Source organism: Vicugna pacos, chromosome 12, assembly GCF_048564905.1.
Source record: "Vicugna pacos chromosome 12, VicPac4, whole genome shotgun sequence".
In the NCBI taxonomy this organism is placed as follows: Eukaryota; Metazoa; Chordata; class Mammalia; order Artiodactyla; family Camelidae; genus Vicugna; species Vicugna pacos.
In genome coordinates, this window is record NC_132998.1 from 39081583 (window position 1) to 39333799 (window position 252217).

General features: G+C 38.2%; 1 long non-coding RNA gene across 1 annotated transcript; it reads left to right on the forward strand.

Moving 5' to 3' along the window:
* Positions 1–85022: 85022 nt before the first annotated feature.
* Positions 85023–239613, forward strand: LOC116282678 (uncharacterized). Its single transcript, XR_012078543.1, has 5 exons — positions 85023–85327; positions 97824–97922; positions 209725–209812; positions 234426–234624; positions 239367–239613. It is a non-coding gene; the product is annotated as an uncharacterized lncRNA (long non-coding RNA).
* Positions 239614–252217: the final 12604 nt, after the last annotated feature.

The window sequence follows — 252217 nt, forward strand, 5'->3', positions numbered from 1 at the left end:
GTTTCTTTATTTTCTTGTAGAATTCTGATTAAAATACTGAGTTTTTGTTGAAACTTAGCAAAGTATTTTGGTTTATGGACACCTGTGTTGGAGTAAATTCATTCAAATCCTTTGTGTGAATTCACAGCCCACTTTGACCTTCACCTCCCTTCTTTCTGCCTTCACTACTTCCTACAGTAGTCACTAACTCACACAATTTTCAGGCTGAAATAAGCCTTAGAAATTGGTCATGTAGTCCAGTTCTTTACTTTATAGAAAAGGAAAGCTGAAACGCACAACGTTTGGGATGTTCCCAACATGACCCAATTAGCTAATGGTAGACCTGGGACAGAACCCAAGATTTGGAACATCTATTCTTTTTACTTACTTCTCCATCCTTTTCCCCATTACTCTCTTTTACTTTGCTCACTCTCTTGCCAAAATTCCCAGCTCTCTTGTCCATTGCCTTGTCCTGTCATGGAACCCACTTGGCAAACCACCAAAGTTGTGGTTAGTCCAGTGACTAATCTGCTGAGTATTGTTGGAAAAAATCACCCAGTTGGGAACATTACTACCACTTTCATTTCAGTACCTCTCCCTCCTCTAGCATATTGATGCTTCCTAGACGTTGTTCCAGAATTTCAAAGTTCCTTATTTCCATGAGTGTTGACCTTTCATAGTCAGGACTTATGCTCAACACAACACAATTCCAAACTTTACCCACTCTTCCCAATAGAGCAACCCAGCATCTTAGACCCCATAGAAAATACAAGTAATCCAATTTCTTGCCATCAGACCTTCAGACTTAACTCATATGCTGTCTTTTGCACTTCCTATTAAAATGGATGTGGTACTTCCCATTTAAGCTTAAGCTTGTTTCCGTGCTTGGGAATCACATCTTCTCCAGGACTCCCAAGGCGTTTGTTCTATTGTATTCCCCTCTTTCTCAAATTTTCACTGCTAATGCTCCCACTGTCTTCTTCCCATAAGCATTTAAATGTATTCAAACAATCTTCATTGTCTAACAGCAACTCATTAGTACCTTTCCTGGCTCCATTGTCTTTGCCAAGCCCTTAAATTTCAACATTTCTGGGAATCTGTCCTGATAATCCATTTTACCCTTTTCCCTGGACTATTACATTGAATCCAATTTTTTTTTCATTCATATTTTCATGCTGATGACTCCCAAGTCTATATTCTCAACTCTGCTCATTCTACCTCTCTCTCTCTCTCTCTCTCTCTCTTTCTCTTCCTCCAGGCATTTCCGTATGAAGGCCCTGGAGACATATCAAAATCAACATGTTAAAACCAAATGCATGATTTTTCCCTCACAGACCTGTTTCTTCTTCTTTGTTCCTTATCTTATCAAATAGTACCACCAATCCAGCAAGGCAATATCTTTAACTCCCAGACACCAAGTATATACTGTAAAATAGTTAGCACAGAAGTTCAGAGGACAGTATTGGTCCTGGCTCTGCAGTTTATCTCTGTGTAATCCTGGGCATATTGCTTAAGGTTTCTGAGCTTCAGTGTCACCATTCTGTAAAATAAAGATGGTAAAAGTGACCACTGAGAATTAAATGAAATAATGCAAAATGACATCCAACCCATAGTAAGCTTTTAGCAGTTTTTAATCTATTACTATAACTATGATGATGATGATAAGTAATCTGTACCTATCTGAAATCAAAGTCCACTTCTCTATGTGCCTAATGCCTCAAGTCTAGCCCTGATCACTTTCCTCTCTCCTCTGAATTACTCAGAAGTTTTTCAGCCAGTTTCTCTGGCTCCAGTCTCACCCTTTCTCCTCCAATCAATTCTCCACATTGCATCCTTAAGTGATATGCCCAAAGTTTTAAATTCTTTCTTTTTCCAAGGGCATTTATTGCCTTCCCATTGCTCCTAGGTTGAAGTCCAGATTTCTTAGACTGGTTTAAAAGTTCCTTTATCATCAGGCTCCAACTTACCATCTCTAGCCTCATCTCTTGGTTTCCCCCATTCACTCTTTATAGGAGCCAAAATGACCTTGTTAAAAATCCTCGAAACTTTTCAGGTCTCTCTCACACCAAGACCTACACATGTACAAGCAATTTTTCTACCTGAAGTACTCCGTGTACTCACTAGGCTTTATTAATTCTTTTGGGGGGAGGGCAGAGAGGGGATTGAGGGGGAGGGGAGGAAATTAGTTTTATTTATTTACTTATTTAATGAAGGTACAGGAGATTGAACCCAGGACCTTGTGCATGTTAAGTACTCACTCTACTACTGAGCTATACCCTTCCCACCGGCCTTATTAACTCTCAATTATATTTCAGATCTCAGTTTATCTGTCTTTTTTTCAAGAAAGCTTTTGTTGACCTTTACCTCACCTACTGTAGGTTAGCAACTTTCTTATCCATTCTTATAGAGTGACTTAATCTTCTTCTATCATAGCATTTATCACACTGCATTCTATACATTTATTTATTTGAGACTATTAGTTTCTAGGACTGCTGCAACAAAGTACCACAAACCTGGTGGCTTTAAAACACTGAAATTTACTCTGTAACAGTTCTGTGTGCCAGAAGACCAAAACAAAGCTTTGGCAGTCCCACACTCCTTCCAAAGTCTCCAGGAGAGAATCTTTCCTTGCCTCTCAGCTTCTGGTGGTTCCTGGTGTTCCTTGGCTTGCAGGAGCATAGCTCTCATCTCTGTCTCAGTCTTCACAGGGCTTTTTACTCTGTGTCTTCTCCTCCTCTTATAAGGACATTCTAAATCCAGAAGGATTTAATCCCAAAATCTTTAAATAATTGTATCTGCAAAGACTCTGTTCCCAAATAAGGTCACATTCTGAGGTTCCTGGTGGACATGGATTCTATCAACCCATTACTCTTTCAATCTTATTCACCAGGTTATAAGCACTACGAGGGCAGGAATTGCACCCACACTGGTCATCACTGTAGAGTCAGCTTGGCACATGGTATATATACACTTAATAACTTTGGAATGAATACTTTCCTTCCTCTCAATTTTCACCAAGCTTTTCAACCACGCTGTCCTCTCATCCAACAACCTCAGTGCTCACTTCCACTTAGTCCTTTAAAATTGATTCATGCTTTAACCTAAAAACTCAAAAAGAAATATTGAATCACTCACCTGGAAGGAATCCCTTCCTACATTAGTATTCACATAGCTCTTAACCTGATTTTTGTAAGAAATTTATAGCTTTCTAGCTTATATTATACTTAAGTATTTCTTTTATAATTTGTTAAGAGCAAGGATTATATCTTTTTACCTTTATATCCTTCTAGAAGATAGCCACAAAACTCAACATGGAAGATTTTCATGAAATATTCATTTACTATGTAAATCTGGATTATTTACTGATATATAAATTCAGCTGTATTAGAAAGAGTTAGGTTTATTCAAAGGCAATTAGAAAGTTAGGTTTATTCAAATTCAAAAGAGTTAGTTTTAATCTTTTTTACTTCAGAAAAGAAAAAAGAAAATTATCTCAGAGTTCTAACAAGTATTTCTATTATTTGATTTAAAATTGTCTAAAACCTATAAATGCCAAAGTCTTCAAGTTTAAATGCCCTGTAAATACTTTCTGTAGGTTCACTTACTTATTTTGTTCCATTGAGTTTGTCTTCACCTTCAGGTAAGTTCGGCGATGTCATCCCTGAGACAGGAGGTAAGGCGGCATGGCACAACCAATGAAGGAATGGCACACCAGTTGAGGACAGGGCAAACTGGAGAGAGCCAAGATGGCAGAAGAGTCTATTTCCAGGAGACTCTGAGCCTCATGGCACACCCACAGGCGCCATGACAGTTCCCAGGCTGACTGTAAAAGGCCGAAAAGTGGGCGGGACCTGATTCCTGGAAATCCCCACCCCTTCCTCAATTCAGATGGAATTCTCCTCCTGCTCGTTAGCATATGAAGTTACTGAGCCCATAAAAACTAATAGCCCTGCACTCGTGGTCACTCTCTCTCTTGCCTTCTGAGACAGCCCAGACTGTGTCTATTTCATCTTATCCTAAACATCCTCATATCTCATGGCCTCTCTCCCTCTTGCCTTTTGAGATTGCCCGCATTCTGCCTGTAGAACATGTATCTCCAAAGCCACTCTCCTTGCTGAGTGAGACGGACTGCACTCTATACAGTGTGTATCTCACTAAGTGAACTTGCTTTCACTTTACTCCGGCTCACTCTTGAATTCTTTCCTGCTCCAGAACCTATTCTCTGGCAACAATCCTCATAGATATACTCAATGTTTGTTATCACTATTTTTTTCAAAATCTTTATTAATTTTTTCATGTAAACATGAGTCCTGCCAAGTTAACTATACTTATATACAGATATTTACATCATATCATATTACCAGGAAAACAGAGTATTCTAGGTATTTTAGGCAGGAAAACACTTAACCAGAATTTGGTGCTTACAAAGCTGTTGGAGGGGCAAAGGCCAGAGGCGACTCCACCAGCACAGCTTTACCACTGGACTCAATGGGAAAATTGCTTCTGTGACCCAAGTTGGGATTTCCGCTTAACTGCTCCCAATGGTCACAGGTGTCTGCAACATAGAGACAGGTGATAAAAAGCAGAGGAACATCCAGAGATGGCTGCAAAACCTCACTTTTATCCATGCCCAGTTATTCGCCTGCCTATACTAGTAAAATAATAGTATGGTTTCTACCCAGTGGTGAGCTAAAACTCTCTAACAACTGACTCACTGAACAGGAGTAAAGTGCTGATTTGTAGTATTTGCCGACTTCCGTGATATAAACGCTCCCACTATGGCTGATTTAAAGCTACTGAATGAAGAGTTGGGTAGGGGTGCACAGGATTGGTTTCTTTGAGCTTTATGAGCGGGGGTCAGCATACCTCTGCCTCTTTTCCGCATTACAAATATTACCAAATGTATCTCCCTGATGGAACTTAATACAAATTCAGACCCCTTGTTGGTATATAAAGGAGAAGGGGAGATGTATGGCTCTCAAAATGCCTCTGCAGTACAGGGCAAAGCAAAGGAGGAATCAAGTGTGGCAAGGGCCATCTAGCTCACATAACGGACACACTCGTGTCAGATGCCGTTTTTCCTTCTCGTGTGAGTAACAAAAACAAACCCTTGGTGATTTCATCTGCATCATGGCTTAGTTCTCAAACAATGTTCAAGCTTTGCATGGCTCATTTGAAAATCAGTGTTTAAGCAGGCACAACAACACTCATTTTAGCTAACATTTATCAAGCTATTATCATGTGCTAGGCATTGTTATAAGCTTTACATGCATTACTCCATTTAGTCGTCCCAACAATTTCATGTGATAGGTTTGCTATTATCCTAATTTTACAGATGAGAAAATTGAAAGTTTTTATGGTTACATAAAGGGCCCCAGATCACAGCTATTGAAGAGCAGCATGTTTCAAACTCAAGTTATATGACTCCAAAGCTGTTGCACTTACCTCGCTAAAATAGTCTACCTTAAAAACATACAATACTTTATGAATTGTTGCTGCTTCTAAGCACCATGCTTGGTATCAGATGCTTGATAGCATCAAGTATCTTAGAATGAACATACTGAAGTATTTTTAGGACTCTGTTGCCTCTTAGCAATCGTCTGATGCTGTTTGGATAGCTTAGCACTGTAATAAGTCCAAAAGAAGAAAAAAAGTGTAGTGTACAGTTAACAATAATTTGACCATGAAGTGTCTTCTTTTCCTCTGTTTCCATCATTACTACCTAAAGGTTTGAGCTTTCCATCCTTCTGTTTAGATGAATATCTCTTATTAATAGTATCACTGAGCTTACAGTACATGAAAGAATAAAAAAAAAATCTGCATAAGTTTCAAAAGGGAGAAAATATGGTGGAGAAACAGGATTCAATCTTCTTTTCAGTAAACACGAATTTTCTGGTTTAGAGATGTTTTGTTTCCAGGTACAGGGTCTGGTTTCAGTGTATAAGCTGTGTAAATGTACACATTGCTTGGAATCACCTCTCTAATTTTTCAAGTGCTTTGTCTTGCTGAACCCAGCAGAACATCCCTCTGTGTTTTCATGTCATGCTTGCATACCTTGCATTCCCCTTTCTCAATTTTGTTTTGAAAGCAAGCAAGCATCTCTCTTTATTATAAAGCATTAAGCGATAATTTAGTCAGTGTGCTTTTTACCTGTGTAATTTCAAGTTAATTGCATGGCTGCCTATTTGTTCAAGCCAAAGTAATTGTGCTTTCTGTCTTTAGTCAGTCTTTAATTTAAAGTGAATAAATAAAAGGGCATATTTGTGGGAGAGAAGCTGTCCTTTGAAGAGTGGTGGGCCTGATTTAAGGGGCAGGTGCTGTCCGTGTGGGACACCACATCAAGTCTGGCCATGCTTTTGCCAATGCATGCTATGTTTGTGCCAACTCACTGCCTCAGATGCTCTCAGTTCTTGTCAAATACAAGAATGTAAGATGTTTCTCAGCTATGCAATATCTGGTTGATGTACCAAAACATAACAAGACATTGAGAACTCTGTGGTTCACATTTCTTCTACCAACTTCAGTTTGATGGTCAACCCAATTATCCAATGATAGGCAAAGAAAGAAAATTTGAGTTATCATTAGATTTTTTTGAAAAAAAAGGAAAAATAGTGCTATGCTGCTTAATTGACCTATTTGCCAAGAGACATTCAGAATTTCAAGGGTCAGAGACACTTTTTTCCTGAGCACTAGAACAAACAAGTTATTCTAGAGGTGTTTTCTTTATGATTTGCTAGGATTTTCTGCTATTTGCTATATCAGCCAAAAATTTCTCAGCTGTGTAGTATCTGGCCATTTTTTTGTTAGGCCAGATTAGTTAAACTTAACTTGACATTCATATTATAAATCATCGCTGAAGGTGGAAGAAAGCAACTGTGGACCATTGAGCAGGAAAGCCAGTAAGAATGACAAGCCTGTTTCCAAAGCTAGCCAAAGTTAACCATCCCTAGTGCAGATGACACCAACATTAACCCCAGCTGATACTAATAAACACACACACAAAAAATACAATAGACTTAATGACTGTAAATGCTGTCTCCCATCTCAGCACAAAGTGCTGTGTCTGGGAATAAACGAGTATTTACCATTTCCTGAATTCTGCTCTGGCCAGTGGCCAACGGAGAATGTACATCAAAATTAGAAGAGATAGGAGGTGGAACTTGTTTCTAAATTGATCTGAGTAATGATAGCAAGCTTAAAAGCTGCCTCCCTGCTTTTAAGGTTCATTGTTGTCTGTTTTCAAGGGTAAAAGAAAACATTCAAGAAAATAACAGGAAGCCAGTCTACAGCTCAGAGAGAATCTTGCTCGATTTTGATTCCTTTGCAGCATTGCATTATCATCTGTGTGGACGCAGAGCTCAACCCTGTCTCCTCTCCCTCCCCACCCCACCCCCATCACCCCACCCCACTCATGGACCCAGAGCTCACCCCTGCCAGACCTTGAAATGCATAAAGTGAAAATGAGAAGGGAAATGCCTTTGCCACACCTCTGTTTCTGTCTTAGGAGAGCTCTCCGGTACATCTGCTTGCTGTCTTACCCAGAGGCTTTATATGACCACATTAAATAGGGCAGATGCCATGAAGGGACAAATTGGATGTGTGCTGGCTTGAGCCATCTTTTAGAAAACCCCAGATACATTTCATCTTAATGAAACACCCACACAAAGAGAATCTCTGGTCTTTCAAGCCCAGAAGTCACTTGCTCCTTAGTCATGTTGTCTTCTTGGGAATTTTGAGACAGCTTCCTGAAAAATGCCATCAAGTTTATTGTTGGCAGAGTCAGGAGAATGCACAGATTAAGAAAATCTATTTGGGATCATTGTTCTAGAAACAATGTAACTAATTACATTTTTATCCAAAGAAGATATATTCTAATAACTACCTTGAACAGGAGATATGAGAGGAATATTTATTTATTAACAATTTTACTTTTAAAAATTAAAGTAGACGGCAGGAATTTGAAGTAAATGATAACCTCTCCCACACGTATAACCACACACATGTGTGCATTTTACACACAGGCACACACTCAAATATGTGGACACTGTATTCATTTATAGGGCTATAGTAACAATGTACCACAGACCAGGGAGCTTAAAAAACAAACATTTATTCTCTTACAAATATGAGAAGCTAGAAGTTCAAAATCAAAGTGTCTTAGAGTCATGGTTCCTCTGGAGACTCTAAGAAGTCATCCCTCCTTGGCCCTTCCTACCTTCTGGTGGTTGACTGCAATCTTTGGAGTTGTTTGGAATATAGATGCATCGCTACAATCTCTGCCTCCATCTTCACATGGTAGTCTTACCTCTGTGTGCACATGAATTTTTGAGGGACTATTCAAACCAGTACAGTCTTCCTCTGGCCCCCAAAATTCATGTCTTTCCCATGTGCAAAATAGATTCAGTCCATCCCAACATCCCTAGAAGTCTTAGTCCATTCTCATATTAACTTCTAACTCCAAAAATCTCATCTAAATGCCACCAAACCAAAAAAAAGTCCCAAATCTCACTATCTAAATCAGATGTGGGTGAGACTCTGGGTATGGTCCAACTGAGGCAAAAATTTCTCTCTGTCCACAGACCCATAAAACTAGAAAACAAGTTATCTGCTCCCAAAATACAAAAGGACAGATATTGGATAGATAGTCCCATCCTAAGGAGGAAAAAAAATGGAAGGAATAAAGGGATTTCTGGTCTAAAACAAATTCAAAACACAACAGGGCAAATTCCATGAGGTTTTCAAGGCTTGGGAATGACCCTGTGTGGCTCAGTGCTTTGTCCTTTGGAATCTCCAAAATGACTGTGCCACCCTCCATGGGTTCCCTGACTTGTAAACATATCACTCCAGTCTCTGCTTCCGTAGTCACATAGAGTTCTCTCTGCATTTGTCTCTGTGTCCAGATCTCCCTCTTCTTATAAGGACTAGACATTGGATTAGGGCCCACCCAAATCCAACATGACTTCATCTTACCTAGACTATATCTGCAAAGATCCTACTTCCAGACAAGATGCCATTCATAGGTATCAGGGATTGGGACTTTAACGTATCTTTTAGGGAGGCACAATTCAACCCACGACAGACATACACAAAAGGAGAGTGAGAGCAGTGATATAATATGCAGCCAAAGAAAAATTATTGTAAAAATGTATGTCAAAATTTTCTTCTACTCTTATATGTAGGCAATAAACTTAATGATCAACATAAAAAAGGAAATCTGATCATTTACATAGTCCGTGGTGTCCATGAGATTTAAAAAACAAATAAATAAACTTAGTGCTGTGGAAAAACCCAACTACTGCTAATACTAAGACCAGAAAGAAGTAAATATCTAATTTAAGACTGTGTGTAAGATTATAGGCATTCCTCAAGTTATTGCTCTTCGAAGACACTGCATTTTTTGCAAACTGAATGTGGCAACCCCGCATCGAGCAAGTCTGTCAGCACTATTTTTCAGACAGCATTTGCTCACTTAGTGTCTCTTTGTCACATTTTTGCAGTTCTCACAATATTTCAAACCTTTTCATCATTACATTTGTTATGTGATCTGTGATCAGTGACCTTTGATGTTACTATTACAACTTGCTGAAGGTGCAGATAATGGTTAACATTTTTTTTAGCAATTGAGTATTTTTTTAATTAGGGTATGTACATTGTTTCTGTCCCCCCAACCCCAAATCTAGGTAACTCACTGTATTACAGTGGTCTGGAACCAAACCCACGATATCTCCAACATATGCTTATATCTCTTTACAGACAAAAATCTGACTACACATAAAATGAAGCATTATTTGCTAGTTGCATATATATATCCTTCACTTTAAAAGAGCTTTAAAATAGAATTACAAAGCAGAATAATGAATGGGAGGTGGAAATATATATTCTGAAATCACTTAAGTTGAAAGATCGTATTTAAATATTAGTTGTAGATGATTCTTAAAGAAGGTACAAATACACAGTTTAGTGATTTCCCCAGTCAAGAAGGTACTCTTAGAATTCGGGAAAGAGTTTAGAGGCAGAGAGTAAGGAAGCACTGCAACATTAGAATGTGCCAGCATATAAACAGACGCAAGGCTAGCGGAATGAGCATGGCTGTAAATTTCTTTGAAATAAGTTTCAGTTCAGATGACAGAGATTTTTCCACAGATGCGCAGTTCCAATTATGTAGTAGAAATCAGTAGCAAAATAGGATTTGATTTCTAGGGATTTACTTAGGAGCTAAATGTGTTGGAATAACTTGGAAAGTAAATGATAACCGCATTTTGTAAAGATACTATCTTTATTCAGAATCTTCTCACTTTTCCAAACGGTGGTGTTTTATTTCAGGTACTCAGTCATCTTTGGGGTTTTCTAACCTAATTCCAGCATTAGGTCCCCTGTTCCCAAGCATACTCTTTCTTCAGCCCACTTATATCAAAGTCATAATTGTTTCTGAAGCCTTACTTGTTAAGCTTTAGTTTTTATAAAAATTTCTTACAAGACATGTTAGTCCATACATGCTGCTATAGCAAAATACCCACAGGCTGGGTGGCTCATCAACAGCAGACATTTATTTCTCACAATTCTGGAGGCTGGACGTTCCCAGTCAGATCAGGGTGCCAGGAGGGTAAGATCGATGTCCTCTTCCAGGTCACAGGCTTCTCGTTTTATCTGCACTTGGCAGAGCAAGAGAGGGAGCTCTTCAAGGTCTCTTCTGTAAGAACACGAATGCTGTCCATGAGCACTCCACCCTCATGTCCAAAGACCTCCCTCAGGCCCAGTCCTGATACCAGTGCCTTAGGCATTAGACTGTCAATGTATGGATTTTTAGGAGACATAAACATTCAGATGATAGCACAAGATTTAGACAGGTGTGGTTGGCAGGAAAAAAAATTGCTCCCCAAATATGTATTTACTTCCTAATCCTGAGAACCTGTTAATACTACCTTGTTTGGAAATAGATGTGATTAAACTAAGTATCTTGAGAGGAGGCATTGGTCTTTGATTAGCTGTGAGCCCTAAATGCAACCACATGGACCCTTATAAGAGAGAAGCAGAGGCAGATTGGACACAGACACACTCAGGGGAAGGTGATGTGAAGATGAGCAGAGAGAGATGCAGCCACAAGCTAAGAAATGCCAACAGCCACCAGAAACTGGAAAAGATGAGGAATGGATTCTCCCCCTTAGAGCTTCTACAGGAAGTTTACATCTTGATTTTAGAATTGTGAGGGAATCAATTGGATTTTTTAAGCCACCAAGTTTGTGGTGATTTGATACAGCAGACACAGATACCTATACAGTAAGTGAAAACATAGGAAACAAAAAAAGAGATGATTTAAAAAAAAATCCCTACCAAAATGAATATACAGTCATCCCTTGGTAACCATGGGGGATTGGTTCCAGGACTACCTCACAGATAACAAAATCCATAGATGCTCAAGACTCTGTATAAGTTGTATAGCATTTGCATAGAACCTACACACATTCTCCCATGTGCTTTAAACCATCTCTAGATTACTTATAATGCCTAATACAACGTAAACACTATGTAAATAGTTGTAAATACAATATCAATGCTATTAAAACAATTGCCAGTGCGTAGCAAATTCAAGTTTTGCTTTTTGGAATTTTTTCCCTAATATTTTCAACCTGCAGTTGGTTGAATCCATGGAGGCAGAACCCATGGATGTGGAGAGCTGACTATATATCTCTTCCTGTTGATAACTACCATTTTCCAAGCATCCCACCAGAGAGGTGCCAGCGAAGGTTTTGCTTTATGCCCAGCATCCTAACGCTTTCAAAAACCTACGCAATGTGTGATTAAATTCTGGGCAGTGTCAGGGGTAGCCAAATATTCACGGTATTAAAATGTGTATCACGTTCTTATACTTAGTGATCTGCAAAATAGTAGATGCTGTTACTGCATAGCACAATCATTAATTTATGGGCCTCTGGGATTGTTTTTTTCAATGAAATCATTCCCAGAAATGGAGCTTTATAAACAAAACAAAACAAAAAAGAAATGAAAAGTCAATTGCAAAATCAGAAGATCATATTTGTTTTGCTCACCCTTTCTGTTATGTTTCTGGTTTTGCCTGCCTTGTGAAGCCTTTTCTGACGTTTCTAACTCAGAAGTGATCTCTCTTTCTCTCTTTCTTCATCTTTTCTATATCTCTCTTCTGTAATTCCACCTGCTTCATACACTTTATCATAACTTCAAAGCTCATAGCTTTTCTCTTTTTGATTAGTGACAGGTAAGTTATGTACTAGTATCTTCTACTAGATTTTAAATTCTTTTTTGAGGTTAGGGTTTTCTCATCTGCATATGGCTCAGAATATTAGCAGTAAGCATTATGTTCCTTGCTGACTTGAATCAATAATAATCTAATTAATTAGCTCAACATTATGTTATTTCCTATGACAGTAGTTACATGAGTGAGTAGTGATACCAAGCTACCCCAATAGGTCTAAGTGATACAATTACACAGGAGCCTGAAATAAAAACCATGTTTTTTATTAATTCTTGTGGTACATCTGGACGACATAAGCTGTAGTTATGAAGTCATGGGAGCCATGAAAACACTTGTACCTATGCACAAAGATGATCTCGTGACAGGTCTCTCCAAGAGTTTATACGCTGAGTGCCTCTCAGAGTGTCCCCTTGCAAAAATCACGAGCCTTTTTATTACTTATTTATTATACTTCAACCAGGTTACAAAAGAGGAGCATCCCCCTGCATCTGCTGCTCTCACAAACAATTGTGGCCACCCTCAACTGTGGGATCTACCTTTTTTAGGCTTCATTACTCTCTTAACACCTGGATAAGCAGGGACCTTGGAGGCAACTTTTCATACAAAGATAAGCCTGAAAAAGGCCTTTAAGACCACAGATAGCTTAAAGATAAAATTAAGGTCATTGTTCTCTAATTACAACACCTCTTCAGGGAATTTGTTATTCTTACACAAGTCAGCACCAATCAGTCACAAAGCATTTTGAGTCACTAACATTAAACCTAGCCTTTAGCTATAATGCAAGGCAAGATTGGATTAAGACATTTTACATAGATAACTCATTGAAGTCATTGACTTAAAATGCCCAATTTTTGTTTTGCAGATAGAAGTATATAATCAGCCAAGAGGAACAAAACAGAATGTTCACAGACCTTTGTCTTTACATGAATTAAAATATAACCTGCAGAACATTTTAAGCAAATCCATCTATGGCTTTGTAAGGTCTCTTTTAAACCACTTTGGTTATGTATTGTTTTATGTTTAAGTTTTGCATTCAACAGATCAAATGAAAGCAAAACTCTGACAAATGTACCTGCCAAACTTTGCCCCAAATAGATTTCAGTGACAAAATTTTAGATTATCCAAAACCTGTTTGGCCTACTGTGCAGGACTTTCTGAGTAGAGAAAATGTTAGGAAGGTTAGAGCCATATGGTTCACATACCCGTAGAATTGAAGTAGAGATAAAACAAAAGACCTTTACTTTGTATTTATTGTCTAGGAGCTAGGTGAATATACATTCTGTTGCTCAGCTAGATCAGTTTGGGGAGTTTCTTATTACTTTTAAATTCCTCTCTCTCAAGCTTAATGCAATTATCTGAATAGGTTAGATAATGCTGGTTAAATGAAAGAATGTGAGAAAGCTCAGATAATAGAAAGAGAATCTGATTAAGACTAAGTCAGGAAATACCCCTGAATCATGGGCACCATCTCTGACACCTAACTTTATCTACATTATATAAATCTTCCTCACCATCAAAATTTAGCTCAAACTTACACCCTCTACATATTTCTCATAATCGCCTCTCTTCAAATTCCTACAGCATTATGCACCCTCCACCCCGCCCCAGCTATACAACTTAAGAAAAATTAGATGGATATGACATCATTTCTTCTTGCTTCATCTATTTTGTCTTGCTCCACACTTGGGGGGATTGTAAGTCTCTTGAAGAGACTCAATGCCCCTTGGCTTTGTATATCCTTCAAAGTGACTAGCACAGAGCGGCTACGCTGTTGAATGTACACATTCAAGCTTCCCAAAAAAGAAATCTTGTTTTGGTAAGATGCACTCCAAATTATTACCTTTTTTAATATAAAAAACCCATATACCCATGGGAGATCTATGTAGTTGCAGTAAATCCCAGGAGAATACTTTTAATGACTACCTAAGGTCTGCGCTACCTGAGATGCATCATGACACAAATACAGCGGGTGGGGAGAGAAACATAATTACAAACTCCAGGTGTTTGGTACGCCTTTTCTTGCATGCAGCTGCCATTATCTCTGCTTATTGTTGACGTGTCATTTTACATTCTGGCAGCAATGATTTTTCCTAATTATATACAGGAAAATAAATTGTAGTATGTGTTTAATACAAACAATCTGTTATTTGGGCAGTCATGTCAAACAGTTAATCATGTTTAAAACTAACAGGAACAGATTAGGGGACAGAAATATACTGTGAAAAGACAACTTCCTCTTTTCTTAACCTTGATTTAAAATGTAATCTGGAGGTCAGAAAAGTGACTTCAAGAAACATGTTAGCATTTTTACCACTGAATACTTTCTCCTTTAACATGCAGAATTCTTTTGGATTAGATGACACATCCTGCTTCTAGCTTAGGTATCCCCACAGAGACCTGTCTCTTCCCTCTGCTTCTTATTTCCCGTGTTTGGCCACTTACCTCTGCCCCATGGTGGGACAGGGCAGAAGAATCCAACATTTGTGCCGCAGCTCAACCAGTTTCTAGCTGACAAGAAATTAGGGAGTGTCATTTCTAAGAGGAAGCTCAGTGTGAGATTTTGTTCCCCATCTCTCCAATAAGAGTGATTATTCTGGTTCTGCCTTGCAAACAAGAATTATTCCTTCAAGTAAGTCCAGTGAATTTAAGTAAATTTAAAAAAATCTTTATTCTTCAATCCACCTATTAGGAAGAATTATTTACTCTCAGTGGGTGGGCGTGTAGCTGTTTAAAAAACAGGCTTGGATAATATTGCTTCTTAGCCAAGTGTCATCACTGTTAACAACTTGGGGGGAAAAAATCAAAGAGGGTACCAACTGTCACATTTATGGTCCCTCGAAATATTCCCAGACTTGTGTAAATCTACGTATGATTGCATGGCTACTATTGATTTACAAAAGCTTATCTATTTTTCAAGCAAATATTAGGGTTCCCACCCATGACTACAACATTGTCAGCTAGGGAAATTCCAGGCAGTTCTGCTGTTTTTCTGAATCTTTCACGACATCTCTGTCAACTGCAGAGCTTATCCATACCTGGCCAATACTTCGACCATCATGAAAATCAAGCATTTAAAACTATAATACACCACAGTTAAAAAAAAAAAGGGAATCTCATCTCAGCTGGAACTTACTGTGTGTAGTAACCTATATCTGCAATGACTTGTTCTCTCTCCACCTCAGACTTGGAGAATGCCAAAGAAATATACATGACAGAGTAAATTGTCTATTATTTCAGGAGAATGGGTGTGCAGACAGAGACTGATCATGCAAGAACAGATGAAGGAAAATCCCATGGATGTTAGGAGAAGACAGGGGAAGAACTAACCACAAACTGGGCTGAGCAGAGGAGAATGATGGAAGCTGTCGGCAGGGTCTGACATAAGGCAGCAAATTTCCAAGGAATAGAAGACATTGTACCTCCCAAGAACAACAGAAAAATAAAAAACAGAAGATGATATTCTAGTGACATGAAGTCAAGCTCCTGATGCTTTAGGGTCCTGTTGTTCCCCATGACCACTCACCTATTAATACAACACCAAAAATAGAGAAATACAGACCACATTCTTCATCTCCTGTAAGTTGACAAAGCTATTCATCTTCAGTGAGTGGAGGTCATAGAAAAACCTGATTTTATGAGCAAGAGGAGTCTAGAAATAAACACTCTCAGTTTGCCATTAGCCATTATGAATAGGGTAGCAAAATTAATTTATTTTAATGTTATACCCAAGAGGCATATGTTTTCCTTTCCGTGTGATTGCAAAAATACTGAACATCCCCTGAGGAAAGAAGTCCTTTTTTAGACTTCAGGAACAGACAACCCAATTTTCTCTGAGTTTGTTTTTTCTCCTTTAAGAGCGTACTTAATTTGTTAATGCAGGAGTGCATTTGTCACCAATAAAATTCATCTTCACTCTATAAACAGGCTGCCTGAAATTAGTCCTGATAGAGGGAAAGCTAGGGGGAGTGTATTCGGTTGCATGTTATGAAAACATAATTCAATGGTTTAATTTGTAATAGGATTTTTTTACATCCAACTATTGCATAAGCAACAGCGAAATGGATACTGGAAGACCATGCTTCTCGTCACCTTTGCCAAACAATGGCTTTTATGATTATGGATCCAAAAAGGAACGCGAACTCTTCTTTAGTGGGGGCTTCACTGCTGTCCAAGGGGGCCAGAGGCTGTCAGGGTATATTCCTTCCAACATTGTTATATATCAACAAGTAGTGAAATTGTGACTATTTGTTAAGAGTTTTGGAAGAAAAAAATGGATGGGACATGGCAGCTGCCGTCGAGGTATGCATAACCTGATAGGGACATCCACACCGAGTAAATAACTGCCTCACGAGGCAGAGTGGAGGAAGAGTCAGGAGGGCATTTGGTTAAAATGGGTTTCGTCTACAAAGGCCAGAAACCTAAATTAAACTAGCTTAACAGTAAGGAAGTCTGGTGTGATGCAAAAGAGGAAGTACAGAGTTAGGGCAGGCTGCAGGGGTTCACCCGTGTCCTCCCAGATGCACTTCCTCCTATCACGCCCAAGCTGCCCGTCACAGCATCGCTTCATCCCAAGGCAGGCAGCCTTGCTGGGAGATGGCTGCCAGCAGCAATCAGAGCAAGTGCTTCTTTGTTCACATCCAGCAGGGGAGAAAGACTGGATTCTTGCTCCAAAACCCTTTCCTAGGATTGCACTGGCCTGTATCGGAGCTCACGGCTGATAAGAGGGCCGAGGTTGCCCTGATTGACTTAGACTAATCCCTAGGGTATGAGAGAGGGTGGGGAGCCAAAGAGCAGCCAACCAGGTGTGGTGAAGGGCTTAGACCTGATGCAGATCCTGGCTTTCCCAAATCTAGGAGCTTCCTTGGGCCTTGGTGGGTTATCTTGAAGTTCAGAACTGCCAGAAGTGCAGGCAAGAGGCAACACTTAGTGTGGGGAAAATGTTTTTAAAGCCTCTGAGAAGATGATTCATTATGCCTCTGTGACATTTCTAAATATGGGTAAGAGGAATACCTCAGTATTCTCCCTTTTTTCCCCAAAGTCAGATAATCATTCTAAAGCAGTTGCCAAGCATTTTTTAAACTGATATTTCTAGCTCCTTCCAAAACAGTCTGTCACTAAACTCACCCACTCTGCATAGGAGGGGAGGAGGAGGAGAAGCTGCAGTGGTATTACTTTTTATAGAGACATTAATTCTTCAGTTTTGTCAGCTTGTGAAGGGTAGTAAGATGCTTTCAACCTTATCATGCCTCTTGTCTGTGGGCATCCTGCCCTATTCTGCGTCCATACCTGGTCCTTGGCACTTAATTGTAAGATTGCTTCTTTCATTTTTTAATTTTTAATGTTTACAGTAATCCATGCACTGGTATAAGCTCATTATAGGTGTTATAATCTCATTACAGGCATAAACTCGTTTAATTTTCATAACAATCCCCGACAGGAATTATATTATTCTAACTTTACAGGTGTGAAAACTGAGCCACAGAGACACTGAGTAACTAACCCAAGATCACACAGCAGTCAGTGGGATTTGAACATAGGCACTCCAGGTGCAGAGTCTGTATTCTTACCTATGAAACCACAGAAACTATCAATGTTCTTTACCAAACAAGAAGTAAAACTTCAATGATTGATTCAGACATACTTTACGTACTATCAAACATTCTCCAGTTGTAAACTATTTTCAAGTCAAGGGATCCCTCGTTTACATTTAGCCTTTGATTTCTTTGTTCATTAAACACCTATTCATTGATCACTCCCATGTGCTCGTCACTATGGTGGGTGCCTGAAGCTAGTCTAGTGAGAGATACAGAAAAATACAACACTATGTAGTAAGAGCTGTAATAGAGGAGGTGACTGGTACCACTGGAGGACAGAAGTCCAACTCCTTCCAACCCAGGGATCAGGAAAGGCACGTGGATAAGTGGCAGCTAAGTTACATTTTGAAGAATGAGGTAGTCAGGTACAAAGAAGAAGATAGGACCAAAAGAGAGTAACCATGGCCAGGGAGTGAGGGATACAGCAGGACACAAGGGACCTAAGAAGGGCCGTGCTAACCAGTTACAACTATTCTAAGAGTAGTGGGTATAACTTGAAGAGTAATCAAAAAACTTAGATAACAGTATTCAAATAAGTCAATAATTAGGAGAGGAGTATTGTTTCTGAAGAAAAGGTGGAGGGGAAAGGGAAATTAGCATTTGTTGAACACCTAATGTCTGAAGGGATAGTGCCAGATGATCGAGCATGCTTTGTCATTCAGGAAGAACATTTCAAATTTTCCCCACTGTGGAGCTCAGAGAAGTAACCTGCCTATGATCTCAGGGAAGACCTAGAATTTGAAGTTGTATCTAATTTCAAAACCAATACTTTCGTCCCCCACCATCCACCACGAAGACTCCAGAGCTCCTCCAAGCCAAAGACCAAAAAGGAGAAAGGACTCCTTCCTACAAACCTTCATTCATTTCATGATATGATACTCTCTTTGAAAAAGAATAATACCTGTACGTGAAAGAGCTTAATATCACTCTGAGAAATTTCTCTGTGATCTTTTAACTATAAGCATCAGAGAATAAAGGAGTAAATATATGAGCAAAATATATTAAGAAGAAACAACAACAACAACAAAAAACACTTGATGACCAGCCAGTTTAGAAACTTGATCACCTCCGAAAGTATCTTCTCTGCTTCCCCTGAAAAAGGAAGAATAAACACCCCCACCATGCCCCCATGCGTAAAGCTCCCTGGAGCTTCCTCGAGTTGCTCAGGGCATCATTCTGTATATTGGCAAAGTACACTGACCCTAAAGGATGTGAGGTCCATTTCTGTTTCTGACAGGGTGACCCTGCACGCCTCGGCTCCTAGCAGGAGAGAAAGCTTCAGGAGAAGAATGCTCATTATTTGCTGAGGCTAAGTCTTTGTTCGTTATGTTCCCATGAATAACTTAAAGCTGTGTGGCCTCACGAACAGTGGCCCTGACAGGGCTGACATGGCAGCATCATACACCGACTCCTGATCCACCCTCCCAGGAGAAAATGGAATATTTGCTCGTTTCACGTTTCACTAAGGCAGGCTCTTAAACTGTTTATAAGTTGAGCAGAAATTTCCACTACTTCAGCTGACACAACTGGCTCTCCCTAGCAACTGATAAGAGAGAGCCTTTAGGAAGCCGACTTTGGCGAAAGCCAGTAGCGATGGGGAGGGGGACAAGGTTGCTGCCAAGGGAAGTTCTCCTCCAGCAGGCACTGCTGTCCTCCTCATTCATTCTTCCTCTGCACCACTGCAGCGAAGACCCCACATCTACAGCTTATCTAGAATGGATTTGCCAATAACTCTTTGCACACATGACTGTGGGGAGGTGCCCATGCCTTATCAATGCTTATTAAGGACTCAACTGAAATTGACACTGATCAATATCACAGTGCCCTTCTTTTTCTGGAATAAGGGCTGTCACCTTTAATTCAGTCCTATCCAATTCAAAACACATTCATTGAGGACCTTCAATGTACTGGTTCTGGGAATTCAATGATTAATAAAATTCCATCTTTGCCCTCCAAAGGCTTAAAACCTATTAGGGGAGTAGACAAACAGAAAATATTGCCTGAGTTAACTGTCCTGCCAAAGAAAACCCAAGGAATTGAGGAGGTCACTTAACCCAAGCTGGAGGATGACTTTATTGATAACACATGCAGACCCAGAGCTGTGTACATTTCTTATCTTATTTAATCCTCACAGTAGCCCTCCCCACGAGGCTAGTCCTATTAGTAACTGAAGTTTTCAGGCCAGGAAACCCAGGTTCAGATAGGTTAAGTAGATTGTTCAATCTGACAAGCAAGTGGCAGATAAAAAATTCAAACAGCCCAGTCTAACCACAAAGACCATGCACTTACTTATAAAATTGTATTGCATCTAAACAGCAATTTTCAGAGTTTAATGTTCATGATTATGCTCATTTATTTTTCAAGAAATGCTTGCTAAATTTCTACTATGTTCTGGGCAGTAAAAGGGACATGTTTGGGGTGGGACAGTATAGGGTAGTTCTGGACCTCTGGAACTTGCCTTTGAAGATCATCACAGGCAAAGAGTTTTGAATGAGAGCATTCAGTCAATTAATTATTCCAGAAATATCTGAAGAATACTGTTTTGTATCAGGCACCATGCCTGATTCTAAGAATATAGAGTGGTCTTAGAAAAAGAAAATATCTCTGTCCTCCTGGAATTTATATTCAGGAAGAAATGCAAATAAGCACACATTATGTTGAAGGTGGTAAGTGCTATGAAGAAAAGTCAAGTTGAGCAAGGAGCAGAGAGCAAGGGTGAGTAACTAAGAGGAGAACTTGGCATCTTGAATCACCTGATCAGCAAAGCTTCTCTGAGAATTGGTGAGAATTGGAGGCAAAACCTGAATAGGGAGAAGAAATGAGTGATGTGGTCACCTGTGTGGAGTCTGTATGGCTGGGCGGAAGCAACAGACAGCGCAAAGGCTCTAAAGCAGGAGCCTATTTAGAGGGTACCAGGAATGGCAATAGGGCAGATGACAAAGAGAGAGACTGAGAGCAATAGGAGAGGGGTGGGGAGTCAAAGGACAGATCATCCAGGGCCTTGTTAGCAGTACACGGAGTTCCCTTTTTCTTAGCGAGGGAAAGGAAATCCACTGGAGAAATTTGAATGGTGGTGGGGAGAGGTGCGTGAGACATACTGATTAACTTTTTAACCTTATTCTGGACTCTCTGTGGAGAACTGATTATGGGGACAAATGAGTAGAAACAGGAAGCCCAATTAGAAGGTTACACAAGCCTAAATTTGAGATGATAGTGGGTTAAAGTGGAAGCAGTGGAGGTTGTAAGGTTGGGGATGTATTTTTCATGATAGTGCTGACAGATGAGATTAGATGTGGGCTGTGAGGGAAAAAGGAAGAGTGAATGCACTTAAATTCCTGGAACAGTGCCTGGGACAGAGTTTGTACTCAAGATGTAGAAAATCTGCCTTCCTCTCTCACAACCCAACACAACTTACTTGAGGAAACAAATCATATACATAATTAATTAACACAGAGTTAGTAAGTAGCCTCTATTTGTGTTCAAATAAACCACGGAGAATAATTAAAGAATTCTGGTTTTATCCAGTGTGAGGGAACTCCTATTCTTGGTAAAAGTGTCTGATACTACTATAGGTAGAACACAGTTCTATTTATTGTAAAACTGAAATATTGCTTTGCAAGAGGTCTCCCATGGAACTCCCCCAAACTAGGTCAGCTCTCCTTGTTACAGCCTCTCCACACTCCTGTATCTTTCTATCACAGCTCTTGTCAGTTTCAAATTTGGTATATTTGATTAACATTTGCCTCCCCTCAGCTGTCATCCCTTAACTTTGAAACATTTCCCTAGAAAAAATATAGTAGGCATTCAAAAATATTTGTTGGAAAAATGAATCAGCACCCCTATGTTCATTGCAACAGTATTCACAATAGCTGAGATGCAGAAACAACAAACTAAATATTTAGTAGCAGATGAATGGATAAACAAAATGTGGTATATACATGCAATGGAATACTATTCAGCCTTAAAAAGGGGAGGGAAAGTCTGTAAAATGCAACAACATGGATGAAACTTGAGGGCCTTATGCTAAGTGCAACAAGCCAGTCATAGAAAGACAAATACTGCTTGATTCCACTCATATAAGCCATCTAAAATAGTCAAATTAGAATCAAAGAGTAGAATGGTAGTTGCCAAGGGCTGGGAAGAAAAGGAAATGGAGAGTTACTAACCAACAGGCATGATGTTTCAGTTAAGCAAGATGAGTAAGCTCCAGAGATGTGCAGTACAACATTGTACCTACAGTCAATAATAATGTATTTTACACTTAAAATTTTGTTGAGTATAAATCTCATGTTAAATGTTTTACCACAATAACATAAAAACTTTTAAAAAGAACAATAAAAATGTTTTTTAAAATTCGTTTTTATTCTTGAAACAGAGAGCAAAAGACCTATGAGGAAAAATAGGGTGGTGCTTAATAAGTGATGAGTACTTAATTTGATTTTTAAAATTCTGTTTATAATCACGAATTATCCTACTAGTAGTATACAGGACTTGTTTCAGCAGAACCAGAACTACCACAGAGAAATTGCTTCTTACAAGCCATCTAGGACTGTAGGCAGTGGTAAAAGTTTATGGTTTCATATCAGAGCTTGTGAGATGCATTTGAGATTGACTGGGCATTGACTCAGAATAACTGATGTCTACAGCCAGGTACAAATGAAGCGTGTCTCACCAGAATTACAGACGTAGCCGCCTCTCACTATTCTCCTTGCTTCACCCTTGCCCTCTAAAGAGTATTTTCAGCACAGCAGCCAGAGTGATTCTTTTAGAATATGTCACTCTTTTGCATATCTCCTCATCTCTCTTAGAATAAATGCCAATATCCTTATATTGGTCTCCAACACCTTTATCAGTCAGAGGCCTAGAGGGAAACTAGGTAGCAAAATTAAACTGGTAATTGAGGGGAATTTAATAAAGAGACTACTTACAAAGGTGAGGGTGAGGGTTAAGAAGATCAGTCATAGGTGATGCGCTACCCCCGAGGCTAGCAGCAGCGGAGGGCGGTCACTGTCTCTCCTCCTCATGGGGCAAGAGGAGACAGCAGTTACCAATTACATGATCCCAGGCAAGTAGCTTCATGGAGAGGGCGGCCTGATAGGAACTGTGGCCTGTGGGAAAAGAGTCAAGTCACCAGACAGCACCCCTTAGGCAGGAAGCCAGGGAATGAAGTTCCCGGCTTCAGCATTCTCTGGCCCTCAGGTCTTCTGGCTGTAACCCACACCGGCTAATCCTCCTGGAAGCTTGTAGGCCAAGGAGTTTGCTGATGTGGTCCATACCTGTCTGCCTTCTGGGGCTCAGAACAGGGTGGAGAAGAGAAAAGAATGGATCTGGAGGAGCAAATGGGAAATGCTCAGCTAATGTTCAGTGTGATTTGCCCCTTGCCTCATCTTGGTGCCTCCTGCTGCACTCATTCTCACCTCCTTGACATATCTTGACACTCCAGGCACTGTGCAACTTCAGAGTTTTTGTATTTGCTATTCCCTCTGCTTGGAACACTTTTTCCTGCTATCTACACAGCTCACTTCTCACTCACTTCAAGCTGAAATGCCACCTTCTCCATGTTATGTCCCGGAAAAGCCTGTTTAAAATTACAAACCACCTCCCTCAACATCCTAATCCCCTTAACTCTCTTCTACTTTTCCTTTCTCGTCGTTCTTATCATATACTATATCATATGATGTAGGGTTGGGTACTACATTATTGAATTTTTTCATTACATCTATTGTTAATTGTCAGCTTCCTCTACTTCCTTGCTAGAATATAGCCTCCAAGTAAATGATATTTGGTGTTTGGGGGGGATGAGGGGTGGGTTAGAACTTTAGCTGATATATTCTGGTGCCTAGAAATAGTGTAAAATAAAACATAATCAAATTAGAGGGAACTAATCAGCTTAAGTGCAGTATTCAAATGCTCTCACAAATAGCATGTTGAATTTTGTTTATAAAGACAAGTAGAAGTAAATATCTATGTTAAAACTAAACAGCGCTGCTCTCTTGTCCACCCTCAAGAGATAGATTAAGGTTGACATTAAGTCTGACCAACTGTTAAATGAATTTCTATCCCTCTGTAAGGTAGCTTTACATAAAACTACCCGTGTGGATGCTCCTTCTCTTACATTTCATTAAATTAATTCAGTAAATGGTAGTGAGCCAAAGACTACGTTCTCTTGAATCTGATCTCCTTCAGCGAAGGTGGATGGAACCACATCAAACTCTGGTTACACCTTTTGAAAATACTAACAACCATCCCCCCCCCCCCAAAAAAACATAGAGTGAAGTCACTGTCTGGGAGATGCTTAATTGTGCTGCAAGATAAATGAAATCACACATACAGTATGTAACTGTATATTTTAGTAACTTCTCAAAGAAAGCTAGAGACTTGCAGAGCTTAGAGAGTGTAGAGATCAATGCAGCACTATCGCTTTGCAGACAAGGAGACAAAGGTTCTGAGAAGTCCAGCAGCTTGGTCCTAATCGCAACGCACAGCAGGCAAGTGGCCTGAGTGAGACGTAGAACCAAGGCCACCACGTTCCTGGGCCAGGGCTCTTCTCACCATGCGAGTAAAAACTATAAAAATCCAGAGACAAAAGACCTTTGCAGTGATTCTATTTGTGCATGTCTTCAATTTATACTTAACCAGCATGGAAATATTTAGAACCAAAAGTGTTTATCACCATAAGTGTATGAAGATAGGTTCATTGCACCAAATATACATGACTACACAAGGGTAATTTTAAAAATTCCTTTATAAGGACAATTATGTGTCTAATAACCATATAAGGGCAATGAAATGGAAGACAGCAGACCTACAGTGAGGAAAAGTACTTTTTATTCAGGCTTCTCACAAATTTAAAACAGGATAGAAGTGGGTAATGATCTCATCTTCCCCATCAGTTCTTCCCCCACAAAGCAGGGAACTCTAGAGCTGTGCAGATGTACAAATCCTCTAGAGTTCTTTAAATGAAGGCATATTTTTATAGTGTCATCAGTAGCCATAAAAGCTTTGCCAGTCGTATTTATGTGCATAGTGGTAGCATTTTTAAATGTTAGTTCAGACTCTAATAAGAAATTGTAAGTAGGTAGTGTTTAAAAGCAGAGAATTAGTCTTCTTGAAATATCTAATTTATTTGCAAGCCGAAGGAAAAGCTTCTCAAAGACAATATCACAATATTCCATCTGAAGTCATCCGAAATGACAAAGGAAAAATCTAACCAGGGAGTCATCGACCTCATAATAGGAAGGAACTTCCTTTAAATTCCCTATTAAAGGAATATTTTTAAAGTAGGTTAGGTATATCCTTAAAACAAGAAAGTCTCTTTGGATGTCTGGTTTTTGTTCCCTTCAGGCTATTGTGTCATTCAGCTCAGTTTATCCAATGCACAGGGGTCATGGCTTCGGCGAGGTGATGTGGGTAGATAAAAGGCCGCTTCTGTAGGTCTTTGCCTTCATACATTTCCACCTCACGCACTTCTTTTACAAGCTCACTCCTTGGATAAAAATCTACAGAATCAACCCAGAAAATATATGATGCCTTGAAATGCAATGTTTTCTTCTTTCCTTTTCTTCTAATATCATAAACCAGGCGATGATTTTATATGTGTGTAAACATCAAGAACTTTGTGGCTTATCAAGGTCAGACAATTTAATCTTAGTGGGTTGCTAGTTAGGCAAGAAAGCCATGGGAAGAGGAACAGGTGTCTCTGACATGCATGCAGAGGATCCAGGCAAATCAAAATTTCACTTGATTTGGTATCAATAGAAAGAGAAAGCATAAGATCAAATATTGATCTATAGAAGCTCTTACAATTTTTTCTGCTTTTAGAGAATTAGCCCAATGGACTCCTTCCAACACAAGGGGAAAAAAAAATATATATATATATATATTTAACTGTGCCTTAACTACCTATGAAGTAAATGTGTTTATTTGAGGGTTTGTTTTCTTGTCACTTTGATTTGTGTTATGATGCCTAGGGCTTTAAAGTGTGGGCCATGGGAGGCTTGAATTTGAAATGCCTTTAAGCTTCTATGGAAAGCTTGAACCATTCTTCCAAAAATGTGTGCAATATTTTGATAAACATTTACGGAAAAAAGCATTACAGAAAGTAAAGAACAGCATTCCTGAGCTAAACTAAAAAGAAGTGTTTTTAATCAATGGGAAAAGTAAATGCAATTTACTAGCTAAGCTATGACAATTAAAATATAAGTTTCATGCAGACAGAGATAATGTCGATACTGTTCATTATTGTATTTCTAATGCCTAGCACAATGTTTAGCCCATTGTAGAGGCTCAATAAATAATGTTTCTAAAATAAATGAACACAGTAAATGAAAAAACAGTCTTCCATAGCCAAATAAAAGATCCCCAGAAAATAGAAAACCAGTTCATCAGAAGACATTTCTACAGGATGAAACTCTCCTATAAGAACTATTTCCCTTTGTTCTTAATGTGGTTTCACCAAGGAACCACATAGACTGTAATTAGTTCTCCTGAATTGCCATGCTCATAGGGATAGTAATTTATAACTGATTACAAATTAATAAATTGGCTTTTTGACACAGGTTAGTTCCATATCCCATGAGTTGTAGACTGTGTGAACAAGCTTTCCTAGGGTTTCTTCAGAAACCTGACCATGTAGGTTCTTACACTTAAGGAAATTTCACAATTTCAGATAGCAACCTGTAAGCTCTGAGGTAAGTAGCCAGCCTGCTGTACAATACCATGTAAAAATGTAATTTGTACCTTGTGGATACTACTTTCAAGAGGAAAAGAATGTCATAATTTCAGTGTTCTAATACATTTAGGGAATCCTGGTCCTCTCGTTTCTCTAAATTTCCACCGTATAAGGACTCGATAAATATATATTTGATTATCAGTAAGACTTGTTAAAACACGAATTTCATGTCATCACTATAATCTTTCCTTGAAGTTGAACTTATCTTAGGGAAAAAAATAAGAAAGAACTTTTTTTCATCATAAATCCCTGTTGAAATCTACCCTAACTGCATACATGCATGCATGCAAGAATTTATTCTTTCATTCAACCAATATATTTGATGTGTCTGTGGGCACTTAGTTAGCTTCTGTTATGTTAGTAAGCATACTGTGGTGAGGGGGATGTTGGTTAGTGACAGTTTCTTTGATCAATTCTGGCTAAATGTAGTAGCTTGCTAGAGATACTGTAACAAAATACCACACACATGGTAGCTTAAACAACAGAAATTTATTGTCTCACAGAGCTGGAGGCTGGAAGTCCAAGCTTAAGGGGCCAGCAGTGTTGGTTTCCTCCGGGGCCTCTTTTTGGCTTGCAGGTGGTTGCCCTCTTGCTGCCTCTTCATGCGTTCATCCCTCTGTGGACGTGCATCCCTCATGTCTCTTTGATGTGTCCAAATTCCCTCTTATTAGTTTACCAGTCAAATTGCATTAGGGCCCATCCAAATGGCCTCATTTTAATCACTTCTTTTAAAGACATATCTCCAAATACAGTCACACTCTGAGGTACTGTGGGTTAGGGTTTCAACATATGAATTGTAGGGTGGACACAATTCAGTTCATAACACTAACATAATGCTTTATGAACATGGGGTAGTATAAAGTATTTACTGGAGATGTAAGCTTGGAGAAGCAGTGATAGAGGAAGTACAGAGCAGAGTCGTATCTGTATGAATTAGGTAGGAGAGAGTAGAAATTAATGAAGGCAGTCATGATTGAATGAAATATCATGTTGGAAGAAAGTGACCAATACCGGCAAAGTTAGCTGTGCCTTAAATACCATGGTAATCCCTGAAGGAACACTGGATCATCAAATGTGGATATGTTTCTACCTTCGTTTTGTATAAACTAGCCCATTTCCCAAGTACAGATGGATTTACTGAAAAACTAATGAGGCTCAACTTCAGTGCCCCTCAAGGGTCTTCCTAGGGCCATTGATCTAATTTCATATTCATAATTTTTTATTATTTTTTTAAGAGGATCTTGGACTCCATGTAATCTGAATCTGTTTCTGATTGCAAGTATTTTCAGAGAAAGAGGTTTTAGGTGTTTCTTGGGTTAAAGTCTTAGAAATGGGTATTTACTTGGCACAAATAATAACTCAGGTATTCTATAAAATATGACTCTTAAGTAATAGTCTTTCACTGCAATAGCAGTTACTACAGTCTGCATTCTTGGGAATTTGAATCTTTAACTGACTTTCAGATTACAGATACTCAGAAGTGTCCTGGTCATGTAGTAGTCTGTCTCTCTCTGTCTGTTTTTGTCTTTCTCATGCACACACGCACACCATACTCACATTTATTTTTGTGCCAGCAATCCAAACTGGGCAACTAACCTGCACAATTAATTTTTCAAGTAAATTGTGTGTGTCTAATAACTGTAGTTAAAAATATGTTTGAAGTCTTTCCAGTTTCCTTTCACAGGGAACCATCTTCCCCTCATTTCTTCTCATACGTTTGGATTAATAGTTCCCTCTAAGTTCCCCAAGTGTGCGCATATCAAAGCCCAGCCGTTGTAACATTTCCTTATTTTGATACTAGCCACAAAATAATTTCTTTACTTTCTCTCGGAAAAAAAAAAGGTGTAAACATCTTACATGATGCAAAATGCTATTGCCCAGTAGACCTTTCCAGAGGCATTACATGTGGTGAAATTGTTTTCATACTGTTCCCTTTAGAAGATTTTCTACATTTCATTTTTGAGTTTTGTATGTAGCTCTTCCTGGCAACAGCTTTGGAGTTGAGGACAGAAAGGTAGCTCTTGGCTGGAAAGCAAAAGAAGTTGTGAGATGAGATCCATGAAGCAAGACAGTTCAATTTGCCTAACAAAGCAAAATTCCCCAAATGAGTTACTCTTAAAGCACTGTAATCAGCCATGCTTCTCAAAACGCCTGGGTTATATCTAGCCCCACTCACACGATGGTAATTATCAGCTGCCACCACACAGAAGTGTTGCATTCCCTGCTACTCTTTTTTTTTCCCCCAAAATGTCAGCTTGTAATCTGAAGGAAAATTACAAACCCTACTTTTTTAGGAATGTTTAAAATAAACCCACAAAAGCACCAAGCCTGTTACAATTACTGTCCTGCTTTAAGAGAGAAATATCCCAGGTGGTGTTTTATCTCTGCAGCATCTATTTCTAAAGTTTAGCCACCATGAAAGGAGCAATAATGCCTTATATAATAGCAGACCAAGGCCAGTTTTGGGGAGAAGCCAAAACTTCCTTAAGAAGCTTTGAGTCTTTATTGAAGATAAACTTAAACTACCCTAAGGATTATCACGCTAGTGCTACTTTAATAAAATGTCACTGCATAAACAATTGCAATATCGATCATCATTTGTATGATGCTGATAATAATGTGTAACAGTTCTCTCTTGTTTAATAGAAACATAAAACCCGTATCAAGTGGAATGTTTTATGCTAATGGCAGCATTTCCAATGAAATTGCCAATATAAATCGCTTTAACATGTCATCATTCCTTATTTTAACAACTACTTTTACACTGCACACCTTAGAGCCCTTATACCATTCGGCTTGTAAAAGAAAAAATGAAATATCAATCAAAACATAATAAGCAGAACTCTACTGAGGAAACTTTTTAGCATAACAAATCCACATGAGTTCAAGGCACAGAGGTTTACAAGGAGAGTCTGCCCAGAATACTAAGAAACCTTTTAATGATGGAAACAGGTCACTGAGAAATCCATAAATTCACCTTTCTTCATGTATTTTAAGCTAGACCTAGATAAGTAGACTGAGAACTTGGAGGCAAAAGATCTGGTTGTGGTCCAGGCTCAGGCATGAACAGTCTGGACGATGTTTAGCAAACCTCTAGCCTTAGTTTCCAGAAATGAGGCTCCCTAGGGTCTCTTTCAACTCCAACACCAACTTTCTACAACAATAAGTTCTCTAAAAGATGGAGAAAAACTAGGTCACTTCATGAATTCAATGCAATTCAGGACACGATTTCTAATAATAACTTCCTCCTATCCCTTATAAAATATACCTCATTCCTATGTTTGTCCCCTATGTTTATACATCCAAAAAGGAGAAAGGATCTGAAAGGAAGAGCTGGGTTCATACATCCCAACTGCAACTCTCTGCTAGTTGTATGACCTTGGACAATGTACTTCTAAAATTCCAGTTTATTCATTTATGAAAGCAGGATACTATTCTTTATCTTGTATAGTAGGGGTGATGATTATAGTTAATATTTCTAATCCATCATTCATCATTCCTTCAATTTAGTAGCATTCAATAACTAGTGGTTATTATGTGTGTGTGTCTGTATACATATTCACTCATACATAATACGTACTCTACCAGCCTTGGAGAAAATTGCCTCCAGCTCTAACCAGAAATGGGAGTCAGTAATTCTTATGTTATTAAATCTAAATTGGAAATACACATAGCTGTGTTTCCATTCATAGTGGTATGATCAGATTGATACTCTGTCGTGCCAATGTAACATTAAAATTCTTTATTATACTGTCTGTTACCACTACCAAGAGCCCAATATGATGTTATCTGTCTGGACAAGGTGTACAATCTATAGCAGGTAGAATGGACCACCCATAGAGGTCTAGTCTGCCATTTCACAGTTCCAATAATTTAGAAATGGAATTATATGTCATTTTTCTACAACAAATCAGAATAGCCCAAGGTTCAGTGCAGATTAGAATGCATCCACTCCAATGTAATCTCTTTAGCTCATCCAGATTATTTAATCTAGCCAAATAATAGACCAAAGCATGCAAAATACCTTCATACTTCAAATATGGATCCTTGCTCAGATATGCTATGAAAATTCTAAGAAAATTTTCTTCACCCCTTGCTACTCAGCCTAAATGATTTCATTACCTTGGTCTTTAACTTTGCCACACAACTTCTCTTCAGAGCAGTCCATGCTCACTGCCTTCAGTTCCTGAGTATTCCTCAGATAATCTGGCCACCCCCATACAACTTTTCTAAAATTGTCCTTGTGATGGTGATCTCCCATGGCAAACCCGACAGGCTTTCTCAGCTGCCTTTAACGTCAAGCTTTCACTGGCATTTGAAACTGCTGTCACCTAGAATCCCTGTCCTCTGTGCCTGTATTAACCCTGCACGTTCATGGTTCTATGCCTTTCTGGCCTCCCTTCTCTTTCTCAGACCTTTTTTCCTCTCACCCCCAAATTTAGAAGATTCCTAAATTTTCCTTGTTTTTTTATGATCCTTCCAAAGTAATTTTATATATCCCAGCAGTTTTAACTATAACTCTTTGTGAATGACTCCCAGATCTAAGTCTCCGGCCTTGCCCACTCCCTGAAAGTCTCTACCTGGGAATTTCAGCATGAGTCTGATTGTAACTCATTATCTGCCTAATGAGTCTGCTCCTAATACTGTGTCCCCCAGGTTCTTTCAGGATCACTACCACCTTTGTGGTCACCCAAATCGCTGCATCCACCTGCCCTCTTTCAAATTGGTTACTCTACATCACGCCTATCATCCCACTACAGATGCCCTAATTCATGGCATGTGTAATACAAATTTGAAAGGGGACAGATTCCCCAATTCTAGTTAATACTTCCCACTTCAAGTTCTCTGACAAATTGAGCCTAGATTAAACACAGAAAACATACCTCTGATCATGCTCATTTCCTTGCTCAAACACCTTTTGTAACACCATTTCTTTCAGATTAAAAACTAATCATTAGAATAGCTAACATTTATTAAACATCTGCTTAGTAGGCCCTAGGTAGTAAATCAATTATACAGCAATTACCTCATTAACTACTAAAACAAATGTGATTTTACAGTTATTTTGAGACTATATTGATAATATATATATATCTCCCCAACCAGGCCATAAACTCCATGAGGTCAAGGACTTAAATCAGACATGAACCTTGGCTTCAGAGGACTCATGGATTAAAGATGATAAAGCATCTGCTTGGATAACTGTAATTCAAAGAGAGAGAGAGATACATATAAAGATAAAGACACCTAAACTCTCATGGGAATTCAAGGAAGGAATACATTCATTTCAGTTGAGAGGATCCCAAAAGACCTTACAGAGAATTTGTTTATGATATGGTTTATGAAAGATAAGTAAGATTTAGGTGTCCAGGGATGAGAAAAAGGATGTATTCCAAGAGGAAGAACATTAACAAAGATGTGGAAGTCTGAAAAAATCTTAGGTTGTATATAAAGAATTTTAGGTGGCAGAATTTAATTGTAATAATTATATTATTATTGTTACATTTCTTTTAAAATAAGAAGGTAGAATGATGGTTCTATTCTCACTGTTAATAAGAAGAAAATATTTATATAGAGAAGACTGGGTTGCTGAGTTATTATATTGGATAAGTGATATTTTTACTTTGATAATACCATTTTCTAAATATTAATCACTGACCATTGTTTTTTGTGTTCAGCAAGTCCACCCTCTTTGTCACACAATAAGGCCTAGGGATTTGAAAATGTCAAATTATATTGAGCAACAAGAGGATGGATTCTGCATAAATATTTAAATCTTAGACACAAAATTCATGACTCTGGGCACTGTAGACAACTGAGGTAATTGGAATCTCTGTAGGTCAATTTTTAGTCCAAATTTTGTTTTTAAAATAGTCTGAGAAAACTTGACTTTGAGGCTAAACATCTCTGAGTTGATACTTTGTTTTGTTTTCCCTATTGGGTGAGTTGTTATTTTAGTTGATTTTGGTTTAAGATTTCCCCCTTTGGATATGTGCTATAAATCAGGCTTATGGCATTTTGCATTCCAGTGATGCCTTGTCTTGGTTGTACAAGCGTTATCTCATCTAAATCCCACAGCTGTGTCACTTCCTAATGACCACCATCCCTGCAAGACAGCTGTTGCTCTTAATTGGCAGGAATAAAACAGATGAGCATTAAGAAACTAGCCCAAGTGATATGCTACACAAAGAATCCCCTTACATTTACATTTTTTCCAACTATTTGAAGCTAGAAAAGGCAGAGCAGGGGCCTCCATCAGAAATACACAGAGTCCCTTGATCTTCCACCCAGATTTTTACAACTGAAATTGCATAGAGCCAAGCTACATCTTGGCCAGTCCAAATGAGAGTCCCACCCACAAAAACATTGAAAAGTAGTTTGAAATCTCTAGCAAATTTTCCCTGATGAGCTGCCAAAGAAAAATTCTGTCATAAATCACAGTGAAGCTTCTTAAAACCCACTTTTTCCATCTCACCTTCCACAGCACACATTACTGCAGATACACCAAAATCTAGTGACTTGCTACTCAAAGTATGGTCCATGGACCAGGAGCATTGGCATCACCTGAGAGCCTGTTAAAAACTCACACACTCAGATCCCACTCCAGACCTGTTGAATCAGAATCTGTGTATTAACAAGATGCCTAGGTGGTATATATGCACGTAATATTTTGAAAAACACTGCTTTTGTCTATTGATTCTCACGCTTTAGTGTGTACACAAGAATCACCTGAACATGCTGTTACAGCACTGACTCTTGGGCCTCACCCCAAGAGTGTCTGACTCAGTAAGTCAGATACTTGAATACCACTGTGGTGTGATATCCAGAACCTCAGAAGGTCTGAGGATCACACTTTGATCTCAGTCCACAAAAACTAAAATCTCTTTATCTCACCCTGCCCTGTTTTATCTCAATATCCTTCCTTTATTGTCTTATCCTCTGCACTTTTTAATATAAGGCAATCTAACATGTCAGAACTTGTGTGTTTGTTACTGCCTTATAATTGTCCTCTAATTAATCTCACTATAACTGTTTTTCTCTTTCTCCATATTGCTAGCCTTGTGATCTTCCAGGTGTGTCATCCCCTCACTCAAAATTTCTCAGTCTTTACGTAATGAAAAAAAAAATTACAAAGCTCAAGTTAAAATAAGACACTCTTAACTTTAGAACTCTTTCAGGTAACTCAAGTGCTTAAGATTTATCAAAGGTATGCAAACCAAAGAAAAAGTGATGACTAATCTTTTAGAGAAGAGTGATAGAATGCTTTGTTCTGGCCTCCCTTCCCCTAAGGTTGCTGAATCAGGGTGAAGGTTAAAGGTTCAATTCAAGGTTAAGCAATTAGAAGAGATGTAAGCAAAGAAAAACAGGAACATGGGGAGTGGTGACTAAGATACACCCTTGACAGTGAAATATATATATATATATATTCAGGGAAGGGCTGTGGTTCCAGAGAAAGAGCACTGGACTTGGAGTCATAGGATGTAAATTCAAGTTCTTTGTCCAATCTTCACAGGCACTGTGGCTTCGAGCATATGATAAACAACCTCCAACGACTTCTGATTCTTGCCTATAAAATGCAGATAATACCTACCTCACAAGGTATTTGCAAGGTCTAATGATCCTTGATAGAGTCAAGTGTTAAGTAAGATATAGATTGCATAAACACTTGCTGAATGAATTAGGTTGATGTTATACAGGTATATACAGATATTCAGGAATGACTAGGGCATAATCCAACTTTCAAGGAGACTGCTGTCTAGTGATGAACACAGATACAGAGACAATAATTGAACCAATGAGCACTGTGCAGAAGTAAACTACAGAAGGAACCGTGAAGAGTCAACACATTTTTTTAAAAGGGAGTGGGGAATGCCCATCCTGAATTTGTCAGTTTTTTCTGAATTTACCTTACAGTTCTCTTTGCCATACTAATATTTTGATTAATTCTGCTGGAATAATGATAAATATTGATGATAATGATAACATTTTTAATTAGTTTAACAAAATTTTCTACTATTGGCTTGTTGGGAAAAAAAAGTGCTAGTAAATGGGAAGTGCTACAGTCTGACAAGGAAAGTGTAAGACAGATTCAAAGAGCGGTTGAGAGGTGTAGCACCCACACTCAGAGACGTCGGCATCACTGAATGTTTAGCATTCACTCGGGCTTCATTCCAAAGAAAGAAAATACTGTCTCCCCTTAGAATGTGAACTCTCACTATAAGCAAAGGGATCAACCATTTTGTTCACTGTTGTGTCCCCAGTGACTAGAATGTTACCTGTTGCATCAGTAGAGCTCAATAAGTATTTGTTGCATAAATGAATGATAGAATAAGTAAGTTCTGTATGAAGCTAATGACCAGCCAGTTACACACGCATACATGTTACATTCAGTATGTGAATAGTACACTTGAAGACAATAAATGGCATTCTAGTTTCCAAACATGGGATAACTTTTACAAATTATGAACATTTCTAAATTAAAATTGGTAATTAAAACAATGAATCCTTATCTAGCTGTTATTCAAGGGTAAAGGGAACCTGAACTTTAAGGCTCTCCTACTAAAGGTATTTACTTAATGATGAGTATTTTAACTGCCTTCATATATATCTCTCTCCCATTTTTCTCCAGAGTACTGGTAATATATAAAGTTAAATAACATTTCAAAGATGGTTTCTGTGACTTTTCATCTTAACACATTTCTCTAAGTAATAGTTTTTCTTGACTTTTCATACATGGCATTATGTAACTTCCACATCTCTCATCTGCAGAATGAAGGTGCTGGGCAAGGTGATGACAGGGGCCTCTCTCTCCCAACTCCAATATTGTATTTATGTTGTACTTCCTCTATGTTAAAAAAAATCATCTTTTTAAAAGGCTCTGGAGAACAAACAGCTTAAGTAGGCACTTCAGTAATTGTGCAATTGTTTCCTACTTCATTTTAAGTTTGTGTAGCTTTCTTTCTTTTTTCTTTTCTTATTAAAGAGAGAAAACTACAAAACAGCTTTTCTTTAAAAGAAAAGGTTACCTTAAGTGCTTTGGATGGAGTGGGCATAGGGGTACATAATGGCATAGATGAATCATAGGTGAATATAGTGCCATACCTATAATTATTATAGATGTCCCCCCTTTACTGTTGAAGAGAATCTTCTCTTTGCACCCTAATTTAAAGGATACTTTATTTCCTTATTTCCTTATGACTTCTTGCAATTTGACTACTCCCAAAAGTCCAAAGATACACATTTAAAGGGAAACTCATAAAATCAAGACAGTTTTCATTTCTTCTTTTCAGAAACAAGCTTGACCTAGAAATCTTGTCATAGAAGATCTTCAGAGAAAAGTCAAATAACCGCAATTACACCCACCCACAGTCACACATAAAAAAAGCTAATGCAAAATAGTATTTCTAAAATCTTCCACAAGAACTCAGTATATAACAGAGAAATCATTTAGAACAAGAGAGTAGGTCCTAGTCCTCAGCAGAGCTCTTAGATCCAAGGTGTCAAGCATAGAATGTGGCCAATGGTCTGGAAAGATGGTTACCAACAATTTCTTCCATTCCTCTTCAATTGATTTCCCCCTCCCCTTGAATCTGGACTGGCTTGTGACTTGTCTGAACAATAAAATGGGGATCAAAATGAGAGTTCTGACTTTAAGAAGCCTGGCAGTTTCCACTGCCCCCCTCTTGAATCCTGAGCAGCTATGTACCAAGTAAATTATCCCACTAGAGAGAGGCCACATGGAAGGCGGCCCTGGAGGATGTGAGGAAAAGAGGACCACCCAGACCTTAGCCTTTTCTTCTATTCCAACTGAGGCCACCTGGGATCTTCCGGCCTCAGCAGAGCCGCCTCAGCCAAATCACATTAAACAGAAAGAGCTGCCCCACCAAGCCCTGCTCAAATAGCAGAATCATGAGCAAATAACTAAAATAACCAATAACTAAAACAAGGAATAAAAAGCTCAAACAGTAGATAACAAAAGCAGTGGATATTCCTGTTGTTCATTCAGTGAGGTGTGGTAAACAACTATATCCCAATCCTTGGGCTATTGGCTAGGAATGGTGGACTGAAGGGAATGCCTGCCTTCAGAGAGCTCACGTCCAGTGGGAGTGACACTCACATAAACAAACCACTGGCAGGGAGTGTGAGAAGAGCTGCATGAGAGGCACCCTCATGGCGCTGTGGGAGGGTCTGGACCCACCATGCAGCTACCCTCCAGGAAAGAGCCAAAGAGGAAATGACATTTCAGCTCTGTTTTGTAAGCTGAGTAGGAGTTTCCCAAGCCAGGATGTGTGGCTGAGAGGGAGGTACATTCCGGGGACTCAGTTTCATTTGTGCAGGAAGTTTAAGCCTCTTAAAGCCTAAACTATACATCCTGGGTCTGTGAGTATCACCTGCTAAGAGATTCATTATTTTCCAGAGTTAGACAGATAAAAGTATATTCTTCTTTGTGGTAAAAACTTGTTTGTTGATTGCCTAAACTCTCACTCTTATCTTCAGTTTTGTGACCTATAAGTGGCTGAGAGAAGGAAATCCATGTGAAAAATGAACAGATGGTCAAAAAATGAAAATGTACATGCTCTTTCTCTATCTTACTCTCGACAAATGTTAAATAAAGGAGGTTGTTTGATTAATCTTTGTTCAAAAAATTCTCAGTATTCTTAATTGGAGATACAGAAGCATTTTGCTGTTTATTATGGAAGGAAAAATCAATTTTTCTATTGACATTTGTGATTTAAAAGATCAAACATACAAAACATCTTTCACTAAAGTAGGTAAGCTGGTTTATACCTCATATTCAGTACTAGGTAAGCTGGCAGATGAAGAAAACTAGAACTGGGTAAAACTAGTCCTCACAGGATCCTAGAATGTTTATAGACATTTGTTTCCACTCTGCAATAGTTCTCTGTACATTTGCAACTGCAAAGTTCAAGTTTTTGAAGGCAGCTGCAATCCAAAAGCTACTGAAAAACTTAGGTACCAAAACCCACCCGTGGGGAATGAGTACCTTTTATCCTCTTTTCACGCCATATCACACCTATTCTCTTATTTCTCAGAGTTGAGATGAGAGGATCATGTGGGTTCCAAGACTCCTCAACCTAGCTAGGTGCCTCTGGGAAAGACCATGGGTCTTGAAGGGAGCACATCATTTAAGGTCTGGTCCTGAGTGCTTTATAGGTGGTACTTCAGTCATCTCAAAACTTCTCTGTGTTAGGTATTAAAATCCCCCATTTTACAGATGAAGAAACTAAGGCTGGGAAAGATGATTAAGTATGTTTCCCAGGAGTGCACAGCTGATAATCACATCTATCTGATTCCAAATCCTATGCTCTTATATTCTGTGATACTTCTCCCTAAGAACTTGTGAGATTCATTTTACCTTTTGGTGCTGGTTAAATCTCTGCACTGAAAAAAGAGAAACATTTTTAACAAAGTCAGAAACATTGGGCATAAAAGAATATGCAACATTTGACCTGTGCTTTAAGATGACTAGAGTATGTGATGAAAATTATCAAAAGCATATAATATAGAGGAGGCAGGGAATGCGATAGAAATAGCATGACTTTTAAATTCTATTTAAATCCCAGTTTTGGCTCTTACTAGTTTGTGATCTTGAGCCATTTATTTAGGTTCTCTGAGCTACAGTTTCCTGGATTATAAAATAAAAATATTAACACTTGGCTACATCTCTCAGGTTATTAGGAGTACTAAAGTAAGTAATTTATGTAAAAGCACCTAGCACAAGCCTGCCTCATTTTGGTATTCAGAAATGTCAACTTTCTTCCTGGCAAATACTGCAGATACTGGCAAAAGAATATAGTTGTCCAGTATTGTCACCTTCAAGTAAAGGTCTCTGGTTTGAAAGGTGAGAAAGAAATGAAAGATTGGGAAATGTTTTCTGTTGTCATAAAAATATTTTCCAGCAATGGTTGAAGAAGGACACTTGCTTTCAGTTATGCTAAGACTATTGGAACATCACGTTGAAAGCAGTGAGGGGGACACTCAGGCCTGGTCAATGCTCTGGATAGTGAAAAGGAAAATGCACAACAAACTAAAACAACACGTTCCTCCCCTCAGCCAGAGTGGGACCCGCTGCCTCATGGGCACCACCCAGCAGGACAGAGCAGCTGCCCTGTCACCCAGACTGCAGCTCTAGTGATTAATCATCACATGCCCACTATGGGTCAGGCTCTGCGCTGGACGACACAGAATCCCAGGAACACAACCAGGTCACATAGTGATGTGCATGTATTTCTGTTCATCGAGTGGGTGAAAATGAGTCATGAGAAACTAGTTAACCTATGACATTGATCCCTGACATATGACATTCATGCAATTTCTTGCACAGAAGCTAGAAAGCAGAGTATACTACCTCTAAGAGATGACAGTTTCTGAGCACTTATTATGTGCTGGGCATTATCCTCAGGGCTCTGTGTACATCCCCTTATTTAATACCCACAACCAGTCTTATCAGGTAGATGCTGTTAGTCCCCATTTTATAGATGTGCAAAGCCAGGTTTAGAGACATTCAGTGACTTGCCAAAGCCACAAGATCTTAAGTGCTGGAAATGGAATCTGATCTCAGAATACTCATTCTAGATCTGAACTCATGGTGAAAAACCTAAGACAAATTATAACACTGGTGAGATTTTTCTGTTTCAATTGCATCCGTTTCCTATAAAAAGATTCTTTGTCTTTTTATTCAAAAATCAAGAATTAGCTGCCAACTCTTGCTTCAAGTATTGGTCAATGTCAGAATGGTATGACAGAACCTCTGATCTTTTTCACGCATTAATTTATAAAGGTATTTTGGCAAGGTCAGCATGCTTTTTAACGTGCACACTGCCCCTTTGCTATTCTGTATAAAGGCATTTGTAAATTATTCCAGTTATCTTTAGAATACTTAAAATTGCTCTCTGGCATTTATGTAATCAGCAAGAGATAATCAGAAGATCTTTCTTTTTTTTTTTAGTTAACAATGAGCCACTTCCTGTCCATTGTACTTATTATGTTTATTTATGGCATAAAACCCATGGAGATTTCTTTCCTCCTATTTAAACCATTTTTACCAGTGTTTGGCGTTTGTATGACTGTTGATTAATTATGGCCCTGTCTCAATCATTCATGGAAGAAATAATAGCCTACGGTTCCTTTTACCAATCATTGAGTTATTCATAGCTCAAGGAAATGGCATAACAATTCTAAGTCCTTACATATTGGAGGCTTGTAACAGATAATCCATACTTGTGCTGCGTACTCCCACTCACCTCAGGAAGGCAAAATGTTTAAAGTCAGAAGCTACCTGACATCAGAGGCCCAGAAGAGTTAAAAGACTCAAGTCACATGTCAAACTTGTGGTTGTCCTTGTTTGGGAACCAGAGCATTCCTAAATACCAGTCCAATGGCCCCTCACAGCCTCTCCCCCTTTATACACTAAGCTTGTTGGCTTTTCATTCTACTCGCATCTAATGTAATAAATGGAGGGAACTGTACACACTTTCCCATCCAACATGAAAGTGCTTATTGCCCAGTACAGAGGATTTTCCTGGGATTTGATGCCCCTACATTCATTCCCTTTCCTTTTGATAATGGTATTCTGAGTTTTGTTCAAGTATAAGATCCTCTGTCATTCAGTCAACATGCTTCAAGAGGAAATTGACCCATCCCTTGCTTCAGGGATAGGCCTAGAATGGCTTCAGCCAATCAAAAGATCCTGTTCCCTTGTCCATACTGATTGAGTTAGACATAGAACTGTGACTCAATGCAGACGAATAACATAAGGAGATACTTGATGGAGGCCTCTAAAAGAGATCCTTTGCTCATTCACTGATACACTTTTCTAGATGGATGTAAACAAGAACACCTATAGCCTCCAGAAAGAGGCATTGACAGCCATCTTGCATGAGAGGACCCAGCTATAATCGAGCTGCTGGATCCAGCCTTATCTATTCAAATAACTGTGTTTTTATAGTCCTGTCAGCCAATAATCCTTTGTTACCTTAGCTGTTGAGTCATATTCTCTGTTATTTGCAACCAAGAGATTCCCAGCAAATACATCCATCACCTTGACCACAATTAAGCAATAACCATGCCACCATGCTGCATTATGAAATCTCACCACATACTTTCCTCATATATTGAGCTCTCCTTGCCTTTGATAGAGGACTTCTTGCCCAACTCATCTGGCAAATACCTAATACTGCCATTGTGAGATAGTTGTGTACCTGTTGGAAGACCATACTTAGTAACAGGCCAGAAAATTGTGCTCTAGAAGAATAAAACTGGAAAACTTTTTTTCCACTGATGTTTATAATATTTGAGACTAAATCAGGAAAGGCCATAAAATATCCATCTCATATCGCCTATTGGACATTTCCTTCTGGATTCGCACTTTCTGGGGGGTTTAAATTCATTAACTTTTTTTTGTTTTCTTTAACTTAAGAGAGTTCAGGATTAATCAGCAATGAAATTAAATCATGCCATTTAAGTATAAAAAATTATATATTTTATGATTCATATATTTTCTACATTCGATATGAATCACATATAATTCTATAATCATCAACTTTGACTTGTCCCAAAAACAAATAAAATGAATTATACCAAGAAGATTATTAAGGAACTTTAAAATTTTTAGGATTCTAAAAACATCATCTTGCTTTCTATTGTTCTCATGTGGTTGTAGGCTAATTACACTCATATTTCAATTCTATCTATGAGCAATAACCTGCCAGCATTCAGTGGAGATCTTATCAGCCCTGGGGCAGAAGGGGGGAGGAGGGCTGCCTGTCCTGGCCCCTGTGGCTTTCCTGATTTGGCTTTCCTTCTCCACGTGCACACCCTTCTTTCTCTACTCTTGGAAACACTGCACACAGTTCTGCCAAGGAAACCATCCTAATCTGAAACTGTAGATCTTGTCTTGTTTTTTTATTTGCTTAACCCAGAGATGACCATAAGAACCAGCCATCGTGACTACACACTTGCCTCCCAGATCACTTGGAGGCAGCACTGTAACTTTTATTGTTATATCCAACTCTGAAATCTCACGGCCTTGGTCTTCAGCAATAATTTCTACATTACCAACTACTTTCAGTCCTTTTCCCTCATTAAAAAAATCCTTTGTCCCCCAGTTGAAGAAACATCCATCTTTTTCATTTTTTAAATAACCTTCATCGGTGTCATTTATCACCTCTAGCACTGGACATATCCATCTACTTTACTCTAAGCCCTTTTATCATAGCTATTCTCAGGAATACCAAAGTTTAAGTGAAATTTGGTGCCATTTTACACTGACCTTTTTGAGGAGTTCCAGGATTTAGGAATGTTGGGGGAGTCAATAAATATATTATAGATTGAGTTTGATGCTATGAAAATAAATACACACAGGCTGCCATCCACACATATTCAACTGAATGTTTTGAGAGAAGAGGCCTTCACAATCACTGTTAGTTGACCTTTGTGAATTTCTTTTTCCTCTTTAAAAAAAAATGCAGAAATAATCAACATCATGATTGCATTTGCAACACTCTCAAGTTCCTAGCTATTTGTAATTTAACAAATAATCATAGAAATTTTCTACTGAAATGCAGAGACACAGTACCTGGAGGTGGTGGGGGAAGTGCAGGAGAACCAGCTCTCAAAAAATAAATCCAATAAAAGACAGGTCAAATTGACACACAAAGAAGAATTATTTATGTAACAGATGTTTGATGATGTTGAGCATCAGCAAATGCTCATATATTTTTCATATATATGCATATATGTATTATTAGAGAAATATATGAAATATATGTGTGTGTATATATATGTATATATACACACATACAGTCAGCCTTCCATATCCATGGCTTCTGCATCCGTGGATTCAGCCAACCACAGATCAAAAATATTCAGAAAAGAATTCCAAAAAGTCTCCAAAAACAGAAGTTTAGCATAGCATTTACATTAAATTTACAATTACTTACATGATACCATGTGTTATAAGGAATCTAGAGGTGGGTGAAAATATACAGGAGAATATACATAGGTTATATGCAAATGCTATGCCATTTTATATAAGGGACTTGAGTGTCCACAAATTTTGGTATCTGCAGGGGCCCCAGGAACCAATTCCCTGTGGATACAGGACAGCTGTATTTCTATTCAAGTGCCATATTATCACATTATAGAAATATAGGTGTGGCTATGTGACTGGATGCCTTCTGGGAAGAGAGTTCTCTGCCAGTGAGCACACTCCATAGGAAATCAAATTAAAATAATCCCATTCACATTTCATGGCTCAAGAAGTGTTTACATCCTCTCCTGGAATAATTCAGGACACCCTGTCATGTTTGCAAAGTACTCTGCTTTTACTGTCAAGTCACTCATTAGATCATTTGTTCAGTTTATCTCCCCAACAAGAGAGTGAGCCTCATGAGTGCAGCCATCATGTTTGCCACGCCTAGTGCTGCATTCAAAATGCCTACCATGGTGCCTGGCAGAGAGAAGATCCTTAACTGACATCTGAAAGAAGCAGAAGTGGGAGGGAGGGGAGAAAAGAAGAGAGAGGGGAAAGGATGGTTCTTTACCTCATGTATTAGTCGCTTGTTGATGTATACAAAATCACCCCCAAATGAGCAGCTTAAAACAACACACATTTGTTTACTCACAATTTCTGGAAGTCGTAAATCTAGATATGGCTTATCTAGGTCCTCCAGCTCAGGATCTCTCACAAGACTGTGGTCAAAGCATCAGCCATCTCGAGGTTCAGCCGGAGCTGGATCTACTTCCAAGCGTACTCAGTGGTTGTTGGCAGAATTTGGTTCCTTGCAGGTTGTTTGACTGAGGACCTTTATGACTTGTGGCCTGAGGCTGCCCACCCTCATCTCCTTGCCACATGGGCCTCTCCACAGGGCAGCTCACAATATGGCAGCTGGCCTCATCAGACTGAGAGAGAGCGAGCCAGAGAGCAGCAGCTCAACTTAAGCCACAGTCTTTTATATCCTAGTCTCAGAAGTGATATCCCATTGCTGTTGCCATATTTGTTTGTTAGAAGCTAGTCATTAAGGCTAGCCCACACTCAAGAGGAGGGGGTTACACAAGAGCATGCATACCAGGTCTTAGGAATAACTGGGGACCATCTCAGAAGGCTGCTTAACACACTTTAGCAAGGAATCCGAAAAAAAAGGAGTTGGCTAAAAACTTCTGTTCAGTAGAATTAGTCAAAGTCAGACTATTACATCCCTGTCCACAATAGGGAGAATTACTCTTAGTATGGCAATAATAATAAATCTATTGTTTAGATTATTTTTGCTTTGCTAAAATCTATTTTAGCAAATGTATGTTAAAGCAATTGTCATATACTCAAATGCCACTTGACTTAAAAGTATTCTTTGGAAGTGGTTCTAACAAATCTGACTTGTATCTCAGGCAAGCCTTTTCTACTACATCTGAGAAATTGAGATGGTCAGTCTTTGGTAACTGAAGGAAATCTGGACAGAATATACACATTCCAGTAGAAAGCAAGTGCGCTACATTCTCCATATTTCTCCTGACCCACAGGACGTGCTGTGTGGTCTGTAAGAGAAAAACATGTAAATGTAGGCAGAAGTCCTGAATAAACCAAGGAAAGTATTTGTGGGCAGCTTAAAATGGGTGAGTCTCTTTCCATGAAGGGATGGGTGTGCCACAGCCTTGACCAGCAAGTACATACAAATGGACCCATCCATAGCTCTAGTCTAATTCCTGCATTCCGAATAAGCAACCAGGATATTATTATATACACCCTAGTCTTAAAACCCTTTTAGATAATTGCCCCTTTTGATTCTCTCTGGAACCTGTCAGGTATTTGGATGGGGCCAAAACAAGTAGCTAGATGCAAATCCTTAAAACCTCTCTGATGGTGTACCTCTTTAATTATTAAACATCTTCAGAGGCTGTAAGTCAGAGAGAAAAAAATTAAAGCCAGTTACTGTGTGTCCCTGTGGCCCTGAAAATCCTTTGGCTCTTGTAGAGGTGCTTGGCGTTATCCTGAAAGCTTTATCATAATCCAGTCATCCTCCCAAATTTGGAGTTGCTTTTATTCAGGCACATTCAGAGGTCAGTCTGTAATCCAATGTCACTGCAAAGAGAACAGGCTTGATCTTCTTTTTAAACCTCAAGCTAAACCTTCAACCTAGTAATTCATGCAGAGCATTAAGGACCATGAGATGCCATAAAGCAAAATCCAACATCCCAAATAATCTCTCAGGATTTCTACTAACACATTTTCTGTTCACAAAGGCTAAATTGTGTTTGAATAGTTTATGCCCCACTATCTGTGAGACTGCATCATGCCATGTACAGGGGAGACAGCATTATTATTTTACTAACAGTCTTGCTTTCTGAAGGGTCCTTCTTATCCATGGTCATTGCTGCTTTGCAACAGCATGATTATGGGCTGACCATCCTTCCATATGCTCTGCACTCAGAGGAGCAATTTTACCGATAAATCACAGCGTGATAGCCAAGCCATTAATTTAATGACTCGGGGGGAATTTCCCACTGGATGGAAGCATCTGTAAACAGCTGGACAACAACAGTACAGTCTCTCAGATGAGAGGGTCCTCTCAGATGAGATCTCATTTTCAAGTACTGATTTGAGTAGGGTAGATGCCATTATATGGAAAACAATCTTTCAGGCACCAGCTTATTCTGAACTTAAATCTAGATACTGACAATCTGTTTCCAATGAAGCATACAAATATTGTCTCGTTCTATTTTTTTCTTATACTGAAACCTAAGACATATTAAAAATAAGTGAGCAAAAAATTTTTTACATTCAGTCATGCATATTCAAATTTGAGCCCCTAAGGAATACTTTAGAAGGGGTCCTGCTAGCCACCCTCCAATTCCATATTTTCTCCTATTTTATAAACTCTTTACTCACCCTGAGAAGATCCCCTTTGTCTGGGATTCAAAGACTCGAAAACATCCACCTGTAGGCACATAGGCCAAGTTACGAAAACGCATACAGTATGCCCTGGCTGAAGAAATTGACAGCTATTTAGAAACTATTACCAAGTAACACCTTAGTGTAGAAAGTTAGATAGGATAGGACTTAGTCACGATTTCTCAGCCTCAGTTTATTCATCTATAAATGGGTATACTAACTCTAACCTGTTACAGCTGTCGAGAGAAGTTAAGGAGATCAAGCATGTATAGCACTCAGTTCATCTTCATCTCTTCACACACATACTACCAAACAGAGCGACATGTTAGAGAAGTCACAGGCACTGTGGTCAGGAAGAGCTGATCAGAACCCTAATTCTGTCCCTTACCAGTTCCACAAACCTGAACAATTTACCTAACCTCCCTGGACCTTGGTATTATTATCTGTAGATTGGGGATAAGAATTCCTACCCAATTGGGCTTAGGGGAGAATCAAAGCTAGGGAAGTAAGAAGTTTATCCTCTGCCTGCCATGTAGAAGGTGCTCAATGAAAGTGACCCCTCTGGATGACTAATAAGATGATTCCATGTGCCACATAGTTGGGATAACTTCATGAAGTCATGAAGACAGCACTTCAGCTGTCCCCAGGTTATTTCATCCTCTTTTGTTCCTGTAGAACTGAGCAGTTCAAAGAAACTGATAAGAACGCACCAACTTCTGCTTCGCTCTGGGTCTAGGAAGTGTGAAACCTCTGAATCCGAGAGCGTTGTTGCTGGAGTGATTAAGATAATAACGGCTTTCCAGGCAGCAGTGATACCTGCTTATCACCATTAAATACATAGAGAAAATGTTTCCACATTTCTATTTGTTTCAGCAGTCTCCAGATAATTACTGAGTGCATATGCTGTAGTTTTAAGAATAGCATCGCTGCTTGTTTTCTTCTCCAGAAAAGCTGACAAGGGCACCAGTGTCTGTTTCCAAAGCATCTCCCTCCCCTCTTATGGCTCTAACATGATAATGATAAAAATAATAATAATGCTTCCTGGTTGGGAATATATTGAAACAATTACCTTTGGCTACAAATGCCCAAACATAAGAGCCATGCCGCAGCCTCCCAGGGCCTCAGCGTGCAACAGATATGGTCTTCTTTGGATGTCTATCTGAGGACATCCCTTAGAGAACACCCCAGATTCTATCTGCGTTCCCAAGGGAGTAAGACAAGCCCAAGTAATCAGTTTAGAGTATCCAGTCTACTTAGCAAGAGTAGGCAAAGAACAGAGAAACTTGGCCTCGTGTAATATACTTCAGGTCTCTGGGTTGTTATTCAGAGTCCTTCAGTGTTACAGGTTAGTGTCAAAGTGGTGTTCTCCGGAACTCCCCAGCATTCATGCAAAGAGCCCTGAGGCCTGTCTGAGGCTTGCAAACGTGTGCGAGCATTTCTGAAAGCTTAGTTTGCTCCCATGACAGGTGAGAATAATGAGTTTGTTGTGACCATCAAAGTGAACACTCTTTATAATAAATCAGACCTAATGAAACCACACATCAGTGCTGTTCTCATGTCATCATGTATTGACACAGAGATAAAAAAGTTACTCGATCTCTTTGGATAACTCATAGTGGTACAAAGCCTTGAATGCCAGGCTTAGGGCATTAGAGTGAGTCCAGTCATAATGGCATGGGGGGTTTGTTTTTGTTTTTGGGTTTTTTTGCCTTTTTTTTTTTTTAGCAAAGGATTAACATATATATTTTTTGACTCAAGTTTTTAGCAAGATTAGCCATAGTAGGCAGAAAAATAGGAGTGGTGGGAAGTGAGAAGGGGCATGAAGGCTGAAAAATCAGAAAAGAAGCTTTTAAAAGAATGCCTTTTTTTGTGTCTCTGGAGAAGCCAACCCGTGGGGTGGCTTGTTACTGTGGTGCCAGAATGTCATGCAAAATTCACAGGCAACTTACTGAGCCACTTCATTAGCATCCCTATACCCCATCCTTCTCATTAGTCAGAGAACCAACCTCAGCCAAGTGTCAAAGGGTGGCCAAATGGCAAGCAGAAGGGGCTGAGGAACGGTGACAAGGGCGTGCAGCCACCCAGAGGTACAGCCCATAACTGCTGAGAAGTGACAGCCGGACCATCCCATTTGGTTTGTAGTGAGAAGAGAAAGGGCAGCATCTTTGGAGCAAACGAAGCCCACAAACAGGCAGTGTCACATGCAGGAGGTATGACCAGGAACTGGTCACTCCAGGGCTGGGCACCCAGCAGGGGGTTCACAGAGAGCAGGGTGTGCTTCAGTCCTCTCAGTGACACTTATCCACATGGATGGACACACCATCTGTGGCTGCGTTTTTACTGTCACTGTGTTGCTTTGGCTTTTTTTGTTACTATGAGAAGCAAGTATCTGTATGTAATCTAGATACAGATATATAAACACACATACACACACACACACACACACACACACACACACACACCACAAATTGTGCTATTACAAAATGCAGATTTAATGCTGCCACTGAACTCGGCAAAATGTTTTTTCTTGAGTTCATACCTTATTCTCTTGGCAAGAAATCATTTGCTTTCATAATTTGGTGGAGTATTTTCAGATCACAATGTGTCCTTTTGTTTTCAGGACCACTTCATTACATACATCAGTGAGGTAGTGAGGTAGCATGTTTTTATTTTCTGTGCTTAACAGAAACTGAATTTTTAATAAAGGGAAAATGGAAAAGTAGAGCACCATTAAAACACAAAATTCCTTTCCTGATTGGTTTCTGGTGTTTACTCACCCCGCCTTGGGAATTGTCTTTTGCAAAGGAAAAGATTTTGGTTTTTCTTGAGGGAAACTTAGCAACTACCAGGGCTGCAAAAACCAAATAAATATGTGATCCGGTTGAAACATAAAAATCAAAATGGCGCTTTTTACCCTCTCTTAAAAAGCTCACTTCTGCTGAAATACTGCACCAGTCTCTTGTCAACCTTTGGCAGATAAACATGTGCCATTTCCATTGCCACATGACAGTAGCAACTCTGCCAAATCTGCTAAGGTTCTTGGTAGCATTATAACACTTCATAGCATAGTGCTTCACATCCCTGGCCTTTATTATGCAATAGCAAATTTGAATACTCATTAAATATACATGCCACTGCATATGTTTTCTATGCCTATAGATTTGTTTTAAAAATAGAAAAATACCAGAAAAAGTTCTCCAAAGGTTTGTTTCTTTAGAGAAATGCCTCTCTTTCAGAATTGAAAGAAAGAAAGGAAGGAAGGAAGGAAGGAAGGAAGGAAGGAAGGAAGGAAGGAAGGAAAGGAAGGAAGGAAAGGAAGGAAGGGAGAAAGGGAGAAAGAAAGGGAGAAAGAAAGGAAGGAAGGAAGAAAGGAAAAATCTTGCTAGAAGAATCTAATCATATTAATCTAATTGCCTTTCTTGTTGGATCTGGGTAATCTCAGGAATATGGTTAATGCCTTTATGTTTGTTCAATCTTGGTAAAGCTGATTTATCTTGATTGTTTTATCAAGGTTCCTAGTCTTGCTTTACAGGACATGATCTCCAATTTACTGGGAAACTTTCTTAGCTAGTGATACTGATTTTCAACTCTCTAGTCCGTTGCCATAGTGAGATGGAAGCCAAAAATCTAAAACCCAGTCAAGGAGGTTTTCTTTTGAGAAAATTTTGGAGATGCCCCATTCCAGTCTCAAGGGTGACTCTGATATTTTCATTGCTGTTGTCACTAACAATGATAATAATTGTGCACCAGCTACCACTTTGAAGTAGCAAACATATTTGTTGAGAGCTGCATTTCTCTTGGGCCACTCATTCATTCTTTTGTACAGCTAGCAAGTATTTGTTGGATGACTGTTACGTCAGATATTGTTCTAAATGTCAGGGATACAGAGATTAATAAATTACCATCCTTTCCCTTGAGTTGCTCATAATTTAGGACAGAAAGATGCTGTGGAAATTCATAACATTGATCAATACTATAAAACATGTTCCATTTAAAAGGAGGGGACAGTTGGTTGGTCATGATTGCTGGGAAGGCTTCACAGAGCAGATGAAAGCTTCAGATTCAAGGCAGGAATACAAGGATGAATGAGGAGGCAGAACATTCATTCTTTCATGCAACAAATAGTTATTGAGTGCTTACTGCATGCCCAGGTGCTAGGGATACAGCAGTGATCAAACAAAAAATTCCTGCCCTCATGAATCTTTAATTATAGTGAAAGGAGAATGATTTTAAAAAATTAAACAGAGAGGTGAGTATAGCTCAAGTGGTAGAGTGCATGCTTAACATGCACGAGGTCCTGGGTTCGATCCCCAGTACCTCCTCTAAAAAATAAACAAATAAACCTGATCTTTAAAAAAATTAAACAGGTAAAATATGTGGCTTTTTCAGGTGATCATAAGGTTTATGCTTATGAAAACCAAACAAATAAACAAAGGGAAGATATCAAGAGCATCAGGAGTGGGAGGGGTCACAATTTTAAATAAAGTGGCCAAAGAAGGCTTCTTTGAGACAATGACATCTGAGCAGAACCCTGAAGGAAGTAAGGGAAGGAGCCACGCAGATACCTAGGGAAAGAGCCTTTCGAGCAAAGAGAGCAGCATGTGCAAACTCCCCGAGTTTGGCTGCCATGTTTTAGAAACACAAAGGAAGCCAGTGTGGCTGGAGCAGAGAAAAATGAGATTTGTGAGTTGAGTTACACCTTGAAGTTTACCTAAAGGACTCAGGCTTTTGCTCTGGATTCTAGTGGAGGGTTGGAGCAGAGTGGTAGCATTGCCTTCTGTTCTGAAGTATTGAGAACAGACTGTAAGGGGGCCTGAGTGAGAGTAGGGAGACCAGCTGGGAGGCTACTGCAGTAACAATAACGTGAGCTGGAGACGGGCCCTGTTCCAGGAAGGCAGCAATGAAGGTGGCTAGAACTGATCGGTTTCTTGATACATGTTCAAGATTGAACCAACAGGAGTTATTGATAGATTGGATAAGGCTTATGAGAGGAAGAGACTCAAGTATGTCTCTGAGGAGAATTTTAGCCAGAACTAGAAGGAGGGAGTTGCCACTATACAGCTCACCTTCATTAAGAGAGGGTGAGAACATTTTGAGCATCTCTGTGCATAGGGTCTGCATGAAGGAAGGAGGATAATTAAACATCACTGTTCAGCATGACCCACTTGTACCACAGAAAGGCATTTCTGCACAATTTAATGAGAACAAAACTCTAGCCTCAGCAGAGAAAAGATAGAGTGAAAGATCTGTTCTCAGTGATTGAGGGGCAAGCAAGAGAAAATGCCTGGTGATGTCAAGGATTGTACTAATCCTCCCTCCCAAAAGTTCCAAATACTCCAAACTAAAAAGTGAGAATCAGAGGAGGCATGGATTAAATAAAGTTAGCAGGAAACAGAATGTATACAAAGAAAAATGACAAATTGGGTAAAGTAAATTATAATAGGAATGCCAACAATGGCAAACTGGGAAAAAAAAATAATCTCCAACTAGAATGTAATAGCAAGATATAAATACAAAAGAATATTGTGCCTAGAAAAGATACCACCTTGAATTAGTAGTTGAAAGGCCTGGGTTCTCTTTCTAATGTTGACCTTTGGGCAAATTAGTTCACTTACAACTTTCGAACAGGAATATTTTTATCCTCAGGGTATGTGCCAATGTGCTAAAGAGTAAAGGTTTTAATTACATTTAAAATAGCATTTAACCCTCAATTTTGCTAAGGATATAGATCTTCCTCTTCAAAAAAAAAAAATCAAACAAATATGGCTACGTAATTGAGTGAAAAATGTATAGGAATTTTTCTCACTTATTCAATCTTTATTTATTGAGCACCTACTATGCACCAGCCACTATTGTAGGCAGTGGGTGTAGCGGTGAACAGGATAGCTGCAGGCTCTGACTTCACAGGGCTTGTTACCTTATAGTGAAGACAAACACCGGACAAGGGATTACAGAGTGAAGCATAAGCTTCTAGTAAATCGCTTACTTGTGGCGGGCCCCGCATCACCAGGGATGGAGATCACACACTGTTTCGCTTCTCAGTTAGTGGTGTATTGGGGAAATGTTGGATGAAAACTAATGTAAGCTATGAATCTCAATAGCTCGGAATGGAAAAAGTATTTAGAACTGTGTTCATCAGGCCCTCTAAAAAGTGATCATCAAGAATGCGTTAAATATGCAAGCACTTTATTAGGGGAAATGCCCATGAGGAGGAAGCTGGGAGGCAGTGGGAGGAGGCGGGAAGAACTATCAGATCATGATGCAAGTCTGACCCCAGTGAAAGAGAGACACACTGGATAGGAGGTTGGGTACAAACATCCTTGTTTGCCATGCAGTCTGAGGAATTTTTGTCCTTAAGCCGGAGTTGGCCTGTATTATCATCCCTGCCGCCCTCAGTTCCTAGCTGAGAGCAGCAGGTGGGGAGCATGGCCTCTGTGTAAAAGCGGGCATAGCTGTCAGAGCACGACAGACAACAGCAGCTGGGTCTTCGGTCAGTGCTGCTGGGCTCTTTGGTCAATTACACTTCCTATATGGAAGGTCTTTATGGGCCATTCTCTTGGCTGCTGAAAGATTTCTTTTTTTCTTAATGAGCATAGAGTTTGGAGTCTGAAATAACCTTGGTTGACTCCAGTCTCAGCCACTTAATAATTTTGTGACATTGGGCAAATTACTTACAAGTCAATTGTGAAGGTTAAGTGAAATTATACCTGTAATGTGCAATGATATGGTACCTGGAACATAAATGGTGGTCAGTAGTGTTAGACCTGCCCTCTTTTCCCTTTGACTGTAGAATACATTCGTTGGTTCAACATACATTTTTGAGGATCTTCTGTATGCAAGGTAAGAAAACAGGGTGAGTTTGTGAAGGGTCTAAGATATAGTCTCTCCCCTCAAAATTGCTTTACTAAAAAATGCAAAAACATAAAATGCTACTAAATACTCAAATGGAATGAGAAGGAAGCAGGATCTTTGGGAGATTAAGCAGCATGCACACCTCACTACTTGAATTGTTGGTGAAGTTGAAGGCTCGAAAATTCTTAGGAGAGATTCCGCCTTCCTAAATGTTGTGAGTTCATGATGCTTGGAAGAATACATTTCTACAGGTGAGGCAGGGTTTATAAACTCAAAACTAGGAAGACCCTTAGTGGAGCACAGATGGTGCATCCTTGTTGACCCAGCCCCTTGCCATCGCAATGCTCTTCCAAACCCTTATGTTATGCCTACCAGCCCTCCTCTCAGATTGTCTGCGTGTTACACTGGAGACAGTGCGGTGTGTCAGTTTACCCCTCAGAATGCTTCCCCAAAGCCCTTTCCTGACCATCTTATTGGCAGAGCAAAGCACTTGCGTTATTGCTCCAGGCGTGTAAATTTGTGCTTCATGTATCCAGATGGCTCCCAATTGAAATCAATTTAGATATGGCTTGATTACACTTCAGTGGTGCAAGAATTGTCTTTCCAAGAATATAGAGAACTTGGTGAATGTTCTGGGAAAATAATTGTAATAATTAATTAAATAAGGCTCAATTCGAGCTGAGAGAACTAGCCTCAGTTCTCATCAGGATTACAGACTTGCTCTGCGACATCAGGAAAGTTATTGGCCCTGTCTAGGGCTCCAGTCTGCATCTGTGAAGTCTGTGTGAGCCCAGCAATGGGGGAGGATGGGATGCAGAAAGGCAGCTGGCAGTGACTGGGCACCTAAAATGTGCCCAGCACCAAGTTAGAGGCTTTGTGGTCATCATCTCCATTAAGCATCGAAGAACCCTTTGAGGGAGAATCATTTATTCAGTAAATTCACATTAAGAGCTTGTGCTAGTCACTGTTAGCAGGAGGGCATAAGGTAGTGAAATGAACAGGTTGTTCCCCTTCTTGTACCATGAGCACCGTTTCACAAGATGAAGACACTTGAAGCTTAGGGACATGAGCTATGCTGGTAGGTAGTGGGTGGAGACTCGAAAAAAGGTCTTCTGACTGCAGAAAAGCAAGGCTTTCTCCTTCCCTGCCACCAGTGCTTCTCAACTTTTTTTTTATAGTAATGAAAGCCTTCCTCCCCTGCAGGGCCTTTCTAGACCTTATTTTTCCTAATTGCTAATAAATACTAATATGTCACATTGGTCTGAGCCTTGGAGAGCTGAGACTGTAATGTCTAAGACATTTTCACTCATACCCAGAAAAACTAATTTTCACTCTGTTAAGCGTGAGATTCCTCCTATTGAATAAATGCTCTACACCACATTCTTTACATCTTTGGAGACACCAACACTTTTTCAGGCCCAATGAGTATTGGAGTTAAAAAAAAATTAAGTATAAGGCATGGTCCCTACTCTCAAAGAAATTACAAACTCCTAGCCACAAGATCCCATGATTCCAATTCTTGATATACTTAGGATTACTAGACAGAAGATAGAACCAGGAAATGAACTACCAACCTGGCAAACAACGAAAGGTTTCATCGGCATTGTTGGCTGAGTTAACTGTATGGTGACGTTGCACGCCAAGACTTGAAAATAGGGCAGATGCTGTCTTATCTTGGAATCTAAGGGACTGACTCTGTTAGCAACGCCTCCAATGAGTCTCCATTGCCTCCTGTCTGTATCTTTTATACCCCATCAGCTAAAAGGCCTTGTTGAAATAATTTGGCTCACTAATGGGCTCATCATAAATGATACAGACTCCTCTAATCTCACTCACCTCCTCCACATTAATGACACTGGATGGGCACCGGTAGGGGCTCTTTTATTCAGGGGAAAAAAAAGGATTTTGATGAATCCATTGCTCACAGGCACAAGAAAAAATTTCAAAACCACTTTGAAATTAAACCTTCTGTGGTCTGAACAAGCATGATTGTCAGTACTTTTATGTATTTCCAACGTTGCCACAATTAATATTTTAGAAGGAGCTTCACTGGTGACATATTTAGACACAGAAATCTTAATATTCGTTTCCCGGCAGCCACATTCCATGGCTCAGCAGAGCAGAGGGAGCCAGTCAAGGCGGCAGTGGCCCTGCCAGAGGGAGCAGGGTGTAGGACTGCAGGGGCTTATACTTGAGCCTCTGCAAAGCCCTTCTGCCTTCCCCTCTCACACTGATGCCCAGGGAGCTGAGGAAATCACTCTGCTCTCAGCGCCTCCATCAGGCTGATGTCTAGCACCCTGGAGGATAACCACAGTTATTTATAGATAAACCCCTCTTGGAAAGGTCAGATTTTATGATGTGTTTATGACCCTCTCTGACCAAATAAGTTCATTTGCATTGGATTCTGGGGTTGGGGGCAGTCGTTTAAGCAGATTCAATTCATTTCTAAAGCTCTGTGCCTGGTTACGTGAAGCGACGTTGGGCTCGGTTACCTGCACAAAAGTCTAAGAAGAGAAGTTGCTACTTTAAGTCCCGCCTTCACTCTTCCTGTCTTGTCTTCCCCTGAGTTAGAGAGTTTAGCTGTCTCCAACCAGAGCTTCTCATTTCTGTGGGAAGATCCTGAGAGAGGACCCTTTGCACACTGGTCACTTGCCATGTCTTTTATGGCCAATGAGGACATCCAGTGACAGATCAGCTTGAGAGTATGTGCCGGGCATGGGCATGGGATCCTGGCTGGAAAGCCCTTTTCCAAGCTGAGTCCAGAAGCAGCCTGTGGGACTGCTACGTTCATAGATGCCGCACTTGTGACTGTAGCCCTCACCTGCGGGCAGATGACGCTCACGTGTTTCTCTCCAGTTCCAACCTCTCACCCGAGCTCTGGGGTCACGTTTTCAACTCATTGTGCAATGTTGTGGGAGCAACAAACTCTTTATATCTAAAACAAACTCTTAAATGTATACCCCCCAAGTCAAATCTGCGTATTTCTATCTTTACAAATGGTAACATCATTCCTCTAGTCCCCTAAGCTCAAGAAGGTGGAGTGTTCTTTATTCCCCCTTGAGCAGACTTCCCAGCTCTGCACACCTCCTACTCAGCACACAGTTTTGCTTCCCTCTCTGTCACCTGACACGTACTCTCCAGAGTATCTCCTCTGTGTTGTCTCAGGAAAACACTGGAAGACCTTCCCCTGAGCTTCTCATCCAGCCCCTCTCCCACCTCCACCAGGGCTTGAGTACACCCATTACCCTCATCTCTTTAAATTCTCTCTGTTCTATCAGCTCCCTGTTAAATGGGGCTTGGTACGGCTCTGTCTGCACCCCGGCGCTGTCGTTTAGCACCGGAGCTCTTTCATCTTCCCTAAAATTAGAAATAGTGTCTTCCTCTCAGGGGTGTGGTGAGAATAGTCCGAAACAACTAGTAAAAAGTGTCTGGCTTGTTGTAGACATTTCCATTCACTCATTTAACAAAAGCCTTATTAGTTTCCAAACACTGAGCTGGGCACTAGGAGTGACAGTTAGTAGCACTCACTGCCCCCACCTTCTACCCAGTCACTGTTCTGTTTTTCACATGTTAATTTATTTAATGATCACAACAAATTGTTACGATTATTATTAGTTGCAGAAGCAGTTACAATAATTGTATGCAGATGACAATGCCAAGGCATGGAGACAGTAAGATCAAATAAAAGTCAAGCCGAGACATGTCTTAGCCACTGCACATGCTTTCTCTAAGAATGCCACATTCCCTGTCCTCTCCTGCTGTATAGACAAATAAACAGTTACAACACAGCATAATAAGTGCTCTAATTCAGTCTTGGGGTGTGATGGGAACATGAAGAAAGGAGAAATATTTACTGAGCGATCAGCAAAGCTCAGCTTTGAAAGACCAGTGTTAGTTTCCTTTCCTTTTGTTGGTTTCTTCCCTATTCAGTAACTCTGAACTCATTGCCAGAGTAAGCAAAGTATAGCTCTGGTATTGTCATTCTCCTGCTTAAAAACCCCAGATTTTCATTGACTATCCAGTAAAGTCCGTGCTCCTCTAATTGGCTCTGCTGCTGTTTCCTCACCTGGTGTCCACATCCTTACATGTGCTCCTGCATCTTCTTTCTCCAGGAGGCCCTTGTTCCAATTCATCCCTATGTCCAAACCATCCCTAACTTTCCAAAGTCAAACTATTACTCTTCTTTTAAGCCTTCACCAAATTTTCATCTAAACATCATCTCTCTGTCTCCTCTTTGAAATTTCATGACCTCATTTCTTTCATTTTTGTGTTAAAGATGTTTACATAAACGATATTGTCTCTTCTACTGGAGTTGCAGCTCCTTGAGAAAAAAGACAGCTTCTTCTGCATCTTTATGCAAGACATGATGCTAAAACTGTGCTAAATAGAGACCCAGAGTCTTCCCAGACTCCTGTGTCTCTCCTGTGTCTGCCCTTCCCTCTAGTCCAATCACTCATCAAATCCTGTCCTCACTTCCTCCTATATAGCTCCTGCACGCCCCACTCCTCTCTATTCTAGCTTTTATTCAAGCCATCACCCTCCATTACCTTAACTCTGGCACTGCTTAAGTCAGCAAACTTTTACTGTCAAGAGCCAGACAGTAGATAGTTTTGTCTTTGTGGCCCTTGCAGCCTGTGTTGCAACTATTGAACTCTGTTCTTGAATGAAAGCAGCCACAGACAATACACTAAAACAATGGGTGTGGCTGCATTCCAATAAAACTTTATTTACAAAATCAGACAGCTGCTGGGTCAGATTTGGTCTGGCAGTAGTTTGGCAACTCACAATTTACACAGATAAGTAATTGTTCCCAGCATTTGCATTCAAATCCATCATCTAGGAAGAGTCAAAATGATGTTTCTTACCACAAATCTGGTCATGTTCCTCAAAGACTTATAACGAACTGACTCTTGTCTTTATTATAGCTCTCATTTTCTTCTATGCCCTCCCCCCACCACCTCCACTCTCCCTGTTATCCATCTGACAATCCCTACTCGTCTTTCAAAATCTGACTCAGAGCTTACTTCTTCCAGAAAGTCTTCCCTTTCCACCATTACCAACACTGGTTACAGACTCTTCTCCTCTATATAAGTGTAGCATGATCTTCTTTGGATTTGAGAGTCTCACAAACTGAAATGACCAAATGTGCTCACATGGTGATCTTGCCCATTGGAGAGGGAGCTCTTTGCAAAGAGCATGATTGTCTCATCTGCCTCTGTATCCTTCCACTCCTGGTACATAGTACTCACTCAACAAGTGTTCTCTGCTTGTACAATGACTGCTGCCAACTGAGAAACATATTCACTTCCTCAGACCCAAAGATATATTTGTCTCAGTGCTGGTCAGATAACATCATGCCAAGAAGTCAGGGAGTGGCTGAGGATAAAAGGTAGCAGGCGAGGATTCTGTTCAGGAAGCGGAAGGCAGTTCTGTGTGGAATACTCAGAGCAGTGTGAGGCAATAATTGCCTTTTCATTGGTTTTCAAAAAGAACGGAAAATCTCATGTCTTGCCAAGTGGCCTGGTAGATATTTCCTCATCCAGATTAACTACCCAGAGAAACCAAATTGTGGGTAGGCACTAAAAAAGGTTAACTTGAATGGGATCGCATGCAGATCACATTTGTTGGTGCCGAGTTTACGAGAAGAGGGAAGAAGGGAGTCAAAGAAAGGACAATAAATTAACCCAAGATAAAAAAGAACGAGAGGAAAGCAGTTTGTTTCTATCTAAACGCTGTGACTTTTCATCATGCACATCCATGAAAGGGCAAGGTAGAGGCAATGAGAATTATAAGAGGTCTTAGTAATTCCTTCCTTTTATTCATAGTATAAATGGGACTCTCCTTCTATCTCTGACTTTTTCTCTTTCTCCGTGTGTGTGTGCACGTGTGTGTGTGCATGTGTGTGATGGGTCAGTTGTTTAAGGGCACGATAGCATGACCTTGGGAGAGAGATCAAATTTCTTTAGCTATAAAATGGATACATCACGAACTGGTCACAGGCGTATTCCTTTTCCTTTGACCAATTTCTCTAAAGAGCAAAAGCGTAGACAGAAGACCCACAGTGAAGTTCATCAGAAACAGCTTGTAAACCACCAGTACATCCACTGAGATAGGTTCATTAGAAGGCTACTACCCATAAAGGTTATATTTCTGCACACATCTCTTTTTTAAGTTATAAATTCTGTGTATCTCTAAGCTTCTGAATGTCAAAACTTGAAATCTAACTCCAACATGGCTCTTAGATTATAGAAGAAAAAAAATGGAAAAATAAAAAGTCATGTCTATTTTGGGGTGTGAGTTTTTTTCCTTCATGAGTTACTTGGTTTGTAGGGCATGAGAAGTCCATGTTCTGCAGCACCCTTTCTCCACACAACCAAGAGCAAACTCGGCAGTTTTCTCATCAATTGACCAGGACAGAGAACGACACGGAGAATTTAAGCAAAACGAAAACCTACTCAACAAGCCTGAAATACCCAGACTGACTTTCTACGGTTGTTAAATTACCCAGATGACTCTCTAATCTCTCATCTAAATGCTGTGAAAACAGAACCATGGCACCATTTTATCCAGCAATAAAGGGGAACTCACTCACTTAAATAAGCAACACTCACTTCTTAATCTTCACTGCAAGTCTGGGAATGTGGTCCCAGTGGCAGGTAGCTGACATGAGAAGAACTATCGCTCGTGGGCCATCTTCACTGTAAGATTCAGCCAGAAGAAATGTAAGTCTGCAATGCACTGTTTGAGGCTTACTGCAGGGTTGGAAAAACAAGCTTTACATGAAAAAAAAAAAAGTGAGGAAGAGGGAGAGACTAGTACCCAAGATTATCTAATCATCCACTAATGGTACTGTGACTGAGGGAAGACTTGGAATCAGAGCTGATTTTTCCTTCTTATTTCATTAATCTCTCTCTAAGTAACCTCAGGTTAACTTACATTAACTTCACTAAGACTCTGTTTGCTCATCTATAAAGTGGAACACTTATTTCTCTGCCTAACTCACAGGCTTCTGGAGACAGTAAAGGCACTTTGATATCATCACGAGCATATGAATATGTGAGTTATCACTGTTGTTGTTTATAGTGATACATCATGAAGAGAAAATGATTGGCGTAAACAAGAAAAGTCAGGTTTCTTCTTATGGGCCCCTAACCTCAGTGATAGCAGGAAAAAGCCTCCTGTATGTTTGAATGGGCAAATGTGGGTATAAGGAAACGAGTTTATCTGTTACATAAGATAGAGACTAGGCGACTTCTGAGATCTTTTCCAGCTCAGACTCCAGTATCAGTGTCTCCTGTTCCCATTGGGTGACTGCTTTTGTAAGAATGTATAAATTTGAGTAAGAAGCTGCTTTTTGATTATACTCACCCTGGATTACAACAGGGATAGGGATGGGGTAACATACATTATTGAAGCTTAGTTACCTATTACTTTCTCCCGAAATATTTGATACCCTTAATTACTGCCTCTGGGTTGATGTTCTGAACCCATTTGATTTAAGCCTCACAACCCTTTTCCTGGTTTCCTTCCTAACTCTTGGGGGTGCTCTTTTTTCTTCTCCTTCCCTGGCTCTCTTTTCATAAATACCCCATAGATATTATGTCCCAAAGCTTTGTTTTTGTCCTCTCCCTTCAGTCCCTAAGTTATCATCAAATGATTTTGACTATGCACATGTGATGAATACAACCAGTAGGATGATAACTGACAGATTTTTATCACCAGCTAAATCATTCCAGCCTTAGGCTTCCAACACCCTCTTCGACATCCCCACACTGTATAAGATCCAGACTTCTCAGTAAGGAACACAGGTCACCTCATAGCTGACATTCCTAAATTTGAAGCTTTGTTCCTGCCGTGGCCTACAGGTGTCCCTGAGATTCAGATAGGCATCACATTTTAGTGAGAAAGGCCTGACTATCAGCTCCAGACTAACTCAGGTTCAAATCTAAGCTCCACTGTTTACTAGATACATACAAACAGCCAAGTCACCCAGACTCTTTGAGCCTCTTGTTCCTAATCTATGAAATGTTTGTTGTGAGAATTAAATAAGATCATATATGTTAACCTAGCTCAGGCCCCAACAACACAACTTAGTTGTTAACCGAGCAATGATTCCTTTCTGCTTCTCTCCAGAAATGTTCCATTATTTTTAACAAGCATTGATTCCTTTCTCTTCCTCTTTAGAAATGTTCCATTATTTGGATTTTCTTAAACGTGCCATGATTTATTTTCCACATAACTGTTTTTACACATGCTGTTCCTTTTGCCTAGAATGCACCCTCTTCTCCACCCCAGCCCTCATGCTTGCCAGGCAAACTATTACACAACTCTTAAGAATGTAGTTATTTGGAAATATTTTCTCGATAAGACCACATGGCAGTCAGATGCAGGTGCTCCTTCCTCCAGGCCTTGGAAGCCTTTTATTCCTAAGTCTATTACTTTATATCATAAATGATTATTTATATCCGTCTCCCCTGTTAGGGTATGAGCTCACTGAGAGTTCCACATGTTCAAAACCGAGCAATCGAATGTCATAATTGTAAAGAGATTACAAACCACTGGGCTAATATAAGCCGTATAAATAAATAAAAACAAATATTATATTAGTTAAACTACATGTGGTAGACACACCATTTAGGTGGGACCTTTCACTTATTCAATCTCCATTTCAGGTACTGGAAACACAAAGATAGCCCCTAGATACTGTCCCTACCCTCTGGTGTTGAGAGTGAAATCTTAAGTGGGCAAAGATGTCAATTTTAAATTAAAATGAAATTTTCATTTGTGCTTATTTGTTTGGTTTTTGCAGAAAGTAGTGTAAAGGTCACATGAATTTTAAGTTTCCCTTTCTGCCCCCTGTGTTCATCACTGAGAGGAAAGACTTGAACTATTATACATGTCAAAGGTTTTAAGAAACAAGTGCCTGAAAACCAGTAAGGATGCCAGTGAAGAGCAGAGAGCACAGTTGGTTAATCAAACAAGTGAACTATGTCATCAAGGACCTAGATCCTTTTCTTCTTCCCAACCTCCTGCCTTCAAGGTAACTGCCAATGATAAACAAGGCTACGTGTCCCCTTTTCCCCGTGGAGAGGGAAATAAAGTGTGCTTCTTTCCCATTCATGGAACCAAAGTCCTTCCTCCATCTATCCGTTTGTTCAAAGGAGCTCAGTAACAGGGCCAGAAGAAAGCCATGGAAAGATTATCTTAGCTCTGGGCTCTCAAATCAGTCACTAGCAAAGAGTGTGAGAATCAGCAAATCAGAGTTCACCCTGGAGCTGAATTTGAATTTCACTCATGCCACGTAAAGGGCATCATCATACAGCAACATCCACCTACTACACCCTTATGAAGGGGATGGGAGGAAAAACTGGTGAGTGTTCAGCATTCATAACCCAGAGGCCCAGGAAAATGGCTGTGTTTCAACAGTTTATCATTTGCTCAGTGTTTCTTCCTTCCCATAAAAGACATTTTCAGAGTATGTGGAGTTTTTCTTTCTCCTTTTTTTAACCAAAATCCACTTTGAGTTCACAATGTGATTTTGTCTCCAGGGTTATCATTTTATTAATTGTCAAATGTCTGCATTAGCTATCAGAATTTTTAAAAAAATAGCTCAATGTCCTATCCAGCTGTTACAGCTTATTCACTGGAGCATTTGTTCAAAAACATCAAAAAAAAAAAAAAAGGTTTTTATTTAGTGAAGAGAGTGTTCTCTTTCTTTTCCTTTCTTCTCTCTTCTGAGGTCAATAAATTTGAATATTTTTAAAATGTGATTAATCAGTTGCTTTGATTTCTCAGGAACAAAGCTAATGAGAAGGAAAATTATACACTTGGAGAAGTTAAATTAAATTATAGAATAAAAAAAATAAAATTTACCCCTGACATGAACTAGCCTTTTTCCTACCCCAATCCAAACCCCCCTTTACCTTCTCCACCATCAAAAAGCACATGTGTGTGCATACACACACACACACACATACACACACTCTCTCTCTCTCACTCACACACACACACACAAAGCCTCTAGGAATGAGAATAGAATGTTCCACTCAGAAGAACACAAGATATTGATTCTCTGAACTCAAAGCATGGCGTTTTGCTGGGTGTATAATTATACAGTTCTCAATTCTTCATTGGCAGAAGAGATGTGGGCCATCAGGCCAGTTTGAACCAGCCGATTTGAGGTGTGCAATTCCATGGCTGAGGTCCTAGAGTTACAAGATTAGACAGTTAGAATGAGGAAGAGATCAAACATCTGAATAGCTTCTCTGTCCTGTTAAATGCCTTTAGAAAATCATTGCCATTACATACAGACTGTGACCTTCACCCGCATGAAGACCTCATATAAATGCCCCAGAGTTTATTTTTTAACTTTTATTCTCCTTATGACTGTTGGATTGTTATCAATTATCAGTTCTTGCTGTTCCCCTTGAACAATCCCTCTGTTTCTAAAACAGAACATTTACTAATAACAAGGTCAGAGGGTGCCGGGTTTCAGGTTTCCAGCTGGGTGCTATCACTCACTCATTCCATTTTCTGCTATTTATGTTCTAGCCTTGACCCAGGCTAGTCTATCAGGGGAGGGAGTCATCTCAACTTTCTCACATCTCGATTGTGAAAGAGGCAGACTTCATCATGAGAGTCATTCTGCAGGAATCCAGACAGGTTACTACTGCCACGGAAGGCACACAGAGCTGCGATTTTCAAAAGAGGATTCCAACCTGTGGACAGTGCCAGTCTTTCCTCTGCCTTAGCGGGAAGGAACATTTTCTCCCACTGTTACTGTCAGACCATCTCAGAGGGAATTTCCTTCTGGAGGCCAGCTCCCTCATCTCAAGTGTGTGGACTCATTAATCACAGAATTGAATGGCCTCACAGAGGCAATATCAGGCTAAGGGAAGTCTTCCAACGTGTGTCAAAAGTCATTACTTTACCTTAACGGACAGTCTGGTATTTCACAGAAGTAATATAGGATATGTCCTGCAGGGGTTTGTTGAAAGTGTTGAATGAACTAATTCATGTGAAGCCCTTAGAACAACGCTTGGCACACAGCGAGTGGTCAACTATTATTGTTATGACGTAAGGCACTCTGCTCTTGCTGAGAAAATGGTGTTTTGGAAAGCAAGGCATCTAGGTCGGAGCCATGAGTCTTCTACATTCCACTTGTGTGACGTTGGAAAAGTGACTCGAGCTCTCTGAGCCTCAACTTCTCATCTAGAAAATGGAAATAATTTCATCTCTCGTGCAGGTTTTTCAAAGGATGATACGATCAAATGCGGTAAAGGTTTTGAGAATCTTTCATGAGCCATGAAATGTGGTGCAAATCTTAATGATTACTGCGAGTACCTGATGGCACAGGCCTTGTTTAGAATCTGGTCAAGTGTCCATGATCAGCGTAAGCACACAACAATATTTATTATATGGATCATAGATTCCTCAGTGGTGTCACTATGATAACACCGTTGTCCCCTCTCACTTAATTTGCTCTTCCTTCTTGAATCTTTTTCATTCATCTAATCAAGGCCAATAGCTGGCTGATAATGTCAGTAAGGATTGTGTCCACCGGTGAATAGTGACTAGCCACGATTTTATTTATAGAAGTGCTTATTTTATATTTACTACTGGAATATCAATAATGTTGTGTGGCACATGATAACTTTTCAAAACAATTTCTGATATATTATCTTATGTAATTGTCACAACAGCCCTCTGAAGTGGGTATTTTTGTTATTATCCTTACTTTCCAGGTGAGGGAACTGACTGAATAAAACTAAGCCCAAGAACAAGATAGCTCCTGATGGGCAGCAAAATGAAGTTGAGATCAATTCACAGTGCGGCATCATGGTTAAAAGCACACACTGTAAGACCAGACTAAAATTCAAATTCTAGCTCTGCCGTGTGCAAATGATTTAAACTTTCTGTGCCTCGGTTTCCTTACCTATAAAAAGAGAGTAATAGTAGCCCTTACCTCATAAGGTATTTGAAAGAATTAATTGTCAAATTATGTAAAACATTTAGAAGAGCCATGCACTAACTGAATATTAGCCATTGCCATAATTTAATCTGACATTCAGTGCCCTCAACAGCATGAATTCAGTCTGTCTTTCCCGACAGCTCACCTTCTGCCTTTGTACACATCCTGTTCTCCAGCCATCTTCATTCACAGTGGACCTAGCATGATGTATAAGGTGTACAGATGCTCGATAAATGGTTGTTGAAAAATAAATGAAGGAAAGAAGGAAGAGAGGAAGAATGGGTGGAAGGGAGGAAAGAAGAGAGGAAGAAAGAGGAAGGAAGGAAGGATGGAAGGAAGGAACAGAGGAAGGAAGGGAGGAAGGAAGGAAGGAAGACATGATATTTCACCATTCTCCATTTTCATGCCCCAGTCCCTTCATCAAAGACACTACAGACTTTTTGTTTTCCTTAAGGAATATAAAGTATAATAAATTTTGCAGAGTCAACAAAGCCAAGACTTTTTTTTTGCACCTACTTTGACTTGCCTTTTCCAAATTACTTCTGCTTATCTATAAATGCCACTATAAAAGCTTTTTTTCCATCATAAACTACCTTTGAGTATTTTGCAAGACATTTTGTACATATTGCAACTTAATGAGATGCCATTGAATGAATTTAATTTCTATTCTTGGTATATGTGCATAAACAGAAGTGGTACCACTCAAATCATTTTCAAATTTTCAAGCCTTGAAAAGAATTGCATTCTGTCTCCCTGCAGAAGGTTAGGATCTCTGTGCTGTCCAGTGCTGAAAAACAAGGAAAACGGGATAAAAATCCTGTACACTACAATATACCTGCTTCTTCCTATGTTTTTAGAATTTGCATCCCTTGAGAAACTGATTTTGATTACATTCCTTAAGGAAACTTTTCTAAAGTTTTAATCATTATTTAGCTTTCCTTAGCCTTGTCCTGTTCTTTATATAACATTTGGGATATATAATGTCAATATCTTATCAGCAAAGAATGTTATTAGTGCTTTTTAAATAAGATGGGTGAATATTCAGTATTTTTGTAGAGTTTTTTAACAACATGCTTGTATGTTTAATTTGTATTGTGTTTCTAGATAGACTATCCGAAAGAAAAATGTTAATGTCCATTTGAATTTTTAAATATTGGGATTAGAAACAGCAGTGAAAAGTTTACATTACTCTACTTTTTCCAGAGGATCTCAGATCCAAACCTTGATTTTGGTTTGTGACTCTTTTAGTTGAACATTACCTGTTCCCAGGAAGAAAATGTCTCAAGGGGTGGAAAGAAAGGGAAGCATTTTGATGTTTTATTAATTTCTTCTCCCACAAGTGAGGTGACATTTGTTTCTAGTTTACTACCTGAAACAGATAGAAATTAAGAGAATTTGGGTTTGTGCACAATACTCAGGAGACATCCTAGAAATTAGTATCATGTCATCATGATTTTTTAAAAATCTTCTTCACCCAGTATTTCTTATACTTTAGCTCATAAAAGTAAGCATTCTTGGCCTAAGACTTAGATTTAAGGCTACTGTAGTATGCTCCAATTGTTCCTAATTTTAATATATTTTGGTTGATTGTGGCTACTTTTCATACCTCTGATAAACCAAGACACAGGTCTAAAGTGTTACTACCACATTATGAACAATGAGGTTTTTTTTTTTTCTCTCTGTTAGAATTTCTTAGAGAGAAATATTTTTCCTTTTCTCTATTGTGTCTACAATTTTCTTCTTTCCTAAGCTACTCTTCAATGATAGAGCTACCCAGCATGTTATGTCTAGCTACTTTCCAAAACATGAAACATACTATCTTATAAAGAGATGTTCTATTTATTCAAAGTACTTATTTTAAATGTTCTTTTAGATGGTATTTTTCTCAGGAATCCTACAAATAAATTAAATAAGATGGAATAATGTTCCTATGGCAGAGAAGAAATTTTTCCATTGTTGCTAGAGTTAAAACTGTGTAAAATAACAACTGTTTACTGGGCATCCCACTGCCCTCCCAGCAAAGGTATGGAACAACTCTTGTTCCTGGTTCCTTGGTTTATTGGCTAGTAACACAGTCATAAATTCCCTTGGCGAGGAACTGATTTTCTACTTTTAAAATTTAGTCAAGAATCTATGGCTTAAAAGAAGGGGGTAAAGTTACTTCCTGGAGGCCTCCCTGGTTAAGCAGGTTCGGCAATATATTTTTTATGAAGTCAACTCACGTGTGAAGATAGTGAAGTATCAGGGCAGGTAGAGAAAAGCTCTTTTTGCTCAGACTTGCTCCCCCTAGGCTTTGTGCATTATCTGCAGGACACATTCAGTCATCTGAATTCAATTAATTCAGATCCCAAGGGTTGTACAGAGGTATACACAAAGCGGGAGATTTAAATGAAATTTGTCTAAAAAGTCAAATAGATTGAACTTCAATACAATTTTTATTTTAAAGAAAATTTCTTCTCACCCACACCCTAAATTAATGAAAGAATGACTGTGAGAGATTCAAAGAGATGATACCACAGCTGAAAAAACAAAAACAAAAACAAAAGACTGGAGAGTTCCATTTAATTACGAACTTCACAGAGCAAGAAAGTAGAAGCTGGAGGACAAGAGAGCTAAAATTTCAGCTCCTTTCCATTGCTAGGTTCCAGTCCCCCACATACTCCTAGCACAGAGAGTCTGTGTAAAGGCTCATCTGTCTTATTCTTGTGAGTTGTTAGTGTGTAGCAGAGGTGCCCCTCTCTGCACAGCTCTCTCAAAATGCATGAAGGTGCTCCATTGGTTTCCCTGGACTACCGGTAACCAAGCACTTTCTTTAGCAGCCTTTCAGCTATGCAGCTGCCACTAAGTGATCTCTCTGGGGTATTGCTGGAGTTTGTCTTCAGGGGGTGGCTGGATGATTCACGGGAAGCTTCTAGAAACAAGTCAGACAAGGTGTCTGCTGCTATGTTGGGACAGCCAAACCTGCTAATTGATCTCCAAGGTAGGGTAGTGGGGTGGGTTTCTAAGCAGTTTGCACTAGGGCGTTCATAAGAGGACCCTCAATGCTGTCCTATTCTTGCGTCAGTGGCTCCCTGACCAGTGAGGGTCAGTGGCCCAAGCACTTCTGAAACTACCAACAATTTCAGAATGAACCTAGTAAGGAGGTTCAAGTGTTAGAACTGTCCCAGTTCCCGATCTCTGCTCTTCTTTTCCTTCTCTCCCCAACTCTCCCACCTCCTCAAAAACAAAAAAAAACAAAACAAACAAAAAAACCCAAAAAACTAAACCCCAATAAACTAAACAAACATTTCATTTCCCCTCAGCATCCACCTCCTTCTCTGTTTACTCTAACACAAAAGAACTCATGCTATTTCTTTTCACCAGTATTGGAATTTAAGGGCCCTTCAGGAAGCACTCAGGCATTAGAAAACCAGACATATATATTCTTTGGAAGAGCAAAGAGGCATATCTGTCATTTCTTCCCAGCCTGTGGCCCTTTTCATCCCCCTCCTATGCTGTGGAAGATTCAGGGAGACTTCTTGCTACAGCAGTGAAAACAAAATTCTAGTGAAATTCTCAGCAAGTCCTCTCCTAGTTTGTAGTCTTCAATAAGAAGCACTGAGAGGGAAAGACTCCTGCATCTGAATCCCTCGTTCCTTCAGAGGATGGATGGCAGAAGAGATAGGGAGGAGAGGAGGAATGGGAGGAGGGGGAAAAGGCAGGCCAAAGAGAGAAGAGGCAGGGTGAAAGAGAAGATGAAAAGAGAGTAAAGGAGAAATGGAAATGAAAGGAAAAGACGGAAAGAGAAGGAGTTTCAAGGGAAGGGAAAGAGGAGAAAGGGAGAAAGAAAAGTAAAAATTTAATTATGTGATAGAATGCCTTAAAAGCAATTCTCCAAGTTTCTGGATGTCTTTATGACAAGCCTTGTCGTAAAACAGTAAAATGACACCCAAGTTCAAAGCAATAAAAGAATGCCTTTGGTGTGAAGCATATGACAAGCCCCATGCCCTGTGAGATGTAAATGGTTCCATTACACTTGGTGTCTCTGCTGACGTAGTAAGTGATTGCACACCCAGGGCTGTTCTAGGGTTGGTGGTGGTGTGGAAACCCTGCCAGTGACCTTTGGAACTCAGAGCCTCTCTATCCTAAGTATCCATTAAACAGTCGGCTCTCTCACAAGCAGTCTATGTGTACCTGTTGTCGTCACTGGGCCCACATAGTATTGCTTCTGTTTCGCAATTGGGTTTGTAAAGTCTTTGGTGACGACATGGAATCCTACCAGATAAGAGCAAAGCAGACTCATTGAACTGACAGTTTGAATGAGGCAGCAAATCAAGCTTCCTTCATTAAAATCTTGCTTATAGAAAATTACACCATCATTTTCAGGGTGATGACCATGAATGTTAATTTCCCTAGTAGGGCTGACTAGGAATTCTCTAGTTCCCTGATGGGGAACTGTATTGTTGCAAACCAGCAGAAACCTGTGTGACCAGCCATTTCAGTCTGCCCAAGACTGAGACATTTCCTGGAATGTGGGAACTTCAGTATTAGAGGCGGGAAATACTAGGCAAACCAAGAGGACCTGGTTGCCCTTAGGTGACCACCAGTCATCACTCCTCTGCTTACCTTCCTTAGACTTGCAGCTTGAAGACTGCCTCACAATTTTCTAGATTTGAGCTTCTACTTTGTTTTATATACATATGTACCTGTTTATGAAAACTGCTCCTTCAAAAGACCCAAGGGCTGAGACTGTGTCTCATCCATTTGCAAGTTCCTGAAGCCTGGAACATTGTATGGCACTGACAAGAACTGAGTCAGCTGAGCAACTGCACTGAATCTCTGCTGAATGTGTACTGAATGGGAACTGTGATAACCTCAGGCAAGAACTGTATTTTTACACAGTGGATGTACCCCCAGGCTCCCTAAATGGACCTTAACTTGGACAGGAATAGAAACCTTCCTACATTAAACTATGTGGTTTTTGTGTTTTTGTTTTGTCTTGTTTTGTTCTGTTTTGTTTTGTTTTAACAAACTCAAACAGGGGCTAAGATTGCACGTCAAGAGTCAGACTAACCTGAGTTCAAACCCAGGCTCCACAATTTACTAACTCTGTGCTTAAGCAAGTCATCTCATTTCTCTTGTGCATCTCTTTTCTCACCTGTATCTTTCATAGGTGGGAGGACCAAATGAGACCCATGTATGTAGCAGTATGTAGCATGCCTAGATCTTCGCGGTATGGTTAGGAACCCAACACATGGTAGTTCACATTACTTGGAGTTTTCTTTCTAAGCACCAAGGGAACAAAGATGAGGACAATTAGAAAACAATATGTATAATAATATCTTCCAAGTTCCTTTTAAGTCCCAAGATGCTACCACTGTAGATTTTTATTTTTTTAACACCAAAAGTGCATCCTTATTATGATATTCTGCCTATGCCTGTAATGAATGCAACATTATAAAGCAACAATCACCAGAATCTCTACTATGTACGTGGCGGGGTGGGGGGGCGGGGTAACTTCACCTCTCCAACACCCTCATTTTATTACTTAAACTTCCCATTACGTGAACCATTTACTCAATTTCGACTGAACTTTTCACAACCAGAAAGTCACTGGACTTGGTCCAACTCCTATAAAATTTTACTGCTCTCTTAGTTATTGCATAATGATTCCTAAGAGTTAACGTTTTACTTTTCTTCTAAAATAAGGGATTTGCTTAAAGGAAGAAATCTCATTATAAGTACCAATGATCCTAAATCTACTGCTTTATTGCTCCACTAAGAACTGATAAATTATCTGAACAAAGTTTAAAGTTGTAAGTAAAGCACAGGTTATTGGTATAATATTACATTTTCTCCTTCCCCTTCCCTACCTCCTCTTCCTTCTTATATCTAATTATGTATTTAACATTTACATACCCAAAGAATATACCATTTTCTGGAAATGCAAGCTTGGAAGCAATGAAAAATAATTATTTATAGATAAGTGCTCAAAATATTTTATATTATCCCTTCCAAAATTCTCTGTTCAAATCTCAGTATAAAATGCTGCCACAAAGGGCATTCCTGATGTCATGTCATATATGTATTCCTGAAAAACAACACTTTCTGCAAAAGCATAAACTAAAAAATAATACAGCATATGTAAAATAAACAGTTAAGGGAAAACCACTAAATACTCAAGTGACTTTGAGAACTCTGAGAAGATGGTGGTAGTGGCATAGTTTTTGAATCTCTTCCTTAAAATTAGACATAACAACTAAGATACCAAAACATCTACAACAAAACTAAGTGACAAAGTATCCCCTGAATTCTGAAATCCAAGCAGCAGAAGAAAAAAAAACACCAAATATACTTGTAATCCTATGATAAAATGAAGGCTCTAAGAGAGGAAATGTAGTATGGAATTGAGATTTGCTCTGTTAATATAGACACAACATGACTATCAAAAAATGAGAAGGGAAATGGGGAAGTCATCTGAAAAGCAGAATGAGTTTGCTGATTAGCTTATTAGTAATTGGGAGCAAAAAAATACTAAATCAAATCTAATGTTGTTGGAGGATGCAAAATACTACAATATTGATATGTGTCACAATAGGGACTAGATAGATAATCAAACTGGGGAAGAGGGAGGAGAGAAACGGCTATTTTTTTTCAGCTTCATTGAGATATAATTGACAAAACTGTAAGAGATTTAAAATGTACAACGTTGTGATTTGATATGCATATACATTGAGAAAGGATTCCCACCATCGAATTAATTAACGTATTCAATACTTCACATACTTACCTTTTTTTTGGATGGGGGAAGGAAATGGAACATTTAAGTTCTACTCTGTCAAGTTTCATATTTCAGTTATACAATACAGTGTCTTCAACTATAGTCACTATGTTAAACATTAGACCCTTGGACTTCATTCATCTTATAACTGAAAATTTGTGCATTTTACCAACCTCTCTCTATTTCCTCCAACCCCCAGCCATTAGCAACCATGCATCTACTCTGTTTCTATGAGTTTAACTTTTCTTTTTTTTTAATTCCACATATAAGTGGTACCATACAGTATTTGTCTTTCTCTGTCTGGATTATTTCACTTAGCATGATGTGCTCCAGTTTCATCCATGTTGTCCCAAATGGCAGGATTTCTATCTTTCTAAAGGTTGAATAATGTTGCATTGTATGTGGACAGATAATTATATTTTCTTTATCCATCCATCAACAAACATTTAGGTTTTTCCATACCTTGGCTATTGTGAGTAGTGTTAAAACAAACATGGGGGTACAGATACCTCTTTGAGACAGTGATTTCATTTCCTTTGGATATATACCCAGAAGTCAGATTGCTGAATCAAATGCTATTTTTCTATTTTTCTATTTTTCATTTCTTGAGGAACCTCCATACTATTTTCCGTGGTAGCTGTACCAGATTACATTCCCACCAACAGTATACCAGGATTCCTGTCCTCCACATCCTCATCAGCATTTATTATCTCTTTTTTTAATAATAGCCATCCTAACAGGTGAGAGACGATATCTCATTGTGATTTTGATTTGCATTTAGCTGATGGTTGGTGATGTTGAATATCTTTTCATGTAACTACTGGCCATTGTGTGTCTTCTTTGGAAACATGTCTGTTTAAGTCATTTGCCCATTTTTTAATTGGATTGAGTTTTTTTGTTTGTTTGTTTGTTTTGGGGTTTTTTTTGTTGTTTTCAGTTTTGTTTTGTTTTTGTTTTACTATTGAGTTACATGAGTTTCTTATATTTTTTAGATATTAACCCCCTATTGGCTCTGTGGCTTGCAAAAATTTTCTCTCATTTCATAGGTAACCTTTTTATTTTGTTGATAGTTTCCCTTGTTGTGCAGAAATTTTTTAGTTTGATGTATTCCCATTTGTTTATTTTTGCTTTTATTGCCTTTGCTTTTAGTGTCAAATCAAAAAAAATCAGTGTCAAAACCAATAACAAGGAGCTTATCCTTTACATTTTCTTGTAGTTTTATGTTCTACTGTTTAATCCATTTTGAGTTGATTTTTGTGTATGATGTAAGATAGGAATCCAGCTTTATTCTTCAGCATAAGGCTTTTTAGTTTTCCCAATACCATTTATTGAAGAAACTGTCTTTTCCTCATTGTATATTCTTGGCTCCTTTGACAAAAATTAATGGGCCATATATGTGTGAGTTTATTTTGGGGGTCTCTATTTGTTCCATTATCTACAGGTCTGTTTTTATGCCAATACCATACTGTTTTGATTACTATAACTGGGTAATACAGTTTAACACTTGAAACTGTGATGCCTCCAGCTTTGTTCTTCTTTCTCAAGATTGCTTTGGCTAGCCAAGGTCTTTTGTGGTTCCACTGAAATTTTAGGATTTTGCTTTCTAATTCTGTGAAAAAAAAATGTCATTGGAATTTTCATAAAAATTGCATTGAATCTGTAGATCACTTTGTATAGTATGAACATTTTAACAAAATTTATTATCTTTATCCATAAACACAATTTCTTTTTCCATTTATTTGCTGCTTCTTCAGTGTCTTTCATCAATGTCTTATAGTTTTCAGTGTATACATCTGTCACCTCCTTGGTTAAATTTGTTTCTAATTATTTTATTCTTTTTGATGCTTTGTAAATAGGATTGTTTTCTTAATTTCTCTTTCTGGTATTTATTGTTAGTATTCAGTTAATTTTTGGATCCTGCAACCTTACTGAATTTGTTGATTAGCTCTAATAGTTTTTTTAGTGGGGCTTTGAGGGCTTGCTGTATATAATATCATGCTGTACACAAATAAAGACAGTTTTATTTCTTCCTTTCTGATTTGAATGTCTTTTATCTCTTTCTTGACTAATTGCTCTGGCTGGATCTGTATAAAAGTGGTGAGAGTGGCCATCCTTATCTTGTTACTGATCTTAAAGGAAAGGTTTTTAGCTTTTCATTATTGAGTATGATGTTAGCTATGGGCTTCTCATAGACTTAGTTTGTCTCTTCTTTTTTCTAGTTTCTTGAGATGTAAACTTAAGTTGTTTATTTGTTATCTTTCTTTTTTTCTTGATGTATGCAGTTATCACTATAAACTTTCCTCTTAGAACTGCTTTTCTATATCTTATATATTTTATTATGGTGCATTTCCATTTTTATTTTCATTTTTTAAATTTCTCTTTTGATTTCTTCTTTGACTCATTGATCGTTCAGGAGCATGTAGTTTAATATCCACATATTTGTGAATTTTCCAGTTTTCTTCTTATAATTGATTTCTAGCTTTATCTCATTGTGGTCAGAAAAAAATGCTTAATATAATTTCAATCTTCTTAAATTTATTCAGATTTGTTTGTGTTCTAACATATGATCTACCTTGCAGAACGTTCTATGTGCACATGATAAGCATGGGTATTCTGATACTGTTGGATAGAATTTCTGTATGTCTGTTAGGTCCATATGCTGTACCATGGTGAGAGTGTGTCTCAGCCTTTCCTATTCATTTCAGTGTGGATACTTTATCAGTCACCTGATGTGTAGCACTCACTCAGCTAGTTTCCATATTTCTTTCAAGGTAATTGCTTCATGTAGCCGTACATTTGGCACATCCATGGGAGGAGGGATGTTGAAGAGCTTTCTACATTGCCATCTTGTTTGAGAAATCCTTTCCTAAGGTCCTCAAAACATGTGTCCATCTTTATAAAGTATTTATGGGAATAATCTCTTTCCAAAGGATATAGTTTCTAAATATTGATTCTATTTACAAATTTTATTTATAATACATACAGTCATATTCTTGAAGGGGCATAAATCTCTGTGTTTCTCTAACTGGAGTTTATTGACCAGAAAAACAAAATATTTGGGTTATCCTAGAATTGATTTTTATAACATTCGGTCTCAGTAAAACACTAGCAGGATTGCATTGTTTCAAGGCACTTCATCATCATCATAATTACTATTCACTGAGCACCAGCTATATGTTAGGTCAACATATGGTGTTCCTAGGGAAATATATTTTTGCATGGTGTTTCTACCTGCACTTCTTTTGATGAGAAAAAAAGTATAGCAGTCTATAAAGGAGCTTAAAAGCGTAATATTACCTTCAATACATCCCAGCTTAACTATGAAAGTAAATTGTTTCCAAACTTCAGTACCATAATGCTTACAAGTTACTTGAAACCTAGTGCATCTATCTCAGTATATTGTACTTACTAATTACCTATTTATCATTTGCCTCCATGATTCTGTAACTAAGTTAGGGCAGGGACCATGTCTATCTAATCCACCCTAGTAGACTGAACACCCAGCACATAGTAGGGACTCAGTTCATATTTGTCAAATGAATTAGTAAACAAGTGAATGAGTAAATGAGGGACTATAACTCACAAATGATCACATTGTGCCATGACATAGTATCAAATCATTCTGCTAAAAATAGTTCAGATATTGTCTCATTTAATCCTCACAAAACTCCTAAAAGGAAGCTATTATTACTGATATTTTACAGATAAGGAAACTGGGGCTCAGAGAGCCTAAGGAACAGACCCAAGATTACATCGTGAGGAAATGGTAGGGTTAGGAGTCCAACCATGGCCTGACAGAGTCCAGAACTCTTACTAGGCTTTCTACTATCCCAGCCCCCTGACTCTCTGCATTACACTGTCTGCCTGAGAGTGAAGAAAAATAGAAGCTGATGGAAAGATCTTGCCTTTGCAGATTGGAAAAGGTGACCTCAGAGTCACATACCAGAGCAAGGGCACTGCCCCACTCAAGCAGAGCAGCTGACTCTCAGCCATCACTAGTCTAATTTTAAGGGAAAAGTTGAAATGTTGCTCACATTCACACACATTTGCCTTTGTGTGGTTTTGGGCTGTGTCCTTTATTTTGTTCTAAACAGATCTTGTTCTCTCTTTTTTAGTCACATTTCTGAAATAACAGAATGTTGTGTTCTGTATTAAGTCTCATCACAGCTGCACATTAAAGAGTGCATCTCAAAGTTTCTTATTTAAAAAGATACAGAAATACAAGTTTTGAGTGAATCTAAATTTTTTTCATTATATCCTCAGGTTGGGAGAAACAACTTATTCATCTTTCTTTTCCTAAGGCTCTTAAACATGGTAACTCTCTTCCTTCTTGCCTTCATGGCTTTTCTGTAGTTTCAAATTGTACATGAAGCCAGCCCCAGGACTGCCTGTTCTCATAGGGTACACACAGTTAGGTTCAGTTTTTTCTTTTAGGGGCAGGGAAAAAAAAGAATGGGTATTTTCCATGCATTTAGCAGAAGAAGCTTTTATTTTGGAGGCATAAAAAAAGAGAATGGAATGGGGATAGTCCCTTATCAGTGAATTTTTAAAGCCACTTGCTTTTTATTATTAATGCTTTCCAGATATTTTTGCCCAAGAAATATCTTTTAAATTATGAAGGCAGATATGATGTCATAATGATACTGAGAGTTTATTATTCTCAGCAGCCAGTAAATTTGTTGATGTCTACATACAAAATAAGCAAACAGATGCCCTGTAGGATGCAAAAATATTTCTCTATTCAAAGATTAGAAATTAGTTAAAAATCAAATACCCATTTGCTCTCAAGTAAGTGAGTTTCACCAAAAGTTTAAATTGGAGAATGTCTATTCATAGATAGAGGTCAAAGCCACCAAATACTATTTTGAATCAGGTTAGAGGTAGATTTTCAAACGTTTATTTACAATCCAAGTAGATATTTGTTTATGATTGGGAAATAAGGGAAGAGTTTCTGTATAGAACAAACATAGATACTATTCCTGTTCTTATTTCTTAATAAATCAAAGAGCCTCAAAGTTATATACTGGCTATGAAATATATTTTTCAGATCAGTTCTAAAGCAATTAGACAGTTAAATGTGCATACAGAAATACCAGTATGTTACCAAAAATGTTCTCATCGTCTTCTCAACAAACTGTCATCATCACCTGGTAATAATATTATTTACTAATTATTAAACTTGTACAGTTATCAAAGGACTCCTTTTGTAATTTGTTTGCTCTATCATTATGCCTCTTTCTTTTAGAAACTTCTTTAAAACTCTAGCCTTCCAAGAAGCATTTTATCAGAGAATATGAAAATCACTCCCATGCATAAAATAATTATTTTTTTAATATAGCAAAAAATTAAGTATCTTTCTTTGTTCCATCAGCTTCTTTAGACTAGAACTGTATTTTTCTCTGTTTTGCACAGTACATTGCCAGGCACACGGGGGAGTTGAAGAGATAGTAGTCGATGATAATTGTGATGCATCCTGTGCTTGTTCACAAGGGACATTTGCTAAAGATTAAAAATAAATTCACAACTAATTGACTGCCAGCCATAAGCTATACTGCTGGGACTTCCAAACTATCAACTGGAAAAAAATAATGGAGCAGATCTTGCCAAGGACCAACCCAAAGATTAAAAACAACTTTCCTACTTAACTTGCCAACAACAAAACTAGTCAGATCAATGGTGACTTCAGTATTTCTGTAATTTTTCAAAGGTAGAGGTAAATTTTCAAAAGTTTATTTACAATCCAGGTATATATTTTTCAAAGTTTGAGAAGTTAACCTTTAGTTCAAGTTTTGTAGTTTGTCCCCTTAAGTTGCCCCTTTTAAACCATCAGTGAATAAATATTTATTGAGCACTAACTGTGTGCCTTGTGTTTGTAGACTCTGGGAATGCAACCATAAATAAGACACCCATAATTCTCTCCTTTCTGGTGTTTACCCTAGCAAGGAAGGAAAATAGTAAGAGACTTTAAATAGTGACAGAGAAAGATGAGGAAGAGAATAATAATATATTCCAGTGTCAGAGACACCTCTGTCTCTTATTTTCTGTCTGTCTCACCTACCTCAAGTTGAGGCAGAAATCTTTACACTTCTATGACTGGTACATGAGAGATGATCCAGGAAACCTTAGTGATTAGCCTTCCCAATGAAACATGATCCACGTAGGATATGAACAATCAGCTTACTAATGAGTTGTGTGGATGAGCAATAGAAAAGTACTGAGAAGATAAGACTTTGGTTATTTTAGGGGCTTAACTTCTACCTCAGAACAGGAAATGACCTTGCCAGAATACCCCACCCAACCCACCAGCTGAGATTTTTTTCTCTCTTCTCTTTATTATCCATCTTTTCTTTTTTTTTTTTTTTAATCCTGGACATTCTCTTCTCCTTCCTTTGACCTTTTGTCTGCCATCTTCTTCCCTGCTTTCACAAAGCCTGAGGCCAGGGAATATGATTGTGTGACAGGAGTTATTAATGTTCACCAATATCAAATTCTCCTATTTTTGGTTAGATATTTCCACATTCCCCTGAAGTTAGGTGTGGCCATGTGATAGTTCCGGCAAAAGGAATGTGAATGACATGCTGGATTAGACTTTTTATGGCTTGTGTTTGACTCACCAGCTCTTTCTTACCTCCTCTGTGGTAAACCCTAAAGCTTGCTGATTAAATGCCAGCGTCATAGATGGTGGAGTTTCCTTTAACTTTAGCCCCTATGTGACAGTGAAAAGCAAAGCTCTCCCCAACACGGTAAATGAGAAATTACCTGAAATTTGGGGGTTGCTACAACAGCATAACTTAGACCATTCTGACAGATATAGGTAGAAGAGGAAAGAGACTGGAACAGCACACATGGTCATTAGGATGTTGGCAACATCATTCATTCCTGTACCGTGTGTTTATTGACTTGTTGCTATGTAAGTGCCAGAATCTAAGCTGGAAATAAAGAGAAAAGACAATAAAGTCAATGCCCTCAAAATGCTTATTGTCGAAAAAAACCTGACAGATGTACAATTATGATAGAAGTTGACTGGAGAGCACTTTTTGTTTTTAATCAGTCAAATATGGTGAGGAAAAGTTTGAAGAAATCTTTGTCTAAGGAGTATGCAGTAGGAAATGAGGAGTGCCGCCCTCTCGTGTTTTTGTAATTCATTATTCTTATTCTTATTATCATTAACCTATTTATTATTATAGAATATGTAGCAAGACATCAAGCTTTTGTCTTAAAACAGAGGGAAGGGAGTATGCCTTCCTTCTAGATTACTAAAATGTGACTAGGACCCAACAGCAGAGAACATCTCTGTACTCATCGGGTGAGTTCTAAGTTCTTGGGGGCAAAAAGAACATCCTCAGCAGAGTGTTTAGTGGAAAGGTGCCTGGCCGTGGTTTCAGTAGTTGTGTGCCGTTGAGCCACTTCCCTAAGCATTGGTCTTCTCATGTCAGCCATTACATGGGTGTTCACTGAGCAGTCACTATGTGCCAGGCACCATACGAGGCTCTAGGGACAGGCCAATGAACAAGGCCTGCTCCCTGTCCCCCTCTGCAAGCCAGTGGGGCATGGACTCTAAACTTAAAGTATTGTTATCATTAATTGCATAATCACAAATGTATTAAGAGCTATAAAAAGGGGGTTTTATTGGACCATACAGTTGAGGGACCTAAGTGGAGAGAGACTCATTAGGGACAGCTGATAATTAAACTGAGTTTGAAACAATTTTTAAAACCAGCATAATAATATTTACCTTGAAGACGCTTGTAAGGACTTTTTAAAACATAAAACTCCTGGCAAATAGTTGGTTCTCAATAGATGCTGGTTATTGGACAGTGTCGTAAAAATCTGTGTTTACATGATCAAAAGTGAAGTACTAAAGGGAGAAGAAAAAAGATGCAGCTCTTAGCCGACATTAATATATGCCTTACTACTGTCATCATCACTGTCAATATTAAAACCTTGCACTGAGCTGTTTCATAATCATATTTTTACGTTTCCCCTGACATCTCTCAATTCAACCACTGGGGAAGCCCCTGTCTTCCTGTCTGCCTTGTTTTGGTTTTGTTTCATGCACCTTTCCTGGCAACGGGGTCCATTTAGTTGACTGGTTACCATAGGAGCCTGCTTGCTCTGAAGGGCAGTAAGTGTTCTAGGGAAATCAGCAAACTACAGGAAAGGAAAGACTGAGTCTCTCGCCCAGATTATGAGTCAACAGGTAAATTTGATTCACTTTATTTCAAATTACTTATAGGTGGGGTCTAATCTGGGGTACAAATGGCAGTTTAAGGGTTTTATTGCTTTAATATAGGTGTTTTGTCAAATCATTTTTATCTTTATTTGCATGGCTGTAAACAGTTTAAATAAATAAGTCTCTTGATCTCACAACTTTCTTTTATTTGATGACTAACTTTTTTTTATTGCTTCTTAAGTGAACTTCCTGGAATTTTTAGCTTCGTTCCCATTGCGTGGGGAGTGAAAAGGAATTATAAAAGTGTGTTTGATGATGATAATCGTAAATGACATACAGAACGGGACTAAAACACAGATCTGCTCAATAGGGGGCACAGATAGGGAAAAAGACATTGAACATCTGTATCCATGAGGCTTTCATATGCACAATAAAGAGCTGAACTTAAGGAACATGGATTTCAATTGAGCAAATTATTTCATTCCTTTGTGGAGATGGGAAACTAACATATACTTTGTCAAGCACATATTATTTCATTTAAAACTCCCAGTAACCCTTTGAAGTCATATTACAGTTATTCTCATTTTTTGAATGAGGAAATTATAGGTCCCAGAAAGAGTAAGTGCTTTTTACAAGGACCTTAAATCCCTCAAGAACAGAAAAACAGTAATTTTATTATTTCAGTTGAGCTTATAAAGTAAAATAAAATTTAAACAGTTTCTAGTGACTAATAAAAAGTGATTTTTAAAAACACAAAGAGGACAACTGTGTCATCCATTGCACCATAAAAGCAAAGTTACATATACATAAAGACAAGAGTATGAAAAACGGGGGCTTTTGTTCTGTTGTTTGTTGCAAAGAGAGTACTTATTCCATTGGCAAAAACAGCCCTGCACTTTCATTCAGTGGAAAGAAATCAGAAAGTTCTCTGGAACAGGTTTGGGCTTAGTGGAAAATCATGTCCTGGTACAGAATAGCCACTGTAGATAAATAACCATTTATAGCCTTTTATCTTAGTTAAGCTGTTATCTTTCAGTCTGTTAAAGATAATTAAGGTTTGCTGAGGAGCTTTTTAAAGAAAACCCTCGGCCTCTTATGAAATCTATCTCCCCAAGCTTTGCTCAGGGGTTTGCGGGCATTCTGTCAATATCTTGGGAAGAACATCTCTGAAAAGTAGACTGTTAACCCTGAGTAGCATCTCCCTCTGTTGAATTATATTTTCTGAACCTGAACTACAGGCAGGGCTTGAAAGCAAGAGGATGTCCCTGCAGAGAATTTCTGGGCTTTCCATCACTGAAATCTAGAGATATGCTTTAGGAAAAGGCAGAAGTGAGGCATCCAAATCAATTTAACACTTAATGGGAAAAGTGCAGAACTACTGGAACAAAACAGCCAATAAAGCACTAGATTACAAACTTTCTGCACGGGGAAATGGCCTCAAGATAGGTGAGCTGAAAAGTCACGTATTAAAATCCTTCCCTGAGATTCCTAAAATTAAACTTTACTCCATTGCTAACTATTTTATCCTCCAGAGAAGAGTTTTAAGGGTTTACTCACTCTTGGGTTTTGCGATTAGAGAATTGAAATAAAAAATTAAATACAGGAGAACTGCATATGATAATATTTCTTTTTTATTGTGTTATAGTGTACATAACATAAAACCTACCATCTTAGTCATTTTTAAGTGTACAGTTCAGTGGTATTACGTATATTCATGTTGTTGTACAAGATCAGCAACATCTATTTCCAGAATACTTTTCATCTTGTAAAACTGAAATTCAGCACTCATCAAACAACTCCCCACAGCCTCTAGCAACCACCATTCTACTTTCTTCCTTCTTTTCGTTTATCTCTTCTTTTTCCTCAGGTCCCACCCTTTGGTAACCACTATTCTAGTCTCTGTTACTATGCGGCTTTGTTGTTGTTGTTGTTGTTTTTAACATACACCATATTAAAGTGAGAACAGAGAGTATTTGTCCTCCTGTGTCTGGCTTATCTCACTTAGCATAACACCCTCTAGATTCATCCATGTTATCACAATAGGCAGGATTTCTTTCTTTTGTTAAGGCTGAATGATATTCTATTATATAAAAACATATGTAATTCCATTGTATGTATATATACACCATATTTTCTTTTTTATATATGTTTATTGAAGTACAGTCAGTTTACAGTGTTGTGTCAATTTCTGGTGTACAGCATCATGCTTCAGTCATATATGAACAAATTTATGGTTACCAGGTGGAGAAAGGGGTGGGAAGGGATAAATTGGGAGTTCAAGATTTGCAGATACTAACTAACATATATAAAATAAACAAGTTTATACCACATTTTCTTTTTGCATTCATCCATCAGTAGTCTTTCATACCACAAAATGCTTTTAATTTTTATAATGGCATTATGGTATCGACTATCAATATTCATATTAGCAATGAGTATAAATGACTGAAGTTTCCCCTAGCAAAATATTTACCAGCTCTTCTCTGTATATAACAGAATTCCACCTGCACTGATAAATGGAGATGTCACAAACTAGAAGGTGCACAACCTAGGAGAGTATGGTTGGGGAGATCTTAGGATCAAGTACAATTATTAAACAGGCAGAACCAAAAGGCTCCGTGCCTATTCACACTTGGTAAATAGTCCCAATATAAACAGTTAGGCCCAGAATTCTGTGGTTTCCCCGTATCTTGCCTACTCTGTGCAGTTCACTCTAAATCATTGTTTCAAAAAAAAAAAAATCCTAGTGATTCATTCTCCTCTATTATTAATAGAAAGCATTTCCACAGCAAAGTGGACTTTATTTTCCCTTCCACTCTCAGTCAGCACGGAGTAAGAGACAAGGTCAGGAGCCTCCTTGCTAATCCTTCTGATTCAAATCACCTCCAAGACCTTGAGTAAGTCATTTCTCATGTGAGCCTTCCTTCCTTCATCTGTAGAGTGTGGGGGCTGAGCAGGAAGATTTCTAAAGTCCCTTCCAACTTGAAGATACTATGATTATATAGAGTTGTTCCCAGGTGCCTGGCAAAACTCCTAGTTTCTGTCTCTGTTGTTTCCCAATGTACATTTAAATTACAGGTCCCTCAAGTAAATTTCAAGAAGTCTCCTTACCCAGGCTTAATTGCAAGTTTTAAAAGGGGGAAGGGGAGAACCCACACAAAGAGTTGTTGAGAGTGCAGAGATTGCTACCAGGATTAGAATCAGCACTTTTGTCTTGCCAGAAGTCCTCTCTGAAGCCACACGGGCCAGTCCTCTTAGGACAAGAGGCAGGTTCAGCTGGAATTGTCACCCCACCCTAACAATGGTGGAAATTGGAAGACATAGTTAAGTTGCTATCACATGAAGTTGAAGTTTTCTGTCCTTTATCCAGTATTACTGGCATCTCTTGCTAGGGGGAAAAATCAGAAACAGTCAACTTTTAAGCAGGAAAAAACAAAGTGTTCACTGAAACCCAAGAAGCATCTACTGCTGGCCCTCAATATTCTCCAGGCCCAGAGCCGTACATACTAAGAGATCCAAAGGCCCCAAATCCACATACTCTGGACATCCTGTCCCACATCATATCAAACATAGTAACATTCATCGATACTTCATCCTGAATGTAACATCTTTCTTTCAACTGCAAAAGGATGTTTATCATCTTTTTTTTGAAATTGTTTTAGTCTGAGGTTTCCTTGTCTTATTTTGCAGCCTATAACTTCTATTTTCAGATCTTAACATCTCTTTGCCTTTTTAAATGTTAAACACCTCTGGTGCCCAGTGAATTAAAGTTTCCGTGATTCATCCCATGTTCAACATTCTGAAAACACAACAGGTCATTAGAACTGGGCCCCATAGTAAAGGCACAACCTGTGATGCCTCCTCCAGATACCTCACAGGCCAGCCCCATCCCCTGAACATAATTGTACTCTGGAGTTTCCAAAGCCAAATCAGGCAGGGTTATGATTTGAGGCCTGGGCCCTAATCTCTTGGATAACCAAATTCAGGAAAGAAACAGAAGTAAATGAAAGTTTCCCTTCAGAATATCAGTTTGAAGACCATTCAAAAATGGCCTTGGGACTTTATACCTTCCTAAAAGTTGGTTCTTCCTGTCTCTTTATAGTCTGACCTTTGAAATGGAGCTTTGCCCGTATGCTGTGGTTGTATTAAAATGGTGCTTGCTTCAGGTTCCAACGATGGGAGCTTTCAGGGATAACAACCAGGCACCTGGGAAGGCAGGGATTGTAAACCAGAAACTTTGGACTGTACTTGGCATTGGAAAGATAATCAGTCTGCCAGAACAGATATCTTCCATATTCCAATACCTGATGTCTAATCTAGAAAACATTCTAATTGTTCTTGTTTTCTTCCATGACAAAATACAAGCTGTTGCCTCAAGAGGGGAAAAAAAATCCCAGATAATCTTGATTACAGGGTCAAGGATCCATTTAGGACAGCAACTCTTATTCAGTGCTATTTGGGACATCAAGAATGCATTTCAGTAAAGCTCTCCTTGAGCATTTCAAAACAAAATCGCCTTTAGCCTTCATGAAATGCACCAAGTCAATAGAGTCCATTAATAACTGAAACAACAAACCTGTTGAAGAATATGCAATTTAATACATACATTACTGTATATATAATAGATAAACAACAAGGACCTACTGTATAAAGCACGAGGAGCTATATTCAATTTCTTGTAATAGCATATAATGGAAAAGAATCTGAAAGGAAAATATTTGTATGTGTATATATGTATAACTGAATCACTTTGCTGTACACCTGAAATTAACACTGTAAATCAACTACATTTCAATAAATTTTTTAAAAGAATATTCAGTTTATAATCATACGTATGAGAAACTTCTCCTTAAAATGGAGAAGTAAATCTGCTAGTAAATTCTACACTGTCCCCAAATCTGCCATGGCCAAGGCTTGTTAGCACTCAGAAATGCCCTAGGTACTTAGAGATATTCTGAGGTAAATAGATCTTTCCCTAATCCACAACCAGAACACATGCCTGACAGTGGAACAGAATATGTAGAATCCATACTTTCCTGAAATATCTAAAACACATGATCTCCATCCCAGAGAGGATGGCTCTAGGCAATGACTTTTGGGGGCTAGAGAATAAAATGCCTTCCACAGTCACATTCAATTCCCACTTATAAATCTGCCTTATTCCCTTTTCCAGAGTGGAGAGGAATGGCAGAGAGGTAAGGGTATTGGGAAGGGACTTTGCCAGCCCACAGAGCTCTTCTCTTCTTCTATGTGGAGTACTCACTGCAAAGAGAGGTGATTTGTGAAAGAAACTAAACAAACTTCAGTTATTTCTAGTTCTTGTGCCTACTCTTGAGAGGAAAGTCACAGTACATATATCCATTTCTGTGTTTAGAAGCATGTTGCCTGGCCTTTTCCAGAGTTGTGTAGTAGTCCATAGGAAAAAATAATAGAAACTTCGTCTTTTTTTCCTCCCCTTTTACCGTCTATCCCATATGGTCCTGCTGACCTGATTGGACATGGGGCCTGTCTGGCAAACATGATTCCCAGGTGTCTCCCACCCCCTCTAGTCTTGATCAGTCCTGGAATGGTGTCTGAGATCCCACAAGATACGGCTTCAGGGGAACTAGCAACTCTGTTCTGGAGAGGAAGGACCAGAGGTGTCCCCCAGAAGTCCCTGCCTGTGGCCCTACCTATCCCTGCAGGACTCAGACCCCGGTTAACGACCCCAGGGAGCCTGGATGCCAAAGCGGCAGAGTGGGCGCATGCGCAGTTCGCACCGGCCGCTCGTGCACTCAGGCATCCGGGAACTGCACACCTGTGCGAACAGGTGCGTCAGCTCAGTGCGCCAGGCCGTCTTCCTGGGGCAAGCGGTTACCCACGCTGCACTCCTGACGCCAAGTGGGGAAGTTCGTTTGAGCCAGACCCTTTGTGGTCCTGTGCCAGGAAGATACATAAGGCTTTTGTGGGAGTTGGGTCTCCGAAGTGTCTCTTCATCAGGAGACCTCCTGGCACTGCTAAGAAATTTCTAGAATTTAGAGGTGACTGGCCCAACTTCCCTTCTTCGTGAGGACTTTTTTTTTTTCCCCAACTGGAAACAAGTCCCTCTCATCCTTGATTTAATAGCAAACAGATAGCTCTCTTCGTATCTGGTGAGTTCTTTTTAAATCTTTGTTACAGTCTTATGCGGGAGTTGCTGATTGGGTGATATATTAACTGTACCACCTCTTTTCTACTAATTGTAAGTTGGATTGAGCAAAATTCCCATAAAAGCAAAACACTATGGTCCAGAGTATTACAGTTTTCAAGTAGCCTATGACAAAAAAGCAGGCAAGAATAGTCTCTAAGGAGAGGCCTATATTGGAAGAAAATTGAGTTAGGTGGCTTTTTAGGATTTCTATTGAATTTTAAGAACTTTCTGATTTGTTTTGCTCTTAGAAAGGGCCCATCCACTGTCCTTTGGAAGCATATTATGTCATCTCTAACCATGTCCTCCATGGTTAGCATTTTTGAGAGAGTTTAATTTTTAAGTGGAGTAGGGAGCTTACTGCTGGATCTGTTTTTAAAGCCTGTTAGGTCTTTCTGGACCTGACTAATATAAAAAGTTTAGCTTTTTGTTCTGTCTTGTAAGTAAAACTATGCATAGAATCTCTCATTTTAATTATAGTTTTTCTTACTCATTAAGAAATTGAGGCTCACGTTACAAAAGGACCGGCTACACTGCTACTTAGTGGCAAGAGACTTAATTTCGGGACTTCTTTCCATTGCATGGTGATACTTTGATATAGTTTAGTAATTTCTATTAATTGATTAGATCTTTGGAGGAAGCTGAAAGGTCTTCTAGTGAAGCTATTCCTTTTATCCTCTAATGAGGTGTTTGACAGTCCTGAAATTAATCACCCATTTATTCATTCAACATACACTGCTAAACCTAGAGATTCTAAGTGGCTAAGGAGGGGAGTACAGTACATGAGATGTGGTCTCACCCTCAAGAAGGTTGTAGTCTGGCAGGGAAGATAACATACCTTGGCATTTCTCAGGGCTCTTACCCATGAGATACAATGGGTACTGTCTAGAGCCCATGAAATTTTTTTGATTTCAATGTCTTTTTTCAAATCAAAAAAAGAGCTGAATACATCCAGTCTGGATTACATTTGTCTTTATACACAGTCATAAAAATATCATTTTTATCATTTTCTATTGGAGAAAGAGTCCTACAAAGGCAAAAGTGCCCAACACCCATGAAAGTCATATTATGGCTCTGGAAATGTTACCCAAACAAAGAAAGCTGAATCTTCTTCACCCCAGTTACCATCTCAGAAGCCTTATATATTTACCTCTTGTCTTCACTTCTGTGGAGCACCCTTGGGAATTTTACCTTAGGCTAAAATTTCCTTTGTAAAGGTCCAGACCCAAAGATGGTTCTGCGATTAACTGGTAAAGAGTGGTTTTCTGACCTCTGTAACCAAGAAGGCTTTCTGTACATACATCCTAGAATTAAAACACCATGGCCTTAAGTTCATGCCATTTTATGGCCTTGGCAAAGCCTCTCAAACAGACTAATTTAAGATTTTTCCAGACTATATGATGATCATAGATATTCGTGGAAAATAAAGGGTTCTATGACCAAATACTTTTGGGGACTGCTATGTATAACATACGCTGCTTTTGCTGATTATCAGCGAGCATATTAAATGTTATCAGAAGCCTAACTGTAAAGAAACCTGGTTAACTTTGTTTAATCCAGCATTTTCCAAATTTATTTGAACACAGAGCCCTTCTTCAAGAATGTTCATTAACATTTCATGGGAAACTAATGTGCCTTGGAATATAATTTGAGAAATACTGGTTTGCACCAGGCATTGGCAACCCTTTTATGTAAAGGGCCATATCATAAATATTTTAGGTTTTATGGGCCAGATACTCTGCCAGAAGTACTCAACTGTGCAGGAAAGCAGCTACAGACATCGCATAAACAAATGGGTGTGGCTGTGTTTTCCAATACAACTTTCAAAATAAGGAGTGGACTGGATTTGGCCCATGGGCCCTAGTTTGCCAACCTGCGGTCTATACTTTCCACTAAAACCTTTCAGAATAGCTCTAGCTCCACCCGGAAAGGAAAGGTTCCAAAGCCATCTCACCACGTATAATAGTCAAAAACAACCAATCTACCCGGAAATTTTATTTGTAAAGTATCTTTTTGGCCTCAAACTAGTATCAGCCTAAATAAATAGCTGCTCTTTTCATCAAAGGTCTTAAAAATGTTTGCCAAAAGACATGAAGGATATTTACTAAAAAATGAACAGTGATTATCACAGGATGCATGACTGTAAGGGATTTTTGTTTTCTTAGTTGCACTTTTCTGTAACACTTTTGTAATCAGAAGCAAAAACAACAAAAGTTTTTTTTTTTAGTAATCCTCCTGTAGTTCAGTATTTTTCAGGCCCTCTCGTCTTAACAATCATGTCACCTCATACTTGGTGGCACTTGGTAGTTCCTAATGCTTTATATGGCCTTTATCTCATATCCCCTCCCCAGTTACCTTTTTAACTTAAACAGGACGAGCATAGGTTCTGTTTTCAGCTTTTCTCAATCTCTTCTCCATGTTCTCACTTTCTCCTGTGGTTTAAACTTTCCCTTCTTCATGGCTGCTTTCTAAATTTATATTCCTAGATCTGATCCAGCTCCTCTTATCAGAATCACCTTGGAATTTGTTAAAGATGTAGCTCTCTAGTTCCACCTGAGACTGAATTAATCAAAATGCTCAAGGATAGAGCCTGGGTATATTTTCAAAAGTCCATGGGAATTTAGATGGAACTCCTGTTTGAATGGAAAAAAGCAAAACAAAACAGAAACCCAAAACGCTTCTCTTGAGAGACTTGGTTGTTACGGTATAACATTATTTTTTCCTTGGCTTGTTTTTTGCATGCCTGATTCTTAAAGGAAGGAATATGGCTTATTTATCTTTTCTTTTTTTTCTTACTTATCTATACATTTTATAACTAGTTACCAACTCTAATGCCAATTAACAGACACAATGAACCCCATCTTAATCAGCAGTACAAATAAACATGCAGATATATTTGCATTTGCTCGTTCTGTTTTCTTACCTTACTTGTACTTTGCAATCCATTTTGTTTGGGTTTCTTCTTCTGCCACACCACTGACATTGTTCTTTCAAAGGTCATCAACAGCCCTTTAATTGCTAAGTCCAAGAGACACATAAATACTCATTTTTTTCTGTTCTCTTTCCAACTTTTGACATTGATGACCATTCCTTGTTCTTGAAATGCTGCTAATTGATATTCATCTAAATACCCTACAAATACTGCTAGTTCATAGCCCAAAGTGAGCCCAACCTTATGACCACAAATGTGTACTTCCTGCTTTGTCCTCTCTGTCTGAATAGCACCACCATCCAACTTGTTGCCAAACAAAATCCCAAGTGTGTACCTTAATTCACCCTTTTGCTTATTCATCCTCCACCTTATGCAATTAATTACCAATTAGTTACCCACATTTCAAAACAAAAGACTCTAAAAACTCGAAGATTTTCCATAACTCACTTGGCAGCAAAACCTGTTCTGAAGTGATGGAGGGTTATTAATAGCCTTGATTCTTCATTTATTATGAATATTTGTATGTTTACTCGGGTGTTATTGGCGTCTTAACTCATGCCCAGACCTCCCTGAGAGTACTATGTAATATATTTTATGTGCATCATATTACCTTTCAAGAAACATTCAAAAACTTCTTAAATCCAAAGAAAAAAATTGGTCTCCACAAACCTCAGGGATTGTGAGCTTGAACTTCCCAAGTAGCTCTCAAGCACCTCTCATCCTCTCCATCCCCTTCCAGCTTAGATAAAGCCACTGTCATCTCTGGCTGGATTGCAGTAACAGCTCCCCAGCTACTCTCCCTGTTCTCACTCTTGCCTCCTCAAATCCGTTTTCCACCTGCAGCCAAAATAATCATTCTTTTTAAAAAAAATGCAAATCGTCTCCCTTAGTAAAACTCTTTGATGTCATATTTTGCTTCTAGCATGAACTCCAAATTTAGAACATGGCCTAGAATTCCCCAGATGATCCAGCTCCTGCCTAAATCCCCAACCTTATTCCTCATCACTTTTTACCCTCAACTCAGCAGTATAAATGCCTTCTAGTTCCCCCACGTCCTGCTGTCTTAATGTTTAGTCTTGCAGTTGGACTCATAAATATTTGTTGAATGAATAAACAAAGTCTAACTTGCTAACTTTCTGGGCTATTAAGAGAAACATGATAGGTATTTCTTCTGAGCAGATTCCCATTATTTCCTAATTATTCTTCTCTTGAGAATAACTATGAAGGGTGGGAGGTAGCAATGACTATAACTAATAGTATTGGGGTGTTAAAAATAGTGGTATGTACTGAAGCAAACTAAATGTTATGACCAAGCACAAATGTTCTATTGCACTAATGACATTTCAAAAATATTTCCTGGCATCTGAGCCATTTTCTACTAGTTGCTTCTCTAGCTAGCATTTAACAGTCACACTAGTTGTACGTCTAGTTAACATTATTAAGCATCTACCTTGCACATAACACTTTATATACATTGTATAAATGATTTATAACCCTTGTAATAAACATATGAGGTGGGTATTGTTCTCAGTCTTTCTGAAGGATGAGGAAACTGAGGCTCCAAGAATTTGATGAATTTTCCCTGAGGTCACAGTTTCAACAAGTGGCAGAAATGGAATTTAAACTCAGTCCTCTTCATCTACAAGACCTCTCTGCTCTTCCACACTGTCTTTCAGTTCAGTGAAAACTGGCCACTTCTGGGCAAGCCTGAGTGACGAATCATGGGTGAAATGGGAGGGAGTCTAGTGAGAGAGGGAGACAGAGTAAACAGGAAGGGAGAAGGAAAAAACATAGAACTTATGAACTCCTTAGTTATAAAGATATCTGACTAGATTATAAATTCTGTCAAGGAAGAGTCCGGTTGTTCTACTTCTTTATCTCTCGTGCTGCCTAGAACAGGGCTGGGACCAGAATGGATACTTAATGAAGACTTACAGATTGATATGAATTGACTACTCATTAGTAAGATGTTGACTAAGTGTCACAACATTAATCACTCCCTACTTTCCTCCACCCTTAACCTAGAGTATGGTTGAGGTCAGGGGAAAGGTGTGGTTGTTGCAGTGAGGCTTATCAATAGAAGGCATTTTAATGCCTACAAAGACCTCATTAAACTCTGACCTAAGATAGCATTTGAAAAAGTGCTGATTGCCAATAAGCCAACATCCTGTGTTTGACTTTCAAGGAATTGAGCTGGTAAGAAACAAGTTAGATTTCTATCAATGAACTGTTTAGATACTAGCTCTTATATTCGCAAATATTTACTAAGCACTTACTGTAGGCAAGGCAATGAGTAGGCACTATGCATGCAAGTACCCAAACATTCAGATGTATACAGTTGGAATAAATATGCCTTTAAATGTCATTTTGTTTGCCTCAAAAGTCCAAACAAAGACCTTCTATGGAGTGGGAGAAAAAAAAAACTCTTGATTTTTGCAACTGCCATGTTGTCCTTGACTAAAACACTTTCAAAGAAGCATTGTAAAATGCTCACTGTCCTGCATAGATGATAGTGTGTCTGAATTCTGATTCTTGATGGGAAAGCTGCTATGGTCCAGCTCTGGCAAGAAAACCATCCCACTCCTTTAGAAAGTCTCAGTGAGGGCAAGAGGCCCCTGTCCTGAGTTTGTGTACGTGTGTGTTGATTTTTAGAGGAAGTAGAACAAGGTGAGTCCCAGGAAAATTCAACACTAAAGCAGTTATATGAAAAAAGAAGGAAATTGTGATAACTGGAGGAGAAGTTAGAAAGGATTCGAGACTGTTAAACTTGTGCCTATGATATGCTTAAACCAGAATTTGCACTGGGCTGTGGAACCAGAAGGAACTCCCCACTTCCCTAGTGGTCGGTAGAAATGAGAATATTTTATACCTTAGGCAAGAGACAGAAGCAGGATCCAAATAGAAAATATTATAAATGCTTAGAGATGGAAGATAATGTTACAGACTACTGGTCCAGTGTTTCCTAAATCATGTTGCCATCAAAAACACCTGAGAAGCTTTCTAAAAATTGAAGACTTGGGCCCCAACCGCATGCCTAAATTTTCCAGTGGGTAGGAGCTGGGAATCTGCTCTATCAAGCCCCTAGGTGATTCTGAAGATAAAAGGTGACAAATAATGGCAAATATGAAATAGTATTTATGTTATCACAGAGTAGGGCTGTTCAGAAAGAAATAAGTCCAGCACCAACTGAAATATATTCCTATTACATGGTCATAAGTAACAATGTATAGGCCCGAACCACCAGGTGCAAAGTCCAAAGACCAGCATTCATCCCTCTCCTGGGTATATGAACTTGGAGAAGTCACATGATGCTAGTTAACGCCTTAAATAAACTAAATAGAAATGTTATATCTGAAACATAAGCATGACCAACATGTTTAAAGTAGTCTCTCAGTTTTCTCATCTATAAAATGTGAACACTCACATGAATCCCCTAAAGACTAATTTTCTCATTGCTAAAGTAGAATTGAAAGAAGGTCTTTTTCCTCTTAATGAGTTATTACAGAAAAACACTGGTTCATAGGAAATGTAATTAAAAACAACAACAACAACAAGGAAGATTTCCTTGCTCCTGCCTTCCAGAGATGCTATGGGGAAGAAAGTGGAGGATATGTATTCAAAGAAAGGGTGTTTGTGGTACATTTTCTCATCATTCCCAGCTCAACTCATTGTACATCAAAGTGGGAGATGACTGACTGTTATGGGTTGAACTGTGTCCCCCAAAAAGATATGTTGAAGTCCTAACTCCCAGTACCTGTGAATATGACCTAATTTGAAAATAGGGTGTGTTTGACTTAAGTTAGGATGAAGTCACTAGGGTGGGCCATAACTAGTATGATTGGTGCCCTTATGAGAAGAGAGACATTCGGACACAGACGTGCGCAGAGAGGAGAACATCATGTAAAGGTACTGACACAGAAGGAGAACACCATGTGGTGACATAAGCAGAGGTTGGAGTCGTGCAGCCGCAAGCCTGGGAACACCAAGGACTCCGGCCTCCACCAGCCACTGGGAAGAGGCAAGGACTGAGGTCTGCCCAGACTCTCGAGTGAGCATGGCCTTGCTGACATCTCCATTTCAGACTTTAACCTCCAAAACTGTGAGACAATGTGTTTCTGTTGTTTTGAGCCTCCCGGTATGTGGCACTTCGTAATGGCAACTTTAGGAAACTAACATATTGAGCCAAGTCCTCTATGTCCTCAGTGAAACTGTGTCTCTTCTCGTCCTAGCAGAAGAGAAAGAGGACTTCCATCCATGAATTTAGCAGGCCAATTGCACTCATACAGTTTGGGGGCATGTCCTTCTGATGCCCAGAGGAACACCTGTCAATGCTTCCCTGCGTGTGGTCCGAATATCTGGAGTGGCATCACAAAGAGAGTGGCCAGGCACGCCGAGGACAAGCTGGCAGGGACAGCGTAACTCTCCAGTCTACTAAAAACAAAACGATGAAACACAATGTTGAAAGCTGTAACACCCATTCATTTCAAATTTGGTATTAGTACCTGAAAACCAAAGTGCTGACTACCACTCAGCTTTATATTTAAGCTTTATACATAAGCTTTATATACTTTATGGGACAGTTATGACTAAAAGTTCATTACAAAGTGGCATTTGCTTGGGAAAACCAGGGCCTCATGAAGGAAATTGTGCCAGAGCACCTTTCTGAGATATTGCCTTGCAGTGCTGTTGTGACGATGAGATATTAAAAATAGTGGCTTTGTAAGCCAAAAGCATTACCCCAACATAGGTGTTGTTGCTGGTTTCTTATCAACATAGTCATGCAAAATAAAAAGGTTTATTATTCCATGGGTTCATTTGTAGAAATTAAATAACAGAGCCACGAAAGGCAATATACGTTCTCACTGTCAGATATGCAAATAGAGTGAAGAAGTATCCCCATTAACTCGCCGTCTGCCTGGAGAACCAGGCCTTTCGTCTAACATCCGTCCCCTACAGGTTAATTGGGGAAACTGCTTGCTTAAAGAGTCTAGCAGTTATTCTGAGGAAATGACTAGCCAAATATATTCCATTTGATTATGAGTGAAAATACAGATCTTAACTCGTCTCTTAAAAACAACAACAAAAAACATGTTTTGAAGGTGGGAGAAAGGAAATCTGAATTCTGCCCAACAACTGATGCTGATATTCAGTACTGTCAAGAATATTGAATTGTCTCATTCAAACTGCTTTTTAAGCTGTATATTACAAATAGGTGAGCTAGGCACTCAGTACAAAGCAGTTTCTGTACTAGCTCAGGAATTCAGTGATTCTAAAATATTCTAGGCTCGTGGTCTGTTCCACTGTCCCTGTAGAATCTTCTGATTAAGTGAGGAAGCCCAGGAATACAGGCATGAAAAGAAGATTTTATTTTTAGTTGTTGCCTTTGGCAAAAGTTCTCTTCTTAAATGGAGGGAATTTATTCTAAAAAACCAGAGTTTTCTTTTCTGCCACGTGAAGAAATAAAAATAGCAAAAGCCTCGTAAATTATCATTCCTCAGTGTCAGGTTGTCTAGTTGTGGAGCCGATCTTTAGGTGAGGGCTGTTACAAAGTCACTCTGCAGGCAACGGTCCCCTGCCTAGTTCCCAACACTAAAATGACAACTGGGAGCAGATTAAGAAGCCTTTTGGCAAAAACGTTATTTTATTTTCATGAACAGGTACAGGTTTCAGAAGAGGCCAGACCTGATATAGACTTTCTCATCATTATTGTATACCTCCCTTCCACCAGCAGAATTAGTGTCAAAACTACTTACAGACTCCTGTCTCATTCCTAAAGGACATCAGGACCTAATGAGCTCCACGTGTGTACGTGCTAGGCGCTTTCTCCTCTGTCCCCGAAGCCACCTTGCTGGGGAGCCTGCTGAAAGAGGCACAGAACGGGTCAGGACTGGTGATTTGGTTTGGCAGCCACCCTGTCTCTATGGTTTGCTCTAATTGGCCTAAAGCAGGAGAAATTCAAAGAGCTTAACTGGATCTTGGCCTCCCCACTGTTGTCTTTATTCTGATCCTAATGGTTCCCTTGCATGCTGGGCTGGATTCCAAGAGAGCCCCCCAGGATCTCCCTCTCTGTGCCCCAGGACTGTGAGTGTGATGGGATATCATGACCATGCTTATGTTACTTTACATGGGGAACAGAGGGCCTTTACAGTGCAATTAGGGTTACTAATCAGTTACCTTGAAATAGGGAGATCGTTCACATGGTCCTACTCTAATCATATGGGCCTTTTCAAAGCAGAGATTTGTATTCAGCTGGTAGCGAAGCCAGAGAGATTCAGAGGGTGAGAGGGATTTAATATGGGGTAAGTCATAGGCTAGCAGTTGGGAGCAGCCTCTAGAAGCCGAGAGTGGTCCTCAGACAAAAGCCAGCAAGAAAACAGAAGCCTCAGATCTACAATCACAAGGAGCTGAATCCTACCAACAGCCCGAATGAACCTGGAAGCAGACTCTTTCCCAGGGTCTCCAGGTAAGAGCCCAGGCTGGTCAACACCTTGCTTTAGGCCTTCTGAGATGCTGGGCAGAGATCCCATCAGAGCCCACCTGGATGTCTGACCTACAGATCTGTAGGCTAAGAAACATGTGTTACTGAAGCTGCTAAGTTTGTGATAATTTGTTACTCAGCAATAGAAAACCAATAATCTGTGCCTGAGTCACCCTCTTTGTTTCTTGTCCAGTAACTTGGGTCCTCTGAGATAAGGACCCTACCTTCCTCTTACCAGACCCTCCTGTCTCTTAACCGAGATTCCCAGCCCAGTGACTGGGTCCCCACTACCTGGGGGATTATGGCCCTGCCCAGGTTCCTGAAAGCGCTGCCGCTGACTTCTATGTAATGGGGGACGCCTGATCATCGGGCTTCCCCGCCTCTTCATGTTAAATGTACGCCCACAGCCATTGCCTATCATTCACATACATTTAGAAAAAGGGCATAAACTTTGAAAGCAGCCAGGATTTTGAATTTCAACTTCACCACTTACTACTTATGTGAGGTCAAGACAGTGTTTATACCTCCAGGGACTCATTATTCACACTGTAAAATGGAGATGATAACGTTTGCTTTATAAGGACTAATCATAATGTATGTAAAGTATATAGCGGCATGTTATCATTACTACTTTGTGTGTAAGTCCACGCAACTAAATAGTGCGTTCTTCCTGCTGAAACGGAATTCCTCCCAGAGCTGTCAGCTGGGTTTGTCCCTCCAATTTCTACTTTGGTGGGTGAGTCTAGTTCCAACCCCCCACCACTCCCAGTTGGCATACCATATTAACCTCGCCATGGCCCATTTCCCAGTGCAATACACCTCTGTTTGTTCATTCACCCATTTATTCATTCATCAAGGACCTACTATATGTCAGGCACCTGGAAGAGGCACAGGGATATACTGGTGAGCCAAGCAGGTGAGATACCAGAGTTTACATTCTAGTGTGATGCCTACATGCTGGAGCCATTTCATAAGGTGTATGGATTTATTGCAGTTTGGAAGTTACCTCAAGACTTTGAGTCATAATAACATTACCCCCAAAATGTATGGAAATGTGATCAACATTATTCTTCCCTCAAAAAACCTTTCACATCTGATAGCTACGATTTAATACTTCTTTTGCAAAAGAAAAGAATAAAGCTAGTAACTTTTATGTGGCAATGAAGTGCTCGTGAGATACTTCAACAAGTTAATGAAAAAAAATGTCACTTCGTTTCAGAGATTTGGATAATTAATCCACAAGGCTGTGGCTGAGGCTGGGAGTACTGTAGAAGTACATGAACGATTTGCTGGTTAGATCTCAGACTAGCTATGCCTTCTAATTAAAGGGGGGGAAACTCCTCTTAACCTCCCCCTGGAAGCAAGCCCTGACTCTCCCTGGAGATCATTTGTAGCCCAGAAGAACTCATTCCAGAGAAACACTGAACTCATCTCAATGGCAGTTTATTGCAGAGGGGGGTGTCCAGGCTGAACAGCATAACCACATGAAGTGCCTGTCTGTGTGGGACCAATCTAAAGCCATTGGTTTTGTAAGGGAGAGCCCTTCGCTGAGATGTTGGCCCAAGATCATCAGTATCACCGTTTACAGCTTGTGCTGCAAAAGAAGTAAATAAAAAGTGAAGCTAAAAAGAAAACAGAGTCTTCATTGAGTTGCCTCCTATTTACCAGTAGTCCCACCAAGTGTTTTTTTGGATTGGCAAAACTGAGCTCTACATATTTATATTGGTAACATTTTCCAGTAAGTTCTACCAAAAGGTATCTGAGCACCTTGTGTTGTGAAATTCAGAGAAATGGAAAACATTAAAACAAATAAGCCTTGTCTCCCAGTACGGCCTCCTGGAAAAGAAATTCTACCTTTCCAAGGGCATCAGCCTAAATGAGGGCTCAGTTCTTAAATTCTTTAATCAGTTGCCTTAGAAACCAGGAGAACATGGTAAACACCTCCAGTTAGCAAGGTAATACAGTGATAGGTTTAATCACTTGTTCCTGGCCAGATACACACTTGAGTAAAGGTGAAATTGGTATTATTCACTGTGACTGATGTTCTGCATTTTCAAATCGTCGGCACTTAAATAAAGCAAAAAGTCTATCTCCTACATGACAAAGAAGAAGGAAGGAATGCTAAGTACACTGGGATTATGAATTCTTATTTATTAGCCAGTGGTGATTTATCTCAGCTGGAAGGCACTCAAAAAAAAGTGGAATTTTATCTTGTTCAACAAATTATTTACTGAATTCCTTCTATGTGCAAGGCACGTAGGGAAAACCAGTAACAAATGATTTTCACTCCCATTTCTGGAGAGCACCAGGAAGTTTACAAAATAAAATGATACACACCATGCTCTAAATATGAAAATGATAAGAGAAAAATGTTCTTTTGTGTATTTAATTTTGCCAGAGGAAGACAGATTTTGAGTTTATAGGTAAACTAAGGAATCATCACATTTTAAAATTAAATCTTTGCGACCTCACAAGCATTTAACATCCACTCAAAGGTACACATATAACTAAAAGTAAAGATCATAAGTTGTGGGCTCTGAAATCAGTCCCTAATTCCATCTTCAAAGAGATTTAACTCTTAACTAGCATTGCTAAATGAAGATTCTAATAGTTTTCAAAATTGTCTTCTATGTGTCTCCCTGTAACTTATTCCAGCCCTATTTGTGCCAAGATAACGATACCCTCTCTCTTTTTTCTCATGTTCTTACTCACAGTTTATTCTTTATACTCTATTGCATCTTTTTTCTCCTCTTCCCCAACTCTCCTTCTCCCTCTCTCCATCTCCAAACCCGGATAGCAAATGTTAAACATCTAGTTTCATATTTCTCCATTCTCATATCTTGTACCCATACAGGGGAGAGGGGAATCACTGTTTTACCAAATGGCATTATTTTATATGCTTTCCTCAATTACCAGTGCATAATGTCCTTTTGAGGTAGGTGATATAAGTCCAACTTACTCTTTTGGTAGATGTATAATACTCCATGTTTTGAATATACCACAGGTTATCTTCTCATTCCTCCACTAACAGTGAATCACTCTGTTTTTCAGTATTGGGCCTCCACAGCAGAGCTGCCGTAAGCATCTGCACGACTAGCCCTTTCATTCCCATGGCACAGGAGCACAGGCGTGAACCCTCTCTTCCAAACTGTATGTATGTTTTTTATTTTAAAAGTATTTCCAGATTGCTTTCTGAAAGGTGCCTCTACCAGTCATGCATAAGAATATCCTTTCCCCAAATTCCCGCCTATAGTAGATGTAATCTTCCTTTAAAAATTTTCAAACTGATGTGTTAATGTTATTTTTTCATTTTAACTTGCATTTCTCTGACTAGTAAAACAAACAAAAATTTTTGTTTATTGCCTATCTGGACTTGTCCCTCTATAAATTACCCATTCATATCCTTTGTCCATTTTTCTTCGGTGTGTTTTTATCTTATGGTTATCAGTATACAAGCTCTCATTTCATATTTTGAATAATAGTACTTTATCTGTGTTGCAAATATTTTTTAAACACTGATTTTCATGTATCACCTCATCCATTTTCTTGTTCTATGTTTTTACATGTTGTGATTTAGTTTACCTGGAATTTATATGGTGAAAAATGAGGGTCAAATTTTACTTTCTGTCAGGTGGAAAGCCAGTTTTACCAGCACCATTTATGAACTAAACTATTCTTTTCCCACTGAATTAGAATGCGGTATCTTTTTTCCTGCCCCTGCCTGATCAGTTTGTAATTTCTGTGCTAGTACCTCCTTACTTAGGTTATGGCAGCTTAGAGAATGTTTTATCATCTGTTATGCTTAATCACCCCTCACTATTCTTGTTTTCTTAATTTTATTGACTACTCTATTTATTCTTGAATATGAATTTTTAAATCATCTTATCAAATCCTCCCCCCAGAATACCCTCTAGTTTTTAATTGGCATTGTACTGAATTTATATACTAATTTTGAGAGCATGGATGTTTTTAGCCTTTTAACTCTTCTGATCTAAAGATATAGTATATTGATCCACTTGTGCAGAAAGTTTTGTCTTTACAGAAAAATTCATGGGTGTTTGTTGTTGTTGTTTTTACTATATAGGTCCTGTGTCTTTTTTGTTGGTGAATTTATTCCAAAGTTTTTCATAGATTTTTGTCACGACAGTGATGGTAATGTGTGTTCTAATTCTTATTTTGAGATGAATGAAATTCTGGTACGTGGAAAATCAATTGCTTTTTTCATATCTGTCTTATTTTGTCAATTCTGAAACATACATTTTCACATCTCTGAAAATGAGATATATCCTATAATGATGACATCTTAATTATAACTGGCAACTCTTTTCCTTCTTGGGAGTACGTAAAGTAAAGGGCTATCTTAAAATCCATGGCATCTTAGATTTTTTGAAATATGATATAACAATAAATTTACCACATTTTCCTCATACTTCTATTTGGTATTACTGGAATTTCTTAGATTATCTAAGTACATAATCATGTCTCCAAAAAGATATAATTTTATCTTTTTTCCAAATTTATAACCAATTATTTCATTTTCTTGTTGAGGGTAAATATTGCTGTGTTGTTTTATGTTATGAACGGTTAGCACAGGAACGATTTTAATCTTACTGTTGACTTTTTAGAGGTTTTAATTATAAGTGACTTCTTATTTTATTTAGAGTTTTTATTGGAAATGTCTGACAAATAATAACAAATGCCTTCTAAGCATTTTACCTTTATTGGTAAAAATCACATGGTTTTTCTCCTGCACCATATAAAATCACAATAATAATTTTCATGATTTGGAACCATTCTTGCATTCTTGGAATTAATTCTGCTCAGTATATTGTAGTTTGTGTTTCTAGATGAAATATTGGGTTCAGTTTGATCATATTTTCATTTGAGTTTTTTTTTTTTTTTGCTGCTGTATTTATACAGGTTGGCTTGCAGTGTTTTATCTGTATTGTCATTAGTAAGTGTTAAAATTAAGTTTCTTTTATGAACTGTGGGAACATTTACATCTTTTACTATGATCTAGAATAGTTTAAATACTTGGATGGAGAATTTCTAAGAATTTGATTAAATTTAACCACAAAGGCATCTAGTCCTATTAACTTCTTTAGTGGCTTCTTTTTATTCATCTTTCCAGTATTTTCTGAAGCATTTAGAATGCTAAAGTTGTCCTCTTTTAGATCAATTTTAGTGATTTGCATTTGTTATAACATAAGTTTCTTGTGAGTTGTCAAATGGGTTACCACACACTTTCTTAGGCCTTTTAATTTCTGCCACATCTGTGGTTATGACTCCTTCCTCCTTTCAGATTTTTTACATTTTGTACCTTCTCTTTTTTAATCAGGTTTATGTGCTATCTAGCTATTTTATTAATATTTTTAATTAGCTGAGTTCCATGTTTGTTTAACCTTTAAGCTCTTTTGTTTATTTTCTATTTCATAATTTTTTGATTTTATGTTTATTAATATGTTCTGGTTTATTTTGGATATATTTTAATCTCCTAGAATAACTACAAAGGTACTTTAATTTTTAATCATCCTTTAGTAACAGTGCCGCTTAAATCTATAAATTTCTCTGTGTATAACTTCTTCTGTGTTCCATAAATTTTGAGTTGACGTGTTCTCATTTTTGCTGCCTTGGGGATAGTCTGTAATTTCTGTTTTTATTTTTAACTTTGATCCAAGAGTTATTGAGGAATGTTTCTTAATGTCCTAATTTATTGTATAGCTATCAGGGAACATGAATTGTAAAATCAACACTTTGGATTTTAAGCTTACTTTTTGGCCATGCATATGATTAATTCTTGTAAGCCTTCCTGGGACACTTGAAAAATTATACAATCTATTTAAAGGATGTAAGATTCTATATTGGGCTATTAATAGATCTTGTTAATTATATTACTCACTTCTTCTACATCATTACTTTTGTTTTCTTTACTTGATTTAATTTTGAATATGTGTGTTGAAATCTCCCACTTTTTTGCTGTATAGTTTTTGCTTTATTTGGTAGCTATGCTATTTGATGCTTTGGAGTTAAAAAAATGCAAGTAAATAAAAATATATTTTCTGGTTCTGGAGATTTCAAAGAGGTCCTGGTCACTGACCACTATCCAGGGCTTATATTCAAATACCCACAGAAAATATTCTACTAAGCAATGCAAGCAAGTTCAATCATGTGCTCCCTTCTATCTGAGCAATAAATAGTTTGACAAGAATGTCCTTACCTGTCTACTTATTTTACAGTTATCTACGCACTGGATCATCAGTGTGCTTAATGGTTAAGACTGTGAGCTCTTGAGATGAAATGCCTGGTTTCTAAAAACTTGTCCTGTCACATAAATTATTTAACTTTGTGCAGCTCTATTTTCATGCCTGATAAATTGGAGATAATGAAGTGTACCTCGTAACATTATTGAGACAATCCAGTGATGGAATCCATAGAGGAAACTTGGAGTCGGGCATGGAGTATGGAGTACTCCATAAAAGTATACACTCAACAAAAATCACCTATCGATATTGTGCTAAGTTCTTACAGCTCTTCTAAGACTGTGTGTAAATATGCTTTGAAAAGACCATAAAGTTATACACAAATGTATATCAGTAATAGTATTATTAGAGCAAACAAGAGCATTGCAGGTGCTTTCAAAATACAGATTGTTACATATAATTATAGAGAATAAAATTATATGAAGTTAATACAATAAAATATCAAAAATTAAGTACAGGTCCTTCGAGGACAGGGCTGTGCTCCATCCCACAGCAGTGGAGCCGCAGTTCCTGGAGCAAAGCTGGGCATGCTAGAGAATAAAGCAAAATGTTTTTGTGACTTTCTGTGATCAAGCACTGTTCTCAATATATTCTTGCTGGACTAAACAGAATCAGGATTCTCGTGTATTATCTCATGTCTCTGAGACAAAAAGGATGCCTCTAAAACATCTTGTTAAAAAACACTTTTAAAATTATCACTGGGGTAGTATCCGTCAAGAGTCATCTTTTACAAGCTAAAATCAAAAAACAGTAAATCAAAAACCATGAAACCTGACAAACTTTGAAAGACATTTAAAACTCTCTGCCTCCATTTCCTAATATAAAGAATAGGCTTATATTTTTAAAATATTAGGACATCTCCATTATCTTGGCACTCTGAATTCCTATGAGTCAATAACTTCTGCAGAATAATGCAAAGTGGTCTAAAAAGAAAAAAAAAAGAGTTGCGTCTCCTTGTTTGAGTTTAAATCTAGCTTCAGATTCCTGGTACACACTTAAAAACTTTTATAAACCAATGTATAACAAGCACAATCTAATATAATGCAAATTGAGTACCTGAGCACTGAGAGGGAGAAAAGTGAAGAAGCTGTTAGCGTGACAGGAAGTTCACCACTGATCATCTGAACTCCCTAACACCAGTGGTTTTAAAACTCTGGAATGCTTACACATCACCAGCAGAACTTGTTAAAATGCAGATTTCAAGCTCTGTCTCCAGAGATTCTGATTCAATAGGCCTGTGAGGGGACCCAAGAATCAGAAGTTTTATGCAATCCACAATCAGAGGAAGGACATGATGTCTCTGTTTTCTTCCTCTGGAAAGTAAAACATAAAATAATGCTTTATAGGTAAAGATATATCATGGCCTTACTTCGGCTTGATCTCCTCACCAAATGGGGTGGAAGAGATAAAACAGTCCTTGAAGACTCTTCTAGCTCTGTGACACCCACGTGTGTAAAAGTCCAGCCACATGCATCACACAGACATATAAATGTGCCAAAGATCTGCACTATCTCAACTTTCCACCTAGATGTTTACCAGGGATAAGTCTTCATTTATAGTATGGTAACTTATCACTACTAACACCATTAGAAATTGCATCATCATCACAAATAGATCAAAAATCTACCAGCCAACCAGGAAACATTTACTAGCAGTAAGTCATGGAAAGTCAATATAATTAAATAGAGAAATTATCTAAGAAAAGCATTAACCCTCTAATGAAAAAAAAGAAAGGAAAAGAACATAGGACATTTATAGTACAAGAAAAATAACTGGCTCAAAAACCCTGTGGAAAACATTCACATTCTCTAATATTTAAAGAAAAGAAAAGTAAAGCAAAACAAAAGGATTTCAATTAGTGAAAATTTTTAATGACAAGAACTCCATTTATAAGGATATATAGTCCCGGTGTTGATTTTTAAGTTTTTCTGAGAAGTAGTTTGTATTATATATCAAGAACCGTTAAAGATTCAAACTATTTTAGTAATTCTTGTCTAGGAGAAAATGTTAAGGAAATAGTAAGAAATTCAAATAAGTATTGCTAAAAATACTTATTCTAGAATGATCATAAGAACAATAAGTTAGAAAGAATCTACACATAAAAAATGATGTGACTGCATAATTTATGGTCTATTCACATTGTAGAAATAGTGTATATAGCCATTAAATTCTGCTTGTTTTTAAAGAACATTTAATCATAAGGGAAAATGTTCAATATAAAATATTAAGCAGAGATAAAAGGGTTAAAGTTCTAAATATTTATTTTTGCACACATCTGTGTGCATATATAACTGGAAAAAATTGCATCAAAGTCTAGAGTGTGTTTCTGAGTAGTAGGATTACGGGTAATTTCAATCTTTCCCTTTATGATTTTCTATACTTTCTGAATATTCTGCAATGCATCTGTGTTTCTTTCTAATTGAGAAGTTAAAAAAATTAGTATCATAGCCTATCAAAAGTTCATAAGAAGGCAGAATTTGTTGCCCAAATAAACACTATTATTTCCAGCCAAAGGTGATTGAAAAGCAACTTTTTCACATACATGTATAAGTGGAACAAGGGCTAAATCAAGTAAAGTTCCTACATCACTAATAGAACTGGTGCAGTCAGGTTGAGGACTTCTGTGTACTGTCAGTACTTATGTATTCAGGAAAACCTCACGCCATAATTCTTTAAAGTTAATTCATCTCTCTTAACAACTGAGGAAAAATTGATATATGAAAAAGTTGGAGGCCACCCAAAGAGAAAAGTCAATGCCAGCTTGATTCACTAAATTGTCTTTTGTGGCCCAGATTGTCCTGAACAACCCCTAGGAGAGGTCTCCCAGGCCTCTCATCCTCCTTCAGAGGCTGGGAGAGTAAACACACCATGCTGCTTAAAAGCATAGGCAGAAAATCAAAAGCTGGATGGGCTTAGAATCTGTAAGCAGGAAAGACAGAGAAAGACTCTACTGGTCCTACAGCCAGCTGCACATAGAATCACCTGTGGAGCTTGTTAACTGTTGACTCCTGACCCCACCCCCAAAGTTAGAAAACTGAGGCTAGGTTCAGTACTGTGTATTTTGGACATATATCCCAGGTGATTCTAATGAAGTCTAAATCCGGGGACCAGCATTTGAGAGCCACTGATCTAATACCAGTGAGTCAATTCAGGCCCAAAGAGGTTAAAGATCGGTGACTTAATTAGTAACAAAGCATCTGGATGCCTTGCTATGTATGACCTAAATCATAACAGAAAGGAAGGGTTGCAGAGAGAAATATTCTTCCCTGAATATAAACTGTAATCAATTTGAGAGGATGAGAGGGAGGGAAAAGGAGCTAGGAGGAAGAAAACTTTCTATTGAATATGCTCAGTGCAGGCAGGTATCTGCCTATAAATTGACCAGCAATTTGTGTGGCTTTTGAAAAATCCTGGATGTCAGAATGTTTCCTTTGATAACTTAGATAACTCAGAACCCAGCTTGAAAACTAAATAGCCACATATGGTGAGACTTTTTAGCAGTTCATATTTTCCCATTATCTTTTTTAAAGATCAACTCACCAAAAATCACTAAAAATATATTTGCTGTGTGATGTTACAGCTATTCATACAAAACAAACGTTGACTTTTTATCTAGCTCTTTTATCCTTGGTTGGTTTCCCTATCTGAGCTTCTAAAATAGGGAGTTAATAAGAAAGTAAATCACACAGCAATATGATATGAACTCTCACACATCCAAGCAAAAGACTACTGTCTTTTTACTAGGCACCTACTGTGTGCCGAGCACATTTAGTTAAACTGCACAAATCTTGTTAATGAAAGGGGCAAACCTTAGACATTAATCTCTATGCTGAGTTTTTTTCCATACCTTATTAACAACTGTAATTCCTGATTCACTATGTTCTTGTCCTAGAGAAGTAAAAAATACATTCTGCATCAGATTTTTTAAAGTTGTTATTGTATAATTTATGGGGAGACATTACAGATCTAAAATCACTCCTTGGTATTTTAGTCCTTGAGTGACAATCTGAATTGTGCACTTGTTCTTTTTAAATAGCCACTGATTACAGGATTGAAAAGGCTTTGTTGTATTGGAGTGGTCTAATTTTTTGAAATTTCTGTGTGGGTCACTGTATTCTCCCATATGGTAAAACCTTTCTCAGAGGGTTGTGCTGAAATTATAATGGAAGCTGCAACAGAAGTCTTCAGTTACTAGTTTCTCTCTGGGTCCAAGAGCTACCTGGGTAATGTCCCTCTTGAAAATCAGTCTGGTTTGGAATAAGACGAGAAGAAAGCCAATGACACAGTGATTGTAACCATGAAAGTACAAAATGAAGACTGGATATGTATTGTCTTATCAGACTATTGCCTCTACCCAATTCAGAGAAGCATCATATTCTAACTAAAATTTAGAAGAATTGCATGAGAACAATTGTGTCATCATTGAGATAGAATTATTATTTCTGATTATTAATTTTATTATCATCACCATATTCATAAAACATTGGAGTTCTAGAGAGGCTTTCCAAAGCATATTCCTTTGCAACATCAAGAGTCATGTTGGATTAACACCAGATTCTATAGACTTTGAACTTATCCCCAATAGGCTGTTTTTACTGGAACTAAAGACAATAAGCTGCCTAAGTGTACTGTGAAATATCCATTGATATGCATCCCCTGGGCCCTCCCCAACTTTTTCTCACTAGTCGTCTCTAGATCCCTGTGAAGCAGGAGCAGAGGTAGTATCTTCAGTCATCAGATTAAGAAACCGAAAAGCAAGAAATGAAAGATGGCAAGTTTGTCCACTGAAGTCACATGATACCCCAAAACAGAGGAACCTCAGTTCTTGACATATGACCACAGTGAGAATTCAGTCCAGACCCAATCGTGTAGAGAACAGAGTATAAAGATGAGGTGGGGAGAAGGAGGAAATACAGATGTCCCCTGCCCTTCTCCTCTGCCTTTCCTGTTCATTCCATGTTCCCCAGAAGAGCAGTAAGGGAATTCTAAAGAGCCAAAGCAGAACGAGGGAACTGTGGGGAAGGAGGTTGTATTTCCTGGCTGAGTGTAGTATTAGGCTAACAAAATAGGCTATGTCTTTTGCTAAATTAGCATGTAACCTCCAATGGCCATCTAGATATAATGGAATCTCTAAGCATAAAACTCAAGTGGGCTGTTTATAAGGCCTCACTTTTCCATCTTCAGCTATTTTCTCTTTGTATCCCCATTCTTAGGAGTGTATCCACTTCTTATCCAGTGCTTAAATTCTCATCTCTATCATAATGAGCACAAATATTCTATCTCCAACACTTAATTTTTCAGCCAAGCTTTAGTTCCATATTTATTTCTAGAAAATAGAATGCAACAGGACATTTCTGCCGAAACATTCTGCTTTAATCCCAAGTGTCTAAAAATCAGATCAAGGCACACTCCCACCTGAAGAAGCTCTCTTTATGTGCAGCTCCTGTCTCCCCCACCACATTTCCCCAGATTACTCAAAAGATTAAACCTTAGACTCATCTTCTAGTCTTAACTCTATCCCAACCCTAGTAATCAATTACCAAGTTCTGGTATCTCTTCTGGTCTCTAGTGTTTATCCCCACCTTGTCATTTCTTCAAATCCAGGTCTTTATCGTAATATAGAACTGCAGTTTCCAACAAATTTTCAGTAGTGAACTTTCTGATATACTAAACCCTAAAATAAACTGATATACCAGAGCTAAGTTAATCTTTATAAAACCTCTAATAACATACCATTTACTTGCTTAAAAATCTACATTCTTTCATTGTGTCTTTTCTAATCAAGTTCAAACTCCTCAGCCCAGGATTTGAGATCTTCTGTTATCTGACCTCACCTTGCCTGTCCAACTGTATAAAACCCCATTAGAACATAATTTCTGAATCTGTATCTTTTGTTTTGATCAAAGAATTCCCCTGACTGCTTCCTTCTCTCTTCAAAGCATACCAAGTGTGCTTATTCTAGGCTTAGCACTTACCCATGAACTCCTGCCTGGAATCCTTGACCTTCCATTACCTAAGTGCTATGACAGCTTTTCAATGAAACCTTCCCTGATAAAGTCTCTACAGAATAGTATGTACTTCTCTAAATGTCTACAGCATTTGTGAATCTGGTTACAGAATATCATGTGTTGTTTTTTTAGCTGCCTTATTTTATAAACTTGCCTCCTCCTGGATTGCAAGCAGTTGAAGAACCTTGACAACTAGAAGTGGTTTCATTTGCTTACTTGTTTCTTTAGTAAAAGTCAGAGAACAAAACAGTTGTAAAGCTATACATTATAGTTGATGTTGTCCTAATTATAATTTAAAATCTCTTTAAGTGTTAAGGAGCTTAAGAAGTCTTTAACCTCATTTTTGATTGTGATATTTCGTTGGCCCCACATAAGGGCTGAGATCATTTGCTTAGAGAAGCACGTTGAGACAGAGTCACAGATTCTCCCCTACAAGTGTCAGTTTCATTCTGTTCTTTTTTTGTTCAGTTCCTTACCCCGTTGTTGGCTCAATGGATGCTACCCCTTTGCTGGCTCAATGGGTGCTTTGTTATCGTGTGAGAGAGAATGCTGTTGCTGCTCTTGCGCATTTGCAATTTTATCACTGCTTTTCTAAAAACAAAAGAAAGCCATGCTAGGTCAGTAGCATTTTCTCAAATTTGAAAGTGAGTACATAAAATAACAGAAGATATTTAGCCTAGGAAAGATTGCGGAAAGAATAAGTGCTTAATTCTTATGACTGACAAAGGAGAAAGGTTGGTGTGATGTACCTGTCCTAGGTGGGGTTCTCAGCAACAGTCCCTGAGACGAGGATTTACATGCAAGTGACATGTTAGGGAAGGGCTCCAGCAGAGACAGGGAGCAGAGCAAACAGGCCCTGCAGAGGCAGCCAAGCAGGGCATGATTTTAGGCAAGGTCTCAGCCTTAGTCTGGTCCCAGAAGGGGCTCTGGAGGCAAATTACTCATTTACCACTCAGTCACTGGCTGCAGCCTCATCTAGAGGGTCACCTCCCAAGCACTTCCAGTCCTCTCTGTGCCACAAAGCTCCTCCAGGAGCCCAAGGGCAGCCTAAGGCAAGCAGATGGCCAGAGCTGGTAACCAGGCTCCAAGGAGATCAGGGTGGAGCGCAGACAATATTTTTACCAGGGTGTTCCCAGTTCTGTAACAGAGAGGATATAAATGCTCATTTATTTCAAATGCTTCTATATGCAGAGAAAAAAACTTAACAGATATAAGGCCAATTATTAACTGTAGGCAGTAAGATTGGAGAAAGGAAACTTTCACATACTACTTTCCACACTTCTGTGGTGTTAGACTTTTTACAATAGGCATCACTTGCAATACTTCTGTAAGGAGAAAAAATCTGCTAGCAGAACAAGTTTTACTACCAAAAACTCAATTATGTATTTTGTTTCATTTAATCACATATTCCTGTTGTTTTTGTTGCAATAACTAGGACAGTAACACCATCTGAATAAAAATTAATAACCTAGACTGTTAAAATGCTGAAGTCCATTCAGTAATTAACAGATTGCATTCTTACCAAGTATAAATGGTATTCATGGTATACTCAGAAAGAAATAAGCCTTGTTAAGGTTTAAATCTAGAAGGGGAGTTAACTGGTTTTGCAGTCTGCAGGCACTAGAAGTTTGGTTCTCATTGTAAGATACGATCCACCCATTCTATATGTGATCATCTATATCAAAAAAAACATTGCAGGGAAGTTTTTTAAATTGCCTTTAGAAATGTGTTTTAAAAGTACTTTGGAATTTTAGATGAAAGGTAAGGTCACATTTGGTTAAAGCCTTGCCTGCTTTGGATATAATTGGATAATAGCAATTGGTCAGGCTTGTGCATTAAGAGGAGTAATCTATAACCATAAAAAATGGTATGCCATTTGCAGCAATGTGGATGTACCCAGAGATTATAATACTAAGTGAAGTAAGTCAGAAAGAGAAAGACAAATATCATATGATATCACTTATATGTAGAATCTGAAATATTATACAAATGTAATTATGTGCAAAACAGAAACAGACTCACAGACACAGAAAAGAAACATATGGTTACCAAAGGGGAAAAGGGACGGAGGAGGGATAAATTAGGAGTTTGGGATCAGCAGATATAAACTACTACATATAAAATAAACAAGGTCCTACTGTACAGCACAGGGAACTACTTTCAGTATCCTATAATAAACTAGAATGGAAAAGGGTATGAAAAAGAATACATACATATATGTATATGTATAACTGAATCACTTTGCTATAAACCAGAAACTAACACAACATTGTAAATCAACAGTACTTCAATGAAAAGAGACGAATAGTCTAGCAGCTATATACAGTGTAAATTAGAGGAGCACAGAATGGTAGCAGGAAGGTCCATTAGAATTCTCCTAGAATAAACCAGGAAAAAGGCAGCAAAGGGGATAAATAATGGTAAAGAAGGAAGCACTTGTCCTGTCTTTCCCATAGGATCTGGCCTGTGGTAACCAAATAGTAAAGGAAGACAGTGATGATTTCAATGATTAGAAAACATACAGGAATTACTGTGGAGATGAAAACTAGTAGAAACTACGGGGATAGAATGGCTGAAGGAGAGAGTGTGGTCAAAGATGACTGAGAACGATAGTGACTGATTTAGCAACAGTGTTGAATTAGTAAGAACATGCTGAATTTTAAATAGAGGTGGATAGAGACATAAGGATATTCAGCAGGCAGTGGAAATAAGTGCCTTGAACTTTTGAAACAGCTAGAAATAAATTTGAGCCATCACTAGTGGGCTGATGGTAGAAGCTGAAAGAGGAGATAAAGAGAGCAAATGGTGACAAACTAGAGAGAAAGAACAGGGATGGGAACCATGGGCGTGACCAGATCTGGAGAGAAAGATCCTGAGAGAGGCAGGGAGGAGAGGAGATGGGCTTAAGAACATGCAGTATCACTGAAAACAAGACAGGAGGCCAATCCTGGGAAATGTCAGGAAGATAGAGGCAGAATACTCTGTTGATTGTCACTGTTAGGAAACTGCAAGTTATAAAGCAACCTTATTTCCATCAATTTTCACAGCTCAACAATCAGAGTCCCAGAAGAAATCAAAAATATTTTTATTCTATATAACCAAGAATTTATATAGCTAAAAAAAAAAAGTATTGCATTTTATCTGGCTAAAGTTTCCCCAGAGAATACAACTCTGTACTTATTCCATATTTATTTAAATTACTCCTTTTATCCTCAATGACAAAAAAAAAAAATCTGCAATCTTCAGACCACCCAGGGAAGAAATTAGACCTATTCTCTTGAGTCATGAAAGATTTCATGGACTTCAAGTATAATCCATGGTAAACCCCCCCAAAATAAAGCAAGCAGTCATGATTTGGTTCAGGTAACCAAGCAGACATTGAAAACACAACTGAGGTGAGCAGATACAAGAAGTTAGGGGAGGATTCAGGCGGTGTGTACCAGTTCACAAGCCATGGTTAGGTATAGGAGAGAACACAGCCTTGAGAAAGAAGGAAGAATTTCACAGGTGAGAGCACACATGCCTAGTCCAGCACCTGAATGACCTTCATGGCCTTGGGACCATGGCCCCTGTGTTCTCATTTGCTCTACTCCCAGCACAAGGGCTTACTTACTTCCCTATAGTCTTGACCTGCATTGTTCTAAATTTCAGGAGCCTTTAAATTTAAGTATTCAATTTATGAATTGTCCTCAGATTACTAATATTTGTTCCTGTTTCATGCTTTTTCAGAGCAGCTCATACCCTGATCCAAAATGTAGTTATACACACATGTGTGCACACACACACACACACACACACGTATTTTAAAGGTTGTGCTATTAACTATTTTCAGAAATCCGATTAAACCTTAGACCCTATATTTAAAATTTAATTTTTTAACCGTCACCATTAAATTGTTCCTTGGTATAAAATGACCCAGATTTTCAACATGAAATATATTTGTTATCCTGGCTATTTGCAATTTGGGAAACAATTTTCACTGCTCAGTGACTTGTATCATATAGGTGGTATTTGTATTATTTTGAACATCTACACACATTCCTGTTATGATTATAGTGATTAAAATAAATATACTTCCTAAATGTTTGCAGGAACTTAATAACATTGTTCCAGAAACAACTGTCCACGCCTCTGGACTCTGTGTCTATGCCTTATGGAATGGGCTACACTATAGGTGAGAGTTGAATTGTGCCAGCCATTTGACTGAGATTTTGGATGGATGGAGTGATCCTTAAAGATGATCAGTCACTTCATCCTACTCATTTCACTCTGTGGAATCAATGCATTCTCTTTGGCATTCAGTGTTATCAAGGAATCAGAACCAATAGCTTTATACAATGTATTCCTTTCTTTTAAGAATAAAGTGGGAGGAAAAATTGGATTTTCCCATGTTATTGTCCTAAAATAAATAAAATTAATTCTGTGTAGATCTGAGCATGTGTAATAGGAATAACAATCATAAAATTATTTGAATTATTGATTGCTTTGGCAGGGACCATTTATTAATTTTTATGGGGTATATTGATATGTCACTGACTTGTGGTCAAACCTTTGTAATTTGACTCCATTAAGAAGGTTCTTTGTGGGAGATAAGGTGAGGAATACAGTGGAGTATAAGAATCTACCCAATAAGTTAAAACTTTAAAAACTTTAGTTGATCAATTTCCTGTAGTAATGTGATTGGAGTAAACAGCAAGTATCTACTAATTTTCTTCCCTTAGTCACTAATAGCTTTATACTCTTATCAGCACATGTTTCCACCTACAACAGAGGTTAATAAAGGGTTGATGGAACATTGCAGATTGAATGCACACATCTGTCACTACCCCTACCCAAACCCATCTAGAATGACAGTAAAGAAATTTATTTGAGTTAAAAACAAAAACAAACAACAACAACAACAACAAAATACAAGGACAAAGAGAAAGGAAGTGAAGACAATAGTTGATAAGGCTTATCAGCAAAATTTTGGAAAATGGAGAGAGAATAGATATGAGTTAGCTGACACTGCTGATCAAAGAAAAGTGGAAATAAAAGCGCTTATGGGGGAGAATAGCAATGAATAGGTCAAACCCCAGAAAAGCTCAGGAAAGGAGGTGTCAGTCACCACTCAGGAATCAGCAAGCTGAGAGTGAGGATGGGGTAAGATACTGACTCCAAGGGAATTCAGGGGAATTCCATATTAGGAAAGATGAGATTCTCTAACCCCCTTCCTTTATCACCTCCCAGTTTGCTGGCAGCCAGGATTACACTGCCAGAATATCTACTTTTAGCTCTAGAATATAAGAATGGAATATTCCTCTCTGGAAAGAATAAATAGACAAAGAGGGGGAAGGAAACCTAAGGACACTGATTGATACAGGTCAAATCATCCTTCAGCAGATCTTCCCCATTTAACAAACACAACTCCCCCAAAACACACACACCAACCGACACACAATCACAGAGCCTCTGTGATTGCTTTTTATAGTGCCTCACTCTAAAATAAGAATACACATTCAAGGCATAAACCTCTAGCATGGAACAGAGAAACCAAAACAGACAAGCAGGGGGGAAAAAAAGGACCTGGAAGAAACAGAGATAAAACAGGGAATGTGAGGTGAAACTAAAATAAGCAGATGTAAATCTGTCCTTAATATTCTCAGAGAGATATTCCATCCATAAATTAAAAGCAGATGGATGTTTTAATGAAGCATTAATTGTTATAAGCAGCTCTTGGAAACTAAAAATATAATTTAAAAAATATTTTAAAGTCAGTAGATGTTTAGAAGTCGCATTGAGGAAACGTAGGAAATAAAATAAATATCAAAGATCAGGGAAACAGGAAAATGAGGACACGATTAGTATGGTAGTCCAGGGGATCTGACATTCAAAGAGTAGAAGTTCAAGAAAAAAATAGAGAAAATAGAAGGGAAGAGATTATCAGAGAAATTATAAAAGAACATTTCTCACATCTAAAGGAAATGAGTTTCTTGGTTAAAAGAATCTACCATTTATCTCCAGCAAAATGAATGAAAAATACCCACACCAGGATGTATCAGTGTGATGTTTTGGATCACCAGGGATAAAGACGTTAAAAGCTTTCAGAGGGGAAAAAAAAATCAGATCATATACAAAGAATCAGAAATCAAAATGGCATCAGACTTTTCAACTGTATCTCTAAAAAGGAGAAGACTTTGGAGCAATGCGTTCAAAGCTTTGAGAGGGAACTGTCCAACCTGGAATCCGATAGTCAGACAAACTGTTGATCAAGTGGGAGGGGTGAATGAAGACATGGAAGAGGATGAGGACTCCATTCCAGGCAGAGGGAGCGAGAGAGTAAAGCCTGAGGTGTGACTCATCATCGTGGCTTCTGACGGATTCAATACCTGGACAGGGAAGGCCGAGTCTTACCAGGTGAGGCCTTTAGCTGAGGAGTTGTTCATTTTCCTGCTAGTCCAGGGAGTCGCCGAGGACTTCAAGAAAGAAAGTGACATAATCTGATTTCTGTTTGGAAAGTCTCAGCTGGGTAAGAGAGGACGGAGGAGTGTTGGTGACAGAGAAAACGTGTATTCGGAAAAGAGTTGACAGGGGTCTGACCTAAGGCAAGAGCAATAAGGAAAGAGACAGAAGGACTGACTTCCAGGCAGTTTCAGAGGAGGGGCACCATTAGGTGTCTGTTTGGATGTGGACATTCAATGAAAGTGTCCAGGATGATTCCCAGGTTTGCAGCTGGGGTGACTAGATGAACAATGATGTCTTTCCCTAGCAAGAGGGAAGGATCTAGGGAGAAGTAGAGCTCCGTTTGGGACATGCTGAGTTTGCGTTACCCTGCACTCCACTTCCTCGTTCACCCTTGTGCTTCTACATTGTTCTATATTCTACTTGGAATTCCCCCTAACCTTTCCCTGTTTTACCCAGGCACGCCTCAGAGGTTCAGTTCCAGACCACTGCAGTAAAGCGAGTATCACAATAAAGCAAGTCACAGGAAATCTTTGGTTTTCCAGTGCCTATAAAAGTTACATTTACACTATACTACTGTCTTTTTAAGTGTGCAGTAGCATTATGTCTTAAAAACAATGCACATACTTTAATTACAAAATGTTTTACTGTTGAAAAGTGCTGACCACCGTCTGAGCCTTCAGCGAGTTGTAAGTGCTTTGCTGGTAGGGTCTTGGCTCCTTGTTGATGGCTGCTGACTGATCATGTTGGTGGTTGCTGACGGTTGGGGTGGCTGCAGCAATTTCTTAAAATAGGATAACCAGTGACATCTGCCACATTGATTGACTCTCCCTTTCATGAATGATTTCTCTGTATCATGCGATGCTATTTGATAACATTTTACCCACAGTAGAACTTCTTTCAGAATTAGAATCAAGCCTCTCAAATGCTGCTGCTGCTTTATCAATAAGTTTATGTCATATTCCAAATCCTGTGTCGTTTCAGCAATCTTCACAGCATCTTCACCACGACTAGACTCCATTCCAAGAAATCACTTTCTTTGCTCATTCATAAGAAACAACTCCTCATCTGTTAGAGTTTCATCATGAGATTGCAGCAATTCAGTCCCATCTTCAGACTCCACTTCTAATTCTGGTTCTCTTGCTGTTTCCACCACATCTGGAGTTACTTCCTCTACTGAAGTCTTCAACCTCTCAGTCATCTGTGAGGGGTGGAATCAACTTCTTTCAAAACTCCTGTTAATATTGATATTTCCAATGGATCACAAGCATTCTTTATGGCATCTAGAAAAGGATAGTTATGGGTGAATAGGGTAGGATAGGTAAAAAATAGTGACTCCTTTTGAGAAGGTTTTCAATTTACTTTGCCCAGATCCATCAGAGAAATCACTGTCTATGACAGCTATAGCCTTACAAAATGTATTTTTTAAGTAATAAAATTTAAGGTCAGAATTACTCCTTAATCTGTGAGCCACAGAATGGATGTTGTGTTAGCAGCAGGAAAACAACGTTAATCTCATTGTGCGTCTCCATCAGAGCTCTTGGGTGATCAGGTGCATGTCAATGAGCAGTAATGTTTTGAAAGGAATCTTTTTTTCTGAACAGTAGATCTCAGCAGTGGGTTTGAAGTGTTCAGTCAACCATGTTGTAAACAGCTGTGAAAGTCCGAGAAGTCATCTTCTTCCAATATAAGGCTGTTTTGTCCTACATTGAAAATGTGTATTTAGTATCATCACCTTAATGAATGATCTTGGCTTGATCTTCTGGAGAACATTCTGTAGTTTCTACATCAGTGTTTGCTATTCACCTTGCACTTCTATGTTATGGAGATGGCGTCTCTCCATAATCCTCATGAAGCAACCTCTGCTGGCTTCAGACTTTTCTTCTGTAGCTTCCACACCTGTCTCAGCCTTCATAGAACTGAAGAAGTCTAGGGACTTGCTCTGGATTAGGCTTTGGTTTACGGGAAGGTTGTGGATGGTTTGCTCTTCTATCCAGACCATTACAACTTTCTGCATGTCAGCAACGCTGTTTTGCTTTCTTATCATCCATGTGTTCACTGGAGTAGCACTTTTAATTTCCTTCAAGAACTTTTCCTTTGCATCCACAACTTGGTTAACTGTTTGGCATAAGAGGCCTACCTTTCGGCTTATCTCAGCTTTTGACATACCTTCCTCACTAAGCTTAATAATTCCTAACTTTTGATTTAAAGTGAGAGACGTGCGTCCCCTCCTGTCACTTGGACACTGAGAGGCCATTGTGGAGCTATCACCTGGCCTAACGTCGGTATTGTCATGTCTCGGGGAACAGGGAGGCCTGAGGAGAGGGGCAGAGATGGAGGAACGGCCAGCTGGTGAAGTCTCAGAACACACACAACATTAGATTAGGTTTATCACCTTACATGGGTGCAGTTCATGGCACCCCAAAACAATGACAATAATAACATCCAAGATCACTGATCCAGATCACCATAACAAATGTCATAATAATGAAGAAGTCTGAAATACTGCAAGAATCACCAAAATGTGACACACAGAAATGAAGTGAGCAAGTGCTGTTGGAAAAATGGTGCTGCTAGACTTGCTCAACACAGTGTTGCCACAAACCAATTTGTAAAAAACATGACTATCTGTGAAGCACAATAAAGCAGAGCACGATAAAACCAGGTATGTGTGCACTAATCAAAGCTTGGACCAACATAAGGAAGAATCATCCACATTTTACCTGTTCGTGACTTCCCTCCCAATCTGTCTACCTACATAGTTTTACATAGTTACATACTTTTATGCTCTGCTTCTTTCACTTAAAATATTTTAAACATGCTTCTCTTCTTTTCCATAGTCTTCATAATTATCACTTTTCTGACTGTATACTATTAAACAGGTGGTTCTTCCTTATTTTACTGGTCCTTTCCACTGTTGTTGAACAATTAGGCAGTTTCCAGTTTTGTCACTATTTTGCTGAATAATGCTATAATGAGAATCTTTGTGCCCATGTCTTTTTCATTTTTTTCCTGCAATTTGTCCTTGTGGATTAGGAAACAATGATTTTTCTTTAGCCCCAATGTAGTACGATGACTCAAGAATATAAGGAAGTTTTATGGCTGCGTTTTGTTCTGCATAGGCTCGGGAACATTTTTTTTTTTCATGCCAAGTCTCTGTCCCTCCTGGGTTTCTCTCTGCTCACTGCCGATGTCACCACATAATAGATGACAGTACTGCCTTCTGTGAGCCCAGGACCTTACTCCAGGCTCCTCTGCCCACCTCTGCCCCTGGGCCCTGCATCCTCCCAGCCCTTAGCCTTTCACACCAGTGGCACAGCTGAGCATCTGCCTGGCTTTGGTTCTAGCGTTTACCATTTGGGTTGGAGGGTGCCCACAGCTCTATAGAGCACCGCAGTTGCAGGCAGCTTGTCAGAAATCCCAGTCTGAGCCCACGGCCAAGATACCCTACCCAGCTCAAGCCCAGCCGCCTGGAACTCAGTAGGTTTAAGAGGAGGACTCAGACATAATGAGAACAGTAAGACCAGCTCAGAACTTTAGAGCTTCTTACTTAAACTGCCCTTCCAACATTTCCCTCGCCGCAGTGGTTAAGAGCGTGGGCTCTGCAGTCCGCTTTGAAGTTGTATCCCCTCGGGCAAGTTTGCTTAGCCTCTGTGGGCCTCAGTTTCCTCACCTCTAAGTTAGGGCTCTGTGTGTGAGTGCTTAGGACAATGCCTGGCACAGAGGCAATCTTCATAGGCATTTACTCTGATTAGTCCCTTCACAAACCTGGGGAAATAAATATGATTGACAAGGCACCATAAAAAAGGCATAATTCTCACTAGAAAAATAATAACTAAAGATGTAAAGCACTGGTATGAGCGGCATTGATCTCAGGACTCTACACTCGTTGTCTGTTAAACTTCTCAACATCACCTAGGTGCTATGACCCCCATTTAAAGATGAGTAATGGGAGGCACAAGGGTGGTAACGCCCCCTGGGATCTCGCACTGGGGTCAGGATACAGGGATTCAGACTTAGGAGTATGGTTCCAAGGATACACTCCTAACTGCTAGACATACGGCCTCTCTGAATAAAGCAGCAGAAATTTAGTGGTTCATGAAGGAGAGAGTAGCTAACGAATTACCTAATCTTTAGCAGTGTGATTCCTCTGTGGCTGCTCCAAGAGAAAAAGTTGAGTTCTGGGGCACTAAAAACTACTTACAGCCTCTACCTCCCACTTTACTTGGTGCTTTGAACTGCATCCAAATTAAATTCAACACTTACAGTTTTCCAATGCCATTGTGAGTTAATGGTTCTTTTAATCTACATCTTATCTCCCAGCTGTAGTCTTTGTGGCTGTTCCTACCTCTTAAAGTGCCAGATCAAGGGATATGAGACTTCAGTAAATTCTTCAGAATTTAAGATTAATGAGAAGGAAAGAAATGTCTGATGTCAGTTAAATGATAATGTTTCTAAACAAAGAAGGAAAAAAAATACTTTGTCCTCTGCTTATTATGCAGATCAGGAACAGTAAGGAAGCATCTGTATAGTTAGAAGACGAGTGCCCAAGAAGGACCTCTTTGAATAAAGGAATTAATAATAATATTCTCTCTACTATGAGTGTGTTGCTGCTGGATCACCACTGGCAGGGGCTGTGTGGTGAGTGCTTGATTTCTCATCCTGGTAATGTGAACAAGGAGGAAATGCTATTGTAGGTAGAGGATGAGACAGTGGAGGTGAGTTTTGGAGGCCATGGCTGCCCTTGAAGAGAACATCTCAAAAGTTCAGGAATATGTGTTAAGTGGGGAAGGAAAGAAGAGAAAGAATGAAGCTGGAAATGTAAAGAGAGGCCAGATTGTAAGGAATCCAGTGTACTGATGGATGTGAATATTTCTGTAGGAAATGGGAATCCACTAAATGATTTTATGGTGGCGTGACCGGCATATTTTTTTCCTGTATATATGTCTACACAATATGTGCATACAGTTTCTGGAAGGCTCATTAATCTCCTGAAGTCTTCCTTGAAGCCTTTAAGAGTTTCCACAACTGAGATGAAAAATCTTTATACCAGTGATGGTTGGATCTTGGGATAAGTCTCCCCACTAGGGCAGGGCAGGGTACGAAGAGAACAAAGCTAAGGAAAGAGCCTGGGGATGTCAATATTTATGAGACAGACTGAAGGAGATGCTCTTCTAAAGAAAAATGAGCACAGCGGTCATGGGGGTAGCAAGGAACGGGCATAACTCAATCAAGGAAGGAGATTATTTCAAAGAAGAGGAGACAGACTCACATAATGTAGAGACAAAGTAAGATGGTGATTAAAAGACATCATTTGGATTAGTGGACACTTGCTGTTTGTTGCCCACTTTTTATTCTTCTACTTTCTGGGGAGAGAAGTCCGAATTTCCTCTGAGAAATCTATGCCTTGCTTCTCCCATTCTCAGACATATGAATCGTGTGGGATTGACCCCAGACCTAGTTCCAGAGGACTTCATCTTCCTGTCATAGTGATGGGTTCAGAGATGGGCACATAAAGACGGCCTGTTGAACCTTAGGATCTTATTAAAAATTCTGGGACATGGAGGCTCTGGATGTGAACAAGAAGACAAATGGCTTTGAGAGCTTCTGATGGCCATCTCAAGACAGAGGGCCAGAAAGAAGCCAGCCAGGTCATTGGTCATCTTGATAGGCCCTGGATCAAACCTTTCCTAAAGCTAATCTACCTCTGAACGCTTTAATTTCACGAGCCCATTTAAATCAGATCTGCTGACACTTTCAATAGGAAGCATCCAAACTGATGCATCTTTTTGCAGAAACTCAGTACAGTGATGATGACAGAACTAAGACTGCTGTAGGCTAATGAATGACTGGAAGATGCAATACTTCAGCAACCCAAACTACACACTTTATTTCTGCTGCAGATTTATTGTGGCCATGTGAAATAAAATACAACTGTTTTTTGTTTTTTTTCATTCTTTTCCTCATACAGGCTCTAGGGAACATCAGAGAAAAATGTATTCTCTTCTGGCTCCTTTTCTAGGACACAGGTGATAGCTCAAAATCTTAGGAGAAGAACGTAAGTGATTCTTCCCCTAATTTATTAACGTAACCTGGTCAGCCAACATTGAATTTTACCCACCACTGTTCTTCCCCCTTCTTAGTAAGCTATGCAGTGTAGCTCTATTGACTTCAGATTTTCCTGCCCCCAAAAGCAAATCTAGACATTCTTCTGGAAACTCCTTATCCAAAACTCACCTCTTGCCTCAACCATTAAAACTCACAATGACCTGCTTCCTTGTTTCCATTCTTGCCTACTTTCAGTCTAGTCTCTACACAGCAACCAGAGCAATCTTTTTTTCAAATGTAAAGTAGATCATTTTCGGAATTGCCCAGTTGCTTCTTACTGCTCTTAGAATTAAATGTTTAATAGGGTTTCTTTGAGAAAAAATTAGATTATATCTGTAAAGAGCTTAGAACAGTGCCTGGAACACGTAAGCACCAAATGAGTGTTAGACTCATTATTACTTGTTCTCTCTGCCTGAAAAAAACCTTCTCCCACCACGTTCACTTAGTCAAATCTGTCTGTCTTCTTTAAAATTCACGTCAAGTATCTCCTCCTCATTTCTAAGCAAAGGACTTTCTCTGTGGTGCTCCTGTGGAATCTAGCTCATGCCTATGTGATGAAACATACCAAGTTTATGTACAGTTATTGTGTTTACTGATCAGCATCAGTAAGCTCTGGACCATTTGTGTATCCAACACAAATAAATGCCTGTCATTTTGTGGCTGATATGTTCTATGAGTAAGTGAAATTGTGTTCACTGCTATTTCTTTGCCCACAGGCTTATGTATCCCAAACACTAGCAGGTTATCTTCTCCTCTTACGGAACCCACATTCCACCTTTCCTAACTGGGACTGTTCATTATCGTGGGTTCCTGACCATTAAAACCTACCCTTTGTTACAGTTTCCAACCACTGACCAGATGTCAAGGTGATCTTTACCTGTCAGTAATAGCAACATCACTTGTTCTCTAGAGCCCCTATTGTGCCAGAGAGGCCCTAGGTGATGTGGCAGTTCTCTCTGACCTGGGTAACTGGGAGGCAGTGTGACCGAAGGGAAAAGGTCCCTACCAGGATTTGGGGAAATTCACTTACTATCTCTAAACTATCTCTAAACTTGGCTTCTTCACTTGCTGTGCACTTCAAGTGGAATAACAGAGACCATAATTCCATATAAATGTCAAAGGACTTTGACCACCCAGCACTGCACTCTCCATGAGGCAGCCATGGTCTACATGTGCTACTAAGCACTTGAAATGCGGCTAGTCCAAAAGGAATGGTGCTGTACGTGTAAAATGCACACCAGATTTCAATGACTTAGTATGAAAATAGGGATGCAAAATATCTCATTAATAATGTTTATGTTAAGAATATTTTGCATATCATGGATTAAATAAAACATATTAAAATAATTTCACTTATTTCTTTTCACTTTTTCAATGTGGCTATTAAGAAATTTTAAATTATATATTTGGCTCACCTTATATTTCTATTTCTACTGATCTAGAAAAGGACTCCCAACTTCTTATGCATCTGAAAACATGTTGCCATGAGCCTTGGTGCCAACAGCACCCTGCAGTCGGCTTTTCTGACTTCTACCAGAGCGGGTGGAGGACTTGTGCTATAACATCCTTGTGGGTACCAGTGCTACATTTTCAAGAAGACCGGTAAACAGGAGGCAGAGGTGATACTGTGAAAGTCGTCTAGGCTAGCCTGCTCGCCCTGGGACTAGACCCCATCGCTTAGCTCATTTGCTCACTACGCGGGAGTGTTTATGTCCTCTCTCGGCTTCTGGCAATTCCTGTAATGTCTGTGTCCCTGTAGGTTTGAAATTATTTCTGATTCACAGTAGTATCTTCGCATTGCTCTAAACATGCACAATTAATAGATCAAATGCTGATATGATAGTAATGAAAGTAAAGTTTCTTTCTTATTTTGCTAGAGCGTTGTTAAATATCAGCAGAAGCAGATGTGTTTTCTGGTGGCTGCCTTCGGAATTGCTCCAGGAGCTATCTGCACTTCCTACTTAGAGCTTACCTCCCCAGAACATTAACTCGTTCCTTAACCAGAACTAAAATGGAAGTCTAGTCACGTCTCCATTTTTCTATTGGACACAGAAGTGAAAATAAGCTTCTGATAAAAGCCATGGAACAACCTTCTGAGGGGGGAGAGCAGCAGTGACTCAGTCTGAGCACAGGAGGGTAGAATGAAAGACCTTACTGGTGAAAGGCCGGGCCTCGTCGGCCGTCAGTGCAGTTCCACTGGAGAGGAATCATAATTTCTTAATTAAAATGTAAGCAGAGAAGCATGACTGCAGAGGAATTGCAGGCATCTCAGTGACCAAAGAATGCATGCTCTTAGTCATCACTGTCATCTTATCATATTATTGCCTGTGTAGTTGAGGGAAAGAGGAGGGCGAATGAGGTGGGGGAGAAGCCTGTGTGTGTTTGGGTTTGTTTGGGGATGTATATATGAGGATCCTTACACCTGGGCCATTTCTTTCATTCATTCACTCAACGAGTACTTATTAACATCTACTACGGACCAGGGCGATAACCTAAGCCCAGAGGATATAGCAGTGAACAAAGTCCCTGCTCCCAAGGACCTTATATTCTAGCGGAAATTCCCTCAAGCTAGCTGTGTATCCCATATGTGTGATCTAAAGTTCTCTTAGTGCCTTTGCTTCAGTGGCCTGCATTTCGCATCTTTCTGAAGCCTTATGAACTAACACATAGCATAAAATCCAGATTTAGAATTCAAGGGAGGAGGTGAGGGAGACTCAATTCTGAAACCCTCTTCTTACTGACAAAACCTTTAGAGTTCCATAAATAACTCCTACTGAAAGAAACCTTTGTTCTTTCTTTAAGACTGATAAGAAAAGGTAGCCCTTCTTACAGTTGGGTAAACAGGAATCACCTTGTTCCTTATCTTCCTCCCTCCTCTTGAATCCACCTTTGATGCTTTTTCTGGTGTCTGCATCCCTGGCAGGGGACACACAGAGTGAACACAGTGCTGGAGGATGCAGAGTTGAACTGTGGCAGCATCTCAGTGTGGAGACGGCTTTTCTATGGGAGACAAAGGTCCATTTCGGGGGAGCAGGGGAGTCCTGCTCCTTCCACAAACTAACTCTGGGACGTTGGACAAATCACCAACATTCTTAGCCCTGATTTTCCCTTCTGTAAGGTGCAGGCATTAGAGTAGAGAATCTCTAAGCCTCCTCTCCTTCTTCAGGGGTATATGCCTTTAAATAATTGATGTAACACCAATGAATAAAGACAGAGGAGTTAGGAAGTAGAGTAAAAGGTTGAGAAGGAATTTGTGGACTGTAATTGAGTAATTGATATTTATTGACAGCAATGGAAGATCAGTAATGAGAGAAAACCAGTGTGTCCTCTAAAAAGTGACTTGAGCAGAGTCACCTAGCAAACAGAGAATTATTCCTGCAGTGTCTTCTTGCCTTATATTGCAACAAGGCTCGACCTATTATACTTGGCAGTTTCTCAATTGAATTTGTCATGTCTATATAAATTAGTCTACAGCTATAGCCAGCTGTTTTATCAGAAGTAACAGAATCTCTAAGCATATTTCCTGTCAACCAATATAAAAGCTAAATCTGGTATTTTCTAAAAACAACTTTTTGCCATGAAACCACAGACCTAAGCTAACATTGCTGTCCTTAGACAAAATGCACACACACTGAGGGCATTTACCCTGGAAATTTGGAGGGGAGGGGAGTGGTGTTACTGCTACCTGATCTGCATTATGATTAGTGACTCAAAGATCGGGTAAAAATATGGCAGGAAAATTTCTTTCTACATTTTTCCCTTTCCTCCACCCCCAAATTGGAAAATATTCACATGGGGAATCCTTAGAAACAAAAAAACAATTTTAAAAAATAGCCTAATTTTTCCAGTCCTTCATATTTCTAATAATGGTGGGCCTGGCAGGTTCCACCAGTGTTTTCCAAACACTGCACAGACCATATAACTGATATAAATAGAACTAGGTCTAAATAACTTATGAAAATAGCACTCAGGGCTCCTGCAGAGGCCATCTGTGAGGTGATCCTCTTGTAATGAGCCTGACTTCAGGGAGATTCACCCATTCTGATTCAAACCCTTTTGAGGGGATTGGATAACATTCTTTTTCTAGGGGAGAGGGGCTGGCAGAATTAGAAGAGGGGGAAGGGACGAGGGCTCAAGAATGGCCAAGAGGAAGCCAGTGTTTCAGTTCCAAAGACTAAAACCCATCGGGAACAAGCACAGCTTCTGTGATGGAATCCTTCTGCCACCGAAAACACTCAGTTCTGTGGTCTCTTCTCCCTGATGCTCAGTAAATACTGGACATTAAACACGTGGCATTTATTAAAACTCCCAGTATTTACTTAACCATCAGCTCTGTTTATTAGGCACATTGCCTGATGGAACTGGCACAGAATTTTGCTTGCCAACGCTGTGTATGATTTCTAGCCACTTGTTGATCAGAGAATAAACCTAGGAGCCAAAGGAAGGTGAGGGGGAAGTTGGGGTTGGCGGTCTCGGGGTGAAGAGCAAGGGCGGAGAAGCCAGGGAAGGGCTGCTTAAATTGGAGATGCTGTCTTAAACAGCAGGTTTAAATGGCCAGGGAGTCACTGGAAGCTATAAGAGAACAAGGGAAACGTCTTCATAACTGAATCGCTGATTTAACCATTTCATTGTTTTTCACCCATTTTGTAACTTGACAAACTCTGAGAATTCACCATAACAATCCCATATCAGATAAATGTAACTCTCTTAATTCCTCTGAGAATGCTCAGTACTTAAAGTATCCTTAAACAAATGTGTTTAGCCTCAATCTTGTAAAATGTTAAGGAAAATTAGATATTTGACTATATGTATACTAAGATGGAGATTGTCTGTGGGCATTTCCGTTAAGGTTTTGGGACTCTACGTTCAGAGGCACATGGCACTGTGATTATTGGACCTGATTTATAGTGACATACACTGAAAAACCTGAAATTTTTCAGACTACAGTAAAACCTGACAAAGGGATCAAGTATCATAAGATGTGCACATACACAGAAATAAATTTTAATTCCCACTACCTTGAAAAGTAGCAAAGAGAGCCACAGACTTCTATATTACACCCACGTACATAAATGTTAATCATTTAAAACCTCAAGAAAACCATGGATTCTCAGCAGAAAGGCACTACACACAACATTTCAATATTTTAAAATGTTGTCATTTTAATTTTGTTTCAAAATTCAAAGATCATATACTTTTTAAAACTGATTATAAACCCAACATTATTCAAAACACTTCCCTTAAAATTATTGAGGACCTAAGCTGTGCAAAAATTTCAAACTAGAAAAATCTAAGTGGGACTTTTTCTTAATTCTTGTTTTGTCTTGCTTTTTTGTTCTTAATACTCTCCAGCCACTGAAGCACTATCCCCATCCAGGGCTCATCTAAGGCACAAGCTTGCCCTCCCTGTCAGTGCTCTGGTCTTCCCTTCTTTCTTATTAAATCTGCCTTCACCCAGGTCTCACCACCCCTAGAAACCTCTGTTCCACTTTATACCATGATAATTAATCATCTAATAAACTTATCCATGGTATCTAATATCTTTTATCTCCCTAATGGTGAGAATCGACTCACTGGCTGATAAAAAAATGGATTCCTGGACCTCACCTAGACCTTCTAACTTAGACTGTCTAGGAGCCAAGCCTACCAATGTATTGTTTGATCAAGCATGCCTGGGTAACCTTATATCATCCCGCAGGTTTGGGCTCCTTGGATCAGTGGTTGGTTCTCAGCCCTGACTAAACAGTACATTCAACTGGTGATGCTCAGGCATTACACTGGACCAGTCACATCAGACTCTCTGTGGCTGGTCCCGAAGTATCAGTAGACTGTAAATGCTCCCTGGATGAATCTGTCGTACAATGAAAGATGAGAACTGTAGATCCGTGTTTTTCAATATTTGGTCCACAAACCTACGCATCACCGGGAGTGCCCTGTGAAAACACAGATTCCTGGACCTCCACCTCAGATCTACTTAATCTGAAGCTTCGAGGGTGGAATCTGGGCAACTGAGTATTTAACAAGCTCCCAGGTAACTCTTTCTTACACAAAGTTCTGAAAAATCCTCTGCTTGGAGCCAGTGTTCATCATTAGGGCACACACCAGAAATTAAGAGAGCCTTGTAACCTCTGCACTAGCTATGTTGCCTTAAGAGATGTAGAAAGGGTCCAGACAAGCCCTTCCATGCCCTCTCAGGTGATTTTGGTATGTGTTCTCCACTGAACACACTTACACTGAATTTTAATAGGTGAAAAAATTCTCTAGGCTAGTAAGTTTGAGAAATGGTCAATTCTAGTTCTCTTTGATTTTCATAATACACCTTGTCATCACAGGACTTATTCTGGGGAACCCTGCTTCAGTAAAATTCTTTAACTTTGATGGCTTTGTACATTATTTTATAAAATCCATAAACATTTTCTCAGTGAGCCCTTGAAGCACAGTTAAGAACGAGATACAGAAAAATTCAGTGATTGCCTAAAATCTCTGGTGGTAAGTGGCAGAGTGCTCCAGAACACAACTCTTTTGACTCTCCGTTGTCAGAAGATCCTGTTGGTCTCATTGCCCTGCAGCTGTGATTCAGGTGGTCCAGGAAGAACCACATAAAAATACAATGATGAATTCCATTCTGAATTTCTTTTGTAGTTATTTTTTCCTTCTGAAATATTCCTTTGAACTGATTTTTCCACTACTATGAAGAGAAGGAGGAAGAATAACACCCCAGAACAGGTGTTTGTCAAAATGGCAGCCTCCCACCACCAGATGACCTGTATCATCTCCCATCTGTCACAAACCTCATTCATAGAGAAGAAGAAATAATGCATTTTAGAAAAAAATTCCTTATGCGTGATATTGTGTCCTATTGCATTATTTCAGATACTTTAATCTGTATTTTTAATATGTTCATAATCTAGATAATATCATACAATGATATTAACTCCAAAGCCATTTTAATGCATGACAAATAGACAAGTAGACAACTGCACATGCAATACTACAACAAAATGATAAAGCCCAGTGAAATGGGCACCATAGTGCACTTCGCCTTCTGGCCCCCTCTGTGATATTCAGACTGGGTATAATTAATTATAAAGTCCATTTGAAGGTGGTAGGATAGCTATTCAAATGGTTACTTTTAAAGCAACCAATTAATAGCAGGTCTGGTTACCAGCTAGCTAATCAACTGATTTCCACCAATTGTTTTCAAAACATTTATGATAAATATAGTCTTTTCGAATAGAAAAAAAAAAACTTCCACAACGTGTTATCTCACAACAACCCTGTGAAAATTAAATGAGAGACTCAAAGAAACTCAGTGTCTAGAAATAAGTGGTACATCCAATATTTAATCCAAATCCATTGAATTTGTGTCTCTAAGTTCTTTTATCTCTAAAGAGACACAGGATACCTGATTACTTCAGTGCAGATTATTTTAGCAATTTAGTGGAGAGGAAACTTTTTTTTATTTAAAAATATGTTTTTATTACATCTCTCCTACTATTTTGTTTCCTGATAAAATTCTTTTGAGATGTATCTCACTATTAATACATTTGAAGGACAGTAAGCCTATTTAGTTTTATCTCTTACTTTGGGGTTTCAGTGACTTAGTGTCAAAGAAATCTCCTGTGTTACTAGATTCTGCTTTCATCAGACATAATGTTCTAAGTATGCTCATGCAAAAGCGTGTTCCTGAGATTCTGGAAGCTTTTGGAAAACCAGATCATATTCCAAAATGCTCTAAAAATGTTTGATATGAAAAGGAGACTGATGATGACTCATTTTATAAAGTAAAATGCCCCTTTTTTGTTAGGGGTTCTGCAGGACTGGCCCAGAAAGACTGACTGAATCTGAGGTTTACCAAGGGTCCCATCAGAAATGGACACAGCACAGGGCATGGCATTAAGATAGCAGGAAGAGAAAAGAAGTCAGATAACCAGTGCGCATTCATTGTGAAGTGCAGAGGATGGAGCTCACACAGGAGGACAGACGAGGAAAAGAAAGTACCCATCAGTAAGATGAAAGGTTTAGCCTTCTCTTTATTCACCAAGTATTTATTAAGAACATACTATGTTTTGAGCAGTGGGCAGACTACTACAGGCAGAAATGCAGTTGTGAACAAGAGAAGCATCTGACTTCATGGAAATTACTGTCTCAACCAGTGTTTCTCAAACTTGGGGAACGTAAAGGTCTTCTTTTAATGGGCAAAAACAAATCCTCCCAGAACACCTAGTGTTGACATAAATTAATTGTGTTACAATGTTACATAAAAATATATAAATATAAAACTAGATATGAATATATTCTGAGTCTAGTTCATGCAGTTATAAAAACTTATCAAAGTTACAAAGAAAATGCAAGCACCAGTAAAATTCTAAGTAGCATCATTGAGTATCTTAAAAGCTGTTTTGTTGAAACCAGCAGTGACTCATGTGTGCTTCAGTTCTATAACAAAGTGTGCTATTTCCCACATATGTCCTCTATAGGAACACCTATAAATCTTTGTTTAGGTGGCACAACTGTGAAACTGTTTGATCTTTGCTTGGCACAAATATTGGGGTTTACATGTTGGGATCACGTCTGTTCTACTCTGATTAATCCATGACAATTCAAAGGCCACTATTTGGTGCAAACATAATTGAAAAAATACTTATCTATATCCATCTGTCTATCTATATGTATGTGTGAGTGATTATAGTCATAAGGAAATTACAAAATTTAACTGATCTTGATGATGACTGATATACCCCTCCCTCAAGAATACATCTGTTCATCCCTTTTACCAAGAGAGGTAGGATGAGGAACTTGACTAGAAGAGCAGTGCTCTGGTGGGGATGACAGACTCTAAATGAGCTACTAGAGATATCGTGGGCTTCACTGAAAGGGACATTGTTATGAGGACACAGCAGAGAGAACACTAGTCAGGCCCTTAGGGGATGGGCACCTTTTGAAGAAGTAATACTTAAACTGAGACTCAAAGAAAGAATTTTATCTTAACCAGGAAAAGAGTAGGGGGGAGGAGGAAGGCTAATTTTCAACCTGTTAGCACCAGGATATCTATGCACCACTTTGGATCTGTCACTGGCCTTGTGGGACTTGTTAAATATTTTGTATTTACCTGTCAGCTGAAAGAATCCTTATATATGGAATAGGGACTGTAATACCAACTCCATTGCATTCTCGGGAGCGTTCAGTGAGTTAGACTCTGCTGGTCCTTGGCACAGTGCCTGGGATAGAGCAGGCACCTTTAATTGGAATTGAAATCATGGTGGTGACGATTAGGATGATTCTGAGTAATTTAGTTAGAAGTATATGTGGTTAAACCGATGGTATACTTGTTAACTATAAAATGAGAATTCAGTCTGTGTCCAGGGTCTATTTTTCCATCGTCTCCATGAATGAGAAGAGGAAACTGGGACTCCACTATTTCATTACGGTACCCATCCCAGAGCACTCTTACGTAGAATTTGGGAGGGAAAAGCAGAATACCTTTCACCTCTCAGAAAACAAATAACGGTAAGGACTTACGCTTTAACTTACAGAGGCCAATATATTTCTTAGTCTGTATGAAGCAGTTGCCCTCTGGGTTCCCTGTCTGTCTCAGGGAACTACTAAAGAACTCTGACATGTCAGATCCTGTCCTACAGATGTTTGTGCCTTTTAGCAAAATACCAGCAGTCCTTCACCCTCCAGCAGGCCCCTTCAGTCTGAGTGTCGAGAGACAAAGTTGAGGTCCACACACTCTGATCCCCCAGTCTTGGTAGACCCCACACCTCTGGCCCACACACACGGCAGCCCGTCCTCATGTTGGTTCCTAAAGGATGCTTCAAGGAACCTGTCCAGGTTTTTCCTCACGCTTAAGAATCTTGGTCCAGGGTGAGAATAAGAGTTGCTCCCACATTTCTAATGTCAGTAATGACAGATTGCTGGTTTCCTAACAATATCCTATTGACTGAAGGTTGACAGTCAACTCAACCATGAATATAAACTCTGACCCCTAAAGTCAGGACTGAAATGAAATAAGCATATAGAGTCATAGCTAAATAGGGTTTAGATATAGGAAAATTCCAATGACAGCTAAGGTGGGACTCTGATTAGAATCTGAATGCAAGTCTGTGGTCTGTTCATCTCAGAAGCTCGTCCGCCCGTGGAGCACAGAGCATATCATAGTAGTATCATACCGTACAGCTACTTGATGGTACCAAGCCTTCCATTTGCCATTGATTTCTTGGTACAAAATGACTTGCTAAAGGTCACTCAGTTAGTTTCTAAACTAGATGTATATTACGGGCCTTTTGATTCTCAATCCAGTGATCTTTCCAGTGCTTATTGTTGCTCCCTACTTTCCCACGTGGTTTGACTGAAGGTTAACATTTTAAAAATCTCCCACCATTTGCACCAGTTTGCATCAAGGAATCTTTGTAAGCTCTGCTTCCCAGTCCTGAACGCTCATGTCTCTCTGTTGCCATCCCCTCATAACTGGTTGCATTCTTGCTCTCTGCCTGCTTGCTTCAGCCTGACACCTCACACCTCCCTTTATTACCTGCGCTTTATGCCCCTAGTACGTCAGCGCCGGTGCTCTTGGCTCAATGCCCTGCACCAAAGGCCAGCATCCTTACTTGAGATACGGCCTTTCACTTCTAAGTAGGCACAAAAATAGCCTCACAAACTTTCTAAGCTGTTCCTTCTCTCAGAATTTAATTGCTTTGTCATAGTGTAGACATAGAGTCCTAAAATTCAACACCAGCCTGAATGGTTCTGGTTCAGTTCTTGGCCATGTACCTAATGCCTGCATCCCACAGTGAACTCTGCTAATTTCCACTAGGGTTGATACCATGTCTGTTGTCTCCTGACCTTGACTCAGTTCTGATGCCTGCTACTTCCTTGGCAACCTGTCGTCTCCAGAAGGGGCATGGCAATCAAAGGAGCCCAAAAGCAGCTGGCACCTGACCCAGGCTCTTGGCAAATGCAGTTTTCTACTGGCCCATCAAACTGGTGAGCAACAGAACCATCTTGGGAGGAGCGTGAGGTGGCATTCACAAATGTGAATGTGAGTAATACGAGTTTGTCAGGCCTTATGCTTCTAAAAAACAGCTTTTTGTGGCAGAATTAGATAAACGTTTATTTCAAACTTGCACAGCTCAGCATTATGCCGTACAAGTCTTCATGCTTTTAATTTCCTGCTAAATTTCATGATTCAAAAAAACCAACAGATGCCAACAACTATATTTATGTAAAAGAGCTTCTAATCCAATATGAAAATAATAAAAGAATGAAGACCTATTTGGGAACTCAAAAAAATCTGGGCGGAATCTTGAAGTCCAAGAGCTCCCCTTTTGGGGGTTCCAGCATGTTACAGAGACGAGATGCTACTGACGCAGCCCTCCCCGACACAGGCAGCTCTTCCCAACACCAGTCATTGTCTTCACAACATTCAGCTTCATCCCTTTTCCAGCAATTTAAGTATGCATGGTGCTTTTTTCATCATGGCCTCAACTTTGATTTTTATCTTCTCTAAACAATTACATTTTTAAGAAAAAAAAATTTCAAAAACATAGATATCCCCCAGCAAGCCATTGGCATTTATCTTACAAATAAGTGCTATTGGACTCAAAGCAAACTTTGGAAAGAGTGTTAATGTCTGTATGGGTTTTGATACATAACAAACCACTTCAAAATGTAGCATTTAGAACAACCGCAGTCACCGTTTTTTCCCTGAAGACTCTGAGTTAACTGGGCTCAGCTCGGCAGCTCCTCTGCTGCGTGTGCCGTCAGCCGGGGCTGCACTGCTCCGGCGGCCAGCCTGGACTAGCATCCAGGGTGGCTCACTCGCACGTTGCTGGAAGCTCGGCTGGGGGCTGTTGACTGAGCACCTGAGTTCCCCTCCACATGGTCTGTCCGTGCTGCTTGGGCTTCTCACAGGTTTCCAAGAAGTGTCGTTACACAACATCACTTCTACCACATTCTGTTACCAAAATTCGTCAGGATCAACTCAGTTCAAGGAGAAAGGAAAGAGACTGTCTCTTCATGAGCCATCATGCTATTCAAATCCATCATATCTATGGAGGAAAACAAACCAGAGTTTTATAGTTGGGGACTAATTCCACTGCTGTCTATAAAGAATCGTCCCCCAGTAGACTCAGTCCCAACAGGGACCAGAGGAACTGACTCGCTGCTTTTGGATCTTCTTCAAGGCAAGAGTGAGAACTTCTCAGATTATTTAGGTTGGAATCTGACTTCAAGAGGATCTAGAGCCCCTTGGGGCTATTTAAAAGATCAGGGAGTTATGTAGGTTTCAAAATCCCTATGGTTTATAACCCTCTGGGGAATTTACTTTGAAATATGTAAATGTCAAAGCAACCCAAATAATTTTCCAACAGATTCTACCAAATGAAAGCATACTGAGCCACTTAGATGTAATTGTTAAGAAGGAGAGGACCACACTGATTTTTCTGTCAAACAGTTAAATTTAAATATGGTTTCTAAAATCACAACTCATTTGTATTGTTGTTATATTCTGTTAGAACATAAGACTAGAGAGGAAAGGGCTGAGGACTCAGTTCCCGAGAGAGAAGTCAAACTTTGCTTTCACCACACCGCTAAGCCAAACTGGCCATGTTGTAAACCTGCACCTTGATTCATCAGTGGACCAAGAGGGGGGCAGATCAGTGTTACTCCTTCCTTGACCCTGAGGACACCTCTAACCACAGGGCCTTCTCTTGAATGCTGCATAACTTTTTCCCACTTCTGTTTATCCCAGCCTTCCTCCCTCATGAAAAGTCAGGAAAGAAACTACTTGTTACTGAGCTCTTGCTATGTGTCACCCACTGTACTAGGACTTTTTTTTCCTTTTCTTTTCTGTTAAACCAACAGCGTGTCATTCAGCCATTACTGTGCAGGGTTTTGCGCACTACCAGCATTTAATAAATAGTTCTCATTTGACTTGCTGAGATAAGTTATGAGGCTGGTGACCAACTGTGGCATTAGCAATGTTTCACTGGGTGAAAAATCTCACACATTTTTTGTTCAATATCACTAATTATCAGAGAAATGCAAATCAAAACTACAATGAGGTATCACCTCACACCAGTCAGAATGGCCGTCATTCAAAAATCCACAAATGACAAATGCTGGAGAGGCTGTGGAGAAAGGGGAACCCTCCTACACTGCTGGTGGGAATGCAGTTTGGTGCAGCCACTATGGAAAACAGTGTGGAGATTCCTCAAAAGACTAGGAATAGACTTACCATATGACCCAGGAATCCCACTCCTGGGCTTGTACCCAGAAGGAAATCTACTTCAGGATGACACCTGCACCCCAATGTTCATAGCAGCACTATTTACAATAGCCAAAACATGGAAACAACCTAAATGTCCATCAACAAGTGACTGGATAAAGAAGATGTGGTATATTTATACAATGGAATACTACTCAGCCATAAAAACCGACAACATAATGCCATTTGCAGCAACATGGATGCTCCTAGAGAATGTCATTCTAAGTGAAGTAAGCCAGAAAGAGAAAAAAAAAATACCATATGAGATCGCTCATATGTGGAATCTAAAAAACAAAAACAAACAAACAAACAAAAACAAAGCATAAATACAGGACAGAAATAGACTCATGGACAGAGAATACAGACTTGTGGTTACCGGGGTGGGGGGCGGGGTAGAGGGTGGGAAAGGATAGACTGGGGTTTCAAAATTGTAGAATAGATAAACAAGATTACACTGTATAGCACAGGGAAATATACACAAAATGTTATGATAAATCACAGAGAAAAAAATGTGACAATGAGTGTGTATATGTCCATGAATGACTGAAAAATTGTGCTGAACACTGGAATTTGACACAACACTGTAAAATGATTATGAATCAATAAAAAATGTAAAAAAAAAAAAAGAAAAGAAAAATCTCACACATTTTTAAGGACAGCCTCCCTTGGTTCTCAAGTATAGAAGCTGAATACCCTTGCCAGGCATAGAAATATATTGTTTTTGGCTCATATACCTCAGTATATGATATTAAATTTGCAAAATGTGGTAATAAAACTCTGAAGAAATAGAAGAAATTTTCGTAATTATACTTTAACCTATGTAAGATGTTCTATCATGAAATATCTGTACAAAATGCCGTTTGACCATAATTTGGAGATGTTGCTTATTGCAAGCATTTTACAAGCTAATTTTGGACGAATCTACTACTTTAGCAAATTTGCAGTTCTCAAAAATAGGAATTCTATCCAGAATGGAATGGCAATTTTCCCTGAGGGTGTGAATGATCATTCTCATTCTGTTGAAATATTTCAATATGCTGAATTTAATCAGAGTGGTTTTAATTGTCCCCTTCCTCTGCCCCCATTTCCAGTTCTGCCTTGACCCTTAACTTCCAGATTGTCTTTAGCAGAGCTTAATATCCACACATTTTTCTTTCTTCATTTACTGCCGATTTAGTCTACTCTTGAGTTCCTAAGAAGTTGAGAAAGATTTTCAGATTAGAATAAATCTGAAAATCAAAGGCGTTTTAATGACAAGACAACTTACCTGGCCTTTAGAAAATGAGATCACACTAAAGAAATCTATTGATCAAGAAGGCAGAATGAAAAGTGTTCAAAGGGTCGTTATCACCATATCAAGGATGTAGGTCAAGACAGCATGTGAAGGGAGGAGAGTAAAGATGGAGCAAGCATCAGACCACAGAAAGACTTGTTAGAGGCACCATGAAAATAAGAAGTTTGAATCTAATCCTATCTTATGTAAAACATCAACATCCTTTGCTTACTTTAATCGACATTTTCTTCAAAAAAATTCTATTGTCTTGTGTTTAACAATATCCTGTCCTCTAATTAATACAGATTCTACTTGGTTGGTTTACTATGTATTATTCCTAGATAATTGCCATATGCATGGTGATATTTAATGTATCTCAAATATACAGATATTTTCTAAACAAAAATACTCTACATTGTGTGTACAATATTTGAAAGGTTTGATTGAGGATTCAGTCTCCTTTAATGGGCTATCAGCTTTTAATTCAGTATTCTAGCTACTGCAGAAAAAGCTGCCCAGCTACTCACTATTTCTGTTCTGTGTCTACACAAGGTACTGAATGTCATATCCTGTACCAAGTTGGAGCCATCAAATACTGTGACTGAAGCCCTGTTCAAAGTTGTTCTGTCTCCCAGAATCTGACCTCTCTTATCATATGCTGACACTGGTACTGGTATCTTATCACGGCCACCTGACTCCTGGTGTTCAGTCAGTAAACTTTCCTAGTCTCTTTGAAGAAAGATGTACTTTGAACCGAGTCTATACAAACCATCTATGTGAGTCTAGTAAATTTGCGATGGCGTGTTATAATACAGTATCTCGGAATGGTGAAACAAGGTTCAGAGTAGTGCTTTTAGAATAAATATTTTCAGTCCTTCAAGTTGAATCTTGTTTCTGAGCATTCACGTTCATAATGGAAATCATCTAAGAATTACTAGGAGCCTTGCAGACATCTCCAAAGTGATTACAACTCACTTCTTGAGGCCTCCTAAAAATAGGCACTCAGGTGCCAGGAGTAGATCATGCAGGCGTTCTGTGATGACTCTCACCATGCCAAAGAATGCCTACATTTGTCCTAAATCTATTTTTAGAAACCGATTGTCAAAACAGCCCACAATGTGTGAATCTGCCAGTGAACCCTATAAACAGATGTCATTTTATTTTTCCATCTTGAAAAATAAGTCAAGTACCGTTTGCTCACTACCAAAGAGAAGATTACACAGAAGTAATAAGAAACAGGCTCGCTTTTCCTTAGTTTTGTGTTTAAAACCCATCAACTTTTCGGGGCATCTCATTTACTACAGTCTTTGTATCACAGTGCCTCCACTTCTTTGTGGCAAATTTCTTGTCAAGATTTAAAAGCAGCCCTTGAGAAGATTAATGAGCTCAATCTATGAAAATGAGCCCATTGTCATGTTTTTATTCTCAGTTTTTCTCCAGTAGCTATCCCTATAACATACAACAGAACCCTGCTGACAGACTCTTCTACGCTCTTACCTCCTGCCTTTGTGAACTTGCCACGCACGAACATTGTTTCATTTGTATGACAGGCTGCTTGGGAAAGGACGTGCTGTGTTATGAATGGCTGCCACGTTTCTTCTCAGCAGAGTTTCCCTCTGTGTTAACAGCAGAGCAGCCCTCCTTTATCGATAAAGCCTAACAGGCACATCATCAAAGAGTTAAGATATCTGTGGTACATGCCATTAAGGCTGATGTCATTTTCAGTCAGCTGCCATACTCCACGGAGAAGATGGCATCCGAGGCCCGCTCACGGGTCCCGTGAAAGGCTCCCAGATGCAGCTCTGAAGAGGCTTTCTGACTGTCTCCCCGGGTCCCTAAGAAAGCAGTGTGAGATCATCTGTACAAGATACCAGATTATGACCAAAAAACAAAAAAAAGATTATGTAAAAAAGTACTCCTCCCAATGTTTTCTAGCTTCTGATTAGAAATTATAAATAGAGAAAATATTTAAATGACCCCTATTTTCAAGAGTTAATAGACTCAGACTTCTATATCCTAGAAGAAAAAAATTTCTTGGTTATGTTCATGCACTGGAAGAGTTAATCCAAAAGACAATGTTTTCCTGAAATCTTACATATCATCAGTAGGGTTAAGATCAAATATCCTCTCATTCCCTCTCTTCTGTTGTATTCAGGATTGCGTGGGGGAAAAAAGTTTAATCTCCAGATAAAAGAGAATAGATAAGTATTTTGCAGCATAAAAATAAACTGCCTGTTAAGTATGATCTTTTAAGTAGTATAAAATTTCTATAAGCTGGTATATGGGTTACATGTGGTTCAAAGATTGTCCTTCATTTTCCACCAATCTGGTTTTTAACCTGCTGTTCTGAAGCCATAAACTCTCAGAGGGACGTCCTCTGTAATTTTATATGGAATTTGATGACTGAAAGGCCCGTGGCATGAATTACAGAGAGAGAGTTCTCTCAACTCCACAACCTTATAGAGAGACTAAAGCTTGTTATATGAATCTTGGACTAGTTCATTTTACAAAGCCGTACAAGAGCATAAGCTTTGTTAACTCCTTCAGTTTCATTCTTTGGGTGAAACACTCTATACACATTCTGGAAATGTATATTAGATGCTACCAGATAGAGGGACAGGAAGGCTAAGTGTGCCCAGAACATTGGAAGGACGTATAGTGGAAAATCAGAAGTTAGATCAGCCTAGTTTTTCATGGGGACCATTCTTCAAGCTTTCCCAGGGAATAAAAGGCTTCTAGTGAGAAGAAACAATAGACCTGAACAGCAGGAGTGTTTGGGATGGGAGCCAGAGAGCAAGAGTTACTAACAGAGAGTGGTAATTTGGAATGAATTGCTGTTTTGTGTTGTGAAGCACCAGGACACAGCTGGTGTACTGGCTAACCTGAGGATTTGTAGTGACTGCATTGAAATGGTAATGAAGTTTTTATTTTATGATTGCAGATGTTTGTGGATTATTGTTATTAAGCTTATTAGTGTAACAGTACAAATATGAGATTTTTATTTACTTGGTCTCTTATTTGTGGGAGCTTTGTTAAAGCCTTTTTAACCGAAGTCAAGAAAACAAAAGCCATGCAGTAACCAAAATGAGCTGAACCATCAGGCAGGTCTTACTGCGTGTGTGGGTGCTGGCTTAATTTGGGGCTCTCCTCCAGTTGGAGATAAATCTCAGCATTCCCGTTGTGGTTGCACCTTGGGTCATGTTGTCAAGTAATCTGCTCATTGGTAAAATGATCAATCATTATATTAACAGCGGTCGCTCACTCATTCTGGAGTTGGATTGCCTAGCCAATTCTGCCATTGACAAGTGCATAACATTAGGCACTTAACCAACCTCCCCACTCCTCAGTTTCCTCCTCTTTAAAATTCAGATTTAAAAATGCTGCCCCTTTTGTAATGTCATTTTGAGGATCAAATAAGACTATCTGAATAGAACACTTGTCAATTAATGTTAAGTGTTATCTAAAAACTCTTTTGGTGTGGAAGAATTATTAAGCATTTTCTTCAAAAGTTCTGAGACAACGAGTTCTATTGGAAATTCTATTATCTTGCAGAGTGATTTGTTTGATCAAACAATTCAAAGAAGGTACACACGTGTATACTATGTGGATAACTAGTTTTCAAGCAATATTATAAATAATATTCAGTTGTTCGCTTGCTGTTAGGCATAGTAAGATCTCTTTTAATGATTCAGAGACTGCTGAAGAATCTTGGAATTTCTCCAGATGCTGATTTATCAGTGAATATCAAGTACTGTCATGGAGTGGATTGATCAGTGTTTGTGATTCCAGTTATAAAAATTCCACATGATTTTGCCTTCAGTATAGTTCTCTTCCTAGCCAGCCATAAAGACACAGTTAATATGTACTAAGAGAAATGATCTTCTCTAGGAAAATCAATTTCTAACTTGATGGAATAATTTCCTTAGGTTAGAAAAATCAAAATCCCTCAAAATATCCCATGTATAAAAATAGTCATTACCATTATGCATTTCAAAATTAACATGATTACTAGTTGACCAATTAAAGAGAAGCCTCTTTCATATTGACTCCTCAGCAGTTCCTGCCAGTGTTGTGATGTGGTGTTGATGATTTAGAGCCAATTTGGGGCACTAATGAAGAATCCTGTGATTCTCCAGTCGATGATATCTGGAGTCTAGTCCTAAATTTACAGTAAAGTTGACAACTAATAAAACTTTTCAAATGGTTATGTCTTCTGTAGTTTTTTAAGAGAGTACAATTAAATAGATTCATGGTTGGAAATAATAGAGTAATATAAGAGTATATCAAGCTTAAGATTTTTTTGAAGGTTTCACATTAAATTCTGTATGTCATATGTAGTTAATAAAATCGTATGATCCCCTTAGTGTGTTGATAACCTACTTCCTTAAGCTGAAGCAGTTCTTAATGACTTTGGAAGCAGTTAGAAAGCACTGTGTAAATTAGTAAGCACTAATCTGGGGTGTGGAAATGTCAGGGAATTGGGAAGCAAACTGAGTTCTCCAACACATCAACCCTTCTGCGGGACATCTTCCATTAGGCAGTTTCATATCTTAAACCAGCGTGCACCAGTACCACAGGTTGTCATCAAGATTTTTATATAAAAACAAGGTCTTCAAAAATTACATTTCATGACTCATCATTATAAATTAATTGCTAATGGTTTAAATACTTCTATATTCAAAACCAATTCACTTAAATAAGTGCTCTTCTCTAGTGGAGATTTTTCCCAAGTAGAATCTGTAATTATAAGGACAATGTAAGCCTGGAGCTGCCGGGAACCATCCAAGAGAGAAAGACTTCACGAGAACAAAGCGAACCCAGAGGGAAGCTGAGCCAAGAGGTGGAAATAGGCAGACGCTGGTGACATCGTCTGCGGCCTCCTGATTCAGCCATGCCTGAGCCTCTCGGTTCTGTGAGCCTCTGAGCCCGCTTCATAGGGCTTATGCCTGTTGAAGCTGGATCTTTGTCACTTAAAAACCAAGAGAATCCTGACTCATACAGGTAACGTGGTCAGAAATTTTCAGGAAGGGCTTCCAACTATACCTGCTTCTTGCAGATTCTCAATGTGCACTAATTTATTAAAAGATCTGAGAAAACCTGCTGTAAAGACACTTGTTTATCTTTGTTAACCCACTGTTCCCCAGACTTGGTTGATGGTAGAACCTCTTTGTACCTGACACCTATGAACATCAATTCCACTGAGCACATTTTGGGATATGATGCTCTTCTAAGGCCAGCAGGAAAGAGAGTTGTCAAAAATGAGTGGGGACAACTATGTTTGACCTCAGGGATTCCAGAGACTCACTGGAACAGGAGCCATTAAGTGAAGTAGTCTCTTACTGATGAGCAAGTCTAAGTGGGTAGGGGTCTCCTCTGCACCCCACCCTCAATTCCCTGCAGCACCAGGGCAGTAACAGTGGAGACCTCCATCATCTCTTTAGATGGCAAATTATGAGATGCTCACTATCACTGCTGGTTCTTCCTCTGCCATGCTCCCATGTTTTGGGAGTTTTTCCTGGCTTCATTCCCTTCCACATGGATCTCCACTACCTGCAAAATGAAGTCATGCCAGGCCACTAGGAGCTTCTTTATTTGTTGTGGCAGGGACCTCATCTTCCCGGCTCCCATCAGATTTCCCAACTCCACGCTTGCAAGCTTCAGCTTCTGAATAAGTCTCAGCACCCTTCACTTCTGTGGATATTGGCCATCTTTTCCACAACCCCACTCAGGTTTGAAGACCTGCAAAACAGATGAGCTGATGGTATAAGTTCCAGTCCAAGTATAGGAGAAAAACCAATGTCTCAGCTTGAAGACAAAGAGAGAGTTCTCCCTCCCCCTGCCTCTTGTTCTACTCAGGCCTCCGGGGGATCGGACAGTGCCCACCCACCCACATGGAGGAGCATGGTCTTGTGCTGCTCAGTCTGCTGCCTCAAATGTTAACCCCATCCAGAAACACCCTCACAGACATACCTAGAAGAATGTTTAACCAGATATCTGAGCACCCCATGTCCCAGCGAAGCTGACACATAAAATTAGCCATCACAATAACAAAATCATATGTGCTTCTGTTTCACTGAGTCCCGAGAATTTGTCCGAGATGCATGAGCTCTTTGAAAGTTCACAGTGCCCTCTTGTCATCATGGCCCTTGATATCACCTGTTAGTTCAGTGATTCCCAGCCTTGCTTGACATCAAAATCTACAGCTTTATAAAAACATGGATTTGGGGGCTCCCATTACAACCTTCTGGATCAGAATACAAGTTTGGGGCCCGTCTTACATCAGAATATGAGCTTTTGGCCCAGGCCCATTTCCAAGAGATTTTAATAATCAACCTCACTAGGGAATAACTGCTTTAACTATGTTATAAAGTACAGGGTCACTGGATGCAGTGACCCTCCAAAAGCCAGAACAAGGATATAAGCAATTTCTAATGATTTAAGTCTCTCCCTCTCATCTGGAAGACCAAACCATTTGCTGAATTACTAGTAATATGGCAAGAATTAGATTATGTATTTTTAGGTACATTATTTCATTTTAATCCTCTAGTCAGCTCTGTGACTAACACAGGTCTATTTTATAGATAAGAAACCTGAACCTTTGTGGAGTTAAGTAATTTTCTGAAGAGATTTATTAATGAAAGAGCTGTAAACTGCAATCGTTTGATTCTAAACACCATAGTTTTCTCAGCACATCACACTGTGTGGTTAGTTTAGGAATTCCAGATGACCCCAGATTAGAATGAATTAAAGATTCAGAAAAGATATGCATCTGTGCTTGGTAATTGGTCAATAATAGGTTCAACTAGTTGACTAAACATGGAGAGAAGCAGGAGATAAGGCAGCTTTCCACTCCATTAGGAAAACTTATAGCACCCTGGACAGAAATGTCCAAAAACATGATCATACTCAACAGGGGTATCAGACACTTTTATGAAATTTGCAATGTCCCTGCCCCACATCCCTATTCAACATAATGGATGACTCTTGAATAAAAATGATACAGTATTTACATACTCCTTATATTTTTCAAGGAAGAGACTCTTCAGTAATTTCTTGTTCATTTTCATCTTGAGAGTGAAAATAAGAATACTAGACATTTGCATAATCTAATCTTGAGAAGAACTCTTCAGGAATTCCCTATTCAATTTATTTTATCTTTGATAAAAAGTGAAACAGTGTTAAGTGTTTTAATAAGCTGTTCTGAAAGGTATCATACTTCTCCCATTCTCAGTGACACAGACAATAAGTATTTGGCTGGTACACAAGTATAGTCCTGAAGATTATTCTCTTTTCAGAGTCGTATACAGTTCATCCTTCTGTTTTCAATAAACTTGCTGCTTGATTGAGGAGTAGAAAGACTTCTACAAGTGGGAAGCATTCAACTGGTTGTCATAGAACCTGTGTTCTGCTTTTATTCCTTGTCTTTTTTTCTTAAAAATCTCCTATTTGCTAATAATAGCAATATTAGCAACACAGAATTGCAGGTCTGGAAAGCTAAGAGTACATAAGGTCCACGTGAGAAAAGTATTGCTAAATTGCACGCAATATGAGTATGATACTGAGTCAAAATTAGTATAACAGAACTGATCAAAAATTCACTACATCCCCTAGAACCTGGAGAATCTGGAGGATAGGGCTACTAATTAATAGGTGAAAAACCAACTTACCATATGATCCAGCAACCCTACTCCTCAGCAGATATCCGGAGGGAACTCTAATTCTAAAAGATGCATGCACCTCAGTGTTCATAGCAGCACTATTTACAATAGCCAAGACATGGAAACAACCTAAATGTCCATCAACAGATGACTGGATAAAGAAGTTGTGGTGTATTTATACAATGGAATACTACTCAGCCATAAAAAATAGTAAAATAATGCCATTTGCAGCAACGTGGATGGACCTGGAGATATCATTCTAAGTGAATAAGCTAGAAAGAGAAAGGAAAATACTGTATGATTTCACTCGTACGTGGAATCAAGGGGAAAAAAAAGGAGGAGGAGGAGAAGGAGAGGGAGAAGAAGGAGAAGAAGAAGACATAAATGAACTTATTTACAAAACAGAAACAGACTTACAGGCATAGAAAACAAACATAGTTACCGTTGGGGAAATGGGGTGGGAAGGGATAAATTGGGAGTTTAAGATTTGGAGATACAAACTACTTTATATAAAATAGATGAACAAGTTTTTTTCTGTATAGCACAGGGAACTACATTCAATATCTTGAATATTGAAGTAACCTATAATGAAAAAGAATATGAAAACAAAAAAAATTCACAAAAAATTAAGAAAAATAAATGTATTCTTGTGGCAACATCCATCTGAATGATTTTACTAATCCTGCAATTTATGGGTTGTAGTGAAATGTCCAACAATGATTAGCAAGTTCCTAGTCTCAATAAAAATTCTGATTTGAAGTATCAGTAAGGACACAAGTCTTAGTCAATAGTGGCAGTTCTTAATGGACACTCTTTGTTGGATCCTGGGTGGTTATTTAACGTGCAAGCATCCTGGCAGATGTTGCAGTAAAGTTCTGTTTCTAAACAAGGATTCAGCATTGTTGATCCTTGGCTTTATCTCTTCTAATCCAAGAACAAATTTACTATCTTTCTTCCCTCTTTCTCCTCTTCCTCCCCTTCCTTCTCTCCCTCCCTTCTCTCCTTCTCCCGCTCCATCTCTCACACCCTTCCTTCTTTCATTCCCACAAGAATCTCCTGAGTCTTTACAATAGGCAAAATCTATGTTAAACCTCAAAAATACAATGATGAACACTATAGTGTCCCTGAATTTAAGATGCTTACAGGACATCTTAAACACAACATAAAATGAGATGGAATTCAGAGTGTAAGTCACTGATTACTTAGGGAGATTAAATGAGGTGGTAAAATGTTATCAGAGTAGAAGATAATTCAGCAAGTTTCAGTGGTAGCAAAGAGTAAAGAAATTTATTCTGTGTTTGAAGTTATATGTGTTCAAATAAATAGGGGCTGATGAAAATTTATTGAAATTGTTCCATTTCTAAGCCTTGACAACTTTATAACTGGAGAAAATCATAAAGCAGGTATTCATAATATCCAAATTCCTCCTAACATTGTATTTGATTATCAGAAATACTTTATTATTTAAAGCATAGCAAAGAATCTTACTACCACTTTGAATATATTTGAGTAGTGTTCATTTATCTCTTAAACCTAAAATGCACGCTAATTTAATTCTTAACTATGTATATATACAAGAAACTTTTTTCCATGGTTAATTCATTTAATAAATATTTATTGAATACTTCCTACCTACCAAGCACTGTGTCTGCAATAAAACAAAACAAAACAAAACAAAAAAAAGCACATGATCCCAGTCCTCGTAAAACTTGTATACTGGTAAACAGCCTCAAATTTTGTATTATAAATCATTGGGAAAGTAGTGTTTCCTTAAAAAAATTTAGTTTATAACAATCTTGGCTAAAATGCAAATATCCCAGTAAATAGGGCATGACTGCCTTTGCTGTTTTAGAACCACATTTCTGAAACCACAAAGCACAGACTTAAAGTGAAATGGACTCAGTTCAAGTTCAGCTTTGTACCTTCTTGGATCTCTGACTCCACCTTTAGAATCAGAATAATAACCCCAACTTCACAGTCCTGTTGTGAAAATTACATGGTATGTGTGCAGGGAGGACCTGACACCTGAAAAGTGGTAGCTCTTGAAAATGCTGCTACTTCTGTTTGTGTCGTACTTAGTAACTAAACCAGAAGATTGAATTGAAGTCACTGCTTGCAAAATGGTATGTCGTGGTATATTTGTGTATTTATGATTGACTGAGGGATATCTGAAATTTTTTATTTTAAATACATTTGTTTGTGAAGTCTGTCTTAATTATAAGAATCACTGTGCTTGTTGGTGTCGTCTGAGAATAATGCAGTATTTATCAAAGAAATTCTGGACCCTAAATTGAAGGGTGCCAGGTTAGTAAATATGTGAACTTGTGATTTGGGGGCTGTGTACATAAGGGGGTGTATGTTTGAGGACATTTCAGTGCCTCTGTGCCAGGATCATAAATATAAGTTAATGGATTAGTAACAAAAATGGTATAGCAAGAGTCAAGCTGAAAATGAATTCCCAGAAACATATTCTGATATCAGTAGTTGCTTTTAGAAAATGAAGTGTTCTATGTGTCTGTTGATGATGGTAAAATCCCTAATTTTAGGATAGGTTTAGTAAATTGCTTAATTCTTTTAGTTTTTGCTTGCCTGTGAAATTGTTTCTCTCTCCTTCTACTCTAAAGGATAATCTTGCCAGATAGAGTATACTAAGTTACAGCTTTTTCTCATTCAGGACTTTGAATATTTCTTGCCACTCCCCTCTGGCCAGCATTGTTTGTGTAGAAAAATCAGCTGAATGCCTTATGGGGGTTCCCTTGTAACAAACTCTGTTTTTCTCTTGCTGCCTTTAGAATCCTTTCTTTATCTTTAACTTTGGCCATCTTAATTGTAGTATGTCTTGGTGTATCTCTGTTTGGGTTCTTCTTGTTTGGGACCCTCTTTGCCTCCTGTACTTGGATATCTGTTTCCTTCTTTAGGTTTAGAAAGTTTTTAGTCATGATTTCTTCAAATACCTTTTCAATCCCCTTTTCTCTTTCTTCTCCCCTATTATATGTAGGTTGGCACACTTTATATTATCCCATAGGTCCCTACAAATTTTTTTAAAAGGCTATGAGAGTATGGAGAATAGAGTAATCCCATCCATTCATATATGTGATTTATACCCTCCCTTTCAGGCTATCTTAAGGTATAGTCTAATCTGATGCCATCTGTATAAAATTTCAGTCAATGGATGGCAGCAAGGAAAGTCATAAAATATAATTTTTTCTGGATCATTTTTGTACCCTCAATACTGCCTCACATTTGAAGGGCACCTTGCCCCATCACCTAATGGCTAATATTTCCCAAACCTGGAAACTCTCACTAGTGACTAGTACTTGTGGGTAGGCTGGGCCAGCAGTGTCATTGGTATATCCTTCTCAACAAACACCGTGACAAATTTAATTTTCTTTGACTGGGGCCTCCGAATATCAGTGACAGAGATAAAGCACTAGCTCTGGGGTCTGTGGGTCGGTAGTTCCCATCTATAAGTAGTCATTTAATTGAAAAGGTATTTTTGACTTGTTAGAGGGAAAAGTGACTGGCAAAGTTCATCAGGAATATATTAACATAAAACATCAATTCTCAATTTGTAAGTGATAATGTAAAAAGTGGCAGATGATTTATCCTGACTGATTTATCAGTAATACTTGAGTAATTAAAAGTTAGGAGACATTCTGAAATACCCACTGGTGGATGTTAGGCAATTTAAATATCTTTCAGTGTACTTTGAGTACTTTCACTCAGATTTGTGCGTATGTCAAACTGGTGGGCAACATGTCAAAATCAAGACGGATTGATACCAATGGAGCACTGGGAATTAAGGTAGGGTTTCTTAGAGAGCAAAGATATCAACCTGGTGTTGTACCATTAGTAAGAGATGAATTTCAGCCAAAGGAAAAATAATTTTATCATCTCTTGCAAATTGTGGTACCAGAGTTGATGCTAGATGACCTTAATTTCATCCATTTTCCAAAGAAGCTTACTCCTTTCTTCAGGTGTAAGTTTGTTAACCTTTTGGCTGAGTTTCTAATTCTGAATGTTCACGAAAGTTCAAAAACATACTGTCTACAGAAGGACCAAAAAAGACTAGATTTTTTTTTCTAGTAAAAAGTTTAGTAAGTAGTCAATTTGAAGAAATGCAGATTGGTACAGCCACTATGGAAAACAATATGAAGGTTTCTCAAAAACCTAAAAATAGAACTATCATATAATACAGCAGTTCCACTCCTGGGTATGTATCTGAAAAAAAGTGAAAACAGTAATTTGAAAAGATACATGCACATGGAAGCAACCTAACTGTCCATCAACAGATGAATGGATAAAGAAGATGTGATGTATATGCATACAGTGAAATACTACTCAGCCATAAAAAAGAATGAAAATTTGCCATTTGCAACAACATGGATGGACTTGGAGGGTATTATACTAAGTGAAATTAGTCAGAGAAAGACAAATATTATACGATATCACTTATGTGTGGAATCTAAAAAATAAAACAAACTAATGAATGTAACAAAAAAAGAAGCAGGCTCACAAATACAGAGAACAAACTAGTGGGAGGGACAAAAGAGAAGTATGGGTTGAAGATATACACACTTTTATATATAAAATAAGCTACAAGGGTATATCATATAGCACAGGGAATGTAGCCAATATTTTATAACTTTAATGGAGTACAACCTTTAAAAATTGTGAATCACCATGTCTTACACCTGAAACTTATATAATATTGTACATCAACTATACTTCAATAAAATAGACACATAAATTAAATGAGTAGTCAATTTGATATCACAAGATACAATAAGTTACCATGGTCTTAAGTTTTTAAGCATTAAGTAGACTTTCCCTGATCAGTGCAGAAATTATTATTCCATAAATTCCTCTTGAATTCCGACAGTGCTCATTGAGAAGGAACTCCTTGTTATTGACATTAAAAACATCCTAAAAACTGCAATCCTTACCCTTACCCTTTTCTACTCATGGCTGAAAACTACATCCTTACATGCAGCATATCTCTTCTTTAGAGTCATTTGTCCAAATTAGCTGCAAGAAGAAAATTCACAATGTGAGTAAAGCAGACACACACACACACACACACACACACACACCCTGGTATTAAACTTAAGTTGATCCTGACAAAAGAAGTAATTTTCATACCTATGAGTATTTCACTAATATTGCACACTAATCAAACCCTTGCCAAGTATCTATTTGCTGCATTATAAATGCATCTGCGAAGGACTTTATATTGATCTAGTTGGTTGTTTTTTTAATTTATCTAATGACCAAAACCTCGTATTCTCAATCACTGAAAGTCTGTGCTGTCTCAGTAGTTATGAATCTGTATAAGAGGGGGAAAACTTAGCATAGTGTGGTATATTAGGGTTCTCCAGAGAAGCAGAACCAATAGGAGATGTGTATACAGTCATATGAATTGGCTCAGCCAGTTAGGGAGGCTGAGAAGCCCAACAGTCTGCCACCTGCAAGCTGGAGACCCAGAATAACCTGTAGTGCACTTTGGCCTAAGGTCAAAGGCCCTAGAACCAGGAGTGCCGATGTCGGACGGCAGGAGAAGACGGATGTCCCAGCTCAGGTACATTCTCCCTTCCTTCACCTTTTTGTTCTATTCAGGCATCAACAGATTGGATGATACTCACATTAATGAAGACAGTCTTCTTTACCCAGTCTACCAACTCAAATGCTAATCTCTTCTGAAAATACACTCACAGACACACCTAGTAATAATGTTTTGCCAGTTGTCTAGGCATCCGTTAGCCCAGTCAAGTGGACACAAAAACTCACCCATCACGGGTGGGATTATCAGCTTCATTAACATCACTTCTGACACAGCCTTTTATGTGGCTGACATTATGCTAAAGTAAGCATTTTATTTGCATGATCTCAGGCCTCTCAACAATCCAGTGTGACAAGTGCTATATAATAATTATCTCCATTCTTCAGATTAGGAAATTGAGGCTTAGAGAAATTCAATAACTTGTCCAAAAACACAGAGTAAGAGACGGGAGGAATTAAACACACAGGTCTCCCTAACACCAAAAGACCACACCCAAACCCCTCATCCTATAATTGCCCGTGTCTAATTTGAAAACAGAGACTTGATTATTATAAAACATCCTATATGTGTAAGACATGTGAAAGTCAAGTGACATTAATGTTATTTAGTTAAGTAAACAGGGTGATTTGTAGAGTTCTGGAATTGAGAGTTTCTTTTATTGACATATTATTTATGCCCTATTTTGTTTTAAGGGTAAAACTACGATTTAATACAAAAAAAAAATCTTCATAAGAAACAGGTGGTCAGAAAACCAACCTGGCAAAAACAGAAAATGTTTGAAGCAGAGTTACACTGGCTGTCATGCACACATGTCACTCTACACCTTCTTTCTTCCCAGTGCCTAATGGGAAAACATTAAGTTGACCTAAACTTCAAGTTTCCCAGGGTTTGGCAGGCTGTCTTTTTTTGAGGGCTGGTATGACCACACAGGCATTCCAGACAGCTGCTCTGGGGCCAGGCCACTCAGGGTGTGGCCGTTTAGACTGGTGTGGGTGGTAGCAGTTAGCACCACAGGGCCAGGTTCCTGTAATGGTCCTCTCAGAATCCAGGTGGTCAAGGGGATTCTCTCCCACCCCTTCCATATACCCCACTTAATCCAGAAAGGTTGGTTGGATAGGGAAAGGCTTCCACTCCAAGTAGAAGAGCAAGTTGAGGAGGCAAACTTGCACCCCAGTGTGGGGGCGTGCCAGGCTTCCAAGCAGCTGGGTGCTGATTCGCAGGAGTGCTGGGGTATGAAGCGGGCCTGTCAATGTACATGTCAGCCTCCAACCCACTGATGTGACTCAGCTGGGAACACACTCTGCTGTGGGGGTGGCCCTGTCCTCTTCATTCCTCTAAGGATTTCCTGGGAGTTGAAGGATCACGAGGAGCTGCCAGAATGAGCATGTGCAGATGGCAGGTAGGGGTTCACGTCAGCAAAGAACAAGCTCTTCGGTTTTTTTCAGTCATGGCAAGTCAAAATGCAGCATTTAACAGGGGAGGCTCACTAGGGAAGTCAAAAAGAAAAGCACATAGGCCTTCACATTAGGCAGAAGAGAATGCACAGAGCTGTTAGAAAGCCTGGAGGGAAATAGAAGCTGAAGAAGTGTTCCTGCTTACACACTAATGATGTTTATCTGCATGGAGACTGCCTCTGTGTTAGTCCTCTATACACTATTTGGGGCCATTAACATTTAAGATAATTCATTATAAATGTACTCTGTATTCGAACTCAGAATAGTAACTCAAACATTTCAGAAATCTGCTTTTACTTACACTGTTTTTTTGCCTCCACCAGGAAGTGAACAGTTCAGTTATGATAACCCGCCCCAGATAATTGACTTCTACCTCCAAGCTTGCTTCTGAATATTCAAACATACAGCTTTGGGATGAAGTGAGAGGCAGGAAACCTGACGGGCCTGCGGGTGGAGCTGATGAGGGGGATCTCTCTGTTTTACATAAACTCAGGCACTTTGGAGGTTGGGAGATGTGTTTTCCAGGGTGACCCTTGACCACCCGGATTCTGAGAGGACCATTACTTCTTCAGTCCTAATTAAGAGGTTGTTATCAGCATCCTGTAATGCAAATGCCGAATTTAAACATCAATTTGAACAGGAATGAACAAAGGAAAATTACAAACACACTCTAGTAGGAAAACTGCAACTTCCTAGATTATCTGCGTTGATGTATATGAGTAGTTATTGAGGTCTGTATCTGGATACTGCATTTTCAACATGCAGTAAAGGAATAAACATGAACATTCGAATCATAAAGATCACAGTCAAATCTAGACCCTATGACATTGGATGAAGCACTTATGCACTAGAAGTTGTGGCTCCTCATCTAAAAAATGAGGAAAAATAATACCTAGGTAATACAGGTAATAGAGAATGTTACATTAGTTCCCACCAGTTTATAAACTTCATGAGAGCAGATAATCTGAGGTTTGGGGAGTTTTCCCCCCAATTGCTGTATCTTCAATACCAAAGACATTCCCTGGCCCTCAAATATTTGTTGAATGAATGAATGAATATTATGCACAAAAAAGAGGTTACATACATGAAATGTCCATCCCCCATTTAATTAATAAATGTTAGCTCCTTCATTAACCTCCACCTGACCCCATCTACTTTCCTACCATACTAATTTAAACGTTTAAGGCTGAATTATTTTGACTCAATTCATACAATTGGTTCGTGCTCAGGTATTCTTACACATTTACACTAAGAATTGTCTTTGAGTCTTTCTTTTCTATCATTCCCTTATCAAACTAATTAGCAGGTACTATTAATTCAACCTCCAGAATATACCTCATATCCATCCATTTCTGTCCACCTCCACTGTCACTATCTAATCTAAGCCATCATCCCCCACACGGACTCTGCAAGTAACCTCCTGACTAGTGTCTCCCATTCCACTGCACCTTTACACCCACAGCTGGATCTCCAGTCTTGTACATTTTTTTTTCTCCTGCCCGTCTTTTCTTTTCTCGAGCCATCCAGTCTTCCTTTCTGTTCCTCACATATCAAGCTCTTTCTGGTCTCAAACCTTCATGCTTGTTATTCATTCTGCCTAGGAATGCCCTTCTTCTGGCTCTTGTGCATAAGGTTCTTGCACGTGCACCAGGTCTCTGTTCAAACACACCTCTTCAGAGAGGCTTTCCCTGTGTATCACTTTTTCTCTACCATGTTTCTTCATGTTCATTACCTATTTGCTCACTGATTTAATCTAGGCTAAAACTGGCTTTACTGGCTGTGAGGACTTAGGTGAGATCCTTAACCACTTAGTATCTTCACCTGTAAGATCAACCCTTATCTGTAATAATAATACCAATCTCACAGGGCTGTTGAAGAATAATAAGATATTACATGGGAAAAGCTCTGAACATTACCTGGAACGTGTACTTGCTCCCTTAATATTAGTTATTTCTATAGTTTTATTATTATATTCACCTACAGAAATATAGGTTCCTTGAGGCCCAGGATTACATCTGTTTTTTTGACAGTGCATTATTAGTTCCCGGAACTGTGCTGGCACTAAGTCAGTCATCAATAAATATTTGAATGCTACCTAAAGAGGCCACATACATTGCAACTAAAGAGCTTATAAATACAAAGTCATGTTTAAATATGCATAGGTTAATTTGCTGCAACAGCTACATGATGTGAGAAAGAAAAGGGAAATTGCTATCTGACCACATCTCACTAGTGCTACCACTAAAGAGTTATCAGTACCAGAAACAATGGAGCAATGCCTGCAAAATACTCTACCAAAAAAGGGTGACTCAATAATTCTATATCCAGCCAAACTGACCCTCAAGAATAAAAATTACAGATGTTTTAAATGTACAAGAATTCATGGAATATTGTTCCCATGGGCACTTCTCAGGGAGACTACTAGAGGAAAACTTTAGTCAGTCAAGATGTAACTGGAGGAACTGTACCAAGAGGACTGGCAGTGATCATTGAATGTCTTTAACTGTAAGATTAAGACTAACAGAAACTGCAGTTTATGGTGAAGGAACATAGTGTAAATTGTATATGCCTGACAATAAAATAAGAACTCAACTTGTTTAAAAAAAAAATGAGAGAGAAAAGGGAAAGCATATGAGTAGAATGGTGAACTCTTCCATCTTCAATGGCCAAGAGTCAAATGCTATAATTTAAAACTGACTTACAAGCATGTGTAACTCTACAAAAGAGAACGTTAAGAAAGATAATTGGCTAAAATTGGAGAAGGAAAGGTGAGGAAAGAACAGTAAACAAACTACCTTTATCATTGTTCATAAAAGGAAAGTAATAGATTGTATTTGAAGATGATTAGGACCAATGACATTGTATAAAGATATAATTATGAAAATACTAAAATAAAACCATAAACTTAAATCCTAGCAAAATTTCACAGTGAAGACAATTAGCAAAGAAAACAGACCCTATGATAATAAACTTTTTTTTAAGTTAAAAAAAAATCAAAAAAAGAAAAACATCATATAAAATAATAACAAAACTATGACCCAACACTTCCGTCAAGTCAATAAGTGTATGTCATCTTGATGCATCTATATAAAGGAAAATTTTTACAAATTAAATCATAAAGTAAAACCCTACTCCATACCAAATACAAGGAACGACTAAGACAGTTTTAAAATAAAACAGAGGTCAAAAGTCTACCTAGCAAAAATAAATAATATAAAGTAGAAGTCATAATCTTAATAGCAAACAAGGTGGAAATCAGGACAAACAGATTTAAATAAGACAAAGAAAGAAAAGACAAAGAAAAGAATTTAATGATGCTAATAACATGTTCAATTCCCAGTGACAGTATTACAACTAAGTATATCTGTGCAACAAATAACTTAAACATTCATTGAGCAGAAATTACAGGAGATATTAAGAGCAGTAAATACAAACATGATAATCCTGGGAGACTCCAGTTCACCTTTCCAAGTGCGTGGTTAATCAGACAGGCAAAAATTAATAAGAATAAAGTGGCCTAAATATCATAATTGATATAATACAAATGATTGACATAAACACCAGCACCTGAAAATACAGAATACACTTTTTTTCAAAAAATGACCAACAGAGAACTTAAATGAAATCTAAAAATAGAACCATACGTATAACATTCTTTGATCACACTAACCAGAGACTAGTCACTATTAATAATGATGCAAATATTCTAAGTAATATACTAGCAAAAAAGAATGCAGGAGCTCATTTTAAAAAATAAAAAAACATCAATACCAAATGAGATCATAATGGTCCAGTACTAGAAACTCTATTAATGCAGTTCATCATATTAACAAATCCAAAGAAAAAAAATTACAGGATCTTTCCATAGATGCTGAAAAAGCATTAGACAAAATTCATCAGTCTTCTGTGATACGACAAACAAAACAACCAAGAAAACATTCATTGAAGTAGAATTAGAAGGAGGCTGTCTTTTCATAATAAGATGTATCTATTTCAATCTAAAGCCATCATAATGCTTCTGAAGTGTCTTCATTGTGTTGGCTATGGAAATGGAAATGTCTTCATTGCGTTTGCTAGTAGCCACTAGTACCACTACCATTTAACATTGTTCTAGAGTCATTAGTCAACATCATTACCCAGGAGAAAAAGTTTTTCATTTATTTAAACAACCAGTTATAAGATTTAATGGGAGAAAAGAATGTATACATAACAGCAGCAGAAAAGATAGAATACAAAAACATACTGTCAAGAAAAGTGTGAGACCTGTTAAAAATAAGATAATACTGAAGGCCACGAAGTAGCCTTTCTACAAACAGAGAGACAATGTTATTGGGTCGGAAGGCTGAGCATCACAAATGTGTCAGTTCTCCCTAAATTAATTTAACATAATCTCGATGAAAGCCCAACAGCTTTAACCTGTATCACTCAATGCTAAATTTAGTAAGAAAAATGAACGTGGAAGGGGACCAGCCCTAAAAGACATTAAAAGCCTAAATAACTAAGAGTGTCATACTTGTCCATTAGCAAAATAAAAATTCCAGAAGAAGTATATCAGGTACATAAAGGAATTGAATGTATATAAAAAAAATGCCACCTCAGGTCATTGGGGAAAAAAGAGACTGGTCAACAAATGGCTTAAGGATAAGTAAAGTAGTATCTTACCTCATGTGCCAGAATGAATTCCAAAGGTGCCAAAGATTTAAACTGTTTAAGTACAACTATAAAACAGTAAGAAGGAATCTTGGAACGATTTTTTTATAAATTTGGGTTAGGAAAGTCTAAACTTTTATGACTCAAACCCCCCAAGTCATAAATTATTTTATTGATGAATTTGGAAAAATAAGGATTTTTTTTTAATTCACAGAAAGAAAATCATGAACAAAGTTTAAAAGAAAAAGACAAACTGTGGGAAATATTTGAAACTCATCACAAAGAGCTAGATTCTCTCAATATATAAATTGATAAGACCATTGCCCATTTTAAATACAGAAAAAGGAAATGAAATTTGCTCTTAAGTAAGTGACAAGATAAAGAGCCTCCCCCATAAAAAAGAAATGTAAATTAAAACCACACAGAATATCATTTTCTACCTCACAGTTGGCAAAAATACTAAGTTAGCTAACACACTCTGTTGAAGGACTCTGAGGGAAAAAAGCACTTTCTCATAAATTGAAGTTAGGAGTATACATTGGGCAGTGTGCTAATATCTATACAGATTACAAATGTATATACCATTCACCCCAGCAATTCCACTGCTAGGAAAACCCAGATACCCACCAGTGATGTGTGGAATGCTGCATGTCTAAGATTACTCACTGCAAAAAAAAAAAAAATTGGAAATATACAAACGTCCATCAATGTGTAACTGGCTAAATAAGTAGTAGTATGTCCATATAATGGAATTATAAGTCGTTGTTAAAAACTGAAAGCAGAAACTCTCCTTGTACTGATATCAAGTGATATTCAAGATATATTAAGTGAAAATAGTGTTAATTGAGGAAAAGGAGAAAAGTGTTCATTTAGTGAAAAGAGAATAGAGTATATATAATATGTCATCTTTTGGGTAAAAAAGAGGAAAATAATGTTTCTGTATTTTCCTGCATTTGCATGAAGGAATTCTAGATGAACACTCCAGGATTAATAATAGCTATTCTCCAGAAGGTTGGACCTAGGGGCAAACCTAAATAAAGAATGAAAGACATGGATATAAAAGACACTTTTTACTGGATAACTTCTTATGTTTTTTTGAACCCCAAGAATACCTTATCTATTCAAAATTTTTAAATTTAACTTAAAAAAATTTTTTTAAAGAGCAGTTTATTATGAAGCTAATACTGGCTTATGTTTTTCTTAATTAAAAATTTTTAATTTTAATTTCTTAATTTTAAAATTTATTTTTCTTAATTTTTTGCATTATTTAATATAGCTAATAAAATTTTGAAGACATTAGTTGGGTCTTCATCTCACTATGCACTATTTCCTTTCTAATAAAACGTTAGCATTTCCATAATCCTTGATATTTCCAGCAGGAAACTACATAGAAGAGCCAGACTATAAAAGTGATGACTTTTCAACTGCAGATGGTTTTATTCCCAGTAGTTTGTCTAATGTATAGTTTCCTTGTCATTTTTTTCTGATTGGCAGAATTCTTATGATCAAGGTATCTTTAATAGTAAATAAAAGCTCACTTAGAACACATCTACTGACAATAAACTTCAAAGGCAGTGAAATCCACAGCAGTACGGAAGTGTTGGAACATGCTACCTAGTTTTTAATTAATCAGTGTATATATCGAGTGCATTAAATGTGAGAAATGACATTTATCAATCACTCACCCCAAAATTTTTCAAGGAATTTCATTGAAAATAGTAAGAAGTGGTCAATCCCTACTGCCCCGTTCAAGCGTGCACAGCCATGCCCATTCCAGTAGAGCCACTGGTGCCACATTCTTCTCTCATGAAGTCTGCAAGCCAGTGGAGATCCTTCACTTCCCATGTCCTATATAGCTCAGCCAAGATCAGAGCCAGCCCTATCCTCTTTTGATGAAAATAAGAACATAACTCAGTGCACACATAGTGATTTGATATTTCTGTACATTTCAAAATGATCACACCGATAAGTCTAGTTTCCCTCTGTCACTGTACAAAGATAGTGTTGTAGGTCAATTATACTTCAGAAACACGCAAACGGACTCATAGAAAAAGAGATCAAATTTGTAGTTACCAAAGGCAGAGGGTGAAGCAAGGAGGAATTAAAGGCAGTCAAAATGTACAAACTTCCAGTTATAAGATAAATAAGTAGGGATGAAATGTATAACATGATAAATATAATTAACACTGCTTGCGTTACATATGAAAGTTGTTAAGAGAGTGAATCCTAAGAGTTGTCATCACAGGAAAAAAATTTGCTTTCTATTTCTTCAATTTTATATCTGTATGAGATGATGGATATTCACTAAGCTTATTGCGATAACCTTTTTATGAGGTATGTAAGTCAAATCATCATGCAGTACACCTTAAGCTTATACAGCACTGTATGTCAGTTGTATCTCAATAAAACTGGAAGAAAAACATTTAAAAAATCAAATAACCCAAAGAAAACATTCCTGTTTTTATCGTTATTGTATGTGCTTTAACTTTAGAATCAATATTCAAATAGCTAAAAATGTAATATTTCTATGGCAAAGATGAGGAGTGCAGTGAAGATTGAGCCTTAAGCATTCAATTTTTTTTATAACAATTGCAACATAAATATTTCGTCTAGCCAAATAATGCCTGTCAGAGTTTCAAAAACCACCTGCAAAACCTAGCTCTGAGAATAGCATCCAGAGACAAGGTAATCTGAGGCCACGGTGGGCACCGTTTGCAGAAGGATTAGTGACGTACACAGTCACTTTCAATTCAGCTTCAGTTTCAGTCTAAACTTGAGCAGCATCATGCTGACACAACACATTCAGAACAAGAGAGGAGTTTCCTGTTCTTTTTATGAAGCTTTGTAACCTTGGTTTCTGAGACTCCTTGTTTTGGAAAAAAAAAAGCACTTCCTGATATCTTCTCTGTTGAAGAAAAAAAAGCTAATGAAAAGAATATTTGGGAAATGAACATGCTTTACACAAAGATATGCAAGTGATCATCTTTTTGTTTTTAGTTCAACTTAAAATCTGACTACACATTGTTGTTTTCTCTATAAGTATGCACAAGGGGGGAAAAAGTAAAACAGCACTGCTTGCTGGGTGCTTCTAATAGGTGCTCAGTATCACAGAGACCACACAAACCACATGGTTGTGACAACTACTATGGCAACTAACAAAATTTTCAAATCAAAATACCAATAGGTCAGGCTGCCCACACAGAGCTCTTAGGTCCCACACCCCTTTTCACTTCAATGTACAGTGTGCAAATTTGGAAGCCCCTGTCATCTTGTAACCACAGTGTAGAAAGCTGCCTATGTTAACTCTGCTGCGTTATTTTCAGTTGACTGTTATGTCAGGGAGCACCTCTTGCAGCACTCCATTCAGAAATGAAGACCAAAAAGTTGGCTGCCCATCTAGAAAACTACAGATAGAGCCTGAAGCAAACATGGTACTAAATTAGCAGTATCACCCATATGTTTTCTCCTCTGTGTACTGAGAGCCATGAAAATAAGTTCATTAAAAATAACTTCCATCACATAGTGTCTCGTTCTCTTCTGTTGGCTCAAATCATCATTTTAATGTCTGATTTAATTATGTAAAGTCAAGTCCCTTATATCGGAGAAGGCCTTTTCTCAAATAAATATCACACACAAAAAAACTGATGTGTACTATACAACTGTAAAAGGTTTGGTCAGAACGTTCTGTTTTGTTTTCAGAGACAACAGAATTGCAGGGATCTTTTGGCCTATTATCATGTGCTGGTGAGGAAAGTCTCAGTGTGCACATCAAGGCTATTTGAAAAAAAGCTGAAAAGACAAGGAAAGTGAAAAGAATAATCCCTGTCCTGGCAACACACCCTTTTTAACTGGGAAAAAAAAAGCAAACCGTTGGACAGAAGTCTGCTGTGTTCAGCGAACGTCACTATGTGATTTTCTCTTCCTGCTTCTACTTCAGAAGAAACAGAAACTTCGAGGGGAAGAAAGCCGGAGGAAGTGATCTGCATCTTAGCAGGACAAGCACACAAGAAAGGCAAACGGAGGTCTCTTCTGCTAGGACATACAAAGTTAGGACATATGAATCCACTGTTGAGATAGAAATTTTCCAACTGGCAGCAAAGACATCATCATCCTCTTATTAATAATTAGCAACCCAACACTCACTGTATATAGATATCAGGAATTGTGGAAAGCGTTTTACGTAAACAGACTCATTTAATCCTCGATTTCAGTGTACCACTCTCATCTCCGAAGGCTAAGCAACTCACAAGGTGTAGGGTGGAGCCAGTATTTAAACCCCAGCAATCTGTTTTCAGGTTTGAAAACCTGAAGAGAGAATAGGTGTCTGGAAAAGTGTACAGTATATTCCCTTGGCATCTGTTGCCTTTCAAAGTCTGTACACAAAAACGAAAGCCATACTTTACAATAGTGATGTGAATTTGATGGGACCGGTGTTTAATGAGAAGATATATGTATAGTTGGAAAATGTCACCTGGATGTGGTCCCAGCTGGGAGATCAGAAGAGCTTGGCTCCCACAACCAGACCCTGGCACCGCACCTTAGTGTCCAGAGCAGCGTGTTACAAGGTGAGTTAGTAAAATGAAAGCAAACGGAGGCAAAATACAATCAGCTCTTGATTGTTTGTGATTTCTGGCTGGGAAATACGGGTCATTCAAATAGCCACCTTCTCCGTTAGGTACCACTTTCTGTCCATGAGAACTTTATGCATTCATTTTCTATTTCTGCTGTTAAAAAAAATTACCACACATTTAGTGGCATAAGACAACACAAATTAAGGACTTTATAGTTTAGCAAGTACGTAGTCTAGTACAGATCTCACCAGACTACAGTCGAATGCAGGCTGTAGGCTGCATTTCTTTCTGGAGATTTTAAGGGAGAAGCAGTTCCTTAGTCATCTGGGTTATTTGCAGAATTTAGTTCTTTGTAATGGGAGGACTGAAGTCCTATCTTCTTGCTTCCTGAAAAATGAGGCCCATTCCCGGCTTCTCAAGGGCTCTGCCCACGGCCCCCTCCCTCCACCTTCAAAGCCAGCAGTGGCAGGCTGAGTCCTTTAAATCTCAGGGCTGTTGGTGGGAGCAGGCTTGTGGCCATAGTTGGCCTCTGGTCTGCAGGGACTTCGTAAGTCTTTGGAAAGCATCTTAGAATCATTATCTCTTTCAGTAGCTAGAGATTTAGAGTAGCTGACATCTTTAGGAATGAACCTCTCAGGGCTAAAAATGTGACATATTTGGAAACAATTCTTAAACTCTAATTAACTACCTGTAATACAGTTTTGTGAGTTTATTGCATGGATGCTATAAAACCTGGACTTTGTGGTATATCTGTCCCTAAGTAAGTGTTGTTTTCGCTCCTTCAATATTGCTGTAAACAGTGGCACCCATGTAACATATGTCTGACTTTTCTTTTTTAATGTTTCTATGAAAACTACAAACTACCTTAATTTACATGTTTCCTTATATCCTTTTCACTCTTCATCTCATTTGGCATCTTGGCATCGTTTGACACAGTCGTCTCCTTGGCTTTGATAACACAACTCTTTTCCTTATGGTTCTCTTAGCTATTTCTTCACAGTCTCCTTTATGGAAAAAATGTGTAGTATGGTGCCTAGCATAAAATAGGCATTTTAAATGGTTTGTTGAATGAATGATTGAATGCATAAATGAATGAACAAATAATATAGGATTATATTCCCCTACCCACCAATTAAATGTTGGAGTTTGTCAAGCTTCAGTTACTACCTATATGCTGATGATTTCCAATTTTATGTCTCCAGCCCAAATCTCTTTCCTGTACCTCAGGCTTGTATATGCAACCTCTGACCAGACTTGGTTCCCTCTGACACTTCAAATTCAACCTGTCTGAGTCTGATCTCATTAACCTCACTGCCAGAACTTCTTTTCTTCCAGATTCTTCCACAATCTGCCCCGTCACCCAAGCACAAATCTAAGTGTCATCCTTGGCTCCATGTTATTGGTCACTAAGTCCTGTTGCTTCTTCCTTTTGAAATCTGCCCCCTTATTTCTAACCACACAGTTTCTACTACTTTTGCTGAGGTCCTCCTTCGTCCTCACCTAGATACCTGTGATTACCACCTAACTCAGTATTTGCAAAATGTCTCTGAAGACAGAAATAATCTGAAGACAGGAAGCATATGATTTTATGCTTGATAAAGACATAAATTACTGTACCTGCCCCCAATCTTCTGAGTAATAATCTCCCAGAAAGGAGCCTGGAAATATGTATGTTTAAAAAGCACCCCCAGGTGATTCTTGTTATCAGGGAATTTGGGAAAGCACGTTTTTGCCTGCCAGACTCCAGAGTTGCCTCCCACTCTGCAGTCCACCCTCCGCAGCATTGCCAGAGTGACCTGTTTAAAACATGAGTCTAATCTTATCATTTCCATGGTTCTTCATGGTGTCTAAGATAATACTTATATTCTTTTAACAGAGCTTTCATACGTCTCTAGCCTTATCTTTCAACCCTTTTCAATATGGACCCTGCATTCTATTCTTAACTCTCTCCTGAATGCAGCAGGCATGCCCTTTCAGGCCACTGCACCAGCTCCGCCTGCTACCAGGACACTCATGTCCCAGCCCCTTTGTTCACTGTACACTTATGTAACACTTCAGTGAGACAGACACTGTTCTGAGTGCTTTCGAAATATCAACTCATATATTCATCTGTACGACCCTGGGATGGGTAAGTGGTAGGTACTGTTGTTATCTGCACTCATGGAGAAAAGTGAGGGACGTGTGCCGGGAATCATGCATAGTTTCTGGAAAAACTAAGATGTGAGCCCAGATAGCCTGACTATATAATTTATGCATTTAGTAGCCATGCTCTAGTGCCTCTCCTTCATCTGGTTAAACCCATTTTTATTCAAAGCGCAGCTCATTGGTGCTTCCTGGAAGTCTTCTTAGATCCCCCAAGCTGAATTTGGCTGAATCTGGGACTTATTTTTTTGTCACAGCATTCATAGCACTGTACAGCTAACATCTATTTTCTTGTCTTACAAATCAGACTGTACGTTCTTTAACAGAGGGAAACACAGTTTTTGTATCCTCAAAACCCAGCACAGCGCCCAGCATGAAGTACTAGCTATCTGTTGAATAAAAGAATAAAGAAATGAATTAGTGAATAAATGCATATATTAACTTATAAAGAAGCAGCAGGGAACATCAACAACAGACAGTCTAGACATTCTGCCCCTGCATTGTGAAGTCTTCTGTACATGATTTCAATTTGGGGCATATGAGATGGCCTACCTTGTATCAGAAATAAACTTAGGAGTCGTCTTACCAATTCTACAAATTTTCATGGGAATTCAAATTAAATGCATATTTGGACTTTGAGTTGTTTAATCTACTCAGTAGACTTCTTTTATTTCTCTTTGTCAGACATGAAGGTTAAGACTATTTCTAGACCTTTCATCTTAGTTCAACTTTCCCCTTAATTTATTCACTCCAAAATGTTGAACAAAACAGGTCCCTTTTTGTGGTTGGAAAGTTTGGCTTTACATAGACCCTTTCAACACACAACTGTCAGCACCCGATTATGGGTCATTTTTTAGCCCTTGACTTTCACTTCCTTCTTTAAATAGGTCTTTCAGATGAATCATCTTCAGCCACTCTGTGATTATGCAGGGACAGTTATGTAGCATATAAATGAACAGGATGCACTCAGCTCCTTCCTACCTTGTATCCTGTGCTCTGATTTTGGGGGTTTCATTTTTCATTCAGTAAAAATTTGATTGACGATTGTGTGCTGAATTTTGTGTGAGCCCTCAGATCATTAGCATTTCCGGCAAGAATGAGAGGAAAAGCCCACATCCACCAGCTTTCAGACTTTTAGCTTTGGAGAGGAATTTAGTGGGAAAAGACTTGGATGGGATTTTTACATTTATGCGATTCTTCTTCTATACCCAATGCCATTATTAAAGCAATTGTGTGTGTGTGTGTAATATACATGTATTATATATAAGTAATCAGTCTACCAACACAGTAGCAGAGCCCCCTAACTACTCAAAAATTTATCTCTCAGCTCATAATCCTTGAATACTTTAACAGATTCATTCCAATAACACACATGCCAGTAGTCATAGCTGTTTGCCTATTGTATCAATTTTGGGAAATAATGTATTTTGATAAATAATCTCCTTAATGATGTTTCATTGATTGTATCACAACATGGACACATGTTCATGAATATTAATATGAAAGAATCCACTTTTTCCATGTGAGACCTATAATACTGGAAAATACTAGTGTGAATTAAAGAAAGAGGAAGTTTACACAAGGGATTGTTGTCTTTCATCTTCCATGTGAATGATATTCTAAATATGTATGATCCTCACCTACATTTCTACAGTTGAAGTCTGTTTCCTAAGTGAATCACAGCTGGAGTGAAATGTGCAGCAAGGGACGTATGAAAATGTATAGGCAACAACACTCGGAGTGATCCTATAGGCAAGAGGTTAAAGGACTAGTGTGCAGGACCTCAGATATGGTAGGTTTTAGGAAAGATTTTGTACCTCTATAAAGGTGCAAAAACTATGTATTTAAGAGTCTTTCCAGCCTACGTGGGAAGATTCTGGCTCCTTGCTGCTTCTTCCCCTCTGTCTTCTGAGAAGAGAGGAGAAGAAACGTCAGAAGAAAGTAATGCTTTGGGCATCAGCAATGGAGAGTCGTCCGAGAATGGACAGAGATAGCAACGCCTGCAAGGTGGTAGGAAGAGAGGAGACTTCACAGAGTCAATCTTGATAAAGAACAGGAGAGAGTGGGCAGAGAAAAATGAAAACAGCCCAAACCGGGGGCAGAGGAAATGGCTCAGAAAAGAAGCCAGGACTGAGAATAGCTATAGGGTGTGAAGGCAGCTTGTGGGAAGGAGAAAAGGGGAAATTTGAGGAGATTTTCAGAGAGCTATTTGTACCCTGCATAGTGTTTGAGAAATACAAGTGAAATGTTTGAGATGTTCTGAAATGACTGTTGGTCACTGAGTTCCCTTGCATGCAATATTGCCCTCGACAGGACCACATGGTTCACGGCTTTATAAACATTACACGTCTTGCAGTGAAATGTTACGAAAACCACCTTCACTGTCATCTGGCCAGCAGAATTCGCAGCCTCTGCATGACTTGGTAGAACCCCTTTGGAGTCTTTAGACTGACTCATTCTACACTCAGATCACATTATCTGTTCTTTCCCCATCTTCATTTACTGATATTTGTGTCCTTGTTGGCACACAAATATTGTACTAGACTTTAATACTCTTGATGCCAGGAACTGTGTCTTTTTTATCTTTGTATTTCATGTGACATCCAGCAGAACACCCAACACATGGTTAGAATATTCAGTTAGTTAACAAATGAATCAATTAATTCTAGGATACACATGAAGTTTTGTTAAATAAAATGAGTGAAAATGCATGAAGAGAAAGTCCAGTGGCTTTGGTTTTGTTGGTGGCATTTTAATTATTATCATTTTCTTACTGATTTTATGAAACATTCTGATTCAGCAATATATTTGGAATCTTAGAACTATTATGTACATTTGTCATTGGTGATTTAATTACTACAGCTTTACTTACTGAGCAAAATGTCTCACTTCAGCCATATATTTGGAATTCAATAGCTATCACTACATTTTAGCAGTAAAGAAAATATCACTAATTTATAAGGCTCTTCTGCTAGGAAACAGTTACATAAGTAGCATTAATAACACATGCAATTTCCACCATTTTTGTCTACAAATTAGCTACAAAATAGGCCAATTTTAATTCTGTCTGTTTTATGAAGGTACACATGAGATCATCGCTGTAACTCTCACAGTAATCGTTTTGATTGTCTGGAAATCCTTGTTGTCTCATTAGCTATTATCCACCTGCATGATGTCCTAACATAATGAAGTACACCAAACCATCTCTAGATCCAGCATAGCAGTGTGCCAGGAGTAGTGTGTCAGCCTAAGATTTCATAGCTACATGGAGCACCTGCTGAGACTCTGGATTGAAGGCATTGTATAAGGGTAACTGGCGGAAGTTAAAAAGGAATAAAAAGCATTTGTTTTCTGATAACAAGGAGCTTACATACAATATACACAAAGTAAGTTGCTACAAGTAAGTATAAAATGACAAGCATTAAAAAATGTATGTACTCATACATTTCTGTCATGCGTTGGCAAATTTACATTTTCAATTGCGTGGTTGTTGTCTAAGTGCACGCACATTGCCAGATACATGTGTTAAGGACCAAGTGAAGTAGAAGAGGCCAGTCAAGAAAACAGGCCTGGAAGAGGCAGCACTTACTAGCTGTGTGCCCCATGGTAAGTCCTGTGGCCTCACTGAGCCCCATTCTTCACAAGTGTGAAGGAGTGAACATCCACCTGTTGCATGGGGTCTGAAGGTGGCAAGCAGTAACCCATGGGAGTGCCTTGTGTGGAGCGCCCCGCAACCACTCGCTGTCTCTCATCTTGCATTTTACTTTGATTTCTGACTGAGAGCTCGGGGTCAAGCCTGTACCTTCTGGAGAGAGTTCTGCTTCTTAGATGTTAAACAAACAAGCAAACAAAGTGTCTTTCTCTTGATTGTATTCCAAGAAGCTCTGTAGATGGTTTACTACAAAAAAAAAAAAAAAAAGAAGAAGAAGAAGAAGGAGAAGGAGAAGGAGAAGAAGAAGAAGAAGAAGAAGAAAGAAACTATTTACACAAGTCACAAGGAAGTAGCATGAAATGTATTACTACTGAGAGCTGTTTGGATGTACATATAAATGCTTAGCTGTTTGAAAGTTACAAAGGGCAATGAATATAAAGGAGAGGAGGTTTCTCGGAGATTGTAGAACTAGAAGCTGTTGCTTGAAAAGGTATTATAAGTAGGTCTGATGAAGCAAAGTTTTTCACTTTTTTATGATATAGTGCACACTTAAAAAAGAAAATTTTGAAAGCATAGAAATTTAAAAACCTCATAAAATCAGCCATAAACTCATACCAGATATAAATTCTGTTAACATTTGGTGTTTTCCTTCCAGTGTTTTTCTTCGTATGTAATCTATGTTGCCACCTATTTTAAATTACACAAATTATGTGGCTTTGCATCTTGCTCTTTTCTCTTAGACTGTGCAACAAGCATTTCCTGTGCTATGAAACATTTTCTGAAATCATGATTTTTAACGGCTTTAATGGCTGCCTGTTATCCATAAGATACACGCACTGTAACCCTGAGTTTCACCACTTACCTCTATTAATCCTTTATATTGATCCCAGTTTTTCACTTTTAGCAGAACTTTAGTTGATGAAAAGATATATTTGAGTTAAAAGTAACATTTTGACCAACATGACATAAACCTTACAGCCTGAACAACAGAGAGAGTTGAAGGGGAGCAGCTCAGGGTAGAAAGCCGGCATGGAGTTATGCTCTTTGTGTGCTGGCGGGTAATAATGCAGTAGGACTTCTAAGTAAGTTAGAAACATCTTAAAGGAGTCAGAGAGCATTTACTTACACCGAGGAATGGATAGGAATTAAACAATGCAAAAGGTTATGTTCTTTCCAGGACACTGACGAATGTGAGACATGGACTGGCTTTTGCTGTCACATTTAGTCTCTGGAAAGTGTCCTCTGTAATAACAAGACGCCATATTTAATAAACATCAAATGCAGAATGACATCTGGGTAATAAGACAGATAAGGAGCCCATCTCATTCACAGGTTGAGCTCAAGTGAACTCTGGCATAACCACCAACGAAGGTGGGCTGAGAGGCTGAGGACAGAAGGGAAGATTTCTTCCATTTAGAACCACATGATTCCACCTCACCAAGTCTTTCCTGGTGATCTCCTTCTCCAGTGCCTCCCCGCATCACGAGCTCTACACGCTGCAGGCTGGCACACACTGTCAGTTCACGGGCGCAAGTAAGTAACAACAATATAAGGGCACTTAGAAGAACAAATTCAATGTTCATAATTGTCACTTCTCTGTTCCTCTTTTGTAAAACACTGAACAGTCCCTTCTGAGGTTTTGTAGACTCTCCTCCTTTGTTACTTACACCAAAACTTGAGCAACAGTGAGTTGTGAAATGAAAGATTATAAACCAAGACCAGAAAAACTACAGCAGAAGATGAGCTAAGGGAGAAGACGGAACCAGATTACAGGGACACGTTGAAGAGATAGCCTGGAGACAGAGATACACGAAAATCTGAAGACAGAAAGAACCAGGAAGGCAAAGACAGAATCAGAAGCCAGAGAGACCAGGTCAGGATAAGGCACTAATGCAGAAAGAAGTCAACACTCAGGAAGACCAGAGGTCACTGCTTCAGCGACACAGTGTCTTAAACTGAAATCAGACCTGCCTCAAATGGAAGGACATTGTTTATTCCTCCTGATAAATCAAGATCCTCAGATTGGCATCCTGGACATAGAACCCAGAGACTAAGATGAATGCGTTGGGTTTGGCAAACTAGCACCTCATTCAGCTCCCTGAAGCCTGGCAACTTATCTGGCCTAGGGGTTGGATCTTTCTCTCTTACCTGCCCTCCCTCCTGTTTTCCAGCCTCACAACAGGTCAGACCCTCTGTTGATTAATAGCTTTGGCTTAAGCTATATTCTTCATAGGATCTTTGGTTTCTGGTTAAAATTACTGTCTATAAAGCCACCTCCTCACCCATGCAAGAGACATCTCAGTCCTTTCTGTGGGGAAGAGACACATGAAGGGCTGTAAGGAAGGAGCAGTCCTGGAACAAGTCTTATATGTCCTCAATCCATTTTGGACAAGGTCAGATGCCTCTTTCCATTCCTTCCTGGGTGTCAGAGTGGCGAGATGACTCTGGTCTGCTCCAAAATTTTCTTCCTATTTTCTTTGGAATTGAGGGAGAAGGGAATATAGGAAACAGTATGGGGAAGACAGCACACTCGGCGACATCTCAAAGCACTGAGAGCTCCTTCTAAGAGATGCCCCTTCCGCCCGGCAGGACTGTGCAACCCTGCTTTATCCCACGGACCCACGTGCAGTGCATCGGCTGCACCCCAGCCTCCCCTCTCTCCAGAACCCTCCCCAGAAGTTTGGAACCTTCTCTACCCACACTCCTCTAACTTTTTACTTACAACAGAAAACGCTCTTGAGCGCTTTCTATTCTCCAGGCCTAGCTGAAGCTTTCCTCCTCATACCATATATTTTTCTTAAAAAATTTCTCATTTTGTGGGTTCACAGAACATATTTACATGGGAAAGGCAGCCTCAAGGGGATTCTGGTATACTTTTAAAATTCTTAAAGAGAAGTATTTAGATTTTAGTGTGAATGATAATGTAGTTCATATTTACTGAGTCCTTATTAGATGCCAGGAATTCTGCTAAGTGTTTTGGAGTATGAACTATATATTATGTACTATATAATTGATTTATCCCAGTATCTTCAACACCCCATGATTCTTTCCAGTGCATCTATTATTCTCATTTTTAGAAGAGGAATTTGGAGGGTGTAGGGTATAGCTCAGTGGTAAAGTGCATGCCTAGCTGCATGAGGTCCTGGGTTCAATCCTCAGTACCTCCATTTAAATAAATAAACCCAATTACCCCCCCCAAAAAAAAGGGAAGAGAAAATTGGCAATCACAAATGTACGTGATGGAGTTAGGACTCAAACCCAAATCCGTGTAACCACTACATCTATCCTCTGGTCCACAACATCCATCGTCTGGTCAGCATTCTGCATGGTTTTTCACTCTGGATAACTCTGGCATTGCTGTCTTTGGCATTAATGTGGCAAGGAGGGTGATGTTTTCCAACCTTCTGTGATGAAGACATAGCCACTGCATGATATGAAATCGTGGTCACAGAATCACTTAGATGCTGTGAAATGATTGTGTACGAGGCTTGCTATTCTCCAAAGTTTCATGCTTATCACCTTTTGCAGTGGGGGTGGAAAGGAAAAATTAAAATCATCCCTTGACTGCCATCCAGGGAAGCAACATGGCATTTTGAATAGTCTTTCAATCTCCTTCAGAGTCTTCATCACAGGAATAAAAGATGTTTTTTCCATCAAAAAGCTCCTCTCACTTCACTGCCCCTCTCCAGATCAGCCTTCTTGTTTTTTACGTATAAAATAGAAGCCAAGTCCCTGGGCTGGACCTCAGGACCCCACAAGCTCCTCCTACAGCCTCCATTGCCTTTCATTCTGGTTTTGAGTTCTCACTGCTCCTGGGCCGCCTGCTGTCCCTCATGCATGGCTTGTCTCCTGCCTCTGCTCTGGCAGTGCCTCCCTGCAAGGAATGTTTCCCTCGTCTCTGCCACCCGCCTTCCCCGTCCACTCTTATCAGACCTTCACTCCACACCCTCTTGAGTCACACTCACTTCATCAGAGCCCTACTTTGTAAAAGGGCTGAAGCATATTTTATATTCATGGATTATGTGTCTTTCCAGACATCAAGTAAGGTCTTTGGGAATAAAGATTCTATTTTTCATATAATACAGGAGATAACTAAATGGATACTGGTCTGAGGAAATAGAGATTGTTTGGTGCCTGGCACAAGTAAGCATCCGTGTATTATAACTTCTGTACTAAAGTAGTAATTCTTGGTTTTGGGGCTTCGGTTCATAGAAGTATCTATATGTATTTAAAAGGTGTTGAAATATCATGACAACTCTGGTACCTCGGACACAGGTTAAGACAGAAAGCCAGAGAACCAGCTAGTTCCCATAAGAGCAGTGATTCTCAGCTGGACACAAATACCTGGAGACATTTCTGGTGTCGGGGATGTTACTGGCATCGGGTGGAGAGAGGCCAAGATGGTTACTAAACATCCTGAATTACACAGGAGGAACCCCCCCGCCCCGCCCAACAAAAAGGAAACACCCATCTCAAAGTGTCAGTAGCACTGAGGTTGAGGAATCTTGGTTCAGGAAAAAAACGGTTATCCTAAGTCAGGTTATCAGCCATGCCTGGTTCTTTTTTCTTTTTTCTTTTTTTTCCTTTTTTTTTTTTTTTTTGACAGTTCATTGTCTGCTGCAGAGAATTTATTTTTAAGATCGAGACCACCACTATTTACAGATCTGTCGTTTTAGCTAAATACACAATGACACAACTTGTTTCATCTTTACATTCAAAATTACCATCACAACTTTTAAAATTATTTTTTATTAGCTTTTCCACTTTTGTATGCAGTATAAATCAGCTTCCAGATTCTTAAATAAAATCTTTGAATAGGGAGAGACCTTAGGAATTATGTGGCCCAAACTTTTCATTTTACACATGAAGAAACTGAGACCCAAAGTGGTCAAGGGACTTTTTAATGACAGAAGCAGGGCTGGATCCTAGGTCTCCTGACCATAGTCTGGTGGTCTTGGCAGTATCACACGATGTGACCATGATGTAAGGGGGAAGGCATACACTCCTCTCTGGGAGATTATTTCTCTCTGAGGACAGGTTTTAGCCTTCCTATATCTAGTGACTCTGCTCTCTACCTAGTTCCACTAAATCGTCAGTTAGAAAAGAGTTGCTCTAGTGATATATGATGAAACACGTGTCCTCTGAAGAAGCCATATCAAACATTAAAACTTTGGAAATGGAAATCCTAAGGCCATCTTGCATTTTTCACTTTTAAGCTCATTTAGATAATATATTTCAAAATATTATTGTGGTTGATTCAAATAATTATGTTTTAAGACTTTGTTAGATATTAGCTAATATTTTCTTGGTAAATAGATTATAAATGTTTAGATGAGGAAATCTTAATAAAAATCTTTCAAGGACAGTCTCAGTAAGTATTTTTGTTCTACGCAATAACTTTGGTTTTCACTTCATTGCCAAGGGAATTGCTGAGATGGAGAGGTTAATTAATTTATTTATAATCATGCAGCATATTAGTGGGAAAGAAAGGATTCAAGTTCTAAGTTTTTGTTTTGTTTGGGTTTGATTTTTTTGGTTTTGTTTGCTTTTGTTTGCAAAACAAATGCTTTTAAATTATGCATTTGATGGAGTTCCCAGTTTGTTGTTCAGCCTACATCTGTCTGAAGAGTGTGAGCTTCTGAGTTCTCGGATGAGGTGAAAGAAATGAGTAGTGCAAATGGGTATCACTATTTCTTAATTTTTACTATTGAGTTAGATTTATTGAAATATTTATTATATGAAGGTTACAGATCAATTTGCACCTTTACCCTCTGCCGTTTGAATTAGAATTTGTGCCGTTTGTTCCAAAGAATGTTCAGTGGAAGTGCCTGGAGAGACCAGTTTGAAATGAATGCTTCAACTCAAGGAACAATTCAAAACAAGGCCCCACTAATCAAGGAAAATGTCACTAGTTCCTATTTTGATTAAAAATGAAGAACAGAGAGGAGAGTGAGCAGACTGGAACTTCTTGCAATGACTGGTTTGGGATTTATAACAGAAGGAGGAAGTTAATTTCCAGAAGTTGTGTTTGAAGTATAAAGAAATGTGTTACTGGCATATGAATACCAGACAGGCTGACAGCACTATTAGAGGTAGGAATGATGTGCAGAATAAATAGCCACTAAGTGTAGTGACAACTTTGAGTGACAGGGGAAGAATAAAAATGAACAATTTTTCTGATGACATGTCAGGAAACAAATGCCTCTTTCTTTCAGAAGAAAAAGATATATATGGTTGTGAATTCAAACAGCCCTCCATCTGGTGAACTTTTTCTCCCTTAACAAAACTATAATTTTGGCCTCAAATGGAACAATCCCTGGGTGGAAATTGTTACTTCTTCACTTCATTGAAGGTTTACAACAGTTTATTCTGACTGTTTCTGTCCAGTTTTAACAATATGTTTTATACTAACACCGTCCTGTCTACTGAATAATAAGAGACCCAAGAACAGGCTAGGCGTTTTGTCTTCTGTAGCAGGCCAAAGGCTATCATAAGCTCAGATGTACTACTCAGAGCAAATTCACATGAATTTTTGTACCAGAAATATATAAGTTTTTTAGGAGTTATCTTTTTATGAAATAATAAGAGAGTAAAATTTTGTTTCATTTAACTTTGTCAAAAATAACTCAAGGAGGTGATACAGAAAAAAAATTAGAAATTATACAGTACAAGTCTGTGTACTTTGCCAACAAAATGAACTTGAATATTATTTAAATTTCCCCCAAGAAATATCTGGTGTGGATCAAAAACCAGAAAAGAAAATAGTGGGCCTCTACCTCGGGCTCCGGTGTATGCAGTTTCCCTAGATGATGGAAACCTCATGGTGACAGCCTTTCATCATGGCGAGAGGTATTCCCAGAGATTCAGTCCTATAAAGGTCCCTCTGAACTAAGGAAAGGAAATATTAATTGGATAGTATGATGTACTATGATCACTTTTAATTGTCCGATGCCATATGAGAAAATTGAATCTAACATCAAACCAATATTTGGTTTTAACTAAGGAGAGTGGTATCTGTTTGCAGATCACAAAGATCTGCGGATCCAAAAAAGTGAAAGAAAGCTAAAGCACACTATGGGGTTATCAGTCCATTATAGGAAGTCTTTGGCTATACAGAGACAGTTTTGATAGACGGCTCTCCAGAGACCTTTTAAATTTTTTTAAATAATTAATTATGGCCGTGTTAACATTTGCTTTTATTTGAAAGTATTCTCACTTCCACCCAGAAATTTCGAGATATAAGTTGAAATGTTACTTTCATATGCTATCAAAGTTCACTGTTTCTGCATTAAGGTTTCATGTTACGCATCATGGCAATCCTCTCACTTAGTAAAACAATCAGAAATTCACTTTGCCCAACCTTCAGTTTTGATCTTTGCATAATGTCAAATTTTCTCTTTGCAAAAAAAACCCAGCAATTGATAGTTTTTCTTGTCTGTTTAGTATTCATGTTAAGAGTGTAAGATTTGTAAGGCAGAGCCCTGGCCAAGAACTCACCTCTCCATCATTAGAACTTCCCCTTACCATCTCATCTCCTCAGCTACAGGGATTTCTCATTGATTTCTCGGTGACTTCCCAGCTCACACTGATTCCTGTATACTTAGCATTTGGAAGGACCAATTAATTGACATGACAGTTGATCATCTGACCTTTGGGTCTCACTCACAGAACCTAGACTATGATGTCATCAATTCTATGAATAATTGTGAATGTGATTTATTGAGCATTTACCATATGCTGGGCACCGTGATAAGCCTCTCTATCCATCATTTAATTGAATTCTCATCACAAATCCTATGAGTTATTGCTATTCCCTTTGACATATGAAGAAACTGAAGTTTAGAAGGTGAAGGGAACATGGAGGTAGAAGTTGTACAGCCTGAATTCAAACCCAGGACTGGCTCATTTTTGAAAGAGAAAGAATGGACCACTCCCCCAACCTTTTCCCAAGGTAGAATCTGAGAAACACAGTAGACAGTGGTTCAGAATTGAGTTGAATCTTTGCTAAACTAGAGATCTCTAAGGTTCTGTTCATGTGACTAATGAAGTGAGACCTTCAGGGAAAATGAGCCAGTGAAAGATCCCTTCTTTTGTTCTCAGGACACACAAAGGGCAAAGAATTAAAGGAACCAGACTTAACAAAATGTTGAGAATTATTGATTCTGTGGAAGGAGAAACAGTTTGAAATTTTTAAAATGTATTTAATAAACACTTAACATAGCACAAACTGTATGTGGGATACTGTTCTGTGTACTTTCTAAATATTAGCTCTTTCTGTTCTTATAATAACCTATGAAATGGGTACTAGTATTATCCTCATTTCACAGATGAGGAAACTGAAATACAAAAATGTTAAATTACATGCCCAGAAACCTGCTGTCAGGAGGGGACAAAATTAAAAATTAAACCCAGGTAGGCAGTTAGGCTCTAGACCGAGCACCTAAGCACTGTAATATACTGCGCCTGACAGTGAGGAAAATATTTTCTTCCTTTTTATGGGCTTAGGGCAGTGTTTTTCAACCAAGAATTCAAGATCCCCTGGGTCCCTGAAACATTTTTTGAGAGGCTCTCATGTTCTCTTGAAGAACATTTTATGTTTAGTTCTTAATGAAAGTGAGCTAAGCTGTAACTAACATAGTCTTCCCATTCTTTGGGAAAGTTGGTTAAGAGGGGTTCCGTGTTAACAGGGGCCTCACTCAGGCTCTGCCAGCTAGAAATGAAGCAGCAGAGGGGACTGAGGTAGGCAACAGAGTGTGGCATCCTGCCCACCCACCGGGTTGTCCTCGGATGTCATTCCTGTCGAGAAGACATCCTGGCTCTTCCCCTGCACTTGCTCTCCGAGAGCCCAGTGTCCTTTGTGCGCACCTCTCTCATGGTCCTTCACTCGTAATGCCCAGAATCATCCTTCTCTTTTTGCTGACCACCCAGCTTCTCTGTTGGAACTGCCTTGAGAATGCCATGTAAACTGCTGGTTGCCCTCAGTGTCCAGTCTCCCCTTCTTTTAGAACAGAAACTTCCATTTTAGCTGGGTACATTGCAGGGCAGCTGACAGACTGCATCTCCCAGTCTGACACACATGTATGAGTGTCCGTAGGACTAAGTTCTGGCCAAATGAGGGGTAAGCAGAAATGCTGTATGAGATTTCCAGAAAATGTCCTTAAAAATGAGAAGAATGTGGGGCATGTTGATAATGGGGGAGACATGCATGTGTGGAAGCTAGAGGTATATGATAAATCTCTGTACCTTCCACTCAGCTTTGCTGTGAATCTAAAACTGCTCTTTAGGGGGAAGAAATTAAAAGGTCTAATAATGTTTTGTCCTAATCAGGATGTGCCCATTTCTTCCTCCTTTCTCTTTCCTGCTGCTGTAGACGCAGATGGGATGGCTAAATTCCTGAACCCATCATGAACCATGAGGTGGCCTTGGGAACAGAAGCCACACGCAGCAGAAATGCAAGGGGAAAGAAGTGAAGCCCTTTACTAGCCCAAACTACTTACCTAGACTGCTGTATTAGTAGGAGAGAAACATATTCTGTCTCATTTAACCTGAGGTTATTTTGGATTTCCTGTGGTTTGCAGCTAGGCTTGACGTTCAGTGGTGTAGAAGTACAGAGATGATGTTTTATGCACTTTTCATTGAAATATGCAGCACAGTCTCAATAGGGCAGGTGCAACTGAAAAATACATTTATTGACTTGAACCTCGAAAACCACTGAAAAGGTGCAGAATTCTCCACTAAGCTGTACACCAAAGTACCTCCTGGCCCTCTTGTCCACATCTAGTTAAACTTATTCCAAATAAATTTCCTAATTGTTTCTTTTCAATCATTCTTGACTCTAGGTTGCATAATAGGAAAGTTTTTATTGAAATGCTTTATGAATGTTCTGTATGCTTAAATATGTTTTACTAGGTTTAGAATAAAAGGTGTGACCAAAGTATTGTTTTCTGCCTTTTATTGAAAACGTAAAACTTCAGCTCTGTTATTAAGATTAAAATGGCTTTGGAAAGAAGGGCTAAACTAAAACAATTCAGCATTTACAATATATTTCCTGTAAGAAAATTCACTCTGAGGTTCAACCTTGTGAGTTACAAGGAAACTTTAAGAAGATAACATATTGATAAATTGATGGGTAGGGCTATCTATAGACTTATAAACTCTAAAAATCAGTACTATAGTTTCTGGATTTGGGGAACTATGGACCCTTAGGGTATTCTTTACTCCTTTAACTTACTAATTGTTTGACTTCTATCAATCTTAATCAGTGAGATTTCATCACTAATGAAAACAATGTCCATAGTTTTAGCATTCTTAAATAAAAATATTATTAAATCCTACATGTATTTTAGACTTCCATATTATACAGGTATTATTAAGTCTTTTATATAATGTTTAAATATATGTAACGGAATACAGCTGACCCTTGAACAACATAGGGATTGAGCACCAACTCGAGCAGTAGAAATTCCTCCTACTGCTATGTCTGCCTCAAAAACAAAGGAGTTGATAAATGACTCTCCCAAGGGCAGGAAGCTGAGACAGTTTGGATAGAATCAGAACTCAAACCCTAGCTCTTTTGATTCCACATATTGTGATCTCTAATCGAACATAAGGTTTTCCCCACACTCAGAGTTCTGTCAAATGAAAATACAGGTGCTACATTTTTTGAAAAAGATCTGCAGGTGGACCTGCACTGTTCAAACCCATGTTGTTCAAGGGTCACCTGTGCTTGTCAAACCTCTACGTTCAAATAGAAAATGTTCAATAGCTGATTAATATTCCATTTGAATTTCTTACAGAATCAGCTAGAAACATCTATTTTCAAATTTTAGCTAGTATTATCTAGTCTAAGCACTAATAATTATCATTAAAAATAACAGTAGTGGATAGTTACTGAATATTTAGTATGTTCTAGACACCATTTTAAGAGTATTCCCCAAATAGAATACTGAAACTCAAAAAAGACAGCAGTATGCCCCAAATCCTAATGATGAAAGATAGAACTAGGATTCAAATCCAAATCAGTCTGACTCTGAATCCAGTCTTTACACCAGCTTACACTGTGCTGACTTCCGTTAATTACAAAGGGATATTAATTCCGTTCTTTTCGTCATATCATTTTTCTTCAAGGAAGGGTTAACCATGTTAGGACCAAAAGATTTGACAACCAATTTCCTAGAATCAAGAGAAATTTTAAGTCTTTCTGGCATGTGGGTGGTATAGTCAGTATGTGCAGGTAAGAGAACACAGTAGCTGGCATGATGTATTAGGGTCTGTCTGATTTGACTGCTTTTGTATAAATGAGAAAACAAATTACTTCATTATGTAAAGACTATATCATCACTCTTATTGATCTTTGAGATTCCTGAGAGCCAAAGCAATAAAGCAAACATGATGGACTGCATAATTCTTACATCAAGACTTTGAGAAAAATAATTTTTCTGATTCCAAACTCTAAAATCAATGTATTATATTAGATTTATGACATAACCAATATTGTCTTAAATGTCAGTTTCACAACAACGGAAAAAAAAAAGTGCTGTTATCGCCTGGCTTTTGAGTCATGAAGGCCTCAATAAAAGCCAATAAGGTGACAGTAAAGCATAATTTAACAATCATAATCACAGTCAATATCTGCAAATATTCTACAGGAATCAAATTTTTCACTTAGCTAACGATTACACTCTATGTATAAGATGTAAAAATAACAAGCTATGTCTGTCAAGCCACAAAGTAATGTAGTCATCCAGCTGTTTTCCACGATGCTTGCAGTTCAAATTGGCTCAGCATTTCTTTGAGTTGTATGACACTGCACCACATTACACAAAGTCTGTGCACCCAGTCCTCCCTTTGAGCTCAGAAACATTACCAGCTGTCTATGTACCTAAACAAAGCATTCTTTTGTCACCCTACAGCATCTTCCCTTCATAGAGCTGGCACCTGAACATACAGGTTCAGAACATTATGGCTCTGTGTCCATTGGCTCTTGCCAGCTCCCAGCTCCTCCCTGGGCAGTCACCCCAGAGACAGATGGGGCTGTAAAGAAAGTGCAAGAGCAAAGCCACCCGACTTAACCTCTTGTGTTGAAAGTGCTTCATCTCCCCCACTTTTAGCAGCCGGTCATGAGCGCACACACAAACCATCCTCGTGTATGTTTGTGCTAAAAGCTGCCTTTACCTGAGCATTTGCTTTGTCAACGAGGTCACTTTAACTAACACAATGGAAGGGATAGGATGAAGAGATGTGGTTCTTTTCCTCATTAAGACACCATGTAAAGCACAGAATTAGACATGGTCCCTCTTGAGGATACATAATTAGATATTTTATATTCATAGTTATCATTACACATTCAGAGAGTCAGCGGCAGCAGCCTTACCTTGGATATACTGAGGCACAGAGAGAAAGCAGACCATAGAAAATTGCTTACCTAGTTCACAAAGGTACAGAGAAGCATAATGCTTCTTAAGCACTTCGACTGAAGAAACAAAGCATTATCTTCTTACCATGACGTTGTAACAGATGTCCATATGGTCACATCTTCTATTAATTGGACTTAGATGTTGTATGCATTTGATGATTGTGATAATGGGTGATATGATTGTAAGATCTCCTCCACAGGGCATTTTGTCCACAAATAAAATTTATCCTGTAGGAGAAAATGGTTCTCAGCTTGAAATAATTTGATTTTGTCACCGTAGGTTATAAACTGTGCCTTAGGCTTGTGGTGTGCAAAAATGTCTTTGAGTCAAGTGCCTGTCTTAAGAAGTTTCTTTAAAAAAGAAAAAAGAGAATGGAAGCCTCCATTTGTACCACGTGACCTGATTTTATCTGTTATCTAGACTGTGTTACCATTTCAGATCCCTTACTGTTGGGCGAATTGAGTTCAAAGGTAGATACAACAAAGCTATCGTTACACTGTGTAAACTGATCTGGAAAAGAAAATTTAACAGGCAGCATACCTGCCATGACATTGTTCATAGTACTTGTGTTCATTTACTTAGTTCCAGAAATCTTACATAATTCATACTCAGTGTGAATGTGTGAATATGGTAATTACTCTTTGAGTCCAACAGGGAAGCAAAAGTTTCTTAAGCTTGCTGTCTAAGTCTCAGATTGTGAAACAGATAGAAAGGTCAAGCTTTTAGTGCTGCATTTTTTTAAAACCTGTCAATAAGAGGGAAAACTTGTAATACCTTGTGACTCTGCAATTTTTCTATTAAATTTTTTATTAAAATCTGGAAATTTAAGTTAAAATCTACACTGCTTACAAACTAGTTTCCTTTCAAGAACTACATATGTATGTATACATAGTTCAGCGTTTTCATTTCCATCTCATAGTTATGTGAAAGTATCTCTGTTTGAGCATTGAGTATTTAACAGTAGTTGTCCTCTCCAGCGCCACAGCCATTCAGATAAGAGTTTAAGAGATGAATTAAGGCCTCCCTTTCAGCAAAGCGGGTACCGATGCAGCCCTGTATATCTCAGTGAACGACTGATGTAAAACCTCCTTGACTCCTTTCCTCGGCCACTTTTGAAAAGTAGAAGTCAGGCCCTCAGAAAAGGTGACCCGGTCTCCTTGTACTGGAAGCAAAAGACAGATACAGAAACTCACAGAGCTCTCCCTTCCCCCTTCAAAAACGAGACAAAAGACCAAGTAAATTGATACCATTTACAGCCTCTTCCATTTTCCTCAAAGGGGAAAATACACAGTAACTCAAAATGAGAAAAAGGCAAATTCCTGTTACTTTCCAACAAAGTAGCACAGTACAGAAGGACTGGGGAAGATCTTTTTGGAAAAATATCTGCATAAATCCAATCAGATTTGTTTCCAAGAATTGGGCAGATGTGGAAAAATCAAGCTAACACAATAATTAAAAGATACAAGACCTTGAAATATATGTAACTATTTGAGGACAGGTTCTTAGATTTTTCTAGTAACAGAGTTATATCTTTCCCTAAAGGTTTATTGACCTCAATTAGCTAAGTATTTGGAAAGGAATCCCAAGACTTGATTGGAAAGGAAAGATTAAACATGTGGAGGGAAGAAGGTTCATTTCATTCAAAACCCCTTGACCTGTGTATGGTTTCTTGTGGGGTCTGACTGGTACTGGTCATCATTTACCTCTCACTGCTTTTCAAAACGTAAACTGTAGTGTCATTCTTAGAAAATGTCTTTATGACTATGGGGTCTCCATCCAGCTTTGCCTCTTAGCTAACTCAGCTTTATTATTTACTATGGGTGGGTCCATAACTGGCGAAACACTTCATCCTTTGTAATTTTTTCTTATTCTGATCTTTATCTTCTATACTCAACTTCATTAGAAGTCCATTAACCAACGTTGTACTTACATAGATACCCACGGGCCTGGCTAACCGGCTGTTGTTACTGTGTTGCTGCTAAAGGGAGGTTTTAAAATTTATTTAGATTTTAATCCTGGAAATGAAGATTGTTTCCCTTCTGGAAGGATCAGTCAGTGCAGTCCTTGTGTGTCCTGTTTAATGAACGTGAAAGCTCTAGTCGTTGAAAAATGAGTAAACTGAGCTTGGACTCCTAGACCACTTACTTAGCCATGCAGACAGACCACTATGATCTGAAAATGTAAGAAAATGATTCAAAAATGACTGACTGATATTAATTTTAATTTTCTACAGTAATCCACTATTTGTAGTTTATTTTTAGGTTTTTAATCTTAAACTGTGTCCTGTAGGAATGTTGCACCATTTGGATAGAAGGCATCAAAGCTATAGTTTTGTCAAATTACTCCATTAATATTAGTCCTACAGTTAAAGACCCAATGGTGAAAAAGGAGATAAACGTCAGGATCTACTGGTATACTTCTGTTACATTCACCATCAATTATTTCAGTCTTCATTAATTAGTTATATGAGACACAAACATGTGTTCTTCAAGGACCTGGCCCCGTTATAATTAGAGACTTGTGGCTTCATAAGGATCCACTCAGCATCCTATCTAACTCACACGCAGGACAGCTTGTAATAACTCCACTCCTTACTATAATTTCAGAGTACTGTTAAACCAGAATCTCATTAATAGAGAAGTAACAACACAATAAAGTTTTCTTGGTGTAAGATAGAACATGTTTGAAATAAAGAGAAATAAAAGAATCGTGGGAGAAAGTTTGGAGTAGACAAGCATCAAACATGTTATCATTTTTCATGTGCTTTAATAGCTAGGTTATACATTTAGCTGGATGCTAACACAGCTTTAAACCTGATGGCAGGTAATTTTTTCCACAACTCTTACTGATAAGCTGAAGTCATTGGTCTTTTCATTCCATATTACATATATGCCATACATAGGTAAATGAGTTTTTAATTTATCTAAGCAACCTTTGAGTTTTCAAACAACTTTGGACCTTGCTCCAATTACTATTTAGTATTAGAATCATTCCATTGTGAGTGTTATCCAGTTAATAGAAAAGACAACCAATAGCTTTTAATGTGTGTATGTGGGGGGGGTGACATTTAAGGAAATAAGACTTGTACAGATACTTCTCAAGTCACTTTGAAATCTACAGTCCACCCACAACTTGTATTTAGAACCCTGCCACAGGCCAAATCACAATGGTCCAAGGCAACATCATTAGACATGACATCTTCTTGCACCAAAGGGAATGAAACCTTACCTGAGAGGCTAAACGATATCAGCTTCCCCGACTTAGGATGCAGCTCCACTAAATTGTCTTCTCCGTTAAGTATGACATACACTGAAGGGTAAATTCGATTGGTAGTTTACAGGAGAAAGATCACATAACCAGAACCTTCTCAGAAATTCTCTTCTGGAAGTCAAGATCCCCTTTGATAGTCCCAGCAACTGATGATTAGCTGAAAGATTAAGATGTTAATAGGTTTTTCCCAGAAGATCAGTAAAAATGGGGTTTATTTTTCCCTTTTTTGTCCAATAAGCCAAAAGATAAAATAGATCATTTAAAAACTATTAACATTTTAAACTCTTTCACAGAAAAAAAAATTAGAGTCATTCTCAATCTATTTTAAATATTTTTAAGATTTAGTACTTATAGAAATACAAATACGCATTGAACAATTCATGTTAAAAATACCTATGTAACCATGTTAAAGAGACACTACATTCTGTCCCCATAGAGAAAATGAGAAACAATAGCCAAACTTTTTAGCAGAGTTTACGGGTTTCATCTTTGCAATTTCACTTCGTACTTTACTCCTCCTCACCCTGGAGAATCCAGCCACATTGATCTCTCAGCTCTGCCACCATAGCTTACCTTCCCCCAGCTGTTCCTTCTTCCTGGAATGCTCATCTTTCCTCTCCTCGAATGGCTGGTTGCTTATCTCTCAGGACCCAGCTTAAATATCACCTCCTCGGTCAGGCCTTCCCCAGTAATTGATCAAAAGTGGGAACCCTCCTTGTTAGTTCCTATTTCAGCATCTTGTTTGTGTCTTTCTTAAGACATACCATAATTTGTCATTTTCCTATATATTTGACCTCCATCCTGTTGCATGCTTCCTGGGAAAGGAATCAAAATGTCTTGTTCTTTACCATATTATAAGTAAAGATCACGCTCCCTGGCTCTTGGTAAATTCTCGATAAAGTTCTGTTCAGTACATTAATTGATGCCCAAAAAGAGGTCATAAAGGAAAATTTTTATATTTCTTTTTATTAGCATGTCATGAAGAAAAAAAAGACTCAAATGCTGAACAGTGGCCTCTTTCACCACCATAAAAATGAAATCCTTCCAAAGCAATTCCCTCTAAAATTACTTAAAATTTTTCAGGGACTACCTGTCACCAATAAAGTTAAGTTCAAGATACTTAGAATGACAGTTAAGACCTCCTTGACCAGTCTCTACAGCCTTGCCCGGGGCTGCTCCACCCCCCCACACTTCCTTTCTTCACGCTCTAATGATGGCTGCTGTGCTGAGCGCATGCCACGAGTATTTGATGATTTGACTGCTAGCAGTTTCCTGCACACACCTGCCTCTTCTGGTGCTGTCAATTGAGACTGGAGAGCTAGTCAGAGACCAGGTCTAGAAAGATCTCTGTGTGACGTGTTAGAGATTAAAGCGTTTAAAGCAATAGAAAGCTATGGGAGGGCTCTGAGCAGAGAATGACATAGGAAGGGCTGCTCAGAGACAAGTCTCACGTGCCTCCTGCCAGCCTTGGCATCACTTAGCATGTCTTTATGTGATCAGCTCTAAGGGTGACTTAACTCACCACGAGGGTCAGGGGAGGAGTCTGGAAAATCCTTCTAGTTGGTAATTTCCACTTGAGTTGCATCTTGTACACTTTCAGTTCTGTCTTTTATGGAGCACACTAGTTTTGAGTAACTTCCAATGCCACCCAAGTAAAAATAAATCAAGAATGATTGTGTCTTACACTCCACTGCCCTGCACACCCTTAGGCAGGAAGAAAGACAGCTTGGGGTTCTGTATCTTTCCAAGTCATTTGTCTTGGAAATATCTGAGGCACCAGGGAACTTTCAATGATTTTCATTAAGGTATATTTTCCAAAGTAAAATAAACACAGGAACAAGCAAACAGAAACCTCCCTGTTTGGGTACAAGTTGATCTGAACTTTATATTATCTGTTGAAGTGTTGTATGCTGTTATAGTATTTGCTGACGTTTGTGTTGGTAGTGATCACACGTATCTGAATAAGAAATACAGAGCAAATTTTATTATCATCATCAAAGAACTCCTCATGAAAAAAGTTTTCCAAGCATCTTTTGATAACTTTTTGATAATAAATATGCACTAAATTAATCATGAATTGTTTATTTCCTCTGCAGTAAGGATTATTACTTGGTGTTTGAGCTTCTTTTTTAATAGCTCAGATATTAAAACTTCTCTGTGACTGAGTGTCAGCTAGAATCAGTTTTACTAATTTGTCAGAATAATCTCAAGCTAATTTGACAACATAAACACGTGTGCAAAGAAGAAGGTACACTTTTCTTTAGAGATATCAGGCAGCTATGCAATGACTAGGCATTTCCTGTCTTATTTTTGGAAAATAAATTCCTGTAACCTTCATAAAATCTGAATTAAAAATCAGTGCTTTCCAAAACTTCGTGAAATAATCTACAGGTGCTGACATGCTGATAGCTACTGAACTAAGAAGAACAAAGTTAACGTGTCAAAACTGGTTGCAATATTCTAACATCTGGGCGTCAAGTTGGTTGCATTATGGGTAAACCGCAGCTTCTCACACTCAGAAGAGGACGAGCATGAGAAAGAAACAGAGGCAATCAGAAGTTTGCAAGAGCAGGCCAGGCACCATCTGGGCTATGTAGGAGGACTGGTGGGGAAAAAGGAACATGATGGCATGTGCTATAAAAGTACAGATTGTAAAGAAGGGTAGCACCCTTGTTTTGCAGACAAGTTACTACATTTATGTTGCAAAAGAGCCCTCAGAGATTCGGGAGAAAGAAAACACTCTGGTTTCAGGTTAGCTGCATTGCAGTGGGGATCGGGAAGGGAACGTGCATCTGTGATAGCCCGATAGGTGTAAACAAGTGTTCATGGGTGGAAACCTCTTAACAATTGAGTAAAGATCTTTAGAGGAGGAACCATGTATTAAAATGTCTCCTGCCTTCCCCACAGAAATGCAATGCTGGGCATGGGAGAGTGGCGGAAACACTGTATTTGAAATGCAGAACATCTGGGTTTAATTACCATCTGTGTTTTTGTGAGAAACTCAGCCTCTCAGCCTAACTCCTCATCTTCTAGAAAAAAAAAAAATCAGGGAGGGGGTGGTTAATACCAGTCCAGCTTGGTTTTTTTTTTTTTTTTTTTAGCATTTTTGTCAGAATTAATAGGTAAATAGATGTGAAGATATTATGTAAACTGTAAAAGCTCCACTGCTAGGAGGCAATGATTTTATACGTGGAGCAGAAGACAACAAACACTTGTTGATAGACTGGTTTCTTGATTAGGATTTATTCATGACTCATCTATGGAAGAATTCCTTTCCATTTATCTCAGAGTTTCTCAAACTCAGCACTACTGGCATTTTGAACCAGCTAATTCCTTGCTGAAAAGTGTGTCTTTGGGGGTGGGGGATGCCTGTGCATTGTAGATTGTTCAGAAATCAAACATCCTACTACCTCTATCCTTTAGATGCCAGTAGCAGCACCCCCACTCCACCCCCCAAGAATAGAGACAACCAGAAACATCTCCAGACATCGCCAAATGTCCCCAGGTAGTGGTGGGGGACAAAATTGCCCCCCAGTTGAGAACCCCTGATTTAACTGAGAGACAAAATCACACTATATTCTGACAAAGCTCTGTGAGTTTTGCATCCCTGACCTGTAAATGATAGCCAATAGTAGTTATCTGGCATTACTCTCTAGAAGGCACTCTGCTAAACTATTTGCCCGGATTAATTGATTCAGTCCTACAATAGTGAAGGTTCAAGTAACCTTCATTTTACAGATGAAGACATTGAGGGTTAAAGGGTTGAAGCCACTTGCCCAGGTTCAAAGTCAGAATAAAGCAGAGCCTGTGTCTGGATCCGGCTCTGTAGGATTCCAGAGTCTTCGCTTTTAAGCATTCCTACTGTACTTGCTCACGTGAGATAAGATGATCAAAACAGCCCCACTCTCTGTTGAACATAAGACAACACTCGCTGAGGTGAACCTGACTTGAGACTTCAGAAGGATAAAAGCATACAGCTGTCTAAGGGCTGTGCCTGCCTGCTTGAGTATTACTTACATGAGCTGTGAAATGGCACAGCATTGAAAAACCAAGAATGCCTGAAGAAAGGCAGCAAGTCCTAACGTATTCACGCATAATCACCGTTTAATTCCATAGAAACCATTTTTTTGTGGGGAAATTGTATTCTCTTTGCAAATATTTTTATATTCTTTTAAGTGATATGGAAAGAGATAAAGCTGTCCAAAAGTGGGAAGCAACGTTGGTAAGAATAGGTCAATAAAAGTACATATTACTTGATAGATATGAGTGCCGAAAGCCTTCCTCTGGGCTCAGTAAGCTCAGGACAAGTGCTGTTATTCGTGAAGCATCTAGGTGGGTATGTTTTGTCAAGTACTTAACAAGTTAATGCCCAGTGTTTTAATGTCTAGGATCTAGGCTCTTTCAAAATACAGAAGCTGCTCACATTATTCCCAATTCCTGGACCCAAAAATGTGGGCAGGGTAAGGTTGAGCAATATGTATTAAGTCACAGAAGCCAAGAGAGGGCAAAGGGAAACTTTAATTACAGAAGGATGTATAATTCAGGTCATTCTACATGTACTGTCAATCATTAATGCCCATTGAAAGAGTAACCTGGATAGCAAAGGTATTTAGTTTCTTGAAAGATCTGTCCCTCGTGGATGATTCCTTCTCAACTGACCACAGACAAGATTGTTAACTGCTCATTTATTACAAGGAAGTGTTTGCATTTCCCTCTGTCTTAGGAGTTGGTTCTGCTCCCCAAAAGCAACCAGAATTCCTAACGTCTGTAATTTGATATACATATTTATTTCCTCAAGTAATAATCTTGAACCTTAGAAGTATGAAAAGCATTCATTTCTACCAATAGCAAGAACACACCAGTGACCCCACAGCAGCCAAAAGATCTGGTCCTAATGTGATTCAAGGTTCAGTTTGAGGACATGAAGGCAGAGCATGGTTGGAATTTTGTTCTCAGCTCTGCTAGCCAGTATCACACATGTCTGGTCAGTCCACACTGCCACCCTCATACTTGGAGAGACAGGTCCTGGGGAAGTGCCTGGCTCTGAGATTGCCTCCAGAAGGTGTCTGTGTCAGTTGCATTGTGCCAGTCGCTGCCTTTCATCTGACTCAGCTGAACAGTCAGATGCGGCAGGTACCTGAGTTCTGAAGGAAATTACTGCGGAAGTCAGATTCTTTGTGTTACAAAGGACAGGAATCCCAACTCAAATTTGTTTAGGCATAACTGGGAAGTTATTATCTTTCCTAAATGAAAAACTTTAAGCGTGAATCCTCCCAAACCATCTGCACAGCACTTTTAAGTTATAAAGAATCTTCACATTTATTGGATTGTTAGATAGGTAGGTAGGTGGGTACCAGGTAGGTAGGTAGGTACCAGGTAGGTAGGTAGGTACCAGGTAGGTAGGTAGATAGATAGTCAGGTGGATAGATAGATGGACAGTTAAAGAGGTAGGTAGGACAGATCTTAACTTCATTTTCTAGATGCCATTAAACGATGTGCTCAAGGTCTGTCAGCTGGTAAATGGCATAGCGGATTACTAGTTGACCCCGGGTATCGTGAATTCTGAACACTGTGCATTTCCCAGTATAGCACATCTTGAAAGGAAAGTATTAGACAAGATCCTTATCCTCAGGATATTCAATTAATAGTGAACAGAAAAGAAAGAAACTGATATCCTTGAAAGCACTTTTGTGTGAAGAATTGTTTTATGCTTTATTAGTACTACATTTTCTTTTCATAAGAGGAATTCTACAGGATTGTTTTGGGGAACTTCTACTACTAGCATGTGCAAAGTAGAAGTGGACACTGTATTTTGTCACAGTCATACTAAATGGACACATGGACCAAGGATCATATTATTCTCATCAGTGTATCACTGCCATGTCGTTATTGCCAGAGGCAATCACGAGCACCTAGGCAGTAACTCCTAGCGAGGGCCTGTGTGCAACTGGAGAGTCTCAAAAGCCAGCACTGCATTTCATTCATCATCATACCCCTCACATTAAGCATAAATTTGGTTGAACTAATGGAGAACAAGTCCTAATGGGTAATAAAATCTGAAGAATGAGTAGAGGAAAAATGGAACTCTGGAGACTTTACGAGGACCATGACTGTAGATATTATTCTTTTTGAGAGTGTAATGAAAATGAATCATTTCTTCAAGTTCCCATTGGTTATAAATGAAGATTACTAATTGATGAAGGACACATATAAGTTACCCTATTGTTGCGAGGCTGTATAAAGTTTCAACAGAATTAAAATAGAGAGGTACCGCTACTGCCACCTGCACTATGAATCCCATCGCCCACCCCACATCAGGGGCTTTTTGCCATCAAATACCCGCTCTTCCCTTGCAGGTTGACTCAACAGAAAATTACACTCATCAGTCCCAATATTGAAACAGTCCTGGTTCCTCTCTGTGTCCCCCTGGGACTATTGCTCTCTTTCCTTCCTTTCAGAACCAAAGTCTAAACTCATCGTCTCCAATTCTTCATTCCTCATTCATTTTTCATACTGTGACTCGGTTTTCAGCCCTCTATTCTGCTAAACTTGTTCCTGCCAGTTTCTGATACCATATACTAATTTCAATTTCATAAGTATTCTTTGCATTCCTTATGTTACTTGACCTCTCTCTGGCAGTTGACAGTATAAACTACTCCTACCTTAAAGCCCTCTCCTCTGAAGGCCACGTTCCCTGGATTTCCCCTACTTATTCCTTCTCACTTGGATCATCTCCTTACATGCTATTCTCCCTCTTAAATGCTTTTATTCTCCCAAGGTTTCATTGTCAATAATCTTATCTATCTACACACTCTTTTAGAAAGTCTTATCTATTCTTATGCCTTTAATGACTACCAACAATTTAATGTCTCCCAAACCTTTTGTCTCCATTCCTGAGCTTTAGATCAATAAATTCACAAACAATTCAACTTTCCAGCAATTCCAACACTGCCCAAATCAACTGTGTTGTATTAAAGCCCACTCACCTTCACATCACTGGCTCTCTGTCCCCATGAATATCAGTAGTACCCACTCCATTGTCCAAGTTGGAAACTTCAGTCATTCCAGACAGTTCTGGCAAATCATCTCAGTTCTACTTCCCAAATATTTCTTATATTTAGCCCGGTTTTTCCCCATGCTCATTGCCACTCTCAAAATATTTCTCCTGGTTTTTTATTTTAAAAAGCTTCTTATTTGGCCCACCTATGTATGGTCCACCTACTTACCTGCCATTCCCCATCACCACCATTAATTCATCTCTAAAACAGCTATCAAAGGCCATTCTAAAATCAAAGTCTGATCAAGTAATTTCTGTGCCTAAAATGCTTCATGGCTCCACATTGCCTCCAGGATGAAATCTTAACTATAGCACGTCTGTCATCTAAGGCCCATCATTATCTGGCTCCAGAACATTTTGGCCTCATCTCACAGACACAGTTAATTTACATCTCTAGTACAACATAGGCCTTGACAGGCACTTATTGAATGAATGAATAAATGAATGAATGGACAAATTCTGAGAAAGATGTCCTTGGATTAAAGAAAAAATGTTAGGTAATTCTTTATTATCTTCAACAAAAATTTTTTATACAAAGACAAACTCATATAGCTCCTTTTGTTTTAAAGTTCACATGAATCATCCATCTTAAATTTTGCTTCTTTTTTGGGGAAATACATCTTCTAAGGAAGATATTTAATAAGATATTTTAGAATACCCCCCAAATATATGAGGAATTCCCGAACCTGTAAATAGGCTATGTTCCAAAAATTCTTTTATAACTTGGTTCTGTGAAATTTGGAATGCATTTTCTCATAGAAACAGTGTTTTATATATTTTATTTAATTTAGTTTTAAATTATTTTAAAATAATTTTAAGTAGCATATAATAAAATACACATGTCATAAGCTTTTAAAATAATGAAAGAAATTCTATAGCAATATATTTGGCCTATGGAAAGTAATTATGTCATAAATTCCATAAACCTACACTAACCCAAAACCAAGTAGAAATTTAACTGTGAGAATCCTGTCAGCCAATACAATATGAAAGGGTGAAAATAATGAAGGTATATATTTTTTAACTGTTTACCTCTTTTAAGTTTTTTATTTTCTAATAAAGTGATCTATACTAATGCATCAGGAGACACATTCTCTTTGTACTAAATTCCCAGGAGAAATATTTTTACATGGAATCTTATACAAGGAATGTTTAATAAACTATTAGGCAAAGATGGTTTAAGAGAAAAAGTAAGAATATCATACATATGACCCATTCTTAGAGCAACCACTGCTGAAACTAAGCATATTTAATCATGTTCCTATGAAGGCATTTCTGTAAGTAATTCAAGTAACATATACCCATCTCTCTGATACTCTAACTAATATGGAATTACATCTAGTCATAGCCAGCATACATCACTTAGAATGTATATACATGCATTATCTCATTCAGTCTTCACAAAAACCCTACGAGGTTAGTACAATCATAACCATTCCTATGTCACAGAGGAGAAAACTGAGACAAAGAAGTGAATGACTAGCCAAGCTCACACAGCTACAGTAACATTCCCCTTACATTTGTTCTCTCTCAAATATTAATACTCTAACTCAAGATTTTCAAAGCAGTGAAACAGAACAATGTTTGAGTTTACACTTTCTGTTGACCTTAAAATGATTTGGGCCGCTTCTTTCTTTCCAACATTATCCTGCTCTATTATCCTTCTTGCTCACTGAATTTCTTTCTATGCCTCTAACCAGTCAAACTTGTCCCCCACATTTTACACTTGAAGAAACCCTTTACCTAGAAAATATTTTTTCTGTTACCTCTACCTAGAACACATTTCCCAAAAATCTTTGTGTGACTGATGCTTTCATATAATTCAGGTCTCAGCTCAAGAGTTCCTCCTCAGCAATGAGTTCCTCCTTGGCCACCCAATATAGAGAAACCTACTGAGATACTCTCTAATGCATCACTAGATTTTATTTTCAATCTTTTTTTATTAGTATTGTATTTATTATCATCTCCTAACCTCTAGAACTGTGCTAATAGAAATATAATTGTGAATCATAAATGCAAGCCACATTTATCATTTTAAACTTTCTAGTTTCCTCACTAAACAAATGTAAAAAAATTAATTTTAGTAGTGTATTTTATTTAATTCAGTATATCTCAAATATTACCATTTCAATAAAAACCAATAAAAAATATAATGAGATATTTCATATTCCTTTTTTCATGCTAAGTAGTCAAAATCCAGGGTTTATTTTACACTGACAACATACTGAAATTCAAATGAGCCACATTTCAGGTACTCAGTGGCCACATGTCAAGTGTTCAGTAGCTTCAGGTGGCTGGTGGCTACCATGTAGGACAGTATAACTTAAAACTCCTCTTCACGGGTGTATGCCTAGAACCTAAATTAGCATAATAGTGCCTGGCTCTTTGAGTGTACATTAATATGGAATGAGTAAATGAATGTTGAATGTGTGGAATATAAGTATTTTCTGTCTTAGGTTGAAAAAAGACCCATATTCTGTTAATGCCTAATTTGCACATGACAAAGATGACATTTTCTTGTATAATTTTAGGTGAATCAGGTCAAATTTATTTACCATTCAGGTTTTTAACATAGAGAACAAATTTGTGATGCAGGATAGCTGGACTCCATCACACAGATACATCTCTTACCCCTTACTACGATCCTCCAAAAGGTACCTACATCCTGACCCCTGGAACCTGTAAATGTTATCTTATATAGGAAAAAAAAGACTTTGCAGCTGTGATTAAGCTAAGGATCTTGAGATGGAGAAATTACCCTGAACTATCAAGGTAGACCTAAATATAATCACATGTATCCTTATAATAGGGAGGCAAAGAGAAATTTGACCACAAAAGAGAAGGTATTGGGACTATGGAGGAGGCAGAGATAGAAGTGATGTAGCCACAAACCAAGGAATGCCTGCAGCCACCAGAGGCTGGAAGGGGCAAGGAACTGAATTTCCCCCGGAGCCTCCAGAGGCAGCCCTGCTGACACCTTGATTCAGCCAGTGAGACTGATTTTAGATTTCTGGCTCCCAGAACTGTGCAAGAGTAAATGTGTGTTGTTTTTAAGTAACCGAGTTTGTGGTAATTTGTTACAGCTGCCATAGGAAACTAATTTTACTGATTCATCAAGTCATCTCCATATTAAATACACTTCTCTGATAGCTTGCAAAAATAGCCACACTATGCACTCACCTCTGTATCCATGTCCCTTTGCAATGTGAATTAGCAGATCCTCTTGTTAAGGGATAGGGTTGGTTTCTCCACACTATCTGTTGCTTTGGCCAATGGAATGCCATGAAAGCAACATTCTACCAGCTCCTAGTCTAGTCTCAGGATAGCTTGCAAACTTTCTTCCTCTCACCTGGAACTCTCTGCACTTCCATATGAATAAACCTAGTCTAGCCTACTGGATGCAAGAGACAAGTGACCCAGGTGTCCCCCATTGTCCAACCTGACAATGGACCATCTGCTGAAGTGTGAGTGAGGTTGTCTTTGGACAGCCAACTCCCAGTTGACCTGCCAGCCACTGACTGCAGATAAATGAGCAATTTCCACAGAGACCAAAATAACTGCCTCACTGAGCCTACCCCAGATTGCCAGCTATAGAATTGTAAGCTCAATAAATTGTTGTTGTTTAAAGCTACAAACTGTTGGGGTAGCTTGTTATGCAGCAATAAATAACTGATATACTCTCATAAAGCAAATTCCTTCTACATGTGTTCAACTCTCCTATGCAGATTCAGAGGAGTCTGCCAAAAAAGAACAGCTTGTAGTCTCACTTGGGGACAGTGCCAACTATTCCATTTTCTACAGGAACTCTACAGAGCAAAATTTTCTACAGAAGCAACATTTCATCATGTTGAGTATCTCAGTGAATACTTCACTAAGGCCAACTGCTCATCACATATCACAGTAGAGAAAATACAGACCTAGAATTTCAAGGTAGATATAAGCACATAGCTGATCTAAACATTTATTAAGTATCTTGTTTCCCACCAAATACAGTTTTGAGTGATATTAAATCCTTTTTGCCCAGGAAAGGTGAATCAGTTACAAAATATACTTCTGTTAACTATAAAAACTAACCTGTTGAAGTTAGTTAGTCTGGTCAACTTGAATTCCTGAACAATAGCTGACAAAAAATCATGATTCTAATTTTGTCACAGTTGATATGAAATTTCACTTTCTGACAGTAATTAGCCACTAATTTTAGTTAGTTCTTACTCTTAGTCCTGAATAAGAATAAAGCCATGCTAGAAGAGAATAGAGGAGTTGTAGTCTCCCTGTTTGCTAAAGCAGGAACTCAATTTATCTGGGTGATAGTCACATAAGTGACTAAGAGATGCCAGGACATGACCGGGTACCAATGTTTAAAATTGGGATCCAAGGAAACATTTCAAAAATTGGCACTTGACTAGCAGTCCAGGCTGCAGACTGTCCCTACAGCTTGATAAAATACCTACAAAGGCAAAGGAAAGATAAAAATTGATGACAATGAAAACTAAAACTGACAATGATACTACCACAAGAAACAGAGAGAATTCCATTCACTACAGGAACTAGGGAGGCAAATTGTAAATCATAATAGCAGCCACTTTTTTTTTTAAATTTTTTGAATTGAAGTACAGTCAGTTACAATGTGTCAGTTTCTGGTGTATAGCACAATGTTCCAGTCATGCATATACATATATATATTCATTTTCATATCCTTTTTCATTAAAGGTTATTACAAGATGTTGAACATAGTTCCCTGTGCCATACAGAAGAAACTTTTTAAATCTATTTTTATATATAGTGGCTAACATTTGTAAATCTCAAACTCCCATATTTATCCCTTCCCATCCCCTTTCCCTGGTAACCATAAGATTGTTTACTATGTCTGTGAGTCTGTGTCTGTTTTGTAGATGAGTTCATACTGTCCTTTTTTTTTCTTTCTTTCTTTTGATTCCACTTATGAGTGATATCATATGGTATTTTTCTTTCTCTTTCTGACTTAATTAACTTAGAATGATGATCTCTAGGTCCATCCATCTTGCTGCAAATGGCATTATTTTATTCTTTTTTATGGCTGAGTAGTATTCCATTATATAAATATACCACTACTTCTTCATCTAGTCATCTGTCAATGGACATTTAGGTTGCTTCCATGTCTTGGCTGTTGTATACAGTGTAGCAGCTACTTTAAATAGATAAAATTGACAACTTGAAAGAATATGGGAGGAACTTTCTTTTATCCTTCACTGTAGATCATGCAGATCAAAAATGTAGCATCAGTACTAGCCAGAACACAGGGCAAAGGATCCCACCCAGGACAAAAAAACCTTCAGAGGAAGACAGCATACTCTACCCCAGCCTGGTCCTTATTATTACCTTGTTTCTTTGGAGAATAAAATTCCCAAAACACAAAAAGTAAGTGGTGTGTGTGTGTGTGTGTGTGTGTGTGTGTGTGTGTGTGTTTAGGAAGAGGAGGAAGATATGGTGGTGACAATAGATGTATTGCATGCTTAGAAAAACAGATTCAACAACTTAAGGCACTATGAGCAAAAGTGAAAATAGGAACAATCTGTGAATCAACCATGGGGACCCTAATTTTGCTTTTACTCTGTTGGTTAAAAGTATCAAACAACAGATACTTTGAGTGGCATAGAATCCATCTCAATGCAGCCAGCCTGCAGCATGTAAATAGTTTAGGACTCGTGAACATTTATCTGCTCCCCAACTGGAAGTGGTTTATGACAAATTCTTTGGCACAAGGGAAATTCTTACCACAATAAAAGAAAAAGAAGACTTCTGTATTTTCAGTAAAATAAAAGAAGATAAGAAACTTCTGAATAAGGAGTAAAATTCAAAAAGAGTGACATAATAAATGTGAAAACAGAATTGGAATCAGGTAATAGTTACATGACATTAGAAATGAAAAATCTGACTTAAAATAGAAAGCTGTAATAAAATGTAATCACTAGCACAACTGAGACAAATAGAAGATATTGAATTAGTGACTAAGGTCAAAATTTAGAAATCTCTTCTAAAAATGAAAAGAAAAAATGACAAAAGTAAAAATAATAAAGTCCAAAGAATAGAAATTCAATAAATGGATAAATTGGTATTATTGAAGAACCCTGAACCAAAAGAGCAAAATCCTGATTGAAAATGTAATGGAAGAAAATTTTACTGACTGAAATGAAGACCTAAGTCTTCAAATTTAAAGAATTTGCTTTGTATTATAAAAATAATGAAAAGAGGTCCATAACAAAACATTATAGGAAATTTTTATTATGAAGATGGATAAATCTCTATAAGTATTTATGTAGAAAAAATAGATTGATAACAATGGAATAAAATAATTTTGTCTTCAGGGTTCTCTGCAATATTACCTTAAGACAACAGTGTCGTACTTATAAAGTTTTGAGAGGCAAAGCTTGTATCAGCCAAGGACTCATTTATATCTGGGGATAACACGGAGGGAAATAAGAAAATATAGAAACTACATTAATAATATTTGCAGCATATGGATGCTCTTTGTTTTTTTTTTTGTCATTCTCTGCTCTATCTGAATTTTTCATAATGCACAACAAAGCTACGTAGACAGAATTCTTGAGAGAATCCAGAAATCTCTCAGAATTTCTTCAAGCTTTATTTAGTGCATCATGTATTTTGTAAAATCTACTTCTTCTAAATTATCAGCATTTAGACTTAAGTTTTAAAACTCTCTTATTAAAAGTAAAAAAGGTTAGACTAAGAAGCAACCCACAATTTAAAAAATAGACAGTTGGTAAATAATGAAGAAATCATATAAGAACTTATAAAATGTTTCTCAAGATGACCCATAGAGGCAAATTTATTACTATAATTTATTATTTAATAAAAGAATGAAAAACTATTACATTCAAGACATTAGAACATAGAAAAGAAAAAAATTAACAGCAAATCCAAATTCTTTGAAAAATAATAATAGACTAATTTCTCATGAATATAATAAAAGTAGTACACAAATGGACAAAGTTAGAATGTAAAGGAGATATTATAATTATGGAGAATTTTTTAAACTATGGTATACTAAGTACAACTCTGTACTGGTTGCTTATAAAATCTTGACAAAGTGAATTATTTTCTTGAAAACACTGTTTCAAATCATAGAAGAGTCTAGACCCATTTCATCTTATGATTCTGGTATAACTTTCATAGTATAACTGTCAGTTTGTGAGCAGTTATTGTGAGTCACCAATAAATATGTGTGTCCCCAGAATTCCTCTCTGTTATATCATACTCTGGTCTCATATACCCAAAATTTATATTCATTAATAACTATATCAAAACCAAGCTCATCATTGATATTTTTTATAATCCTTTTAGAAAAAATAGATAAGATATTCTAAAACTGGATTTTAGTAATGGTTTCACAATGGTATACATTTACTAAAACTCACTGAATACTACAGTTTAAATGATTAAGTTTTAGGGTATGTAAATTATATCTCAATATATAGTCTGCCTAAGAGAATCAAGCTAAATAAACAAACTGCTTTTTTTTTTTAAATAAAATTATTCAAGTGTCTGTATGTGTTAGGCTGCTTGTGCTGCCATAACAAAAGACCACAGACTGGTGGCTTAAACAGCGAATTTATTTCCTCCCAGTTCTGGAGGCTAGAAACTCAAGATCAGGATCTGACTGGGTTAGTCTCTGGTGAGACCTTTATTCCTGGTTTGCAGATGGCCATCCACATTCTGTCTGTGTCCTCACATGTTCTTTCCTCTGTGTAAACAGAGGAAGAGAAAGAGAGAGCTCTGGTGTTTCTTCCTCTTCTTGTAAGGACACCAGTCCTATCAGATTAGGGCCCCACCCTTAGGACCTCATTTAACCTTAATTACCTCCCTAAAGATCCTCTTTCCAAAAACAGTCCCATTGCGGGCTAGAGTTTCAACATATGAATTTGGCAGCAGAGGAAGGACACAATTCAGTCCATTATACTAGGTAACTTCCTCTGATTTTTGCTTAAAGTTCTATTTTGCATTATAGTCTTTTTCTGCCTTCCCAGTGATCTTTACCAAACTAAGAGATATGATGGACAGTCCTAGTAAACCGTGAGGCAGCTGGGAAGCCTGGCTATGATTTCATAGTATTTGCTTAGCAGAGAATATCCGAAATTACTATGAGTCGTCTTTTTACAAAAATTTACTCATCGCAAGACCCTCTTGCCACTTCAGTTTTCTCAACCCCCAGATCTTAACATGGAAGTAAGGGGTAGATTTATATTTAGCAATAGTTGTATTACAGAAAGAAAAATAATTAGAAAGAAATGGCCACTAACATTAGATAAGTTTTGTATCTCAGAAATTAACATAATTAAAGAATTATTTATTAAATAATAATATTGACCTTGTCAATAGGTACCAAGGGCCTTAAAGTTCATTGACTTTATAATTCTGCTTTTCAGAATTTCTCCTAAATATATCATCAGAAATTTGCCCATAAATGTATGTCAAGTTGTCCATTTTAGCATTATATGTAACAAAAAAAGTATCAGCAACCTAAATAAAGAAATGTTGTGTATCTATTTTATGTACAGTAGTTAGTACCTATAAATCTCAAATTCCTAATTTATCCCTTCCCACCCTCTTCCCCTCTCCGAGATTTGCAGATACTAACTTCTGTATATACTTTCTGTATATAAAATAGATAAACAAGTTTATACTGTATAGCACAGGGAACTATATTCAATATTTTGAAGTAACTTATGGTTAAAAGAATATGAAAACAAATATAGGTGTATTTCTATATGACAGAGGTATTGTGCTGTACACCAGAAATTGACACAACATTGTAAACTGACTATACTTCAATAAAAATATATTTGTTAAAAATATAAATAAATAAAAATACATTATGCAACATAAAAAATAAAATAAAACAAAATAATTCAATAAATAAATGAATAAGGAAATGGTTAAGTAAATTGTGATATAGTCCTACCAATAAGTATTAAATAACCATTAAATTTAATAATTGCCTGAAAATTTTACGTGGGATGAGAATGTATTCACAAAATAGTGTAAAAATTTTATGTATGGAGGTTGTTGGTTAACCAATTCAGGATTCTGAGAATTATTAAAGGAAAATGCATTTTTCCCATTTTTCTGCATTTCTTGTACAAAACGTATTTTTAGATAACACAATATTGATGAATGAAATTTCTTCATTTAAGAATTCTAACTAACAAATGCAAAAAGAATGTTAGAATTAGAAATGGCCATATTGCAGCTGAAAGAGATGAAGGAAGGAAGGAAGGAAGGAAGGAGGGAGGGAGGGAAGGAAGGAAGGAGGAGAAAGGAGATGAGAGAAAGGAAAGGAAAGGAAAGAAAGAGGAAAAAGAGCTCATAATGAATGGATGGTAAAACCATTAAGGGAATTTTACAAATGAGTGGTTCTGGCTGATACCACAAAAACCAACTGATCAAGTCCAGCATCATTAAAAATGGAACAGTCAAGACATATACCTCATGAAGTAGTATAATAGGGAGTGCACAGTCCCACCTTGAAGTATTCCTGCCAGAAGATAAATAATAATGTATAAAATTGGACCTAAATCCAATCAAGAATCTAGACTGCTCTTTCTCCCAGACTCCTTTGTCAGCCACTGTTCTGCTGGATGTAGTCAATGAGACATCTAATGGGAAGTGCTGATCAGAGGTGGGGAAGGAAGACAGAAGGGAGGCTATTTCTCCTTCTCTGCTTTGGGGATTATCTCTGGCAGCAGATGTATCTCCTCCTTGACTCCAGCTACCACTAAAAAAACCCATCCTGGTTCCAACTTCCTTCAGGTAACCCTGACCACTGGGCTCTGATAACATCACCTCCTCCCTTGGTTTCTCCAGTGGTTACTAATCTCATGCATGATGATTTCTGTTTTCCTGATTGGGCTGTGACCAATTCAGTAATTCTTTTGAGTTGATCTACAGAACTTCTTGGAAGAAGAGATAGTTGGCACTTAGCCTGTGATTCTTCTGAATGATCAGCTTTAATGATTGTCTTTTTTTTAAAACTAAGTTTATTAAATTTTCTGATGAGACAGTGTGTATTGGTCAAGGATTTCATTTGACATGTGAAAGGGAATTTTTTTTATTGGGATAATATAAAGGCTTCTGTAAGTGCTTAATTAGGAGACAAACGACAGCCATCCTCCTCTGTTTAAGATGGTGGTTCTCAACATGGTTCTCCATCAGAATGGTATAGGGAGTCTTAAAAATCACTCACACCAAGGAGAGTCTGATGTAAATAGTCTAGAATGAGTAATTTTTAGAGCAGACATTTTAGATTCACTCATTTTAGATCCACAAGGAATGACAATTTCAGGTGCAGTTTGCTCCAGCTCCGTTTCTCTGCAATTCTCTTCCTTATATCAAGTTTGACTTCAGACTTGATATTTCTCATTGTAGCAAAATGGCTGCAGCACTATCAGGCCTCACATCTGCATCCCATATCATCCAGAGAAAGAGAACGTATCTCTCCAGATAAATTCTGAAGAAAAACAAGGATTCTTCTTTTCTAGAAATCCCTGGAAAACATATCCTGGTTTTTCTTAAGCCCATTTTGGTTCATGAAACTTAATCCTTGTGGTCAGGAGAATGAACTGGGCTTCAGTCAGTCAGGGCCTATCCCTAGAACTAGGGATGAAGTTGCTTTCTCCTGAGATAATGAAAACTAAGTTACTGTTGCCATGGGAAAAGGCAATGAATGCCAAGAAGCCGAGAACAGCAAGTGTCTGCTACACATAGAGGAAGGAGAGTGGTTTAAAATTGATAAGAAAATACTTGTTCAGATGTTTTCCTTTAAATTAGAGCCTCTAGGAGTTTATCTAATGAACATTCATGGCAGCCAATGGAGATCAGATGGACATTCTGAAGACTCAATCATTTAGTCAGTTTACTATCCAGGTTAATACTACTAGTTGAAAGTTTTATTTGTTCTTCAGCTTAAAATAATTTTTATTCTTAGTTATATATTATATAATTTAATACCCATAAGGGACCACTGTTTGGAGACAGAAAGACATACATATTGATATGTGTTGTTCATGTTCACCCAGCATCTTCTGATGATAACACCATTTTCTTCTGGGAGAGCATCAGCACCTCTTTCCTAGTGGGTACAATATAAGTGGGACATCCCCGTCTACCATAGCCATGCAATGAGCATGTTATCCAGAGTAGGCCAACCCAATTGCTTTTCCTGGGACAGGAAACAATGACAGCTGATTCATCTCTGTGATGATACTTTAACAGGACTATTAAATTAGCTACTGCTCACAAAACCTAATAGCTTTGCAGGTTCTTGCTGTTTCTGACCTGGCCCTTGAGCTTCCTTTGATGTGTGCGTCATCCATGGCCTTACAGTCAATTCTCTTTTTGCTTGATTTTTCAAGAATAGTTTTCTATGGTTTGCAACATATAATCCTGATACGAAGCATAAAATGATCATTCTGAACATTTCCTTCAGGATAATCAACACTGAATTCGTAAACTGCATGTCTGATCAAACTTTTTTTATGCAGTGCATTGGTGTACTTCTAGTACTTTAAAAATCACTGTTGAAAAGGAAATGTAATAACATTCTACCCAAACTGACTTATAATTTATTAGGAATAAAGGCCTTCTAAACTCTCAATATGTTATTTGTGGATAAGTGTTTGGCATAGCAGCCTGAAGCCTTCTCTTTTATCCAACCACTTAGAAACAAAAAACAAAAATTATGAAAATAAGCTAGCTCCTTTTTTAAGCAAGTGGTAAAAATTCTAAGCATAGCTACAAAAGTGGTTTTTTGCCAAGGTTTGATAAATAACAGGCTGTTACATTTTAGTATGTTTTAATGTATATGTAATTTTAAATGAAACATATATTATTTTAATTGGTTCATCAACAAATTATGCTTTTTCTCATACAATAAAATTCAAGAAAATTAAGCTTTTTCTTAATAAGTCATGGGGGTGTAATGTACAGCATAGCAACTGAAGTTAGTAATACTGTGTTGCGTATTTGAAAGTTGCTAAGAGAGTTGACCTTAAAAGTTCTTATCACAAGAAAAAAAAATCTGTAACTGCTTATGGTGGTGGATGTTACATATACGTATCGTGGTCATCATTTTACAATGTATACAAATATTGAATCATGACGTACACTTGAAACTAATATAATGTATGTCAGTGGTACTTCAGTAAAGTTCAGTTTTTACCTCAGTAAAAAAAAAAAAGGAAAAGAAAATTAAGTATTTTCTAAAGCCCAATGATATATTTAAGTATATAGTGACTAATGTACAATGTATATAAAACAATATTAAGAAAAAGAATAAAAATGTATACAGTAATCTTTGACGACATACTGATCTGAAAATTTTACTTGCCTTTCAAATCACTTACTTCATACAAATAATAGTAATTATTTTTAACTTCTAGTGGCCCTAGATAGATTATGTATTTCATTGAAAGGTGTTCGAGTCAAAAAAAAAAGCTGGGAAACACTGATACGCGTCCTTCCTTGACAGGAACCAGCGAGGTCACACAGATAACCCTGAGAGGTTAGACACAAGCGGGGTTCCTTCGACTGTCAGAGCCCATCAGACATTCTTGCTTCCTGCCACCACAGATACACTTCAGGATTTGTAGAAAAGTGAATTCTCATCAGCTTCGAGGCAATATCAGTTACTTTATCAACTCCAAAACCATAGTTTCTATATCATTACATTTATGATTGCCTGTGTGCCTCAGATGACTCTTCAATTGGACCCACATATTTCGAGGCTAAAATACAGAGGAGCTGGCAAGGACCCCCCTGCCCATGTCAGTGTTGGATGACATTGCTCAATTAAGATTTCATACATCTGAGTTTACAGAGATGGAACTTCCAAGAGGTTCTAAAGGCATATAGAACTGACCACTCTCCTCCCATTCTCTGCTAGGAATTTGCTGTGACACCAAGGCAGAGAGCTAGGAATGACTTTTTCTGTGTCCCTTTGGTTGTTTCTGTAGCCCCAATTTTTGAATGTATCTGCTACTTCCCCCTGTCTCTGATGAAATTGATACATAAACTTCCAATAATGCAGGATCCCATGACATTCAAAGTCTATAAGTAATACAGAATAATTCAAAGTTCTTGGACAAGATTGTTCCCTTTGTTAAATGGGCTCACCTGATAAGCACAGGAGGCGTAAAATTAGAAGGCTGCAGAAGGCCACGACATCAGGCCTTTAAAATACTTGTAGGTCTTATGTTAGCTTGCACTAGGACCTTATCTGACTCCCATGACATGATGAATGTCTTGTGGCTAAGAAAATCTTATTCTAGACAGAGTTTCCATGTTCCTCTAAGTAACCACAAAATCCTAAGGTCTACAGCTACAAAACTTGAATAAATAAACAAGCAAATAAACGGAAGAGTTTTAATCAGCCATAGTATCTACCAATGTGCTATACCCAATTGATTAGAGTTATTGTCATGTTATTTCTGAAAATGTGGCATTTTTTATTGATTATTTATTTTTTGGTGAGAACATTTAACTTCTACTCTCTTACCAAATTTTAATTATATAATTCAGTGTCATTAACTATATTTACCATGTTAATATATCAGATCTCAAGCTTTATTTATCTTATAACTGAAAGTTTGTATCCTTTTACCAACCTCTCCCTATTTTCCCCAAGTCAGATTTAGCCCTGACTTAATTTTTTTTAAATAAGTCTAGTTGATTTACAATGTTGTGTTGGTTTCAGGCATACAGCAAAGTGATTCAGATTTTTTTTTCATTGTAGGTTATTACAAGATATTGAATGTAATTCCCTGTGCTATACAGTAAATTCTCATGGTTTATCCCTTTTATATATAGTAGTATGTATCTGTTAATCCTATACTCCTAATTTATACCCCCTTTCCCCTTGACAACCATAAATTTGTTTTCTATGTCTGTAGGACTGTTCCTGTTTTGTAAATAAATCATTTGTATTATTTTTTACATTCCATATGTAAGTGATAGCATATAATATTTGTCTTTCTCTGTCTTACCTATTTCACTTACTATGATAGTCTCTAGGTCCATCCATATTGCTGCAGATAGCAATATTTCATTCTTTTTTATGGCTGAGTAGTAGTCCATCATGTATGTCATATATGTGTCACATATTCTTTATCCATTCATCTGTTGATGGACACTTAGGTTGCTTTCATGAAAATGCACATTTTGCTTGAATGGTCTGCAACTGGGCCTAGAATCCAAGTGAGTTTCCCCAGTTAATGTCTTGTTCTGAAGTGTAGGATTCAGGCCCAATGTTCATCTCTGTTTCCTCCCCCTCTGATCAATATTGCCTTTCACTTAAATCCCAGACCACTACCACAACAGTGTTTCACTCCCTCAACATTTTAGCCTCTGTGCTTCTGTCAGCATGCAGTCCATGAGAAGCTGCCAACACCCCCCTTTTGTGATTTATCAATTTATCTGACAATCAGGTCCTTGCAGCATTCCTCCAAAATCTACCTAACTGGTAATATCTCTGAACTGTTGTATTAATACCAACGTGTCTCCACTTGCAGAGTTCTAGTTGGAGGTGCCAGACACACATCTTCTTTGGCTACAGTGGAAGCATAAATTCAAAATCTTTATAAAATTTTGCCTTATATTTGGGCTTAATCTATGTTAGCATCTGGCTCCATTGATAAGTGAAACTCCTAAGATGTTTCCTGCTGAATGATCTCTGTGTTTTGTTAAGTTTCCTAAGAACACCAAGAAACCATGACCGCTAAAAAGAAGTGGGGATGGGTGTGGCCACCATATTTGCCATTCTTAGGGTGTTCATTCTCCAGTATTCATATCTTAGTGACGTAGGCAAGAGTGTTATGCATTAATTGAACCCACCTGAATCAGGGGATGTCTATGCCTAATTTTCGAACTCTGAAACTCAGCTCTCTGATCTTTAAAGTTAGAGTTTTTGCTAGAGAAAGCAAGAGGACAGACTAAGATTATTCATAAATATTGTGGAATGTTTGGTAGGCTGAGGGAAGCATGGGTAATGCAAGCGCCATACTAAATGTGAAACCACATATATGGAAAAGAAAAGGGAAGTTTTCAGGGAGCTAAAATGCACCAGAATATAGAAACCACAGAAGCAGAATATGCTTCAGATGTCTGTGAATAGCAGAGTTAATGCCTGTATATCAGCAGACATGAAAAATTACAGAATAGATTATTTGACAAAATCGTTTCAGACTCCTACTATTTATCCAGTCTTCCTTCCTTCCTTTTCTTTTTCTTTTTATTTCTTTCTTTCTTTTCTTTCTCTCTTCCTTTCTTCCTCTTTCTTCTTTTCTGTGATACAGGATTAGATAATAATTTGTTGATTTTAATCATTCTTTATCTGTTCATGTTTCCCTTTCCTTGAATATATGGGCATGAAAAATGGATTGGCTTTCTGATTACTAAATAGAAACTTTTTAAAATAAATGCAGAAATCTTGACCATATGATATTGGAGTCCAAAGTGAAAATCATAGCAAAGATATTTTTAAATTGTAATATGCCTCTATGCAATACAGGATGTGATTTCTTATCCAAACTTGTCAGGATAATTAAATTATGAATTTGCTGTATTGCATACTTTTTAATCAAATAACTGAAATTATTTACCTGGCCATTTTAGATTTACAAAGAGGAAAGGAATTTATACCCTGGATACAGTTACTAGTACATGCTCAGTCCATTTCAGCTGATCAGCTGGTCGGTTAAAGGTCTCCCTCTCTCAGACAGCCCATGCAGCACAATGGAAAGGCTCTGAACTGCAAGCCAGAAGATCGGGTATCAGTTCTGCAGTGTCCCTGGGAAAATCTCTCAGCCTTTATCACTCTCAGTTTTTTCATCTAGAAAAGAGGATAAAAATATCTTCTGGATTACTAAGAGAATAAGAGAAGACAGTACATGTGAAAGCATTTTGTAAGTGCAAGGAATTCGTGTTATAATTTTACTTAACTAGTAATTGATATTCTCTTGCTTTAAAGCTCCATTTTCAGAAACTAAGGCAATTAGTTATGGCAGTTCATATATCTCCCAAAGCTAATTTTGACATAAAAACATCAAGTTCAAAGGTCCAAACCATGTGTCCTGTCCTTAGGCCTGAAAATTGTTCAGTGTTTCGTAAAGCCAAGGTCAGTCAGCTGGTGCCTCAGGATGGTATCAGCTCACTAATGACACTCAGCTTTAGCTGGAGACCAGTTTTCCTCTGACCTCAATACTACAGTGTTTCAACTGTCACATGTTAAAAGCCTGCAGGCTGGTTGATAAGAAAAATGAGGCAGGGTGCAAACACCTGGGGCTCAGCTACCCTAGTGAGGTTATGTCACTGTGAGGAGTTGGGAGGCATTTCAGCCACGGTTCTCATGTTTATTTAAATTGACTTTAGCCTTAAGGTAAACTATTAACCCATTTAAGGAGCAACCAAGTTAGAGTAGCACTGTAGTCAGTGATCAAAAGAGCCTACCAGCTACCTACTCCACAAATGAATATATTGTCACTTTGTCACCCAGATATTCAATCTGGGAGAAGTTATTTCCCAGAAAGTGATAGCATCATCTTATGTTCGTCTGGTCTTTGGTGGATGAAAGGGTACAGCTCTACGGGAACACAACTGATAGAGTGGAACCTGCTTGACCATTTGCATCATGACAGCATTCTCATTGCCAGGAGTTAAAATTTCAGCGTTTGGTTTTCAGATATTGACACAGCAAGAAAGATTTCTATAAATGAGCTGATGCTTTTCCCTGCCTCTGCCACCTCACAGCCACATTGTACCTGGAAGCTGAGATATGGGCACAGGACTTCGGGTGTTTCCATTAGCAAGTTGGTTTGCACTGCTAGATGAAGATGTCTGGGGGAGTCCAGATCTCATTTACCATGAGGCTCCTTTTTTTTTTCCCTCTTGCCTTCTATATCATATAACACAACAAAGTTAAATAGCATAGATTCCCAGGTTGACGGCTGGCAATAAGCTAGACCAACTCTACAAGAAGTCAAGCAGTGGAGAAGCAGAAATTTTAATAACATCCAGGGAGCAGGGGTAGGAGATCCTATGTTTTAATTAGTTCTACCGCTTTCAGGCTCCTGATATTTGTACAATTATCCTCTGCTTCGTTAGTGTGAGCTTGTTCAAGTAAAACAACAATTAATACAATTTTGGATGGCCCTTCCCAAAAATTTTAAAAAAATCTGCAAGCAGAATTATGACATCATTTTATCAAAGCCATTTTTTAATCCAATAATTTTATTCGTAAAATAAAATGATTAAATTCTTCCCCTAAGTGTTTTTTTTTCTCTTCTTCCTATTTATTCTTTGGAAACTGCACAAATAGAAAAGGAAGGTCAAATAGATGGCATATACAAATGAGATGTAGGTCAAAGAGCACAAACTCTCAGGTATAGGTGAGTAAGTTCTTAAGATCTAATGCACAACATGGTGACTATAGTTAATAACGTGATATTGTATACTTGAAAGGGAAGTTGCCGAGAATAGATCTTCACCTTTCTCACTACAAAAAATAAAAAAGATTAGCTGTGTGAGATGATTGATATGTTAATTATATTGATGTTGGTAATCATTCTGCAATGTATATGTATGTCAAATTATCATGTTGTACACTTTAACTATATGCAATGACATTGGTCAATTATTTTTTAATAAAACTGGGGGTCGGGGAACAATACAGCTAATCTCTGAATATTAAAGCTCTGGCTATAATGAGGATTCCACAGAAATGCTTATGAAATCTATTGCAAATTCCTTTTATATCTATCTTTACTATAAGTATATTAGGCCTTAAAACATTTCAAGTAAGATTCTAGATGTTGCTTGTCTTCTAACTAATGAATTTATTTAACATCATTGTCTAGTTTTGACGGTCCCTCCCATTCAGGAGAAACACAGCAGTGACAGTTCTGCTCTGGTGCATTGTGCTACTAGTTGGCCTCAATCCTGACCTAGAAGGAACATCTTAAAAGCTAAAAATTAATTTGGAGTCTGTTCCAGGTCAGTCCTTGGCATCTTTGTTGAGAAGACCTATTAATGCCAGCCTCAACAGAAATAAACACAAGCCCATTGGGAACTGGACTAAGACCATCAATCATTTAATGTAAGACAAGTAGCAAAGCCTGTCAAATCATGAACCAACCAACTCAAAACGGAGTACAAATAGCTATTCCAAAATGTTACAGTAGGTAATATCACATTAAAAGGTATAGAGTTTACACATGACCAACAAATTAATATACTATTAAATTAGCATACTAGAAAACTCTAAATGTAATGATCTCATGATGCAGTCTAAGCCAAAGGTGCTTCAAAGTGATGTGTTATAATTTAGGACATTTCACTACAAATTATCCTTTGTACCTGGCACAATTTAAGATACAAAGGTGCATTTCTGGGTTACAGTGAAATTTTTATTATTCTAAAAACAGCTGAAAAATACTAAAACGTGACTACTAATCTACTGGCTCAGTTTTTAAAACACATTCAAATATCTCCACAAATGGAGAACCTTAGAGAGTTATCAAGTAGGTACAGAATTTTCTTGACAGCAAATTCTTGTAGAATGAAACCCGTTTATACTTATTTTTAACATCTAAAGTAACCAAAAATTTAAACTAGTAAACTATATTATAAGTCATATTGAAAAGCATGTCCTTGATGGTTTATATATAAATATTTTAGACATATTTTTGCATCCATAACAGAACTGAATTAGAAGGCTACTTTTCCAGGGTCTGTCCACCATAAAGGTCAGGTCCAGACTGAAAAAATCTGTCTCATGTAGCTTACAGAAAAGGAGATTCATGTTTTCACCTGGGCAAGTGTTGCTTCTGCTACAAGTCATGTTAATACTTCAACAGCAGGAGTAAGTAATGAGGGGAATGAAACCAGGACTGGGCAGGGACAAAGCTGGGAGAAGCTGACCCAGCTGTAGGACGGGTGCCCAAGGAGGTAGTCTGCAGTCAAATAACCAGTCCAAAAGGGCACAGTGATCCCTTAGCTTGGTTGCAACAGTCATCAGTGTCTGAGATCCACTGAGCAGATACGTTTTGACAAAATGAGGTTTCTGGCACCAGGTGATCTGCCAAGACAGATTCAGTTGTCACTATCAAACCTGTATCAGCCAGGGTCCTAGAAGGAAGCATCCATCACACTCAGGAAAATTCAGGGAAGTTCAATTAAGGGACTATTTCTAAGGTTGTAGTTTGAAATCACAAGGGAAAATGCAATACGTCAGTACCCACCTAGGCTGTAACCATCCCTAGATCAGAGGAGTAAGGAGTGAAAGCAGTTCCTAGAATCTGGAAGCAGAGGACCACCTGGAGCAGAGCTCTGATCTTCAGAAGAAGGCGGTGGGCAGCTCAAGGTAACCCCAGAGGGGAGAAGCTAGTGATAGAATACCTCTGTCTCACCCAGACACTCCCTGGGATCTCCAGTCAGGACTCCCACATTGGCCAAACCCAGCTGGAGCCAGAAAGTAAGGGTTAGTGGGCACATATGGGCCAGCATGGAGAAGGGAGGGAGAAAACAAGGTGGAGAGAGGTCTGGCAGGGCAGACAGAAGAATGGTGGTGCAAACAGCATCCATCAAAATATGTGGGGGTCTGGGGACAAGGGTCCAGCATCTGGGGAAAGGGTCCAGCAGAGTGAAGCAGAATATTAGAGCCCTCGTCAAAAAAGAAATTGGGTCAGAAGAGGACTCTGCCCTGGTAGGAAGTCAATGGTAAGCAGCAAACCAAGGCAGAAGTCTGCAGAAGTCACACGTTGTGCTAGAGTTGTGAGAGTCAGAAGTCCCCAGGCAAGCTGGAGGACTGGCTGCGGAGCAGAAAAGCTCATCTTTGGTGTAATTCACTGAAGCCTTTAGCATCAAATGTACTTTCTGCCCAGGTCATATTGACAGAAGGACAAGCCAGGATTGAGATCAGTGTAGACCAGCATATCTGCAACTAAGAGAAAATGGGAAAGAAAAGTACGAATGCCACAGGAGGCTGTATCATGAAGGCCCTTGCAGGAAACGTATGACACATTCAAATTGAGAAACATAAGGAGAGTCCACAAAGGTGTGGGGAAGAATGTGGGAAACGTAGAGAAACTGCAAGGGATGTGTGCTACACCCCTAGGCTCGGGACAACAGGGGGAAGGGGCAATTACAAAACCCAGAGCTGCAGGCTGAGAAGTGCCCTGCCCTTCAGCTGAGGAATATCACCTGTCCTTGGGGCCATAGAGGAACCTATGGGGCAGAAACCAAGGGGACATATCCCTGGACTCACTCTCTCACTCTCCACTCTCTTCATATCTCCTGCAGGACCCCCCCCCCCATTAACCAAACCCACCCAGAAACCAGAGGACCAGGCTAATATGGTCCACACAGTTCAATGTTGTAGGCCACAAAGAAGGATGCAGAAGGTTGGGGTGGGGACATGGCCAAGCTAATCAAAGTTATCCAGCACGGGCTATTGTGCCACCCTGGTGAAAAATAATGAGATTCTTCTCATGAGATACTCATTCATTAAAAGGAAAAATAGTAGTTTTACAGTAAAGAAACTGGCAGACTCCACCTTGACTGGATGGTCAAGTTCACATCACCGGTAATGGGTCAGATTGATAGTACGTTCCTCCCCATGTGATTCACTGAGAAGAAATCCATACCTGAGTCTGATCATGAAGAATCATCAGATAAACCCAGACTGGGGGCCAGTCTATGAAATAGCCCATCCACTTCAAAAATGCCTATGTCATGAAGACAAATGCTGAGGAATCGTTGCCTGTGAAAGAAGGCTAAAGAGGCATGACAGCTGAATGCAGCGCGTGACTCCGGGTTTTCTTCTGCTGCAAGGACATTATGAGACAAACTGTGAAATCAGAATTAGGTCTGTAAGTCAGATAACACTGATATCGATGTTAATTTCCTAATTTTGATTCTTGTACTGCAGTTATGTAATAAAGAGCCCTTGTTTTTAAAAATACACAATGAGGTGTTGGAGGGGTGAGTAAAGATGCCTCATGTCTACTCTAAAACAGTTCAGGGAAAAATAGAGAGAAAGAAAAGAAAGAAAACAAATATCATAAAACATTAACATGTGGGGAATTTGGGTGAAGGGTATGTGGAAGTTCTTTCACTATTTTTGCCATTTTTCTTTAAGTAGGAAATTATGTCAAAATAAAGGTAAAGATAAAAATGATGGGTGCTTGAACTGGTGCAACAGCAGTAGGGCTAGAGATCACGGGATATAAAAGAACAATGCGGGAGGTAAAATGGATAAAATTTAAGAGATGGGTTATGTATGAGGGGTCCACAGTGAACATAAGACTATGGTTTTGTAGTAGTGCAACTGTCATCATTTTGGTACTCTTAGCGTGAACTGCTAAGTTGTCTGAATAATATTTTAAATGTGCCCTGGCTAAAGAATCCTAATACCTATTTCTGTAATTTTTTATATTTCTCTTGGATGGACACAGTCAATAAATATTAGTAGATTCAGAACAAGATCCTAAATATCCACATCATCAGTAGTAATAAGAGTTTAATTCTTTGCCCCTGAAAAGCAAGCAGTTGTGGATTTACCCAGCGAGGGACAATAGAATGCCCCTGGCAAATCGTTCCCAATTCTCCAGTCTTCCCTGAGACAGAGAGCTAATTAGACCTCTTTCAAAGCATCATGAGAACGATTAGAACTCAAAGGTAACTCAGACCTATGAGAGTTGTTATCTGGAACTGATGTGGGAAGCAAGTTGTGAAAGAGAGCATTTCAAAGTCTCTACTCTTGTGGAAAACTTTTTTTTTTTCCAGCACAAAGTTAAAGAAAATCATGTCTCATAGGCTTCCATCAATCTCGAATAGTCACCAGTATGAGAAATGAGCACCATTTCCCTGATCCTCCCACGTGTCATATATTAGGGAACACAGTCCAGTTTGTTTAAGGCACGGTCTAGTCAAACATGTACCAAACCCTTACCGTTAGCATCAGCCTTCTAGTCAGTGTCAGCTTTATGGGTAGATATAATCCACACTATGCAGGAAATAAGAGACTTGAGGATATAGCTTTTCTGTTGTATTTCTTAAAACAGTGTCAGTTTTGTGGGACTAACTGTGAATATGGATTTAATGCTTCTTGAATATGAATTACATCTATTTCTATTACTCTCAGCACTAGTGAGATGTTGGTTATCACTAAAATACCTAAATGTTGGTGGATTCTATTGAACAACCAGCCATTAGTGCCAGGAAGATTAGCTCCACCCACATTCAGCTCCTGGGCTGAGAAGGGAATGATGAAATAGGCAACTGGTCACTTCTTGATGTTCTGAGAAGCTTCAGGAAGGCACTTTACCCGTAAATTCTGCAGCGTTACCATTAGAAATCCCTTCCTTTGAGATAACAACACCTACGAAGGTCTCCATTAAAATGCAGATACCCTTAAGGTATGTCAATAATACAGAAGGGTGAATTAGTTTATTAAATATTGTAAAAGATGTGGGTAACATAAGAGGATTTTCAGGTCTGGGAGTGGAAGATTTTGAAATGGAGGAAAGGACTGAGAATAGGGAAGGGAAGTGCAAGGTTTTAGAAAAAAAGGAAAATCTGCCTACTTCACAGCTTTCCCTACGGCCAGCCCTGAAACTAAGGTCATGAGTGTATGAGTGTGTTTTCTTCAACTTTGTCCAGTCAAGACATTTTTTTCCAAGACTACAATCTACATCCCCAAACTTAGACAACCACACTGTATCAGAATAAGAGTTGAGGAAGGGGTGCAGAAACTTAAATAATAACTGGAATTTCAGGGACACGTGCCTTTAACTGTGGGGAGTAGCATCAAAATCATTAAGTAATCAAGGATATTTGTTTACTTTCCCTATTCTCTTACATTCTTGTGACCTGTCATTTCTAGCCTTCTCTCTCTGCCAAAAACAAAGTTTTGTTCTGACTACGTGAAAGAACATCACTGAACTCTGAGGCTGTTTGGAAGAATATGTCCAAACACGGGGCTGAACGTCTTCAATTAATTTTCAAAGAATGTTTTCTTCTGTAGAGATATGTTTGGGATTTCAGGATTCAAAGCATGGTACCTTAAGTCTCATTTTCAAACTAAGATTTCCTCTTTAATTTTTCTCTTTACACAGAGCGTGCACATAGTAGACAGCTCCTTGGGACCTGTGTCTGATCAGAGCCCACAGTTCAGCAGGAGGATCTTCCAGCCAAGATCTAAAGGTAAATTGTGCACCTTCTCGTGAACACCACTCTGAATAATGGCTTCTATTTAATCACTACAAGTGCTGCATCTCCTTCTCTCTGATAACTTCTGTTTTAATTTTCTTCTTTAGTGAGCAAAAAAGAGCAAAGAAAAACTTACAATATTTTCTCCTAGTATTTTGTCATAGGAATTATGTTTCTGAACGTTTCCCACCCTGGCTCAGGCCAGATAAACTCTTAACAATATGTCTTACCTGAAACAAACATAATGTTACATGTCAATTATAACTCAATTTTTAAAAATAATTTTTTTAATTGTAAAAATGTTTAAAAGACATATAAATCTGATAAAATCCAACAGGCTAAAATTTCTGCTCAGGTCCCATGTATGTAAAATGGCATGACTCTATATAGTCACAGGACAGAAGAAATTATATTGTATATATTGAACATCTTGCACAGAATAGATGCTCAGTAAACGGTGGCTATTATTTCTAAGACTGTCATTTCAAAACCTGGTGATTCAAGAGCAGGATAGAGCCTGATAATGCTGAGAGCATCAGTGGTACCAATTAGCTTCTGTATGCTGCTTTATAATTTCCAATGCATTTTTATACATGTTATGACACAGCAGCACTGCAAGGTAGGTGGCTAATGTTATTGTATTCATTTTTTATTGCTGCATAACAAATTACTACAAATTTAGTGAATTAAAGGACACAAATTTATTATGTTATTACGGTTTTATAGGTCAGAATTCCAACAAGGGTCTCACCAGGCCAAACTTGAGGTGTCGGCAGGGCTGTGTTTCCTTCTAGAGTCTCGAGGGGAGAGTTCGATTCCTTGCTTAGCAGAATTTAGTTCCTTGCAGTTGTAGGACTTAGGTCCCCATTTCCTTGACTCACGGCTTCTTACCTCCATCAAAGCCAGCAACATTAGGGTGAATCCCACTTATCTTTCAAATCTCTCCTGTGCCATCTGTCACAACATCTTTCTGATTTCAGAGAGGAGAAGTTTCCCAGTTTTAAGTATTTGTGTGACTAGATTGGGCCCAGTTGAATAACCGAAGAAAACGTCCCATCTCAAGGTGTATATCTTTAATCACACATGCAAAGCCCCATTTGTCGTGTAACATAACACATTCACAGGTTCTAGGGGTTAAGACATGGACATCTTGGGGGGGGTTCATTAATTTTCCCCCCACTGTTACCATTATCCACATTTTACAGATAATAATAATGCAAATCACAGAATATTAGAGACTTGGAAAGAACACATAGTAAGCAGCAAAGAATGTTCTCAGATCCAAACTTGTTTTACTCCAAACCCAAATCAGTGTTCTTCCAGCAGACAATTTGTTTCCTGAAAGGCAACTCAGCAGTTTTTCTCTCTTGCATCTTCCCTCCCTCCCCACCCACATGTAAACCCATACTTCCATTAACTATATTTATGGCTGACATTCTTCAAGCATTAATGCATTTTCCAAAACTTCCACAAAGAAGCTGAAGTTTAGTTGCAATTCTACTGGTTTTGAGGTAATTTCTTCCAAGGCTTATACCACTGAAAGTACTGAAAGTGTTATTTGCCAACAATTGGATACTTTCAGCTAAGGCTATAAAGAAAATTTATTTCCTTATGGGTTGAGTGCTAGAAGAAGTTTATAGCAGGATACATGTAGGTTATCTCACAATTTTTCTCAAAAGATGTACTTAACAATTTGATACCGAAATGCTCAATATTCCTTTGAGACAGGACTGGCCACTTTGTATTTCCTAGAAAATATTTCCAGCTTCCTTTCTTGTTACCAGGACTTAGAAACATAATTTAAATTTATTTTCATGTGATTTCAGCCAACCAGTAGGTGTTTATTAAACCCATTAATAAACACAAAATGTCAGGAGGCAATTCAAGGGAATATGTGATTAAATGGAAAATTGTGGAGCCCTCACTACTCTGAAAGCAATCCTGTTTCTGAAGTACAAGGAGGCTGTTCTGATTAGAAGCAGAAAATACTCTTTAAAGAAAGATGGATGAGAGTGGTATATAGCTCAGTGGTAGAGTGTGTGCTTAGCATGCGCGAGGTCCTAGGTTCAGTACACTCCATTTAAATAAGTAAAGAAAGAAAGAAAAAGCAAGCAAGCAAGCAAGCTAATTATCTCTCCCCTGGTTGGGGAGGGGCGTAGAAAAAAGAAAGATGGACAATAAGTTTAGGTTGGTTGTATACAGAAATATAGAGAATGGTAAAAGGTTGGCCACAATCAATCATATGCTAGAATAACAATAAAATGAATATTTTTATCCAAAAAGTCTTGAAAAGTAAATGTCATCAGCTTATACATTTTGAAATAAATTATGCACTTTTATAAATTGCAAATCAATTTATAAATCAATTAAATCAATAAAACTCATTTTAAAAATGCCAGGCCATGGAGTAGATGCAGCACAAAACAGAGACATTAAAAATGTTAAAGAAAAAAGTGAAATTTAAGAAAAATTAGTCTGACAGCAGTACGTAATCTGAACTGTTAAGTGGAAGGATATAAAGAGAAGTAAACAGTCAGATGCTTTCCAGCCATCTAAGTCTGTGATTATGAAGACAGTGGCATCTAAGAGCTGATTGGCTCTGGGGTCAGACAAACACTGGTTTAAATCCCAGCCCTTCTTTCACCAGCTATTTGCCTTTGGACAAGACACTTGATTAAGACTCAATCTTATCTTCTATAAAATGGAGATGATAGTATTGTCCACCTCGTGGAACTGTCATGAGAATTAAATGAGATGATATATAAGAAGCACACAGAATCCGGCACATAGAAAACACTCAAAACTTTTAACTGTCAGTATAATCATGATTGTTAAGAATGGTGGCAGTGGAAATGGAAAGACAAGGGATAAGGGTCATTTTGAAGACAATGTGATTAGGACACAGTAAATGTCTCCAGACTTTCTAACTGATCACTGAAACTTACTTGTTTAGGAAGTTGGTGGAGTCTAAAACCTTGCCTGATGTAGTCTGTCATGCCAGATATGTCACCCAAATCAGTTCTGTCCACATAGGGCAAAATATGGTCAGGACCATATTGTGAAGATTTCAGATTTAACATCATTGTCCAACAGGACTTTTTACAGTGAAGGAAATATTCTACATTGGAACTGTCCAGTATCATAGACACTAGCCACGTGTGGTTATTGAGCCCCTAAAGTGTGGCAAGTACAACTAAGGAACTGTTTTTTTTTAAATTAATTTCATCATATTAATTAACAAATTTAATTTTAATTAAATGTGAATGGCCGCATGTGGCTAGTGGCTGCTTCTCTAGACACTTGTACAGCTGCTATCATATCCAAGAAGGTCACTGATCAGGATGTAAACCCTGAGTGCAGATGCAGTCGGTATTGCTGGCTGGTGGCTGTGAGTACAGAAGATGTGCTCATAGGATCTCTCCCAAACTAGAAGCAGATTAGAACATAAGCTGAGATCACGACCACCTCAGAAGCAGAAAGTCCAATTCTTCATTTTATAATCCAAAGCTAACTTTGAATATGTTTACATTATCTAATAGTTTACATAAATCTGAAGGGTGGATAGAGAAAAGGAAGTGAGTTAGGAGGTAAGAAAATAAGATGGGAGACACTGAAGACAGAAGTCCATCATCTAGTCAGGAAGGAGTTAGGGTCCATCTGTTGCTCTCAGTCTCTGTGTACAAGCGGAGCTTGAGATGGAGGAGAAAGGAAGTAGTTTAATTTCACTTCTTCTTTTTGCTGTCTCCATCTATTCTTCTATTTCACTTCCAGTTTTAACCCTTCAACTGACTGCTTCCCTCCTCTGTCTTATTCCACAGTAGTGACAGCACAGAGAAATATATAAGCATTCTGGGAAGCTCCTTTTGTCTTTCATAATTGAAGTAGAGGAACCAGGACAAGACAGATGGAGACATTGAACCGTGGTACAGTTGAACCAAAGGCTTCAGCAGATCCCATGGGGAAGCACTGGAGCTAGAATGGCCCTTCAAAGGGTCCTGGATTATCCTGAATTGAGGCAAAGAGGCTGGTCCTTTGAATTTCCCCTGGCCCCACATTAGTTAGTCATGGAATGCACGCTGTCCCTAGAGAGAAAGCATAGACTTGGGCAAGGCAGCTTTCCTTTGGCAGAGGACAGTGTCCAGAGAAAGAGGGAGTTCCTGGAGAGGAAACTGGCAGTTTGTTTCAGCAACCAGCACTCCTAGCTGTTGACAGACGGAATGAGCCTATAAAAGTGGGGCGGGCGGGGGGAGGCGTCTGGGCAGTGTGCCGCAGCAGCCACTATGTTTCTGTCCCTGTCTTTGCCACGAGCAAGAGAACCTGAATAATCCACCCAGCTTTCCCAAGCTTTTGTGTTCTTATCTGGATGCAAGGGAAGTGGAAGAGCTGCATTCTAGCTGATAGACTTTGCACTCTGACTTTTTATTTTAAGGACTGTTCTCTGTTTTATTTATAAATTTGCTGTTTTTAAAATATCCTCAAGGCAAGGCAAAGCAGGGGCTTTTATGAGATTTTTTTTCTGATTTTCATAAAAATTGATGGCTCTATCAATGCACTGCTTCATTTAAAATAACCTCGAAGTCAACACTTAGTTTTCATAAGCTGAGGATTTCCTAATTTCTTTAATAAACAGCATATTCACAAGGTATGTGGCTTTTATTGTGCCACCTAGTTTTGTCACTGTGCTGTGGAATCCATTGCTTTATTTTGTGATCATAAGTTATATCTATTCACCTTTAAACACACACACACACACACAGACCAACTTTCACTAATGAATCTAAAAAGACTTCAGAGTACAATTTTATTTTTATTTATTTTTTTTTTTAGAGTACAATTTTAATGTCACTGTGGTTGGGTGGGACTACTTTTAAACCACCCCTGAGGAAAAAGTTTATATCTCATTCTTAAATGTCTGCAAGGAGCTCTTTCAGAATGTAGTATATCTTTTATTCAGTGATCATCAACCGTCATAGTTAGGAAGTTCTTTCTGAAATCTAACCTAAATCTCTCCTACTGCAATTTCGAACCACTACCTTTTCCATCCTTAATGAATTAGGAAAGGACCTGGTAATCACTGTCACTTACCTCTTACAGTTTTTATATGTTTAACTTCTTAAGAATTTATTAACACCTAAACATTCTCTCTTATATGACATTTTATCACACTCAGCTATCGTCTGCTTTTTAACTCTTGACAAATGTTAGTCTTTGGGGGGCATTTTTCTAGCTTCTCTATATATTCCATAAAGCATGGAGACCAAACTTAATGAGTCTTTAAAACACCGTGAATGATGAAGTCTTTGTTATTTTAGAGGTTTGGCATGTTACAACCCAACATGGGTTAGCTTTCAAATTGCCTTAAACTATCCCTACATTAAAAGTGTATATTGGATTATTTAACCTCAAGGAAGAAACAATTTTCCCATAAGACCTATTTATAAAGTAAGATTGTATCTTCCCTTATAGGGGAAGCTAATGTAAACTATTAATAACATATATCAGGTGCAAAATGTTCTTAATGCTAATTCTTTCCAAATAATCTTTAAAATAACAAGACTAGTTCTGTCTATTAGAGGTTGGTTTTGAAGGACAAATATGTTAATTATTCCTAGTCTAATAATCAATACTTGGGCAGTTACTGTTTTCTCTGAAAGCAGTTTTCATGACCTCATTGGCTAATGTGAATTTCTGGTATGTAATCTTTCCTAATGTTAGCAAAATTAAAAGAAAAAAATGAATAGAGCTGCTTGACAGGCTTTTCTGTAAGCATATAAAGTTTAAAAGAATTACCCAGTGGAAAGGTATCCCATGCTGTTGAATTAGAAGAATTAATATTATTAAAATGTCTATACTATCCAAAGAAATCTACAGATTTAGCATGATCCCTATCATATTACCCAGGAAATTTTTCATAGAACTAGAATAATCCTAAAATGTATATGGAATCGCAGGACACTCAGAATTGCCACAGCAGTCCGGAAGGAAAAGAACAAAGCTGGAGGCATAATCCTCCCAGCTTCAGACAATACTACAAAGCTGCAGTAATCAAAACAGTGTGGTACTGGCACAAAAGCAGACATATGGATCAGCAGAACAGAAGAGAGACTCCAGAAATAAACCCACACACCTATGGTCAGTTAATTTTCAACAAAGGAGGCAAGAATATATAGTGAAGAAAAAACAGTCCCTTCAGCACTTGGTAATGGGAAAGCTGGACAGCCACATATAAATCAGTGAAGTTAGAATACTCCCTCACACCATACATAAAAATAAACTCAAAATGGCTTAGAGACTTGAATATAAGACAGGATACCATAAACTCCCTAGAAGAGAACATAGGCAAAACATTCTCTGACATAAACCTCAGCAGTGTTTTCTAAGATCAATCTCCCAAGACAATAGAAATAAAAGCAAAAATTAACAAATGGGACCTAATCAAACTTATATGCTTTTGCACAGCAAAGGAAATCATAAACAAAATGAAAAGACAAACTACAGAATAGGTGAAAATATTTTCAAATCTTTCAACTGACAAGAAGTTAATTTCCAAAATATATAGACAGCTCATACAGCTCACTATCAAAGAACAACCAACCCAATCAAAAAATGGGCAGAAGACCAAATAGACATTTCTCCAAAGAAGACATACAGATGGCCAAGCACATGAAAAGGTGCCCAACATCACTAATTATTAGAGAAATTAAAATCAAAGCTACAATGAGGTATCACCTCACACAGGCCAGAATGGCCATCTTTAAAAAGTGTACAAATAATAAATACTGGAGAGGGTGTAGAGAAAAGGAAACCCTCCTACACTGTTGGTGGGAATATAAATTGTTGCAGCCACTATGGAGAACAGTATGGAGGTTCCTTAAAAAACTAAAAATGGAGTTGTCATACAACCAGCAATACCATTCCTGGGCTTATATCTGGAAAAGACAGAAGCTCTAATTCAAAAAGATATATCAACTGTACACCAGAAATTAACACAACATTGTAAATCAACTGTACTCAATTAAAAAAATACATGGACCCCAATGTTCATAAGAGCACTATTTACAATAGCCAAGACATGGAAACAATCCAAGTGTCCATCAACAGTTGACTGGACAAAGAAGATGTGGTATAGATATACAACTGAATACTACTCACCCATAAAAAAGTATGAAACAATGCCATTTGCAGCAACATGAGAAAAACAAATCTATGATATCATTTATATTTGGAATCCAAAAAAAAAAATATATATATATAAATGAACTTATTTACAAAACAGAAACAGACTCATAGACATAGAAAACAAACTTATGGTTACCAGAGGAAAAGGGGGGAAGGATAAATTAGGAGTTTGGGATTAACAGATATACACAACTATAAATAAAATAGATTAAAAAACAGTAATTTACTGTATAGCACAGGGAACTATATTCAGTATCTTGTAAAAACTTGAAAGGAATTGGAAAAAGAATTTATATATATATATATATATATATATATATATATATATATATTTTTAGTTTTTTTATTTATTTATTCATTCATTCATTCATTTATTTATATCTGAATCACTTGCCTCTGAACACCTGAAACTAACACATTATAAATCAGCTATACTTCAACTGAAAAAAAGAAAACAAATAAAGAGAATTATTCACACAAAGATGAAACAAAACTCAAATTTTGTATTTTGAGGAACATGGAGAAAGTACAAAAAAATTAAAATATACTTTCTATCTGGTATGTCAAATATAAAAGCAGTATAAAACATTTAAATTTTGCAGTGGTTTGTATATTCTATTTAACTGTAAATTTTATATTTATATATGGGAAGTAAGTATATCATCTATACTTGTATTTTAAGACCCAGCCTCCTTCAGTGAACCTCTGCTTGGTAAGTTTATTACCTCCTAAAAGCTGGCTACCCACAAGTGCATGTCTATTGAAGAGTCTCATGACACCCGAATTTGGATCTCACCTGGTGTGTAGGTGCAGTAACTATCACCTGTGCCTCTTGGATTTATATAGCCTTGACCTTTTCCCAATTCTGACTGATGAGCTCTGGGCTGCTTCTCTGAAACTGTTGCTGCAACTGTCCCCACAGGCTGAGTGGTTCCACAAAACCCCTTTGCACGGAAATAATTTCCCCGTTTCCACCCAGGCATACATGCAGACCTGAAGAATACTTTATCCTTTGGTGGTAGGTACTTTCTATGCATTAATTTATTTAATTTTACAAAAAAAAAAAAACTTTTGATGTAAGTACTATTGTCACTATTCTACATTTTAGAAAATTAAATCCAGAGAAATTAAATATCTTGCCCAAGCCACACTCCACTAACGGCCAGAGACTGGATTTGAATAGGTATTTCTGACTGCAGTGCACAAATGTTTCCCATTATCCACTGAATACCCCCATTGCCATGTGTAGGCAGGATAGCTTAGCACTTCAGAGTAGGGATGGTAGAGTTAAACTGTTAAAAGGGTCTCAAAAGCACTTCTCAGTTTATGACCTACTTGGCATCTCTACACTCCAAGTCCATGATGTGTAAAATGGATGTAATAGTAGTATATAAGGCATAGAGTTGTGATAAGCATTCAGTGTGACTGTGTGTAAAATGCTTAGGAAAAAACTTGCCATGTAGTAAATACCATTAAATTAGTTATTATTCTTTTATTTTTATCATGTGATGAAAATATCTTGCTGAAAAGCAAATGGCATAAAGGATGAAAAAGTGGTAGTAATGCATTAATTCAGTAGCCCGTGTACAGTCTGAAAATGGGTAACTAGTCACCTTGTAGACCTGCAGGGAAATGGAGACACTGAGCAGGTCTATTTGACTATTGAACAAGGTAGATGGAGAAGTGCTTACAGTGGACAGTCCCTGGGGAGCAAGGGACACTAGAAGCCACCATTTAACATTAAATATGGGGAGAGTAATTATAAAACTACTTGGAGTTAAATCCAGGCCTTAAATATTCACTATTTCCTAATTTGGGTCAAGACCTGGTGTCTAATAAAATCCACAGTATGTTTGACAGCATTCCACATATCCTTATTTTCTTCTTGATTTGACTTTCAACTTCTTTATTTAACATTCTACTTCGTTGTCAACACCTCAGAGGAGAGTATTCTGCCTAAGTAGCAGACTTCATGGCAGCTTTCAACTCTGTCTTGTGCCTGATACCAAGATCTGAAAACACTCTAATCATCTTGTCACACTTTCAAAATTAAAGCATTGGTGGCATGATCAAAGGCTGAGATTCCATTGAGAACTCCACCTAGGATTTTAATCTGACTCCCTGTACATCCTGGTTGCAAACATATAAACATTTTTATTGTAGTGAATCCTTATGTAAATAGCATGCAGAGAAAAGGGTCATGAAAGTGACTACATCAGTCAGAGTAAAGATGAATCCATTTATACCTTCACTTCTCCAACTATCGCACAGTCAAAGGAATTTAGATTCCCGGTATGAGTTCAAATAAGCAACTGCTATATTAGAATAGAAGGAGCCTGAATGCCTACTTCATAGCACAAGACCAATGGAAGTATACCATGTTATTATGAATGCTTCAGTGAATTCTTAATAGTGCTTAATATTCATTCCTTTGAGTCCCTCTAATAAAATAAACCCTAATACTGACTATGCTGTCAATTGCACATATTTTTGTTAGTGTATCAAATACACCCAGCTAATATTACTTTAATTCAATTCTATGAGTTTATAGCAAACCCTACTCAGTAGTTACCATTGTGCTAAAACTTTGGCAGCTACAAAGAAGTAAAACCTAAGATATTTTAAATGTGTATAGATATTCACAAAGCATTTTCAATGAAAAACTTTTATTTGTCATGCATAATAATCCTGTGTGCTAGTTTGAATACAGCCAGTATTATCATCCCATTTTAGAGTATAAAAATCAAAATGAGCCAACTAAGCAAAAATCCATTTAAATAATTTGCCCAGAGTCTTGACTAGTAAGTTGCAGAGCCAAGACCCAAACCTTGGTCTTCTGTTTCAAAAAACCACATGCTTTCCACCTTTAGATGGCCTGCAGACTCACTGCTGTGGCAAAGTTTCATAGAAACGTTACCTTAAACCCTCTTGAAACAAGGCAGACAATAAATAAGACTTAGTTGCCCGAATGAAAAGACAACAGGCATTCTTCAAGTTAGAAAGTAAGAAGAATCCTTATGGCCTTTTTTGGTGGGAAAGGAAAACCTTCCTAGAAGAGTTGGAACTTCGTATGTTCCCATGTTGGACCTTCATGTGTTGCTGAACTGTGTAGAGGCAGATGAGGAAAAGCCTGATTCCAACTTTGACTAACACAGGTAACATAGCAGAGTAGGAGCAGTGAGATACGGACCAGTCCAGCATGCCATGGGGGTGGGAGGTTCACGCTGGAGAGTAGCAGGTGATTGTAATTAACAAAGCATAAGAGATTAAACGATAGAGAGCTTTATATCAGGCAAGGAATTTGGCCTGGATTCAGCAAACCACACAGAGTTGGGATAAAGGAAAAGATAATCCAGCAGCATGGTGTGAGATGAATTAGAAGCGCCATCAAAATAAGGTTGGGATGGTGAAGCTTTGTATCAGGAACAGCACTGGGTCATTAAGAAGGACACCAAAGACTATATTGTACATAGTGACCAATCTATGTTAAATGCAAAGAACAAAGGACAGAGGTGATCCCAAGAATTAGAGTTACCTGTATGATGATGGAGCCATTGACTAAACAGGAAAGCTAGTTTGCAGTCTGAGTATATTTGAAAGTAGTGGGGAGTGCAGTGGGTAATGTTTGTAAAATGGCTTCCTCTTTTGACTGAAAGCAGGCTATGTCCTAATTCAAGGTCCTAGTTTCTTTAAATTGGAGACAAAGGAATGATTGAGCCATGATCAGTTTGTATCTTTTACAAAACATCCTACTTCCCACTGTATCCTTAAGATACAACAGTTGGGCATATTTTGAAAGTTTTAAAATTTCCAAATGGCAGTGGTTTGGAGGCTATTGGAAAAATACCAAGAATCCAGTTACCCTGGATGGAACTATACTTCTAAGAATCTTTTACAAAGAAAGGAAGGAAAGAAACTCACAGATATTATTTGGACCAAGTATGCACAGGCATTATGTATGTGGGGCATCTGCATCTATCTTCCTTCAACCAGCTCTGGCAGCCCTTATAGTCACCATCAATAGGGATGTTAATAGTGTGTGGCAACGGAGTATCAAAGAGGCTCAGTATGTATGGCAGAGTGTGCCTTCAAAGCGAGGTCTTCTGCTTTCAGTTTGGTGTGTAGCCAAAGGATATGGTTCTTCTATAAGTATGTCATGAAAAAAGGGAAAGAATCTGCTATATAAGGTCCTGATAAAAGAGAAAAGGGGGAGAAAGTACAAGATAGGATAGGGAAGGACACCACTGTCTTTAAAGAATAAAAACATAAAATAGAAATAACTTTAAGGCACAGTAATAAAATATAAGCTAGATAAATATATGCTAAAAAGATACAAAGGAAAGATGCACTCAGAGTGCATAATGTTGTTTTTAATATATCGTGTTAACAGAATCCAAAAATTATCTTTTTTATGGTAACATTAGGAGTACTTCCTGAGGTTAAAAAACAAAGATTAAGGGATAAGATGTTTTAATCCTGAAAATTTAACCTACCTTCCATATTATTTAGAAATTAAGTGTGATACTTTTCCATCTAAGAGTGTCAAATGCTGTTTTTTGCCTCTCTACCTCAGTAAACATGTTGTTCTTCAGCATTTGCCTCAGTACAGAACCATCATCAACTCACAGCTTAGTCATGAAGTTCAAGAACTGAAACCCAGAGAATTGTCCATATAAATGAAGATACTTAACTTGTGCAACATGACAGAAAACAAAATGTTTCTAATGGATGAATCATAACATAATAGGGACCATCCCACAAAAAAGCTTCACACTCTTTTAACATACAATTTTAAACCAATTTAATAATCACAAAAGAGTTCAGCTAATGTTGGATTTAGGAGAAGAAATAATTTACAATCAGGTCGTTCACTGGAATTTGACTCTACATTTCAGTGATCCTCAACCTTGACCATGCATCAGAATCACCTGCGAGGCTTTGTAAAAACACCTGCTGAGTCAGAACCTGTGAAGGTGCAGCCTGCACTTCTTTGTCTGGAAAAAAAAAAAAAAAAAAAAAGCTCCACGAATGATTCAAATGCACGAGCCAGGTTGAGAATTCTGATATAAACAATTCATAAATAGTCTTTCAGTCACCTTTCTCTGAGAGGAATTAGTTAGGATATTGCTATGCAAATGTAAAAACAAAAGTGTGCCCCGATAAGGAGAATTTGGCCACTTCTAAGAAGAGTTACCTCAATTTCATTGCTCCACAAAACAGCTGTAATTCCACAATCTGTACACCTCCAGGCTACCCCACTTTCAGCAGCTGCGATAAATTCCAAGCATATTTCCAATGCAAACCAACCCAACCTTTGAATCTAAATCCCTCCAAGTTTCTCCTGAAGTTTAACTGTAAATGTTGACTTTGGTTCAACTTTCCCATTGCCTGCATTAGTCAGCTAGAATGGTTTAAACATTTATAGATAGAAAAGTTCAGATATGATCCATATTTTATTGTAATCGAATGTTAACTGGGTCGCTCTTGCGACCAAGCATTTGTCTACTATGGACATTTGAAAATAATTATTGTCAATGAATCTTGGCTTTTTGTTCCTTGAAAAGTGATAGTTGAACTTATTCAATAAATATTTATCGCGACTCTACTATTGCTGAACGCTGTGATATGCACTGAGGATACAATAATACCCTTAATTTGCTCATGGTCTGATAGGAAAGCATTCACTTGACAAATATTAATTGAATAGAAGCAAAGATGCATATGGTGTAATATCTGCATTCTGGGACATCACAGTGAATGTGGAAAGGCAGATTTATAAACAACTTCCTCATGATAAAGTATTAGAAGGTACTATGTGCTCACAAAGGAAAAGCAACCTATATGGGGAAAGTCAGTACAGGCTTTTCCAAGTAAGTGGCATCTAAAGTGGAAGAATGAGTGGAATTTTCCAGGTGGAGAAGAGGAGAAAATGTATGCCGAACAGAAACAGTACCTGCAAGTCTCGGAAATAAGACAATCATGCCTGTCATGGGAGAATGAGGACTTCATGGAACATGTAGTACAAGACTCACCGGCTCGCTCTCCATTGCCATCCTTGCCATCATTCTTGGTAACTTCACCAGACCTGGAGATAACTGTCCAGTTGCCTGGCTTCTAGGCTCTTTACTTCCAGTCATCATACAGAAAGGAGGAGTGACGGAGAATTCGTACTCTGCCTGACTGTCTTCAAACTAGGACATCAGTCTTCTTTTGCTTTCAGACTCAGACTGGAACTATACCATTGGCTCCCCTGGGTCTCCAGCTTACTGACTGCAGGTCTCAGGACCTCTTGGCCTCTGTAACTGTGAAAGCCAGTTTCTTACAATATACATATGCATGTACGCATGTGTGTGTTCATGCATGAGTGTATGTGTGTGCTCACGTGTGAGTGTGTGTATGTTCTATGAGCTCTTTTTTTCTATAGCACCCAGACTAATGCAGTAAGCATCAACAAATAAAATGGATGAATTAATGATGGCATGTGTAGCTGGAAAATGGCAGAGGAATAAGAATATGAAGCTAAAGAGGTATCAGTAATAGAAACAACACTTAAATGCATTATGCCTTAATTATATGCAAGACACTCTGTCAGGCACTTTAAATGGACCACTCCATGTAATCTTCGTAACACCATGAGATGTGTACTTTTATTATCTCCATTTTACAGAGAAAGTCACTGAAGCTCAGAGAGGTGGGGCAAATTTCTAAGGTCATATTAATATAAATGTTTTGTTTTAATTCATTTCTAAAATAGAAATATTTTTCTTCATTATTTCGGTTCTTTCAAATCAATCAACTAGTCAATCATCAAGAACGTACAGAGCCTGCTATTTTGTGCCCTGGGTGATTTCCTCTCAAGAAATGAAGCCACTGACAGCGAGCACGGGCATCTCCCTGGCTTCAAGAAACATCAAGTCAAAATTACTCCAAACACATGATGCCTTTGGAGAACCTTCCATTTTTCAGTTCTGTAATAGCTATTTGCAATAGAAAAAAGTAATTATGAGAGCAAAATACCTACTAATTACAAGCAGCTGTAAATAAGAAAAATTGAGTTCAAAGAAGTGTCCTAAACCATGTGTCCCATTTCAGAAATGTGCCATCCAGGTCATTAGTAATGTGGGAGTTATTTTTTACTGTAAAGACTAAAAAGTCTGTCCCTGGCAGACTTAATTTAAAAACTAAGAACTGAAAACAGACCTCCCCCCCCCCCAATCACACATCCATCTAGATCAGGAATTGGCAAACTTTCCCTGTAAAAGGCCACACAGTGAATATTTAAGGCTTTGTGGGCCATGTAATCTCTGTCACAACTGTTCCACTCTGCTGTGCGGTGTGAAAACGCCACAGACGATAAATAGACGGATGGATGTACTGTGTTCCAGTAAAACCATACTTCCAAAATTAGATGGTGGGTTGGATTTGGCCTGAGGGTGGTAGTGTGCCCAGTCCCTGCTTTTAGAACCTTAGGTACCATATTCCCAGATTAGAAAGCATGAGGAGCTTGTTCACTCTGGTGTGAATTACTCGTTGATGCGTTCTAACCTGGTGAGTACTAGTATGTATCCGGAAGACTAGATGGAAAAAGGATAGAAGGTAGCAGTAATTAATAGGATTGTGTCCCTACCTGAGCCTGTCCTAAACAAACAACCAATGAAGAACCTATTGAAGTTGAAGATCACTGAAGAATCAGAGCAGTTGCCACTTTAAGACAGGACTACCATTTCACTCAACATCATTTTTCATCAGATGGTTCTTTAACATTATTGGTTCCATCACATAAATTCCATTTTACTGCAGATGTTTACCTATCGTAGACAAAGCAGATTTGTTACTTTCTCTGCAATTTGATGACTTGTAAACTGAGGCGTAGAACCTAATTAGGTAAAAGCACCTGCAAATTATTTTTTAGGTTATATCTAAATGGTACCACAGGTTTCCAAGTTAAAGATCTAGACATCAGAAAATCTGCATTGGCAGGTTTAGACTTTTTCTTGGTTTTGAATTTCAAAAGACTACAAGAGCATGTTTTTAAAAATTATAATCAAAACATCTGAGTCATACACCCAATAAATATTTAGATTATAATAAAATACTAAATCTTTCAATGTAAAACAGTATCACTTTTAGCCATGCAAAAATGTCATGACTAAAACTCATTATTTTAATTCCCCTTGAAATTGCATTTATATTAGTAAACAACATTTTTTTTTACTTTACACATTTTTTTTATAGATTTATAAAATCTATAGTATTTTGTTAGCACTTCAGCTTGAAAATGAAATCTTGTTAACACATTATACTGAAATTTTATTGTTGCGGGGATTGAAGGAACTTTCAAAACTATCTGGTTTTGGCCTTAACTTACCATATTCAGTCGTTAAACTTTAGTTTCCAACGTGAATTCTACAGAACACAAGTGCCACCATTTTTTTAACACATGTTTTGTGTTGTTTTGTTTTATTCCATAAGAAGGATAATTTCTAAGTTCAACTAAATTTAGGAAACTCTTGGTTAATCTTAAATAGGCTTCAAAGCTGATCTTCAGACAACCTATTCTTCTGAAACATAATTTACTCTATTTGCCCAAATGTCAAGCCTCAGAAGTTTTTGTAAGGTTTGGGTTAACATTTGGAAGAAAATAGCATTCTTTGTCTGGCAGGGGTAGGGCCAAGGATGTCCTGGGGGCAGAACAGAAGTCTCCTCCAGCTCCTTGTTTCCAAACTACTGAGAGAGATTGACAGGCAGGTTGGTGTGCTGCCAACACAGAAAGCCTTCTCCTCCAGTCCACACGCATGAGCTCCATCCCGAACTTCAGTTCAGTGGACCAAATCTAAAATCTTATCTATCAACAAATTACGTTTGTTTGTCAACTTAAAACTCTGCTGTATGCTATAGTGTTCTTATTGTTATTGAAGTTGTACGTTAGTCAGGAGAGAATTGCTAGAGACTGTGGAATTTTTTAAATAAATAATCAAAGTACATTGAGGCAAAGATAATTTTTTAAATCTTTATTTTAAATTACAAAGTGGGTCACGACATAATCTTTGAACAACTAAAGGGCTGTTTGTGGAACAGGTGAGCACGTTAGAGAAAATTAATTTGTCTTTCTTGCCATATTAACTTAATTTTCTGAGAGTTAAATATACATTTTTTTCAGATGTTCTTTCACTCATTTTCCACTTCATAACTATGACTTCTGTACATAACAGCACTTATCAGTTGATTATCAACAACTGCTTACGTGAAACCACAGTAAACATGTGGTTAGAAACTACCAAGAAAAAAAAAGCTTATTTTTCAGCTTTATAGAAGGAGAAGGGATGTGGTTAACAAAATAATGTATTTTAAAATAACAGGAGTACTATTGAGACCACTAAGTCCATCAAGGGTTGTTTGAGAAGACATTGTAGTATCTTTTTAAATCTTCTAAAATCAGGTGTTTTATTATATGAAAAGGTGAACATCATATACTACAATTTCAAATTGCCTTATAATTTCTGAAGTCCTCTTTTTATGTAGACGGGCAAGAGGGACAGATCAACTAGAAGAAAAAAGTAGAAATGGGTCAGTAGGAAGAGGTAAATGGAAAACTAGAAAAATTGAGAGAAATTTTAAGAATTTTTTTTTATTGAAGTATAGTCAGTTACAATGTTGTGTCAGTTTCTGGTGGACAGCATAATGTTTCAGTCATACATTTACATACATATATTCTTTTTCATTAGAGGTTACTACAAGATATTGAATATAGTTCCCTGTGCTATACAGAAGAAATTTGTTTTTAATCTATTTTTATATATAATAGTTAACATTTGAAAAAATTTAAGATTTTTAAAAAGAAGAAAGGCTTCTAGAGGGAAAGAAGAGAAGAATAGAAAAGAAGGAAGAAAAAGAAGACAAAGAGGATAGAAAATAAGAAAAAGGATTAAAATAGATTTGTATCTAATATAATGTGCCTTAATTCTTTTTCCTTCCAAAAACTAATTATTTTGAAGGAAAGGCTAAATTATGTAAAACATAAGCTGTAACCACCCAGGAATTACAGAACTGAAACTTTTCTTTCACCAAATAGCTTTTTTGCTTCACAGTAAGATGTCCTGTCTGGCATTTCTGAAACACAGTGGTCACCTACCTTATCTGCTCTCTGATCTGCTACCTGATCCCATGGCTTACTTCCTGCTCCTTCCCTCAGTAACCACCAGCAGAGTAAGTAATTTAGGCAAATATCCTCAATGGATGCTAAAACCTTGGTCTCAATGTATTAATCCACAGACAACTTATTAATGAAAAAGGGAAAAGTATATTTTTACAAAGGAGAAACCCGGCAGTCACCGTCTTAATCAAGTAATCAAACTAAGCACCACCAACAGGGGAGCAGCCTGACATTTACCTCTGTACTATTCCTGCCCAGAATACTTTCACCTAAATCACACTGCAAGGAAACAGTCAAACAAATGCAGAATTGGGGACGCTCTGCACGACAAGTGACCTGACTTCACAAAAGATAATAGCATGAAAAACAAAAAATAGGGAACTGTTCTGTGAGAAAAAGATAAAAGACAGGCAACTCAAATGCTTTGCATGATCCTAGCTTGGTTCCTAGATAGAAAATAAAAAAAAAAAAGAGCTATAAAAAATGGAGGACAGTTATAGAAATGTAAATATAGATGATATATTAGATGATGTCATTGAATCATTATTATTAGTTTGCTTAGGTATGAAAAGATTTATTATGTAGGAGAATGTCCTTATTCTTAAGAGATGCAAGCTAAATATACTTGGAGGTGACAGAATGTCTGCAACTTACTTTCAAATAGGTCACCAAAAAACTGTGTGTGTGTGTGTGTGTGTGTATATAAAGACATAAATCAAACGTGGCAAAATAACAATTGGTGAGCAAGCTTTCGTTGTACTATTATAAAATATTCATAGGTTTAAAGCATTCTAAATAAAAAGATGGACAGCCGGGTGGTGTTGGGAAATTGTTGGCCTTGAAGTCAGAGAACCTGGAACCTGAAACTAATGTTTCTATCTTGGGCAATCCCCTCTAGCCCTCTGAGCATGAAAAGGATAACCTCAATGATCCGCCTCGTAAGATTGCTGTAAAGATGTATAATGTATGTGAAGTGGTGTTTGTGAACTCTGAAGCACTCCAGGGTTATTAACCTAGAGTCCAAGGAGAGAAGACAGGGCTCCACGAATTTGGATGGGGAAAAATTGCATCTTTGCATTCAGTAGCCTCTAAGTGAAATTTAACATTTCCTCCAGTTATACACGTAGGCATGAGTTAGATCATGTGTCAAGTACATAGTAAGAGCTCAATAAATGTTAGCTCTGTTATCACTACAGTTAATTTTTTCAGATTGCACAGTCATGAAAAGCATGAGTCAGTCCAGAGTTCTTACAATCCTGCATCCTCTTCTTTCTTCCACATCTAAAAGGACACACCTACTCTGAGCCAATATTGTGTGACAGACGCTATATCACTGACTCATGTTTCCCATGACCCTCATTTGTGCAACTTAAAAAAATGAATTGCAGTGATAACAGAACTAACTCAAGTTGTTCAAAGCTGAACTCCTTGTCTTCCTCTCTATCCCCACACCCCTAAAAAAACCCCAAACTGCTCACTCAGAGTCTCTCTCATAATGGCACTCCACCTGTCCAGGTGCTTAGGTCAAAAATGCTGCAATCATCCTTGACTCCTCTTTCTCCACTCATTTCTACATCTTCAGAAGATTCTGTTTGCTTTAACTTTAAAATGAATTTTAAAATCTAACCACTTCCCTCCACCTCCACTGCTGCCACTCTGGTCCAGGCACCATCATCTCTCACCTGGAGAGGAATGCAACAGTCTGCTGCCAGGTCTCCTGATTTGCTCTCGCCCCCTCGCATCTATGCTGTCTGTGTAGAGCTCTCCTTCTACAATGCGTCATGTCATGACGTCCCTCTCCTTAAAGCATCGCAGTGGTTCCCATTTCCCTCAGAGTCAAAACTGAACTCCTTCAAGTGATCTCAAGAACCTGTATGAACTGACCTCCCCTTACATCTGAGACCACAGCTCCAACTACTCCCTCTCCTCGCCTGCCCACTCACTGCGTCCCAGCCACTGGGAGCCACGGGTCTCCTCGTGGTCCCTTCATCAAGCCAAGCTTGCTTCCACATTAGAACTTTTGCACTGACTGCTCCCTGGATAGTCATATGGCTAATTCCATCATCTCCATGTCCTGCTCAAGTCACCTCCTTAGTAAAGCCTATAACTGGCAATCTGATGTAAAATAGCAACCCACCTCATGGTGTCTAATCCCACCTTGCTCTGTTCCTTTTGTACCTAAAGTGCTTATCACCTTCTAACATATGAGTAATTTAATTATATATGATCCATTTCTCCCTGACAGATTATAAGCTCCATAGAGGCAAAGATCTTTTTTAGTTTACTCATACATTTTTTGTTATATGTTCATTACACAAATAACAAATGTTGATGAGAATATGGAGAAAAGGGAACCCTTGTGCACTGTTGGTTAGAATGTAAATTTGTGCAGGCACTATGGAAAACAATATGGAGGTTTCTCAGAAAATTGAAAATAGAACTACCATATGACCCAGCAATTCCACTCCTGGGTAAAATTTGAAAAAAAGTGAAAACACTAATTCAAAAAGATATAAGCATCCCAATGTTCATAGCAGCATTATTTACAATTGCCAAGATACAAAAGCAACCTAAGTGTCCATCAACAGATGAATGGGTGAAGAAGATGGGGGGGTGTATACACACACACAAGTATACACAATGGAGTACTACTCAGCCATAAAATGGAATGAAATTTTGCCATTTGTAACAGCATAAATGGACTTGGGGGGTATTATGCTAAGTGAAATAAGTCAGACAGAAAAAGACAAATACTTTATGATATATCACTTATTTGTAGAATCTAAAAAATACAACTAGTGAATACTAAAAAAAAAAAACAAAAAAAAAAAGCCTCACAGATATAGAGAACAAATTAGTAGTTACCTGTGGGGAGAAGGAGGGGAAAGGGACAAGAAAGGGATAGGGGATTAAGAGGTACAAACTACTATACATGAAATAAATAAGCCACAAGGATATATGGTACAGCACAGGAAATATAGCTAATATTTTGTAATAACTATAAGTGGACTATAACCTTTAAAAATTGTGAATCACTATGTTGTACACCTGAAACTTAAATAATATTGTACATCAGCTATATCTCAATTTAAAAATTGTGTTTATTTATTTATTTTTGTTGAATTTTTTGTTTGTTCAGCTTTTTATTGTGGTAAATTCCACGTAACATTTACTACCTTAACCATTTTTAATGTACAGTTCAGTCATGTTAAGTACATTCATATTGTTGTGCAACCATTGCACAAACACCATTTCCAGAGCTCTCTTCATCTTGACAAAATAAAATTGTATTCATTAAACCATAACTCCCCATTTCTGTTTCCTCATATTCTATAAGCACCTACCATGTAGGTACTTAATACATTTTTGTTGACCTAATGAATAAATGTCTGTCCCAAAACTTGAGGTGTCATCTCTGTGGGGTGGATTTCCAGATTTATAACTCAAAGAGATTCAATTTCAAATTTCCCCAGGTCTGTCTAAATGTTGATCTCTGTATACTAATTATTTGGGCTGTGCATCTTGCATCTTTATATTCTCCAAGATCATTAACATAGACATAGTGAATGTTTACTAGAAGTCTAGTAAGTGAATAAATGACTGAATACCACAGTCATGAGTGTTGGGCCTCCCCCTGCCTCAAAACCCAACCCCACATGTTTCAGCACCGCCTACATAGTCCTGAATCCACCAGCACGCATGAAAGCTGAGATGTTCTGAGTAGGAAGGGTGCCAGTTAGAAAACACCCAGAACCATTCTTTTTAATATTATAAAAACCAAAGTTTAACATGACATATTGATAGCCTTACTTTAAGATGCCAGAGCTTTGAAGGCCAGCAGATGGAAAAGATGGAAAGCCAGGAATAATCAAGTCAGTATACTTCCATTGGGAATTGGGGATTAAAAGAAACAAGCTCCAAGAGTTCTAACTGTTCAAGAATCTACCAGGCCTCTTGAGAGAAGAATCAAGATGGAAAGCCTAGGAAACCATAATTAACTCTTTCTCACCCAAAAAGAAAAGGGAAGATGAACCACCACCCTCCCCAAAGTAGGAAAAAGGTCAAGATGTTTAGAATCCATCCTGTGATCCCTGCTAATAGTGGTGAGGAAGAAAACTTTTTAGAAAGCCATAGGATTACATCAGTCAAATTTACTTCCTCTCAAATCCTAGGAAATGCTCAAGATTCTTTGGCAAAAGTGCCTGTAAATCACAGGCTAATTCTGGGATCATAGAACAGAGCTGGGATCCCCTCCACACCTCTGAGAGAAAGGAGGGGTAACAGCTGCAGTGAGAGGCCAGGTGGGTGGACCAGAGCCAGGTGCAGAGTGGAGAATGAGAGTTGGCCACAGGAACAAATCTTTAATGGCCACTGTGGAGAGGGCACGAGCAAGGGGGTGTGGAAAGGCTGAGAAGTCCAGGGGCTGAACCAAGTGGAACCCTGGAAGCCCTTATTTATCCCTCTTGCCTCCAGGGGTATTATTCCAAGTAAAGAATAAGCATAAGTAGATCAACTCAATTGAACTGTCTCTTCTTCAAATTAAACTTTCAGCCCCAAAATGGGTCATAGGTCTGTGCATCCTAACTCATAGATATTCTGTCTTTCAAAATTTCACACTGGTTGAATGTTTTTTCATCAAACTGTAAGTTCAACCTCTCCATACGATTAATCTGAAAAGTTGAAACTGACTTCTGATGGCTGTGAAACAAAATGATACGTCTCCTTCATGTCCTGGACCCTGTTCCTCATCCAGTGCCTCTATTTCTAAAAGCTTCTCTTGTGACATCCAGATGAAAAGTTGTAGGATTTGTGGGGGGTTAAAGAGTAGTTTCTACTGTGTGGTGGTAGAAAAATGTTTTGACTCTTCTTAGCTTCTTCAACTGGCCTCAGCCCAGACTCACAAGCAACACACAAGATTTGGAACTTGCACACCATGAAAACACACATCAAAAATTAATCCAATGTCTCCTTCTTTCATCTAGTTCAAACTTTCTGAAAGATTGCCACATCTTCTCACCTAGCATTTGGTGGTGCATCTTCTAATTGCTTACCAAAATCTCTGTGAGACACTTTTTCCCTAGTGTTTTTCCTTTAGCCCCGAGAAGAGAACCCTAAGTGTCAGAGAAAACATCAACCAGGCCCACGTGCCTCCCAGGGAAGGAAATCAGACTCCAGAGTAATGTGAAGCAGAGAGATGCCTTATCATGTGTTGCAGGATTAAAAAAAAAAAGTGAAATTCAGTTTTACTCAATAATTGAATTCCACACCACACTCCTTTGGGGTCTTTGATGATGAACTCCTTTGGAGTCTTTGATGATGAAGAATTTGCCTTAATTTCTAAAGGCTGAGGGAAAATACTGAAAGACATTAGAGATTAGGGAAGTTATTAAGAGTTAGGTGGGATGGCAACAGAAAAAAAAAAGAGGTAAAGGGTCCAAACTGACAATTTAGAAAAAATGTTTTCAAAAGGTGTATCTGATTAGCCATCTGTTGAAATTTGCATTAGCCTACAATATAAATGTTGTTATGAATGATGGGGTTGGGGGAGTCACGATTAGTTGCCTTTCCAAGAGCCATTCTTTTTTCTTTTTGTTTAAAGAATCCTGGTCTTATGGCCAGTTTTAGGGGATGAATCATAGTCTAAACCAGAGGAAACCAGAGGTTTTCATAAAAAAAAACAGGTAATAAATATTTTAGGCTTTGCAGACCATGTGATTTCTGTCACAACCAATCAGCTTTGCCATTGTTGCATAAAACAGCCATAGACTCTCTCTCTATATATATGTATACACACATATATATACATATATATATGTATGTGTATGTGTGTGTATATATATATATATATATATATATATATATATGAATGTGTGTGGCTATGTTCCAATAAAACTTTATTCACAAAAACAGGCATTGATCTGGGTTTGGCCCAGGACCATAGTTTGTCAACCCCTAGTCTAAGGCAATCAGGCAACTCCAATCCCTTTGACAGTGACTGATCTAGCCATAGATAGGTGACCTAGTTCTGCTGGGTATGAAATAAGAGAAAATCAGGAGGTTTCTGATAAAGAGTTTCTTTCATGATAAAAGAGACAGGGTATGAGAAGGAGATATTTTGATCCCCTCCCTCTCTTTTTCCTTTGAACACTTGTTTGAGGATGTGATGCTTGAAGCTGTGGCAGCCATCTTGTCCTCATGAGGTTCTAAGTTGGAAAACAAAAGTCAACAGGCTGAGAATGGTGGAATGGCAAAATGGAAAGAGCTGGGATCCTCGTTGAATCACTACACTACCACTTATTTCCAAATTTCTTGTTAGGAAAACAGTAAATGTCCTGATGCTTAACTCATTGTGTATCTGGTTTTCTGTTACTTGTGACTGAAAGCATTCCTAATAAATACATCCAGAGAAGCTCAAAATGTGAATGAAATAGTTTTAATGATACCTTTAAATTCCTCTGAGTATCTTGGGATATTTTCTGCCATAGCATGGAGGATGGGCTCATATAAAATGAAAACAAGGACTACCAAAAAATGTACAGAATTTCCACCGTAGAAGGTGTGGAGATTACACCTGTGCTACCCAGTGCTGCTGGAGAGGAACCACCGTGCCTATAAAAGAGATCATTTTCACATATGAAGTCATTTTAGGTCCGGTTTTGTTAACAAGGAAGAAGAGAGGTTGGAGTAGATATGAGTAAAAGCAACTAACAGTGACGGTCAGATCAATACAGTTACTGAAATTATTATTGATCATCCTGAACTGTCAAATAAATAGGTGGTTTGTGTTTAAGAATGCAGAGAAGTCCACAGACTATTGTAAAAGTTTGTTGTGTAATTAAACCAAAAAGAGTTTTATATTCCTCAGAAAGCTCAGCATACATGGACTCATGTCCCCAGACCTTATATTCATTCAATAGAAATTTACTCATAGCCTTATAGTACTTTTTCAGCCCCTTCGGTGGCCTTTCTTTGTGACCTCTGGATGTTTGCACATGCTGTTTCCTCTAAATGGAATATTCTCCCTTCTGGTCCCACCTTCCCATTTCTGTCGGGCTGCCTCTAAGTAACTCATCTTTCTGGTCTCAGACTAAATGTTAGTGTCTCAGGAAAACCTTCTTCTAACCCTATGTAATTACATTATATATTTTCACGGCTGTCTGGGATCCACCTATCATTAGGCCCATAGTACTTTACTGTAATTACTTCTTTTATTATCCATCTCCCTCAGTATATTATATGCCCTGTAACGTCTAAGATCATTTCTGGTTTGTACAGCAGGATCTAGCAGACTGTCTGCCACATGTTTAATATATACTTGTTGAAGAAGTGATTGCATAAATAAATGAATTAATGGAATACCATGTAAGCTGGGAAAAAAGAAAATTGAAGACAGACCTAACATAAATGATGAATACTACAATGTGGCTAAGGCAACTACAGAAGCACAAACAAGACGCTCTGGGATACAGAACAGGTGAGTTTAACATGTGTCTTGAAAAATGTGTTCACCAGGTTGTGAAGATGGGTTAAGGACATTTCAGGCAGAAGAGACAGTAGTAGCAAAAGACTAATAAAATCCTGACTCAAGGTAATTGTGGTTGGAGAGGGTGATTGGAAACTCAGATACATTTTAAAAGTAGAATCAGCAAGATTTGTTGAGAGATTGGCTGTGAATGTTGAGGAAGCAGGTGTCCAAGATGACTTCCACATTTCTACCTTAGACAACTAGCATGGTGATAATACCATTTATTGTGTAGGGATTAAAAGAGAAGTAAATGTTTAGGAAGCCAAGAAAGTTATCTAAACTCAAGAGAAACAGAATTTTAGAGTTTGGGGAAACTTTCTCAGTATAGGTTATAAGATGTCAGAAGTTTGCAGTGGAAAGTAGTTGGGGGAATCAATGGGGCATAGAAGATAGTTGAAAACAGGGGCCCAAATGAGACCAAGCTCAACTGAATGCACATCTGCAAAAATCGTGGCATGATTGTAAAGTAACATTTGCTTCTTAGAAAAAAAACAGAAACAACATCATTTAAACATCCAAAAGAATGATGCTTCCTTCAATGGAATATCAGGAGGCCCTGCACTTGGGCTGACTCTACCGCTACTACAGCTAAAAAAATATTTTCAACACTCCTTTTGGGGTCCTTTTCCTTTAAAAAGTGAAAAGGGTTTTTTTTTTTTTTTAATATTCTCAGTAATGGCAAATCTTCATTGTTTCAGGATAAATTTGAGGCAGGGTGGCAGGGGGAGTAAAAACACTTCAGGGATAAGTCTATGAATAAGGAAAATGAATGATCATGCTATATAAGGTCATTTTAGCTCAAAAAAGAGTAGAAACAATAGCAAGAACAATTTTCTTATATGACTTATAACTGAATCTTAAAGCAATTTTAATTCCATAAATATTTCTGTAGTGTCTGTGGGCTAGGCGCTGTGCTCTTATACGCACAATAGTGAAAAGGAAGCTGCCGACGTGTTTTGAGCAATAGCATTTGAATAAGCATCATTCAAATAAATACTCATTTTCCCCAGCTGACTCCTTTAGAAAGACATATTATTTAAAGAAGTACTATATCTGCCTCGCTTCCACAGTGTTGAGCCAAATGCCTCTTTATTGTGCTTCCAAAGATCTACGTGCTTATCTCTTTGATAGCATATACATATGACGTTGTTGTTATCTCTATATGTCTGTTTGCCTCACATTATGATTATCTTATTCAGCACTTAGCACAGTGCCTGACATGGAGAGTGGTTAATAATTACTTGTTTGTTGAATACGTAGGTAGATTAATGAGTGAGTGAGTAAATGCATAATTTTTAAACTTCAATCAAATTTCCACTCAAATGCCTTAAAGAAGCCTTTCCCCAATCAGCCAATCTAAATATCCACTTACACCTACCCCTGTCAGTCTCTGAGCTTTTGTTTGTTTTATTTTTCTCCTTCTGTAGATCTGACATTGTGTATATACTGCCTGTTTTTTATTGTCTGTCTCACTTAGTAGAATGTGATCTTCATGAGAACAGTGGCCTTGCCACGTGGTTGTACCTAGAACGGTTGCTGGCACAGTAGTTTATTTTTGAATAAATAAATCCATGTTTCCATTATATGTTGTATGTAATAAGATATCCTAAAACGTAGAGGCTTAAACCAACAACTTTTATTATATCTCATGATGCAGCTCTGGAATTAGAGCAAGGCTCAGCTAGGAGATTCTTCTGGGATCTGAGGACCTTCAGTGATATTCAGCTGGTGGGATGGACTAGTCTGGAGGAATCGAGATAGCTTCACTTACCCTTCTGCCTCCTTGGCAGAGATGACTACAGGACTGGCCTCGTGACCAAACTGCATGCACATGACCTGTCCAACATGCTTGTCTCAAGGTGGTCAGTTTTCTGAGGCTGTGGTTGAGAGCTCCCAAAGTGAGCGTTCACACAGGTTAGGCAGAAGATGTAAGACTTCCTGTTAAACAGCTTCAGAAGCCCCATTCTGCCATATTCTGTTCATCAAGCGAGTCACTAAGTCTAGCCTATATTCAAGAGCAGGTGAATTAGACTTCATCTCTCAAAGGGAGGAGTAGCAAATCTTACACATTGCATGAAAGGAGAAAAGTGAATACATAAAATTGGGTAGGGATCAAAAATAAAACACTGATTGCTAGATGAGCCAGACGTAACTAACCAAGAGAAAAGAAATTACAACACAGACTTTATTGTCTATTCACAAAGAGTCCAGTTTTTATAGAGAAATCAAACTCCTGGAAAATAGTATCCATTAAACATGCTCTATGCATTAGCCTCTCTAGTGAGTGCTTTATATGTGTTGTCTCATTTAGTCCTCACAAACCACACTACTGAGTGGATATTATTGTCATTATCCTCTTTAACAGATGAAGAAACTGAGGCACAGGGACAGTAAGTACTTTCCCAAGAACACATAATTGGTGAGTGACAGGAACCCAGGTACTTCAACCCCAGAGCCCACATTCTTATCCATCAAACTACAGGGTTCTCAAGGGAAGGATCATAGTTTATTGCAAGGCTGATATTTCTCCCTAAAAGTGAGCAGGAAGGGCCTATTTAAAGAAAGTGGAAAGAACGTGAGTTTTAGAATCAGCTCTTTGTCATAACCCTGGCTCTTCCTAGTCATAACTGTGCAACCGTAGGCAAGTTATTTCATCCTAATTACTCATCTCTAAAATAAGGGTGATAATATCTAGTTTGTAAGATGCAGTGATGATGAACGTGAGTATTATAGAGTGCCTAGAATAGAGCCATCACTTAGAAAGCCTTAAAAACTGTTACTTCCTTTCTCAGATACATAATGAGTGCCCTACTTATAGGGAGAATCAATCCCACTGCGTGTCACAATTTCTTCAGAATTTCTCCTGGCATAATTAAATATTTATACTGAGAAGGGGAAAAAAAAGATGCTCCAGAAATTTAAGTTTATCTATCTCCCTTTGCCAGTTCAGTTTCTGCCCTATCTAGTGTCGACAATAGAATCAATTCTTCTAGCAAAAGTAAGGTTACCACTGACAAAGTAGTGGGGGGCTGTCAACATAATTTTTCATCCGTAATAGAAATAGTTTTAGAGAAGGCTTACTTTTTAGTTAGAATTAGAATGACCTATAAAATAATACTTTGAAGAAAAATGCTCTAGATTTAGTATCTAATTCTATGTTCTACTAAGTATCATGGGGGAGAAATGGCAATATTAGAATATCAGCATTTCTAACTTTCACAATCTTATCCCTATGATTAGCATGAATATTTTATTACCAGTAGTATATAGTCATGGCTTTATAAGAACATTTCCTTTTCTACAGCTAAAAGCACAAGATTAGTACTTGGCCACTTATAATTGTTGTCCATAATAATGTACACTACTATTTTAAGTCTTAAATTAGCTACTTGCCTGACAGATAACAAAGAATATCGATTGCATTTACCATACTCAATTCTGTACTTTCTGAAAAAGGATGAGAAATAAACTTGAGAGCAGACACGCAGCCCAAGTGTATGGAACATAAGTGCACCATTAGACCAAGGAAGATGTAGGACAGCTTTCAGGGAGCTTAGGGAAAAACTTGTAACTCTTCGAAGAGGAAGGAGGAAAAAGTAGTTACAAGTCAAGTACATAAGGCCTAGACAAATCCATGACCAGATGGAAACATTCTTGAATTCTACTGCTGCTGTGTTTACAAGCACCTCATTTGAAGACCAGAATTGTTCCCTAGCATATATGTTATCATGCCAATTACAAAATCAGAGTACGGATCTTAGAGCAGGAGGACCACTCTAAAGCAATAGGATATGATAATTACAGAAGAAAAATAGGTGGGGAAAGTCTGATTGTTCCAATCTTAAAAGTTATGAAGCTATGTGTAAAACTTGTAAAAAGTGAGGAAGCACAGGGATGCTGAAGAGAACAGACTTCGGAGGGAACATAAAGGAGGCTGCCTAGATTTTGAGAAAGCAGTCTCCGAGCATGAGATTGTGCTGTTGGCACAGCAATCACACAAGTGACTGAAAATTGTTAAAGTTTTTTATGGCCAATGACTTACACAGGAGGCACAAATCTCTGTTAATTGTATAATAAGTGCATTGCTAAAAGCCTCCTATGAATTAAGCAGGGGAGACCAGTTAAAGAGGTAATGGTTTACTCTTTGCCTATTAAGTGACTATCACCAAGTTTGGCAGCCAAACAAGAAAATAAAGATCAAAAGAAAGTGGACTTTTTAATCATAGATGGCTTTCAAACTCTATAAAACTCTATGCCTCTTTAGCGTCATGGAAAATTTTACATATTATTGCGCTTAGGATTTTAATGATTAGCACACACTTTAAATGAGATACAGTGGAAAAGTGACAGCGGGGAAAGTATGAACAGCACATGATTATAAATGCCCTGAGTCATCATGGTGGCAAGAAAATGACCAAGCTGATTGCTACACATCCTGTGTCGTTTTTGTTTTTTGTTTTTTTTTTTTTAAGGGGCAAGAAGAAAGATCCTGTATGCACAATGGAAAATAATGAATGGCAACTCAGGTGTTACACTGGGAAGTTTTGGAAAGAAAGTGTTATACATATAAGTTTGGTCAGCTCCTTGGGTGTCCGATGATTTGAGACCCACTCAAAAGGATGCCTGCTCTCTAACCAAAAATAAGTCTCTCACTTATTGAGGTGTCTAAAATTAACACCATCCCTCATCAGTTTGGATTTACAGATGGAAAGGAAGACCCTAGCTCTATGGAGGAATGAGATAAAGAACCCTGAACAGCATGAAGGTCCTTTGTATTCAAAAGAAGACACAGTAAGGGCAGCAGAGAGGAAATGGAAGGGCCTCATAAATAGTTCTTTCTGAGACTGTCCAAGAATTTCGTCCAAATGGAATGAGTGATGCTTTCTATCCCTTTACCTTACTCACTGAATTGGCCATTTTGGCCTCAATAATTCTTGCTGCTTACTAAGTTGTGTTTTGTGTATTTATTATGAAGTCTTTGTTTCTTTTTGAAAAGTAATTTTGCCATTTGTTGCCTTTCCTGATCGATGCCTTTCCAATCACCGTTAATGACTATTGATTGTGACAACTTTCAGCTTCAGATGGAGTAACTGCCTTAATATAGAGAGATTTTTTATATCCAATCAAAATATATTTTTATCTAAATCTCTCAAATATGTTTCAGATAGAGCATTTATAGGAACTATATGCATACACTGTAGAAACGTTTGTATACATCTTAAGACACTTGCTCTGTCTAGACAGTTACCCTTATCTAGATGAGGAATTATCTATATGATAATTGGAAAATTACTATGGGCTTATATAAGTTACTGAAGAAATTTAGGAAAGCCTATAGATTTCACATCTAGAGAATCTGTTCATTTATCATAATTCTCAGGTGCCTCGTTGTGCAGTAGGTAGCACCTCAGTCTCATAATTCTCAGATAGTTTAACTTTTCAGTGAATAGAACTTTTCTTAGAGTTATAAGGTTTAGAGGTCATGGAATTCTAAACATCTATTCATTGCAAAAGTCTCTGACAGTTAATAATGCAGATTTTGCATGTCATTTCCAGAGATGAGGAACTCACTACTTTGTAAGCATAACATTCCATGCCTAATTGAGGATGAGTTTGAATCCTTCCTTTCCGTTATCCTTCTACTTCTCCAATTCAGTTTATCTCAGAGTCCTATAGAGTAAGTCCTCAATATTTTCTCTCATCTCCATCCCCTTCATTACTCCCCTTTTTATGTCCTCATCACTTCCAATTGCATTACTGAAATAGCCCAGTCTTCCCAGAGAGTTCTCCTCACCCCTTGCAACCATTAATTCATTAATTCACTTTTTTTCTGATCTTATTACATTTAATGACTTTTTATTGAAGCATAATTGATTTGCAATATTGTGCTAGTTTCTGGTGTACAGCATAGTGATTCAGTGTTATATTATATATATATATTCTTTTTCAGATTCTTTTCCATGATAGTTTATTATAAGATGTTGAATATAGTTCCTTGTGCTATACAGTAGGTTCTTGTTGTTTATCTATTTTGTATATAGTAGTTTGTGTCTGCTAATCCCAAACTCCTAATTTTTTCCTTCCCAACCTTTCCCGTTTGGTAACCATATGCTTGTTTTTTATGTCTAAGAGTCTCTGTTTTGTAAATAAGTTTATTTGTACCATTTTTTTAATTCCACATATAAGTGATACATGATATTTGTCCTTCTCTGTCTGACATTCTTCACTTAGTATGACGATCTATAGGTCCATCCAGGTTACTACAAATGGCATTATTTCATTTTTTTAATGGCTGAATAGTGTGTGTGTGTGTGTGTGTGTATATATATATATATATACATATATATATACCACAGCTTCTTTATCCAATCATCTGTCAATGGACGTTTAGGTTCCTTCCATGTCAGGGCTATTGTAAGTAGTGCTGCTATGAACATTGGGATGCATGTATCTTTTTGAATTAGAGTTTTCTCTGTATATGTGCCTAGGAGCAGTATTGCTGGATCATATGGTAAGCCTATTTTTAGTTTTTTAAGAAATCTCTATACTGTTTTCCATAGTGGCTGCACCAAATTACATTCCTACCAACAATACAGGAGGGCTCCCTTTTCTCCACACCATCTCCAGCATTGATTGTGGACATTTTAATGATGGTGTGTGACGATATCTCATTGTAGTGTATTTGCTTTACATTTCTCTAATAATTAGCAATGTTGAGCATCTTTTCATGTGCCTGTTGGCCACGTGTATGTCTTCTTTGGAGAACTGTCTATTTAGGTCTTCCGGCAACCATTAATTTATAATGCTATCAGAGTAGTTTTTAAAACTGGACATCTGCTTCTGTCACCTGCTGCTTTAAACCAGACTTCTTGACATCATATTAAAGACTCTGGTCCCAGCCAACCTCATTCTTTCTCTCCAACCTCATTCCTATAGCCAGCTTTCAGTTACATCCTGTACTTCAGCCATTGTGAATAACCTGTAATTTGTAGAGAGCTAGCATTTCCTCACACCTCCCTATGTTTGTATGTGGGATTCCTTCTACCTGAAGTCTCCTCCTCTGCCTTCCTATGGCCAAGCTATTGTTTCAAAATTCAACTGGGGCTCTGTGAAGCTCCCACAGCACACACGCACACCTGGACTCATCACACTAAATTAGAATTGTTTTCTTCTTTATTTTTCAAAGACTGTAAACTTTGTATACCCAATATCTACAGTACTATTACGGTACCTGAAATATAGCCAGGTACTCAATTTTGAATGAACGTGAGAGATTTCTGTTAAACAAAATATTACCTATGCATGGGTCTATTATCTATACATGGATCTATTTTCCAGATAATAGCCCTAATATTTGAAGACAGATATTATGTCTAAATATATCTTCTTATTCTTAACATCTCCTTTAATCCACAGCCTGGCCATATTTGCCTTGGTGACCGCAAATTCTTTTTGAACAGATTTCCTGTTCAGAATACTGTTAGATCAGAACTTATAACCTCATCTTGCCTTCTGACCATCTGTTTCCAAAATTTCTTAACACACCATCTAAAATCTATCCAATTTATTTCCTAAGAGTAAAACTAGCTATGTTCTGAATAACTCACTTCCTCTGTCATCACTTATTCCTAAAGGTATCCCCTCCAAGAGAAAAATCACTAAAACCTCATTTTATTAAGTCATCTAATCTTTGCCTCCAAGCTTTTTTTCAAGCTACCTCCTAAGTGTGGTAATACATTTAGGTTAAACAGCTCCAGTAATGGTTGAGGGACAAGGGCAAGAGCTTACAATGGCATCTTATCAAGAGAGTGCCTAGCTTTGATGAGCAAGAGAGGATGTTTGTCAAATTCTGTGTCTTAACTCAAAAAGTTAACACTGCTGGAAAATCTACCAAGCTAATAAGCGTTTTCTTTGTTTTCATGTAATTAGCTTTGAAAGATCAATCCTTGGGAAAGTCTTTCATTCCTCCTTAGAATTATTTAGGAAGGTGTTTGAAGGATCTAGAGAGAAAATCAACTAATTACCTGACCAATATATGGTACTCCTAGGACTTTCTAGGTGGAAGAATCAGTCTGTATAGAACAATACAAGTAGATAAGCATACCAGCTTTTAAAAAAAGTTAACCCTGGTAACAAAATTACCATCAGATTTTCAGTACCTCCCCAGTTTGAGAATAGGTATGGTACGTAGATATCTGTGATATTACTTCCTGTACTTAACCATATGTTTAAATTTTCCATAATTCAAAATAAAACTAAAAATAACTTTTAAAAGCTATGTAGAACATTTCCCTTGTATTGCCCCACTGCTTTATTTAATTCCTTATGCATCTGTTAAAGTTACAAACAACAACAACAACAAAAAATAAAGTTATAAACAAGAGTATATACTATACGTGAAATTTATTGTCAATATGAAGTATTTACCTAGGCTCTGGTGGTTTTTTCCAGAATATTTACGTATTATGTCATAAGTACCAAAACTAGTCAGCTCTTCAAAAGCTGTTGTCTTTTTTTTTTTTCTAATGGCACTAGAATAAACGTAGGATAAGTACTTCTCTCTCCATTTTAGATGAGTGAATAGGGTTGTAAAGGATTCACTGACTTGCTCTGTGTTTTCTTGAATCACTACATCAAGTTTCCTGAAATGATAACATATTTTATAGCCTCCAGAAAGCTTCTAGTCATTAAATGTCTGCATACCTTAATCACCTCTACCATTACTGCCCATGTGTAACAACTTAAATAATGACAGCTTTCTGAATTTACTGATACAGTAGAATTTTTGTTTACTATTTAGATTTCTAGATATAAATTTTAAAGCCCAGTTATTAAGATTAATTAAGAGAGAAAGTATTGTACTTCATGGTAATTTAAATTATTCTTGCCTTACACTTTCCAATTACTGATTCATTGCTAAGTGAAGTACAGAATTGCTATTTCAGATATATATCTAGTTGTTAGATTCTAGTGTGTTAGTGGTCATCAGTATGTCTTTTAGAATCTTAGAAATAATCATATAGAACATAAATTTATTTTTGAGCATGCTTTCAAAGTATCTAAAGCATTGTTTTTGGATTTTAGTGTCAGAGTGCATTAGTCTCATTATTTTGGTTAGAAATTCATTGCTTAGTCTTTGCATCTATATGGAGGATCTCATAGGCTCCATCTATAATAAGCAGCTTATCCAATATGTTAATTTTTTAAATGCTGCTCAAAAAAAGAGGCTGCCTTCTTCTGATAAACCCCAGACTTTAATAACATGTCCTCTGAATTAATTCTGTAAATACAGTACTAAAGTTCAGTGCAGCGATCTGGGCTGTTTAATTAGCTCACTGCTGCACTGCTGGGATAACATTTCTGGTTGAGGAAGTAGCGTTGGTTTTCATTATTTGGGCTCTGGTTCATAGTTCAGTGATCATTTCAAGTTTTCTTAAAGAATTGCTTGTCTTTGCTTTCAGAGAAGACCATATGCTCTGTTGCTTAATCATTACTCAGAAACACTTACTAGTGTTCTTGCCATGACAGTATAGCCATTGATTTGGCCTTAACAAAACAAATGGTGGCAATCTTCTAGACATAGAGGGATCCTGTATGATCAAAAAATTATCTGAGTTATTAGTTTAACTAGTATATAAGTCACACAGATAGAACTTAAGTCTCAACTACTTTATTATTTCAAAGCTCTTTAAACTTTTAAAATCTCCTTTTTAATGATGAATATGGATTATAAAATTTTAAAAACCCTTTTGAAGCTGTATACAGTTTAACTGTATTTTCAACATTGTCCAGTAAATTGTATTATTTTTACATATACTAGAGAATATGAAGGCTTAATATAAAATGTGGCAGGTTATGTGGTAAAATGAAGAATATAAACACCTTTCATTTCGTGTCCACTAGAAAAAAACTCATGATCTAATTTTATCCTCACAGCCACAATAGAACATTGTCCCCATTTTGCACAGGGGAGAGCTAAAGAATCAGAGCAGTTAAGGCATTTGCTCATGGCCACACAGCTGGTAAATTTTGGAATTAGAATTCAAATCCAGGCATGCCTTTCACTAAAGCTCAAGCTCTTTCTAAATGTCACATTGCCTCTTCCTCAAAGCCAAGTTTAAGATTCATCTTTCCCATAATAATCTTTCCAACAGGTTTTAATTTTATCAGCACTAATTTATGTACTATACCATCAGATTTATGTAGTTCTTAGAATTGGTTTTCTTACTAGTCCATGACTTGTCAAGGCTGGTAAATGTGTATATTCCCTAGGTCCAGACACTGCTTCCTTTTATGCCCCACAGTAAGAAGTGCTCTGGACAAAGTATACAGTCATTTACACTGGTTATGCCAGAATGTGATTGCAGAGAGCTTTCACTTTCCACACTATACATATCTGTATTGTTTGAATTAGAAAAAATACACATACATAGTTGTAGATAATTATCTATACCTAGTACTAAAAATGATAGTATATCTGGTGTTACTGTTTGACTTCTTGCATATTAAAAAAAAAAGGAGTTAAACAGAGGAGGCAGCTTAATTATTTTTCTGTTTATAATAGTCATGGATAAGGTTTTAAGAATCTGGGAAAAGATGACTCAGACACAGAAATAAGAATGTGAGGCTATTAAGTACTGAGCATTTCACTTTTAAAGACATGGAGAGGAATTATAAAGGATAGTGAGAATGTATATAAACAGAAAGAGGTGGCAAAACATATACAAGAGAAGCATCAGCATGATGGGAGGAAAGAAAGACACTTTATACTTAAGAAAATGAGAGAAGTAAAAACATTACAATCTTTAGTTAGAATAAGACACCTCAAAAAACAGTAAAAGGAATATGAAAGGCCATAAATGCATGCTATGATATCAGTAGAATCCTGGTAGCTCAAAGAGATTTACCATGACCAAACCAAAATGATGACATTTTCATCCTTTTTGGTAGATATTTAGTGTGGAAGTGTTCTTGCTGTCCTATAAACAAGGCACTACTACTTGGAAAAATTAATTTTTGCTGTGATAAATTCTTTGATGGTGGAGTGGCTTCATTTCATACAATTTACGCTGAAACAATGAATTTACCAAGTATAAAAAATTAAATTAAAAAAAATAGATGAATAAAATAAGAACTGACTTGAAAATGGCCAAACACACTTTACTCAATGCAGGGATTGTGTGATGGTAGCAGAGCATTAGAAAGAGCCTAGAATTTGGAACCAAGAAAGCCAGAGTGCAGGGGAGGTGAGTCTTGACAAGGCAAGGGACTTAGCCATCAGGACATTTTTTCTTTTAAGAAATAGGCATCCTTAAAGTTCAAGATGATCCCATGAGGTCAGAAACTAAGCAACAAGCAAGCAGAAAGTGAGCATAAATAGATGTGAGAAGTAAGTCTAATCATTGGGTCAGAAACTGAGGAGGCGAGCAGAAGATGTAGAGGACACAGTTATTGGAGTTCAGAGAGCTATGGACAAAGAGTGGTTACTAGTATGGTTACTGGCAAAGAGTGAGAACCTGGGGGGCATAGATTTCGGAAGAGAAAGGTAAAGTAGATAGTCAGAGCTTGCCTGGTGGTCTGGAACCAGGAAATTCCTAACAACTCGGTGAGTAGAGTAAGCATAACACTTTGATTATGTGAAAAGCTGTCTCCAGAAGTTTCTCCATCATTATCATAAAGACATTTCTTAAAGAAATCAGTATTTCTAGGTCTCAAAGTGTAGAAATAGGAAGACGCACCTGAGCAGACACAGCTTACTGTCAGGTTTTCATGATGATAATCATTCGGTAATTTTATCTACAATATTTCAAAGTTGGTGTACCCTTCCTGTCTCTGCTACAAAGTGACTCCTTATCTGTCATCTCAGCCCCCTATCACTAGAAAATCATCTAAACTATTTCTCTTGTAACTATGATTTACTCTTGTGTTTCCCCTTTCAATTCACTTACTTGATTATTCGTATTCTGATGACATTTTCCCACCTGTTAGGTGATGCCCTCAACTTAACTAAATGAGGTATTTTACTTGAACAACTAGTTTCAACTATGAGCCAGTGAATCCCCAATACCTATTCCTGAATAACATCTGAAGCAGATTCTGTAACTTTCTGGGAAATTTCGACTATGAAAACTTTGTAAAAAGATTTCCCCTCCCCCTCACTGTCTCTGTGTACTTTTTCTCCCTCCCTCCCTCCCCTCTCAGAGTTATGACTCTTCCAATATTAAGGACAGAGAGGATGAAGGAGGGGAAAAGGGCAAAATCTCTTTTTTCTTGGCTAGATTCCACTGCAAGCCCCTTTGAAAGTTGATGCCTTCAGCATGGCAGACATCCAAATACTGAATCTCTTGTAGGTACATGTGGGAACATTTGGAAGAGCCCGGTGGGGCCGTCGGTAGGAACTGGTACCGATACACCACTAGCTAGAAGGCAGGATTCTGGCTTGACATGGGGTTCAGTTCTAGCTTCCTGCCTCCCTGAGGTCTAGCCACATCTTCTGTCATTAAAACTCCAAGCTTGTAGATTTATGACTTATTTCCTGGTTCAGTAATCCCCTAGCTGATATCTGCTTACTGCACCCTGGCTGTCCTTCTTTTGAGTTCTCTATTTCCACTACTGCAGATTTTTTCTTTGTTTGCACTTAGCTGTTTATTAATACTATTTGCTATGTGTTTCCTAGTGTTTACACACCACACATACACATGCATTTGGGGAGTGGGGTTGCATAATGCACTAGATCTGAAGAAGGATTCTAATATGTGAATTCTGAAAAATGCTCACCAAATGAGTCTGTGTTATGGATGGAATTGTATCCTCTCCAACCCAAATTCATGTTGAAGCTCTAACCCCCAATGTAGCTATAGGGCATTTGTGGAGGTAATTAAGGGTTAAATAAGATCATAAGGGTGGGGCCCTCATCCCACAGGACTGGGGTCATTATAAGAAGAGGAAGAGACACCAGAGATCCTTTTCCTCCATGCACGCACACAGAGGAAAGGTCATGTGAGGACACAGCAAGAAGGTAGCTGTCTACAAGCCAGGAAGAAAGGACTCACCAGAAACCAACCTTTAAGGCACCTTGACCTTGGACTTCTAACCTGTGAACTGGATGAATATAAACTTCTGTTCCTTAAGCCATCCAGCCTGTGGCATTTTATTACAGCAGCCCTAGCAGACTAATACCGTCTGATTATCAGTGCCCATGTCCATGCCTACTGAGGAGCTCTGCACCAGACCCCCTTGAACTCTTAACAACTGTAACCACATGGGAAACCCCAACTCTGAGTCACCAGAGAATACTGTGTGGACCTATATTGCTATAAAATTGTACTCTAAATTTGCCTGGGCCTTGGATAACATTTTCTTTGCTCTTGCTCATCCTTCAGTTTCTTTAATCAACCCATTCCATTCCTTACTTAGCCTTACTCCGTTTTGGCTGGTGAGTATAGGAACTGCTGTTATATCAGGAATATTGAGATGACATTTTTGAGCCTATGTTATCCTTCCTCTAAACTTAAACTTTCTTTTTCCTTTTTCTTCTACATCAGAAAAGAGGTGTTCCTCTTTCTTTTCAAGGTGAATCCCCTCTGTTTTAGATCCTCCCTTCTCCTGACCTCTGCACATGCTGCCCAGCATTTTCAGCTTCCCTCCTTTGACCCCTTCTTCTCTGCCATCAAAAATGCATAAATCAAAAAATTGACTTTCAGTGACCTGGTTTTTGATGTCTGGTAAATTGGCTTTTTTTCCAATACAACTGATCCTTGAACAACCCAAGTCTGGGTCCACTTGTATGTGGATTTTTTTCAGTACCACTTTTTCTGTACCATTCTCATTTGGTTGAATCCAAGGATTCAGAACCTCTTGTGCAGAGGGAGGGCTGATTGTAAAGTTATAGGCAGATTTTCAGCTGCCAGGAGGGTGGCCGCCCCTAAACCTGTGTTGTTCAAGGGTCAACTGTATTTCTATCTGGAAGAAAAAAAATGACCCTGAAAGGAGTTCCCTCAGGTCACAAGAATAAAAGAACAAGGCAGTGGATATAAATTTAGAATTCATCATTGAAGAGGTGATAGTTCATTTATTTATTCATATAAAACTAATTTAATTTTAAGCACCCATTATGTGCCAGATCTTATTAGAGGTGGCATGTAATAAGTGTTAATAAATGTTTCTTTGTGTAAAAAAATAGATGAATTACTACCTTGATGATAATGCCTCCTAAATAGATATATTTCATGTTTTTTTTCCATAGTAAGCTGAGAGGATATTTGTCAAGATCAACAAATGATTAATGAATAAATTAATGAATAACACTATCCTTATCTTCAAGGGGCCAAAGTCATGAAAATGGGTGAACTTTATGAAAGTTAAGATAGAAAGAAATGCTCAAGTGTAAGAACTTTATTGGAAATAGCCAAGGAAAGAGAAAGAAGAACCAGTGAAGAACACAAGAGAGTATCAGGACAAAGGAGGGAAAGAGACCATGGGGTGCATCAGCTACCTAAAGGCACCATAAAAAATGGAGCTCTTCTAGCTCCACTCTAAATGGTCCAAATCAGAAACTCTGCTGCTGTGGCCCCAGGAGTGTGTGTTGCTAAGCTCACACTGGTAATTCTGCACATTCCTAATATCTTGAAAAACAGAGAAGTTTCAAAGGAAAGGTGGAAAAATTATATAAAAATATAAGCACTAAAAAATCTGAAAAACATAAAGTGTACCACAAATGTGAGAAAATCCTTCTGATTTTCCTATTTTTGGCATAAAAAGATGCTGACGTAAGCATACACCAGGGATGGTGGAACAGAAAGCCATAAGCCTGGGTTCTTGATGGCTATGTTCAGCAGCTAAATCGATCATACCATCATCTACTTATGAACTTCTGTTATGAGAATAACTCCCTATTCATTAAAATAAAGTAAGTAGGGTAAAAATGTATATTATTGTTTACAGTGCATTTACTTCGTAATAAGGGGTAAAGAATGAATGCTTAAGAATAGTAACAGTTACTGAGCATTTACTACACACCAAGTGTTCTGTTCAGAGTTTTGTATAAACAACTCACCAAAACCTCAAGACAACCTCCTATTAGTGGGAAAATACGAGCTACTCATGGAGGTGAAGGATAACAAAGGTAGTAAATATATGTTTCATACATCATGAAAAGATAGGAAAATGGATGTGGGAAACTTGCTAATTCTCAGGTACATCTGGCATTTCTCCTGCCCATCTTTCGCATTAATTTAAATCTTATATCTGTTTTGTGGCACAAGTCAAACCCACATCCTCCTTTAGGAAATCTTCCTTGACAACATTTAAATAACATCTTTCCCTTTTTTTGATTCTCTGGAATTTAGATTTAGAGCCATGACCCTATGACCTAGATTATACAACATTTGGTGGTATAAAAAAATGCCTTAGACCTAGAAGAGTACAGGATGTTAAATAATTCCTGTCAAAGGATGACATTTAAGCGTTTTACATTTTTCACTTATAAAAATGTTCCATTATGTGACTTGAAAATTTTTATTTTAGGTTTACCTGTAATCATCTTAATTTAAGTCAGCAAATGTAGTTAATTGGTTACTAATAGATAACAGTTCTCGTGGTTTTGAGCTAAGTTATGTTTCTCTTCACATCTCTCTCTGGTGATCCAGGTTAATGGAAATTTGAGAATATATGTAACTACTTTTTATGACGCATTAAATATTTTTCTTCTTTTGCCTCCCTACACAAGTTAGTTCTCTTTAGCTTCCTGCAGTGATTAGAACTGACACATTCCCATATGTATAAATGCATATTTTGGAAAATATGGTTTTAACAATGTTCTGCTGTTGGTATGTCTCTATTTTGTACTATTGCTAGAGGAATGTGACAGAATTCTTGAGGAAATAAAGATCCCAGTGTTTCCCTTTACACTTAATTACACTGAGAATTTTAGAAAGCTATCTCCATGAGTTACACAGGACTAGTTCATATTGAATTGATCAGCTTATCAGAAAAGATGTCAGTAGTTTAGATTTATGCCCCTAAAAGGAATATACTTTAATAGTTTGCAAAATACATTACTCTGAATACATGGCCTATCTTCAAACAATGTTAACATCCCAAAAAGTAACTGGCCATAGGATTTAAATAGGTTTATAAATTTGCATTGGAACTAAAGATATTCAAAACTTATTAAAATACATTTATAAGATTAAATATTTAAAAATAAATTGAATTATTATATTATTATTATGTAGTGATATATCACTGGATCAATTAAATCCATGGAATAAGTGAGTTCTAAGATTAAAAGGATTTGGTTTTATCATATACAGTGGCATCTTCAAATTTAAGTAGTTTCACTTTTTTAGGAAATGCTAATTAAGCAATCAAAAATTTTCTTGATTTTTATAATTAAAAATATGCCATTAAGATTTCAGTGCTAAACTTCTGGGAGAAAAAAATGCGTTTCCTAATGTAATGTGTACAGTTATTTATATATTGCTTTCTATTTGAAGAATGAAAATATAAAAATCAAACTACACAGTACAATCATCTTGACTATGACAGCAAAAATATCTTATTGTATGTGACTCACATTTCATTATAATGCATAAAAATATGTTCCGGGATATATGTGTATATAATCTACATAAATGAAAACTCTATTGAAATCATGTTCTGAAATGAAGATGCTGAGTAATTTTTCATGAACACAACACTTTAAGAGAGTATATTTTATTATCTGGAACTTCAGTAAACCCACAAAGTGAACAGATTCTAGTTTAATCTATTATCCATTTTGCTAGTGCACTATAGCAATGAGTCATATATTACTTTAATGTCAAATTCTTGATTAAAGTAGAATACATAATTCAATTTTCTACTGCGACTTCCTTGGAGGAAAAGTTGGACGAGAGCCAGTGATTCTTAAATGCCTCTAAGCTGTTTCGAAAAGTTAATCTGTTCTTCTGTTAAGAAGTTTTGAAACAGTGTCAGGAAGGGCTATTGTACCCACCAACCAATTTCTTAACAGTGATTAAAGAGGAAATATTGTGCTATCTTGCCCGGTGCTAATTTTGCATGTCAAGGGCACAGCTCAAAAGGTTGGTAGTGTTTGACCTGATAAGACACATAAGTTGATAAATATGTTTTTTTCAACAGGGTTAACTTAATTTTTTGCTTTTTAAACTTTTTACATATTTTGTTTCTAATCCTTCCAAGATATTTTAATATAAACGCTACCAGAGTGAACCTACATAATAAAGTCCTTCGCATCGCCTGTTTGCTTTTAGGAAGACGTTACTAACATTAATTTTTCCAGTCCTGGAGTTAAGAGAAAGGAGGAGCCTCTGCAGAGCTTATCTTTTGTTCTGATGAAGTGGTACTGAAAACACTGACAAGGTCTCTCGAAGAGCCGCGACGGTAAGTTGCAGAAATAAGACGAAGATGGAGCACGATGTCATAGGTAAGACACGAATCTTTACACACGTATGTATGCGTGTGAAGGAAAAACCGTTTTGTCACTCCAGCGGTTTTTTATTAACTTGCAAAATCTATTGAA